The sequence below is a fragment of the Micropterus salmoides genome, unplaced genomic scaffold (genome assembly GCF_014851395.1).
Source record: "Micropterus salmoides isolate LMB-PRFRI ecotype aquatic unplaced genomic scaffold, ASM1485139v1 Ms_hic_scaffold_4, whole genome shotgun sequence".
NCBI lineage: Eukaryota > Metazoa > Chordata > Actinopteri > Centrarchiformes > Centrarchidae > Micropterus > Micropterus salmoides.
In genome coordinates, this window is record NW_024043372.1 from 6,203,192 (window position 1) to 6,491,549 (window position 288,358).

Sequence of the window (288,358 nt, forward strand, 5' to 3'; positions counted from 1 at the left end):
TATCCGGTGTAATGCACATATAAATAACTGCCACATTTTTTTATTTTACACACGCAAATTTCTTGTACGTGTACTTGGCAATAAAGCTCTTTCTGATTCTGATTAAATGAATGTAGTAGACAACTTAAAAACTGCTTATTATGTCACAAAGTAAAATCAGGATTACTGGCTGGGGGGGGGGGGGGGGGGGTACAGAGGCTTCAAAACCCATTTACTAAAGTAAAATCAATTGTATTCAGGCAGAACACAGTCTTCCAACACCTCGTTGCACCAGGGGTCCTTTGAGCTAACGCAAATGTTTGTTGGCTAATTAGCGAGCTAGCAGCTACGTACGCAGTCAGTTGAAGAGGCAGATGATGGTGATGGCGGTTTATCTCTGCTGAGAATGAGCCCGAAAGATGTCAGGTTTGTTAATACGCTTACATATTGATTGAAACACAAACTCCAACGATTACAAACGTCAGCAGGTGTCACTTTGATAGGTAGTATCTGTATTGTTTACGGCGGCGGAACGAGACGAGACGCGCAATCTTTTGTTTTTCAAGCTAAGCTAGCTAGTTAGCCTTCAGTAGGTGCATTTATTTCGTCAGCGGAGAAAATATTATGGCAAACTCTTGTTTTAAGCTGGCGGTTTACAGTTGGCCTTGCTTATAGCTTACAAAACGTGATGTATACCTCGACTGAAACGTTTACATTTTATGTCCCAAACCGAGAGTTACACCACCGAGCAGAAAGATCCAGTTTGGACACGTCCTAGTTTATGAACTGGCTCACGCCGCTAGCTAACGTTAACTTGCCGCCCACTGCGATGGATTTTTGCGGAAGGCGACTGTAGATGAGGTAATGTTAAAATTGCTTCATAAGTTGCACTATATAAGTTAACGAACGTCTGAAATCAACGTTAGTTTGTGTGTCGTCTCATGATGCAAGGACTTTCACCAACAAGCATGACAGCGTTAAATTGGTAGATTGTTGCATGGTGTTTGGTTCTGCTCATACATTGAAGCTTCGACTAGCGGTAGACTACTTTGTCGCTCCCTGTCAACTTGTTTTAAGGTCAGTTACCTTAACGTCAACGTACCTAAGTAAAGAACCAAAACGTGTAACGTTGCGTGGCTTAATTATTTAACCAAGAGTTAGCCGCTTGCGCAAACGTTGTAACTTAGTTGCCTTGTTCCAATAGAAAATTTGCCAATTTAACCCAAACAAGGCTGTTAACAAGCTAATGTTAACACTTAGTCTAGTTAGTTAACCTATAGTGACACGATTGTCCTTCGTCCAGTCGCAGCCAGTTTCCTTGTTGAAATCAGCTGCTTTAACACGCAGATCTAGACTCCGACAAACGTTGACGTGAGTTGTTTTGCTTCATGTTATTCTGCCGAAGTCAGTTCTATTAATGTGGGTACATATATTTATGTTTACGTCGTCACATATCCGTGTAACAGCATGGGTTTGCTTTAGTGCGTAGCCAGTCTAACTTTAGCTGAAGCGGCTATGTTGCGTGTATCAGGCCTTTACAAATAAGTTGCCCGTGTAAATAGTTGGCTGAACGTTGACTTTGGGAAGTCTTTAACACGGGCTGGGTCAGTGGTTAGTCACAGCTGTGTTATTATGTGGAATAATGGCATTCATGCTATAGCAGCCATTCCATGCCTTAAATGTCTCACATTATCCTGACTAACGTGCATGCCAAGTGGATTATTCCCTTTATGCAATAGTCTATAATTACACCAGCTCAGAATTTCGACTTGCTCCCTCTAAAGAGGATATATATTACAGTCTTTTTATATCCACAAATGTGACACCAGGTGGTAAATCTGCAATCATGTATACCTATTAAAGGAGTGGTATAGTGTTTATGCAACTTTAGCTTTAAGTTATTGTCTGTTATTCATATAAACATGGAGCTAAATTAAATTTTTGTCCATCTTTGGGCAAGGACAAACTACAAATGTCCCCCCCCCCAGTGGCATGTGTATCAAATGTTAATGAAAAAGGATGCCAGTTATTACGCTGTCAGTTTAAAATGTGTTTGTGGTTTGAGTTTTATTGCTCTTGTTTAGTTTCTATTGTCATTGATATACTTTTAATCACTTAAGGGGTTAATTGTCTCGATTATAAGAGACAATTAAGAGTAAAACAAGAATAATAACAATGAAGGCCCATCGCAATTTCCGAAAGCCTAAACTGACATATTCAAATTAGTTGTGTCTAGACAGTAATCCTAAATTTCACATGGGTGAAGTTTGCCTTCAGGGCGCTCTGCCAGAAAGCCACTGTTCGTGTCCCGTGTGAGGCCAAAAGTCAACTTTGACTTGCTCTTCTAACCCAAACCATGGTCTTTTGCTAAATCTAACTAAGTAGCTTTTGTTGTCTAAACCTAACCAAACTGCGACTGAAATTAATTAAAAAAAAAAATTAAAAACAACATGAAAATGAGTCAACTGAGTCTAAAAATTAAATGTCAATTTTAAATGTTGTCTTCACACCTTACATTAACAGCCTTGTGGCTCTTGAAAACAACAATTTTAGTTTTGGTTAATTAACTAATTGTTTCAGCTCTAGAATGAAACCTTTTATCAGGCTTTTCCCGTTGCATGTGAACAGGACTGTGTGGATTAAGCATTGACTGCAACATAGCTAGTCATTGTGTGTGTGTGTGTACATTATCTAATAGTAAATTGCTGGTAGCACTACTTGAGTAACAGTTGAGTTTTCTCAGACTTTTCATTTACCTGTCCTCTGCTGTCTCCAGGGACGACCTGACAGCATCTGGCTTCTTTGACCTGTCGCTCCATCATCTCAGCTCTGTTGGATAGAGCAGTTCTCCAGCATCTTACCATCTGCCAAGCTCTGTTTCCAAACACCCTTAGTCTGCCACATCCTCTTCCTTCAAAGACCTCAAACAACTCTGGACTGAACTATAACAGCTGCATAGAGAGTTTCTGCCAACGTCCTTTATTTAAAAAAAAACAAAGAAAAGTGACAATGTATTGCCTACAGTGGCTACTCCCTGTGCTGCTCATCCCCAAGCCGCTGAACCCGGCGCTGTGGTTCAACCACTCCATGTTCATGGGCTTCTACCTCCTCAGCTTCTTGCTGGAGAGGAAGCCCTGCACCATCTGTGCCTTAGTCTTCCTGGCTGCCCTCTTCCTCATCTGCTACAGCTGCTGGGGCAACTGCTTCCTCTACCACTGCCAGGACGCCGCACTGCCGGACGCTGCCCACGACCCAGTGATTGTTGGGACCTAGGATTTAAAAAAAAGGTGGGGGGAACTGAAAGGGGGAAGGGAGGGTGAAGAGGTGTCGCTGGGGAATGATACTGCCATGCTGTAAGAGTCGACAGACTCCACTTTGGGGGTGGGAGAGCAGTGTAGAGGCGGTGTTGAAGGACTGCTGGAGAGGAATACCGCAAATATGGAGCGCGCTTGGCCAAAGGCAGCGTTAAGTAGAAGGAGTTTTTGGGTAGCTGTATTGCCATGCTGTAAAGAAAGAGTCTTGAACTTTGGGTGGTAGGAGGAGAGGAAGGGGGGATGCGATGTACTTTTAATGTAACGGGAAGGCGCGACATGCAAACGTGTGAACTTGGTGTTGAGGAAAGAAGAAACTCACTTTCTGCTACTTCGATTCCAGCATCTGAATAAGAACTAAATCGTATTTAAAACCACATGTGACGTCAACCTAAAGTGACCACTGTGTTTGTGTTCGGGTCCTTATTCCTAGCCGTCTTACTTGTTTACTTCCAGCACTATTGAAGAAAGACGTCGCTTTCTCCAAAAACTGATGGTCATCTTATTTTTTTTTAGAATACAAATGCTCTCCACTTCAGATTGCCAAACACAACCCCACACGAAAGCTGCAGACAGAGTTGGTAGTTACCAAGTTTCACTGGCATGCTTGCTTCTCAGCCCCGCACGTTACAGTTGTTGACAAACTTTATCACACCTGGTAGTGTTTAGGAATAGTCGGCGTCTTGTTTGTCTTCTGAGCTCTAGAGAGAAGAGGAGCAGCATGCCTTTCACAGTCCAAACAGACCAAACTTTGTCGCTACTTTGGCTCTGCACACGTCATGCTATCCTCAACAAGGAGAGCACACAAGACACTGGACAATCAGTTACTATGCTGTGAATAATTTGCCACATCGCCACACAGACACACCTCAGAAGGTGTTGTAATGCTGAGATACTGTCCTGTTATTGCCCACTGTACTCTGCAGCTGCCCTTCTCTTCCTCGTCTCCTCTTCCTCCTCTTGCCTCAGAGTGAACGTCCCCCATTGTAAGACTCACAATCTGAACTTTTTTTGCGGTTTGTTTTTGTGCATGGGTTGACTTTATTATTATTTTTTCTCCAAGCGTTAAATTCACACATGTTTTAATTAAAACAAAAATGCTGAAAGTTTCCAAAGGATAGAGTAATCTGTGTGTGTGTGTGTGTGTGTGTGTGTGTGTGTGGTTTATGAAGGAACATGTTTATGTGTGATAGGTGTGTATTTGTTTGTGGTCATGACACGCTGATGAGCGTTAAAATGTGGCGATACACAAGGTGACATCACAGTAGATGGTCAGTATTTACAGCCACAGAAAGCACTACAGGGTGCTGGTTGAGGAACTTGTATCAGAGTTTAATGACACAAGATTTTATTGTTAATCAGAAGGGCAATGCTGTCATTACGTTTCCTTGTGTATGACTGCTGAAGTGTTATGTTTAGCTGTATGACACAGGCTAAGGTGTTTATACTTTGTACCTACTGGGGTGGGGAGGGGGGGGTGTGTTTGTGTGTGTGTGTGTGTGTGTGTGGGTGTGTGAGACCTCCTGTTGCAGTGCTGAACATGCCCACTGCTTTTGGTTTTAATTTAAATAAAGTTTTTCCTCTCAGTGTTAAACTGTTTAGAAGTCAGTTTTTATGTCAACCATAAAAAGGTATTTTGGAAACTTATTTTGTTTTTTTTGTTTTATTTTTTAAGAGTTTTGTCTTGCAATTTAAAAAAAAAAAACAGTCTTTAACTTTTAAGTTGGTAGGCTGTGCAGAAACTCAGGCTTTTAAACGCGTCATGGATAATGAAGCAAAAGCAGTTCAGCACAAGTCAAAGAAACGGGTTTAAAATATGATGATGGATGAAACAAACAGTAAACTGGAGCTGGGTGTGGGTTTCACATGATGCAACTGAAGTGCAAGCCGTGCTAACGACCTGCTTCTGTTTCCCTGCAGAGTTTAACATCATCATTCACCTCCTTTTTAATTGATTTTTTTTTTTTCCTTCCCCGTCCTGAAACAGCTGAGAAAGTCCCCTGTGTTTTATAAAACGAGAAAACTTAGAGCCGAGATAAACCTTTGTGCATCAGTATTTTCTGATTTCTTTTGTGAGTTTATAAAATCTAATCAGATACAACACAATATTCTTATAAGGCTTAAAGAGGGTATTATCAATTATAATTAATTAGAACTGTCTTTGAAATACCACACAGAGTATTCAGGTCATTTTTATGCTATAAATAATGCTTATGTTACCGTGGAAATCTATCCCCAATACTGCTATCAGTTAATCTTTCTTTTATATACTGTATTTTAAATGGATCTGGGCTACTGTATTCCTGAATGTGGCTGTGTTTATGCCGGAAATGCCTTTAAATTGTGACTAACTTCTCCAACTGTATAGAAATGTATTTTCACTTAAATGATTTCAATGTATTTAATGAAGCTTTAGACAAAATATATAGGAATAAAAGAAAAGGTAGACAAAGTGGTGCAAAAAAAGGTCTGCTAGAAAAATTTAGACAATCTGTATGTTCACTGCATGATGCAAAGACATTGTAGTATTTACTGTAGTTGACTGATTTTCCACTGAAGACGTAAATGTTTCTCGGCACAGGGGAAAAAAACCAAAACAGCCACAGTGAATGTTGAGTCCTTTTTAATGCGCACAAAAGTGAAATGCTTCCTCTCATGTAAGTATTAAATGCAAAGAAGGGCAGTATAGTCTCTAATACACACGTCTGTAAGCAATATATATATATATATCCAGTTACAAAACTATCATTTTTAGAACCACAGTTTGATGCATAGCTGGGACCAAGTCAGAAATAAGTCTCAAGTCTCCTAAAGTCAGAAAGTTAAGGTAAATGAGTACAAACTCCTGCTGAACACGATGGAGCGCATGTAGAAAAAACAAACAAAAAACACAGGACCAGTATTGACAATGTTATTTTTGTGCATTTTGTTATTTCCCTGTTTAAGTGTTACTTATTGAAGACATGAGGAATATCAAACTGGACGGAACAAATCAGCAGAAAACCTGAGCTGTGTGCTAATAATGCAAGTAACCACTTTGGTGTCTTTCCCACAAAACAACAGGTAACGGGTGTTTCTAGTCATGTGAGCGCAGATGAGCAGAAAAACATGTTAAAACAAAAGGAATCATGTTTTTAGCCACTTTGGTCAAAAACTAAATATTAACTGTCAGACGGATTGCTATGAAAGTTAGTACAGACATTCATGTTTCCCAGAGGATGAATCATACTGACTTTGGTGATCCTCTGACTTTGTGTCTCAGGTCACCATGAGTGAAATAGCATGTTGACCTTTGCATTTAGTTAAAAAGCGGCGATTGTGCGTACAGCCTCACAGAGACTCTGTCCATCCTTACTTCCTTTACCCTCATGTTGTCTTTCCTTTTGTTGTTTCTTCCAAATCTCCTTCAACTCCACGTTCCTACACTACTGCTCTTGTCTTTTTCCTTTCATAAAACTGAGTTTTTAACAGCAGCTAGAAAACTAATAAACAGAGCTACTATAGCCTCAAACAAAAGCAAATACTGGTATTCAGTCTCTAATTCTGGGAGTCAAATCTATTCCAAAAAAATAGGAAAGTTAACATGGTTGAAAATCATCTTTACTAAATATTTGAGCCATCTGCTCCTATAGTAGGGGGCTAAACCAAACCAGGCTAAGATTTTTATATTGTGAACATTTTTAAGGTTTCGTGTTTCTTGGCTAATCTGACTCTGCGTCCGATTATCTAAAAGAAAAAATTAATAGTGTCTTTCCTGTTTTACATTATATCATCCCTTGTGAGATTTTGATGCCGTGATTGAATTGATTCAAGACATGATTTCCAACACGAGAGCGCTGCTACGCCGAGAAATTTGAACCCCTGTTTTATTTATTAAAATAATATGGGAAGTAAATGATCAGATTTCAGCATGACGTTTTTCTAGAACATTTTCTATACCAAAAACCTCCCTAAAACGTGACACATAGTTGAGCTGAATTAAGCCATCAAGGATGTAGTAAAAACACATTTGTCTCATTAACTTTGCAGATAAAAAAGCTGACTAACATCTTCTTCCCATGCCATTTTGTTGACCTCACAAACATTCCTTAAATATCCCAGTCAGAGAGGTCCAAGGTCAGTTTTACCACAGCTAAATCTACCCTGTGGCAAGTGAAAGCATCCTCAGGTCAGGGCCCTTCCAAAAATTCTGTTTTCCTCCCAGCGGAGGGCAGCACCTGCCTGTGTGATAGAAAGCTGAGGCCAAACAGACTGACAGTGTGAGAAACCTGGAAGTATTTTTCAAAGAAGAGGATGATGAAGAAACAGTTGTTAACACTTAACGATATGGGTACAAAACACATGCTTTAGTAATGCATGGATTAATACAGGATGCATCATGAATTCCTGTTTGATAAAAAGGCTTCAGAGAGGATATCAAATCCATTGATCTGAAATGGCCTTTTCAATTAATCGACTGAAAGGAAATTAATTAGCAAATTATCCATCCAGATAATCTAATAAGCAGAAATGCCTAAAATATGTTGCTCTCAGCTCCTTAATTATGAGGATTTGCTGCATTTCTCAGTTTTATATCATAGTAAACTGAATATCTTTAGGCTTTGACCTGTTGATCGGTCAAAATAAGACATCGAAGACATCACATCTAGCTCTGGGAAACTGGAGATGGAAATCTTTCACAATTATAAAACACAAAATAAGATAAGATTGATTGATAATGAATATAAACAGCCCTTGTAACTGGATTTGGAGGCATGTATAAAGAATTACCTGTTAACTAATTACATAAACTTACAGTAACTTGATCATTTCTTAATGGTGAGCAACAGGAACTCATGGCACATCCACAATTCATGAACAACATAACCACAAGGCATGCATTAGTGTTTTGTACCTTTATTATAAAGTGTTACTATTCTTTATCAAGCAGTAATACGACATACATTTAAGTCAAACACTTGTCTGTGTTGCCTCAGGATTGTCACCTCCTTCAGGCTAAATCAATGCAAATAAAAACCCATGCATCTCAAATGACAACAGACTTTCATCGGCCCATGAAACCCAGCGGCTGCACCCATGTCGTCTGCAAAGCAGGAAACTCGCTGACAAAAAGGAACAGATTTAGGTAAGCAGAGTAAAACCTCTTAAATCCTTTTTTGCTGCCTGCCGGAGTTGTTTGTACTATAATCCTTTGGTGTCCCTGAATATCACAGTTCCTGTTAATGGAAACATTTCAGCAGCCATTTTATGTTCCTTGTACTGAGCATTCAAACGCTGGCCAACTTAAAGAAAGTAAGTGCAACTCAGATAAAAAAAAAGTTACCTGCCACAGGTAGATTTGACTTCTCCTGTAAGATTATTGAAACTTAACTCTCACAGGCAGAAGGAGCACTGTTCAGGACTGTTAGGAGGGATTTATTCAGTCCCTCAGGGTTTAATGTTCATATGAAAATTTGCATCTTTGCTCATTATATGAAAAAAACAAAACATTCTCATTCATTTTCCAATAAGAAAACCATGTAGATGTGTTGACTTCATTGAAAGTCCAACCACTGGAAAGGAAGAAATTATGAAATAAAATGGCACAAAGCATATTAGCAGGTTAAATAACTAGAAAGGAGCTACTCCTTCTTCAAACAAAACTCTGCACATTTGACCAAAATAAATTCAAGATCCCAGTCAAGTCACTTCTCTGGTCAAAGGGTGAAGAAAATCAGAGGTTTGCAGCAAAAAAAACATCAGTGAGTGAGCAAGCGATCCATCCAGAGAAAGCTAGAGTCACCAGCTTTAGATCTTCCTCTGCACTCGTCCCATTGGTATTTGTTATGAAGGCACCACAGATTTCTTCAAACTAAACCAGAGAGTTTAAATTTAGGTCTCTCACCCTGACATCCGGATCATAGAGACTGTTCTTATCGGGGGGGAAAGAGACCCTCTGCTTATTTTTATGCCCAGACTTGTTTCCTATAGGATGGTAATCTCTGTCTCTTGGTTCTGATAAGCCTCCTCCTGCATCTCAGCGTACAGCTGATCCATCCTCTGGAAGGCCAGGTAGCCCTTTTTACCTGCAGACGGCACAGATAGAAAGCATAATCAAATAAAATATAACAAAAGAAAAATTAATGAAAAATAAATAATGTTCGTACCAAAAGAGAGGACAGTCTCTCTGACAGCGCTGCGGAGATCTTCATCCGCTGATCTCCACAAATCTGCTATGTGGTCCACACTCTCTGTTGCCTGGCAAACACACACACACACGACAGTTAATATTGTACCAGACATACTGAAAGCTTGTATTTCTGTGAGTGTTGCTGTGTTTGCTCACCCTGAGGCATTTAAGAGCCAGACAGGAGCCTTGTTGGATTTGAACATCAGTGCTCTTCAAACTCTCGGTGTAGTAAACAACCGCCTTGAGAAGGTTAACACGGAGAAGTAAGAGATGTTGTTTGTGCTGTTGTAGCAGCTGCATCATTGCAATTAGAGGTAAACCCAAGAAAGGTGAAGCTGTTATTTACAAGCTCACCCAATGAACTGTAGGTCAGAAATAATAAGACTAAGAGTCTACAGCCATGCTTTCGACTATGTGGGGCTGTGAGACAATGACACTGTTAACATGCTGATGTGTTGCAGGTTATAATCATGTTCACCATCTTAGTTTGGTTGGAGCAGCTGCTCACTGGCCAACAGATCAGACTGTCAGACTGTGGTTGTACTGGTGTAAATGTGTTTCACTGGGTGATCCATCAGTAAAACAACAAAAAGCATGTTGGGAAACTGAGCAGCTAAACAACTTTAGTAAGCTACATCTGTGTCCACTCCTCCCATGTTAATTTCTAGTGAATTCAGACTTGTATGGGAAATACAGAAACTTTTTATGGTTATATGGTAAAGTATGATAATGTTGGTCTGTCTGACTTTTCCTCTAATGCCACCATGAGGTTCACATTTGTGGTTTTATGTGAAATATCTTAACAACTATTGGGTGTATTGATGTGACATATGGTACAAACATTCACGTCCCCCTCAGGATGAATTGTTTGGTTATCACTTTTGATTACCCAGAGTTCAGAGTTGTAATTTGTTCTTTAAGACCATATTTATGACATTCTCAGCCTCAGCCCGTGTTTAGTGCTAATTAGCAAATGTCAGCATTCTAACATACTAAACTAAGATGGTAAGCATTATACCTGCTAAACATCTGCAATCATGCTCATTTTCAATGAGAGCATGAAATGTTAGCATTTGACTTAAAGCCCAGCTCAAACCCATTAGCATGGCTGCGGACTCGTATTGATGCTAACACACTGATGGGGACAGTTTAATGTACCTTGCTCCTGAAGGCCTTGCAGCCTGCAGCTCTGCAGAGACAGTTGGCAGCAGCTTTACAGACTTTGTGGTTAGAGTCTATCTGCAGGGCGGCCAGAGTCTGCAGCGTGCATCCTAGAGGGAGGAGCCCCGAGATGCACCGCCCCCTCAATTTATTTAAAGCCCGCCTCCTTTTGGGGCCACTCAGGGATGACAGGATGTACTCTGAAACACACCGTTGACCATAATGAATTATTAATACACATACGTTGCAAAAGTTGCAAAAAACACATAGCCCACTTATTAGCTATATATATATATATATACATACATACACACACACACACACACACACACACACACACAATGCCGGTAGTATATGCAAATGAACAATGGTTAATTTTCCTACATGTTGCCCCAACCTGAGAGCTCCTCATTCATTTTCCAGCAAAAGTCCACCAGATGACACAAACTTTAATGCTGGCGCTAGGGCCAGGGCGCGAACGATGGGGGAACCAGTGGAAGCTTGGCTCCTCTTATTAAGACACGAACTCCCCTGAAAACATGGTTTGTGAAATTTTGGGGGCTCTCTAAAATGTTGACAATGTGTTATTTTTGCTATTCATTTCTATTTTTTCTGAATCATCATGGACCATGACTAAAATCAGGATCGCCGGGCTTCATCCACCCAGAGGGAATGATCACCGACTGTCTGCATCTCATCGGGCCGCTCCACGACCTCCTGTCGTTGGCCCTGTCCACTCCAGCGGCCCTCTCCCATTCCGGTAGACCTATATGGGTTGTGTCGCTAGTAGGACCGGTTCACTGTGGACTGTCAGTGATTGTTTCCTCAGGCTGGATGTACGTATGATCTTCATGCCACCCCTCATAAATGACATGATGATAAATGCCCCACTTGGCCACTGGATAGCGGTGCAGAGCTGCCCCGTGCCAGGAACAAATGGAGTAGCTATAAGTTATACCAAAGCTTTGGGCCACATATGGACAGCAGAGTGCTTGAAACTGTGCTGGTCATATGGTTAGAATATCATCAAAAAGTTGATTTATTTCAGTAATTCTATTCAAAAAGTGAAACTTGGATATTATATTCATTCATTCATTTCAACTAATGAAAATCCCAAATTCAGTATCTCCGAAAATTAGAATATTACTTAAACCAATATTAGACCAATACAAAAAAAGGATTTTTAGAAATGTTGGCCAACTGAAAAGTATGAACATGAAAAGTATGTGCATGTACAGCACTCAATACTTAGTTGGGGCCCCTTTTGCCTGAATTACTGCAGCAATGCGGCGTGGCATGGAGTCGATCAGTCTGTGGCACTGCTCAGGTGTTATGAGAGCCCAGGTTGCTCTGATAGTGGCCTTCAGCTCTTCTACATTGTTGGGTCTGGCGTATCGCATCTTCCTCTTCACAATAGCCCATAGATTTTCTATAGGGTTAAGGTCAGGCGAGTTTGCTGGCCAATTAAGAACAGGGATACCGTGGTCCTTAAACCAGGTACTGGTAGCTTTAGCACTGTGTGCAGGTGCCAAGTCCTGTTGGAAAATGAAATCTGCATCTCCATAAAGTTGGTCATGTCATCAGCAGGAAGCATGAAGTGCTTCCTGCTGATGACATGGCACCCCAAACCATCACTGACTGTGGAAACTTTACACTGGACTTCAAGCAACGTGGATTCTGTGCCTCTCCTCTCTTCCTCCAGATTCTGGGAAAATTTACTTTCATCAGAGAACATAACTTTGGACCACTCAGCAGCAGTCCAGTCCTTTTTGTCTTTTGCCCAGGCGAGACGCTTCTGACGCTGTGTCTTGTTCAAGAGTGACTTGACACAAGGAATGTGACAGCTGAAACCCATGTCTTGCATACGTCTGTGCGTGGTGGTTCTTGAAGCACTGACTCCAGCTGTAGTCCACTCTTTGTGAATCTCCCCACATTTTTGAATGGGATTTGTTTCACAATCCTCTCCAGGGTGCGGTTATCCCTATTGCTTGTACACTTTTTTTCTACCACATCTTTTCCTTCCCTTCGCCTCTCTATTAATGTGCTTGGACACAGAGCTCTGTGAACAGCCAGCCTCTTTAGCAATGACCTTTTGTGTCTTGCCCTCCTTGTGCAAGGTGTCAATGGTCATCTTTTGGACAGCTGTCAAGTCAGCAGTCTTCCCCATGATTGTGTAGCCTACAGAACTAGACTGAGAGACCATTTAAAGGCCTTTGCAGGTGTTTTGAGTTAATTAGCTGATTAGAGTGTGGCACCAGGTGTCTTCAATATTGAACCTTTTCACAATATTCTAATTTTCTGAGATACTGATTTTGGGGTTTTCATTAGTTGCCAGTTATAATCATCAAAATTAAAAGGCAAGAACACTTGAAATATATCATTCTGTGTGGAATGAATGTATACATTATACAAGTTTCACTTTTTGAATGGATTTACTGAAATAAATCAACCTTTTGATGATATTCTAATTATATGACCAGCACCTGTATACTGCCCAGTTTTATGAAAAGATCTTTCTAGTAGTGAAATATTCCTCTAATTGACTTCTCTTCAATGTTGGCTTAAAAATAGAGTTTCAAAGTTCCATTCATTCATGACATTAGAAACAGGTCAATGTTTAGGATTTGCATGGTAACTATGTTTACTTTTGTGAGCTTTCATAACTAAAATTTAGGAACATCAATTTTAGATCACCTGAACAGGCCTGTTTTAATTTACAATCATAAGACAAGTTGAAAACACTTGTTGAAGCAAATCAATATTGAAGGTTAAGCTGTTTACACTGTCCTCTTTATTCTCATGTACAAGAACATTTCTATTCTTACTAGAATTCTGTGTTGAGATGTTTTAATGTATGAATCATAATTTTTACATCTTTACATCTTAGAAAAGTAAATTCAGTTTGATCTAATCTTTCTGGCACTCTTTGTCTAACTTGTGCTGTAAACTCCTGCCTTGTGTTCAAAGAGAGTGGAAAAAAATGCTGAGATTAAATTCAGACTTTGTTTGTCCCAGACTGAATTAAAGCATAATAAACAGTGTTGTTGTTTTATACGTTTTATATGTGACATGCCAGGCAAACCAAATGTAGTTTGTCAGTTCAATAAACAGGGGACATCAACATACTGCAACCACGTGGAGGACAGGAAGCAAGGGGAGAGGAAGAGAAGAAAGAAGGATGGACATATTCTTGTGTGTTCATGTCTGATGGATTATAAATCACGTGGTTGTTAAAACTGTATGGATCCTTTAAGCAGAGTTGTGGCTCTTAGAGCTAAGTACACACGCACACAAGTCCAGTTGGTTTGGTGCGACTGTTTGGCAGTAAAGTTGACAGATGGTCCAGATTCCTTTAGCACACTGGAATTTCTGGAATGTTCTCAGATCCTAAAGCTCTCTAGTAGAACTATAAGAGCATACCATTTCTCAAATACACAGCAGATACCAGCAGGACACACAAATGTGTCGCTATGCACAAACTTTGGTGACACCTGTCATGTGTGATTCTAGCTGTAAAGTCAAAAACAAAAACAATGTGGATTTAGATTTAAATAAATGTATATTTAGTTTGCCACAGGGGTTTGTAGCCATTAAAAAGGTCCTGTAAACTTATTTTCTCACCCCAATACAATGAATATGTCACGAGGACTGTCTAGTTGTTTCTCTGCCCCAGTCTCCAGCCCCCGCTCACTTCTCCTTGGCCACGTACTCTCCTGTAACTCCTCAGACGTGCCATCCTCGAGCCAGTCAGAGATGCCCTCAGACTTTCTTGCCAATCCTGCTCACCTGACATTGCCTTCTACTTACACACCTGTTCCCACTTTTCTCATCAGTCCTGCATATATATATATATATATATATACATATATACACACACACACACACCCGCCCCTTTTCCCCACTCAGTTGCCAGATTGTCTTTGTTGCTCTGTGACATGTTTACCCTTATGACTCAGTAAACTTGTAATTAAATCCCAAAACTGTACCTTCTGCATTTGGGTCTAATTCCTTGCTTCCTCACACTCTCCTCCATAACAGAAGATGAATGGAATTTTGTTTGTGACTTTCAAAGCATTAGAATAAATGTAAAAATCTGTAGAAACTACTTACCAAAGAAATAATCTCTTTGAAAACTGTTCACATTGACACAGAATGTTTTTATTTAAATGTTTCAGTGCTGTGCTGTATTGTGGTTGAGATGAAAACGTCAGATACGACAAATATCTCAAAATCAGGAAAAGGAAAACTAAAGCCATTTAAATATCTGGACTCAATGTTTGTTTTTTTTGTAATTTAGATGAACAACACTTTGATGTTAAATAAAAGAAAAGATAAAAGTAGAAAGTAAAATATGACATTTTCGGGAACAATTTCTTCACATAACCCACATGTAAATTCTTTTTAGTTTTAACATCTTCACAGTACCTTCTTTGGAGAGGCGTGAGATGTGCTCCCCCAGCTCTTGGGTGCTCCAGCGTTTCAGATAAACGGACAGCTGGAAGATGGTGACTCTCTCTGGGCTGCAGATTGGCCGAAAGCCGGGCACCATCCGACAGGCCGTCTGGACATGCTGCAGGAGCTTAGAAAACACTGCAGAGGAGGGAGACAGGTTTCCACCTTAGTCAGCCAGTGAAAATACTGCTTGGCTAGTGCAGGAGCCAACATCTATTAGCGCCTGAAATGCTGCCTTTCATACTTTGAAGTTCTGCTGGCATTTTTTTATTATTTGATGGTGAATTTTTCCTCTCTCTGCAGATGGGAAACTCTTGACTTGGAAAATTTGTAAAATTATCTTTCGTAAAAGGTGAAATATAGTAAAGTTTGTCAGCCTGCTGTGTGTGTTTTTTTTTTTTTATTCTTTCACCTCTATTTAGCAAGCCAACCTCTTAAAATAAAACATTTATGCTTATAATTAATATTCATGCACTAGAAAAACATAAAGAGAACAACAAATAAATAAACATAAATAATTCAACTATATGGGTAAGAAAGGTGGAGTTAAGTGTAGTACAGTACCTTTTTCCGACTGGCCGGGCTGCTTAGCCTTCACCTTGTGTGTGTAACGTTTCCTTAACGTCCTGGAGAAGCGGTCAGAGCTGCAACAGAAAGGAGAGCTGTTGTCGTTCACACACTCCTCCCAGAACAACAGCACATCCCTCGTTCTCTGGGCCTTTGGGAGGACTGAAGGTGAAGAGAGGAGGAGAGTGAATATCTTATGTTTACCTTTATTTATCAATGCACACACATCTGCTTGCTCTCTAAATAAACAGATCTTCCACTAACTGTCACTAGCAGAGATGGTGTTTGTTCTTCTCTAGCAGCAGACAGCTGACTCTGTCAAGGACTTCAGCTTGGAGAGCCATTTCCTCCAGCAGGTCCTTCCTGGATGGGCTGAAGTCTGTCGTTCTCATCATCTGAGCAAACATTATGTGCATTTGTTAGATTTTGACAAGCAAATTTGAGGGTGGACACAGATGAGGGGCAGCTTTGCAAGACAACAGGTAGAAACACATTCCTTATAGCCTCATCATACCTGCATGTACTGTTAAACCGTAAACCGTAAACACCTAAATACACAAAGGTAGAAAATCCTGCATGTGCTGCCATCTAGTGGTTCATGCATGCTATGATTAAACCATACCCAGTCCAGTAGAGATTATGACGTATATGGTGATTCAGCGCCTCATGATTTACATCCAAAACCAGTGTGCAGTGCAAATGAAGGAAGTAATGTCTCCTTAAGTAGTGCGGTGGAATACAAGGCTGTGGTCAGGGTGGGGTACTGGCTTGTAGCAAGCCTGACTTTCATACAGGACTTTACATCCTTTCACAAAGCAAGGAATGTAACTGTAACTACCATCTTACCCAAATGTGAAGTAAAGTGTTATAGTTGCAATGCACAGAAAATGAGTATTAGAAACTTTGGAGTTGGATTTTTAAAAAAGTATTAAATGTAATCCACAGTTTTGCAGAATCATCCAATCTCCAAAAACGTTTTTTGGACCTGCAGCAGGGTGTCGAACTTTGCCCGACTTTGGGGGGAGCTCCGATCTGTCTGGAAAGTCTCTTCTTTTATAATCGTCATCTTATCACTTTCCATGTTCATTCAAAAAAAGAAGAGACAAAAAACACAACAACCAGCAACCCATAGCCTATGTGGATCATAACAGTTGGTACAGATATAAGCTGATAGCAACAAGTACTCCAAATGAAACAATACAATATGTTTCTACATGCCTTTTAGAAAAACATTTTCTGATCTGACGCCAGTATCACTTGGTTAGAAACAGGAAACAAACAGCGGCCTCCAGTGTATGTTTGTCTGATGTTTAAGTGTCTTATAGTGGCTTAGGCTTTGCTCCTGATGTAGCCTACAAGAGTCGTACTTACTATTGCTGCTAGAGGGCTACTTCACTTGAACGTAATTTTGGACCACTTACTGAAACGACAGCTTTTTTTGTCACTCTTGGGCATTACTGAAACTCTCCCTTCTCCACTCTGGGTTTTATAAATAACAGTTGAGAACAGGTAACCACAGTTCATAACTGTCAATGCAATTTGTCTTTTTCTCTGTCTTTGTGTTTTTTTCTTAGTAATTCCCTTTTCACAGTATAGACAAGCCTGTAATCTCACCTTCTTATGTGGCAGCTCTTTATGCACAACTTGGCATTTGGGGTATTTGAGAACATGCTTCAGAAACATGACATGTACAGTAAGTACAAACATAGTTTGATGTGTTTTGTTGTCTTGCTTTGTATAAAAGTTAATTTGTGTTACATTATAAGGATGATCTCATCATACTCATCCTTACTTATCCAAAAACCTGATTAATATAAACATAGCTTGTGACATGCTGCAGCAGCTGTACCTGTAGCAGGATGCAATTTATATCCAGGTGAGTCTCAAGAGCCTGGTCAAGACCCCAATTCCCAGAAGTCAGAGGGGCCAAGACCAACTCTTCCTCAGAAGCTGATTGGCTGTTCTGGGAGAGGAGGCCGAGACTCCTCAGAGTGCTCTGCTGGATTGAGCTGATGCTGATAAATATGAATAACAAGGAAATATGAGTTGTTTCACATTACGTCAGAGTTGAGTGTTTTATCTTATAGTGTTTATCTTATTATTATTGTCTTCTGTCTGTCTATGAACCCACCCACTGTCTTTTAGTCTGAGGCTGCCCAAACAGGAAGTGTCATCATCTGCGTTGAAGTCATGTGACAAGAAGTCAAAGCTGCCCAGGACTTCCTCCACAGCCAGAGTCTCCTCTGATGACGAGCTTTTCAACATGGAGAGGTCGTTCTGCGGGAGAACACGCATAAATATAAAGGGCAGATCACACACAGTTTCTGTACTTACAGGTGTGTGTATATGTGTATATATAAATACACACAGGTACCTTCAGGATGGTTGCCAGGTGCAGTGTCTGGTGTTCCAGGGCTCTCAGCTCCTTCTCAGAGCAGCTCTGGTTCTGAAACATCTTCTCCAGCTCTGCGATCAGGACTCCCAGCCTGAGAGCTTGGGTTCTGCGCTGGACACTGCTCACCACCGGCCTCCCCGCGGTCGGAGCAGCAGTTGTGGGTGAGGAAGGTGTTACAGCTGGGGGCTGAGTAGTTGGTGTGGGCAAGGCAGGGGCAGAATATGACTGACATTCTGGGGAGTCCTGGAACAAATGTAGAGAAGAGTAAGTTTAAAACAAGAACAAGCTGGAAGAGAAGAAATGTGCGACTAGATGAGAAGAGGGAGACAAGAACTGAAGAGAGAGAGAACACAAGAAAAGCTGAAGAGATGAGAAGGTCCACAAGAAAATAGTCCCTCTAGCAGATACATTTTAAATTGTGCCAGATACGAATTCCCCCAAAACTTCAAGATATATTATTATTAGATATTTGTGGACCACAAAATATTTGTAGCTTACTGTTATCAGCCAGTAAAAAGCCAAATGTGTGAAAGTTGTCACCAAAACAAACATGTAAACTCACATGTAAATACACCACAAAAAACTTAAAAGCAAGGTCCACAGACAGAAGAAGTAGTCAGGGTGCAGTAGCTGAGACGTGCCAAAGCAAATGTGATGAAATTGCTGCTTTTCCAAAGAGTTGAAGTGCATCACGACACCACCCGAATGTGGGCTTTCATTTGTAGAAAAAAAAAAAAAAATGGGTGGAGCTGTTTTGTTGACACTTTAATTGGACACAATTCACGGCTTCAGCCCCTGAACGTGGTGGAAGGATCGTCTTTGTAGCTATTTTTATTTGCACCAGGATTTCAATGCAGTGTTGAATTTGACTTGAGATAAATGATTCTAGTGGAGCTGTCAGGTTTTATTTACCTGAACAGTGACATTGTCCTGTCCCAGACCTGCACTGTGTGTCTCTGGGTCTGGCTCGCCAGCTGTGTTCTTTCTGAGGATGTCAGGAGTGCTGGACCTGCGTTACAGAAATCTCATGTAGTGTTATCATTATAGGATTTATCATGGTGAAAAAAAGAAGGTAGACATCATTTTGTTCATCATTGGTTACCTTAAATTTAAAGTGCAATGAAGTGTTTACAAGTTTTTGTCTACCCCCTTTATTGCCTTTTGGGATTTAGGTGATTTTGAATCATAAATATAAACTAAAGTGTTCCTTTACACGTTGAGAAAATTCTCCTACTTCAGTTACACCATTATCATTATCTAAAAATTATACTGTCACAAAGCTAAAAACAGGACTGTTTCTCTTAACATGAAGTTCTTAGCTCATGAAAAGTTGGCATTTTGGAGAGACATGGTTTTGGCAGCACAACAACGCTTTGTTTCTAGGCAGAACTTAAAGTAGTTTATCCTCACATCTGTAGAGCCAGCAGGGAACCGGTTTTACTGTCTGCTGGTGTAGAGGGAGGATCTAACGCACTTCCCCACTCCTCCTCCTCTCCATCCTTCTCATCCGTCTTCTTCCCCGCCTCCCTCTCCTCTGTGGAGACCTCCAGGGATCCTTCCTCCCCGAGGGACAGCTGAGTCTGGCTTCCTCCCAGACTGGTGCCTTGACTGTGGCTGGAGGGGTAGCTGTGAGTCCGCCTGCGACTGGAGGAATTACAACATGAAATACACATAAATCTACGCTGAGAACTTGCTATTTAAAATGTTGCACTGACGGATGTTTGAATCCTAAGCCCATTCTTGCTTTATTGGTACCACATTAAAGCAGTGGTTCTCAAATTGTGGTGACATAAACAAACAAAAATGCTCTGCTGCTAAGCTCTTTTGCTAACCTGAATCTTGTTTATTTTAATCGCCTGTACTGTTAATGATTGATAGGGGCATGAACTTTCTTTGGTTTCTGAATAGGGGCTTGACAGATGAAGCTTGAGAACCACTGTATTAAACTGATCATCTAAGATCACCACAAACTTTCCCTCCCCAAAATTTTCCTCTAACATGGAGGTTCTTTCACACAAATGTTAAATTGTTTTTTTAAACAACTTTTCTGTCATTTTTCTTACTTTCACATCTTCAGGACTCTAAAAATCCTTCTAGTCAAACAATCTAAGAAAGCAAATTTACTCTTTGGTTGAAGTGCTCAGAACTCAGCTCCACACTAAGGCCAACCTTTGATGTGGGGCAATAAATCGCAGGAGGACAAGGCTGGCATTATTTAATATTCTTCTTCTTCTTACTCACAAATCTCAGAAAAACAACAATGAATTAACAATAAGTATTGTCTCGGTGGACGCTGTACAGTATGTTGCTATACAAAAAACACCAAGACAGATAAGTGTTATCCTTTAATGTTTATACACTACATACCTCAGGGTGTAGGGGCTTTGTGGGCTGAGGGGTGATGTGGTATGTGATGGGTTGGACAGGTAGCTCAGCAGAGACACACCTCCTCTGTTATGTTGACCTTTAGACACCAGAGACGGGAGGGAACCTTCTCGATCCTGCAGCTCTCGCACCATCGACTGCAGACGAGGGAAGAGACCCGGATATCAAAGAAAATATCACACATCAGCAATGTGTAACATTTGATGAAATATGGCAGAGTTTTATCTTCAAATGAGTCGAACTAGACACATAAAAAGAAATAGAAGTTGAATTACGTAGATACACTCAGTAGCCACTTTATTAGGTACACCTATACAGTCTAAATTAGTCCAATACAACAGCTCTGCCAACATCTATCTTCATGAAGCTCATTCTGTTTTTGTCGACATTGTCTGAAATGTATATTTAATTACACTGAACAAAATTATAAACGCAACACTTCTGTTTTTGCTCCCATTCATCATGAGCTGAACTCAAAGATCTAAGACTTTCTCTATGTAGACAAAAGACCTGTTTCTCTCAAATATTGTTCACAAATCTGTGTTAGTGAGCACTTCTCCTTTGCTGAGATAATCCATCCACCTCACAGGTGTGGTATATCAAGATGCTGATCAGACAGCATGGGGATTGCACAGGTGTGCTTTAGGCTGGCCACAATAAAAGGCCACTTGAAAATGTGCAGTTTCACTTGGAAGGGGTCGGGTCCAGTCAGTATCTGGTGTGACCACCATTTGCCTCACGCAGTGCAACACATCTCTTTTGCATCAGGGTGTGGATTGTGGCCTGTGGAATGTGTGTCCACTCCTCTTCGATGGCTGTGCGAAGTTGCAGTCAGTCAGGTTGAGACCTCGATGAGGATGACGAGCGTGCAGATGAGCTTCCCCCGATACGGTTCCTTACCGTTTGTTCAGAAATTTTTTGGTTATGCAAACCGATTGTTGCAGCAGTGGTCCGTGTGGCTGGTCTCAGACGATCTTGGAGGTGAAGATGCAGGATGTGGGGTTCCCAGGGTGGTGTGGTTACACATGGTCTGTGGTTGTGGGTGAAGTCTTAGGAGAAGTACTCACTCACACAGATTTTGACAGATTTGTGAACAATATTTGAGAGAAATAGGCCTTTTGTGTACATAGAGAAAGTCTTAGATATTTGAGTTCAGCTCATGATGAATGAGGGCAAAAACAAAAGTGTTGCGTTTATTTGTTCATTGTATATATGTCATGGTTTTGGGTTCTGCTATTTCCTATTTCATTTTGAAAGTAATCTACCTCTTGTGTAACTTTGTTTCCTATCTTTGTGTTCCCGGTTGATTGTTTTGACCTAATGTGTTTACCTGTGTTTAGTCATCCTGCCCTCTTGTGTTGAAGTTAAGTTTAAGTCTCTACTCGCTTTGTTCCTCAACTTTTCAAACATTTACAGACTCGTATGGATCATAAACAATGTTCGAAATATACTGATCTTTGTCAATGTTTATACAGTGCTTTGGCAACTGTATATTGTGCTGTAGACAATAAAGCCAATGAAGCCTTTTGAATTTGAAAAGGGTAAGGGTATTTTAGTGTGTTAGGGAGGAGTATGCATGAATATATGTATATTTGCATGAATCTACTGTTTTCCTGTACGTGTTGAGGGAACATTATTAATCTATTTTACATTGTGCAGACTGACTCTTTTGGGGACAAAATGCAAGTTCACTGCAAGGTACTGCAGGTAAGGGTTACGCATTTAGTTGTTATGGCTAAAGTTAGGCACAGACTTGTATGTATACTTACTATAAAGTATTTCTCAGTGAAGGACGGGGTGCTTGGTGCCGTCCAGCTGTAAACAGAGCTCTTTCTACTGGACACTGACTGCCTGCTGACAGACAGTGGCCTCATCTTCTCAGCACTGTCAAACGGACTGCAAGTGCAAACACACGCCAACACTTAGATACCACAAAAACTCACAGATTGTAAATGTACATTACACACAAATAGGATGACAATTACAGCTGCAAACACATTTCATGTATTCCCAGACATGAGAAATTTCACTGCCTTTTCCATCACATCGCTTCACATTGTGGAAATCTTGATAGCATGGTGTGTGCATACAGTGTGAAAAACCTGAAACCTTTTAGTCACACAGTCCCTATAAATTCATAGATTTTGTGCTTTCATGGATCACGTCAGTGAAACTTCAATTTCTCCTGACCTCACAGAATCGATTTGTTTTATTTACCCAGAGTAATCACCAGTGGGTAAATTCACAGTTTTTCTTGCTGTGTCTAAATAGATAGTTCGATCCTTTGGGAACCTTGACTTTGAACACTTATGTGGGAGGTTGTTAGAGCGTGCATGTTCTTTATCAACAATATCCTGCTTTATATTCATCGGTTGCAGACATTCACACCTGGGGGCTTTTCAGTGCAGTATTTTCTTTGTGTCCACTTTTTATTTTCTAAAGTCAGCGTCTCTCATTAGTCTGAGATTTGAACCAACACATTTTCATCTTCCATTGCTGCCCACAGCTATACTTTTGAATTTGGTTAACACTTTCTGCCATGTTGTTTTAGGAGTTTATATGTAGAAACACTGATGGAAATCACTGAAATGGCACTCGTTCAAGGGTTCAACAGCATTATATTGGGGGGGGGGGGTGCGCGGTCACAACAGCATTTTGTTTTGTGAATGTGTGAGTTCGGCAGCCTTGTGCGTGTTCGTGTGATTTTCCAACTCTCCGGGGACAATCCGTAAAACATCCTCCACCTGGCTTCTCTAAACCTGAAATGTGATCTCATGGTGAAAAGGCACAGCGCTGTGTGTGTGTGTGTGTGTGTGTGTGGTGTGTGTGTGTGTGTGTGTGTGTGTGTGTGTGTGTGTGTGTGTGTGTGTTGTACACTCTGTATTCAACGAGCTGCTCAGTGACAGCTGGCTCAGGTTAGAGGTACAGAGGAGGCAGAGGAAGAACATAACAGATTCTGCAGTATGAGTGGATGTCAATGATATTGTTATTGTTGTTTACATGGTGCTGTTTGTTGTATGTCCTTGTTTTACTGCTGTGAACATGTTTTAAAATACAGTAAGGAAGCCGTTTGAAAAAAAGTGCAATTACAGAAAGAGAGAAAAGAAAAACAAGCAAATGTTTTCTCATTCTCTGCCTCCATCTTTCTCCCAGAGCTACTCATTCACCCTGTCAGCTCTTCATTTATCTTTTTCTTGTAATAGAAGAAACAATCTGATGGGTTTGTGCACCAGCTGCACTTGACATCTGACTCGTCACTTGATGTCTACATAGGACAGGACGAGGGGCCTCTTCTGAGGTTGAGAAAGTTCAGAGGAGACATAGTTTACGCTACAGATTTAATTTCCTTACACAGCTGTCCACACCTATTCCCTCGTCATATCATCCAGTTATTCTACTTTCCTTTTTGGGATCACTGATTTCACTCCTTCCCGCTTCACCAGTCATCACCTTCCCATCAAATCCTGTCCTGGGTGGAGGAAACGCCTCTGCGCTTAGGGTCATGGCATTCTTTCACCACCACCTAATCTTTTATTTTCATATTATGCAAACAGGGGACTTTCATTGTATTTCTAGGCCATTCTTATTTGTGTGTGTCCGTACTTCCAAGTGACTTCCAGCTGTAGTTTGATGGTTCCCAGCTCCGTGATGTCCACCAACATCAGCTGAGGCCTCACCACAAAGAAGTCTGCGCTGGCGCATGTCACCATGCCAACCAGCAGCCAACCCAAACCCTTCGCCTCCATCACCTGAAAGAAAGGATTTGATGGATGGAGATACCTGCACACAAACCAGATATCTGGTACACAACAAAATGCACAAATGTTTTAAAGAAAATGAGCAGCATTAATACCCAATAAAGGAGCTAGAGAAACTTTTTTCAATACATTCACAAGTTGGCGACCTTAAAAATCATCAATCAACCCAATGCTTTCACAAAAGTGGAAGAAGTATTCTTTTACATAAGTGGAACTACCACAATGTAAAACTATTCCACTGCAAGCAAAAGTCCTGTATTCAAAATGTACTTAAGTAAAAACTATAGATGTATTATTAGCTAAATATACTTAAATTATCAAATAGCACTCATAATGCACTATGGCACCTGCCAGAGAATCTGATTATTGTATATATGATATTATTGTATTAGCACAGTGTGCATCAACGAGTAAACAGCGTTTTAATATTGTAACTAGTAAAAGTGGAGATATTGTATATAACAAAATAAAAATGCACCATATTTGGTTGCTGAAAGTGTCTGTATAACAAGTTTTTGCCAGTAAAATCTTACTCTATAAAGTAACTACAGCAGTCAAATAAATGTAGTAGTAGGAAAGAATTAAGTGATATAAAATGGAAATGTAAGTAAAATATAAATACCTTAGAATTGCTTGGGTATGCGAGTCATCTGTGTATAAATCTTTACCAGTGCACACTTGTGTTCGTGCATGTGTGTATAAATGTGTAGTTCTGTGTGTGTGATTGTAACCTTGATCTCGAAGTTGCGGTGTATGTGCGGGAGGAACACCATCTCCTCTTCGTCCCAGGACTGTGTGTCGTCTGATTCAATCCTCCCTCTGATCCTCCATCGTTGGCGGCCCAACCGCACCACCACCTGGTCATGTGACATCATAGAGACATGGTAACTGAACACCAGGTGAAAAGCAGTGCTTTACTGCCCTCTCTGGTTGTTTGAAGTTTCAAGCCTGTTTCACCTCTGACCACACGCAAAATCACATCAGCAGTGATGTCATGGGGCCCTGGAGTACACCTGTACATCACTGCAGCAAGGTGAAAAGTTAAACAACTGCTTGCTCTACAACCAAGGACATAAATGCGTCATGTGTTTTGTATTTCTCAGCAGGAGAAAACATAGTTCTCATTTTTCAATGACACAAACAATATCAATCAATAACAAAATCCCATCCCAAGTGGGAAATTACTGTTTCTTTGTGTCCATGACTCGGTTGAACTGATCCTTTAGTACATGTACAACAAATTTAGTTCAGGTGAGATGTTTAGTGGAGCAAAACTTTGGGTTAGTAGACGTGTTTCAATTAAACACATTTTTATGGGCATTTTGAAAAGGTTGATGGAAATAGTCAAATAAAAAAAATAATATAACGCAAAACGTTTTTACGCTTACTTGAGGTGGTTTTTGCCATTTTCAAATGAGTCTGAATGGGCTAAATGGGAGATGAAACACCTTTGCTGAATAAGTTCTGACGTAGGGAACATTTAACTCACATGACTGATCAGCTGTTTCTTTGTCTCCAGACAAACATGGTCAATACTACTAGCTGACATGAAAGAACAACTACAACTTGCCCAGTTAAAACCATAGACTGCATATAAACACATTCCTGAAGACCCCTCTCCATTTTCCTCAGGTCCATGAGACAAAATTTTCTTTTTTCCCCTAAAATTCGCTTGACAGTTGGATGGATACATGGCCAGTGTTGTGGTTAAGTTTAGGGTTGTTGGCACTGTTGGAGAACTTCCTCCTGGCTAAAACCCATTGGTGGGTTTACTCAGGTACTGTTCTTAAACTACTTTATACCTTTCACACCAATACATTTACTCAACAGCTGCAGTTACGGGTTACTTTGCAGATTATGATTTTACATTCATGACCTATGAGCATTTTATAATATTTGTTGCATTAGACCACTAAATGTGTAGATTATCAGTGACAATAGTTGCTGGGGTCTGCTGACATCAATGATAATCATCAAATAATATTTAAAAACAATGATGGAGCCCATTCTGCTGCATAATGATTTCTTTTCTTTTGATGCTTTCATACATTTTGCTGATAATATTTTCCTACGTAATGGAGTATATTGCTACTTTTCCTTAAGTAAAGGATCTGAATACATCTTCCACCACTGATGTTGCCTTTACGTCATGGGCTAGACATTGTGAGGCCAGGCTCACATAAATCTTTGAATGGAGAAGCTCACCTCGTATTGGTCTCCGGGGCAGAGTCGAGCAAAGCCAATCAGACCTGCAAGGGAAAACACATGTTAAATACTTGGAGGAAAATGTGTCACTGATAACCTGTCAACTGCTCTCGGTCTGTGTGCATACCTTTCATTTTGATGTGCAGCTCTCCGAGGAGGATTTCCAACTCTCCTTCCATGACGGACATATCCTGCAGAGAGGAGAAACTGTGTGAGAGTGGAACTTTAGAAAATGTAAAATGCATTTGACTCTTCTTAATTTTTTTAATGACCACTATTGCTTTTCACCTATTTTCTGAGCAAAGTTCAGGGTAATCTGCATTAACACTGCAGTTCTATTGCTTACGCCAGAACATTTTAGTACAGCAGATATTTGGCAACTAACCTCTAGCGTTATGATCGTACTCTCTCCTTACTCTACCACCTCGCTGGCTGCTGCTTCTTGTTGGAGAAAAATGTTGTTGAGGTGGTTGAATTAACAAAATGGATGTGCAGCAGTCCTCATTTAAACCAGTTCACACAATGAGCCACAAGCTAAGGAGAACTGCTGGTAATGCTTTTCCTCCATGAAAGCAGCATATTCACACCTTTGAAGCTCAATTTGGCAGAGAGAGGAAAGAGTTGAACTTTTGAAAGTTTGAAGGTCTCTTTAGTATTTATACTGAAACGGCACATCTAAATGCATTGATTATAATATTATACTGCATGTTCAAACAGAGAAGTGATTTTAAATACTGAGCTCTTCACAAATAGAATGAGTTTTTAGGACTAAAGCAGTTTGAATGCGACATGTAATTGTTTTTCTGAATGTGTAACCACTGTTTTTTGTATGCCCATGCTCACACTGTATGTTCTCTTGAAAAAGACATTTTGATTTCAATGGGACGTCCGTTTAAATAAAGGAGAATAAAATGTACTGAGCATGAAGAGGATTCGTTTGTGTTCAAGTGACTAAACAGACGTTATTTTTGGAAAATGGTTGGTATAACTTAATTTTTTTACTTTAAATTTCTATGAGTTTACAGTACAAATCTTGCATTGTGCAGGTGTAAAGCAATAATAACCTGTTTTGAACCACACTTGGGAAACATTTACACATGATGGGGGATGTGCTTGAAGAGAAATGTCCTTGTCATTTGATGCTGAAGTAAAGATGAATGATAATTCTACCAAAACAAATAATGTATTTTAGTGAGTAGTATTTTTTATTATTGCTCTGCATGTTCATAAATTTTTTCAGCATCATAATAACTTCAAAAACTACAGCTAATTGTGAAATTTAGCTGTATTAACCAGGCTCCTCTAATCTCTAACTCTTACCACTAATTACTACAGAAAACAGTAACCAGTAACTTAAGTGCATGTAAAGAATGATTTAATCTAGATAATTTACAAGGGTAATATTTTAAAATGGCTTGATTTTCCTAGAAACTGTACCTCTTAACAAGAGATCTCACCATTCTTGGAAGTGTCTAAACTTTCCTTGGCCATATTGACTCAGGACATCTTCACTCAGATTTATAACTACAGCAACCCACTTAAAACACAGCAGGTTCCTAGAGGAGCACTTTGGATGAACTGCAAAAATGTCCCTAACGGTGCACACTGGGAAGAGACCCAGTATGTCTACATACTGTACATGTCTGTGTGTGTCTGTGTGGTCATAGAGACAGACACAGATGCCAGTGTTACAGGCACAGGTGCAGACCTCCGACAGGCTTAAAGGTCATCCTATTTGGACTTGAAGCTCATTAACTCTAAAAGAACATGTGACTAAGTGTGTTCTGTATGCATGTATCTTAGCATGTGTGCATCTGTGTGGTAGAGAGAAAGAAAGACCACAAAAGAGAATCAAAAACCTATTTGAGTAGTAAGGAAATGAGTAAAAGACAGATTTCAAAACATTGAGGGGTAGACTGTGAAAAAGCACATGTGACCATTTGAAAATGAGAGCGAGTGATGATGTTAGAGCAAAAGACGACAATAAATAGATTTAACTTTGTGAGTATGTGTTGGAAACTGTTAGATGGGTTTGAGAAAGAGAATAAATGTTCTGCAGCACCATATGACAGATAGACAGACCGACAGAGAGAGGGTATGAATGAGTCTTCAGTTGTCTGTTAATGACCCTTAGCCTGCGGCTGCAAACAGAAGAATCACTGTGGGACCATCACTCACACACCAGATTATTTCTTTTGGCAGCATTGTGACCATTAGTGGCGGGTGTTGGCCCTCTGCTGTACAGAGAAGATGGATACGGGTATCAAGATTCTGTTCTCAACTTTTTTCTGTGGTCAATTTTGCAGCGTCACCAAAATGCAAACGTATAAAGCATTTTTCTGTTATTTTACTGTGGATAAATTTATTCAGTTTCCATCAGGATGGATTCTCACACAACTACAGTATTTTATTTGTGACCACCAGTGTTGGGCAAGTTACTTCCAAATTGTAATAATTATAGATTATTAGTTACTGTCATTTGAGAGTAATTAGTTATATTACAATTTTACTGTCTCTGAATTGTAATGCTACTTTTGCATTACTTTCACTGCTATTTAATGGAAGCATTAATCTGATGTTCCTACATAGGTGGGTTCTAATGATGTGCAGAGTTGGATGAAAGAGGATAAATTGTCTCCCCATTAATAAAGACACTGAGGTACTGCAGCATAACGTCACTGATTACTTAAATCTCCCGACGCTCAGGATGAGTCAGGATGAACTGACATCAGCCTCTCTAATCACAAAAGTAAATCATTAAAGAAACACAGTGAAATCTATTTACGCATGATCCATCAGGGGAACTACCGTCTTGTTAAGAGGAGCCGAGCTCCCCCGTAGTTTGCACCCATGCCTACAATCTTGACCATCGGATTCCAGCAACAGGAAATAACGTTACTCATTTACTCATGGATTTGTTTTTCTGGTGCAGAAATGTTTCTCGGTGTTTGTGAATTATTAAAAAAAACAAAACACCTCTTAATTTTGACTTAAAAGGCGTTGCAATGCGTTACTGAGATTGTAACCGGAACACTAGTACCGATTTTACCGAAAACAGTCATGTTCAAACTGAAAGCAATACAGTTTCAGGTTAGCAGGAAAGATTTTTAAAAAAGAAAACATAGTGCTAACTTGTAAATTCCCTGTGTTTGAATTTATGTTATTATTTTGACTGCCAGGTTACTTATTATTCTGAAATATTTTGACAGTGAGTTACTGTTGCATACCACCCTTACATAACGCTTTTACTCCCAGTGAAGTTTTACAGATATGCTCTCCCTAACCAGCTCTGCGCTTCACACTAATAAATAGATACACTCAATCACAGTAATGACTTGTACGGTTTGAATGAGCTTTAATGATTGTGAAATATCCCTCAGCCCTGGTTATGCCCTGGAAGTTGTTTGCAGCAAGAAAAGTCATGATTTTGTACCTCTGACCTGCAGTAGAAAATGTTCAGGTGTTAATTTCTCCTGCATACCATCTGTTACACAGATGCTACTTGAAAAGACCACTGAGACGAGTAAAATTGAACTTTACTGACTGTTTTATAACATAATAACTTTTTATTGACTAATAAGTGCAAAATGATTTCAAAATGCTTAAATACTGGACTTTAACAACTGGACTGAAACATTAGAAAGCCTTGATATGTGTGTGGTTGGATGCTCGACTTGTTTGGGGCAGGAAAAGAGACAGGACATTGACTTTTGGTCATTCATCATACAGCCCATGATGTCACTGTATTTAGTTGTGTTTCAGCCCACTGTGACCTATGTCTGCTGCACACCTGGTCAGCTCATGGCACAGCAGTGATTCATGTGTAACACAAACCGCAGCAGAAACACATTGCAAATGAAATAAAACATGCTCTGTAAACAGAGAATTATATGTATGTGCTTATTTAAATTTTATTTCCAGCATTAGAATTTGGACCTAAAATAGTTAATTTGACATCTGGTTCAAATATAAAACAAAATTCAAAACTCTGTGATGCAATCTTATCATGTATGTCTATTCAGTTGTGTTATAGCTTTTGTTGCAAACAAGATTACAGTGAGGTGATGCGTGATTGGGATTAAATTTAAAGTTGGTTTGGACACCAACTTAATGTCTTTTAGACCGGGTGCCAGCCATGAGATATTTTTTTGGAGGCACTGTGAAGTGTAATTTACACCGTGTACAATTACAGGGCATGTTTTTTTTTGTTCAGACCTGAATTTTTTCTCCCTATTTCTCTCTTCACCCTCATAAATCAAGTGTTTGCTTCCTTGTTGAAACAAGAGACAGGAATGTGTTTTTTTTTTTTTTAAAGACAACAACACGAGCAAGAAACAATGAAAGCAAGAAAGCCCATATTTTATCCAGCCCCTATTTCATGGTGGATTTTTATCAAATTGAACCCTAAAATGTAATGGTTTACCTTTTGGGGACTTGTGTTTTGTCCCCAAAAGGAAGGCAACATGAGAAATACACACACACACACACACACACACACACACACACAATCCTGACCCTAAACCTAATTCTATCCTAAGTCCTTTGAAGTTGTGAGGATAGGCAAGAAATATTCTCCCTTTCCCAAGATGTCCTCACTCTGTTAGTTAAAATCTTGTTCTGGTCCTCAATATGTAGGAAAGTACTAGCACACACACACGCGCGCGCACACACACACACACACACACACTTTGGTCCTTGCAGTAGGCCTACCTGCAGGCTGTGTCTGTGGTTGCGATTGAGCTCCAGCAGACTCTCTCTGGAGGCTCTGGTGGACGGGGACAGTGAGAAGGCTCTCTTCATGTTGACCGCTCCCTGACACAACCTCCACTGGATACAATACGTCTCATAGAGCTCCTCCACCTGCAGAGACAAGAGACAGAAACGACGAGATACTGAGACACGCCGGCTGAGAGGAATGCGTGTTTGGACAGAGGGCAACACAATCAACAAAAAAAACATTTATTTTCTTTTTTTCCAGAAAACAAACAAGATTGTTCGACTAAAAAACTTGGCTGAACTTTGGATGACTGTTTAATGACACAACTAAAATGTGTTTTGTTTGTTTCTGATTGAACTGATTTTGCTGCATAGCACGTAAAAAAAAAATAGGTTGGCTCAAAATGTTCAAAGCCATTAAAAGTTTTCTATATCTTTAATTTGAAAGACTGCAGAAACTGCTTTTCCCTAAAATATCTGGAGAACAGTCGTTTCCATCACTTGATCACCATCATCTCAACCTAAGATCAAACACTAAAATAACAACTTGTAAAATGTTTTTTACCTTGCTGATTTGAAATTCTAATCTTCGTATGTATCTCTCCAATGCTCTGATCTCCTGTGAAAGCAAAACAATGATAGCTTAGTTTATGGTAATTTATTTTTATGATTTATTTGAATTCAGTCTGGAGAGAAAAGGCGTATTTGTGGCTCTGTTGCAAAGATTACCTTCTCCAGATCATACAGAAAGGCCTGGAAACAGAGAATATACATTATCATCATTATAACAATAAATCAACCCCCCCCCCACACACACACACACACACACTTTCAGTTCTCTCTCTCTCTCTCTCTCTCTCTCTCACCAGTCGGGAGTTTCTCTTGGTCTCTCTCTGCTGTGAAGACAGGAAGTCCATCTCTGCCTGGTGACCTTCCAGGAACTCCCTGCAGACAGTCACATCAGCAACAAAAGTGATTCATACTGAAATGTCATAACATTTGAAGCAGAGCTGCAGCAGGCGTAATGCTGCCTTCACTTAATATAAAGTCCCCACATTAACCATTTTTCAGCTTGTGAAAACATCTACTATACAGTGGGTACGGAAAGTATTCAGACCCCTTTAAATTTTTCACTCTTTGTTTCATTGCAGCCATTTTCCAAAAATCAAAAAAGTTCATTTTATTTCTCAGTAATGTACACTCAGCACCCCATCTTGACAGAAAAAAAACAGAAATGTAGAAATTTTTGCAAATTTATTAAAAAAGAAAAACTGAAATATCACATGGTCATAAGTATTCAGACCCTTTGCCGTGACACTCATATTTAACTCAGGTGCTGTCTATTTCTTCTGATCATCCTTGAGATGGTTCTACACCTTCATTTGAGTCCTGCTGTGTTTGATTATACTGATTGGACTTGATTAGGAAAGCCACACACCTGTCTATATAAGACCTTACAGCTCACAGTGCATGTCAGAGCAAATGAGAATCATGAGGTCAAAGGAACTGCCTGAAGAGCTCAGAGACAGAATTGTGGCAAGGCACAGATCTGGCCAAGGTTACAAAAAAATTTCTGCTGCACTTAAGGTTCCTAAGAGCACAGTGGCCTCCATAATCCTCAAATGGAAGACGTTTGGGACGACCAGAACCCTTCCTAGAGCTGGCCGTCCGGCCAAACTGAGCTATCGGGGGAGAAGAGCCTTGGTGAGAGAGGTAAAGAAGAACCCAAAGGTCACTGTGGCTGAGCTCCAGAGATGCAGTCGGGAATGGGAGAAAGTTGTAGTAAGTCAACCATCAATGCAGCAATCCACCAGTCGGGGCTTTATGGCAGAGCGGCCCGACGGAAGCCTCTCCTCAGTGCAAGACACATGAAAGCCCGCATGGAGTTTGCTAAAAAACCTGAAGGACTCCAAGATGGTGATAAATAAGATCCTCTGGTCTGATGAGACCAAGATAGAACTTTTTGGCCTTAATTCTAAGCGGTATGTGTGGAGAAAACCAGGCACTGCTCATCACCTGTCCAATACAGTCTCAACAGTGAAGCATGGTGGTGGCAGCATCATGCTGTGGGGGTGTTTTTCAGCTGCAGGGACAGGACGACCGGTTGTAATCAAGGGAAAGATGAATGCGGCCAAGTACAGGGATATCCTGGACGAAAACCTTTTCCAGAGTGCTCTGGACCTCAGACTGGGCCGAAGGTTTACCTTCCAACACAATGACCCTAAGCACACCGCTAAAATAACGAAGGAGTGGCTTCACAACAACTCCGTGGCTGTTCTTGAATGGCCCAGCCAGAGCCCTGACTTAAACCCAATTGAGCATCTCTGGAGAGACCTGAAAATGGCTGTCCACCAACGTTTACCATCCAACCTGACAGAACTGGAGAGGATCTGCAAGGAGGAATGGCAGAGGATACCCAAATCCAGATGTGAAAAACTTGTTGCATCTTTCCCAAAACGACTCATGGCTGTATAGATCAAAAGGGTGCTTCTACTAAATACTGAGCAAAGGGTCCAAAGGGACCAAACTAGCTAATATAAAGAGTTAAACCTAGCTCCACCTCTAGCAGCTACAACAGTAAAATCTTACTTACACGTTAGTGCATCCATATTAAATCCGCATCTAAAAATTGTGGAGGAGGATACTTTTTGATACTTTAAGTACATATTATTGATAAGACTCCTATGCTTCTGCCTTCCTTTAAATGTAGGACTTTTACTTGTAATGAGGGTATTTTACACTGTTTTAATGGTACTTAAAGTAAAGAATGTGAGTACTCTTTACACCAATATAGGAATTATTAAAATACTTAACCACCATTAATATTTGATTACATAATTTAGGTCTTATCATCATCATCATCATCACTGTTCACTAGTTTGCATACTTGAGTCCTTTGCGTAGCGCCTGGAAGACCTGGTCAACCTGGTCTGGCTGCAGAGACAAGATAGCTCCACCCCCTCTGCTCTGAGACAGGTGCATCCTGGGAGATTTTCCTCCTGCCATGGCTTTGGAGCGGAGAGAGTTACGAACATTGGATGGCCTAAAAACACAACAGACAGAGTGAGATAAGTTATTCACTTACATTATTATTATTATTATTATTCATTCAGACTTAAAAGTGAGGATTGTTTTATATTCTGGATTTAGTTTGAAACTTTCCAACTCAAATATGAATATTTCATTTACTTCAGTTATTAGCAATAACTGGTGAAAGGAGGGGTTGCCAAGTATTTAATATATTACGAAGCTGTTCTCAAAGATGACAACATGACGATGCAAGTTTGACAAAGAGATTTATTTAAACAAGTCCTACAAAGCAGACATGAAAATACATGCTTTGTCCTTTTTCTGATTTGATGCTGGCAAGACGACATAATTTGTGTGTGCCTTCATAAAATGTTAAAAATCACTGTTAAATAAATAAATCAGTTGTATGACCTGACATTACCGTGATTAAGGTTTGGTTAAGTCAACAAGTCAAATCAAGTCAGGTTTATTTAAAGCGTAAAATCACCCAGTACATTTTACTTTAGAAAAAAACAGACATTTGCAGAGTTGGATAAAAAAGTTTAATATAAAAAAAACAGATGATAAGATTCCCACAATAAAATACAATACATAATGATAAAACACCAAGATAATAAAGAATTATACAATTAAAAGAAATCATAAAATACCCAGTCCTAACTATAAGCCTTATCACAGGACGAAAAAACATCCCTAACTAAAAACATTGCTAAAAATAAGTTTTAAGCCAACTTAAAGATGCTGGTTGCTTCCCGAACACAACCAGGGGTCTGATACACAGCCAAGGCTCCCACTCTACTTTCTAGAGACCCTCGGCACTACAACTTACCCTGCATGTTGGGAGCGCAGTGTTCTAGCGGGCAGTAAGGCATAATCAAATAAGATGGTGCCTGACCATTAAAGGCTTTGTGTGGAAGAAGAAGAAGTTTCAAATTCAATTCTAGATTTTACTGGATGCATAATGTCTTTGTAGTTTGCTTTATGTGGGAGTTAAAAGACATGTCCTGTTAAAAAACGACTTCCTAACGGCGGAGTTTCGGCATAAACCCAACTTTTTTTAGGGAAAGAGTAAAAATTACTACTCAAGTTAGGGGATCAGGAAGTGAATAATGCTCTCCCATGGCCAACATTTTGTTTACCCATGTCTATTGTCCTATTGTCTAAATACACAAACATTCAGTGAGCGAGTCTTTTTGGATCAAAATCATGTAAATGATAAATACTGGAAAGATAAAAGCAGTGATGCCCATTAAAATGCAAAAAATTAGAGATTCTCAAGTGCAATGAGAGAAGATGGCGTGTTTTGGCCATCACTAAGCAGGCACTTTGGGTGGTGGCACACAGTGTTTGTATCAATACACACGTCTGTACAGTGGTTGTATCTGCCATATTTCTCACCAAATAAAGCTTCAGTCAGATTTAGCAGATGTCCTCTGTAATTATGGACTCCGCCATAAAAGTGTTTTCTTGGTGTGCGATATTTGTCGTCCTTGTCAGTGTGTGTGGTGCGTCTGTGAGGTTTTACGGCCGGGCCGCATCATGTTCCTGTCACCATCAAAGCTCCATAATGAAGAAAAGACCACATGCTATTATCCTGTCAGGGCAGAACACAGTGGAGACGCTCAGGACTGAATAGAGAGTGTGTGCGTGTTGAATAGTTAGTGTGTTTTCGAATGTGCGTGTGTGCATGTGTGTTTAAGATAGAAAAATCACAGGAAGTGCATTCCAGCTCTGTGTTTCTCAACGTTTTTCCTCTCTCTCTCTGTCTGTCTGTCTTTCCCCTGGGACTGACAGTTGACTGTGTTTTTGTTGCTCATTCTTTCTTCATTCAGAAATAACATCTTCAAAGTCTGTGGTGCGTTCACTGTCTGCCCATCAATGAAGAACAGGCTCGTCTGAGGGTGAAGGGATTTCCCTCCACACAACATGAGACAGTTTATCTTCAAGTACTTTAATCTTAAAAGGACAATAACCAATCTATTTTCTCTCTTTGATTGTTCTACTGTATAAAAAAAAAAAAAAAAAAAACTACTTCCACTGAGAGATGATCTATTAGAGTCAACATCAGGCCAGAATCTCATCAAAGTTTTCAAATCGTAATTTCACTGAGCTGAATACTCTGGTTCATTCATCCTGACAGTTATGGGAATAAAGCTTTTCCTCAAACACTTGCCTCCTTACAAATGTTTGTTTTGTTGGATTAGACTGCACTTGAATGAATTAAAATATTTATTGCAGGAATTGTAAAAATGTTATCAGGCGTGAACTAGATGTAGACAGCAAACAATGTGCCACCATTGTCAACAAAATGTTTGTGATGTGAATGAGACTGAAGTGATTAAGTGAATTAAATATGGGCATGATTGCAACGGCCACAAAAAACTCAGACACTGCATACGGTGTGGAGCAGCTCATTCAAAATGATAAACATTTTAATTTATATGTTATGTGTGTGTGTAAATTAGATCGATGTAGTTTAGCAGTGTGGGAAAGGGGGACACTTGCTGTAACCTTGAATGAGTTTTACTTTAAGTTGGTGTTGAAGACCGTTGATAGAGTTTAGCTTTTTTGGTGTGACATTAAAAAGAGTTTGGATCGTCTCAAACATTAAAGAAATAGTTTGCTTTCTTGCTAAGAGTTAGATGAAAAGGTTGATACCACTCATGTCTGTACGATGATTATGTAGCTAGAGCCAGTTAGCTTAGCATAAAGAATCGAAACAGGGGGAAACCACTAGACTAGCTCTGAACAATGGTTACAAAATCTGACTATCAGCACCTCTAACGCCGAACAATGAACACATTATTTCTCAGCAAGAAAGTGAATTATGTTTTTTGTCTGCTACAGAATACATATCTGCTCAGCAAATCTCCATCTATGTAGTTAAAAACTTTTCATACATCCAATCAAATCACTTAATTGTCAATAGTTTTCGCATAGTAGCCTGGGAAAAGTTCACTGCTAATGTGAGTTGTCAAGCTAGATTAGCTATGAGCTGATTAATCTAATTAACTATTAGCCAATTAAGATAATTAGATTAGATGGTGTGGTCCTAAGAACACACTGCATGACATGTAAGCTACATCACACATTTATTTACTTTTTCCCCTCATTTCCCTACTGGAGCTCAGCCTGCCAGCTGTTGTCAATCAAATACAGACACAGAGACGCCCCTCTAACCGGCTGAGACCGAAATTATATTTCCCCAAAGATCTTCTGTCTGTCTGTATTGTAGGAGTTGATGACTAAACAACAAAGGCCTCTTTTGTTCCTCCTTGTCATTTATTTAACACTGAAAGGATTTAAGGTAACGAAGTTGGTCGTCATGCTTGCGTTCTCATTGGCTGTAATAGTGTGTCACTCACCGTCGTCGTCCAGTTAGAGAGCTGAACCCGGTGAAGGAGCGGCTCCTGTGGACTAAACCTCCATCTGAGGGAGAGTCAAATCGCAGCTTCACCGACATCCTGGAGATTGAGACAGAAAGTTATTACAGGTGCGATGAGTAAAATATGAAATCATCTCAAAAATAATCCCCAAAAATGTTTTTTTATTTATTTATTTATTTTATTTACAAATCTTTATTTAGATATTTGCGTAGGCAAGAGTAGCTGCTGAAGCCAAGAGTGTGAACTAGGTCTACTAGGTCAACGAAACGTCTTCGAGTATCTTCAGCCAAATCAAGTCGCCCTTGATTTTAACCCACTCTGGATACTTGCATTATTGTTTTTTTATTTCATCATTTGTTAGTGTTGTTACCGTTTGTGATTTCAGCTTTATTGTCTATTTTCACCTTGTTCTTTTTTTCCTCCCCACTTCTAGCCAACACAGACACCCGCAAACACTTATAATCATCAAGACCACCCTGACACGATCGAGAACAGGATAAAGGATACCGACATCTCTGGGACACATTAACAAAAGGAACATCCTGAAACAGACACATGCGTGCAGATACTGGTAAACAGAGGGCAGTTATATATTTACATATAAGATTGGAGCCTGTGTAGCTCAGATGGCAGAGTGTCAGATTTATAGCCATGCTAGTAGCATGTCTCTAGGGATGGTGATGGTCGGTGCACCACATTGGTTCAGACTGAAATAACTCGACAACTATGGACTTACATGAAATCAATAGGGTTAAGCCTGATACCTCTGGTGATCCCTTGACTTTCATCTTTCATGTAAAATATCTCAGGATTGGTTCTAAAGTCTTTACAAAGAGTCATGGTTCCCAAATGATGAATCCTAATGACTTTCGTGATCCACTGATTTTCTCTCTAGCACCACCACCAGCAAGTTCTCCTTGTTGGTTTTGAGTTAAAATGTCTCCACAGCTGTTTATTAGTTGTGACTGACTCTTTAGCTTTTAAAATCTACCATATCTTTTAAAGTTGTCAGTGTCGTTCACCTCTGAGATGCTAGAAGTTCCTCTCTTATTTCTGCTTATAATGCCTTGCCATTGAATGTGTTCAATTAATAGCGCTGTTTTGACAAACTGCCTTGAACAGCTACTTAAGTTCAAAACAAGAATGTTCAGAGATTTTTTGTTCCACATGATGGATAATTATAACAAGGGAGTGTTAGCGAAGGAAGTCGTTATAGTTGTGGCTGACTGTGTCACTAACTTCATCTGCATGAAATAAGATTCATGCCGCAGAAGCATTTCATTTCATTCTTCATAATAGTGAAGACAAAACTAAAGTAAAAAGGTGATCAATGATGAAGTACAGGCAATATTTACTTAAATAAATTGAATACATAGGTGCACATGCTGCAATTCCACAGAAAAATATAACATAATATTACAATGTGCCATCTCTGTCACACACACAGAGTCTGGATGCCATCTGCTCAGTCTTTCATGCGTTTCCTGTGAACACTGAGTTCATTTGAAGCTAAAACAACGACATTGCATTGTCTACATGGTCATCAGCTGTTCCAAGTTACTTCAGAATGAGTCTCTGTTAAAACTTTTGGAATAGTGGTTTATAAATCCGGTTATGTCTAATATGGGGGAAAATAAGATGAAGCATTGCCCAAGGTTACTCATTCAACATCTTCAGCCAGTCTGTTGATGATGTGGCTCAACATCATGAATGTACAGTTTTTTGTCATTTCCTTGACCTCATTTTTATTCCTCTTTTTTTTTGTTGTTAATTTCTGTGGTTTTCATGTTCAAATCTGACCTGGTATGAAGTTGTTGTCTGGCTCAAATAAGCTGAATCAAGGTCATCTTAGCTCGGTTTGCCTTCCCAAATGACTAGGATTTCAACCAATAGCATGACAGAAATATGCTGCCATAGCTCAGAGTAACCCAGTTTGGAGTCCTGACCCAGATTGTAAAATACACTCTGGTCCTGATGCCAAAACCAACAGAGTCACCAAGCAACCACACATAACACAGAGTGATGGAGAAACCAGGTCTGATCATTGAGAACCAAAGTCAGTAAAGTAAAATCTGGTTGCATGTTCTGCTGGTAGAGGAAGCCAAGTGTATTTTCTTTTACAAGGATTATCATATTTTTTATTTTTCAAGTTGAAAGATAAACGTGTTTGAATTGGAAGTAGCCGTGTCCAGTGGTGGGTTGCTTCACCCTTCTTTGAATCGCTCTCAATGGTAGGTGTAGACATGTCAACCCCAAACCTTGTCCTATTATTATTCGTCTCCCTCAGTTAATTCTGCAAAATGTCAGTCCACTCAAATTTGACTCAGTCATTCAGGCGTACTTTGGTGATCCCACTAGCATGACTGTAAACTCTTAAGTCTTATTATCATACCAGATACCTTGACTGAATGATTACAGTACACAGAGCCTCGGTGCTGTTTTTGCATCTCTGTACATGAGCCGTTATCAGAAGATTCAAATCTGGCAACCATGCATTTCTTATTATAACCTTCATGCACAGATGCATACACTTTAAGAAGAGCCAGACTTAGGGAGTAATCAGCTTAGTCACATTGCGCTGAGAGCAGCAGAATAACATATCCAGTCCTGGCTGAATGCCACATTAACCAGCTGAAACAAACTATGTGGAGAATGTAATACACATCCAAGTATCAAACAAGCATAAAGTCTATTTCTGTTGTCACAGACTACATCCATCTCTGCCTGCCTGCTCAGATGCAGTCTCTGGATGTAGATGCAACATTTTTAACATGTCAGCTTCAAAATGCAGCTGTTTAAGTCAATCACATCATACAGTTGTCTCGTTTTACTCTCATCGCCTGAGACAAATGTCATAGTAGCAACACATTCTGACAAACCTCTGAATGTTTCAGTCTGTATAAATAAACTAAGTTCAGATTTTTGAGATAGGTGCAGTAATAAACATCAAGTTTTTCTCTTAATGTTGTTTGTCAGAGACAGGAGGGTAATCATTATAAACAATAATATAGACAATATAATACACTGCAAATGCTCCAGATCAATCCTCCTCAACATGTGTGGAAAACAAAGTGTTTAAAATTCTGACACATCCTGTAAATGAGCTGTTTAAAGGAACACACACGTGCACAGCTGAAGAAAAACTGCTTACACTGAGAGAGACCCACAGCAGGAAAAAGAAATAGAGCAGAAACAGAGTGAGAAGTTACATTTAACTGCAAGCAGAGAAAAGTGGGAGAAAGATGTCACTAGCAGCCCTAAATCGAGTTCCCTTCAGCTAATTTCTTTTTTTAATTTCTGCTATTTGGTCATGATTAAAAAAAAAGAAACTTTCAAAAGTAATTCTGTTAAGTCAGCTGTTCCTACCACATCCATCCCATTTCTTTCCAATCATGTTTCAGACCACTTTCCAGGCTTGTTTTGAAAAAACAGCACTTCACGTACTTACTTTTAGACATTTTGCTTATTCAATTTATGACTTTAGTTTTAGATGCTGCTGTTTTCATTCAAACTGGCCCTGCACCAGCTGATTTCACTGATGATTAATTAGCTGCTCGTTGGCTGGAGGTGTGCAAGCCGCAGACTGCAGCTGCTCTGAGGGTTTGGTTGGAATAAAGACCTGCAGCTTCTTGTTTCATCGAGACTGAAAATGACTGAATACAACTGAGAATATGTGAAAAATGCATAAAAAGTAAATGTTCTACTGATGTGTAGAACAAAAAAATTGAATAATATCTGGAATGTGATCAAATGTGAAATGAGGGAGGCACATTCCTCAGCTGATGAAAATTCAGGGGGGGATGAAGACAAGTCTGTGTGTGTGTGTGCGTGTGTTTTGAGGGGTATCTGGAGGGAAAGCTGGAGTGAGAGCTGGTCTTAAAAAATTAGCCTTGACCTGCAAGTGATTTACGGGTTCCCATGTGGTGAGGATGTGGGAGGTTGGGGCTTGTGTGTGCGTGTGTTTGTGTGTGTGTGAATGTAAACATTTAAGTGTTTCTTCTTGTGTGCAAATGTGTGTACTTGTGTTTGTGTGTTTGCCACCACAGATGATGTACAGGCCCCTTGTGAGGGTCTGCTGCATGCTCACAGCTCTGTAGCCAGACCAGACACTCACGTACGCACACACACACTCTTACACACACACACACACACACACAGAGTTCCAAAGTCCATGTAAAACTCAAACATAAGGAATTGATTTTCTTTCTCTCCTCCCTCACAGGGTGGGGTGGTGTCTCAGTGTGTTTTTTACATGTGGTCTTATTGGTAATCACTCCTCTTCAGCTCGGCCTAATTAGCCTCATTTCTACTTCCACATTTGCCTGGTTCTCACTCTGTAATGATCAGTTCCTTCCCTCTGTGGGGCCAGAGCCATCCAACAAACAGGTTTGTGAATGATGGCAGATTCAAAACTCCAGAGGCCTGGGAAATCCTGCAAAATCAATGAGCCTCATGCAAGAACCACTGGTATATACGAACCCATTCTATCTGAATGGGCACATACATGCATTTACATAGAAGTGATGTTTCGTGCACAAGTTTGTGCAGCGAAGAGAGTTGAAACGGACTTCAAACAAGAACAAGCCAAACAGAAAAAGAAGACAGAGAAGTTTAGGATAAGAATAACAATATGTTTCTGCTTGAGGCCCAATACAGTGTTTCCCAAAGGACTTTAAGAGACTATGGTGGGTGGACCTTGGAAATTTTGTACATTTTAAAGTTAAATGTATTAATTTGGTGCAAAATTAAGAGGCTATCTATGAACTTGGTACGCTTTTGAACAATGTTGTCCTCTAATAAACTATTTGATCATAAACCCATTGTATAACTATAAATGGTGATCAAACAAAAGTATTTTTTCCCCAAAAACATAAATCAAAGAATAGAAGATAGAATAAGTAATTTCCCTAACATTTTATTTTATTTATTTTTTTACTTTTATTGGACATATGTAATGTTTTTTATACACTGCTCAAAAAAATAAAGAGAACACTTAAACAACACAATGTAACTCCAAGTCACAGCCCAACACCGTGCAGGACGAGAACACCAAGATTGGCAAATTCGCCACTGGCGCCCTGTGCTCTTCACAGATGAAAGCAGGTTCACACTGAGCAGATGTGACAGATGTGACAGAGTCTGGAGACGCCGTGGAGAACGTTCTGCTGCCTGCAGCATCCTCCAGCATGACCGGTTTGGCAGTGGGTCGGTAATGGTGTGGCACAGCCCTCCATGTGCTCGCCAGAGGTAGCCTGACTGCCATTAGGTACCGAGATGAGATCCTCAGACCCCTTGTGAGACCATATGCTGGTGCGGTTGGCCCTGGGTTTTCTCCTAATGCAACACAATGCTAGACCTCGTGTGGCTGGAGTGTGTCAGGAAGGCATTGATGCTATGGACTGGCCCGCCCGTTCCCCAGACCTGAATCCAATTGAGCACATCTGGGACATCATGTCTCGCTCCATCCAACAACGCCACGTTGCACCACAGACTGTCCAGGAGTTGGCGGATGCTTTAGTCCAGGTCTGGGAGGAGATCCCTCAGGAGACCATCCGCCACCTCATCAGGATCATGCCCAAGTGTTGTAGGGAGGTCATGCAGGCATGTGGAGGCCACACACACTGTGGTTTCTTTGATTTTGAGTGCGACTTCAAATCCAGACCTCCATGGGTTGATAAATTTGATTCCCATTGATAATTTTTGTGTGATTTTGTTGTCAGCACATTCAACTATGTAAAGAAAGGAGTATTTAATGAGATTATTTCATTCATTCAGATCTAGGATGTGTTATTTTAGTGTTCCCTTTATTTTTTTGAGCAGTGTACTTTCTGTGAATATGATCCAATTATTATTATTATTTCCATAATGTATAGACACCTTATTTTGAAAACGTCATGTACATCTTCAGTCTCCTGGGTCCTAATGTGTGTGTCCATGTTTCTTGTTCCCCCTTTTGTATGAATGAATGAATGATTTTATTTGATGATTAAAACCACGCATAACACTGCACTGCAGTCATAACATATAACAAAACTCACAGATGATAAAACACAGTAAAGCCTTGAGACTTATTTCCATCATGATCCTCCAGTATAACACTGAACACACCACAAGATAAAGCAAAACAACAACAAGACAGCAAGCAAAGACAATACAATCAACAAATAGCAGGCAGCGGGATAGCTAACTTATGTCAACATGCTCTTTTTTTCTTGGTCATAAAAAGTTAAAAACTGAAATTAAATGGGGCTTTGTAACCATTTCTTTGAAGTGTAACTTATTAGTGTTATTATTATAGTATTTTCTAACCCTTATTATGTTTTTTTTTCTATGTGACTAACAACATTTTTGAGTTAGTCCAGTATTGAGCGTAGCAGCAGCAAAACAGGGCTACAATGTAATCCTTGTCAAAAGTATGTCCACTAAAGTGCTGTGGAAATAATCCCTACTGTATCACTCTTTTCAAAGCCACCAGACTTCTTTGATTTAAAAGTATTTTTACGTCGCAGAACACGAGAGTTGCTGGTTTACTACTGCGTCGCTTGGTTAGTTTTTATTTTGTCTGTTTGTGTTAGTGTGACTTTGGTGTTTTAAAGGGTTAAAAAATGCCAAACTAACCACTCGAGGCAGTGGGTAAAATTACTATTTTTGTTAAGGGAATCTGGTGGCTTTGAAAAGCGCAAAATCGTGACTGTTTCCGATTTAATAAAAAGGATCTTACTTTTTTTTTTAAAAAGGTCTGTCTCTGTATGAATCATTTCCATAATGTTATATCAGATACTTATAATAACAGTCACTTTAGTGGACGTACTTTGCACTAACAGCACGCTTGCTCAGTACTGGACCACTTTCAAAAAATGTTGTACCGATTAGTCCCACAGACACAATGAGATTTGAAATTGTGCATCTCAAAGAGCACACTAAGTGTAGCCTTAAAGAGTTTTGTTTGATTTGTGGGCAGATTGCATCGAAAAAGTATGAAGTCTGTTAAAATTAGCTCGCTCTTAGTAGTGAGAAATTATTAACGACGTACTTTGTCCCATATTTTTAACAATTTGTATTTGTTAAGTTAGCAGCATCTTAATATTAATGGTTCTTTTTTCCACAATCAACCCCTGCAGCCATCCACTTATCCCTCCTGCATCTCCCTGTTAGTGGAAACATGTTTTTTGTTATCTTCTTCCCAGCAGTCCTCTTGTTTTTGGTTTGTCTCCCTCTACTTGATTTCATTTTCATGCCTCTGCCCTCCCCCATTTCCCCTCATCTTCCACCCTCTCTGACTCACAGATCATCTGGGATCATTAGAAGGCAGATTTAAATTACATTGAATGCTCCTCCGGGACTTCGCCCAATTTCCAAGTAAACAAAATCCACAAAACATCTTTTATCGTATTAAGAGCAGCAAACGAACAAATCTCTTGTACTAGTGATGTTAGTTGTCATAAATAGTTGGATTAAAGAGATTCTTCATTAAGACAAGAGAAAGAGAAAGAGAACGTGTGTGAATCTTTTAATTGGCTTTTCTTAAATTTAAATATTTGCAAATTCTTAAGTTGTTTTTGCCCAATTTAAGATCATGCTAGCTCAGTGCCAGCTGAAGTATGAGGGGTCAGAGGTCACACATGACTGATGTTCCCCAGGGTGAAGAACTATGCTGTTCTGGATGGAAGCACACACACACACACACACACACACACACACACACACAGCTCGCAAACACGGCGTTTCTTCATAACCTTCCTGAAATAGCAGCCATAGTTGTAATGTCTGCATTTGGTTAGATTTTTGATTCAACCCTTTAAGATTTACAAAGTCTTTTCAATCTCTATCAGTTACCACGATAGTTTTCAGTAAAACAAATCTAGGCCAACATTTGTAAAGGTCAGTAGAATCATTTTGCTGTTTCCATTTCCATTCTGGCTTTAAAACAACAAACGGACGGATTGTTTACGACACTAAATATATACTGAGGGTTTTGGCTGCATTTTAAGTTTCTCTCAGTGCCGGATTTCTGACAATGCTTTTACATCTTATTCCACCACTTCAGCTTGAAGTAACATGAGGCAACTTTGTGATCTTCTTTTGTCTTTTATGAGAAAAATGAGCTCCCATGATTACAATTGCAGCATTTCATTCAGATATACCTCATCAGGAATGAACTACATTTCTTCTCCTCTCCTCTCTGTTTTGGCAGCAGAAACAGAGGAACAGTCTTACTTTTAACATTTTTGTTTGCATCACATACATAATAGTCATGATAGTTTTACTGGAGACATAATGAATCCTGCCCTTATGTATAGCTTTACGCCTTGACTCCACTGGGCACAGCTCTATGACATCATGTCTGCATCCTAGGTTTTGTTTTTTTCCTCTGCACAGCTTCATACGCCACAGAGAGTGTTTCAGAAGCAGAGCTACCCAGCTACCATGGGTATGTAGGCAGCATAGTTAAATTGTGTCTTTTTTTCTGTTTTGAAGTGTTTATAATTGATATACGATCGCGAGTCTGCACAGGGTCTTTTATTTTGAAAATATCCAGCTTCTCTATGCCACACAAGCATTGTGTCTAGAAAGGCAGCTCTGAAGGCCCATCACAACCAGGGTGGAGCGCCGGTGAAATCAAGTAGTACTGTGTTCCTACACCTTCTTGTTCTATTGTAGTTATGTGATTGTATTTTTTCACATTTCACCTTGTTTAATATCACTTTTTGCTGTCGCTTCAACCAATTTTTTTCTGCTAGTGTCCCTGTTTGATCTCATTTCTTATTGAGTACTTAATTCATGGTTCTGATGAAGTAATTAAATAACAACTCCACCTCGTTCTCATTAAGGCGCTCTTGGCTGGATTGGAAAACCTAGAGTTAACTTAGCCAGTTGATAACCAGCAAGGTGATGCCGATTATTCAGGATCACCAAAGTCGGACTCAGTGAAGCCTCGTAACTTAAACTGAACCAGAACAAGGTAAACTTGCTTTGTGGTTTAGGACTGGTGCAAAGACAATCCGATTACATTTTTGACAAAGCGAAGTAGTAGTATGTAAACACATTTTGTAAGAGAAAGGCTATAAACATTAACATCAAGGGTGTGGACAGCCATCTTTCTTCTTTTTCCTCATCCAGTTTGATGTTGCATCACTGCCTTCTACTGTTTATCTTTCTTCTTGCCTGAGTATTATGGGTATGCCTTGATGCTAAGTGGGAAGCTGAAAAGTCTTGCTGGAGATGGGGAGAGCTATGTGACGTTTTGAACTGGATCGTCACAACTTCTGACATATTCACACAATCATAGGGTCAAAGGTGGAGGACGAAGACATCATATATCACATAAACAGCGTAAATATAATCCCACCTGACAGAGTCGAGGTGGTATTCAGTGGTGAACTGAGCCTTTATTCTGGTTGTGTTCCTGCCAAAGTGGCTGCTAGACAAACTAAACATCTAAAAGCATTTGATTTGTAACTGGTGTTAACACATCACAGTGGTATGATGAGGTTTTGTTTTCAGGTCATCCAAACGATTGTTGTTTTAAGTGAGTGAATTAGCACTGGACACCAGCTTTCCACATTCTGCTCTGTTAAAATGTTTAGACGTAGTTTGAAGAGGGAAGAAGGGAGGGGCATGTTACAAAGAAGTGGAAGGGAGCAGGGGAAATAGAAAAATAACAGTGGGTTTAGAAAGTTGAAATGCTCAGGGTGATGGGAAATTTGTAGTATTCAGCACTTTGGATCTTTCAGTCCCAACGTGCTTTAAAAGGAAATTTAAATTCTATAAGCCTTCAATTGTATTTCTGTCTTTCTATGCATTAATACATGTTTACACTTATCTGTGTAGTGTGCCCAAATGCCCAATGAAGCCAATGTAATGAAATCCCTGAAATATAGATATAATATAGTTTTCACATCCCACTGCTACATTTTATATGTCTAAACACTGGTGAAGGAAAAAGTGTTACAGTCTTTTTTTTGATGCAACATAAATTGAAGGGGTTACATTTGAGAGGTGTGGTGGTGATGGGACAGTGGATAAGACACATGCCTTTGATGTGAGAGACCAGGGTTCAATTCTCCACTGGGCAAGACACCTAACCACTAGGAATGTCCCTCTGACAAACTTAGCAATTGTGAGTCCACCTGGCAAATGCCAAAAAGTCCAATATTTGATAAACTCCTGGTGGAAATATCTGACTCTTTACCTGGTAAACACTCAATCTTTCTTCACCAGCTAGACGCTTACTTTGTCTGTCTGCCATCCTGTACTATGCCGGTAGCTTATAGCAAGTTTATTATAGCTGTTTATCGCTGAAATTGTCATGAAACCAAAACAATGAGCTGAAAGACTATAATGAATCATGAGAATGAAAGATGTGAAGAGATGTTTTATACATCTTTTAATACAGCAGTAATGGATTACAACTGACCTAAATTTACCTTTTACCTCCCTATTATTTATTTTATAAGGTGAAAAAAAACTTTCCCAGTCCCTAGCTGTTGCACACCGTATCCGAGCCTGAATACAACTGTATTTAAACAACACATAGAGCATGAATAAAGCGAAAGGCAAAAAAGGGGACAGAGGAGGACAAGCAACATTCAGTTCTTCCACAGGAAATAAGAAAAAAAAGATGTAGCTTAAAGGAGAGAAGAGAGTGTGTTAGACGAGTTGTCCTCCTCTGCAGATATAATTTCTCTGGCTTTTCAGCTTGCCATTTTTCACATAGCTGGTGTGCGCTCTTTTTTCCATTTTCTCAGATTTCTTTATCTCTACCTGTCCTCCACCGTCCTGTCTCCATCACTCTCTTTGTCTGTATCTCTTTTTCCTCTGGCTCTGTTTATGTCCGTCTCTTCTCTCAGTTTTAACTCATTCTGCAGACCTCCCTCGGTCCCCTCTCCCAGCCTGCCATTCACCTTGGCCACCGCCTCCCTGCTGCGTGTTGTGTTATTTAGTGATATCCAGGGTTCCTGTGTGTTTAGGCCGAGCCAGAGCAAAGATTAAAAGACTCTAAAGTAACTTAATCTCTTAAATCTGTTGACATAAACTCTTCACACGCAGTGTACATCTCTATTTTCCTGAGGAGATACAAACATCTGGACTCTTCACACACACACACACACACACACACACACAGAAACACACGTCTGGCTTCTCTAAGTCCTCAAATGATACAAACATCTGTACGTTCCAACACACAAATACACAACCCTGCACAAACACATTCATCTTCTACAAAAGATGAAAAACATCTGCCTACTCCAACCCTCGTACAGATACGCACACACATTGACAGTGACTGTCCACATCTGTGCGTACTGGCAAGTCCCTGAACATAATCCCTTTCTGATTATGTTCATCAATAAACAGCTGAGTGTGGAGTTATGTGAGCAATGTCTGTGATAACTATGGCATCCAGATGTGGATTACACTTAAAATCCAGGCTGTTTATGTTTATCAGGCCAACTTCCAGACTTCTATCACAGCAGCAGCCTCCTGTGATTTATTGTGAACTGACAAGGAGCCTTCTCATAAGTGTTTGGAAATCATATAAAACACTGCCCACTGAAGTTCACAGGCAGCTAACCAGAGATAAGTTCTCACTTTTGTGTTGTGCTTCGTCCGATGAAACCATCCAAGCTGTGAAGGCGTCAAGGCTCCGATCCTGGCGGAGTCACTTCATCTTCACTAAACACACTGAAATAATAAGAAATAATCATAATACTGGTTGGTTTATGCTGTTGAAAAATTACGAATATAAAACTGAAAGCAGTCCACATACAGTTTACAGGTGATCTAAAAGAAATTAGAATATCGTGGCAAAGTTAATTTTCTTCTTTAATTTAATTTAAAAAATGAAACTTTCATATGTTCTAGATTAACCAGCCACAAAGTGATTAATTATTTTGCCTTTTTTTAGTTTTAATCTTGATGATTGCAGCTTACAGCTCATGGAAATCAAAACTCCATTATGCAAAACCATTGGAATTTTAGAATGAAGATTTATAATACAGAAATGTCGACCTGAGAAGAGCTCTAATCAGCCAATTAACTCAAAACACCCGCAAAGGTTTCCGTAACTTTTAATCTCTGGTTCTGGTGCTCACAATAAACTTTACCACGTATTTCTATTTTTTTGGGATGCACATGTACACCCAGTTGCCAGTTTATTAGGTACAAATAATCTAATACAACAGTCCTGCAATAACTCCTTTCATGAAAGTGATAATGTTCACTTTTGGTTGAAACTGTTTTCAGAGATGTGTCAGGAGGCCGCAGTTTGATGTGCTGCTGAACTGTATTACATTATACTGAAAAAGGACACAACAGAGGAGGGATCCTTCTTCCAGGACCGATAGTAAAATTACAGTACTGACAATCAATCTCATCCTCAGCTGACTTTTCCCAACTGAGTCGTGCGTCTCTCCACATGCTTTCTGCCATCTGTCTCAGTCTAAAGGACACTCAGTCATGATCTATTTCTTTCTCTCTACTGTCTTTTACTCTCACAGCTGAGAGGAAGGAAAGAGGGAATCCCTATTTCTCATTCTCTCTTCCTCCATCTCTCATCGGCCTCTGTGTGTTTCTGTCTCCAGCTAAGACTGATAAAGAGACGTCACTCCCTCTGTACAAGTCTCTCCAGTTCTCTGTCTTCATCACTCTGTGATGTGAGGGACTTGAGGAGGAGGAAATGGAGAAGTTCTGGGTTTGTAATCATACAAACTCTCCACGGCCTTCCCCTCAATTTGCCCTGCTGTCAACACCACTTAAACTGAGCCCTATACATGATGTACATACACACATAATGCACATGTGCATGCAGACTGTATGATAGCAAGCATTTTGTAGCATTTCTGCTTTATAATATTCAGCAGGACTACTGTAATGTAAGATATTTAATGAAATAAATGTGTTTAAAATACATTAAATGGTTGTGTTTGAGTACAGTACTTTAGCAGCATCAAAACAAATTACATATATTTGATTCTGAATTTAGATTGGTCAGCTATCCATCTGTTTGTCTGTTGCTCTTCCTGTTTCTCCATCTTACCTCTGATCTGTTTTTGATTTGTCAGTCTACTGATGCAGTATAATATATGAAATCTAAAGGATATGTTTGTTAGGGAAATTTAGAGGGAAGCTGGGCAGAAACTACCTCCATCATGAACTGATTATGCCATAGTCTGGATGGAGTATCACTAGGCTGCAACAGGACAATTTACTTCATGACAAGCCCTCAGTCCTGCAAAGGATACACTAACTTTACTTAAAAAAAACAAGTAGTAGTTTAAAAGTTGCTCACATGAAGTCAGTGTGTTCAGACCTGAAGAGCTACCTTAATTTTACTGGCAAGTGCACAATATTACAGATTAAAAAATACTACTGAAGACCTGCAGTACCCAGTGATCTGCCTCAACATGCTAAATGTTAGAAGAACTGAGGTTTGTTGTGTTTCAAATGATAATCCTAATATGTTAAAATGGTTACCACATTCACCATCTTATTCTTGTGTGCTAGCATGCTAACATTAGCTAATCAGCACTAAAGACAAAGGACAGCTGGCAACTGGGGATTATTTGTATTAATTAAATTGATAATATTTTGACCTGGTGATGTGCTTGATGGTCAAAAATCAGTAAAGTTATTACAGTTCATCCTCTGGAGTACACATTTCAAAGTTCAATGCAATCCATCCAATATTTGATGAGATATTTCACTCAGAACCCCTTCAGCCTCATGATAGATTTCAATGCACCATATAGTTGTTTAGATATTTCAGTCCGGAAAAAAGAGGTGGACTGACATTCACATCCGTAGGGCCATGACGCTAATATTGCAAAAATATACAGTCATTGGAAAGAGATAATATTACCCATCAAGATAATTAGATTTTTATTCAGATTGAACTATGATTCATTGTTTTAGTGAAATAAAAGGAAATGAACGAAGCAACATCCTACTGCTTTAGATATCAAGCTATTATCATGAAATGGTATTGTGCTTTGAATAATGTGTGATAGACAGTGTCATAAAGGGATATAAAATGAAATATTAAATTACAGACATTTATCCAAAGCACTTGAACATAACTCATTGTGTTGCTGGAATACACTTTGGAACTAAACCTGACATATTTCATTAACACAGTCTAATGCTCACTACTACACCACTGATGACTCTTCTGAGACAACTCTGCTAGACAAATGACTGACTTAAGTGTGTTGAGTCTAATGGGTCAGTGGGTTTTATCTGTCCGTGAGCTGCAGGCATCAGACTGTTCATTTAATACGCTAATAGATTCAACAGAACCTGGAAGAAACGATGCTCACAGCAGATGTAATATATGATACCTGAGGGTCTCGTTACAGCTGACTGGGATTTATCTCAACTACTGCGTGGAAGTTTGTTAGAATTTAAAGCTATAGAGATATATGACAATATTTTGATGATGTGACTAATACTTTTTTACCTGTTCTCTTTTTGGACTTCTTTGTAACAAGGCTTCTTGCTTCCCTTGCATGTTTGTAGCTACACTGACAGCTTAGCACAGTTTTGGACCACTAGAAGTTTAAAGTATTTTAACCTTTTACGACAACTTAATGACTCAAAAGGGTTTCCAGTATTCACTTAATGGACACAACCAATGCATCCCAAAAGTCTCTGCTTGGGCTGTAAACCTGCAGGTTAAAAATCCAAGCTGCCCCATGTGCACAGAATCTGATGGATTCAGCAGAACATAAGGAAGGATGCACTTTGCAAGTTATTATGGTACCAGCTGTTACTGCAGTTCAGGATTTACAGAACTTTAAACTACTGTCTTAAAGTTACTTATAGAATCTAATTAGATCTCCAGTTAAACTGAGACGAGTCTCATTTCAGCAACATCAAAGTTTTAATGTAGTTAACATATTTATTACATTTTATATTAAGCTTGATCTAAATCCCCTTTTAAACTTAGACTTATTCTACTGTTGAACCTGTTAATACAACAAGACACTACTGCACATTGTGTGGTCAGCTCTTTCTTTTTATGGTTGCACTGAGGTTTGTCCTGCCTGAAACAACTAAGTGAATCTGGCATCTATGATTTGTGCTTCTGTTTGGTCTGTCTTTACATAAGTTTGACAAGTTCAATGCTTTAATGCCCCCTTGAGCCTCACCTGTTTGACTACACAGGCATGTAAAACGCATGTTTAGTACAGCCAGATCTGTACAAACGCGGCATTCTTTTGTAACACGTAAACAGGGTGATGTCTTCCCAGTCTGCTTAAAGTGTGTTTTGAGTTTATGGAAGTCTGGGGAAAGGACACATTTTTAATTTTGAAGATCTGTAACCAGATTGGTCGTGTGACAGGAGAGGCAACTATTATTTAAACCTGCAATAACTGTTTTGTTGTTTGTTTTTTGGGGGAAGGCAGAAAAAAACGTATGTAAACGAATGTTGTGAACACAACATTGACATAGTGTCACATTTTAAAAGGCAGTGGCCTTTTCTCTGAAAACTTTATGCAATGAGAGCGAGCTGAGAGTGAACCAGAAGAGTACAGATGTGGGCTGACAGATAAATAATGAGCTAAAACTCACTATTAAGCTCCAACGGGAGCTGCAGATTCAGCTGATCATTCTCTGTAGGTTCACTACCTGAGACACATTTAATGCTGTCACATTGTCCTTTGATACATAAAAAATACTTTTTTGTTAACAAAAAAGTTATTATCTTACTTAAAAATGTCTGTTTCCGTGCAGTCATCAGAATATCGTGATTTACTGTAACCTAAAATTAAATCAAGAAAGTACTTAATTTTACTGCATTTCAACAGTTTATTTTAAAAACTTGGTGTAAGGTGGCTTTACCCCAGAAAAAGTCCACTAAACCACAAGAAGTTGTGTTGTTTACATCTCTGGTTTGTTTGAAATAAACAGAAGAACTGGTTTGTTGGTGAGGTCAGAAATAGATCAAGTACCACCAGCCAAAACTGAAAACATCACAGCAATAAATGCGTTAAATTATGAACACTTCAACACTACAACAGTTTTTTAAAACTCAATTTAAATTGTCAGAAAACCAAAAAATTCAACACAGCAAGATGTAAATGTAAAATCTTTGTAAAATCCTGTTGTTCAGACTTCAACTATCTACTTATTTTGTTTCATCCACCTGCCACATTACATTTGTTCTTCTGTCATAAAAATCTCAGGACACACACATAGACATACATGCACACACACACACATACACACACCACGTGAAAGAAAATAAGAATAAAGATCACAGTGGGAACCTGTTGGTGTGTGTATTTGATACCTAGAGGCCCTGTAGGGAGTCAGGCCAGTGGGTTCAATCTAGCAAAGAACAGCTTCTACTTAGAAACACACACTCCTACTGGCCTAAGCGGCACTGTCACTTCTCAAACTCTTGATGTTGGTGCATCTGAGTGCAGCAGTCTGTTAGCACAGCCATCTGGAGCTCCGGAGCCCATCTCTGCACAGCAGGTAGAGACTTGATCTCTCCTGTCAGCTGATTAAAGCTTGAGTTTCAAAACTAATTGGCTGTTATGTACTGATTATTTGATTAGAGTGTAATTTAGGTCCACTGCTCTCATCAGGAGTGGCTGAGATCCACAAACCTGATTTCCACTTGCTCATTTCAGTAATTTTTATTTTAGTGTGGTGAGTCATTAAATCAGCAATTCACACAAAGTTCCTACAAACACGTTTTGTGTCAGTGAAAGTAAGTAGTGATTCAGCCCACAGTGTAGCCAGTTCCTTAAAGATGAAATATGTACCTCTAATTACATTGTCACCCTCTATCAAACAAAATAAATTAACTTTTGTGTGTTTGAACGGCAACAAACATGGCAGACCATCCCTAGTCATAGTTTAAAGTATGTAGGCAAGTATGCGAACAACACATGCACATTGGGAAAAAGACAACTAAGTTGGGAGACTTATTGCAAGACAAGGGTCAAAAGAAGTAGGTTTATAAATTCAGCACCCTTGAATCCCCTTCATATCTTCCATTTGCAAAGCCTCAGGTAAGCACTTCTATTTTAAGTCTCATTTTGCAGTCTGCAATTTGTTGGAAGAAGTAATTCCAATATTTATCTATTCCTCATATTTTGCTGGTGATTTAAATGACTGAAACTACAAAAATTGAGGGTTTCTGTTATCCAAATGTCAGTGTTGTTACCAGAAACGTTTGATACTATTTAGAGTTTTAAAGAGGTGGTATTATGCTTTTTGGCCTTTTCCCTCTCCTTTATTGAGTTATATATCTTTTTTGTGCATGTAATAGTTTTGCAAAGTGAAAAAGCCCAAAGGGAGTTCCCATCCCCCACAGAAAACTCCAGCCGTTTCCCTTTCATCCATGTCACTTCACAGGGTTGAAAGCTAAATGTGCCTCACATAACGCTCACCAAGCGGCTACTCCGACACTCCCTCAAAAACACCGGTGGAAAAACACTGAGCTGCAGCACACACCTCTCCTCCCTCCCAAACACTAGCTACCCTCCAGGCAGTCAGTGGACATAAAGTTGTTACTGTGATGTAGAGACAGAGCTCAGTTAAAACTTTATGGATGAAAGATACATTTGTTACAGATTAATAACTCACCACTCTGAAACTCTTGCTCCAGTCCATGTTGCCAAGCTGGTCGGCAACATGTACAGCTGAAACGAAGCTGTGTTAACTGGCTTGTCATTGGCTCGCCCTTCTCTGCTTCTGATTGGCTAGTAGTCCTTAACTAGGAACTGCGCATGTCGAGCTACCAACAAAGATCATTTAGAAACAAGATGTATCACTCCATAGCTAAAACAAAGCCTTCACATGCAAGAGGAGCTGCAGCAATGTGCAGTATGAAAAAAAATATATGGTGTTTTTTGAAAATGAAACCATGTAAACCTGTTCTGGTGAAACCACTAAATAGCATTATGAACCTGAAAGCATAATACCACCTCTTTAATATGATAAGCATCAACAATATATAACCCACAATAAGTAAAACAATGTCTGAAGCAATAAAGTATTTGCCTGAAGACACTTCAGCAGCTTTTTTGGCCAGTCTGGAGCTCCATCTGTTTTGTACATGAAAGTAATTATCTAAAGAAATTAGAGAATCAAGGATTTGTGCTTTATATTCAGACCCAAACTATAAAAATGACGGCCCACTCTCAACTTCTTTTAACCCCTGTCTAATGTTGCTTTCTCCATTTCGGTCCAATGGCCAAGAAGCAAGAAGTTGCTTTGCATTAGTGTAGCCGGTGCCCTTATGGAGCAGTAACCTGATATCTGAAAATGAGGAGAATGCATATATGTGGCACAGCATGCAGGGCTGCACAAAGGCTCAGCAGGCTTATATTTGGAAAATATGGCTCAAAACCTGAACTGCTGCCAGGACTGCAGGGGCCTCAGTTAAAAATGTATGTACTCATAATACTGTAAGATACTGTAGATAAAAACATATGTCAAGTGCCATAAGACTGAATCCTTAAAAAGGTCTTCTCTAACTTATTGTATATTGCTGTAGCATTTTGCAACTTAACTTCTTGTTATTAGTCCACCTGGAAGAGAAATATGATGATTTATTCTTGCAGTTTCACTTTGCATAACTCACTCTGATAGGAAGAGTTGGCCGAATGCCTAAAATATAAATGTGAAGCTACATTCTGTGTATGTGGGAAGCTTTTTTCCGGTGTTTTTCCTTTCACATGATCGACATTGCTTGGCATAATGTAGACCATTGAAAGGGCCCTGTGGGGTGAGCTCAGCCAATCTGAAATTTCACCCAAGTGTGAAATGGAAATTCTTGTTCTGCCTCCCGAGGCAATGAGCATTTTACTCAGACAAATGACACTTTCAGGGGGGCGTCCCGGCTCAGTGACAGCTCAGCCAGTTAACGTGAAAATCTTCTCCAAAAACTCTACAACTGATATTTGTTTAACCTGGGATGGATCAACTGTGATTTGTTGTTTTGAGTGAAGCTGGAGAAAAGAGGAGATTCTCTGTTCACTATGTTTTCCTCTCCTCAGTAGGTAAACCAGATGCTTTGGAGAAACCATGGTTATGAGCAGGACTGGAAAACCTTTGAAAACCTTTTTAGTGAGCGCTGAAACATGCTGATTCATAACGTGAAGTTACTGGTGGAGGTTTAACGGTAAGTTAGTCACCTGAAATTCACGTGCCACGATCCCCTGGAGAGACATTGTATCACACAAGTTACAGAATGGAGCTTCTTCCCTCAAAAATGATCGTTGTCTGAGTTCCAGCTCGCAGAGAAAGTTTAATTTTGTTCCGCCATCAAGTTGCTCTGGAATTTAAGTTAATTAGTGACAACCAATATATACTTCCGCCATCGTTTTAACTGTCAAGTGACCGTTTGCACAGGCAAAAAATGAGAAGCTGCTACCTCAATGTTTTGGGGAGCCTATCTATGTTTCCAGGGTCCAGTGTTCCCCAATTCAATTTCCTCTTATTGTGACATTAAGGAGACCTTTCAAAGGGTTTTATGTTCTCAGCAATGTTTTTTCCCTAGGTCCAGTGTTCAATGTACTGTATGTTTTCCTGGGTCAATATGTTGAAATAGCTTACAACCTCCTTGAATCTTACACTAGGAGTTTAGTAAAGAAAAGGTCTTATTTTGATCAGCTTTACTTTAGCCAATAGCGATTTGTCAAAATCCGACAGGGTTGGCCCCAAATCTGATCCTCAGGGAATCTCTAAATACTGCTATAAAATTTAGACATTAGGCCAGTGACTCTGGGGTGCTGACGTTCATCCAAATAAGTTTTGTGCAGATGCTACGTTGGCTGTTCCAAGAAGCAGCTTTACTGAGTTACCTGGATAAATTTGCTCAGTAAATGCCGGAATCCCTAAAAATCCTGGACTGAAGTTCTGTGTTTTTCTCTGCAAATGTATGCATTACTATTTCAACAGTAAACCATGGATTCCATTTAGCAACATTTCTTTTTACGACATCTCGTTTTCTACACATGGCAAGGCAATAGCAGAAGGGTTAAAGTAAGGTAAAGGTCTGTGATGGGATGTGAACTCTGGTCTCCTGCACGAAAGTCGAACAACACCCTTACTTTTAGCTTTGCCACATGAAGGAAACACTACCTTCAGCTTTGCCACTAAATGTTGGCATTGGATGCAAATTGTGAGCTGTCTAATAGGGATGTTACTCCTTTAGATGCTGAGCAATACAGTTTACTAAACCTGCTGCTGGGAACAGCCCCCTGAATTGGGGCCTGTTCCAAGGAGTGGTGGGTTTAAAGGGTTCAGTGGTGGGGTAGTGGCACACAATTCATGTATTAAAACCACGTCCTACAGTGCCATCAGCTTAGTAGTGTTTTGTATGTCTGGCTGACACAGAGGACGATATTATCTTCTATCAGTAATTAACAGGGGAGACGCTCCAAGGTTCATGCAGGGGACCAGGCCACATGTTGGGAAATGATAAAACACAAACATGCATCCAGACTTAAACACACAAACGCACACACATGTATATACATACCACAAAGAGGCATGCAGATATATCAAGCACGCTGTTGATGTTGGACAGGGTGTTGAATTCCACAGAACGCACATTTATTTCTGTAACATTTGGGTTCAAACAAAACTTTCAAAGTAAATTAGATTGATTCAAAAAGCATGGTTCACTCTCACCCCTCTCCCAGCACCATTTTCAGCAGCAGCAAGTAGCTGCTTTCAAAAAACACTCTCTAAAAACCTACTGTACACTACCTGCTCAGCACCAAACAGCAGACAGACACGGTTAGTGACTAGCTGGTGAAGAAAGTGGAGCATTTAGCAGCTAAGGAGCTATTTATTTCCCACAGCAGACCATGAGAATAAATATTCAACTTAAATTCATCAGGTGACACAAACACAACTTCACATGAATGATATTGTTGCCATATCAACTTAAAAGGTCATATGTCTCAAGGGGCGAGTGTATCTGTTTTGTGTTTTGGACACACCCTGCTGACCTGTCAGAGATGTGAGCATAGGTTTGACCTTTGACCCTGGATGGTTGCCTGTGTTGAAGACGATGTTGAAGCATCAGTATGTTGTGTCAGATTGGACTCGTGGGGGCTGCAGATCAATGTGGAGCCTGGATGAACTCTCCAGAGCTTGACCTTCAAATGTGGACTGTGTGTGACTCTCTGGCCTGTATGTGAGGTCCTGTCGTGCATGTGTGTTTGTGTGTGTGTGTGTGTGTGTGTGTGTGCATGTATGGGTGTGCATGTCAGAACAAGATGTGTCCATACCATGACAGATTTTTGCTGCTTGTTGATGAAACTGACTCTGACCTGAATATTTTTCCTTCTTTTTCCCCATCTTCTCCTCTCCTTCTGGAAAAATATCAACAGCCACATCTCAGATTGTGCTTCATCACAAAAAGGACCAAACTTTGCTTATTATTTGTTTTTCAGGATTCATTTAAACAACGTTGCTGCTGAATGCAGTGTTCTCCAGGATCACTCAAACCCTCTAATCTTGGATGTAAACAGACAGATAAGTAAAACTGTTCAAAGCTAAGGATCATCCTGAGCTTGTTTCTTCTCTGTTCATTTGCATAGCTCTCTAAAGTAAATGGAAACATATATCTGTCTGGAATGTAGAAAATCTTAACTACTACCAAACTACTGTTTGGTTTGGAAAATGTTGAGCAGAAATATGGGGTTTGAACAATTTGTAGTTAATTTGAGATAATATTTTAAGAACAAATGAAAGTATTTTAGTCGATTAACTTGGAGCTCTGGTCATTTGTGCACAAATATCTAAGACAGATTTATTACAGCAATAACTGCCAAAGTGCTGCTCTGTACTGCGACTGGCAAGGCTGAAGCAAATGAAGTACAAAGGTGTGCCTTGTTCAGCATTGTACCCATAATCACAGAAAACCCTCATGGGTTTTGCAGATGTTGCTAAAGTATTTAAAGTTTTCTGTAAATTGGTGCACATAAAAATTAAAGAAAGCAAGAGGAATTACTAACTAACTGCAGCTGCGTCCTGGTTTGCAAACAAGCAACCATTACCAAAAAATCACAAATGTTTAATCAGGTTTTATGGAAACTACCCTAGAAAGTTTAATTATTCACAGAAGAGTTACAGGAAAACAAAACTGACAAATGTGAAAATACATACAGACACGAAGTAGTTAACATGTCTGCAACATTGTTTATAACTACACCTGGCAGTTTGACAAGAAACCCTATTTTTCATATTCCAAAAAACATATTTGGCTGGAAAAATTGTAAAAGTGGCTGGTGAAACGTTGGCAACCAAATGAAAAAAGGGGTTCTCCTGCCCTGTAGTTTATTCTATAGTTAAATTGTTTAAAGAGGTCAAAGAGGCTGTGATGGGGCTGAGCTCCATGTTATTAGATTGGACCCCCGGGGACTGTGATTTACTGGATGAGCTGTCAGGTCCATCTAATGGTTGTGTTAAACCAATATTTTCTCTCTCTAGGCAGAGACAATAGATTACATAAGACTCACATCTTAAAAAAAATTGAGGAGTTTTATTCTGGAGTGAGACAGAAAACATCACTGTGGCCCAGGAGTTAGAGCGGGTTGACTGTTAATCGGAAGATCGGCGGGGCAAGATACTGATCCCTCATTGGTGTGTCAATGTTAGTTTCTCTTCTGGGCAGTTAGGCTCAGTGTATGAATATCGGTGAATGTGACATAGTGTTTTGAGTAGTTGGAAGACAAGGAAGGTGCTATTAATGTACAGACCATTTACATCAATGGTAGAAGATTTGCTCACATCTTTGACTGAAGCAAATGTTACATCATTTAAAGTATCAGCAAATTATATGTGAAGTATCCAAGTAAAAGTACTCATTATGCAGAAATTGCACAAAATAAATTGTTAAGGTCCATTTTCCTCCAAATGGCTTAGTTTCCATAGCCATTGGTCGTTTGGTTAACTTCTTCGTCACCCAATTGGGAAGGGTGTACCTTACTGTTCTACCTTTTGGTTGAACAACAGAGCACCGATCCCAGACGTGAAACCCCCCTTCAATCTACAGGAATAAACAGTCTTTTGCTCTAAACTAATCATAGAGAACTTGTCTCCAAAATGGTTGAGTGTCAATGAAACAGTCAAAACAAAACAGTCCTTCTGGCACTAAACAAAGAGGTGTCAGTTTTCTTCCCATTACAAAGAGGATACAAACAATGGTTTAATCAACATTCTAATGCAATTGCCTGGCCTAAAATCCTGCAGTTTTACATTTGAAGAAAAACACTGAAACACTGGAATACATTAAGTTTGTTGCAACTCAACACCATGCAGAAGAAATAAGCAGGTGTGACAGCAGGCCCCAACAGGACCCCTGGTTGAATGCACTGATTTTTATGATAAGCTGTAAAGTAAAGCCCCGGATATACTTGCTTTTTAACAATGCGTAGGCGTAGACAGGCGTCGGCTTTGTTTACATACTTGTCTGCGTACTTTGCGTGTACCCGGAGGATTAAACCTGAATCCACTAGGGGGGCAGACCAGGACCGGGTCATCCCTCTTCCTTGACAACTTCCGATTTTGCACATCATAAACAAACCAAACATAGCGACACTCGAGCAGGCTGTGATTATGATGAGACATCATAACGATCTCGGTAATTGCGGACTAGCTCCAGGAGTTTTTTTGCTAACATCCTGCCATAAGTCTCCTTTTTTAAAGTCTGCTGCTGACCTCCTTCTTCTTTTGCGTTTAACGGCAACCGCCATTGAAGACCATTAAACAACCTGCACACCGCCACTGGTGTGTGGAGCAGTAGATTTCTGCTGACCTGCCGTTCAGATCGTCATACTGCCCCCACGTTAATGTGCAGAACTGCATCTCACGGTCGCGTAGCGTTAATTCCTAGGGACGTGCACAACCTACGCTCCAAAGGAAAACAGGATACACGTGGCAGCCATCTGGCATACGCGAATGCATAGTTAAAAGCAAGTATGAAAATAATGCTCAAGTAATGCACAAGTACCTCAAAAAGTGCAACACTTGAGTATATGCACTACACCACGTGACATGAAATATTGCTAAAATGTTCATATAAAAAGATTTCTGGCCAGAAAAAGGATTTATTGTAGAATAACAACTCCTGTTCTGGGTCCCAACAACACTCACCCCTTTACAAAAGAGTTAATTACCTTTTAAATGAAATGACTCTTTAATTGGACACCTCAGCATCATTACCGCTGACCCAGTAATCATTTTCAAATGTTTCAAACTGTTTCAAAATTCAACAGTAGTTACCTGTCTAACAGGGACAAAAGCCTTCCCCCTGTTGTGTGCAAAAATAAGAAACTATACGGCTGGCGATCAGAAATAGAGAGTTTATACTTTTAGGACTTTCACTGCATTCTTGCTTTATTGGGCAGCACAGCGCAGTGAACTGTGACAGGAGATATGTTAGAGAGCAGACAGGACCTCTCAGTGGTTGTGAACAGTTAAAAAACCTACAATGTTCCAAGTGTGTGTCTGACTGGCCAGGAAACCCTAAATCTAATAGACGTCACATTAAAACGACTTTCACATCGTTTCCAAAGGGCTCTCAATTTGAAAACACAACAGTTAAGTTTCAGCAACTGAAACAAGCTCGGATGAAATTACAATTTTGCCTGAAAATGAAAACATCTCAGTTGTAAACTTCTTGTGGTAGACTTTACTTTACCTCTAAACCTTACTGTCCACTGCACTGTTTCAATAAAAAAGCTCATCTCTGTTTCTTGTTGTGTGTCCTATAAAACATCATCTTAAACTGGCCCCAAGTCTTAAGAGCCCAAAATGTGCGCGACAGAGCAAGGAGCTCAATGATACAAGGATGCAAGTTTTGCCCATGGAGATTTTTCCACAATTTGTTGCACCAAAGTCACCGAAAAAAATATCTGTACATTCACAATAATTGTTGAATTAAGGGCTTTTGACTGCTGAAAGAAAGAAAGGCCTGGGCAGAAGATGTATATGTACATGTACAGTACGCCTGACCAAGACCAGTTGATGGACCAGTTGAGCTGATTAAACCAGTAAGGGAGTGGGTGGCTTTCTTCTGACAGCCCTGATACAAAAGTCCCTTTATGTCTGTCTTAACTCCCACTTTAAAAAAAAACATATTTCTCACTGCAGCAGTCATGGAACAATGGAAATGTTTCCTTCCAAAAATCTGATATCCACCATTTGAAAAAGAAATCACTCCTACTCTTGAATGTATTATTTTCTCATTAATGTAAAGCACAGTGCGGTGCTAAAACCCTTGAGTGAGATCTCTACCTGCCAATACAGATGTTTTTTATACTGCTGATTATCATCCTTTTAAACACCCATGACAGAGTAAGAATAAACTGCATTCAGAGTTAGAAGCAGTGTGGAGTTTTTAGAGATGTTGTATAAATTTCCTGTCACTCTACTGGATACCATTTAGGATTGTGATTCTGAATCGTCATCATTAGTCATGATTTTTATTCATACAAAGGATGTTTTATTGAAATATGAAGTCAAAGACCTTGCTGACCTTTTTCTGCCAATGTCGGGTGGTAACACATCTTAAAGGAATAGCTTGACATTTTTAGAGATGCACAGATAGGCCTACCATTTTGTGGGAAACAGCTAGCCTGGCTCTGTCCTAAGACAACATCAGCACCTAGAAAGCTCATTAATTAACATGTTTGATCAAAAACCAACGTGTAAAAATGATTCTAGTTTTATGGGGCTTGTGTGTGGGAGTAGTTTTCGGCTGGGCAAACAGGAAGTCATTGTGACCGGCCGAGAAATTGTCCTGCACATTAGCTCCCTTCAAAACTTGTTGATGTTGTTACACGTCAGTTTTTACATAGATTAGAGGTGCTGGTGGCTGATTTTGTTACCTTTGGACAGAGAAAAAGAGTATTTCCCAAAATGTCAAACATGAGTAAACATTCAAACTTAAGTTAACATTCTCCTCCTCTTTATATTTGATTATTCATGAATCAAAATGTTAATCACTCTCCTACTGCTTTGTTTTTGTCACTACATGAAAAAAGAACATTCATTATATAAGAGAAACTTGAAGAAATGATGACACAGACCCTGGACATCAGTCTTGTGATGACTTCCTTTTGAAATGAGCAACAGGAATTGAGTTTTGTTTGACTATTGAGAACATTTCTGGATGAACAATTGGATTAACTGTGCTTAAAGCAAAACTAAAGTGCCAAAATCTGCAGACACTGAGTGATTTGTGACCTTCTGAGGTCACCAGCTGCAGTTTCCTGAGAGGACAATGATACTGCAGAAGAAGAGGTATCACAACATTAAAGGCCTGCTGAGACAGTTGGAATTTGTTGTCAACAAGAATGTTTTATCAGTCTGTCTTTTCTCAGTCTCTTTTTGCGCTTCATTTTGTCTGTCCAGTCCTGTGAGTAGGTAGAAATTAATAGTGATTGTCCTACTTTCGGGGGAAAGCTATCAGCTAAATTCCTACATTAATATTTCATATGTAAACTAATCATAAACTGAGCAGCATATAATGCAGCTGTTTGGAGTAAGCAGTGCAATTTGTCTGGAAAATAAGAAATACTTTCTTACTATGTTCTCAACATCACTTCGCACATACAAAACAACTAGTGTTACCTATTTTTTTCTATTGATTATTGATTCTATAGATTTTTTGATAGATATCAATCAGTATTAATCTTAAGTATGACTTACGCAGAAAACCATGTGTATATTACTTTGACGTGGAAATGATCCTATCTCTAAGTAAAATCTAGACTTGACGTTAAGTGATTTTCCTGGTGGTTATGTAGAGGTACTGGAGCGTGTGTCGAACTTTGCAGTAGCTTCATGATAGGTAATTAGTGCAACGTGGTTGACTTTGTTTGTCAACCCAGTATTTAGTCCACCGAATGATACATGTTGTCCGGCTTTAATCTACTCTACCGTCGGCCGTAATCTAATCTTCAGCAAAGAATGCGTCTATTTTTTTCAGATCACAGATCACAGGAGCGCAAGTTACAAACTGACTTTTAAGAACTTGTGTAAACAAGGTTTTTTATGCTTAGTATCTTTTATGAATCAAACATAAGCACATCATTGGAAATGATCTCAAGACTAAGTTTAAGTACAAATCTAAGAAAATTTAATAAATGAGGGCCCTGAACTTTAACCATATGCTGTCATTTAACTATCTCTATTTGACTCCCCTCGACTAGGGATAAAGATGAGGATGTCCTTTGCTTGGGCTTTGCTGGTGAGGGGATCTGTTAAGACCAGGTTAAGACGAAAACATTTCTAGTACTTCCATTGTAACGTTGACATCAAACGGTTCAAATGGATCTTGGCCTGAAAAAATGTCTTTAATAAAGATTAAATTTATTTTCTAGCTTGTCACACACAACTTTAATGTTCTCTATTTTACATTTATGTTACGTTTATGATATTTGAGCTTGACTTTTATCGGTTTTATTTATTATTATAGTTATTATACTTTTACTAAATAATCGGTGGAATGATTCGAGCACATAAACTTTAAAGAGTTGTTGTTATACTCATTTTCAGGTTCAAAATCTTATTTAGGGGTTGTACCAGAACAGGTTTATATGGTTTTCACCCTGTATTGAAGGCTTCGTTTTAGCTATGAAGTGATACATCTTGTCTCTAAATTCTTTGTTGGGAGTTGCACATGCACAGTTCCTAGTTAAGGACTACTAGCCAATCAGAAGCAGAGAAGGGCGGGTCAGCAAGAAGCCCGTAAACAGCTTCGGTTCAGCTGTAGGCTACATGTTGCCGACCAGCTTGGCAACATGGACTGGAGCAAGAGTTTCAGAGTGGTGAGTTATTAATCTGTAACAAAAGTATCTTTCATCCATAAAGTTTTAACTGAGCTCTGTCTCTACATCACAGTAACAACTTTATGTCCACTGACTGCCTGGAGGGTAGCTAGTGTTTGGAAGGAAGAGGAGAGGTGTGTGCTGCAGCTCAGTGTTTTGCCACCGGTGTTTTTGAGGGAGTGTCGGAGTAGCCGCTTGGCGAGCGTTATATAAGGCGCATGTAGCTTTCATCCCTGTGATGTCACAGGGATGAAAGGGAAATGGACTACAAATGAGCTGTTTTCAAGCAATTCAGAGCAGAGTTTTCTGTGGGAGACTGGAACTCCCTTTGGGCTGGACTTTGGGCTTTTTTCACTTTGCAAAACTATTACATGCACAAAAAGGTTTATAACCCAATAAACTAGAGGGAAAAAGGCAAAAAGCATAATACCACCTCTTTAAAAATATCAGTATCTTTCGTTGTTACTCTTCCAGCATGGCGATCTGCTGCTTTATAATACCAGGTGACAAAACCTCTAACCAACCACAACAGTTTTGCAAAGAGATAAAACAGGAGCTCTTCACAGGATTCACAGATCGTCCTTTGTGGCCAAATCTGCTCTATCGCCTCCAGAAATGTTTCTGGAAAGAATTTAACACGTAACTTTACTGCAGTTAATCAGTCTCAGTGCAGTACTTCCATCACATCTGTTCTTCTGGATTTCTTCCCTCAATTGACACTTAATGTTATTAGCAAATGAACAGGTTTATGATACTTTCTTCTGCCAGAACACTTAAAAATGATCCTGTCTTGTAAAAAACAAAGTTTCAGAAAGTTCTCATGTGGAGTAGCAGGAATGGAATTCATCCTGGTGAGGATTTTTCTTTCAGTTCATCATTTCTCTAGAGGGTTCGTGGGCCTGGAGGTCACCATCCTGGGGCAAGATAAGCTCTCTGTGTGTCTGTGCTTGCATGTGTCCTGGTAAAGTGGTTGTCGGATGATGTCATGTGACTAATTGAAAGCAGCATAGGTGTGTGTGTGTGTGTGTGTGTAGGTGTGTGTTTCTGTGTGTTTAAGGATAATAAATTAAGTTAAAGGCATCAGGGAACAGAGCTGCTTTGTTGACAGGATGAGCTTGTTTCTTTAAATCATTGAGTCTGTAAATCTGCTCACACATACAGAGCAACCACCTCAGATTAGTGCATGCAGCACACCTCTTCAAGAAACGATGATTCATCCAACAGCTGTTTCACAGACACATGCATACACACCTACACACTCATACTAATGCAGGTACGTACATGCACTGAACATTGCTAGAAAAAGAAACACACAAATACAACCTTACAAGCAAAACAGAAATGCTAATATTTAATACAAACACACACACAGACTATTCTCTTTCAGATTGTAGAAGCAAATTAAAACCACCAAACGTTTAGCTTTCTGTTCCAAAAAATGGAGAAAAGTCTTTGGCCAACAAATTTTTACTCCAAACTCGTCACATATGGACACTTGGTCACGACCCCTTGGCAACGCTTTTTAATGCCCTGGGTGTAGTGTTTGGACGTGTAGGGCTCGGCGGTCAAGTTAGCATTAATGCAGCGTCCGGTCAAGTAGTTAGCATTGTTAAATGCTGCAACTTGGTCAGGTATAGGTACCAAAACTTCTTGGTAAGGTTTAGGAAAAGATCATGGTTTGGGTTAAAATTAGGATATTAACTTACCTAACTTACATAGCATAACTAAAAAGAATAAATGTTGACCTGTTGCTTCATACGGGAAACAAGCACTGGTCTCCTGGGTGAAAGTCCGGTGTCTGACCCGTCCATCCATCCATCTACCCACCGATCTCCTCAGTTGGACTTTTCTGTTACTAATACCAGGCCTACTTTTAGAGATAGATAGAGAGATAGATAGAGAGAGAGAGAGAGAGAGAGAGAGAGAGAGAGAGAGATAAATAGATAGATATTCTCCTTTGACAAGGCTCATTAAAAACACACAATAATGATACTGAAAAGTTTCCCAAAGCTTAAAAACCGATGCCAAGGGCCTTTGTGTCCATATTCTGTTTTCTCTGAATGAAAAGCACCTGCTTTGTGTTTTGTGTTTAAAGCAATTCAGCAGATTTCCATTTAGATTTAATCTGGTCACATTGTAAAACACAGCAAAGGCTGTAAAAGAATTATTCTTTTCGGCAGGGGTCTTGTTTGTTTACTTTGATTATGCTAATTTGTCATTCATTGATGCAAAAACATTTAATTATACCACAAAAAGCCCAGTGCACCTGTCAAATTGTTCTTTCAAACACACACTCAGACTAAACTTTTTAAAATGCAGTGCAACTCCACTGGCGTTCCCAGGTTCCATTTTCATAGAAGCCTCTGTAAGCAGTGAACCACCTGTAAATCTGGTAAATAGAGGGACAAAGACAAAATGGCTGACCAATAGTTATTGAATGATCTCAGTGTTGTCTGACAAAATCTAGGCCTACATAAATACCTGTTGACAGCTGTGTGATGAGAACACATGAAAATTAGAGACAATAGTTGTCTTGGCTTTGCTGCCACACAGTTGACAGAAATACAGACACAGCTGGTTACTCTGTGGAGCAACAGCCTGTTACACCTCTGTTCAGTCTCACTCTGCTCTCTGTGATCACTTACACATATTTCTGTTTATTTGGTCACACATGTAACAAGATGAAACAGTCCTTTTAGTGAGGCTCAGAAACACTACATGTCAACGATCAGTCATTTCCAAGCCAGCTGATAAACTCATTATTACAGGTTAATGACAACTGCTCTGCTGTACTTTTGGCTGTATTGACATTTAAAATGATCACCGAAAAGGTTTGAGGAACAGAAAGTCTTTGTTTACTTTACTGCGACCCAGCCCCCAAGCCTCACTGTGCAGCTTCTGTTATCACTTTTCAAAATCTACCACCACCGTTTTAAGGCTTATAAACTCTAGAGAAAAAAACCCTGTTTTTGTGTGCATTGAAGGCTGAACTCAAGCCTCACAACTCAGTACATCACCACCTCCTCCATTAAGTCAATTCAGTTAAATTTAGTAAGATTAATTAATGTTTTCCTTTGTTTCCAAAAAAAAACTGTACAATGGAAATAACTGATATAAAGACGTTATGTGAACCACCACGTGGCACTGTAGTACGAACAGCTGAGAGTACAAAACATCCAATAAAATTCATTTTGATTATGTTTTAAAGAGACTTAACCCACCGTGTCATCCGTCCTTTCAAAAGCAGTTACACACTTCATTTAAAGGACCAGTGTGCACAATTAAGAGGCATCTAGCGGTGAGAATCCCCCCTAGCCTCACCCTCCTCACCTTGAAGGAGAACCAACAAGAAAAACTCACAAAAAACTCACAAAAAAACCCGTGACACTCCCTCAAGAGCCAGTGTTTGGTTTTTCCATGTATTCCATTTCTGATATATTCTACCAATAGATCCCCCTAAGTCTTACACATTGGTCCATTAAGTGCAAAAAGGTTCCTCCTCTGTCTTAAAACACACACACACACACGGCAGCAGTCAGTGCGTATCACAGTGACAATACAACCTAAACAACTGCACTGCACGCTTCATTACAAACAAAGACAAACTCTGCTAATCTTATAATGGTCACATTCATTCATAACGTGTCCGCATCCTCACCGCTAATAAAACGATTGTTGAGAAGTCTGAACCACTTACAATGAAACTAGTGAATGTGGAACAGAGCCACGCTTCACTGAACAAAGGCCACTCTGCCTGCTTCCTTGTTGTATCCTTAGTGACAAGTGTTAGCGTTTAATGCAACCATAATCGAACCAATGATCTCCGACTGGGTCCATCTAATGACCCATGTAGCCAAACCCCCACCATTGCTACCACACACACACATACACACACACACCGACAGAGAGTGAACAAGTTGAACTCAGGGAACCTTGAACTGCGGCAGCACTCAAAAAGTAGATGGTGGGAGAGAAAAGAGAAACAGAGGGAATGAAGAGAATGAAATAGAAGGGGTGTAGAGGACAAGAGAAAAAATTGTATTATTCCTGACGTCCTGACGCTTTGGCAATATTGTTCACCTGACATTCAGGCCGATAAAGCAGACTAAATTGAATTGAAAGGACACAGAGAGAGAGAGAGAGAAAGAGAGAAAGGAAGGGGCAGAGTGAGGGTGAGCGAGCAGCAGATCCTGACCCGGCTTGTTGTGTTGATGTTTTCTCTGGCAGCTGGTCAGTTTGAGCTGCACTCACTGAGGGGGTTCATGAGAAACTGATGCTCATCTGGTTCTGAAAGCAGAACCTCCATTTGACAGAGGGTGGGGGGGATGAGAGGAGAAGCAGAGAGTACAACAGAACAGGAGAGAAACACGGCCAGATTTATGCTGGAGAAACACGATTTTATGGAAATATCTTAAACTCCAATTTTAAATACCGCAGCATAAAATACTTCAGACAGGAAAAAGGAATTCCTATTAGCAGTGCAGCTGGATAAAAGGAAGCATTGCTTAAAGTGGTTTGCCCATTTATACATAGTATGATTAAATCCAAGTCTGAAACTGAAATAAAATGTGTTTTTTTAAAAATGTCAGTTGGAAATATGGAACTTTAAGTGGTGGGGGAGAAATCTGATTACTGACCAGCTGCTTGTAGATGTGGGTTTTTAGAGTAATCAGGTTATTGCAGTTTGTGTAAATTGTGTAAACCTGTTATTTTTCCAAACAATGGAGACAAACTTGAAAATTGCGTGTGCATGCACAAAGAGATGGTGACTTGAGGAGAGGAGGCAAATATTAGAAAAAGAGTAGAAAAAAAAAGAAGAAAGAAGAAAAGATGGAAGCTCTGTTTGGTAACCCACACGTCTATACAATATAATTAAGCTAAAGTACATGAGGTCACACTGTACTGGAACTGTTGAAACAGAGTGAGCAGACTGTATGAATGAAAAGCTTAAGAAAGTGGGAGATGCTGTCAGCCAAAGTTTCTACAAGCAGAATCATGTTTCTGACGTTCTTCTTTAGAGATGAAACTTTAGATGTCAAAATAAACTGCAAAGTTAAAAAAAAAACGACCTCATGATACTCAGTAACAACAAGGGATCAGAACAGATGTGATAGTAACACTGCAACAGGCTGAGCTCAGGGACACTACGGCTCAGACCAACAACATCCAGCCACTCGGCCTGTGAACTGAACCGGTAAACCTGGAGAACCAGCATCCCTGCTGTGTGTGTGTGTGTGTGTGTGTGTGTGTCTGTGTGTGTGTGTGTGAGAGAGAGAGAGAGAGAGAGAGAGAGAGTCACTCTTAATCCAGGTGGAAATAAGCAAACTCATGCTCTGAAACTGCATTTCCCTTCACTGTGAAGAGCTGCAACTCTTCACACAAACAATATCAACAACCAGCTGTTCGTTGGCTCCTGAATGTTATGGCAGCTGCTCACACGCTCAGTTTTATTTCAAAGCTACAACCATCTACTACAAGTAGAGATTGCTTCCTTACTCTGGAAAGCCATCAAGTTATCTAAATATAAAACCTTAAACATCAAAAAGTTGCAGGTGCATTTTCCAGTGAATAAATATAAATAAATAAACAAAAACAAAGTTTTGAGCTGATGTACAAGTAAACCAAAGATCATCAACCAAAAATAAGACCCCCCCCAGGAGCCAATTTTTCTGGCACCTTTCCTTCACCTAAGTTCTGAATTAAAGCTGTAGTATAAAACTCCATCCATAAAATGATCCATCACAACTGGTTAAAGCATAATAAACTTACCTGACAGGATGAAGAACCGGTTATTCCCAACTGTCACTCCGAGTCCACCGCACCAAACTGCCTCAGCGGACGAGTCATATCCAACACTGCTGGGGAGCTTCTCTGCTTGCTTTGCCTTCAATGTAGATGTGTGTGTGTGTGTGTGTGTGTGTGTGTGTGTGTGTGTGTGTGTGTGTGTGTGTGTGTGTGTGTGTGTGTCAGTGGGTTTGGCAGCTGCCTGCTTGGTCCTGATAGCATTCACTCTTGTAGCACCAGCAGCAGCGGATCAGCTTGAGAGGGTTTCACAACGACGTCACATAGACTGGAAACACAACACTGAATTAAGTCCCCTCCTTTTTCTCTGCTCTTTCTTCTCTCTCAGTTCTCCTTCTCCTCGTGTCTGTTCTCTCTTTCTCTGTCACACTTTATTTTCCAGCTCTGCCTCTCCTCTCCCCCTCAGCTTCATCTCCACTCCCATTTTTGTGTTACTCTCCTCCTCTTTCAGCACTTCCCACCCTGACAATCTGCCCTTTTCCTTTTGTCAGCTTCAATTAATGTACCTCAGCCTTTTTCTTTCTCTTCATCTCCTCGACCTTTATTGTTCCTGCAACCTTTCTTGTTCTGTGTCTTGATTGTTTAGCTGTGAACTATCATTCTGTTTGCTTTACTTCTCCTTGTCTGTCTTCCCAACTCTTTTCTTCTCGTGTTCTGCCTTTGTCTATATCCCTCCCTAAGCACTTGTCATTTTCACTTTCTTATCTGATTCTCTAACTCTTCCTCTTCATGCCTCTCCTTCTTCACCCTCAACTCCTTCCTTCTCTTTCTTTTTTCAGTCCAGAAAGTTTTTCTCTGTAATCTCCGATCTGTCATTTTCCTTCTTTTCTTCGATCTGACTTCTCCTTTCCTGCTTTCCTCTTTCCTTTCAAAAAAATCCCCTCTTTCTACTCTGCTCTCTCCTTGGGGATTCTCTCCTTCCTCTGTTTCCCAACAACTGTCTCCCAGTCCTTTGAACCTCCTCTTTCCCTTCCCTTTTACATCATCCTTCTATGTTGTAACTTTTTATTTTTCTGCATTTCCAAGTAAATCTAAATGAAAATGTTTCAGAAGCCCTCTATCTCCATCTTCTGCCCTTCTCTCTTTTCTTCCCCTTCCCCCAGTTCCACTTGGTGAGTATCATGTTTGGCAGATTGGCTTTAGACTGCAGAACTTGGTTCCAGCACAGCCCACATACATCACTAACACTGCTGCTTTATGTCCTGATTGATGCATTTGTGAAAATAAACATCGAGTGCTGAAGTAGACTCATCACATCTATATGTGTGGATAAGTTTCTTAGCGATGCACAAGAAGGAGGTTAACTGTGAATCAAAACTTTATGTATGTATAATCTTGTTAATAATGCAGTAAACAAAGAGACAACGTCTGATGATAAATATTAACTTGGTTCTGCTGTGTAAAGTTATAAAGGAACTCCCACACCTTTACAGCTAAATCTTTTCCATTGGTGTTTCTCCTGTGTTTTCACATTTTACACATGTAAACAAAGCTTTAAAGCATCAGTTCACCCTACTTACCAAAACAACTTACCTCTTGTAGTATCTGTCCATGTAGATAGCTTTTATTTGCTGGGATTTCTACAACCCAAAAACAATTCAGGTGCATTTCAAAAAAGTAGGGCTGTCCCCGACTAAGGATTTACAAAGAATGAATCAGAATCGTCAAGTCCTGCATGATAGACGAATCATGTGTGTTTTTGTGCGTGGCGATCGCAAGTTGTGGAGTGGGGGGTGTTACGGTAGCTCCGCTTAATCTTGAGAAGCTGCAGAGCTGCAGTCTATTCTTTCAACTTACACTGTAAATTTACAGCTAAACTGAGGCTTTTTGAAGACCCTCTCTCTCTCTCACGCCTGTCATTCTTCATTCACGTCTTGTGCAGAGTTTTGCGTGCTTTCCGTGCTGCCAACAACTGCATGCACGTTGCAGTTCCTTGCGGGTCTATTTCAAGTAGCCGGCTATTTAAAAACTCAGCACAACACCAGTGAAGCTGGGGCTCCGTCTTTTCAGCAAGTGTTTCTCCACTGCGACTTAGGGTTACAATTTTGGGTTTTAAGTTTTTATTTTAAGTTTTATTCTTTTTACGTGTTTATTTACAGCATTAAACGATGAAATGTATGTTGTAATAGGCTGTATATTAACTTATTGGGAGAAAACTGATAGTTCTATGTAAATTCAGACTTTGAGCACCCCCATTTTGCCAAAATGGCATGATCCTTGTTTCGCTGCAAAGCTTCGACTGTGAGATTGACAGTCGAATCAGGCTCTGCTCATCGAAGCATCGAATCTTCAACTATTCGGGGTCAGCCCTACAAAAAAGATATTTTTTTAAACCTTTACTGCACCAGAAAGCATTTAGGTTTCAGGTGGAAGAAAGCGAATTTGTGGGCAGATTATAGCGAGGTAGAGGATGTTAAATGTTAAATAATGGCTTTTGTGGAGCTTTTTCTTTCACTGCGGCATCGTCTGGTGCAGAACTGTGACGACAGCTGCTCTATAGTGACGTCAAAGTCGCATCAATTCTCATCTGACTTTCCAGACTCAAAAAATTCGACCTGTGTCTGATTTGGACCACATATGAAAGTGGCTCAAATCCAAACTGGAAAAGATCAAAAAGAGAGGGACACACACAAAAAGAAAACATCAGATCTGAGTCATGTATGAGCAAAAAAAACGGATTTGGGTCTCATTGGCTGCAGTCGAACGTAGCCTTAGTGAAGGAGTTCTGCAGCGCCACTTGATGTGAATGGTCTTTCTGCAGTGTTGTCTGCAGACTACACGACACAGCCACTTTACTACACCACATGCCCACTTTACGTAATAAAACCTAACCATGTCGTTTTTGTGCCTGATCCTAACCAAGTCATTTCAGTGCCTGAGCCTAACCAAGTCGGTTAATCTGAATAGCTTTTTTGCTGTTCAGACTTTCTAAAAACGATCTAGTAAACTAGAAGACAACAGAGTACAGTAAACATGTCTGCTTTGCCTTCATGGTATTTGTTTCTATAAGTCAATCAGTTTGTGTGTGTGTTTTCAAATTAGTTCTCTTTACTGTCTGTTTTTGTTGTTTTCTTTTTGTTATGCAAGTGTTTTTCTGTCATTATCATGCCCACATCACATATTCACAGAACCATCACACAGAAATGCTTGTGAGCATAAAGTAAACTATGCAGAGTTGTTAAACTCAGCTCTGTCCAGAAGCTTTCCCATGCGTACCACTGTGTAGACTGACGGAAGTCCTTGAACTTGCAATTAGTTGTTTTTAAATTAGATGTTTGTGAAATTCTCCCGGTCAGTCTGTTGGAAGAAACTGCAACTGTGGGGACGCTGACACCAGTTTTAAGGTTCATTTGGGACAGCTTAATTTAGGCTTCCTTTAATGAGATAAGGTTGTGTTTTAGGTCCCTTTTTGTTTGGATTGTTTGTTTTATTAGCAGGATAATAAACCTTGACATTTATAGTTAGAGGATCAACACTCAAGTGATTCACTTGTGGATCCAGGAATTTCTTTAGAGGATTTCTTAGCAGAGATAGTAGTGTTTACATTTTAATATCATGACCAAAAATAATAAAGTATGTACATCAATATATGATTGTTGAGCATCTCATTCTAAAAACATGGACATTAATCTGCTGCTATGAAAGCTTCTGCTCCTCTGATTTCACGCTGTCCATGAGATTTTGGAACCAGGCTGCAGGGATTTGCGAGAGCTGGTCAGAGCCCATCAAGTTCTTCTGGGAAAACTGTATTTCTATATGGAATTGCACTGAATTAAGAGGCCCAAGTATGTGCACACACTTGGCCATAACATGTGTTTTAATGCAGATCTTGGTCCAGTTTCTGTTATTCAAAAACAAAAACAAAAAAGTATGATTTTATAGTCTTTGTGGAGTTTTAGCTGACATGTATTTATTTATGTGTAGTATGTACAAAAACTGTACAAACATATTTTTAATTTTATTTCTAGCATGCACAATAATTGCAACTTGCTCACCTAAATGCACTGTGCACATTATAAAAGTTATGACATGTGTTTGACAAGTCAAAATGTCCATTGAGAGAAAGTTTATTGAATTCAGTTTCACAATTGCTACCAGTAAAAACCTCAAAGACCAACGGATGTCTTCAGCATTTATTGCAAGTGTATTCAGCTTTAAATTACACTTGCACAGACTTAAAGACTTAAAACCTGATTTAGATCTATCACAGTAAATATTTGAATGAGAGTGTCCAGGAATGTAGTCTGCATACATAAAGTGTTCTAAAGGACAATTCACATCAATTATAACGTACAAAAGTGCTGGGAGCTTGAACATCGGTACAAGAAAGTCATCTGAAATGTAGTTTAGCTGTTCAATAGAATAAATCACCGTATTCACACACTATCCTGTTCACGGTGAAAATATTTGTCTTTCATTTGTCCTCTAAAATTGGCCAACTTAACTTATGGTAATGTAATGGTCGAAAACTATCCGTTCAAAATTTTCACTGGGTTGATATAAATATCAACTATCAAATATCAAATATCAAATCAGTAAGGTTTGTGAAATGTTTGCAAGTTGATTTGAGTAAAATTAACCAATGATTGTCTGGAAGAAAATGTAAAGGTAGAAAATCTAAACATTTAACGGTATGCTTTGGAAAATAGTCAATAAACAATGTTAATATATGTGATTTAATGCTTGATAAGTTAATAAACATAAACAAAGCTACGTTTATGATGTAGGGTGGTGATGGAGCAGTGGATAATACACATGCTTTTGGTGTGAGAGGTTCAACTCCCCACTGTGACACATCCACCAATGTGTCCCTGAGCAAGACACTTAACCCCCAGTTCCTCCAGAGCTGTGCGACCTCTGACATATATAGCAATTGTAAGTCGCTTTGGAAAGAAGCGAAAGAAGCTAAATGATTAAATGTAAATGTAATGTATGTTAACCAAATCATATAAATGTTCCTTATATGATTTTATTCTCATTGAATGGATCAGTTTTGTCAGCTGTCTGTGTTTGATTTGCGAAGGCTCTGCTGAAATAGATACACACACACCTACTAACACACCAACACAAGGTTTAAAATACACAAATGTTTCTGTCATAGTTTAGGGATCTCTTAACACACACACTTACAGAAACACACACACACACACACACACACACGTACTGTATACCAATGCACATACCTCACACACCCACACACACCATCAGTTGACTTCTAACACAGAAATATACACCGATATTTACTTCAGCTGGCACATTCATTTCATAAGTACACACACACACACACACACACACACGCACACACACAGACATATGGCAGGCAGAGATAAGGAGGAAGAGACGAGTGCATCCTGTGTATCTGGGGGCCTCTGGTGCTCCACTCCCTCATCACACACTCACTGTAACAGCTGACTGTGCATTTGTGTGTGTGTGTGTGTGTGTGTGTGTGTGTGTGTGTGTGTGTGTGTGTGTGTGTGTGTGTGAGTGGGTGATCTTACTTCTATCTTTGTCAGGACCAATTTGAGTTGTGAGGACAGGTTTTCCAGTCTTCATTTGGTTTTAGAGTAGAAGATTAGAATATCATTAAGGTTAGGGTTTGGGAACACACTGTGTGCTGCTTTTTTAATTAAAATCTGTGAAATGCAGTTATATTGATGCTTATAGAAGTGTAAAAGCGACATGCTTTCCACAATAACTTGAAACTAAAGCCCAAACTTTACATGATATTGTAACAGAAATAAAAAATAAAAACACAATGTAGAGTAAACCATCTAGTTTAATAGGAAATATACACTTGTGACACTGAAGACTAAGAGCTTGAACATTAAAGGTATTTTGGTTCTGAAACAATTAAACAATAATAAATTCCAAATTGTTCCTTCCCCCCTTCCAATTTTATCTCAACCTCTCAGCCTCCTTTACAGCACTGAGGAAAAGAAGATGTGAATGTGTGTGAGATTACACTTTTTGTGAATTGTAAAGTTTTTCTGTTGTTCTGTCCCTTGTATTTAGACTCTTTGACTGTTGAGCTGAACATGGAGGCCGTTTCCTACTGTAGCATGATGCCCTCTGCTGTTAATATGGTGCTACTAGGTGAATGTTTGCCCCTTCTTGCACCCAAAGTTTTCCAAGTCAAGGACCTCAGGTTGAACATCCTGTCTTTCTATACTCTCACCGCTGTACTTATCATTAAAGTTACTTCCAAACTGTGAAAGAAAAAATAGAAAGAAAAACTTTTCAATAATCTACAGTAAGAGGCGATGTCACAACAGATTCCAACACACCTGATTGTTTTAGGACAAAAGCCAGATTTATAATGTTACTGTGAATTGACAGAAATGTCCTAATCGCCCTGCAGTGTGTGCAGAGCAACAAGAAAAACATCTCTCGTCTTAAAATGTGCAGTGTGAGCGTTCATGTTATTTTATTTGGACAGAGACGTGCTTTTTTTTAATTTTTCAAATATAATTTTTTGTGCTTTTAGAAGCTCAAACCAATTTTCTCAAGCTACAGCCAAACCTTAGCGAATCATATTGAAACTTCTCCTTAACAACATCACACTCTAGATGAGAGTAGAAACACATTTCATGGTTTGAACTGACCCTGTGGACTGTTTCAGAAGTGAAATTACTTTCTGATCTCAGCTCTTGGCTGGTCAGTGTTCAGAATTTCACCAAAAAAAGCAGTTGTTCTTTACTCTGTGCTCCTATTGCAAATATGTTACAGTGTCCTCCACAGCAGTGCCAGGGCGAGATGCCCAACACTCAGCACACAGATCAGCATCAGTTACTATGGCAACAGCCATGGACCAGACTGTGGAGCCAACATGGCTGCCAAAGGGGAACTGCAGCAGCCAAGCTGTGTCTGCCTGTGTGGCTTCACACATGAGTGGCAAGCACGACATCTTGGCAAAGTCATCTGTAACCTTCAGGTCTTTGGGGAAATCCTCTTTTGTGCTCTATATGCAAACTGGATGGGGGTTTTTTTGTGTATGAAAAATATGCAAGTTTATTGGTCTTCTAGTTTGCACTATTTAACATGCCTACCTGACACATACGAAACTTGCAAAGAGACGTATCAAGAAACTTTATGGTAAAATTGGAACTGTGCTGTTCAAAATATTTAGCCTTAGTGGGTCTTGGTGGTCAGATGGGCCTAAGCACACTGAGTATTTTTACATAATAATTCAGTGAAGCGCATTCTCGCAAAATCAGTAGGACACACTTGAATTCCTGTGAGCCTGTAAAGGAGGTCTAAAATTAAACTTGGTTATTACAGAAATGATCTAAACGTAATAAAACATTTTCCCCAAGCTAACCGTGCATTTGAGCGCCCATACAGTCTTGGAAGTCTGAAGACTGAGACTGAAAATAACATGTGAGGGATGCTTGGAGCTCAAGCAGCTAACTAAAAATACATGTACTGTACCATGAGTGCAAACATTTTTAGCATGTGTATGTGAATTTGAGAGCTCATTATTTCAGTGTAAGCATGTTAGACAGTATACAAATACAGAGGGAAACTGAAGTCCTGACTCTGGCAGTGTATGTGCTTTGCTCCACCTGGACGAGCTAGATGTGAGACATAAATAAATTTGAGATGAGTTTTTCAGTAGTTGTCTTGCAGTATTTGCTCAAATGAAGCAAAACTAGCATAATTGAGGAACAGCCTGCTGAGACACAATTCCCCCTCTCCCCCTTGAAATATCACTAATCTACTGTGACACATGAAGTCAAAACACAACTTAATCAACTTACACTTCTGAAAAGAGTGGAATGTTTTTCACAGCATCCGTAAGTCAAGTTTCACAGACTCCACATACTTGTGTTACCATTCAATAAAGCTGCATCAGCTTTTGACCCAAACTTTAGAACAAAACAAAGCTCCATCTGCTACGTGCTTATTTCTGAGGTTTTGATTTCTCAAACCATTAGCCCTTGCCTACACCTTGTGCAGCTTTGATAAGATATGTTACACCATACTTAAAATATATTATTGGATGTTTACATACAACATATAGTATGATGAATACTTTTACTGTACATACATGTGATAATATAGTATGATATAAATGTGTAATACGCCCTCATTGTCACATCCAAGTGGGTTGATTTGTGTGGTGGTGATAGTGCAGTGGATAAGACACTTGCCTTTGGTGTGAGAGACCCGGGTTTAAATCCACAGTGAGACACCAATGTGTCCCTGAGCAAGACACTTGACCCCTAGTTGCTCCAGAGGTGTGCAACCTCTGATATATAGCAATTGTAAGTCGCTTTGGATAAAAGCGTTAAATGTAAACCACTTCTGTGAATATAGTTAATCATCATCCATACAGTTTATTTTAGCTTATGTGAACTGCACACTTACAGTATGTGTACTATGATCCTGCCAATACAGTACATTTTAACAATCTGACCTAAATATGGATAGTTTGACGTCCAGCTCTTGTATCTTTATCTGAATCGTCCTGTAAATATGCTCCCTGTCTTGTTTGTATTTAAGTATATTAAAAGCTACGTGAACTGGAGTAAAAATCCCTGCACTTGTCACTTGGTCAATTAAGTTTCTGAAGCTTCTGATTCTGATGTTATAACCATGATGCATAAAAATAGTTGTTATATTTCCTTTATTTATATATTTGTTTGTTCCATTATTTAAATTTAAACATTTAGATGACATCCCATTTAGAGAAGACCTAAGAAAGGAAGACCTAAAGAAAGACCTGAAGAAACTAAATTAAATCCATTATATATTTTGCTTTGACAATAATAAAGAAGAACTCTCTTTTGCTACCACCAGGAGTGTTGGTGTTATGTACTTTCTGATGGGTGAAAGTTTAAAGACAGCTGCTGGGAGTTCATAATGGATTAGTCACATTTTTAACACAACCTGGCTTCACAGCGTGCCACAATAGAAAATGAAAAGGTGAACAAACTAGTAAATAAATATTATCTATCTAGACATTTGTATTTATAAGATGTGTTAGCTCTAAATATGATCTGTCATTACTCTGTTTGTATGGCGTACGATTCATTATCTTTTAATGAACTGTTTCATAACCATTTGCAACTCTCTTTGGATCCATCAGTTACTTTGTGCTTGATATAAATGCTGAGGTTGTTCAGTTGCAGCAGAGCAGAACAGAGAAATACTAGATGTTGTTTTCAAAAGTAAGAAGAAACAGAGAATGTGGGAGTAGACGGAGGTTCACCACCACACGACAGATTATTAGTAAATGATGTGTGCGGTGTATGCATGCATGTGATACTCAGCAGCCATGTGGGAAGGGCGGCCAGTGAGTTCACAAGATGTACACCACACACAGAGATGCAGAAATGGCCTCATATTGTAGTTTGTTTCCTCCAGTGTTTAGGTGGAAGTAGTGGAGAGTTGGCTACAGGAGAAGATGGAAATACAAATGGAAATCAACACTTTACATCTGGCTAACAATAACTCGAGAAACACACGATCTGAGCGTTTTTTGAGGGGGAAAAAAATCTGTTCCTACTTCCAGCTCTCTCTGGGCTCTGGGCCAAGCAAGGGGAGGAAGGAAGAAGAGGAGGAGGAGGGATGAAGAGGAGCGGGAGGGAAGAAAAGCAGGAGAAAGCAGGCAGGATCTATGGGGATTGCAGGGGTGCATGGAACAGATGCAGTATAATTTAACTCTTCCTCAGCCAAACATCATCCCGCTCAGTGGGCTCTGCATTCAGCTCTCCTGATTAGAAAACATAGTTCAAAGCTTTGTTCCAAACAGAGAAATACGCTCTTCTTATTCTTACCAAACAACTACTTTTGTCTGATTCATTTGTCCTTTCATTTTGAACAGTAGCTTTTAGTTTGGGTCCTTGATCAACAAAAAACTATAGCACAAGGGACACAACTATATCATGGCAGGTGTATTGCTCAGCGCAGTATTGAGTTTGGAGTCTTTTGGATGAGCAGTTCTGGAGAATGCTGAAAGCAGCCATACTGGAGGCCGAGCAATCAACTTGTTAAATGTAAATGCTCTGTATTTGTTTAGCGCCTTTCTAGTCTTTTACACTACATTGCATACTCCATTCACACACTGTGCTCAAACAGAAACTAACATTCACATACATTTATACACCGGTGGAATAGCCACAGCTTCAGTTTCAGTATCAGGTTCAGTATCCCAAGGACACTTTGACATGCAGCCTGGAGGAGCCGGGGATTGAAACACCAATCTTCCAATTAATGGGCACTACCTCCTGAGCCACAGCCGCCCCAGAGATGTTTTGAATAGGCACTGCACTGAATATGCAAATCCTTAAAGTGTGGTATACACACTTACTATCTACAATACATGTGGTAAAACATAAACAAATGACTCTTTGGCAGATTTAAAAGGGTTAATAAATGTGTTCCGTGCATACATCTCATGGCCCTCATCAGCAGACTATCACAGCTGGAGTTGCTGACAGAGGACTTAACAAACAGGCAAACTTCGATACACAGGAAGCTTCCAAATCACTAGCAAAGGGCAGAGTCGCCATACAGAGCGACTGCTGGAACGTTGTTATACTATAACAAGACACAGGTGAGATTAATAAGGGCGGGGAGGCAATCACACATGCCGGAAACACAGGAAAAGGAAACATCTGAAATGAAAACAAAAGGGGTGTGTACAAAAATACAGGAAATACTAAACTGAGAAAGAAACAAGAAAACATAACTCAGAAATGGGATGTAGCACAGACGGAGTTTGTCATGAATAGTGAAGCAAAATGTGCATATGGGGGGTCGTTTACAGGCTTTGAATGGATCTTGTATTGCAATTATAGGAAACCAACGAAGGTTGAGGTCAAGGGCAACTGGACTTTGTAGAAAAAACTAGAAGACATTTCATCCCTCATCCAAGAGACTTCTTCAGTTCTGACTGACTGTTAAGGAAACTCAGCTATTTAACCTCCGTGGGATCGTTAGCTAGGATCATAGATAACGCTGGTTCATTAGTGCTCCTGGCTGTGGTAACAACAGTCGTCTAGAACCACCAGTGGCCAAGACTGAACGACCATCGTTGGTATCTTCACCTGAGGCCAATAGGTTACGTTTGTTGAGTTTCCTGGGAAGTGATGAAAGGACAGCATTGTAAGTGGGGATAAGTGGTGGCGTAGACCCCCTCCCCTGTTCAATGACGGCTTCTCAACCCTGGTGTAGATGCTTCCTGACACCTCTTTCAAACCATCCATCTTCTCTGTCTAAAATGTGCACCTGGTGGTCCTCAAACGAGTGTCCTCTGTCCTTCAGATGTAAGTAGACAGCAGAGTCTTGACCTGAGGAGTTGGCCCTTCTGTGTTGAGCCATGTGTTTGTGTAGTGGTTGTTTAGTCTCCCCAGTATACAGGTCTGTGCATTCCTCACTGCATTGGACCGCATACGCTAAATTGCTTTTCTTGTGTTTGGGTGTGCGGCCTTTGGGGTGTACCAGCATCTGTCTTAGTGTGTTCTTGGGTTTAAAAAACACAAGGATGTTGTGTTTGTTGAAAATCCTCCTGAGTGTCTCTGGTACTCCAGACACGTATGGAATCACAATGTTGTTGTGTTTTTCTACAAAGTCCAGTTGCCCTTGACCTCAACCTTCGTTGGAAAACTATGACCTGGATGACTGAGAACCATCACAGACAATTATAGTAAAATTAATTAATTACATTATCAATGAATATTTTACTGATATTTTCCACCTCAACATTTTGTGACTTGCCAGATATGTTAATTAACAAAGTTTTCTCATTATGTTGATAAAAGACGTAATCCAGGCAGCATTATGTTTCCTTGGTTGGCCTGACATAATGAAGGATTTGGGGCTTCATTTGTCTCTCAACAATTGCAAAAAGTGCCCTAATTTCTGTGAAGATTATCTTCACAGATAATTCTGCGACGAAAAGATGGCAAAGATTCAATCATCTAATTACAAGTCAGTCATGGCATTCCTGAGTCCTGAAAATCCTATAGTATGGAGAGGACCCCACTCTCTCAAAAGTTTGCAACATGACTTTGATGCCTTGTGTGAAAGACCAATAGCCAGTGAGACCCCCAGTTCTGACTGTCAGGCATTTGACCAAAACATTTAAACAATTAAGTTAAGTAAACACATTATAATGCTGAAAACCGATGGCCAATTAGTCTGTTTATATCAATACAAATATATCACCTTCGCACTTTTTCACAGTATGTGGTTAAATTAGTGTGTGCCTGGCATTTTACTCCAAACTGCATCTGTAAAATTCAAATTTGTGGCATTCTCAATACTTAGTGTAACATACAATCTAGCAGGTATTATTTTAATCTATCAGAATTTTATTATAATATGTCTGTTCAGCTCAATCTAAAACCTTTAAGAAATGATGGACTGTAGAGATTGTTCCAGTGTTAGAGAAGAAAAGGATAGTTGCGGGATGTGGAGCTTTTCTGAAGCCTTCCTTTGCTGTATTACCAAATACAGCAGGATAGGCATAAAGACAGCAACACATTGGTTGATATTCACATCCACATTCAGCTATAACTGAAATCCTAGTTTATACATGCGTGATGCGGCGCTGCTCTCATCTCTCCACCCCCCTGAAGAGACATCATTTAGAAAATGCAGGATAGACAGAGTCAGGTAAACATCTACAATGGCTGGCACACTAATTATGTATGCATGGATGCTTGTCTGCCTGAAATATTTGCTGCACTGTGACTGCACCTCACAGCGTTCAGCACTATGATTTAAAATAGACTTATCTTGCACAGTAAATCTTAGTAAACATGTTTTTGTGCAGATAAGCGAGTGTACTACCTCTTAAATGTAGATTTCTACTTTTTAAAAGTCTGTTCTGTAGAAATGAAGGCAGTTAGTTATAAAATTCAGTCCAGTTACTGTGTATTTAACAGTAAGAGATGAGAGTATAATCACCTCTGGTTAGAAACTCTCGGCCATCCTTTCCTTAAATCAGCCGATTTCCTTACTCCATAAATGTTTCTGCAAGATACACACACAACATAGTGACTCAGTTTTTCCAACTCAATTTTTCCAACTGTCATTGAATCAGTCAACAAAATAATTTCACAAATGGAAACCATCAAATCCTTTCTATATATGGGTTAGAGCTCAGTTATGTCCTTTGTTGTGTGTTTTATGTTTACGTGTGTGTTAAGAGGAAGTTGCTGTCCATCCAACACATGGTGTAGTTTTTTAACATTGATGTCTGCTAAATCTTCCTGCTGCACTCCTGCTCAGAGATGTGATGTTTATTTTAGGGTGGTATGGTTTATTTATACTGGAACACATATTACACATCAGATACAGCATGTAAACCACAGTTATTCCAGCTTGCTTTAATCACCAGTTCCTTCACAAGTTGTTTACAATATGTATGCACGGAACAATTACTCTTCATAATGATTTCAATAATGGAATATACTGCCATTCAAAAAATAAGATGAAGACAAATAAAAAAAACATTATAATGACATAGTTGTCTTGAAAATTGAAAATGAAGAGTAGGACAGTACTCCACTTAAATTGTTTATTCATGCATTGTGATGGGCAGAGGAGTTATTTTCGATGTACTGAATCATTAGACTCAGCTCATTAGAAAGATTTGTTTTCTGAATCGTTTAGTGCTTGACTGGAGCCCCGACAACGTAGTCCCATTCACTGCACTGAAACGGTTGTATGCGAAGGAGAAGCCGGTGAGCTGAAATTTAGTTGGATAAAGATGATGTTTGCAAGTCCTACCCCATTATGTACAGTAAGTATATTATCGCGACACCTAATTGTTGAATAAAATATTTGGAACTATACTTCGTACTTTGAGAATTCAAGACAGAGCAGAAGGGAGAGGGCTTAGTGACTCAATCTATCACTCAGGGATCAATTCCACTTTGTACGTTCAGGGAACGTATCACTTAACACGCATCATTCCCTTGTAGTGAGAAGATCTGCGTCTCAGGCTCAGCAATCAGTTTTTTCAAATTGCAGATTTCATTACAGATTTATTTTGTCTATGCACTTTATGACACTATCCCATCCTTTGTATTGTGTCACAGCTTGGTCTCAGGCAGGCGTCACAACAATGCAACTCCATAAACTCTAAACAAACACTGAAGGTACTTGGTAAAAAATATAATTCCATAAAACCTCCTACTTGTCCTCTTTTCAAACAGTGATGTTATGTGTGTGTGTAACATAAAATGTTAACTTATGCATATAATATAAATCTAGACACGTAATTTTTCTGGATCGCAGTCCAAGACAAATGATGCTAAATCATTGCAGCTAAATGTTAGCAAACTGAATTGGCTGTGTATTTGCTGCTTGAAACACACCCCATACCTCCTGTGAGTGAATGACTTGAATCCTGCACGTCACTAAAAATATCTGTTATTTTGAAGAAAACAATCACAAACAGCACTAATGCACTGCACAAATAAAAAATTTAAGGGAGTGCTGTACTACTCCTGATTTTTGATTTTGAGAATTCAGCACCTGTCTAGACATACTTGGGTTGAGCACAATGATTCATTATCTATTTTACAAAAATAAAATGATGTTAGTGATTACTTTACTTTTCTTGAGTTTAATAAACTGTATAACATTACACCAGAGACAGATTTACTACATTCGCTGCAGTGTTTTACAACTGACTGTAAACAGCACAAAAAAGAGAAGTAGAGTTTTTTTCAACATGCCGAACAGAGGAAGTGCTGAGGGCTCACAATGATATCAATGTGAGCGTTAAACTGTGATAATCATTTTAGGTCTGATCAAACCTACTGAAGGCTTCACATTCATGTGGGTGAGCGAAAGTGTTGAAGTAAAACAAAACTAACCTGATGAGAACGAAGTCCAATTAGAAAATACACAAAAATGATAGAAGAATCAATGAAATATCCATGAAAAGTAGAAACAGGCTTGTCAACCATGCTAAGCTAATTAACCTACAAGGCAATGTTAGATAACTCAATAATAGATCATATTTGAGGGCCTATAATAAAGCCATGAAAATTCAAGAAAAATGTGCAGTTCATAAACGACTAACTTGATATCATGCCAAGATCAACTCTAGTTATGTCAGAAAATCAACCATTAACTTTGTCATTATAATTGTCTTCTTATTACCCTTTTGTCATCCCTAGAAAATGAGGAAATGAACTCCTGGTCTTAAAAATAACAAGAACATTTGAATTATTGCAAATGACAACTTTAGATCATAAAATAAGATTTCATGAATACACCTGTCTCTCCACACTCTGGGGATTATACCTCAACAAACCATGAAATAAGAAAACACTGATGAAATGCTTTGTGGTGATGTGCTCATTTTTAAATGAAAGAATGAAGAGTAAAGGAAAGGTTTATGCATCTTTTGCCAAACTATTTGTGCAATTGATTAAATCTTAAAACAGATAGAGAATATTATTGAGTTTTTCCAAAAGTGAGGTAGAAACAGTTTTCACTCGGAGAGGTTTAATAAAAAGTATATTAACAGTATATTAAACATTAAAAAAACACAATTTATGTAATAAATAAAATAAAAAAAGAGCAACAATAAACGTTGTCAAGGGAAACATAGCTTAACTCAAAAGATATAGGCCCTGTTTAGTTCAGGAGCATTTTTTAAATTCTAGAGTGAAGTAGAAAGTCAGATGATGCAAGTGCCCTTTTTTGCAAAATTGAAGTTCTGTGTTCAATTACCACACCACAGATTTTCCACATGCATATCTAAAGAGGTTCTGTTGAACACGTGTACTTTTTCAGCACCACTTTGCTCTACGCTAACAAGCAGTAAGATACATGTGCACCACTGCAATGAGATCTGGGACAACTGGGTGGAATTCTCCCACCCAATAAAGGAGGGAGATCGTCGGCTACTCTGTTTAAAAAAACACCCTAAACATTTGTATTAATTAATTTTGCCTCAATCTGTTGTGCTTGATTGCCCTTTTGCTTTTGCTCTGCATTTTGGAGATCCCTCCTTTCTGTTCATGTTAACATGTTTAATACAATCAAAGTGATGCATTTGCAGGAAATGTAAAACATAGCATTGAGCATGGTACAGTTATCCATGTTATTTTACCATGATATTGTTGTAGTTTTTTAAGGTATTGCCCTGGTACCTTAGGAGGTATGTTGAAACAAGAGGTGTCATTTTTTTTATGGAAGTTTTATCGGGCTACCATTAAATATTCAAAATGTAGCAATCTCTTCTTTCATTTCAGGTTGAGTGCTCTGGACGTGAGCAAAATCTGATAATACTGGTTCTTATCACAAGTTTTTTCACAAACATATAAATTGGGCTGATGATGCAATGCATGGCAAAGCTGCAGATTATAAAAAATGATCTTGGTTTTTTTTGTCTTTGTTGAAACAAACAACTAATTTCCATCATTACCCAGGGAGTAAAGACTTGATTGTCTGATTATGTTATTCTTTGAAATGACCATATAATGAAATCTAGCAACACACTTTTCCTAATGAGGCCTCTCAGATCTGCAAAAGCTCATAAACACAGATCTTACTTAGTACACGCAGCCTCGTGTAAAGCAAAAGCAAGTCTTTAAATAACTGAGCTTTATTAAGTTATCGCAACAATAACACTTGGACTAAAAGTGTTTATACAGTGCTCATGAAAAAGCAGAGTTAACAGAGTGCATATAAACATAAAATTATTGATTGCGTAGTCACTCGCATGAGGTTAATGGCAGTCCCATCGTAGATATCTACAATACAGTTTTAGATTTATAGTAAAGCACAGAATTTCACCCATTGACTGCACCACCACAACACTTGATGTGGGTAGGTTTACCTTTCTCATTAGTGAATAGTGTGTCACTGAAAAGGAGAGGATCTGACTTTATTCAACATGCTCAACTTTGCCTTCTTTATAAAAGTAGCTACAGAGACTAGACTACACAGGCTCCGTAGCAAACCCTTTAATGCACAACCATAAATCCAGCTTTTGTTGATCCCTTGGTGTGGCACCACCATTAGGACAAAATGTCTACTTGTCCAACACTTCAGTTCATGATAGGATACCTCTATAATGACCGAATTACTACTGTATCAACCTCACCTGTGTTTTGAGATAAATGCAAGCATAGCATACTAATATGCTAACAATGTTTAGCAACCCCTAGGCCACCAGGGAGCCCCAGGTCTATAGATGTTCAAATCTAAACTATAATATCTAAATCATGCCATTCAAATTACTTTTGCTTTATTGGATGATTTCCATAAATGCCTAAAGGATATTCAGTATTTTCTCAGTAGGATACAAACCATGACCTTCAGTCTAATGAAGCTCAAAGAACATCGCTGCTGCAGCTCAGGGAAAACACAGGTACACGGGCAAATATAGTACAACATGCTTTTTCAAACCATGGGCATTGAAGGTAGTCTCGTGGTTTGAAAGGTCACACATTTGATTCCTGTCGCTGCAGTTTATCCTGCAAACATGTCCCAAAGAAGCACACTGAGCTCCTACCTGCTGCATTGTCACTCTGGATACAAGCATCAGCTGTTCCTCTTACTAATGTCTTATCACACTTTACAGTGTAATATGTTGCACGCTTATTTGCAAACATAAATACCTCCTGTTATGACCTGGCTCAAAAGGCCACAACAAAAGGGAGACACACCATGGTAAAAGTTTAACAAAATATGTTGATTTGAACCAAAATTAACCAAATCAAACTAACATTAAAGTATGAGGTATGTAGTCTGTGGTTTCAGTAGTGTTTGTGCAGGATGATGGTTGCATGGGTGTATGTGTGAAGGGGTTGTAGCATGCAAACAAGACAAACACCACAATGCAACAGTCCAACCAAAGAAAACCAAACTAAATGGAAAACCAGGGAGCCGGCCGCAGGGAGGTCTGACCTGGTCTTGACAGCAGCTACCTTTGCCGAATGAGAAAACAGTCCCAAATACTCTACAGGGCAATTAGCCCAGGTGCCCAGAGCCACTGCAATCAGCTCCTCCTCCACAAGAAAGAGAGAGAGAGAGAGAGAGAGACAGGCCACACTCACTCATGACCCCACAGGGCGTCACACCTCCTAAAACATGACTTTTTTCAAGTTGTTTGCCAAATCCTGCTACTTATTTTTACATTAATTAACCATTTAAAAGTCAATGCGTCTATCTGTTATGCCACTTTATCATCTTCAGAGTGACGTGACACCGGATCATATAACACATTCACATCGATATTCACAACACATGGAACAAGTTTCTCTCTCTCTCTCTTTTTTTAATCTACCAGACCTCTGCTGATCTGCTGGCTGGCCGGAGTTGTCTGTCAGCAGTTTAGTAGTCACTGATATCTATGAAGAGTATACTATTACTAAGCCACAATAAACTATTTAACATCAAATGGCAACCCTTTATATAATATTTTGTGTGTTCAACCATATCAGTCTAATTTCATCACATTAAACATCTGAATTTCCTTCTCAAATCCAAGCAATAACATTTTTATTCACCCTCCTCTTTGTTTTAACACTCTTTATTGAATGATGACTCTTTCTTATACAACTAAGATGTAGTGAGAGTTATAGTTTGTTCATTTTATAGCTTCACATTAGTAAACATATAAATGTGCTGAATGTATCACATCTGTGTCTACTGTATTTGCAGTGTGGAAAGCAACTAAAAAGTACATTTATTCAAGTACAATTTTTATGTAACACTACAACAGATTGCTCACATCTACAAAGTACACCGGACGAATACAAAGAAGGTGAATGACTTACCCAAAATTTCTGTGCTTTGCATCTTAGCAATCTTAAATTGCAGCAAGAGATAACTTCTTGAAAAATTCAAACCTCAGCACTTAGAAACTGTGTGAAGTGAACCGCACGCATCATGCCGAGGATTATCATCTCAGTCTGTCTGTCAGGCTTTAAACCAAAGGAAACCAAAGGGATGAGGTTTGTTAGTCCAGATGTTAATGAGCCAGTTGTATTTCACTCTTAATGCTGGGTTCAAGACAGCTCTGGGCTTGTTAATGATGAGTTTCAACTTGTAAAAAGCACAGCATGATTGGTCATGCAGTTTCAGAATTAGAGGCCAGAGGCTAATTGTACAGCAAGTCATGAGTTGGTTATAAGCCTGGAGATTGAGTTAATGCATTTTGAACAAAACAATCCCAACCCAAGGTCCCCTTTCTAGCTTTCAACCATATCACATGATCTTCATCAGTGGAAGGAGTTTCGTTGTTACGGACGGAGATTGCGAGCTGAGTAGCTGTTATGAAGTTAATTCTTGAACTTTGATTCTTGATCTTTGTTTAAAATGAACAGTATCTGCACATAAATAGAATCAGGATTTTTTAAATTAAGGAATAGCTTTTATTTATATGTTGAAAACCATATTAGGCACATGTTTTTATTTAAAGTATATTGTTCAAAGAGTATTGTGTATGTCGTAAAACATTTCTGGTTGCCAGAGAAGCAAGCAGGGAGGTTTCAAGTGTGTTTTGGTGTGGTCAGAAGTGTGCACTGCTGTATGACGTCACTGTGTACCGACACACCTCGGTACACACCTGTACCTCATTGCAACAAGGTAAGAAGTTAAACCACTGGAATCAGGAAAATACATTGGTTTTAATGTAACTGCCAACTTGGATGTGAGTTCCTGAATAGTGTTGGATGGATGAAGTACTTCGCTTGCACGTCAAATGAGCAAACTCCATCCACCACTGATTAAAACCATGTGATGTGGTTGGCAGCTCCAGAGTTGGGATTGATGTATAAACTGCTATTTCCAAGGTGATTTATTAACTTTTAAGCTTTATTTGCTCAATCATGGTATTGTCATGGTATTGCTCCTAAAGAATCATGAGTGCACATATATATATAATATTTTTGACACATTCATACCTCTATCACAACCATGTTTGAATTCAGACATGTCTTGACCACATTAGGCTTTTACAGGTTTTTTTTTTACTCTGTGTTCAGAGGTTACAATTTGACAAAAGTGTATTTTGTGCCATATAGGGTGTGGTAAGATCGGATGCTTTATTTTTATTTTTGGCACTAAATGAGATGTGTATTTTGAAACATAAAAATGTGACTTTAAGAGTTTTAACTCTTACAAATAAGCGGAGATGGTGACTGGAGGGTCAAGCAGAGAGCCTGCAGACTTCAGGTGAAGTTGGGAAAGAAGGCAAGTTCTATGTCTCCCCACAAAAAGCCTTATAGCCCAAAATACCCCTAAAAAAACAAGCGAACATTGCATCCACATCAAACACCGCAGCCCACAAACTGAAAATATTAAGTCCAGCAAACAAAACTGAACATCCGGGAAACGCAACCTGATCTGCAAAAGACGTGGAATGTCTTTTTCTTCTCTTCCGCCCTTCAAACCCGGTAATGATGGAGGAGTAAAAAGCGACATGATTGGTGGTTGCAGCCAGTAGAGGAGAAATGTAAACCCCTTCGTTTTGTTGCATCGGGGGGGTTGAAAACGGAACGCTCCCCTCTTGTTTTTTATCCTTCCTTCAATGACAACAGGAGCCAGCCGGGCGGTGCGGTGGTGGGAAGCTTCCCCCGGTACGAGAAGGATTTCCCTGCAAGTCTGCGGTAAGGACAACAACAGAACAACAACACCACCTAGAATAAACAACAGGCAATGTGCGTGAGGGCTCACATCAATGCGAATCACCAGGAAGGGAGAAAGAAAAACGCACACAATACACAATGGTGTTGCCTGGGGCTGCCGCGATAGCTCTCAGACAAACCCGGGAGAGACTCGCTGCTCGTTTCGCTTGCTTGACAGCTGCAGGGCCAATGGAAATATGCATGGGGCCAGCTGCGCTAGGCTGCAGCCAATGGAAAAATCTGAAATGCTGAACCGCTACTGGATCCACATAGTAAGGTTAGGCTGGCTGCAGCAGCCACACCGCCGCCGCTGCTGCTAAACTTCCACCAAATAAAAAAAGCTGTTTGTGTTTTGGCTGCTGCAGTGGCCATTTTAGGTAAGAAGCGTCCTTTAACTTTTGGATGCGGCTTGTCTTTGTTGATACGTGTGTGTGTGTGTGTGTGCAGGCAGTGGGTTTGTGTGTGTGTGTGTGGTGTCTAGACTGGACTGTAGTGGCAAAACAGTGCAGGACTCCGGCATCCAGACTGAATAAACCCCGCGGAGCTGGTAGCTTTATGTGGATTAAATAGATATTGCACGGAGTTCCACTCCTCCTCCTCTGTTCATCCCTCCTCCTCCTCCTTTTCTTCCCTCACCCCTCCCCTCACCTCCCCATCTCTCTCCTCTCTCTCTCTCTCTCCCTCCCTCCCGTCCGTGCCTGCTAATTTTTTATGCATTTTTCTAAACTGTCATGGCGATTTTGTGTCCTTGGAAATAAAAAGCGCTAGTGTTTTTCGGCTAACCGGGGGTGATGTCTCGCCGGTGAGAGCGTGTGTCCGGTGTCCGGAGCAGGTGAGCAGTCCGCCGGGGAGGGTTTTTCCGTGGAGAGATGTCCCCGAGACGGAGTTTTTAGAGGCTGTTCACACGTGTAAGGAGAGGGCTGTGAGAATGTATTTACAACAGCGATGCAGTGACATTACAGAGCTAGCGGAGAAAGCTAGCTCGGTAGCGACGGGTGCTAACATGAAATAGGACACAGTGTCTCCTTGTCTCTCTCCGTCTGTGTGGGTTTTTTTTAATTTCAAGTCGCCGTTTTGCTCACCGGGAACTTCTTTTCCCCCTCCTCCTAGCTAGCTCTCCCAACTTGTGGCAATCCAGTGGCTTGCAACATTCAAGCTAGCAGTGTGTTAGCCCCTGCGTCTGCTAGCCTTCGTTATAGCCAAAACCTCAAAGAGGTATAAGCTAGGATGTTAGCCCCGTTAGCCCCTTGAAACATTTGCAGCTATTGCAGCCAGGTATGCGTGCGGGCACATTGAGAGCCATGTTGTCCGTCTGTCTACCTGGCCAGGTGTATTAACACCCCTGGGGCAACAGACAAAGGGTGTGCCAAGAGCTAACCCCAGTCATTGTGGTCTGACTAAATGGATAATTGCAGTAATTGTGAATATGAAAAATTAGTTAAAGCCCTTAAAGTTGATTATGTTTCCCTATTTATATCCTTTAGTGACCAGCTTGGCTATAGGATGCTTTGTCTTGGATGATGCTGGAAATTGTCTATAGATTTTTACTGTGGGTATCATAACAATCTGCAGTTGTAGATGTATTATGTATTATTTATTTAGTATTTGACAAGGCTGAAAGGTTGCTGGTTCCATTCTCAAGACTACCTTGGTAGATTTCAGGCTGACACTGTTGCAGTGTTTCATCACCTGGTGAAACACCTCACAGGATGGAGCGCCTGGCGTTGCTTTGGTGTGTCTTTCCTCTCACAGCAATAAGACATGCATCCGAGGCAATTTGAACTCTCTAATCTGAATGTGTCTGTCTGCTTGTTTTGCCCATTTTGCTGCACGTTTTACTGCTTGCTTGCAGAACTGCTGCTGCACTTTGACTTCATCATCAAAAGAAGTTACTTGGGTGAGGGGAAAAAAACAAAACTACTTTTGCCCCCTTCTTTGTTGTTGCAACAGCTGACCGTTAAAGAAGGAGTAGAGAAGGCAGTGTACATTAGCACATAGCGTAACACACTAAGCTAGTTGTACTTTATCCCTTTTAATTAAAAGAATAAGTAAAATAATCATCTGCCGTTTTTATGCTCATACTAATGCAGGATAAATATGTCAAGGCAGATGTTTTCAGCTGCTTTGTAGAGAAAACATTGAGAGAGTTAAATACTAGTGTTGGCATTGAACATGGGACCTTTCCGTGACAGCGCACTTTTTAACTTGCTGTTCATTTATTAAGCAATAATAAGTGTGTTGTCAGTAGAAATACTTGATTTAATTTGTTTTTTAAATTTGGCAATTAACACTCAGTGTCGAACAGATAAAATTCAAAGTTCACTTTCATTTAATTTCTGAAAACCTCTTGCAGTGGGTGCAGATGAATCGTCAATATTAATTTACAAAAACCTTAACTTTTTAACATTTGACAGTGTGCCACTTAAAATCTTACAGGTGAGGCTTTCAAGGACCCACCTGTTGTTGTGGAGAAATGCAAGAGCAAAGATGTTAGTGTATTTAAAAAGTGACATCTACTCTCCTTGACCACTTTATTAGTTGGACCTATGCAATTTAATGCAGTTTCATACAACATATCTGCCACAAATTCTACATTCAGGAATATTCTAATGTTCAGTTTTTGTTGGCACTGCAGAGAAGTCTTTATTTAACTAAATGTTTATTATTGGGGTTGCACTGTAGTTTGTGGTGGTGTTGCGTTATATTAAAATGTGTTTCTAGTATTCAGTATAATGCAGTCCAATTCAACACCACTGCAAATTACAACCTTATAATAAACATACACAGTAGTTAAATGAAACTAATATGATGGTGTAAAAAAACCTGAACATTGATGTCTTTTGTAAAGGTAGAATATGTGGCTGAGCTGTTGTATTGCATTGTATTAGATTTTACAGGTAAGTGGCCAGTGAATGTGAATATGCACAAACTACCTGTTTCAGTATCAAAGGGATGACAGAAGGTATAGGATTTTGATATATATATGAGGACTGAGCATTCATATTGTTTACACACTACAAGTGATGCAACAGAGTAAAGGCCATCCAGCGTATAGTGGGACACACTAGACCGTTTTACTGCTTTTATAGAAAACAATAAAATGTTTTTTCATGACTGATCTTAATCTGTCGAATAAATAATTTAATAAAACTTAATTTTGATTACATTTGTTTACAGGTTCTGTACACAGAGTTAATGACTAATCAAAATTGATGACGGTGCAGTGGATAAGACACATGTCTTTGTTGTGGGAGACCGGGTTTTGATTCCAACCACAACATCCGCCGTTGTGCCCCTGAGCAAGATACTTAACCCTTAGTTGCTCCAAAGGCGTGCGACCTCAGACACGTATAGCAATTGCAAGACGCTTTGGATAAAAGCATCAGCTAAATTAGTTGTTGTTACTTTTAGAGTAGATTTAGGCTGAATTTCTTTAAAAACCTGTCCTGACCAGAGCAGCCTGGTGTAGAGTATGATGAGCTGGATACCATTGTGCCAGACAGATTTTACTTTAACAAGGGATTATTTAATATATTCCTTTGTCTGTTTTATTATTTATTTAATTATGTATTGATTTGTCACCGGGCCGGACAGGGGGGCAGACGTGGGGATGGGGGGGGGCACAAAAATCGCACAAACAAACAGACAGCACAGAGAAAGGACAACACCTGCAAGAGAAGGGGGATGGAAGCTGGGGGACAACAGGGAATAGATTTAGGCTGAATTCAGATCAAATGATGCAATATCTTTGTCACCTTTTACACCCCTGACAAGTTTGCACCCCTGTAATTAATTAACATCCCAGGCTTTTATTTGCTTCACTCACTGACTTCAACCTGCCTAAATTTTTGGACAGGCCTTTTGTTCCTATGCACTAAAATCTTGCTCAGCAAAGATGGGAAATACTGCAGAAAGAAGAGAAAATATTATCAGTTGAAGGGCGTCTTTGTTTGACAAAAGAAGTTAGCGGACAGTGAGTAATGAACTTCACATGACAATATTAACAATTTGGATTCATTTTATCTGTTTTGAGTCTTTTGTTTTGAGTATTTTGATTGGTGGACCCTTACGGACACACATTCGACATTAATCTGAATGACCGCTTCAGAGTAGAGCTGCTACCGATTATTTTCATTGTCGATTAATCTGCAGATAATTTTCACGATTAATTGGTTAATCATTTAGTCAATAAAATGTAGAAAGAAACTGTTCAACCAATAGTCCAAAACCCAAAGATTCTTCATTTACTGTCATAAATGACAAAGAAAAGCAGCGAAAAAAATAACTGAAACGATACATCGATTATCAAAATAGTTGACTAATTATTTCCTTTTGTTCGATTAATCGACCAGTTGCTTCAGCTCTACTTCAAAAGTAGGGAGTCACCACTTTTTTGGTCTCTCTTGTTTACCATGCCAGTAAATCTGAATGAAATTTGCTTGGGTTCTCATGGTTTCTGTAAAATGAACTGAACCATTAAATTTTGGAGAATCTAACCGATCTAATGTGTAGCATGTCCATATTGCATATTTGTATTCTGGTAGTTGTTTGTTATGGCCGAAATATTAAAAGTGTAGCGTAAACTCTTGATACTTACTGATGTTAGTCGGACGTAATTGAAACTACTACTTAAGAAAGCCCCTTCCGTTTAAACTTTCAAAGAGAGAGCAACATTGTCCTTTCCAAAAAAGCCATTTTTTAGTTTCAGAGAGTTTCCTTCAGCTGTTTCTCCACCATCTCCAGGTGGTTTTAATGTTTTGCAGCTGTGATTAGCGCCTTCATTTCCTTTGTACATTGCATTATGGGAGAATAGTGTACAACAACAACACCACCACACTAAATATCTGTTTTTTTAGTATGAATATTGACTGTTGAGTGCACTTACTTTCCAGTGTGTAGCATGGATTTGGACACAGCTGAAGGCTCATGAACTTTCTTTGTCAAAAACACTAAAGCTACAGCTTCCTCTATTTTGAATGTGATGCAGAGCAAATGCTAGGTATGTTATTGGCACATCACAAAGCTATTATAACTTTCTCTATAACTTCCCACCTTGAAGTACATATGGTTATGCTTGATGTATCTAGTGGGTCTCAAAAGGATAATCCAAACCAATAAACAGAAGCATGTGATGCTGTCAAACTGTGATGTTTTGCTATGTTTTATACCAAAAGAAGGGATGAGAAAACCTTCTCGTGGATTACACACTGCTGTTAAGAAGATGGCCTGTGTGTTATTTCTTTTATCTTCATTTTGTCACATCTGTGGGTGGAGACAGATGAAATTTGTTTTAAGCAGACTGGGTGAATCCCAGTTCATTGTCTCAATTAGTGTCACTCAGCATCTCAATTAACTGGAAAAGAAAACTCTCCTCTTTTTTATTTTCTCCACTTGCATTGTGTTTAAGGCTGAGAAGGAAGCTGTACACTTATATTAAAATGTAGGCTAAGTCTAGCTCAGAGACTGCAGATAACATTATATTTATATCATAGTGAAATGCCAAAATGCCCTGTATAGCTCTGTTGAAAATCTCCCAAAACAATGGTAGGGGAAACATTAGTGTACCGATGACACACATAGCAAATTAAAGACCTTAATAAACCATTGAAATGAGCTATTTCAATTTGAGGGCACCAGTTGCTTTGATCCCGAAAATGTATAAAAGAATGGATTAGTATTTGAATTTTATTTCATAGGTAACATATTTCCAATCCTGAACATACAACTTTTGTGCTGATGTGAGATTAAAGCTTTTGCTAATTTTCAACTCTTGTCCTTAGTGTCCCTTTTTAGCTGAATAATTGATAGGGTAATTGTCAGAAAATGAATTGACAGCAGTTTTGATGATTGCGTAGTCTTATGCCACTTTAAAGTAAATCAAGGTCACATTCACGCTGGTGCTTTTCTGTTTTTAAATCATTATAACATCTTTTGTTTTGGACTTGTTAGACAATAGGCAATTTGAAGACCTTGGGTTCAGTTGTGAAGTTTTGTTTACTATTGTCTGAATGATTAATCTGTGAAGGAAGGAAAAAACAAAACAGATTAATCACTAATAAAAATAGTCATTAGTTTACCCCCTAAAGGGAACACTCAGGTTGGAGGGAGGTAAGAAGATGGTGGTGTGCCGTAAACAACACAACCCTTTTGTGTGCAATGATATGTCTAACTTGGTAGTACTGTAAACAAATATATTAAAATGTACACATTACCTGTATGTAGGTCATCACTGTAAGCTGCATATATGTAGTAACTCAGACCATGGTTTCAGTGTGGTGCAGATGTGGTTCAATAAATGGAAAGAGCTGGATGATTCAGTTGTGTCCTAAAAATGTAGCACACAATAGTCTAAATATGTCAATGTCACAGTAGCAGCAGTAGGTCAGCTGGATGCTTAGCATGAAGGAAAACAGGAAAAATGTGTCATCAGGAGATGCTGGAGAGGTGGAGATGTGTGCGACGATTATTTATATAATTAATACGAGAAGGCTGAGTCTCGCTGTGTTGTTACCGAGGCCAAGCTGCCACTGACAACACTCTCTGCCCCTTTGTTTGTTCCCTCGTGGGAGCATCGTACAGCTGAAGCAGGGAGGCGCGAGGAGGAGCAGTCTTCATTTTAAAGATGCTCTCCTCGCTTTATGCATGCAAACCACACGCCTGTTGGGCTGAATTTGGTTCTGATTTAGCACAGCCGGCCGCTCCTCCTCGTCCCTCAGGTGAATCGACTCCTGATGATTCTCAGACGCAGCAGCTGTCGGGCTCTTATGATATTATGTACGAGCGAAGGGAATAAGGTCATTGAAAAGAGAGCGGGTCTTTCCACTGAGGCGGCCAAGTAGGATTTCTGTCTGTGTGTTCAGGGTTTGGTAGATAAAATATCAGAAAATAGTAAAAACCTGCCCATTACAATATCTAGCCCAAGGTGATGTCTTCACATTGCTTGCTTTGTCTGACCAAATTACAACTTGGAATGATTCTTTCTGAACCGAGAGATCCAGACAGTTTTGCATATATGGGTTTTCGGCCAGTGACTTTCCCTGTTCTTTAGCTGCTGTAAAAACGAGTTTAGATTTCAGATGTGGCCTTGTACACATGCACTGGTGTGTGCTGTGCCTTCTGCCACATAAGGCTGCAAAATGAGTGAGCAGCAGGCAGTTGTTTCATTTCTGACAACTGCATGCTCGTGCATCAATATTCATGGGTGACAGGTGTGTGTGCGGGGAAAAAAACAACCTCCACTTTCCAGCTTAGATTTAAATGCTATCATTTTTTGGTGGGGACAAGAAGAACAGGAAGTCCATATCTCCTTTACGTCACTATTTCCCCTTTTCTTACATTACACATCTTACACAGGCTCTCGCCGTCTGTTATCTCTAGTGTCGGTGAGGAAGTTTCTTCTGCTGTATCACCTGTAGGAACACCTAGATTCCTAGCACACTGAGCTCAAATGTAATTTAACTTTCAGAGGATAAAAAAGCTCTAGTGGGACTTCATGTGATGCCAGTCAAGTCATTTTTATGGTATTTACACTATGCTCTATTTGCTGGCCTTTAACATAGATTGACAGTGAAATATGAAGGTAAGAGGTGGCTACATGCAGCTATGTAAGGCCATAGTCGCACCAAATCAAGCGTTGTGGCGATTTAGCGCAGGGTTGTGCTCGACTGGGTGTGTTTATTTGTGCTTTAGAACCTAACTGCTTTGAAACAACCCGGTTTCAGTGATATTTCAGGCTGACTGTGGAGCAGTTTGGCTGGTCTGATCGCTGGCTTAGGTGATTAGCCAATGCAGCCTGACCTCTGTTTGAGTTTCTCCAAAGGCTGCTGTGTTTCCTGCAACCCACTGCTGCAGTCTGAACGCACTACCCTCATTATCCATGCATTAAAATGAATGGGAGGACTGTCGTTTTTCACTGCAGTGCTAGATTTGGTGTAAATACGCTTGTTACTGTAAACACGTGCAATAAATACTTTATCATTACACCTGTTCAACAAGTGTAAACATAAAAAGAAAGTGATATTTTAATCTGCTTTGTCCAGTCTTTCGCTGTGTTTTACACAAGCACAGCACGCTAGCTCAGCTAATATCAAACTGTTACAAGCTGAAGTGAAAGCTCTGAGTTTGTTGTCTGTTTAGCTTAGTTTGCCTCTTACCTGGCACATTGTTGTAAACTTTGCTGAACAGTGACCAGACGCTCCCATCAACCAGCGGTAACGTTACCTACAGGCAGTGAAAGACAGCAGTAGAAAGAGGACGAGATGGAGGATGACGACATGTTTGTTTTAGATTTGTTTCCGCTGAGATATTATTGTGTGTATATAGTGACTTTGCTTTAATTATTTAAAACTTAAATAAAACCAGGCAGCTAATATGCATACTTCAATCATTTTTTATTTATTGCAAGTAGGGCTGAGCAATAAAACGATAATGATGATTATCGCAATATAAGTTTCCTCAATAACAATATAGCAAATATTCAGTATATTGTCAATAAATGTTTGTTTTAATTCATTTGAATCATGAATGAATAAGCACTTAATTCTTCTATTAAAAATATTTATTTTGTTGAGGAAAAGGGACTGAAAGAAGATTTACTAATCATATTTGTTAAAAAAAAGATTTTATCAGAATAGTTTTGAATGTTCTACCTCAGATTTGTGATGTGATCCACTGTTTGGCATCAAGTATTTGTCATGACCATAAAGAAAAGTTTAAAACCACAGTTAACCATCTGGTTTCTTTATCTTTCACTCAGGAGCAAAAATCAGCCTTTAAACTTGAAAGAAATAATGATTTGACATTCATTGTCAGAATTATCGATATCGAATGGTATGAAATGTTTTTATTGTGACAACAATAAAGCCCATATTGTCATTGCAATATTGTACAAAGTTATCGCACATCGTTGATTTTCCTAATATCGTGCAGGCTTAATCATGATGGTGTGACATTTGTTGGGGTCTGTACCAAACAAACATGTTTTCTCTCATCTGGAGAACAAGATTTGTAGGCCAGGTCATCTCTGCGGCACTACAGTACTTTATTACAATGCTGTTTGAACATTGAACATATTATGATTTCAGTTAATTGTACAGCTGTGTATTCTCCCCTTTGGATGGAGCAGTGACCCCCGCCCTCCCCTGAAAAGTACTAATGGGCCTAATAGACCCCATTTCAGACAATCCTGGTAATGTAATATAGATCGTCTGCACCCTATATTACCAAATCACACGTGCTACCCATTCCATTTACAGAAACGGTGAGAATATTTCACACCTAAAAATGACTTGAGCTCTACACTCAACACAGACTTAATAAAACACAGTTGCACATACTTTCTCTACTTGATGCTGTGTATTTGCTAAATATTACGTGCATGATGTTATCATATTGGAACTTTATTATCTTTCCTAAAATAAAATGCTTGACAGGGTAGTCCAAGAAAAGACATAGAAGCGAGCTTACCCAACCAATGAACAGTGTCACAAGCAAAGGGTCGACCATAGATTGTCAGGGTGAGGAAAGTAGAAGGGATATACTTTTTTGCCAACAAGCTAATGATAACATTAATAGATATATTGATCTTGGTTAGAAGAAGGACAAATAAACCCGTCTAATTCAGGATGAGATTTGTTTTGGCAGTTACCTTTCAAGCCCACAGATAATAAAAAAAAAAATAGATTTGTGGTTGAATATTATTTTGTTTGCAAGATATTGTTCATGTACACAAAGAGATTGCTTGATTGACATATTGCTCACACTAATTTAGTCTCTATGGCAACAGTGTCTGTGTTCAATTTCACTTCATGCCCTCCACATGACGCATCCTCACACATGACGGGCGTAATGCATTATATATGCCCCGCCTCTCAAGAGTAGAGCTCCGAGCGTACACAGTGTTGGTGTCGGTGGGTGTGCCGCATACCCCAAAGCATTTAACCGATCAGATATCACTGTGCTGTGTCTGCACTGCATTTCCCAGATATCACCTGGTAATCTGTTGGTATGGGTGGTAATCTGATTGATTCTCTGTTGATGAGGGTTGCTTTTGTGTTGATAATGCTCTTTTTATCACCAGTCATGTCACTAACAACTTTCCCGTTTTCAACTGTTTGTGCTTCTGCGTGTTTGCAGCACTTATGTTGACAGGTGTGTGTGTGTATAGGAAAATTAATTGGCACACTCACCTGCAATTAAATCACTTTAGTGACAGAATATAGACCGAAGGATTAAGTGTCTCACTTTTAAAGAAGGCAGTTATGAGTCTGGTATAAACGTCTGTGCAGGTGCTGCATTGGTCCCAAATGGTACAGTGAGACAGGTGGTGGGAGTGCCCGACTGTGTCTGCTGCTCCTGCTGAGCAGCGTACCACACATTTTATCATCCATGTGTTAAGCAGCAAAAGGCCGATTCTGCTGAATGTCATGTACGGAGTGTACAAAATATAAGGAGCACCTGCTCTTTCCATGAAGCACCATGAAGCTGATGATCCGCTACTGAGATCACCTGTTGTACATCTGCTTCTATAGGTGATTTATTGAAGTTGACAATAAAGTTAAATAAACTAATGATGATGGAATGAGTGCACAACACTTCAAACTTACTGCTGTACCTGCTGTTCTTCACATAGAATAGATGTGTAAAAGTCACCTTCTGCCAGAAAAGCAGTAAGAAAATCTCTAAACGAACTTCTTACGTAGATTTACGTTTTTTAATATTCTCCAAGCGCCGCCTAAAATGTTGAGCTTGCATTAACAGCGTACAAACCATACACACAGCTGTTCACTTCTGTCTTGTTGGAGCAGCACTTTGTGTGCTGTTGTGTTGTGCACATGGTTTCTTTTTTCAGACTTGACTGTGATTGTTGGAAAAAGCAATATTTGGCATCCTTAGATATAGGGCTGGGGGCGATTCATTACGTAAATACGTCGACTTGCATTACGTGCGTCAACGTGTACATCCGGTGTTAGTGGGATTCCCCCAGACAAGCTCCAGCTAGAACACCGCGCTTTTGACCGTCTAACGTTTGGGAGTATTTTAGACAGACACTCAACAACGTGCTGCTCCATGAACTCTCTGAATTGGAAATATATTCACTGCAGCACAACAGCTGAATCTAACATTACAGACAATCTATGACTGTACAGGTCTGTGAATTGTTTTATTTTCTTTTCCCCACACTGATGCAGAAATACATTTTGTTATCTTACTGTATTACTCAATATTGAAATAAATCCATGTCAGAAACTTTTAAAGTTTTAAGTAAAGTAGCCTAATTAATGTCTGTTTATTATTATCACAACAGATCAGTGACATGGAAATCTGATTTATTTTAAGATATGCTTCTATTGTCTTTATTGTAATGTGCTTCATCAGGATGATTGAATTAAATATTGATTTATTGATTACACATGTTTTTGATATTCATTTTGGATAAATTTGTATGTTCGAGTAATGTATTGAGTAATAGGCAACTTTTTTTTATTTTATAGAATACACCAAATTAGTTGTCAGATTAATCGACTAATCAAAAATAATTTAGATTAATCAATTTAAAATAATAATCGTTATGTACAGCCCTAATTGGATTTGGATGGACAGTGGAGATAGTTTAAACAGCAGGAAAATTAATATCTGTCTGACATTATTGGTACAATAAAAATCACGCAAACCCTCTCAAACTCCAAAGATGCTTTTGTTATCCTTCCTGGGGGCGTTTGTGCTCTAAGATGTGTTGAATGAATCTTCTCCACAAAAGTCACAAGATTTGACTTTGCTACCAAGAAGGGTTGCATAATGTTTGCATATATCTGGAAGATGTTGTGAAGTAATGGGCAACACTCTCGTCTTCCCTAGAAAGAAATGTGTAGAATACATTTGTTCCACCCTGAGACAACAACATACTCAACATAACAACAACATAAGACATAGGGGCGAATTGTAAAATGTATTTGGTTGTCTACATTGCACTAGTACTGTGTTGTGCTTACACTGTTAAACTACAATATTGGCACCCTAAATTTTTGCAATGGAATAAAAAAGTACACAGTGTTCCTGTTTATGTTGTAGAGGACTGGTTAGAAGCAACACTGGCAGCACCCATGGAACCTGGCTTTACCTGATATGTTTAGAAATTACACTGGATAATGAGATCTTTTACCAAAACAAATTGGTCATAGTAATGCTGGATGGATGTTCATGTGCAAACAAACATTGTGGAAAGTTGTCACATGAATTTGTACCTATTTCTGTCATTCCTGTGGTCTAGGGAATCCATACAGACTGGGAAAATGTTTTTTAATGCAGGTTTTTGCTTTAGTTGTGATATTAAAAAAGAATTGCTATGTACAGCCTAATTTATTGTAATTTTTCAACTGTAATATCAAACATTCCCTGTAGGTCCAGTGGCTCAGGTGTGAAGATATGGTGGTCTTCCTTGTTTAGTGTGTTTATATGATGGTAAACTGATTATTTCAGAGTTTTGGACTGTTAACACCTCTGAAGACTTTTATCTTGGACTTTCTAACTACCGTTTTCCAATGTTTTATGACATTTTATAGATGAAACAATTCAATGAGAAGATGAGGCACATTAATCGGTAATGTAGGGCCCCAAGAAATCCTTTTTTCCCCCCCTGATGTTTTTCCAGATTACTTGTTTTCTTTTCTTTTTTTCTGAATTCTGTGTTTTATGATTCAAGCACATTTTATCATTAGAGAGTGTAATCATGAGGTGGATAAAAAAAAATGCTTTATGCTAGGAACCCCCCCCCGATTTTTATAAATTGCACCCAGATTCAGTCTTTGCAGATTTCACAATTCAGCAATTCTGTCTGCTTTTTTCTATGTGGCAATCATAGGGCCCTAATAATGGAAATAATAGTTAGCTGTAGACCTACATGTGATGACGAGTCAGTCAGTCAGTGTCACATGTTCAGTGTTACAACAGTCTGAAATGAAACCTTGAGTGTGTAGTGAAAAAAATATATGATTTGTACTTTTGCGATGTTGGAGGTATTTGCCTCCAAGGCAGGCAGGGTACTTATAAGATGTTTCAGCGGTTGGGTAGTCTTGTGGAACCAGTTTCTGTCCCACTGTCCGACCTGTTCTTGAAAGCCCCACCATATATTCAGAGACACTTGACTTCCTAACAAGGCTCAGTGGTGTTAGTGTTACATAGAGCTTGAGGTTGTTTTGTGCTTGAAGAAAAGTTTGTGTACAAATAAATAAACCCTGGAGGAGTAAAAATCTGGTTTCTTGAACCTCTGAGGAAGGAAACAGAATTGTTTATTTACTCTTTAATTTACACTTGTGTGTTTTTTAAGTTTGGTTGGTGCCTTTTTGTAGAATCTCTGCTTTAGGGATTTATTTGCTCACTGTAAATGTTGGTCTCCACATATGTCATGTCCATTTTAACCAAACTCAATAATATTGATTAATTTCTAGTGTGTGTGTGTGTGTGAGTATGAAAGTGTATGACTTGAGCTTTCAGCCGCTCTTTCTCCTGCATGGCTAGTGGAGACCGTGTGTGAGCGTTGCTGTTAAAATGGGACCTTGCCAGAGTAGACACGTTTTGACACATGTCATTCAGATGTTTGTTTAACTGGATTGTAGCTTTCCTGCTTCACTTCAAAAGGGTGATGGGTTTTTTTTAGACCTTCTTCTGCCTTGTTAAGTGCTGATCAAGGTAAAACTAACTGCAGTTCATTTGTCCTTAGTTTGATTAGGTTTAGTTTGTTTTGTTTTTTTGAGTAACAGGAGAAACATGTCTAAAATAAGTAGGAATTCACTTATGAGTTTTTATGGAAAAACAAACAACAAAATAAAAAATCATCAACACACAATTCTTTACAACAGCTTTAATTCACAGCACAAAATTTTATGTATATTGCATGATGAAGTACTTGTCATTTCCTAGATATTTTGTGCTAAATACTCAGTGGTGATTTGGAATGGCTCAGTTTCTCAGGAGACATTTTATAGGAGGAGACACTTTTAAGATTCCTCAATACAACTCTTAACGCCAAAGATGGCAGTTCTCAGTTTTTAACAGCCAAGGCGGGAAACATATTTCAGCCAATCTTGTGGTTCCACTGACACATATAAGGGTCTGTTATTCGCTTTTTTAAACCTTATTTTGGGGCAAAGTCGTCAAACTTTTTCAGCGATTTTTATCAGAGTTTACTGCCTATTCTATTCATGCAGTTTTTAACGTGCTGGTGACCAGTAGGATAGTAGGATGGTGGGTTTTCACTGAAAATGGGTCTTTTATTTTCATGGAATTGCAAAGGGCAGATGAAACAGATTGAAACGGACTAAAGACTGACTCGCTCGGGATTTTCTCTCGTGTAGGGAAGCTTATACACTGAGGAAAATGGATGTTAGAAGGATGAAGGTATGCTTAAATGCACATTCAGATTAGCAGACAGATAAGTACATTTCTTAGGAGGAGTTGCGGTAAAGTGGTAAAACTGACACTCTGCCTACATTTAATTTTCCTTCAAGTTATGTTGGAAAGACCAGACATTAAAGCTTTCTGGAAACTTGTTTGCCACATCTAACATCAGTACTGCATTGTTCTCCTGGGAAACCCTGAAGTTGTGCAGTGATCTTTGTGGGCGACCATGGGTATCCTAATGTTTCAAAGGAGTACTGTGCATAATGTACATCATAAGTGACATGGGAGCCCAGTTATGAGTCTTTTCTCAGGTTTTTTCCTGTCTCTGTTAGCTTTCACAGTTAGAAATCCCTCCCAAAACGTGTCATTGTCAGGAAAAATGTGAGATTTCATAACTTGAGCTAAACAAACAAAAAAAAACTAAACCATGTTCTTATATAGTGGGTCCTTAGAATTAAAAATAATCATCTAAGTAGGCAGAGGCTGCAGGGTGACTCGCATCCTAAAGGCGAAACCCCTGTCTGTCCATATATTTCAATAATCTTAGAGAGGCATGGAGTGAATGAATTCTATTTGCTTTGGTCCTGTCCACCTCAACATCCCTGCATGACCAACTCCACCGGCAATATTGCTTTCTAAAAGCGTTTCAGATACAGCGTGGAACTGTGTAAAGAATGTTCTGTACTGGTTATTCTGAAATTATTCCATTTCTCTTTGCTGTGTCATTGCAGCTCAAAACCAACCCTGGCACCAATGTTTACACTCAAACCTCAGTGAAAGCTAAAGTGGTTGCCATTCAGGGTGTGGACATCTACCAGCCACTGACGGATAAATGTTCAAATTCCCCAACAACTCAAAACTAAATTATTGCTGGTGTTTATCTCTCACCATGTTGCCGTTTGTGGGAATCCCCTCCCTCACACATTTATCCCATTTCTCCACTACAGTAATGTTGATAACTTAATACCCGTTAAAATCACAAGATCTTCAAGTGGTTCTTCCCCGAGGACAGATCAAGAATTGTTAAACATATAATACTTTTGATTATTAGTGTGAAAAACTGAGTCACTCTGGTATTTCAGCAGCGTACAATAGAGGTTACTTTGGCACTACTAATACTACTAGTATTCTTAACAAATGAGATACTGAATCTGTTTCTGAACTGATCCCTGATGTGGAAATCAATGCTGTCCAATGATTAATCATCAGATCTGTCAACTCTTAGATTTTGGCGGTGCCAAAAGTGAAAATGTGCCATTTCAGTGTTGCATTACCAGCTGAACCTGTGCTCTGTTGCCAGTTAATTAACATAGCTTGAATTATTTATTTGTTTATTTATTTATTTGTGGAAAGTTTCCAGCATGCTGAGATCTGTTGCAGTGATTCGTACTGTATTTTCTTGCTTTTGTTGTTTGGAGGTCTGGTTTTCAGATTGCAATTGTGACCTGTTGATTGAAAGATGTTGATAGACCACGCTTTCTCCTCAATTTCCCATTTCAGGATGGGAGTCAGACACAGACACAGCTGGACATACCAAGCTGATAGTGCCCATATTGATAAAGCACCAGTGCTCACAGAGTGCTTTCTAGAACATAAAAACACTTTTTGCTTTTAGTACGTCATATTCTATTAGCTGGACCTTCAAGGTGCAAATAAGTGCAAAGACAGTCAGTGTCAAATTTCTCATGCAAACATTGTTGACCTTTAGTAAAACATCTTTACAACCTGAAAGCAAATCTTTCCCGTTATATTTTGCATTATTTTGACTCCGTTTGACGCCGTTAGCTGTGTGTGTGGAGAATGTATGTGTTGAATTTCTTTCAAAAGAAACTATCTGTTGTTTTCTGTCGAAGCAGATGCCAATTTTATAAAAAACAATTTAACAAAACATATTTATTAATTACAATATGCTACACCTAATCACTGTCTTTATTCTGAACACTTACCTCAACCTGGATAACTGGATAAAATTAAGAAACTTGGAATTCTTTTTTTCTTTGTAGCGGCCCGCCACAATATCAGCGCTGATTTGATTCTAGGCTGCAGCACAGCCTCTCGTTCGTCCCTCTCTCTCTCTTGCTCACCCCTCGCTCACTATCTCTCTCGCTCTCTCTCCCTCATGAACACAGCTGCATGAACACAGCCCCCCCTTTCACTTATCTGTGCAGATAATCAGCTGGCAGTAAAAACAAAACACTCAGCCTCGTCTCTGGGCGTAACGCAGTGTTTTCCTCTAATGATTCCGATAATGGTAATAATGACATTTTTTGATACACATTTGTATTGAAGCAATTCGGTCAGTGCTATAAAAGTAACGAAGCTCGGTACTCAGCCCTTTTTTGTGGTGCAAGTTCACCTACTACCAAGTTGCAGGGAGAAGGGAAAAAGTCTGAATAGGTCCCTCGTATAACTTTATTATCAGATCAAGACAATATTTTTGGGCTTGTAATGAGAGAGTGAAATAGTTCTTTGTAGTACAAGTGCTGCTGGAGATTCGACCTCTTCTCTTTTCCTTCACACACTCTTGTTTTTCCTCTTGTTTCTTTATGTCTTTGAAGTGGAGCCATATAGGTATAGAATAAGTATACTTTTTTTGTTGTAATCCTCAAGATGTCAGTCCCGTTTGGTGCTACTTGTGGCGGTAGGACTGACAGTAAGTGTGGTTTAATAGTACAGGTAACAGAATTCTGAGGGCAGCAGAACAAACTATTGTTGTTTTTAATAAAGAAGTCGGTGCAGTAATTGGCCGTTTTCTATCATACTGTGATCTGATTTCATGCTGCTCATGGCTGTGAACAGCAGGGGACAGTGAAAGGAGTTGGTTTCCTGGCTGAGAGATTAGATGTGAGCAGCCAGTTGCCTGCAGCTCTTCATCTAACAGCTCACTGTGGCTGCTTCTTACTGTCCATTCCACCATGCAAGATTTCAAACCGGTCTGTGCTAATCTCACTGACAAACACATTGCGTTTCCTGTGTGCACTTCATAATAAAAGTCACCTTGTTTTTCATCAGTTAAATGCTTTTAATGTGAAGCTGCTGTAGGACATGTTCGGTTTGCATTAGCAGCAACTTTTCCGGGAATGTCGCCGCCCAGAGATGCTGGAGCTTTCATCAGTGACAGACATTTATTTAAATGAAAATCTTCAGGCGAAAGGCGGGGTACACCCTGGACAGGTCTCCAGTCCATCGCAGGGCCACACACATAGGTGTGAGTGTGACTGGTTGTTTGTCTAAGGACAATTTTAGAGACACCAATTAACCCAGCCTGCATGTCTTTGGATGGTGTGAGGAAGCCGGAGCACCCGGAGAGAACCCACACGGACACGGGGAGAACATGCACACTGGGGTTTGAACCCACAACCTTCTTACTGTGAGGTGACAGTGCTAACCACTGCACCACCGCGCCGTCCTTAAACATTCTCCATCAACAGAACAGTAAAATCTTTCATATTCACCTCCTCTTTCAGTTGGTAAACAGCAGAATTGTACATTACAGCTATCATCTTGACCCATGACACCAGTTTAAGCCTTTGACAGGGGCATTATAAGATGGAAGGGGAAAAGTCAATGAAAGAAGTTTTTGTGTTAAGTGTCTGTTAAGCAAGAAACCTGTTTAAAGCCTGTCAGTGACCTACAGCAGATGACTGTAGTTGTTCTTGGATGCTTCCAGGAGTGAATGTGTGTAACTGGAATGTGAAAAGGGTTATTGCTGGAAAACATTTGGCAGAGCAAATGGTGTCCTAATATGGGCTAGAAAGGTTAGCTGGTTTTAAGTATAAGTTGCATACTGAAAATGTAATCAATTTGTTGGTATTTAACTGGTTTTGTGCAGTATGAAGTATGGCTAGTATTTTTGAATCTGTTGAATCACCTTTCTTTTTAGGATTCAGCTTTACAAAACGTTACTCATGGCTGCATTGTTGGATGTTTATTTTTGTGTGCATTTCTGGAAGTGACGTGGATGATGTTGTTTTGTGTTTCCAGATGCAGTGAAGGGATAGAAGATGAAAATACACAAGAAGGACAAGCAGCAGGTTTGTCACACACGCGTGCACATTATGAATGTAGGTTATTTATAAAAAACCTTTATACACACACACACACACACACACACACACACACACACACACACACACACACACACAGCAACTTTGATACTAAATAAAACATGAATTTTAAGCTTCAGTCTAAAGTGTGCGTAGCATTACACTGTTGATTTAATCACAAGCCCTTCTGTAACGCAGCTCAACCTCAGATCCTGGGGTCTTTTCTAAGTTAGTGTTTACATTCATAAATTGGAAGCTTCTGTAATATAGGACGCTATAGTACAAATGCTATCAACAATGAGTACTGAACTGATTACTTTCAATGGCGAGTGGGTGCGCTGTATCGGGCATCTGGCTGGGAGCAGCAGTTATGGTGGCGAGAATGTCCAGAAGAGGGGAGAAGAAGTTAATTTGTGCTTCTCTGATTCGCAAAGTTCTCTAAGGCTTTGTTCAGACTATAGGTAAATCAGATCTTTAAGACAGACTGTCTTTACTTTTATTTATAAGTGATGAGATCAGAGTTGTGCGTCCAGACATCACCAACATATGTACATGGGTTGCTGTGGTAATGACGTAGGTGTCACATTTTCGAGGGGCCTTTTATTGTGGCCCGCCAAAGTCACACCTGTGCAATACCCATGCTGTCTGATCAGCATCTTGATATACCACACCTGTGAGGTGGATGGATTATCTCTGCAAAGGAGAAGTGCCCACTAACACAGATTTTGACAGATTTGTGAACAATATTTGAGAGAAATAGGCCTTTTGTGTACATAGAGAAAGTCTTAGATGTTTGAGTTCAGCTCATGATGAAAACAAAAGTGTGGTATTAGAAACGGAGATCTACCATCTCGTCCTCTAAATTAAGGGTGAACCACCATGGTGAATTTTTAAAAATGTACTAGAATATGGTGTGAGGTTAATTATATTAAATAGAGCTGTATGTACATTACACATAATGGCTTAAACACTAGATGTTGCCATCATTTGAACAGCTACTTGACCTACAATGATGGATTACTAATCAATGAAAACATTCACCTCCAGTTGATTAAACACAACTGAACCAAAAAGAAACGACAAAAGAAGGAAAATGAATGTAAACATTTTCAGAATTTGGCCCTCGTTATCTTTTCTATTCTGTAAATGGCCCCACAATCTTTCACGTTGTTATTGTGTGTCGCATTGCGATGGACACAAAAGATACAGAGCGTCCCGGCTTTTTTTTGTCCAGACTTTCTAAAAACAATCTGCCAAAAATGGATTTTGGCTGGCAGTTTGTCCAAGACCCAATTTTAAACCCCTGATTGTAATGGGACTTTAGTAAAAAAAAAATCTCAAACATGGCAGAAAATGAGAGGATGGGGACATTGGGTTAGAAAAGTAATGTTGTGAGTGTTTACATCCTGATGTGGTCTGTGGGATCCTAGTCAGCTGCTTTGTTGGATTACGTGCTACTCTTCATTGTTGGCATTACCACGCACAAACTATTTACTCTTGCGCATTTTGTCTGTCACCACCACAACTCCACCTTAAAACTGTGGTAATGTGAAAGTTATTAGGCTGAAATCTAAACCTACTACTCACTATAGAGTTTCTGCTAAGACAGTTTTTAACATAAAGTTAATTACATGTAGCAGTACCTCCAAGTCCATAACAGAAAGTTTTGAGATGCCACGACACATAAGATATTCAGTCACCTCTTCTCAGTCTCTGTTTCTCCCTGACATCCAACAGAGCATGAAGTGCATGAAGTCACCTGAAAAGCGTCTGTTACATTTCCAGGTGTCCTCAAACCTTGTTGCTCGTTGCGGTGTAGAATAGTTCTGTTCAAGGTATTTTGTATTCCTTGTTGAATTTTGATGATGGCTTGCCGGTTGTAATATTTATGAGTCAGGCAGAGCAGAGTGATGAGTCAAGAGTTTCTGGAAGTACGATGTGACACAGCAGTCTCTCAGCTGAGCACGAGGCCTCCATACTGCAGTGATAGTAACTGGAAAACATGATCATTCAGTCGTTGTCATCATTATTTGGTGCTTTTACCTAGTTCATTACTAGATCACAAAAAAATCTCATGTCTTAATCACTGAAAATTTCCTGTTGTTGTATTTGCTCATTGATGGCTAACAAAAAATAAAATTGTCACCAGCTGTTTATCAACACAATTCCAGTAAAATAGTCTTTAAATTTCTAATATAAAGAAAAAACAGAATAACAGGTGATTTGCTGTAGATTTTAATGTTCTTACAAACCTTCCTCGTGTTTCTTAGCGAACAAGAATAAATGAAAAAAACGTGTCCTGAAGGATATGTTCTAATGCACGTTCTCTCTAAACAAACGACACATTTGTAAAAATGGAGCACATCATTTTTTTATTTACTGGCATGACTTGACTGACTTTGCACTTGTGACAGTTGGGGTGAGATTTTTACAAGAATGTGATTCATTTAAACGTGGTTGAAAGTTAAGTAAAGTACTCAAAGTACCATGATGAGTTGGGTTACCTGATAAGCTTCCTAACTCTGACCAGTTTTCTGAAAGCTAGTGCAGGTTTAGGTTTAAAAATATTTATTAAAAGCTTCTTTTTTTTCACATTTTTATTTACAGCATTATCTGTTTATTTATTTCATAAAAGGCTGTATATTAACTTATTGGGAGAAAACCGGTAGTTCAAATGTTGAGCTCCCCCATATAGCCAGAATGGTAGGTTCCTTGCTTCATAATGCCTCTGTGAAGATATGACTGTGAGATTGGCAGTCGAATCCGGCTCTACTTTATCGAAGCATCAAATCTTGATTACTATGGACAAAATATACAAAAAGCTTTTGACAACTTAAAGTTCCAAGACAAACAAGTTAAATAATTTGAAAACTCATATTTTTCTTTTCATAGTTAGCTGACTTTGTAAACACTGTTTGAACCTGAAGAGTTTGTTAAATATTATGGGATTTAGTTTTTTTTCCAGATACAGCAAACAAATTGGACCTAATTGCTGTTGGCAAACTCTTTTTAGCCATGCTAGCAGCATGGCTCTATGGATGGAAATTTTGGTTGTTGGACGGGCGATCACTTTTTTCAAGACTGAAATAAATATTTTTGTTTTTTGGTGAAATGTCGAACTACTGGATGAATTTCCATGAGATTTAGTGTTTATTTTACCCAGAGGAGGAATTATTTTGTGTTGTGGTCATCCCCCTGAGTTGTCATCAGCTCAGTGTTAATTTGTCCAATAATTAAGTTTATGACCAAATATCTGCAAAACCTTTGACTTTCCTTTCAGCCTACTTTTGTGTTTTGCGCTAATTACCATGTTAGCATAATAACATGCTAATCTAAGATGTCGAACATGGTAAACCTTACCTTCTAAACATCTGCATGTTATCACTCTCATTGTGGGCATGTTTGCATGCAGATGTCATCATTAAGCTTAAAGCACCTCTGTGCCTGAATACAGCCTCACTGAGACGTCAGCATGATTGCAGACACTTGCTAAATCTCATACTCTGAATTTAGATAGGCACAAGGTTTCACATTTGACCTCTGTTTAGGTGTAATGGTGTTTGTGGCTGCATTTCGATTAACTCCTAAATCAATAAGTAATAAGTGAGATTATGAGCTTGTACTTGTACTACACCATAATACTGGTTGTATCGATCATTTGCACAATCACATGAGTTTTTTTTTTTTTCCCAGCAGGGGATAGCTAGGTTGTAACCACAGTATAAGCAATTAAGGCCTGCAGTGCCACAACAAAACATGATATTTAACATTAACTTATAACGAAGCATGTAATCAGTATTAAAGGAAGAGCGCCTGCATCCTTAATTAAATATTGCCTGTATTTTAGGAGAGTGCAGTTGGGGTTATAGTTTGTATCTGCTTGCGTACAGAGCGAGGTGATGAGATTATCTCTGATGCAGTGATGGTGTGTCTGGTATCTCATCTACATTTTAAGTGGTCATCAAGTTATCTGGTTATCTGCCTGCCACATGAAACAACCGAGCGATAACGTAGTCACAGCAGAGGGCTGTGTAGAGGAACTGACGTCTTTCTGGAAGTGCTTAGAGAATGCTGTGCTACAATGTTGGTATAATGATAAAAAATGGAAAGACGGTGATGTTGTCAACATGCTCTTGTGTCATAAACGCAACATAGCTGTGGTGGTAGGTTGTTCAAAAGGAGATGTACAGTAGGAATGTCTTATTAAACAGTAAGGTTGGTGGTCCTACAGGTGTTCTCAGGGAGAAGCAGGAGAGACTGTCACAGTGTCTGATTTATGTTTTACAGTCTTGTGTGAAAAACTGGTGTGTCTGTTGTAACTGGTCAAATAAAAGCCCACTTAGTGTTTTCTAGAGACAGAACTGCAACACTCCTGCTCCCTGTACTGTTGAGCTCTCATTAAAAAAATAAAGCGGCGCGGAGGCAGCGGGGGACGGTGGCTAAGTGTGTAATAATATATATAACATTTGTATTTCTAGTAGGTTATTTCATTTACTATTTAAATTCTACATAATTCTCCACCTTTTATTTTCACTCACTACTTGAATTTGCTCCCTTTCTCTTCACTTACCTCCCTCACTGTACCGTTGTGTGACTGTGTTCTGCTTTCTTTCTTCAGTAGTACGTTTTGTAAAATCATTGCTAGCAGCAGCATGTGGATCAAAACCAACCTCGTACTGAGTGACATCAATGGTGTGTTCACTGTCGCTCTGTGACTGTAAAATTTCCTCTGTGTCTTGTAACACGTACTTCCAGACAACATCTCTCTGTTTCTCTGCAAAATGCTAAAATGGGTCGCTAAATATACTTTGGCAGCTGTTAATATACCTGAGCGGCCCGCCCAGGTAAAGTATGTGGGGAAACACTGTATTTAAAGTTAGGGCAAGCTGCAGGCCTACATTTTGTAAATATTACACCTACACTTATTTTATTGTTGTCCACTGCGTGTGTCACGTAACTATTTTGGAAAAGTCATGACTGAGGGAACATGCCTGCATGTTAGACTAGTTTAATCAACCCAAGATTGATAATATTAATGATAATAACAATAATGCACCCCACAAATAAATAAATAAAAAATGGAGGTCTGAACCGAACTGTTGATTTGGAGAATCGTTACACCCCTAATGTTTTCATGTGTTCTTGGCATGTTTGTCACTTTTGTCTAAAGTCTGTTTGGCCAGTTGATAAGGTTGCTTGATGCTTTTTGAGCCGACATGATTGACAGTAATGTACAGTATATTGTGCATAGTGTAGTGCTTCACCTAGTCGAACATAAACATTGAGATATTGTGAAAAAATATTGCTTTAAAATAGTGTTTTATGTGTAGTTAACTCAATTAATTGTAGAGCTGCAACATTATTTATTGATCAATTAAATTTCATGTTTGTCTCTATTCGATTGTTTTGAGCATAAAATGTCAGAAAATAGTAAAATGTTTTGCAGAACCCAAAAATACGAGTTAAAACCAAACGATATTCAGTTTACAATGATATAAAACAGAGAAAGCTACACATGCTCACATTTTAGAAGCTGGAACTTGGCCTTTTTTTGGCATTTTGCTTGATGAATGACTTTAACATCAAATAGAATTTTAAAACTGTTCATAATTTATTTTATGTTGATTAAATAATGGAGTAATTGACTATTTCTTTCAGCACGTATTAAACATGAAAGCCCGACATAAAATACCTACATCACCCCCCCATGTGATGAATGTATATAAAGGGAACTGCTCTGTACACTGAAACATGATTTTATTTTCACCCCACCACAATCCATGATTCAGCAAGTGCAGTGTGAAACTGGGTTTTCTACACTTCAAGGTAAAGCAGAGAAAAGACTGAATTCATTTTTGTCCGAGGCCTAGTTTTAGGCACTTTGATCATCTTTCCATAGTCACCCAAACAGCTGAATCCTCCTCCTCCTCCTCTACCTCTCCTTAAGTTTTTTTTTTTTTTTTTTTTTTAATTGGGAACAAGAATGTGGCTCTCCTCTGAGCTAGAATTTTTTTTTTCTCAATCCTTTTGGTGAAGTCTTCCTTTTTCCATACGACCCTTGTTTTATTGTTTAGTTTTGAATATGTTATTCTGGTTTCTCAGAAACCATAAACCGTATAGATAAGTAAACTAAAATGCACTTTGTAATAGATGATCATCGTGCTCAGTTTAGTCAGATCTATATTAAGCTCAGTGAAAGATGGATTGGAACATTGTGTCCAAGTTGCAAAGCTTGCGTCACCTAAATCTTTTATCTATCTTTCATCACAAGCTCCTCAGATCAGGTTGAAATAGTTAGTAGATTTATTGGTTAGTCCATTATAGTATTTTTGGGGCATTTTTTATGCTTTTTATTAGAGAGGGGATGACAAATGAGGGTAAGGAAAGCAACTAAGGTCTGCAGACAGCTGGTTTTGAATAGGGCTGCACGATTAATCTAGTCGCGATGTCGTCATGTGCGATTACATAACCGCAAAAAGTGTGTGATTTAATAAAACAGAAAAAAGGTGTGTGTGACACTCTGTTCTGTGTGTGCGCTGCAGTCTGCTCATTATCTCTGCCCACACCGGGCTCTTGTATGTGCCCCTAAAACAGAATATGTGCAATGAGAAAAATGCTTTATGAGCAGTGTGCCAGTAACTTTTAAATTAAGACAACTTGCCGCCGCTGCCGCTTTGAACCAGGTACATGTGAATATATGGTCAGTGTCTCAAACATCCAGTCCTGCAGGGTAAAATGTATGGCAACAACTAAAAGGTCTAGTTATCTCTTGTTCCATCTTCTCAAATGTGAGGCTTGTCTGCTTCTATTTGTTATTATATTGTTGTAAATTGAATATCGTTTAGGCTCTCATAAATTGTGATGTGTTCTTTTCACTGTTTTTTTGGTAAATGATAGATTAATCTGAACAATAGTCTTTAAACTTAGTCCTATTGAAAATTAATTTCTCTTAATATCCAGCCACCTTGTGCTCTAAAATGAGTGGCTGCATTAATCCTTTCTTATGGAACTTGAGCGGATGTTAGTCTTGTGTGAAACCCAGGTTGGTCGAAGGGTCAGGGTGTTGAGCTTTCACACCGATGACAAACAGCAGTTAAAAGGGTGTTAGTCACATTCTCTAATTCTGCATACTGTTGTAGCCGTAAACGGAAGCGGCAGCATTGATGAGACTGCAGTGCTCATGGTCTATATTTGTGACCGAGAGACACACTGTGTGTGTGTGTGTATGTGTGTGTGTGTGTGTGTGTGTTGTGAGGCAGTATTATTGATTCATAGGCAGTGTGATTGCAGGCAGCCTCCCTCAGCTGTGTTCGGTCGGCTTTACTGAGCTGGCAGAGCCTGCTACACTGCAGCACGTCACTGGTAGCGGTGTGTGTTTGTGCTTCTGTAAGCGCGTCTGAAAGACTGTATGTTTTTGTGTGTAGAGAGACTGTGTGTTAGTGTGTGTTTGCAAGAAGGAGAAACAGACTGTTTGTTTGTGGGGTTTTATTTTTTATTATGCATGTAGTCAGTCATGTAAGCACATTTAACCGTGAAGCATGAGAGTGTGTGTTTGTGTTTGTGTTAGTGAGTGTGTGTTTAAGAGGGGCTGTTGTAAGTCATGTGCGTGTATATAGTCAGTCATGTAAGCACATTGAGCCATGCAGTGTCAGTGTGGGAGTGAGGAAGAAACTGTGTGTGTGCGCGCGTGCCTGTGTAGTCAGTCATGTAAGCACATTCAACCATGACGTGATGCCTCTATGGTGTGTGTGTGTGTGGGCTGCAGTTGCTCCGTTGTTGTGGAGATGGATGGCGGCAGCTTGGGTCATTACTGAGCCTGAGTTAGCTTAGCGGCTAATTTTAGCTTCTAGGTTACCCGTAACTGTGTCTGCCCAGTCGTTTTTTGTGCAACGAGGCAAAGCAAGTGAACATGGAGCGAGGCGAGCATGGACACTGCTTCTGTGTTTATTTTGACATATTAAAAAACCCTTTTACAGTTTTTAAATTAATCATCTGAATTAAAAGGGCTGACTGACATTAAACAAAGGTGTTATACGTCTAAACCCACAATCACATAACGCCCTGTGTCTTTTTTTTTCTTTTTACAGGGTTGTTTAGTTTTAGCACTACACTGTTAAACTACTACACAGCTAAAACAATAAGGATTATATATCGATTTTATTTGGATGGGCAACCAAAATAGATTTGCCCCCACCTAAAAGCAAGTTTTATATTTTAGAATAACTTATTTCTTTCATTAAAACGGATTGATTTGAAATTTCTGCTTGACTTATCTCATTATTGCAGTGGAAGCTGCGGCACATCTTGACTTGACCCGCTGCAGGTATTGAACAACACAAAACTCTCAACTTGTGGGGACGGCGTCTTTATTTAAGGACCAGAGTCATTTTTTGTTTCTTATCAACATCTCAGCAGTGTTTCATAGACCTGCTAAATGAAATCGATCAGTATTGATGACAGTCAGTGGTCAGATGTGAAAACTAAAACAGCAGGATTGCCCTGTCTGAACTGTGTTTGTTTAGGAACATGTTTATTGTTAGGGGATTAAACCTTAATTGCCTTTTTTGGCACTGAGTAGTGATGCATTGAATGTTCGGCCACCAAAATTAATTGGCCGAAAATAGCAAAATAGCACTTTCGGTGTTTGGCCTTATAAGTCAAAAGACCGAATAAATTTTACCAAACAATTACGTTGACATGTCGGCAGTGTGGAAGCATTTTAAAGTGTCTGAGAAAGACGCAAAAAATTGCCGTTTGCAGACGCTGTTCTGCTGAATTGTCTTTTAGCACATCCACACCATCTGTGGCTGACTTCTTACAAAAGGCAACAAACGGTCTGACCCGCTTTGAGTGTTTCTGTCACTCGTTTGTGAGAAGGCGCTTAAGCTAGCCGCACCTACATTTGTATTGCACACGTATTTATGGTAACAGAAATGGACCAGTGCGAGCTGACAGGCAGGTTAGTGACGTCATTTCTCTCTTTAAAAAGACAAGAGTTGCAGTATGAGAGTCTGACCTGAAGAGAGGATATGAAGTCTTCAAGTTGCGCGATACGAGAACCACATACAACATTATTTATCAAATTGGGTCGGACTTGATGAATTTAGCGCGAGGATACACATGTGACAATGTCCGGTTTTCAAAATAAGGTATCTGTACAATATGGAAATAATATTAATTGGATTATATTGACAGAAGGTATAAAATACATTACATGTGTACATTAAAAGTAAATAGACACATGTAATTTACTTTATGGGACTTTAATTTACCTCTTGGGCCTCTGACCCACCCACCATATTCTCTCGAAAATCCTGAGTAAAAAGCACATTTTGACTATTTAATTTATGCAGTAGTAAAAAAAAAAAAAGAGGCAAAAATGTGAATGTACTTGCTGGTGTTAGGCAATTTTTTCCCGCTTATCTTTGACTTTAGCCAAGAATTTTCATTTCGGTGGATCCTTAGCACTGAGATACAGAAACTGTCAGGTAACAAAACCTGGTGTTGAATGCTTTCTCTGCTCATTTTACAGAGATGCAGTGATCCAGCTTTTTCTCTCACTACACGGATTCTTATAGTATCTGATCATACAGTGCTGATACCAGTGCTCTTTCCCCCACAATTTAAATGTGATTGAAACTCTTAGGAATCATTTTTATCTAAGGTAACAGGAAGCAGGGCATTGTTGTGGCACTAAAATCCGAGTTAACATCCTGTTGTGACTGAATAATTAATTATAAGTGACAGTGGGACTGGATTTATTGATGAAGAAACTGTATGTAATGTAAATTGATCAAGTCATGGCCAATACCCAATCTGCTTAATAAGGTCAGTGTTGGTGTTGATGCAGATTTGATGTATCGGATTCATGCAACCCTACTATTTTTTTTATTTTTTTATTTTTTTATACTTATTCCTTGCTCAGTTTACAATTCAAAATGTAATTTTGTAAATATTTGACTGCATTTAGGTAACATGCAACATTTAATAAGTTTGGCTGTTTTGGTGAATTAAAAAATAAACGTTTTGTGTTCCTCAAAGTAAGGTATTGCAAAAGGCTCAGGTATTGTATTGGCAGTAGAAGTGCAGAAAACTTTTACTCAGCCTTGGCAAGATGAAGGGTATTCTATGGTGAGCAGAGCACCTGTAGTGTGCAACTGAATTACAGTAATCACACACTGTATGGAGAAATAGGGTGAAGTTAATACACATATGATCTGAAAGTGCTGTGCCCTGATCAGAAACATCTGTATTTAACGTAAGGATAGAGCCTCTAGTATGTTGATCCTCAGAGCAAATGCACTTCTTTGTGACGAGAGTTTATACAGTACAGGAGAGTGAAAGGAGCCATTTGAAATTGGGCGTGGGGATTTGACATAGGCTTAATGGCCACAAGATGAACGTCATTGATCTGTGGGGAATTTGGGTCATTACAGCTACAAGGCAGAAAATATAGACAAAAATGTAATGGCTCCTCCTCGTGTACGGACACAATTCTCACTGTGTTGCTCATCAATAGATTTAGTTTAGAGAGGTTTGAGTAAGTGAAGTAACAGGTACATGTCATGCACCTCTGATCTACAGTGAGAATAGTTTGTGTCACAGAACAAACAGCTTTCTGTACACCTTTCTGTTAACTCAATACCTCCAACAGTCTTTGCTTCAGCTTACTTTGTGTGTAAAGTGAAGTTTGTGGCATCATGCAAATGTGGCCTACTTGGCGAGCCGTGATTCTGTTGTGTTACTCATTCTGGTGCAAGTGGCCTAGTTACACCCGTGTCCTTCATTTCAGACATTGCACACAGAGTTTTGAATGATTTCAATTAGTTTTCTGTGTATAAAAAAAAAAAAAAAAGCTATTGATGGTGACTCTAAATAATGAATAATTCCTGTTTAAGTTAACCCCTTAAGGAAATCAGGTCAGTTGAGCCCTAGCTAGAACATTTGGGCCTTTTTTGGGAGTCGTGTTGAAAGTGGGCTGAAATATGATCCCTGGTTTGCCCTGTTTGGTCCTCTAGTTTAGTGGTTCCCCCACAAAGTAGTCAATTTCAGTTATTTGCACTCTATATCACCTTCTGTATGTGTACCAGTACCTAGTGAAGTCAGTACCTAGAATAAAACCCAGCAGTGTCAGGATTTGAATCCACTACTCTGGTGGTAATCTTAATAAATAATCAGCCTTCTCTCGTGCTGTTCAGCCCTGTAGGGAAAAGTATGCCCAGTGAGCCCTGGTTAGGTCCTCTATGGCCCAGCAGGATCCAGGCTGATGTTTTCAGAGCTTCTGATCTCCAGCGCTCACGTGTGCAGCGTCAGATTAAAGTCTATTTAAAGGAGTCATCAAAAGTAAGTCAGAGGAATAGCTTGCAGTCCACCGCAGATGCTATCTAAACTTTTTTTTTTAGAGATTTTATTTAAAAAGAAAACCTGTTCAATACTTCCGGCCAACATCTTCAAGTACTCAGTTATTAAAAAAAAAAAAATCTCAGTGTCTCGATCAGTTAATCTTGTTTCTGTTAAATATTTTGTTTTTTTTGTTGTAGTTTAGTCTGTTCAGGAACCAAGTAAACAATTTTTAAGAGAAACGCCACGTCATCTGAAACGTCAGGTTCTTGATGACGTCTGCACAGCTGGATCAGCTGGCAGGTGTCAACAGCTCTGTATGCCTTGGAGTTGGTACGGATAATGTGATGTACTGTCCAAATAATAAGGGTATCCTACTGCCACTGCAAGCAGGGTGGTGCTAACCCTACAACAAGTGAATGTGAAATATCAGTCTCTGCCTTCTTTCCCCTTAAATAAACAGATTCAAAAACATCTGTTCATTAGTTTTTTCTAAATGTGAAAGCACATAAGCCAGCAATACTTTATTTAGTTATTTATTTTTTGCACCTGCATTTATTAATTTGTTTGTAAATTTAGTCTGTAGTAATCCAGGTTATGATGAGAATGTCTGGAATGGAATTTGTAGAAATAATTTAGTGTATATGCTTTAGGGAAAGTGGAATTTAGGTAAATATATCTCACTTTAAAAAAGACTTTCTATGTGGTGCAGAGATCTTCAGCCACATAGAAAGCAATATTTCATTTAGATATTGTATATGACTAGAATATCCATGATACAGGTTAAAACCCAAACATGACATATTACAATTGAGGTTACTGATTTCCAAATTGTTGGTCCAATAAAAGTGGATGTATCCTCGCTCCTCTCTGAGCGTACGTCATAATGGCAGACCAGATCGATTATCTCTGAGGATAAGCAGGGAGAAAATAAGGGAAATGAAAGTACCCAGAGAATATCTACCAGCTTCAGCAATGCTCTGTAGATGACCCTGACCTTTGATCTTACTGTGTACTAGGGGAAATACTTCAGTGGAGCAGCACAGGGGGAGGGAGAAGTGCTACATCAATTAATGGTACTTGACAATAAATCACTTGAGCATCACTTTATCATAAAATAGAGTCTCAGGAAGAAGAAGCTGCCATGCAGAGTCTCACTGAAAACCATGTGATTGTAAATTTCAGGTTTATTATTTTAATTATTTAAAGTAAATAAAGGCATTTGGTGATATGTACCAGAAATTCTCCTTTAGCCATGTCTGTCTGAGAGCTGAGCTGGCAGGAGCGCAGAGACACAATGTAAACAAACTTGCCCTGTTGGCAGTCGGGGGTTAACCATTTATGCAAATGTAGTTTAAAATGAAATGCTTTGATTGTCTATACACAAAAATCTTCTCTGTGTAGGTAGATGGAGAGACAAATTTGAATTGGATATGGTGTGCTACATCTGCTACTCAAAACCACAAGGTTTATAAAATTATAGGTTTATTACTGAGGTCATAGTTTACGGTTGTGTACTTGACTTGATTACATTGATTACCTTTTGAAAGAAATGCTTAAATGAAATAATACTTTTGGCCTCCTTTCTTCCTCCTCAAAGCTTTTGATGCAAACACCGACTTTCACTTTAAACCAAAAATGCAGTTAACCTCAGCAGAAGGGCTCCTCAACCTTTTCACCTGGGTATCTCACCCTGGGATTCAGACTCATTACTTTGCTGCTCATGTCATGTAGGGAAGCCTCCTCCTGTTCCTCTGACCCTTTGTTTAACCACAAGATCCCATCTAGTTTTCCTCTCCCTTTCCATTATGGAAAAGATGAACTGTTGTTTTGTTCTTGCTTTGTGGACGACAGATTGCAGGCAAAAGTTATATGAACTCACAAGTAGATCGTTTATTGGACAGAGTTTTAAGAGCCTCTCATCCAACACAGCTTGACATTTTGTCTTTGTGTCTACAGTAGGGCTGAACGATTTTGGAAAATAATCTAATTGCGTTTTTTTTTAACCAATATCGCAGTTGCGATTTAACCTCAGTTTGAGGTTCAATTCAAAAGTTGACGAACGAAAATAAAACCATGTGACCTCTCTCGTGTTTAATAGACACGCTTAGAAATTCTCCGACAACACCGGAGTTACCCCCTCCTCCTCCGCAGCTTCCGAGGCAGTGCGGCAGTGAGAAGGCTGAGTGCGGCGGATGGCCCGACTACTTCACCCACTACCACCACCAATTTACCTGCGGGTGGCTGGTGCTTCTTTCATTCCCTGTGTGATACTAAAGTTTATGTAGCGTCAGCTCCTGTCAAGCTTAAAGCCGTTGTACAACAACAAGTCAAGGTTTGCCAAGTTGATGCTTCCTCTGCAGACTGGTTTACTCTTGCGTGTCACCAGAGTGTAATTGCAGCCTTTGCGATTAGAAAATCTTGTTTTATCATATCGCGATAATATCGCAAATGCAATTAATAGTCTACAGTGAGCCAAAACGCACCTGAAAGTGAAGTATGTCGGATCTGCACTCTACTGATGAACATTAAGTGTATTTATACTAAATTGCAGGCATCAAATAAGGACATGATCAACTCACCCAGTCTGTAATCTAAAATAAAGCTGCCGTGAGTGGGTCTTATCTGCTGCGTGACTTCCTTGTGCATTACTCATCACTGGTATTGCCCACAGCAAAATGGTTTGTGCTTCACAAAACAACGTGCAACATCTAAAATAACTGTTTAGTACATCTGAAGCAATCAGTTGATGAACAAAAAATGACTGTTTACTATTTTAATAATAAATTAATTGTTCAAAAAAAATTTAAGCAAAAGTGCCAGTTCAGTGCTTTAGTTAATTCTGTATGATAGCAAATATATTCGATTTGGGACTATGGGTTAGACAAAACCAGCAATTTGAAGACCTTTGGCTTTAGCAAATTGTTATGGGCATTTCCTTGTATTTTCTGACATTCCATTACCCAAAACGACTTGAATTTGAAACCCAAAAGTTTGATGAATGCCCAGACTTACACGTGTAGCACAAACAATTTGAATCTTTTCTTTCAATTTTTTTGAGCTGCACCTGTAGTTTGATATATTAGACTTTTGGAGGGCCAATTTCATGTTTCGTGTGTATCTGCCTGCAGCTAATCTCGTATACTACTAGACCCATACGTCTAATATATTTTGTGCCCATTAATGACTGTGTGCTCAAGGACGTCTTGTGGTTGAGGTGATTCACAATTTGTGAAAACCTGTTTTATCGACTGAGCCTATTGTGAAGCTTAAACTTTAGTAATTTTAGCAAAAAAGCACCATTTTACAATATGTGTTTTGACAAAGTATTTTTGCCAATCGGCTAGGCTAAAAACACTTCCCCCAGTTAGTTTTCCCCTGTTTATACAGTTAGGTGAATCCAGGACGCTCGGTATACCATTGCACTATTCACTATCCATCTTAAGGAAAACTAAATCTATACTAGTCTATACTAAAAAAACTATTACAAATGTTGCATACATCTATATAATAAAACTTTTACTATAATACAAAAATACTTTATTTCCACATGTGGACAGTAGATGATGCGCACACAGACAGGATAGACCTGTATCGTATGTTTAGACTGACTGACAGAAGCAAGTAAAGATTTGGAAATTCAGGCTGACATCACAGTCCATACGTCAGACAGTTGAAGAGGATAGATAGTTGGGGAGCCAGTGGCAACGAAAGGGTTACCATGGTGACCGCGTGTTTACGTCCGCCTCCCCGCTGCCCTCAGCTTTGGCACAGAGAGCCAGTTTCCATGGCAACGGCTCTGATTCCCCCCCCCCCAACCAACCAACTGGCGAGGAGGCCGTTGAGCTTCGCTGTGTGTGATTCATTGAGATGATTCCTCATACCTGTGTGAGAAGCAGAGTCGGTTATGCGCATCTGCATTGGCCTCACGACACAAGGCGGTCGGTCTTACTGCATAAAACAGCAGTTACAAAAAGCACCTTCTCCATGCTCCGCAATACGCCGGCCATGCATCAATATGACATGCACACACTTTTTGCAGACAAAAATACGCACGCCACATGAGGATTTGCATGAAGACACAAACGTGCGCAGACGTTAGTCAGTCATTCCACATTGACCTGGCGAGCGAGTCGCTCCACAGTGTGTGTGCTCCCTGGTTTCTAATTACAGTCAAGAGCATCAGAAAGGGCCGCAGCCAGTTTTAGACCCTCTTTGCTTTGCTGTCATAGGAACCGTGCAATCATTTCTCTGACAACATGCATCAAACACGTGTCTACGTAGGTGTGTTGGGGGGGGAATTGATTGGCTTTGTGTTGTTGCTATAGGCCCTCTGAAGAACGTCAGGCTACATTTTCATCAGCTGTGTTCAGCGCTCAACCTTTCTGATTCAAAATTCCACATAATCACAGTAATGAGCCGGCGCTGGCTCGTTCTCAGAGACACGATCACTTCCCTTTGCCAATTGCAAAAAATGTGCTACAGTTAGTGGCGGTGACATTGGTACGGAAACATACGGACGGCGCACGGTCTCTCACATTACATACAGATGGACAGAGCCCACGAACAGCAGTGTGAAAAGAAGTGGAGGCTGTATAACAGGCGGTAGACCATGCTGTACATAGGGCTGTATGTTTATTAACAACTTTGACAGCTGGTGGTCGATACCTGTTTATGCATCTTGAGACAGGCTGCCAGTCTTGATTGGTTGATTTGCTTTTTGTTTTTATGTAATTTATTTATTTATAGGAGGGAGCACGCTGTGTCATTAATTGAGAACTGGATGTGTTTTTAAGAATTAAATCTGCAGCATATTTTGTATTGTAGTGGGTGGATTTGATTTGTCACTACCATGTCAAGGATTTTGACTTCTCAAGGTTCTTCCTTTTCAAAAACACCAGTGGGTTTTTTTCAGGCTTGTTTATTAGATATTGTTAAGCCTTTTTTCTAGAAAAGTGGATTTTTTTTGTCAAATGTTTAGTAACTTATTTTTGAGATGGACTTTAATCTGTTACTGTAAAGGAAATGTTTTTTTTAAATATTAATAATAATCACAGTATTTTATAAGAAAGTCTGTGTTAATCTCAGTGATTTGTTTTTTCCTAATCACCTTCTGTTCACTGAGTGGTATTTGGAGACGCTCACAGTGCTTTATAAACTACTTTTGGTAAAACAAAAATTCTTGTTTTAATTTTAATTGTGAAGTGTTTTTAATCATTGTTTAACAGTCCATTCCAGCTATGGTTATATACTCAGACTTTATAAACTTTGATATAGATTTGTAATCCATCACATTAAACCTTGATGCTGCAGGCTTTAGAATTTTTTCTTTAGCCTCCAGCTGATGCATGATGCAACTTTCTCTTCTTCTGCTGTCTGTAGTCTGTTTCTGTGAATGTTTTGTGCTATAGCATAATGACTCTTAAACTGCCAATCATGATTTAAGAATAGGTTGCTTGCATGTTTTTGCTGTCTACAGTATAATTTGTTATTACATAAATATAGAGAAACTCAGACTGCTCATTGTTGTTTTTTTTGCTGTAAGTGCTAAATGGTCAAATCAAGTCTCTATAGTGATTCTCCACAGTTCATATGTGTCACGTCAACACACTTTTCACCTGTGTGAAGTATTTCACACAGGTGAAAAGTGTGTTGACGTGCACATTTATATCATAGTCATATTTAAACACGCTTTAGTCGGTTACCTGTTTACTTGCAGAGTCAAATGTTAAACAATTGCCTTGAGTTGTTTGTCAAAGCACCCTTTGTTTACAGAAAGACTGGGCTGTATTGTCATATTCAGCTAGCCTAATATGGTCGTTTAGGCAGTTGTGTGTAAATTGTGACTACAGCTGCTTTGGATGGCTTTTTCAAATCTAACTTATAAATCTAACTCTAAACTTTTAAATGTAAGGTCTTAGTTTAGTGTCCCACTGAGAGAATCCTGGTTTAATGATGCATGCCAACACTGGTAAAAAAGGCGAAAAAGACACAGCAGGATGTCTACATTTCAGCATTATTAGCCCCAGTGTAAAGAAATGGGATATGTCAAGTGTTTTAATGTTAATATGTGCAGTTGAAGAAGGGGTGAGAAATTCTTCAGAAACAGTATCTTGCATCATGAACCTCAATGTGAAATACACTGCTGTGTGGGTTCCTCTTCTGTCTGTCCATTTATAAATCATTTCCATACAACTGCAGTTCAGTTACATGGTGGTATTCCTGCGGAGTACAGATGCATCACATAATCCTCAAAGAACAAACAAATAACACTACCAAACAAATCTGTGTGATTGCTGTAAGGCTGACATTACAAACACAAACGTTAACTTGCTCTACAATGTAAAGTGGATTTAATGTGGCTTGTGTCCAGTAGTTTTCATCAGAGGGAACAGTCTTTTAGTAGCCAAGTGTCCATCAGCGGCTTCAATCGATGTAAATCAGACCCACTGTTGGAGACGAGACACACACACACACACACACACACACACACACACACACACACACACACACACACACACACACACACACACACACACACACACACACACACACACACACACACACAGCTTTTGTCAGATCTGCAGTATCCCAGCTTATTGACTCTCCCGTCCTCGATACGACCTTCAGATGGGGAATAAAGGCACATTGCCTCAGTTCTTCCTGTCACTCAGTGGTCATTCAGTATTGATCGATTTTAAATATTGATAGTTTGTCTTATTGTTTTGTTTAGAATAGTAGTTTTCTTTCCTTCTAATGGTAGATCTAATGTCATCCTGGATTTAATTTTAATTTACCCTAAAACTTAAATTAATAGCAGAGTCCCAAATAGCCTGTTTACTGGCCTGGTGTGGGAGTTCTCTGGATGTATTAAACCTCTTAAACCCTGCTGGGTCGCCCGCTTTAGCTGTTTCTAAGCTGCTCAGATTGTTAATACAAATATCAATGTTTAAATATATGATCAATATGTCAGTATGGGTATGATACACATCAATAGATCGGTTAGATTTTCCACAAGTCATTCAGTTCATTTAACGGAAACAACAAGCCCCAAAGTCTAATTCGTATAGATTTACCGGTGTAACCGGCATGGTACAAGAGATGGAGGGGGGGAAAAAAGTATCGACCCTTTGAAGCACTCGTAAACTCCTTGATTATTAATATCCTTTACTCTGTCAGGGTCCACCGATCAAAAGAATCAAAACAGCTTTTCATAAAAACTTATCCAAGTTGTGAATCCTGTCATGTGAAGTCCATCGCTCTCTGTCTGCTAACTTCTGCAACACTTTTCTTATCCTGCACCGTGTTGTTTTCGTTACCTTGCTGCCTACAAAATAAAAGTGCACAAGCCGTCTGTCGGAGCTACATCAAATGAATGACATGTTTTTGATATTAATGGCAAATTTTTATACAATTACTATTCATACTGTTTGAAATAAATAAATTGTTTCATAGTAGCCTATTTCAGTATTGTGCGAAAGGAATTGAAGGCCTGTCCCCATATGGACGCCTGTCCCAAATATAAACAGCGTCAATTTAGATTTGATTTTAGCAAATAAAGTCCCGGGCTATTAAAGTTTTATGGTAGGTTTTGTAGTGTTATGTTTATTTAAGTTACTTGGGGAAAGGTAGCCACAGGTTTCATACTTTCTCCAGCAGAGGTGACAATTCAGTGTGATATTCATTCTGTTAACAAAGTCAAAAACATGGCTGGAACAGCAGTCTTTGCTTGGGAACCTTAGGGTGTTATTAGTTGGGAGGTGTTTTTAACATTATTATTCCCTTTCCAGCTTTTGTCCAGAAAGCCATCTGCCCTACTAGCAAGACACTAGCTTCACACCAGTTCCTGCACAATGTTTAATTGCTGACCCTTTGCTCTGACCTTCTTGTGCTGCTGCAAAGCTTTCCCTGCAGGGATCAATCAGGTAGCACATTATTATTCATTAGGAAGCAGGATTCATTATACGCACACTCATTCATACTTGTAGAAGTGTGAGTGTAATGCTCTCACCTTGGAATTCGATTCTATAATGCAGTTTAACCTAGTCTTTTTGGTAAATGCTGCAGTCTTTAGTTAATTCAGTCTAATTCATTCAACAGTGCACAAACGGAGAGCTGAATAAATTGCAAAACACAGGCATTAGTTACAGTGATTACAAAAATCACTGAAGGGAAAACAGGCTTTGTGAAATAAATAATTAAATACATAAATGAAATATAAAATAAACAATACACAGTCCCAGGGATGTGAGCAAACATCTCACCACTACGTTCCTGCTACTGTAAAAGACTAAAATAAACAGTGGTCGGCAAACATCATGAAAAATGAGAGGCACAATAAAAAGATGTCAAAACTGACAACTCAAATAACACTGAATAATAAGTTGTAGATGACCTAAGAATGCAGCGGGAGAACTATTGCTTTCTTATTGGCAACACAATGTAGTGTTCATCCTGGTGCATTTTGGGAAGCTGAGGTATTTTTGGATATAGGATGGAAGTAAAAACAGCTGCACTGTAAACATCCTGAGCCAAGAATCAGTACACATAAGCTAATGTTCTACAGATGGACCAAGTGAAGCTTGTCACGGTAAAATCATTTCAACACTAAAATTAAATGTCAATTGTTTTTAAGTTATTTTAACCTGCAATTGTTATTGATCAATAGTTTATCAGATACATGTAAAATGGAATACAGTACCAAAATAACAGCATTGGAAAAACAATGTCGGTCTTTGTTAGAAGAAGTCATTTGTTAGGCTGTAGTTAGTGTTGGTGTTGTATTGGATCACATTATATATCATATTTATTTTAATAAGATATATATTATAGTCTCAACAACTTCACATGTAAACAATTGCACATCAATAAATATTTGCTGCTAGAAGGTGCACCTTTTTCAGCCATATGCAAACAGAGAGAGAATAAGCATGTGTATTTTCCCTTGCACATAATCTGCCCTAATTACTACTTTCAATGTAGCATGTTCACATTTAGTTTATCTCTTATCTCACTATTTAATAATATACAAAGCTACGAGAAACCGTTTCTCAACCACCTGGCTCTTAAACATGCAGTCTATGTTACAGTGACCTGTTGTCGTAACGAGAACTTGCATCTATAACTTCGATGTTTCACATTTAAAAGAGGAACTAACGTTAGCTTAGATAACTTTGTCTGGCAGGAAGCCGTTAGATTCTTGTTCAGCTCACATTTTACATTTACATGTCCGCTACTGGTTTAATCATTTCAGACAGGCAGACTGTAGCTCCAAATGAATGGCTTGCAGATATATTTTAGAATATGTTCAACTTTATATTTTAACTACTCAGTGACAAAGGAATTTCCCTTGAGGATCAATAAAGTATTTCTGATTACAACGTTAGCGCTCCTCCACTGATAGACACGGCTTTAGCTTTGTGGCTAATTTAGAACGGGCAGCGTAAGCTGCTTTAAATGTTGGAGAATATTTAGAAGTGATGAACTAGAGAGAAATGAGATGACCGTTCGCTAGAACAGCCTCACTATTTCAGAAATAAATCTACAATCACGTCTTTAAGCAGCGTAGCCTCCTACATCCACTAAAGTTACCATAACATTAAATATAACGCTACTGCTGTGACCCGGGAGGAAGCCAGGGGGGGGGCAGTGAAAATGGGAGGGTTAGCAAGTCATGAACGTTTTCAGGAGAAGTGATTGGCTCTGTTTGTACTGTAATTTAAATCATGTAATTAACGTGACAAATGACCAACTCACTGGTAACACAGCCACTCTCCGTGTTTCGTTTCATGTCAGCAGATTGTTTTCTTCTGTGGTTTTTGTGGTGCAGCAGTCTTTTGAACAGGGGTAAACTATGCAACAATCATGACATGAGTGAAGGATCTGTCTGATTTTTAATAGTCATATATCTGCTGTTATATATTGGTCGGGCTCTAATGAATACTGTTAGTAACCTCGATTGGGCTCTAGTTAAAAACTGGGCAGTGGCGTATTTACATAATTTGTTGATAAAGATCTATTTTACTTAACTCTGTGTGTGTGTGTGTGGCTGTAGCAAAACAAAAGAAGTGCTTCATGCTGAATTTCAGCAAAGTACCACTGCTGTAGCCAGTACATCAGTGGATGCAGTAGTTCAAAAACTTGGGTTGCAAATACTGCAGAATTCATTACAAGCTGTATTTAACCTAGGTAGAATTGCAGTCTTGGTCTATGTGACATTAGGTCACCGATGGATATTGAAGCTTCTCTGTGTTTGAGTTAAATGGATCGCTGACCTTGAGGTCCACAGACTAGTCATGAATTTTTATGATTGCAAGTATTTATGCAGACACCAGAGACTTATTATAATATCTAGCATATCATGTCTAGTACTTTAGCTCTGCTTCCGACCTTATGTATTTGAGCTGACAACCTGGTGTAAAAATCAGAGATGGCTGGAAAGAAGCAGAAGTTCCCTTAGCCTGCATGTATCCTTCATTAGTGTTACAGATGTAGCCGTGGTGGAAAATCCTCAATCTCACATCTACAGTACTGCTGCAAGGCCTCCTCACGGAGATGATGCCACTGGAAAGCCGCAGTAGAGCGAGCGTTTTAGCATCTATACGACTTTTGCATCTGTCAGGCAGAGTGGAAGAATCCTTTGCTGCTGAAGCACTTTGGAGGAGTTTAGGGGAATGGAGTTTGGATACTGTGGTTCAACAGTTTCAGGATGAGGGTGGTGGAAACGGTGAGGTCACAGACTGCCCAGGACATGGTTCGACCTACCATGCTGTCTTTGTGAGTTGGTGAGGAAAAGTACATGTTAAAGAACAGTTTGATCATCCTTCTAATTGGGTAAAATCTGAAGTAGATTTAAGCATCGCAAATATACACGGCACAACTCCAAGGCTGTTGATGTCACAGACCGTTTTTTGGTGTTTTTAAGCTTTTAAATCTAAGCAAGCAGAATCGTTGTTGTGCATGTGGTATTTCTGCACAAGGGGTGGCCAACAAAATCAAGACATGTCTAAACAAACTCTCCTTCAGTATGATGGTCGAGACACACATAGGCTAGTTTAAGTGTACACGTTTTTTGCAGTAACTCTATTTTTATTATATTGTGGTATCTGTTGTTAAGCTCAGCTACAGTGTGAAATGATGTGTTGCACTTGTCATATCACACTTGTGATTACTGCTGATGTGTAAAAACTGGCCTCGGAACAAAATGACAGTTGACAGTGGAACTGTTTAGCCACACTTGTCTTCAACAACATCATTTATTATTTCCCCTAAAATCTGGGCTTCAAGATTATTCTCTGTACAAGACGGTTTCATTTTTTTTGGAAATAGCTGCAAGAACGTCAGCATACTAAGCCGGGGCAGTAATGGATATTCTTAACTCCCCTGAAAACTTTAGTACATGTCTGCTGCAGGCCTCTCCTTTACTGGATTCATATAAAACGTTTACATGGACGCAGCACTGATGTAGAATACCACTCCTTTTGCACTGAGTAGAGGAGATGTTGAGTCATCATCAGCCTGAACCAGCACAATTATACGATAAGCCTCATTCAACCTGTCCTAGAACCTGCCAGCCTGCCCTCTATGAACATTTATGTTTTGATTCATTTTGTTTGGTGAAATATAGCAGATCATTTAACAGTATTATTACTTAGGGTTTCCTGGTGGTTCAGCTGTGTTGGATGTGAACCAAAAAGCTGTAACATCCCAAGGTTTATGGGAGCATATTACGTTTTTAGTCGCAGCATGATTCACACATCAAACAGCACGCGCCAGGAGTGATGGGCATGTGTGACTTCACTATGTTTCGCTGTCCGTGATTCATTAAATCCCCAATTAGGTAAAAAAAAGAAAAGAAGAAAAGAACCCATGTCTCAACAATATCCTCTTTATTTCTCATCCTCTTTCTCACCCTCCATCTTTCTCCTTTTTTTTTTCTCCCCTTGTAATTCTACTTTTCGTTCTTTCTCTTGCAATTTCAATCTACTTTCACTTACATAAACTCCCGGTCAGGTGTCAGGTGATTCTGCGCGGTTTTGTCACTAAACGCGTCCTTTTTCATATTCATTGTATCCTTTGTTAATATGAAAATATTGACTAGAGCAGGGGTATTCAGTTAAAGTTCAAAGAGGTTCAGTTAGAGAAAATTTCCCGAAGCAACGGTCCGGAACATCATAACGACCAACTTGCGTTATCAGTCAGTACCGTAACGTATAGTTGTATCAACGTATGTTTTTAGTTAACAACTGACTAATATTTCAACAATATTTACTGTCAGTTTTCACATCAAACAGGGGGGATAATAAATAATGACTACTCTAATAATAAATTCTAAATTTAAGTAAACTAAAATAAAGTGCTTAATTTAAAAATGTAGCTTTAAGTGATTGAAGTGTAGTCTCAACCAATTTTATAATAAACAATCAAGTCATCTTAACAAAAGAACAGCTGTATTGCCTCCTCTTCTCTTTCATTCCCTCTTATATACCACTTTCCTACTTTCTCTTGTTCAGTGACAAACGTGAGCTCTGGCTGGATCGGACATATGAGATATTCTGGTTTTGAACTGCCTGTGGGAAGAATGTACATCTAAGAATCTGTACATTCTTGATTAAATGCCATGTTAAATCTATTTTGTCTCCTCTCTCCGTGTGTTTCCTAAACGTCTCTGGTGTATCTCACTCGGGGACTGGACTCGCAATGTTAATCGGAATGCACAGATTTGATTGGCTGAGCAGCATCACATGAGACGATTGAAAGACATGCAACTGGTCTGTGAGTTTCCTGTGCTGCTAACCAGTACAGTAAATGCTAGAAAAGCTAGAAACGCTCCGTCACGAGGTAGTAATTCTCAATAATCAATTGCTTTAGGTCGGGGGTCTGGAGAGGACGGCGACTGGGTCCAGATCCGGACTGCAGTCTGCCAATTAGTGACCTCTGGACTAGAGTAACTCTGTAGTAATGGTGAATTCTCTAATAAGAGCAATAATGGATAGAGAAAATTCAGTGATTACACATACATTTCTACAGCTTTAATTCCAATATTACAGTCATACAGACATGCTGTTTTCATTTGCTAATTAATTCTAGTCACTTCTTTGCCATTTTTTTCCGATCACCCTCAACGGAAATCAGCACTTCCTACAAATATTTCACATTAAAACCAGGAAAGGAAGGAGATATGCTCTTTTTAGCAGGTGGAAAGCTCTTAATGTGAAAGCAGGGAGTGCTCATTGACAGTCATTTAACATTTTAACATCTAGCTACAATTAATTTGTGAATGATAATGAGAACAGTATGATAATGATTAACTTAATTCATGACACGCTTTTCTTTTTCAGATGTTCACTGGTCTCCTGAAGCACACGCCACCTCTGGCCTCCGCTGCAGCAGCCGCCTCCACTGCCTCGGACCAAAACAGCAACGCACAAACCACAGTTCCCACAATCCCACGGGGACACCTGGTCGTGGGCCCCAAGGACCAGCTTCGCCTCCTCACTCCTGTGGGCAGCACGGCGACGTCCAATCACTGCGCGGCGGCCGGGGCCCACGCCGCTAAGCACTCCGGAGGAGCCCCACGACCTCCTTCCTCCCTGAGCGAGGAGGATGATGGAGGAGGAGGAGGAGGAGGAAGGGTGAAGAAGAAACGAAAGAAAAAGGACAAGAGAGAACGGGAGAAAGGAGGAGGGGAGGGAGGGGAAAGGGAAAGCAGCAAACCAAAGAAAAGAAAGGAAGAGAAGGAGGCGACGGTGGTCACACTGAGGAAGACTAAGGAGCCCAATGAAGGCAAGGAGCGAAAGGAGCGTCGGACCAAGGGAAAGGAGGGCAGGAAAGAGAGTAAGACAGAGCAGAAGAATGTGGGAGGGGGGAAACCTGCAGGCGCCACTGGACCTGCTCAGGTGCCTGTTAAGGTGCCTGGGAAGAGAGGAAGGAAACCGAAGATCAAAGTCCTACCTCCTTTACCCACGAATCAAGGTATGCAGTTAACAAGATGTCTTTTTGGGTTTTTCTTTGTGTGCGTGGGGGTTTTTCCTTGTGGTGGACGTTGGGTGGTGGTGATGGATGTGGTTGTGTTGGAGTGGAGTTTGCGTGTGGAGTGGAAGATGCAAGGAGGACGTTATGATGATATGTTTTTTTGAGTTTGCCGATCAATCTTTTAGTTGATTGGTGGAAAATTTGATAAGTTTTTTCAATAAGCACAAAATGACAAATATTCACTTTTTCACTATTCTGAAATGTGGTGATTTACTACTTTTCTATGTTTTTATAACCTTGAAAATTGCATATATTTGGGTCTTAGACAGTTGGGCTTGGATATTGTGATTTCACACTATTTTCCAGAAATGAATCTATTAATTTCATCTATTAATCATCAAGCCAGTCAGTGATGACAATATTCATCAGTAATAACCTTGTTTTTAAAGATATAGATATGTTACGACATCCTGGGTATTGAAGGGGTTTTAAAACCATTCTATTTATTTATATTCAACTCAAGAAAAATCAAGTAACGTCTTAACATTCGAACGGCCATCATGCCCTGGTGGCAGCTTTCGGTATGTGCACACAACTGCTATTTTAAGTTCATACTCATACGATCCACCGTTTGAAAGCTAAAATCCTTGTGATTCAACCAATGCAACCCATTTCAAGATACAATCACCACAATGGGTACAATCAGCGCCTCTGTCAGACCAACCAGTACAATCAAACGTGACTCAACTCACCTATGAAGCCTCATAGTAACTAAATCCACCGATTGATTATATTCCACTAAAAATGGTCTTGTTACATTGTCAAAGGTCCAGACGATCCATTCCAGTAAGAACATATAGTCCAGAACACATCAATAAATCCACAGGGACTGCTGCGGCACCGTTTCATATTTGCTGGCAGACGTGGCTAGTATGTCATTATAACTGTAATTTTTGGATCGATTTGGATGTTAACAACTAAAATATCTTGTATTCAAATTAGCAGCCGAACTCTGACCTTTCGACTGACACCAAATTTGGACCCAATAGGAGCTCACATGACCATCCACAGCTCACAATAGCCAACGAGAGCCTGCGCTGGGGGAAAGGCCAGCCCCTATTATTTCTTAGGAAGGCCGAGCCAATTGCAACCAATTGTGTCGATGACTGGCACGTTGTGTAGCCAATAAAATTCTGAAAATAACAATATCTAGCTTTAACTAGTTCATGATCTACCAGCAAAAATTCACATATGCATCAATCTACCGGCTAATATGGAGAGCAGCAGCAGCAGCAGCCACTTGCTGTTTTAAAAAACAAAAAACAAAACTCTTATTAAAACCTTATACCATTTTTCATTTTATAAGCATAAAATTTTAATTTGGACTAGGTAAGGCTTTATGCTGTGGTTCCACAGTGTTTTCCAGCTATAGTTGTCTGCATGCATGTGTTAGCAAACATTTTGAAGCGGAAACAAATAATTTTAAACTGATATTAAACAATTGCAGTAGTACTTACAGTGATTCTGACTTTTGGCTTAGACACTTTAGAGTGTCTTTTAGAGAAGCGACACCATGCTTACTCTAAATGGTTCAAGAACTGCATTGAATTTGGATACTTTGGATATGCCTTGAATAGGCGTTTTGCATAAATTTTACAGGAATGGTAAGAGGTTAAAATGCCAATTTTCAAGTGTGTGTGTGTGTGTGTGTTTGCGTGTGTCTTCCTTTGTGTGTCAACAGCCAAAGAAAAAAAAAGAGTCATAAGTATAAGTCTCACAACAAGCATTGGCGCTGGCACATTTCAGCGCTAATTGGAAGGCACAGATGATGACTGTTGTCTTCTTAAATGTCCTTAAAACATGATCAGACATGTCCGGATAAATGGATCTTATTATAATGTGAATGTTGGATTTAATTAAGGCTGAGTATGCATGCTTGTGTGTGTGCAGGTATGTGTGGGTGGGTGCAGTAGCACTCTTTTAAAGCTGAAAAACTGATTTCTTGTGTGACTCAAAAATTGCATCAATTCATGGTTGAAGATACCACTTCTCCTCATGAACCAAGATGATGCGTAATGTCTGTAAAACACATATATATTATTTATGCAATATTCTATTTTAACCCATATAAAACAAGGTAAGACCTGTCGGATCAGTAGAGAAACATTTAAGATATGAGAGAGAGAGAGATAGAGAGAGAGCGAGCGCTTTGAAATCTGACAGATACCAATTCTTAGTTTAAAGTCCTTTTGAAGGCCATTCCAAGTTAAAGGAGCAGAGAACATAAAAGCTAATGTGATCTTCTCTTTCTATAGATGTAAAATGACATCACGTAAACGCTTTAATGAAATGCTGATAAACGTGAAAAGGCATGATGGTCATAGTTTCCTTTCATAAGACAAGAGGGAATGGTCACGTTTGCATAGAAGCTGACATTTTTCAATATTTTCCCCATCACTCTGTAATGGGACATACGGGAGATATTAAATGAAAGTTACATACAATCCATACAGAGAAGTGTTATTAACCAATTTCTCCCTAATGTTGAATGGCCAGTACTCCTGTATTATGATCTTGACCTTTTATGGAGCTCCAAAGTGTACAATATTAAACAAATTAATATGGTATTGTGACATAAATAATCACTAATAAAATGTCTATTTAAAATTTTTTTCATTTTAAAATGTCACTTTTGATGGCAGTGGTTGTGTCACCGCCCTCTCACCTTTTAGCCATGTCCCCTGCCTCTTTAGTTAGCAAGCTCAACAACTGCTACAGGAATTATCCAGTTAGCATCTATTAGCTAATGCAACAATAAAGTGAAAGTAATTCTGAATCAGCTGTCTAGCTAATGCTGTAAATGAACACAGTGCATAGGCAGATAAATTACCATATTTTATTTACTTTGCTTAACGAGCTACCGACGAGTCTTGATTCTAAAGATTTTGGCTAAAATGATGTTGAAACCGCTTGCTTTGACTTACTCATATCCACGTCATCATGTTTTTCACTCGCCTGTCCCCCACCAGCACCTCCTCCTACCCCAGGTCTCCACACGAAGGTCGCAGGGCAGGTCCACGGCAAGAACCATGGCCAGGCCAACAGCAAGACCCCAGCCCCCTCTGCGCCAAAACAGAGAGGCCGCAAACCCAGGTAAGACGTTCTTGGTGCGTAGCATGTCATGAGAACATAAGGAGATGTATCATAAGAAGAGGTCCGAATAAAACATTATTTAGAAGAAAGGAAATGAAAGGGGCTGTGTTAGAAAAGCCCTAGAAGTGGACACTGATGGAGTGAGGCAAGCAAGAAAGAGCAACGGGGGCAATAAACCTGTCATCCCCAACAAATTATGCAGTTCTTCTCTGGGCAACTCTGTAACTATATATTTCTATATTGTGGCTTTTTTGCTTTATTGGGGAGTCAGAAAAGATTGAAAGAAGAGTTTATTCAGACCCAGGGCAGCATGTATTCTTAATGTGGTTTGCGCCCTAGCAAAATGAGCTGCTAGAATGAAGCTTGGTGTTCGGAAATGTGCAAGAATGAATTGGCTCCCCAGTTTTTTGAAATTGGACCTGAGTTGGAGCATGTCATGGATGGATGAACAAACAAACAGACAAGTGGAGGGCTACTCCAAAGGCATGGGAACAGAATAAAATAAACTGAATAAAGGCTTTCTTTTGCATCCTGTTGGGTTATTAAAGCCCTTCATACACAAGTCTCCTTATGTTTTGACTGTCTTACTTCTCTCCTTCATTTAGAGACAAGCTAATATAAACACATTGTATATCTGAGCACATTACACAATAGCCTCTCTATGTTCAGGGTGCATAGAAATTATTTTTCTATCCTTAACCACATCAAACATTTATCCAACCTGTTCCAATGATTTAGTCGATTGATTTATTAAGTAGATTGACAGAAAATTTAGCAGCAACTTTGATGTTTGGGTTATAGACATTTTTCACTATTTTCCAACCTTTTATAGACCAAGCATATTAATCAAAATTCGCAACCCCACCTGTAACCATTTCTAAACTGCATAACAAAACTTTATCATCTCAAAGCTTATGCCTAAACATAATATTTTGAATAATATCTCGTGCCTAAAGTCAGCCTTCTGTTTTAGCAAAGCAGTCGCGGCGCTTCTGCCCAAGTGTAAACCTCGTGGGATCCATAATTTCATCAAAAACAGACACGCTGTATGTCTTCTTTTAGGATTTCATTGCTGTGATGGCAGGATTTTTTCACTTTCCTGCCCCTGTCTGTCTTCCTCCCCTCTGTCTTTAGCAGATTGTTCCCTTTTTGCGTCTTTTCTCTTTATCCCTTTCTTTTCTTCGTCAACCCACTTCAGAATAGTGTTCGTTATCAGGTTGTAAAGTAGGAGCAAAAACAGAGAGGCACTGCCTTTTTTTAGTCCGTAACTGTATTATTGTTTGACTTGGTGCACTTTGCCTCCACCCTTCAGAGATTATGTCCTTTTGAGGTTTTAACAGACAAATAATAGTTCATCTTTGATGTATCTTTTCTTTCAGCATAGTTTAACGCTTCTTATTAAACAGTAAAGTCCATAAAAGGAATGTTATTTAATATTTAAAGGCCACAGTTGATTATAGAGGGTGACTTTCTTCAAGTGTAATCTATTTGAATTACGTTTGTGCAAGGATGAATTACGCAAATTCTAGAGCAGTAGATGTACCAGTGAAGTGAATGTAAATGCTCAGTATTTGTATAGCGCCTTTCTAGTCTTTTTGGCTACTCAAAGCGCTTTCACACTACATTCACCATTCACACACATTCATACATACACACATTCATACACTGGTGGAACAGCCACCAGGGGCTATTCGGGGTTCAGTATCTTGCCCAAGGACACTTGCAGCCTGGAGGAGCCGGGGGTTGAACTGCCGACCTTCCGATTAACAGGCAACCCGCTCTACCTCCTGGGCTACTTGCGTGAATATCTCTGTAGAGAGATATACTGTAAGTAGAGTTTTATGATGGGAAGAATGGGTAGAGGTGAAAGGGAAAGACATGTGAAATAAAGTGAATAAATAAAGGAATAGCGATTAGATGAGTCACTGATGTGAAGTTAAGAAAAGCAACAGCAGACTGATGAGAGACAGAGAGAAAAAAGTTAACAAAGAGTGTTAGAGAGAGAGAGAGAAGAAGCGCTGACAAGAATAAAAAGGGATGAAGGTAATGGAAAGAAGTGAGATAACAGTTGCTGCTGTGAAAGAGAAAGAAGAGGGTGAAAGAGAGATGGGTTAAGTGAGGATGAGAAAAGATGAAACACCACAGAGGTAACGATATAAAAGAAAAGCGTTCAGATAAGACATAAGGAGAGAAAATGGATAAAAATGGAGAGAAACGAGCCATGGATGTCAGGAGGAGAAGAAGGACTTGTAAACTTCACTGACTCAGGGTCATTTCCAGGTCGGGCTCTGGTATCTTGGTATGTTTTGTTTGGATAACACCAGTCACAAGAAGATTAGAAAGTCCTCATGTGGTGCAGTTTTAATTCCATCTTAATCAGATTCTTTCTTTTCTCACTGCTCACTTTGACAGAGTTTTGGTGCGAGAGAGATCAGCATCAACTGGGACAGGGGATTCGTCTTTTTTGGCCCTCTGATCACAGATGCCAGTACAGTTCTAAATTCACTTGTCACTCGTTGCAGTTCACATGCCAGCTACATTTAACAAAATAATATTTGACTTCTGAGGCTTCAGTGGTTACGCCCTAAAGTAACAAATTAATCTGATAGGACTAATTAGTGATTTCCTGCTGTTCATTTCGGATTTTCCCCAATTTCTCAGAGACTGTGTTTGAGTAATTTCTAGATTTTGAAAGCTTTGCCAATTTAAAGATGTAGCCAGTTGCAACTGCACTACATAGCCTGTCATGAAGAAAGAAAAATTGTTCCCATGAATTTGTGATCTCAAATTGATAATTATAATTAATTTTGTATTATGATTGTATTATGTTTTTTTGTTAGTTTTTTTTCCCCAGAAGACATGACATTACAAGCCCATTTAGATTTTTTAATCCAACTAGTACAATTGTTTTTTTTAAATTCAATATGTATTTTTGTGTGGTGTTACTTTTATGCAAAATTACGGCAGCATGTTGTTTCCACGCCAGAAAAAGAAAAACAGATCAGTATCACGTTATAACTCAAAGTTTATTGTTATAGCAATATATTTTCACGTTATTACACAATACAAACAAGATGAATAGTATGTAAAGAACTTTCTTGTTGTAACGTGATACATTTCTATGTTGTAATAATAACAATAAACTGCCGCAATACACTTCGGTACACAAAAATCAAATATCTGCCAGAACTTTTCTAAATAATTGTACTGCTCTATTTTGCAAAATAAAACGAATAGCGGTAATATAAATGTCTGTGTGGTACCAAACATGCAACTTGACCACAACACCAAAGAGCCAGGCTCCTTGGTATGACAGTCACAGCGCATAATCAACCCTAGTGACGTCGGTCCGTCACACTGCCCTCCCCTTTGGGAAATGTCCACCTGTCCAAATGCTTCACGCATACAGGCGTCCGTCACAGTAACATCAAGAAAAACAAGTCGTCTGCTGTCCTTTTTTGTTTTAAAAATGCTAAAAGACTTTAGAATTAATGTTTTGTCCAAAGATTTTTCAAATTCACCATCATCTTATTTATTAAATATATTGGTCACTGGGCATATTGATACAAATCCAAGGGGGAGAAAGGGAGATTAGTTCATGAAGAGACTAAAGGGGTGAGCGTGAGCTAACTAGTGTTCAATTTTGGGAAATTGCGATGAAAAACTGAAATATTTGAACTGTACTTTACTTTACTTTATGTGATATGATATGTAACACTGTGGCTTAGCAGTGAGGTGAGTGAAACTACAGTTGCAGACAGTCTCTCTCCGCAGGCAAAACCTTGTTTATGCTGTCAGAAGTGTGCATGTAAAATAAATAACATATAAAATAATTGAATGGAGATATCGATGCTCACCATGTCACACCTACTTTCCAGCAATCAGGTCAAATCCCTGAATGATTTAATCAAGTGCCTTCCAAAATATACCCTGCTAACGTGTTCACTCACAATATGTCACCTAACATAGCTAAAGCGCTGTGATTACCAAATCACTTTCTTTAAGACAACAATCTTTCAGTTAATTTTGCAAATTAGTCATTAGATCACCACCTCTATAGACCTGTTGTTAGCCTGCTTTTTCATTCAGCTCACATTCTGGGGATTTAAACTGGCAGCCTTCTGGTGCAAAGCGTGCTCCAATCTTGCGGCCAGCATTTCACCAGCTGGTTGGGCTCAGTGATTGGCTAGGGGTTGCCCTTTGCTTTGCTGATCAGGAAATAATGGTACCCAGAGAGATTTGAACAAAGTGAGGATAACATTTTTGTACCGGATATGACTGTCTTTACCAGCCCTCTACAAACCTTCAGGGAGCAGGAGAGTTTCCAGCCTCTGGCTTTGTGAGAAAGCGGTGCTGCAGACTACTAGGGCTGCTAATTACTCATCAGAATTCCTCTCCTCCCAGAAATCCTGGCGCAGCGCCGGTGGAGAAGAAGAAGAAGGGTAAGAGGAGAAACCAGGAGCTGGCTGTCCAGGAGGGGGCGGAGAGTGACGACACTACCTCAATGTCAGCCCTCAACATGGGAGGAGAGGACAGCCAAGACCCCCTGGATAACGCGGTTAGTGGACAGAAAGACTGGATGGACCCTGGAGACAGTGGGTCTCATGCAATGACTGGTGTAAATATATTGTGATAGACGTGTAGGTAAAGGTGATATGAGTGACATTTATCCTCTGGTATCTTTTGTACAACTGTTGTGAACAAATTAGACCATTGCCAAAAGCATGAAATGTAAGGGAAACATTACTTCTAACCTGTGATAAGTAGCGACATCCTCTTTTTGACAGGAAGCAGATGGGGTTTTGGGAATTGCAGTCTTTTAAACATGAGAGAAATTCTTGTCGCCATTAAACAGAACGGGCAAGATGTTCATGTCACAAAGATGTCATTTGCACAAAACATCAACATTATGATACCAACCCCCCCCATTTCGTCTGCTGTAATAAACAATGTTGGACATTATGTTCCTGAATATGTACCGTGTGTTCTGTTGTTGAATGGCTCATTTCTATGTTCAGTTAATAAGAGTAGGTAGCAGCAAAATGGTTAAATTTCCAATCATGTTTTCTTTTTCAATCTTTGCATTTCTCTTTTTTCCTTCCTTTCTTTCTTCCTCTCCTTTTTATTTGATTATATTGTCTGTCATTTACTCCTTTTCCATCTATTCCATATTTTCAACCCTCACTTCCATCCTCAATTTACGCTGTCTACTCTCCTTTATATCTCTTTTTTTCCTCTTTCCATCTCACTTCCCCTTAACCAACTTCTTCCTCTCACCCACATATCTCACTGTATTTCTCCACTTCTGAATTGAACTCTCTCTTATCTTATCTTACCTCCTCTCACTCTTTCTGTCTATTCATCTATCTCCCTCCTCTTCTTTAGAAGCGCCGTTCAGGACGTCAAGTCAAAAGGAGGAAGTATAACGAGGATTTGGACTTTAAGGTGGTAGATGATGATGGAGAGACTATCGCAGTTCTTGGAGCCGGTCGCATCTCTGCGCTCAACGCCACTGCTCTGGCATGGCAGGCTGAGGTAAGGAAGGGCACTGAATACCTCTCTTCCTTTTTTTTCTTTATTTCTTTTTTTTAGGTAATGTTACTTAATTGTAGTTGAATCATTAAACAGTCCTCCAGGATTTTGCAGGCCTTTTTTTAATAAATGCCTAAAATGCCTGATTTTGCAGGAGCTTTCCTAAAAAAGTTGCAATGAAAGTTGCGATGTTATTTTTTTATTTTTTTGATGAAATTGTGGGAAAGCAAAGTAAAAACTGCAAAGGCAGAGGGTTTTTTTTACTTTAAAATTATAGTTGAATCATTAAACAGTCCCTCCCTTCTCAGGTTCTTGTTGATGTCTTTTGTGATGTCTTTTGTGATGTCTTTTATGAAGCAACACTGCACTGTGCCTAAGCAGAATTTCCCCCTGGGGACAATAAAGTTAACCTAACCCCAACCCTGCAGATTTAAAAAAGCTTACCTTAATTCTGTTAGCGCTTGCAATTGACCGAGATGCAACAGCCAGTATCTCCTCTGACGTCCTCCATGCGTTTCTGCCACTCTGTTCCTTTTTGTTCAACCACAATACTGCACATTTTGCAAAACAGTTTACCCCCTCTTTGGTAAAGAAGATCCGGATACTGTTTTTCACTGTCCGGCTTTTTTGTCTGCACATTTGAGACGTTTGTATCACAACACACGCACCTGTCTGCTGCGGCTTGTAAACAAGAAAGTTTGCCAATGTTTGAAAACGGTGATGACAGGTCAAGTTTGCGGAAAAGTTGCTATGATTGGTCAAAATTGCAAGTCGCACTGAATTCACAGGGATTTGTTGAATTTGTGTTAATAATTGCGATAGTGACATTACGAAATCCTGGAGGGACTGATTAATACAGCAGTATTGCAATAGATCCTAACTTTTTGAAGGTTAAAATGTTGTTGTTCAGTCAGGTTTATGGTCATTTTGGAGGCTGTTGTATTGCGTCATTGAGATGAACATGGTGCACAAGCTATCACCTCTTACTATGATACAGTATGTGAAAATTATAAGCAAGATTTTGTGTAATACAAATTTTAAACTATGTGAAGTGTTACTATGAATGCTTTTCTTAGCTGGAAGTCTTTATTACATTGCTGCTGTCTGAACACAAACTATGTGAACTGACCTTCATCCTTGTAGGCTGCTAATTTCTCTGTCTCTCTCTCCCTCAGGAGCCGCCTGAGGACGAGGCCAACATCATTGAGAAAATTCTGTCTGTCAGAATAGCAAAGAAAGAGGTGAAGAAGAAAGAACGCACACTCAAAGTTTCATGAATGAATGGAATATGTTTTCTGGATAATAAATGTATTATGTTGTTTTCCCCCTCAATGTAGCATCTACTCTCCTGCTGCTCTCTATTTATTTCTCGTCCGCTCAATTTCTCTTTCTCTTTCTCCTTTTCTCTCCCTAGACTTCGTCATCAGAGGACCAAGTGGAGGAGACCGAGGAGTTTTATGTCAAGTACAGAAATTTGTGAGTCTGTCTTCATTATTTACACCCATGGGCATTTTACATATTAGACATTTAGCTTAAGGTTAACCTTAAGGTTCTATATTTGTCTGTAAGTGCAGTTTGTTTTGGCAGAATGTGGGGTGGTCCATCACTTTGGTCAGACTAAAACTACTGGATGGACTGCCATGAAAGTTTGTACAAGACATGTACGTTACCAAGAGGATGAAATCTACCGACTTTTCCTCTAGCGCCACCGGCAGGTTGACGTTTATGGTTCAGAGTGGAATGTCATGACAGTTGTTGGATGGATTACTTTGCAATTTTGTAAAAGACCTGCTAGCTTGATTGTAGCCTCCTTGTTTTGATGAATCCTGCATGTGTTTTATTTTGAAGAACCTGCTGTTTTTATTTTAATGTTTTTTTTTTATGAAGTGACAAGGGACAGCAAACCTGCTTAAATGGAGTGCATTTGGCATTCGGCAGCAGATATGATGTTGAATCTCAATCAGCTGATAATCAACCTTTTCCACTTGGATTCAGCCACGACAAGCCATGCAAAATAGTTTTTATTAGACCGTATTCTTTCGATGCTGTTGGTACACTTGGTATTTTGTTTACTTGCCGGACAGTGTAATTAAGTCAGCATAAGTGGCATGTGCCCGTTTTGTGTGCAGAATACAAATGGAGAGGAAACCACACCCACCCTGCTCAAACCAGTACTGTGCAGGTCGGGTTTTGAGCGCACTCTGGGACAACATGTGAACTCCATTCACAGAGCTGCTTCTTTAGGTTAATCACTGGACCCTTACATGATCAAAGAAACATCCAAAAAATGATCCCCGATGAATCTACAAGTCCTGGGTGCTATCATACCCATGTGCAGCCTCAGAGGTGTTAAAAATCCCCCTCATGATTGATGAAACATTGAAGGACTGTCTTGACTTTTTCTTTTTTTCTTTCGAGCTGCTTGGTTAATAGTTTTCATGACATTGGTTTCTCCCAGGGAAGTTGACTATGCACACATGGGCTGTGTTTTACCCTTTGTCTATTCTCTAGAGTCAGTAAAGTGCTTCTCAGCGGGAGCTGTTGCAGAGAGCAGATAGTTTTTTTATTTTTATTTTTTATCCTCTTTCCAAGGCTCAGCTCTCCCAGCCAGACGGAGGATCTCTGGAGACCCTCTTGTTTGTTCCAGCACTTTGTATCTTTAAGAGAAGTCCTACATAGCTATACAGTCATTATTGCAATCGTAATTTATCCTCTGGGGTGATGAATAAAACAGAGTTTGCTTGAGTTGAATCAAATTTAATGGATGTAAAGGTTTTACTTCTCCATGACTGTATTTAAAATAATGTATTCACAAATTTTAAAGTTAATATTTGTAATGTAAAAATCATTCTTATACATAATACATTGTCAAATATGTAAGTAGTTGGATTGGCAGTTTGGTAACACGCATGGTGCACATACTATACACTGTCACAAACTCTGCAGTGACATTTATTTTTGTCCATTTATAGATTGTGCTTTATAGATTAAATCATGCATGTCAAACTGTAGCCATAGGAACATTTGTTCTGCTTTCTTTCCCATCGACTAATGATTTGGGAATTCTTTGTCCGCGTGTATATCACAGAGTGAAACATCCTCATTCTTCCTTGTTTTGTCAGATTCAGTGGTTAATAGTGCATACATATAAAAATCATTTCCTATGCAGTCAACGTAAAATGGCATGGTCCCTGCTTGTTTGTGATTACATGATTTGTATTCAGATCTGCTAAATGATGGTTGTTTTTTTAACTTAATTTTAAATAATTTTCATTACCAGCTTATTCAATTATGCACCACCTAGGCTAAATAATGGCCTCTGGATATTTATATATTATATATTATGTGCGTTGACAACAAACTTGCTTGGAGCTTATTAGCCTGGTTTGCCGGCCAAGGTGAGAACAATGCAAGTTTAACTGTGCCGAGCATGACCTGAAAACTTGTCCTGCGTCAAATAAAGTGTGGTGCTGTTCTGTGTTTGACGCAGAAATGATGGAGAGTTACAGGGCTAATTTGTCTTCTTTTGATCAATATTTTTTATTTATGTGCTATTTCAGTTCCTACCTACATTGCAAATGGGCAACTCTGGAAGAGCTAGAGAAAGATCCCAGAATCCACCAGAAGATTAAACGCTTCAGGACCAAACAGGCCCAGATGAAACACCTGTTCACTGAGGTAACTGTTATCATCTACTGTTTGTTTCCCTAATCTACTGTTCAGGTCTGGATAGAAGGCTAATCCTCTCCTTTTGAGTCATGCTGGACGAAATGTGTATCTTATAATTTAGCAAAGCCTTTACCAGAGTCATTTTACCCATCACAAAGTGATTAGGAAAATGTAAATGTGATCCAGTGTTGCTGCAAAGTGTTGAAAGTGCTATTAAGGTCAAGAGGTTAACGCCAACATGCTGTAACCAAGGCAACACCTTGACATAGAAGCATAATTTGGCCTTTAATGTGTAATTTCACCTTCATTGTTGGCCTCTATCAAAGCTTTTCAGAACAAAAGATGAGGGGTGAGCTATTCAGAAGAGTAGCTCTAGTGCAGAGTTTATGGAAGATGTGGCTCTAGTACTGAAAAATGCCAAGTTCAAATCACCAGGTTGTCTCAGGGCTTTACAGTCTGTACAACATAAGGGGAATGAAAGAACAGAGGAGGGCGTCTTTTCCGTCAGGATGGACAGAGTTGCAGTACAATAGGCATACAGGGTAGAAAGAAACAGTGGTAAAATGATGATATGGAGAAAGAGAACTACACTGTTAAATGAATAAAAATACAAACATATTTTATAATAAGTTAATACAAAAGTGTAATAGCCAGCAAGAAAGCATGGTATTAATAAGCCCTAGGCATTTCCATAGGCTATTTTTAAGGTCATTACTGATTTATAATCAACACTCTCTTGATGTGTCTCTTTCTCTCTCCATCTGTCTTTGTCCCTTTTTCTAGCCTGATGAGGACTTATTTAACCCAGACTACGTAGAGGTGGACAGAGTGCTGGAGGTGGCTGTTACCACAGATACTGAGACTGGAGAGGTAGGTAACACGTGAACACAACCACTTTCAAACCAGACAAACACTGCTCTGCTGTGAGAGTGTGTCTATTACTGAAGGTCCTCACTGTGCTGGTTCACTCTTAGTCCTGTGGCGCACACACCCACACATTGTGTTTTTTTTCTGTATGATGTTGTTATAGGAGGTGACCCATTACCTCGTTAAGTGGTGCAGTCTCTCTTACGAGGAGGCGACGTGGGAGCTGCAGGAGGACCTGGACCCAGAGAAGATCAAAGAGTTTGAGGAGATCCAGAAACTGCCACCTGACCTCAGACACACGGTGAGTGGAACGAAGACGAGGAAAAAAATATGCAGTTTGCAGAGAGATTTTGACATAGAGGAGAAAAATGTAGTTCAGTTCTGTGAAAAATCAGAGCATCATTACACACACAGGTTCACTTTCAAGGAGACACCAGCAATTTCAAGATATTGGTACGCTTAGAGAATCAGAATCAGAAGGAGCTTTATTGCCAAGTAGTGTTTTACACATATGAGGAATTTGCTGTTGTGATAAGGTGCTACATGTAGACAAACATACAGTCAACATAAATAAATGTGGAAATATATAAATATGGAATTGAAGAACAACGTCGCAGATATATATACATGTGCATTATTGTGAGTCTGTGCTGTGCAGAAGTAACATAACGGAAGAGAATATTGTGTACATATAAATATATAAACTGACAACATAAAAATATACAACAACAAAGATCAACAATCAACAACAAATATGTGTGACGTGCCAGGTCTGAGCCCGACATGAGATGAAACAGTATTTACATGTGCAGAGACATTTGTATCGTTTGCAAGGGGGGAGTGTCAGTGGGGGACCCGGGCCTTGTTAATGAGGCTAGTTGCAGAGAAAGCACAAGATGTGTGGAACGTTTGGGACATTATAACTTTATATAACTGTGGAAGTAAAGTTGTAATTATTGACTCTGTAAAGAGAAATAAGCAAAAAGGGAAAAAATTTCAAAGTGTCAAACATATTGTTAGCAGGACAATAGGGATGCACTGAATGTTCGGCCACCGTAATTAATCGGCCGAAAATAGCATAAAAAGCAGTTGCGGTGTTGGACCTTATACGTCAAAAGACCGAGTAAATTTTACCGAACAATTTCTTTGACATGTCGGCAGTGTGGAAGCATTTTAAAGTGTCTGAGAAAGATGCAAAAATTGCAGTTTGCAGACACTGTTCTGCTGAATTATCTCCTAGCACATCCACTCCATCTGTGGCTGACTTCTTAGAAAAGGCAACAAACGGTCTGACCCGCTTTGAGTGTTCCTGTCACTCGTTTCTGAGAAGGCGATTAAGCTAGCCGCACCTAAATTTGGAGTGCCCACGTATTCGAGCCTTTACTGTAAATCCACTGAAACGGACCAGTGCGAGCTGACAGGCAGGTTAGCGGCTTTATCCTGTCATTTTTTCTCCTACCTGAAGAGAGGCTGTGAAGTTTTCATGTTACGTGATACGAGAACCACATACAACATTATTTATCCTCTTGGGTCGGACATGATGAATTTAGTGCGAGGATACACATGTCCGGTTTTTGTTTTCCAAATGAGGTGTCTATACAGTATGAAGATTAATTGGATTATATAAAACATATAACATGTGTACATTAAAAGTAAATGGACACATGTGATTTACTTTACCGGATCCTCTTGGGCCTCTGACCCACACACCATAGTCTCCAAATCCTGTGGTGGAGTAAAAAGCACATTTTGACTATTTAAGTTATGCAATGGTAAAAAAAAAAAAAAAAGGCATGTAAATGGATGTTTTTGGTACTAATGAAAATGTTAATGTACTTCATTATATTCGGTTTTGGCTTCGGCCAAGAATTTTCATTTCGGTGCATCCCTACAGGGGAAGTATTACAACATTTTCAAACCTTATGAAATGAAAGCCAAGAGAAGACTTTGACATAAAGTAAACCAATAAATCAGTGCATTGTCACTGTAGCAATCAATATAGCGATATAATCAGCGTGAATTGCCAATTCATGTGTCTTCATAATTTCGTTTGACATTGTGTTCATGTAAGCTGATTTCTGTTTAAGTAAAGGGGTTGTTTTTCCATAACTAGTCCGCAGTGGCTGACAGAATCGTCTCATCTCTTGTCATTTTCAGTCAACACAGAAGCTGCAGTACCGTTTACTTGGAGCAGTTAACCTAACATTTGCCATGTAAATTGAGGAAATATGCAGATTTATAACTTCTTATTTGGACTTACAATAACCGTCTGCTTTCTACACACTTGTTTACATTTTTGTGGCTCTGCTGCAGGCAGATGACGTCTCTATTCTTAATACCACCTAAACCCCCTGAATGGCTGGGTTTTCTTTTCCAGCCAGGGAAACAGCTGTCAAAGAGCGCATCCCCAGACCTGTTTTGAATTGCTGAAAAAAATGGAGATGAGGGTGGCGATTATGATATCTGAACCAGATAAACATTTGCAGTTTGAGTTTACATATGTGGGTAGATGAAAGTAAAAACGGCAAAAGATTACAACATAGTTACGGCTTAATATTTAATTTTCAACCACTCCTGCAGAACAGACATTTTCTACCCACATCTCTACAACCACTTTCCCGTAAATTCACCATCTTGGCCTTGTTTTCTTTTTTGGTACTAATGAGTGCAAACACAGTCGGTGCTGTGAGGTTTTCTTCTCAGGTCTGTTTTTGTTTGCTTTTGGAGGTGACATTGAGGTTTGTAAAACCCTCACAATCAAATCCATGCACAACACCTTCTGTTTTGTGACCCACATCCTTGCTTCACTGTGTAGCCATCATTATGAAGCCCAGACGACAAAGGAGGGGCCGAAAGTAACAGTATTTACATTTACTGCTGCTGGATGTTGAATACAAGACACTCTGTTAAAGTTGTCATATTATGCTCATTTTAAGGTTAATTATTTTATTTAGGGGTTGTACCAGAACTGGTTTACATGGTTTTCATTTTTAAAAGAAAACAACATGTTTTTGTAATACTGCACATTGCTGCAGCTCCTCTTTTCACCCTGTGTGTTGACGGCTTCGTTTTAGCTATGGAGTGATGCTTCACACTTCTACATGATCTTTGTTGGGAGATGCTCATGCATACCACCTAGTTAAGGACTACTAGCCAATCAGAGTAGGGCGGGTCATGAGAAGCCAGTAAACACGGTTCATAGCTATCTTTCAGTGTTTTAACTGAACTCTGTCTCTACATCACAGTAACAACTTTATGTCCCTTGACTGCGTGGAGGGTATCTAATGTTTGGAAGGGAGAGGAGAGGCAGCAGGCGGACGTCTTGTTACTGTGTGGTGAAGCTGAAGTGTTTTTCAACCGGTGTTTTAGTGGGCGTGTATGACAAGCCGCTAGGCGAGCATTATGATGCGTGTTACGATGTGACGCAACATGGGAACAGAAACAAAAGGCTGGACTATAATCGAGCTGTTTTTACGCAGTTTGGGAGCAGTGTTTTCTGTGGGAGATGGGAACTCCCTTTGAGGTGGACGTTTGGCTTTTTCACTTTGCAAACCTATTACACGCACAAAAAAGTTATATAACTCAATAATAAAGGGAAAAGGCCAAAAAGCATAATACCACCTCTTTAAAAAAATTTGTTGTAGATGCTTTGCTAATCTCCTTGTTTTGTGGCATCCAATAATAAGATAAGTGGAAGTGGTGGTTGGCAGGGTTGTTTAAGGATGAAGTTTTATATTTGTGTCAAGAAACGGAAGAGGGATGCTAGTAGAAACTTCAAAATGTCTGTCTTTATGTTGGTTTCTGTCTACTTCTGGGAGATGCAGGAGTGAGACCTGAGCAAATTATTCCTTCTCTTTAGCCATTATTCATTTCAAAACTAGTATTATGACTTATTACAACCTGGCAGCAACAACACTTATTTTATTATTTATCCATTCAACATCCAAAATCAGAGACTCAGTCGTCTCCTACCTTTTTTAAATTGGTGCAACCAATTTCTGATTTATCAGGAGAACCAAATAGCTTTAATATGTGATATTCTCCTATTTCTTTTGTTGGATAAAATCTATGTAGTCTGGATTATTCCATTCAGAAAAAGGAACCTTTTCACATCATATCTCATAAGAGGTTGTTGGTAATCATAGTTTTTAAAACTGTTTTTAAACCTCATAGGCGGTAGCAAAAGTTTTACATTTTGTTTGGTTATTATTACTGAAATTGAAACAGAACCAATTGAAATCACTTGGCAATGGTATTGAATAAGAAAAAGGAAAAATATGTTTCTGTGTGTGTTCATATCACAGGAGCGTCCTCTTCCAGAAAAGTGGCAGAAGTTGGAGCGCTCCAGAGATTACCGAAATGGAAACCAGCTCAGAGAATACCAGTTGGAGGGAATGAACTGGTTGCTGTTCAACTGGTACAACAGGTGAATACTATACACCAACACAGTGGAACCAGTCAAAGCAATTCGATTGGTTGAGGTTTAAACACTGTAAAAAATAAAACAATTTGAATACATTCAACAAGTTTATTATAGTAAACCAAATCAAAAAAACAAAATACACTGACAAACAAATCATAAATTAGCATTTTAATAAGGAACAACTTCTACAACTCATTTGTGCCTCAAGACGCAGAGTTTATATCAATATCAACAATAAGTTACAAGACAAGACAGGTCTGTTTACAACTAGTAATGGACTAATTGGCTTAATTATTGTATTAATTAGCATAAATTTTCTGTATTTTAGGATCATGACAGAGTCGAATACTCCCTCTGCCCTCTTCCACTCTCTCACACTGTCTTTGTGTTTTCTTCCTAGAAAAAACTGTATACTGGCAGATGAGATGGGGTTGGGAAAGACCATCCAGTCAATCACCTTTCTGTACGAGATCTTCAGCATGGGGATCCGCGGCCCCTTCCTCATTATCGCCCCGCTGTCCACCATCACCAACTGGGAGAGGGAGTTTCGCACATGGACGCACATGAACGTCATCGTGTATCACGGCTCGCAGATCAGCCGGCAGATGATCCTGCAGTACGAGATGTTTTACAGAGACCCACAGGTAATGTTTGAGTCTGTGCATATAGTAGTCATCGCCTGTCATCGATCACCCAGCGAACGAGTCAGCTGCATGACGTTTTTTAAAAATAGACCTAAAGGTAGTGAGAGGGTGTCTTTCATTTCTATCCGGGCGAGAACCACATACACAACTCACAAGGACACAGAAGTGAAGGAAATCTGTGCTGATATTTAGCTGTTGCTGATGTCTTCAAAGGAAATGTTCCCCACATATCCAGTTAATCTATTGTGAATCATCTGTCTTGTTTTTGTTCCTTTATTTTCTTTTTTTCCTGATAATTAATTTGGCCCAACTCTGAGAATCGATTTAAATTAAGTAATTTACTTAACAATTTCAGATGGGAGGACTTGTTGCTTTTCTTTGTCAGATAATTGTAAATTGAATATCTTTAGGTTTTAGACTGTTGGAAGGAAAAAACATGCAATATGGAGACATCACCTCGGGACATTGCGTAGTAATTTTTAGATAACTATTTTGAAACATTTTATAGAGAAAACAATTAATTGCCTAATTGGGGAAAATAAATATTGACTGATAAATCGATTTATGAAAATAATGGTTTCATCCTTAAGCTGATTTAAACTTTATCTTTGGTGAACTCACATTCATGCAAACCTTCCTTGTCTGTTTCTGCTCTAATGAGTAATTAGTGAAGAGTATGGAAATCCATTCCAGCAAGCTCCAGGGCAGGGTCTGAAATTAGCCCCCACCAAATTATTGGCACTGGCGGGTGAAATTGTTTGTTGGCGGACGGGGGAAATGCACAACAGAAAGACCCATGTGGTAAAGTTAGCGTATTGTGGCGATCGGCACACGCGCCTCCATCACACACAACACACACAGCCAGCAGTCCCGGCTGGAATTTGGGAGGTAACTGGCGCTTTCGAAGAATCACTAAGCTTGTCTATTAGACACGAGGCGTCACTTGGTGTTATTTTCTTAGGCCAACTTTTGTATTGAATATTCTTTTGTTTGTTGCTTGCTGGGATCCAAAAGAGGATGATTTTGTTGAGATGTGTACTCTTGTGGAGATTTGAGCTGAGATAAGTACTCATTTATTTGTGGATGAGCTGTGGGTTTTATATTGAGCACTGACTGTATAATACACTGTGGTGAACTTTCTTGTCATCCGTTGGTACCTGATGAAATTATATATTATTTCATGCCATGACTCTCAAATTATCTTTCTGTGAAATGATTATAATGTGATACTGCTTGCTTTCCATTACTCATCCAGCAACCCATTTTACTCCCTGTCTCTTTCCATTCTGCTTCCTTCTGATCATGGCTAACATACAGAGATAATAATAATAATATATTGATTATGCCTTTTCTGAAATAGCTGATTGTTAACTAAGGTGCAGTGTTTCCCCTAGGATGGAGTTGTAGCGGCGGAGGTGAAGTGAGAACAATTTACCCGCAACCCTAATACAATTTGTGACTGCAGCAGTGCTGTTGTGTCCATGAGCATGTGAGAAAAATTAGAATAGCTTACACTTTCAGTGTTTTCCCATAGACTTAGATGCACATATTTGGTGTTGATGGTGGCAGGGGGGTTTAAGGGTCTTCCCCAAGAAAATTTTACTTTTTCCAATGACAAGTATGCAATTTCACATCATTTGGGACCATTTATTTTACCATATCTGTGGAAAAAATAGTTGGAAAAGCTAAAGCAGATGTGAAATAAACAACAAACCAAAAGCTAAGGACCAAACTTGGTAAAGAATTGGTCTGGGGGAGGGACTATAACATTTGATTTTACACACTGCCGCTCTGAATGAATATATAGGAAACAATGAGGTGGAGTGATTGTCACTGTACTGAAAGACATGGGTCCTTTTTGTGTAAATATATTGGACATATAATGACGAGATTATTTACATTAAATTAGCTGAATTATTCCTTCATGTAGCGCATACATTTCCAAAGTTGCCAATAAAATATCTGAGTGGCAGACAAAAGATAACTGCTTGCCACAGTGGCAGTGTGGGGGGGAAAAAGTTCATTTTATATGCTGCCCCAGGACATGTATTAATTCATTGCATTCATTATAATTGTTCATGTTGGTCAAGATGATGACATTCCTGGTAGAACATGTTTTCTTTGCTGAGAAGCTTCACCACAAAGTTTAAATGTTTTTTGGCTGCATTGCATTTTGGTTTATTCTGTGTCTTCTGATTACTGATGAAGACTAACCCTTGGAGAGAGAACATGATGGTCAGTGTCTCATCAGTCCCTGCAGAGTGGAGGAAGGATGTTGTAGGTTTTGGGTTTGCTTAGTAAAAATGTTTAATAAAAAACTTTTACTCTTTCTTAACTGTTCTTAAAATGTCTCATAAATAACTCATGTTCTGCTAATGTTTGTGTTAAAATGATGCATTTATGTTCAGGGAAGGGCTTGGTTTAGAACATAGACTGTACATAAAAAGGTTTAGAATTAAGTTGAGGTCTAAATGGTAAAAGTCTTGTAATGCACAAAGAGTTTGGTGCAGATCCTTGTTGTTTAGTCTTCTGATAGTAAGATTTATGGATATGTGTGAAACCAGATAGAAAGCAATTAGGATCTTATTTTGAGTTTAATTGCTCTTTATTTCTATTCTTATTTTTATTTTAAATATATACTTATCTGTACTTACTTCTGTCCTTGCTCTGCTGAAATGCCTGAATTACCCTTCTGGGGATCAATAAAGGCTTACCTTTATTTTCTCAAAAGCAAAGTCACATCCTTTTCTCCTATATTCTCACACTGGCCTCTTAACATCCCACTACAGCGCTCTCCACAACATTTGGGTTGTTCTGAACAAGCAGAGTGCATGTTGGAGTGATTTTATTGTCAAAGCTTTGACAGCTTTTTGAGGCTCTTGAACTGTTCCTATTGAAGTGTTGTGCATACCTGTGATACACAGTAAGTACGATATGAGGACGTAATTGACTTGTTTTATGGAACTCATTAATTGCTTTAATTGTCTATGTGTAGTAAAGAGGCTTGCTGTTGGAGATTAATTCATTTTAATGGCAATGGTTTAGATTGTTCATTTTAATGAGTATGTTTTTATTTAATTAAGTTCAGTATCCTGCCTTGGGTTTTCCTGTTCAGTGAGGGTTGTGCGAAGTGTGTTCAATACTGTGGATGTTACAGTCATCCGCAGCATATTTGTCATTTATCTCTCGCTCTCGCATTGAACACTTTTTCTGTGCTGTCTCCTTGCTGGGTGGCTCCATGAAGTGATCGTCATCTGTGACATTTTCTTGGTGGAACATTTCAGCCATGTAGTTCTTTAGAATGACCTATTCCTTCTCTTTTACTTTCCCTGGTATAAATATTAGCAAGATAACGGGTTCTTCTTGCTGCTCCATTCTCAGATAAAAACAGAGTTATCATTACAATACTGTATGTAGCTAATATTTCTGACTGTAGCTTTCTGCAGATATCCAATGGGAGTGAATATTAATTTTGGTCATGCCTGATAAATTCACCTGTTCAGCAGTTTTAACAGTTTTGTAGGTTAAAAGTGAAGACGCATACGTCCATAATATGACCATTTAAATGTGCCATTCTTGCCCTGTCTCTCTCTCTGGCCCACAGGGTAACACTATCCCAGGGGTGCTGAAGTTTCACGGAGTGATCACCACCTTCGAAATGATCATGGCCGACTGTCCGGAACTGAAGAAGCTCCACTGGCGCTGTGTAGTGATCGACGAAGCCCACCGACTGAAAAACAGGAACTGCAAACTGCTGGAGGGACTTAAACTCATGAACCTGGTCAGTCTGTGTGTGTGTATGTTGAATACGATGTACAGTACCTTACGTGTGGCAATGCTGCTGTAGGAATTTGTTTAATTTTGTCAAATATAATATAAAATTTGGCAACGGCTGTTATTTTATATCACTGTCGACCATTTATCTGTGAGATGAAACATTTATTAATGGGAAGAGCAATACAGTGTTAGCCTTGCTTATCCTCTCATACCTTCATTCATGCACACCTTTATTAGTACACCTGACTGTTCTGATTCATAAATACAGCATATATCCATTTAATGTAATCATATGTAATGTTGTTTCACCTGTCTCTCCTTCTTCCTTGGCCTCTCCACGGGCTAATGTTTTCATTTCAGTGTGAATAACTGTCTTTTATAAATAGCAGGTTATGTGTGATGTTTCATGTGTTTTTTAAAAAGATATTCTTGGTCTGTGTTTCTAACAGGAACAAAAGGTTCTGCTGACAGGAACCCCTCTGCAGAATTCAGTGGAGGAGTTGTTCAGCCTGTTGAATTTCCTAGAGCCGCTACAGTTTCCCTCAGAAAGCACCTTTCTGGAAGAATTTGGGGACCTTAAAACCGATGAACAGGTATGTTGAGATAAGTGTTTTAATACTACATGTAGATGCAGTACATCGTAGACTTTAGCCAGGCCAAAGTCTCTGTGCACCTGCGATGGACTGGCGACCTGTCCAGGGTGTACCCCGCCTTTCGCCCGATGTCAGCTGGGATTGGCTCCTGTACGCAGGATAAGCGGTTGACGATGGATGGATGGATGGATGGATGGATCTCTGTGCGTGATGGCTTTTTCTGTGAAAAGCAACTACAGGAAGTCACGTTTATATTAAATTTTTGCTCACTGGCTCTGAATACACATACAGTCAAACCATGCGTCACAGGAGAGGTGGGATGTTTATCAGCCTGCAAATCATCCAAACAAGCAGTGGAGGGAGGCTTCGGCAGACTACGTTGGATGCAGCGTGTGGGAGAAGCAGATAAACAAAAGCGAGACAAACAAAAAAATGACACACTGTATGCGGATTAGTAAAACTCACAAACAGCGAGGATCAGTCTCTCTTCCACTGATTTGTGCTGCATGTTGCACACAAAAAGTTCAAGACAATTCAACTTCGGTGGCGGGCGTTGCGTAAGGCAAGCACAACCGCGACAGTTTCAGGAAACGCGCCCACTTGTCGCTAAGTGTTTGCAAACCACATCTTATTGCACTTTTGTGTATATAGCAGTGCATTGAAATTAAAAGTGCACAATACACTACTTTAGTATTCATTATTCAGTTTTGCGCTTAACAATGCAATTACAGTTTTTAATCGTTGCCCAGCCCTAGAAAATATATGTATATCCCATTCACACCACCTCCTGTGTTTACTCCCAACAGGTGAAGAAGCTTCAGGCCATTTTGAAGCCCATGATGTTGAGGAGACTGAAGGATGATGTGGAAAAAAACCTGGCGCCTAAAGAAGAGACCATCATAGAGGTAGGGCTGTGTGCGTTTGATATAAACAGTCACATAAATGAAGGGATTCTCATATTTGTACAGTTTTGATGTCTGAATAAGTGCTGGAAAGAACCTCTATGAATGAATTATGTAATATCAGACATCATTAATGTGGCTATAATAATGAGTCGGGTAACAGGCAGGTGTTTATCTTGTCAAGTCACTAGTCCTTGACACATGACATTTTTTATTGTATCACATCTAACATGTTTTTAATCACAATTAAATTCTAAATGAAATGAAATTGTAAATTAATTAAAATGGGAGAAAAATATCCAGTATGTGAGCTCACTGGTTGGCACTGTTACCTCAGAGCAAGAGCATCCTAATCTCAGACCTAATGCAGTCAGCTGGGGCCTTTCTGTGTGTTTTTCACGTGACTGTGTTCATTTCCTCAAGGCGCTCCAGTTCCCTCTCATAGTCAAAACAGATGTAGATTCTGTGAATTAGAAACTCTAAAATTGCCTTAGGCGTGAATTTAAATGTGTTGCCTGTGTGTGTGTGTGTGTGTGTGTGTGTGTGTGTGTGTGTGTGTGTCAGCCCTCTGATGACCTTCAGTAGATGAATGGTTGCATGGTTTTAGTATTCTCCAATATTTCACTTTGGAAACTAAAATCACAGTGTAATGTTTGTTTTAGTTGTGTTGGGTAGGTGGAGAAAACACATATTACCAGGCTGTTTACAAAAACACTTTTCCCCCTTGTGGTGTTCCTGCAGGTGGAGCTGACCAACATTCAAAAGAAATACTACCGAGCCATCTTAGAGAAGAACTTCTCCTTCCTGTCCAAAGGAGCAAACCAGCACAACATGCCCAACCTCATTAACACCATGATGGAGCTCCGCAAGTGCTGCAACCACCCCTACCTTATCACAGGTGAGAATGCACACACACACACACGACCTTCAGTAAGGGAGTCCTTGATTGCAACTCACAAACACACACAATCAGTGACCTTGTTGTTCCCTGGTTGTAAATCACCTCTTTAATGACACATCAGTTAATATTGAATTTCTTAGTGATCTATAATTACACAGCACTTTGCATCTGATGAACTATGGCAGTGTTTAAGTTGAGCGCCACACACACAAATGTTTCCTTACACTGATTAACTACAAAACAAAAGTCCCTTGTTACAATTATCATATCTCTCTTATCTCTACCATAGCTCAGCAGAAGTCTGAAAGTAAAGCCTTTTCTTTCTCTTCTTTTCTGTCAGGTGCGGAGGAGAAGATTCTTGAAAGCTTCAGGAAGTGCCACAGTCCGGACGCGTTGGACTTTCAGCTGCAGGCAATGATCCAGGCAGCCGGTAAACTGGTGCTGATCGACAAGCTGCTGCCCAAACTGTTGGCCGGGGGACACAAAGTCCTTGTCTTCTCCCAGATGGTCGCTGTCTGGACATCCTGGAGGACTACCTCATACAGAGACGGTGAGGAGAGAGAATAGGGTGGGGAGAGGAGGAGGGAGGTAAGATTTAGTGAGAAAGTGAAAAGGAAGGAAGAAAGAATGGGAATGAAGAAGAAGGATGGACAGAAAAGGAGATTGAAAGATAGAAAAAACAGAATAAATATTTGGGAGATGAACAAAGAAAGGAGAGCAATTTTACGTTTGAATTCATTTGTCAACGCATTTCTGTGTGTTTTCTCCAGCTACACGTACGAACGCATTGACGGTCGTGTGCGCGGGAACCTGCGGCAGGCGGCCATTGACAGGTTCTGCAAGCCGGACTCAGACCGCTTTGTTTTCCTGCTGTGCACCAGAGCCGGAGGCCTGGGAATCAACTTGACGGCTGCAGACACCTGCATCATCTTCGACTCGGACTGGAACCCCCAGAACGACTTGCAGGTGGGCAGTGAGCTGGTGGCCTTTATGATACCTTTAGGGACTGCAATAGTTGACAAAATGCCTGTTTCAAAGGATCCCTCAAATAATGAAGTGAGTGTGCAGTGTTACCTGACTCTGTGGGTATGAATCTTTCCCACAGTTTTGATGCAATGGATGTTTCGATTTCTTGCCAAAATATTGGAACTCTTAAAATTGGGTGAAATTTCTTTAATGTTTGGGAGTGTTGGCACTTTAACGGTTATGGTGAAATGTTGTCTTTGTTCTCTGTGCTAAACTAGTATGTTATATTGTCCGTGCTAGTGTGCAGCATAATATTTCTTGTTAAGTAAGTTTGTAAGTTTTGTTTGTTGGACAAGGTGAGAAAGAGATTTGGTTTTCGTATTATTTAGAAAAATAACTGTTAAATGCCATTGTCTTTATCACACTAAGTTATGTAATCTATTTAAGTTTTAGTTATCAACTTTTGTTCCCTAAAATCAACAACAATGAGCTTTTGCTTCAAAATGAAATTTTTTCATGATTGTATTAAAACTTTCTAACCATAGTTTGGTAAATCTTTAATCTTTTCTCATCTAAGTTAATGCACGAAACCCTTAATGCATCCAAGGCTGTTCTCAGGTCTAACTGTAAGCACAAGAATAAAGCATTCTGCAATTGTTATACTTAATATCTTTTTCCTGACCCCGCTCCACTTCAGGCCCAGGCACGCTGCCACCGGATTGGCCAGAGCAAAGCGGTGAAAGTCTATAGACTGATCACCAGGAACTCCTACGAAAGGGAAATGTTTGACAAGGCCAGTCTGAAGCTCGGATTGGACAAAGCTGTCCTCCAAGACATAAACCGCAAAGGAAGCCTCAATGGGGTGAGAATATAGTAGAGTATTATTTGATATTATAAGATTGTTAGACGTATATTCTTGGAGGTTGGTTACAATTTACGAGATGTAAGTGGTTTAGAAATCAAAGAGTATAAATTTTAACCTGTGTGGCCGTTTGTGGCTGCAGGTGCAGCAGCTTTCTAAGCTGGAAGTGGAGGATTTGTTGAAAAAAGGAGCATACGGCGCTCTAATGGACGAAGAAGACGAGGGTTCAAAGTTCTGCGAGGAAGACATCGATCAGATACTTCAGAGACGAACTCAGACCATCACCATCCAGTCTGAAGGGAAGGGGTCCACATTTGCTAAGGTAGAAATCCTTAAACATTAAGTAAAGGCCAGAACTTATTTATTCACTAACAACTTCTATATATAGTGTGGTGTGTGTGTGTGTGTGTGTGTGTGTGTGTATACAGTATATATACCATAACCCTTCAGTATATATGCATGCGCCACTGCTGAATCACGACCGCCACTACTAAAATTTCCCACGATTGTTAAACTATGCGCTACAAATGTTTTCACTCGCACACTGTGCGAGCACGGCAGCACTCAATGCTCTGCTCGCTTCCTCTCCTCGTTCTATGCAGAACATACGTGACAGATGGTGTTATAAGAGCAACTCTGAATCAGGAGGTGCGTAGCGAGTGTTTGATTGTCCGAGCGGCAGAAAGTGATGGTGAACGCGAGCGGAGGAAAATATTCTGGCAGTAAATGTACGGTGTCTGTTACAGTGTGTCAGCTTCTCAAGACCGAGAAAAGTCTGTTGTTTCCAACCTGCTGGAAAAGTGAAGCCGGTTAGTGCTAAGTTAGCTAACATCTCTCCTCCCCTTCAGACTGCACAGCTGAGCAGCTTCTACAGCAGCTACATAGCTGCTATGTAACTTAACATTAGCTCAATTTATAGAAAGTAACTGGAAGCTGTATTTTATTACTGCCTACTTGTCCAATGTTGAGAACATCAGGTACAAACTGGTGTAGCCTGCAGCTCTTTCCTGTACAGAATGATTAAATTATTTTTCAGTTTCAGTCTGAAAAAGTGGTTTTGGAAAACGGACGTGACTGGAGGAGCTGAGGTTAGTGAAGCTAATTAGTGATGCAAACTAGTCCTTTTAAGCTGATGAGACGTTTCTTTTTGGGTTTTAATGTGCAAAAAAATGTACCTCAGAAGGGAGGAGGTTTCTCATGTTTTTTATATTAATGTCTACAGATAAATGTCAGAAGCTGTAAAATGAGGGGGTGCGGTTTATCCTGCCCCCAGCTACTGAAAAAAATCCTTGAGGAAACACTGACCTTAACACCATAACCCTTTTGTACCAGTCAGGCCGCCACATTTCTGTTATGAAGAAAATGAAAACCCAAGCACAGGTGTTGTCTGAATCTTATTTTAGTGGGCGTAACTTTGTAAATGTATATCTCAAATCATGTTCAGTGTGAACTGGTTGTTCTAATGAACGCGTTAAATTGGACTGACAGCTGTTGTCTTCGCATCAAATGTGTTTTACTTTGTCCCTATTGTCTAAACGCTGTTTCAGAGGCTTTTGGAGGAAACACTGACTACTTGGCATAAACATCAAATGTGAAGATGGAAAGAAATTAGCATCTTTGTGTTTTTCTTTCCTCAGGCCAGTTTCATCTCATCTGGTAACAGAACGGACATTTCTTTGGATGACCCCAACTTCTGGCAGAAATGGGCCAAGATCGCTGAGGTGGAGATCGACTCCAAATCGGAGAAGGTACAGAGAGATGGAGAGAAGGACCGAGAGGGGAATGAACAAAAAAGGAGAAAATGAGTTTCAGAGAAAAGGGATAGAAAATGATAGGGTGGCACAAAAAGAAGGGAGAGGAAATAAATGTATGTAGGAAATTAAAGTGAATAAAGTGACTGATGGAGAAAAGAAAAAAGAAAGGTGGACCACTGAAGGGCAATTAGGAGAGGGTAAAATAAAGAGGTCAAACATTAACGACTGAACGGTGGAAGTATGTCTTTCGATCTTGCAAAAAGAAGGTTGAAAGAGTAGAGAAGCATTACTGGGGGGATGGATGGAGAAAGCGAGATGGGGAACAACATAAGGCTCGGAAAGAAAAATGTATCTGATCCACAAAGATGGAGGGAGGGGAAGTTAAAAGCTGAGCTCCCCAACTGGGAAAAGAGTGAAAAAGGGCTGGATGGAAATGAGGGTAAGAAATCAGGATAAAGGTGTCATGTTTTCCCTTTCCTGTTCCTTTTCATTTTTTCCTCTTCTTTACTCCCCTCTCATCTCCTCCCCCTTATAACAGATGGACTGCCTTAATGAATGAAGCAGATTGCTCACCAAGCACTGCTACTTCTTTATACCATGTCTGTGTGTGTGGGGACCGTGACTCGTGCCTTGAATCCTTAATAACTGACACCCCTGGTGAACAGAAGTAATGTGTATGTTGGTCTTTTCTGTCTCTTTCTCTCGTCTCTCTTCCCTCTTATGAATACAACCAGAGGATAAAAACTTTGACAGATCTCTCCTCACCTACTTCATCTTCCTTCTTTCAAACTGTATCTTTATACCTGTTTCTGTCATGGACACTTAAATCTTCTCTGTGTTCCCAGGAGTCCTTGGTGATCGACACACCTCGAGTCCGGAAACAGACGCGTCACTACAACTCCTTTGAGGACGACGAGCTGATGGAGTTCTCAGAGCTCGACAGCGACTCTGAGGAGCGGCCGTGTCGGACTCGCCGCCTGGGTGAACGCAGTCGGCGGTACCTCCGTGCTGAGTGCTTCCGGGTTGAGAAGAACCTGCTTATCTTCGGGTATGACCTGAAATGTTTTAGAAATCATTCATAAATCGCTGCACTTCAGACTACCAAGCTGCTTAAGTTGAATTTGCAGAAAGTAGCAGAAGGTTAATTTTCCAAGTATAGTAGAGAGCATTTGCATAGCAGTGAAAGGTTTTGTACTGTAGATGTGCATAGACAGGCTCACAGGTTGACATCTGATAGCTGACAGTTCCTTGTCCTTGGACAGCCTGATATAACAAAATAAAAAAATTACTAAGCACATTATAAGTGACTCTCCTTCATTTATTTCTAAATGTATGAACACAAACATCCCTCACACCTTGGAGCCTAAATCATAAACCTCACAGGACGACAGCTTACTAATAAAAAGCTCCTTGTGAGCTCATATCTTTTGTTTACAAGGTTGGTTTGTTGAAAGCTCAAGAGTGAACATAAATGAGCCAAAATACAACAAAGCAAACTCGATTGTGGTTTGAAGTGAAGAAAATGAATTCAATTTGTGATCACAGACTTGAAGAAAAAAATAAAACACATATTTACAGTATATATTGCTCCACATCCTTCTGTCTTGCCATCTTTCTTATTTGTTCCTTAGCTACATTTTTACTTCCCTCTCCATTCTTCACTGTGTCTTTCCAGGTGGGGTCGGTGGAAAGACATCCTAAACCATGGTCGGTTTAAATGGCACCTGGCGGAGAGAGACATGGAGGTGATCTGTAGGTAAGGAAAGGAAGTCTTTCTATTTCATTCTGAGATGTCCAGAATGATTTACAGGTACTTTAAGAGTAAAAGAGCTGCAACACCCAGAGACTATACCTGCAAACGTAGCCATCATTGATGAGAGTTGTAAATATTAAATAAACGTTTTTTTTTTGTTATGCAGGGCTCTGCTAGTTTACTGCCTGAGACACTACAAGGGTGATGACAAGATCAAGAGCTTCATCTGGGATCTGATCGCACCCACCAAGGAAGGCCAGGACCAAGCACTGCTCAATCACTCTGGTTAGCATTTTACTTTAGCCTTCCACCTTACACGCCGCCATTTCAGTTAGCATTGAAATAATAGTCCACGGTTTTAGCATTGCACTATATAACTCACAATGTAGCTTACGACATTACTTACATTACCCACAATGCAACGTGACCGCCTACAGTTTGGGCAGAGATTGTGGTGTATTATGCTTGTTGTGGCTAATGTAGCTTCAAGCAGAGATGAGGAGTGGGCTACAGAGGTCGTGTAAGATACGATTTCTTTCCACACACGCTCACATTTTCAAACTTATAGAGTGAACTGACGCAGACTGAAAATACTCGCCAACACCTGGTGGAGGTCGCTTTTAACTGTGTCCATTGACTTCCATTGTAATGTTTTTGTAAGATGAAAGGTTTACGCTTCACTTTTAGAATAGCTTAACCTAGAATCTCCAACCCTGTCCATTTGCATTAAAATATTTAAAATGTTTGTACTGTAGTTTAGTACAGTGGTTCTCAAACTTTTTCATGTCAGGGACCCCTAAACTGACACATTTGACCACAGACCCCCGTTTGATAAGATTTTGTCCCAGGGTCCCCATCTGATTTTGCTTTTAGAATCATGATCCGCTTTATTTCCAAGCAGGTTAACAAGGAATTTATATATAATATAAAGTAAAACAATTACAATATTTAAAAATATAAAGGAATTATAAAGAATATGTTTGTGCAGTGATATGCAAAATATTTACAGTATGTACTGTAAAGCGGTGGGGGTACGAGGGGAGTGTCTGGAACTGTTTGTGTCCGGGGTGTGAGGTCAGAAGGTCCTGGTGAGCTGGAAGGACCCCACTTTGAGAACCACTGGTTTAGTATGCACAGAATCCACGATTGACGAAGTGGATTTGCTATGATGGGAAACTTTTGTTTTACCCTCTCTTTCTCCCTCCCTCTTTGACCCAGGTCTCTCAGCTCCAGTTCCTCGGGGTCGGAAAGGGAAGAAGCTAAAGAATCAGCTTAATGTTCCTGAGGTGAAGAACGCTGACTGGCTGGTGCACTGCAACCCTGAGGTGGTGCTGCAGGACGAGAGCTACAAGAAACACCTCAAACAACACTGCAACAAGTCAGTTTACAAATCATTTTACTAACTCCGTTTAAATAAACAGTGGTCAAGTATTGTGTAACCTTGAGGTTATCTTAGAGAAACACTTTAACCAAACAGTCAGTTTTGAAGATGAAGTAGTGCTGGACCTTTTCTGTGTGCTGCAGCAAGTCTAAAATATGTTTTTGATTTTCAGTCATAGCTAGTTTGGATGTGTGTAGATCATTTTTATGTAATTGAGTAGTAATCAGTTATTTATAGCTGCTTGTAAACCAGATGTACTTTAAGATGACAGCAGTGTTGTTAAGTAAGTATAAAAACAAAACGTATAGTCACCTTGAAAACTTAAATTTCACACCGAAGCTGTTTACACCTTGATAATCAGCTTGTATGACCAACTTTGCTGTGATTAAAAAGCATGTGCACAAAAATGAAAGAAACAATGAAATAGTTTACAGTCACACGCTGTTGAAAGTCTGAACAAATTTAACTGCAGTCCTTTCAGAGTGAGAAAGTAATCTATTACTGTGGTGCATTTATGAGGCAAAGTACTACTCTTTCTCTCCTCAGGGTGCTACTAAGGGTGCGGATGTTGTACTACCTAAAGGTGGAGGTTTTGGGTGAGGCTGCCATTCAAGCACTAGAGGGGATACCTGCCAGGTATGGAGCATGCACCTTGTTCTTCATATTATACCTGCTAAACAAAACTTTATTGGATTATTTGATCAGATATTTGGTGATAAACTGTTTTGACACTATTCAAAATATTGATGCAAAATCTTAAGAGATTGACATAATGATTTATTTATTCATGGAATGATTTTGTCTTCCTGCTTGTTGACATTAGCAGTGAGTACTGAAAATGATGCAATGCAACTGAAAGCACTTTGTCACCATGCCATTTAGCAACTGAATGTTGGTTTGCTTGTGTTTTCAGTAAGCCAGAGTGTCCTGACTTGACACTGACAGCAGTGACTCACTGATTGTTTGCATGTGTCTCTGTTTGTGTTGACAGTAAACTGGAGGTGCCACTACCCGACATCGACTACATAGAGATTCCAGCTACATGGTGGGACACAGAAGCTGACAAGTCGCTTCTCATAGGAGTCCATAAACACGGTGAGGTGTCAACTGACAGTTTGACAATTTCACTTTTTTAGGAATTTGGTTTTAGGTTTATTCACTCATGGAAGGTGGCACATTTGCTTTTTTTTTTTTTTTCTCCGCTGACCACCACATATTGATTTTTTTTTTTATTAGGCCTATTTAAAATTGTATTTGATTGCAGAGCACCATAACACATTAGCGCAGCACATCCTCTTGCCCGTCCCTCTCTCTCTCTCTCATTCACCCGCCCCTCTCTTTCTCGCTCTCTCTCTCCCTCTCCCTCATGAACACCTCTGCACAGATCTGTCCAACACAACCCTGCCCAGCTTAAAAACAGTTATTAGCAAGCATATAAGGGGCCTAGCTAATAAGGAGAGCCAAGTTAACATCTGGGTTTTCGAGGCTAGCACGCTGTATATAGGTGGTAGTCAACATCGACTGCAACCCCCCCGCCCCAACTGTCATTCTGTGGGAAACACCGGTGTGTGAATGTGTGTGCCTTCATCTCCACATGTATTTCTTTGTGCACATGAAAGCACACACACACACTTTGTATTTCTTTGTTTTAATGGGATATATATCTGTATGTGTATCCTTGAACAGGCTACGAACGGTACAACGCCATGCGTGCCGATCCAGATCTGTGTTTCCTGGAGAGGGTGGGAATGCCAGACGTCACAGCGCTGTCTGCTGAACAGGGAGGAGGGGAGGGCGTCCCCGACATAGCTGACAGGTAGAGTAATCATGCACACACACAAAGGTAGACATGAGATATACACTCACCGGCCACTTTATTAGGTACACCTCACTAGTATTGGGTTGGACCCCCTTGTGCCTGAACTTTTAGTAAGGTTTTGGAAACATTCCTCTATTGACATGAAAGCAGGATGGTGCATTATCCTGCTGGAAGTAGCAATCAGTAGATGGGTACACTGTGGTCATAGAGGGATGGACATGGTCAGCAACAATACTCAGGTAGGCTGTCGTGTTTAAACAATGCTCAGTTGGTACGAAGGGCCAAACTAAACCAAATTCTGACCCTACCATCTGAATGTTGCAGCTGAAGTTGCGACTCATCAGACCAGGCAACATTTTTCCAGTCTTCTATTGTCCAATTTTGGTGAGCCTGTGTGAAGTGTAGTCTCAGTTTCCTGTTCTTAGCTGACAGGAGTGGCACCCAGTGTGGTCTTCTGCTGCTGTAGCCCATCTGCTTCAAGGTTCAAGGCGTTCAGAGATGGTATTCTGCATAACTTGGTTGTAACAAGTGGTTATTTGAGTTACTGTTTCCTTTTTGTCATTTTGTCTGCCCATTCTCCTCTGACATCAACAAGACATTTTCGTCCACACAACTGCCACTCACTGGATATTCTCTCTATTTCGGACCATTCTCTGTAAACCCTAGAGATGGTTGTGTGTAAAAATCCCTGCAGATCAGCAGTTTCTGAAATACTCAGACCAGCCCGTCTGGCACCAACAACCATGCCACGTTCAAATTCTCTGAAATCCCCTTTCTTCCTCATTCTGATACCCAGTTTGAACTTCAGCAAGGTGTTTTGACCACGTCCACTTGCCTAAATGCATTGAGTTGCTGCCATGTGATTTGCTGACTAGCTGTTTGTGTTAATTGAACAGGTATACCTAATAAAGTGGCCGCTACAGTAGTTCACACATAGTAAGCATGAAGTTTTCGGGCCGTGAGTTAGTTGTTTGCCCTGTTGGTAACGCATCCTCGTCTGGCTTTGTTACACATATAGTAGGAGCAGGTACAGAAGTGACGCACATGTATGTCCGTGCAAATCTTTAGCAGGAGCCACTTCTCCTTCGCCTCCTTCCACCAGTCATCGCTCCATTTACTCACTGTAGTAGCGTTCACAGCAGGTGCCAAAACTAGTGCGAAAAACACATCTTATCCTCTCTGATGCCATGTTTGTTTTTGTCGACTCTGCCACCTCCCCGCCCACACGCCTGCTTTGCATGCTGAGTGTGAAGAGCAAGATTATAAAGCATAAAAATGTACATGCAAAGGGTGACATCAGGTTGCTAATATATCAACCAGATCATGTTTTAATGATAGCTATATATCTGAGCTAGAAATAACCGACAGAGCTGCTTGTGTATTTCCATAAAGTATTTAATTTTTTTCCATAACCTACTACTGAACTCTAAAAGGTATATGGTTTTTACGTCATCACAAAAACATTATTCCGGTACATTCACTGTACTTGTGAGTCTCGCCAAAGGAACCTATACTGACATAAACCAGGGAGGAATAATTGACAGAGAGAGTGAGCCGGAGAAAAAGAGGAAATGGTCAAAGTGTGGAAAAAACATTTTCTGGGTGCTGCTGCTGCTCCAACTAACCGCGGAGCTATGGAGATGAGACGACGCATTTGGAAAGGAAGCTTTGATCGTCTTCCTGAATTAAATTGAAGTTGTCATTCGCTTTGTTACCTGTTCAACCTGAAGCTGTTCCCAGCTGAGTACAGTGACTGTGTGGCAGTCTTAAAATGTTAACTCTGTAGGCTTCCTATGCAGGTTTGAAACAGGATGGGAAAAACTAAATAAATACACAGAAGGGAGACATTGCAAAGATGAATGATGGTACAGTAAATGTGGCTGCTCAGAACATATATAAAATGTTTACAAAAAGTGTTTTTCCCCTTCATTGCTGGAGTATTTACCTGTCCTGTATAATCCACAGCACAGAGGGGGTGGAACACAAATTTGATATATCTGAAGCTTAAACGTTTTGGAATTTGGACAGGAAGCCTTGGAAATGTCTCAATAGAAGTGTGCACACTTGAGTTGGCCCTTTTCGTGATGTCTAAAAGTCAGAAGGGGATACATTTAAAATATCTACTGTTCAACATGAAGATCCGCTTGTCGATGTCCTTGTTATGTGTTGGGCGGATGTTAAAGTCCATATTCTTATCTTGAGATTACGAGCTTTGTTCTTGGATATACATACACATATTTATCCAAATGCACATATCCACTTCCATGTTCAGGCCTATATAAAGTGCTGTGAATTTGTCCATATTTAAGTTCAAGGAGAAAGTTAGCTTTTCCTTATTATGTATATCCTTCACAATTCCAGTTCAGCCCTTTTGTGTTTGGGGCTCTTTAAAAAGCCACTTTCTAATTATAGCCTTTTGCTAGCTTCCACCATTATTTTAATCAAATATTATCACTAGAATAATTTGTGGATGGGATCTTTACAAGGTATATGGTGCACAAATCGTGCTTAATCCCAAAACCCATTATTAAATTAATCTTTTCCACTGTATCTATCCAATACGGCCGGATAGTTAATAGCGCTGCCTCTTGTAGGCATGCACACTCCTCACCGTTGGGCAAAATTTGCTGTTTTTAAGTGAGCCTGGTTTGTTTGTCGTTCCAGGCATCCGTTTTCAACGCAACCTTCCACTATAACAGAGCTTAGGTTAACTCACAAACTTAGGCAAGTTTGTTGAGCAAACACACACAGTGTAGTGAACTCTTTGTCAAAGCAGAGACGTCCTTCACTGCATTGTCACCTAAAATCCCCTTTCAAAAATAAAAGTATCTTCACATTACAATGCTGCATTCCTTTCAAGCTGCCAGTCATAGATGGCTTTGGGAATGTAAAAGGCGGCTGAAGAAGAAAAGAGGGCAAGGCTGAGACACTTTGCTAAACAGAGAAAGCGGGCCCTTGAGACTCTAGTTCAGTCCAAAAATAAAAACAGACCCCTCTTACACCGTCTGTGTGTGTTTCTCTGCTTGCTTATCCTTCTCACATTTTTTGTCCAGTTTGCATGCCTGCTCTCGTTTCATGTTTATTCTGTTTTCTTTACACCTGATCACATTCTGAGTGGCCCTTTGTTCCATCTTCATTGTTAACAGCCTTTTCTTGTTTGGTAGTCATGTTTGTTTTCTGTAGTGACACGTTTTATCTTTAGTCACACAGAACGCAGTTTGTCATGGAGTGTGCTTTTACTCTTTCTGTTTTCTATGCCATTTAATTCTACCCTTACATGTGTTGCCCTCAGTTGTACACACAGGGAGATCAATAGGACATTTTCTGTGTTATTAAAGCTTTTCCCTTTTGTTTGTCGTTTCTTTTGTCAGTGTGTGCAAAACGGAGGAGGCAAAGGACGACACTGAAAGCAAAGCTGATGGAGGGGAGGATAGAGATGAGAGCAGCAAGGTGAGATGTGACATAAGTGTTTAAAAAGATCTTTTAGTCTCTTTCTGTGTCACTCGCTTCACAAACAGCCTGAGATTCAGTTTATTCCTTTATAGACACATTATTTATTTACCTCACTGGAGTCTTGTTAGATAAAAAGTCTAATTTTGTGTGGTGATAATTATATTGCCTATGGGAAGACATTTATCAATTGTAGATCCTTCCAAGTTTATAGGCAACAGAACCGTGTAGCCTCTGGGTACTGTAAAAACACCTGTTTAGAGTTAATGATGCATTTTAATACATGACGACACTTTTAATACCAGAACAATGTTAGAAAATGATGTTGAGAAATTCAAACTGTAAAATATCATCTCTGGTATCTTTTTATTGCTTATTTTATTAGGATTCTTATATCTTAACACTGTGTTCTTAATCTGTAGTTGACACAGTAAGAATTTTTAAACATAATAACAAATTAAGTTTTAGGTAACGGATTTCTTCTTCTAGTGCTACATTTAATTAAATGCTTATGAATGGAGAAATTGCTGCAGTCCGAGATGCAGCATGCATCTCAACTATCCCGAAATTTTAAATCAAATGTGAAACTTACTTCTTTAACCTATGAATATAAAAGCAGCAGAAATAACCTAAAAAACAAACAAAAAAAGATAGAACACTGAAGTTTCACTTTTCAGCTATTGTAAAGTATATATTTAAGTTTTCTCTTATTTTTAGACCGTTAATTATACTTTTTAAATTTTTTTAATTATAGGAATTTAAATAACTTTGTTCGTCTTTCTCTGGATTCATGTCTCGATGACATGATTATAATAATTAATGTGATTTTTGCATACATTTGCCATAAATTGATGTATTTAGAAAACATTCTTATTATTGTAATATTGAGTTAAACCGTCGTGCCTAGTCTTAGAACAAGTTATCTGTCGTTCTGGTAGTTATGTGTCCTGTTTTATCAGTTTATGTTGATACTGCTGTTGTGTTAATGTGGATGTTTTCTCCTCTGTAATATTTGTTTGTCTAACTCACAGGGAGAGGAAACCTGCTCCAGCACAGATACCTCAGACAAGCCTGACAGCACAGGTCCAGGTGAGACATGCTGTACAGTTGCCACTGATATATACATGAACATGTTGAATACCAAATCAGTACACACAGTAGGATTCATTGGGAAGAATGTTATTCATGAATTGCCTTGGAAAAAAAGCTCAACAAAACCCCAAACACACAAGCATCTTTTACATTTAAGGTCTACTGACAAACACAAATACATGTCGACTTGACAGATACCTGTGGGATGTCTTTTTCTACAATAAGTCAGACATCTCTTTAGACAATGTGATATAATTTCTTCCCCCCTCTCCGTTTAGTCCAAGAGGTGCTTTCCCATGCCCTTTAATATCTAAAACCCATTTCATCTTTTAGCTGAAATTTTAATTTCACCGCTGCTCTGCAGAGTACGGGTGTGTTCCAATCTGTGAAATGAGTTTTGTTTTAATAGCGATCACTGTCTTAGTGGGTACATTTAGTGGACATCTAACTGTTGAATGGTGCTCTGGAGAAAGAGATGGAAGGTATTACTCATTGTGCTGTTGTAAATGAGGGAACATAACAGATACATTAATATTGTAAAAATGCAGTTTTTTTTTTTTTCTTGGGGGGGGGGTCGTATTTGAAAACATGCAGGCAGAATATTTAAGGAAAGTTGGAGTAGGAGTTTGCCTTTTTAATCATGGGCAAATTAAAATTTAAAACCTCAGGACCCACCGGTATAAGATCCCAATGTACTGCGTTGATTGATTTTGGTTTTGGCAATTTCCAACTCATAAGTTCTGTGGTTTAGGAATTAAATTTCTGGAATGATCTGTCTTTTATTTAATACAAATCTGGATTCTATTTTTATAAAGATGGATCTCTCTCCAATAGATACTTCTTGTTGGCAAATTAAACAGGCATTCATTTATGCAGAATGTATAGCTGTTCAAATTCTGTGTTTTTTTTTCCCACTTATTTTTTTTTAATCAAATATTTCCTTATTAACATAATCCATTTGCTAAATTAAATAGTATAGTTAAACATTCTTCGTATTGCTGCTTTGTGTTAAGACAAAAGCAAACATATTTCTTAAACTAAACTACTAAAGTGTTTTGCACCAAACTCAGGCATTTTATTGGTACCAAGCGCTTCTTTTAGAATTTTCTTTTAGAGTTTTTCATACAAACTTTATAAAGCATAAATTTTTGTCTGCAGGGGGAAATTTGTCTTGTAGCCAAGTAAAACGGATTTGACGTTATTTTTTATATGGGCAACTAATCACTGGGGCACTTTGTATGGACCTTGTAGCAACAGCATCACCACTAACTTACGCGAGCAGGGCGTAATAATGTGTGCGTTTTCTCCACAGACTCCCAGATGTCCGGTGACTTGTGCACCCAGGATGGAACATTGGTCACAACCACGACAACCGGAACAGGCACTGGGGTGGCGTCTCTCCACGTCATCCAAGCACGGCCCCTCTGGCCCACGGGCCCCGCCTTGACGGCCCGTTTACGACGTCTGATCACCGCATACCAGCGCTTCACGCTGCGCCGTGAGCCGCTGCTCAGGCACGACTTCCTGCTTCACGACGGCCTCGTTGGCGCGGGGCTCGGAGGAGCTGGAGCTGCTCACAGTCATCACGCCGGTGGGCCGCTTGCTTGGCAACTGGGTGAAGAGCTGAGGCGGTGTTCTGTTGTCGCCACTGAACCTGACCCCCTGTTTCTGGAGTGGCAGAGAAGGTAACAATGTTGGAAATTTAGAGAACGCATAACTATTAGCCGATAGCTAGTAGTATGTAGATTTATCAAAATTAAATATTTACTCATTTTGATTAACTGAACTTTCCTCCTCTTTAATATTCCTAATATGAATGTTCAGCATTTTCCCGCAACATTGTACACCTTCATAAATGTGATATTTGAAATATTCCTTATATTTAAGGTGGACTCGTCGTGAACAAGCAGATTTTTACCGCACCGTGTCATCATTTGGGGTGGTGTACGACCCAGAGAGGAAAACCTTCGACTGGTCCCAGTTCAGAGCACTGGCCCGGCTGGAGAGGAAGACTGACGAGAGTTTAGAGAGATACTTTAACTCATTTGTCAACATGTGTAGGACCGCCTGCAAACTGCCTCCAAGGAAGGAAGAAGGTATTGTGTATGGTCTCGCACACACATACTTACATGTGCTATTTTAACACGACAGCAAGGTTTTGACAGAGATAAAACCTTGCTAATTGAATTTACCTTGATGATGTGGTTGTTTTAAATGCGAGCAAGAACTGGAAGCTTGGGATTTCCTGCTTTGTTTTATAGCCACAGTTGGCTGGTTGTACATTATAAACACAAGCTTGACTGTTAAAACCTGTGGATTCGAACACTGTATTATTTACAAGTTAATGGGCCTCATGTAAGAACATTTTCAAATTCTCATTTTAACTTTATATTTTGTTTCGTAGGTTGTACGAGTGTGCCACATCAAATTCCCTCCTAACTTTAGATAACTGTGTAAATAACGTGTAAACATGATTACTGCCTTCTGTTCTTAATTAAGCACGCATTCATTAGAATTAACATTAGCATAATTTACGCCCCAATAATACCATATAAGGCTACATGACCTGCCCTATATGTGAAGAAGTGTTTATTCATGAAAATTGCATCCAAGGAGTAAAAATAACTGAGTTCGGAGATTGAAGTTCTGCTTTCCATACAGGAAAGTCTATTTTTAACAGAATCTACAGTGGAATTAAGGGGATAGTGTTGGATCTGTGTGTCTGTCTGCAGAGTTGGCGGCTCTAACAAGTTTCACATTTGCAGAAGCTGCAACAACAACCATTCATCGGTCTTTGCCAAAATATCAGCATCCTGTCATTCTTTTTCAAGGACCTGATGCAATAAGGCATCTGAAAGTATTACACTTCCAGCTGATAGTATAAAAATGTAAAAAAAAAGTGAAGTGTTCGATATGTAGCATCAATAGCCAATTTAAATGAATGATGATATTGTTAGGGGAGCATTACTGACCCCTGCAGGTGGAAAGATTCATTTGATCTTCATTGACAGTTAATTTTCAGTTCAGTACATTAAATTAAGATCCAAATTATGTTTAGATAAAACTGTCAATAATTATAAGTGTATCATGTAAAATAAAAATGTGACCTTAAATTAATGTAAACTGGGTTATTTACTGTTGCTTGTTAACAAAAATGGCATATTTGCTCACGTTGGAGATAAAAACATCAAGATCAGCAATATATTTTGATGATTGAAGTGATCATGATGTTGACAGAAGTTGACAGGAGGATGTACAACACACTCACACACCTACTCTAAGCGACATGACATGTGTATTGTAAACTCAAAGACAGGAGTGATTCTTATTGAACTCATTGAACTTATTTATCTTTCTCTCGACCCCCTACCTTCATCTCTGCATCTCTAATACCTTCTTAATGCCCCCCACTGGCTCCATGCCATTGTTGACTGTCTCTGTCTTCCCTCTCGTTTCTTTCAGGGTTGGTGGATCCCGCTGTGCTTGTAGAGCCTCTGACAGAAGAGAGAGCAGCCCGGACTTTATACCGCATCGAGTTGCTCCGCAAGATCAGAGAGCAGGTGGGCTCTTTGAAGAAACGAGGCTTCACCATTTATACTAGATTTCACTGTTGCAACTTTGAAAATTGACTTCAAAGTTTATCTCTGTTATGATGGGCTCAAGTGGACACAACAAAAGAAAGACACACCAAGGGTAACAGTTAACAAAGAATGGGGTGTGGAAATTGGTAAAGTCAGACGTGTGTGACGGGCATGAGTGAAGTAGGTGGGTGCCGGTGTTGTAAGACAAAGCAAGAAAAACTAAGGCAACATAACCTAAACAGAATATGGTGTGCATGTGGAGAGGAGCAGAGAGGAGAGTGTGGAGAATGTAACCAGGGCTTATTGTAACGTAGGAACACACCAGATCATGCTAATCCGCCACCTGCAGAGCAAAAAGAAGCCACTTTCACACAGAGATCCCGCAATAAACACGGAATGCCAATATGCCGCATCCGCTCATTCATACCAAACAAAATATTGCAGCATGATCCCGCAACCGTGCTTAACATAGCGTAGTGTGAAAGCGCCTAGAGATACATTTGGTACTAGATCAAACCCCTAGAGGAAAGCAGCAGGGGCCTACAACCGTGATCAGGCTAAGCGGTCAAATGATGCTTGTCATCAACTCTGTAAGGCAGCCCAGGGTTTTCCAGTCCAGCCGTGAAAAAATAATTAATAAGGGGTGGTGTTTTCACCATATAACTTGCAAATGTGGACAATTCTACTGGTAGCAGAGTGGCATATTTTACAAACAAAAAGCAAACTATAATATTAGACCAAAATGAAGAAGTTAAACACAGAATCTAGACTAAAAGCAACAAAGCTGCAGCTGCCAAATGCAGGAAAGACAGCTGGCAAGATATCACAGTACTGCGTGAATGCATAAATGAATAGTCTTATAATATCACTACTCCATCATTAGGGCACAAGTAGATCTGACTATAATTACATTTGTGTGTTCCATTAAATGAATGTGTCAGATGTACTTATGGCGTGCATGACTTTTGCTTTTAGCTGCAGCGGCTGCGTATCAGCGTTTCGACATTAAAAGCGAGGGTCCTTCAACTCACTTTCAACAACTGTTCGTCACTTCAAACATCTGATCAGATTGAATTATTTAACACACTCAAAAATGTTCCAAACAGTTTAATCAACTTCATTAATTTCATAAATGAATGAAACCAAAAACCCATTTATGCCAGAACAAGTGCTCAAATAGTGGTTCAAAAGACTGTATCTCAGCCACGGCTTCAGTTGTCAACATTTACTAAAAACCCACTCACATTACCTGAACCCAAAGCACAAAAGGTGGGGCGCTACATGATTAGTCTTTATATAATGTGAGAAACAAACGGAACCTAAAGTTATACAATAAACATGTTGATAACTATATTTTTTCTATAGTTGGGAATGAGTTCATGTCTGTGCATTGATAGATGCACAAATGTGCGTCATTCATCTCTCTCAACTTTTTATCTGTAGCATTTCATTGATTTGTGTCAGAAATAACTTCCTTCTTCTGGTCTCATCAATTACAAAGACTGGTGAAGATAGACATCTATAAATCTATCTAGACATCATATTAAAAGGTACTTCAGACAGCTTCATCTTGCCTCACAATCACATTTTAAATTAGTTTTCAGTGTCAAAAGTAATCCAGTTGATTTTTGTTTGTACATTTGTAGTTACGGTGCAAACAAGAACTGTTAATAGCAAAGGCTGCCTTTCCATACCTCAAAATGTCCAAGTTGTTAACAATTTAAGGCAAAAAAAAGCTGGCCTCAGGTGAAGCCCTAAGCTAACTCGCTGCTTTTGTTGCATCATGTTTGCATCATTGCCAACTGTAGTGCCAGTGCTCAAAAAATCATAATAGCTAATAAGAAAATGTAAAATGATAGAAAGGAAACAGATCATGAAAATTAGATGGCAATTAAGTTAATTTTTTGGTATGTTCTTGTATGTTTTGATCAATCTACACTAGAGAGATGGAAATGAGTGGAGAGAGAACAAGGGATTTAAACAACCATCATGGACTACCATCCCATTCTTTCTTTTTCCTTTCATCACACTCTACTTTTATTCTTTACATGTCTACTGTTTTATATTTATTATATATTTATATTTTATTTATATTTATTGTGCCTTCCTGCTCTCTGAACTGCCTGCAGGTTCTCCGTCATCCGTTAATCTCGGCCCGCCTCCAGCTGTGCCGCCCCTCCCTCTACCTCCCGGTCTGGTGGGAGTCTGGCAAACACGACCGTGACCTCCTCATCGGGGCGGCGCGGCACGGCTTGAGCCGCACCGACTTCTACATCCTGAATGACCCCCAGCTGAGCTTCCTGGAGGCTCACAGGAACTACGTCAGGGGACACCCCTCTCATCTTCATCCTCAAAGTCACCATCACCCTCACCATCCGGGCATGGCCACTCATCCTGGCATCTCGTCTTCATCCTCCTCCTCGTCTCATCCGCAGCTGCCTCATCCTCACTGCTGTCTGTACGATTCGGGTCTCGGTCGCAACTCCCCTCAACCTCCTGAATATCCCCACCAATCCTCTCACCACCACCACCATCATCACCACCAGCATCACCCTGCGCCTCCATCGATTCCTTCTCCTTCCTCCTCCTCTCACCCTCACCTCCACCCTCCACCATTGGAGGCACACAACTCTGCCTCACCAAGTCTGGGAATAGTTCCTGGGTCACGGGGAGATTTCCTCGACTGTCCTCCTTTGGATGAAACCCTGGAGCTGGGTTCGCTGCATCATGACGCCATGTCTGCAGATGCTTTACATGGAGGGAAGGCATCCAAAGACGCCCTCAATGGTTTCCCATTCAATTCAGCTGCAGGAGGTCAAAGCATGCTCAACTCGTACGCTGTAGGGGGAACAGACCTCGATTCAAAACTAAGGAGTGACGTGCTTGTTGGTGAGCAGGGCTCCTCAGAGGAAACCGGGCTGATGGCACCGTCAGTGGAGCTGGATCAGTTACAGGTTCTCACTGTTCATTAAATCAGTATTCTTCTTAAATAATGACCTGGTAAATTTATATATATGATTGAATAGGTTTTATATCAAATGCCCTCTTTTGTTACTGCTCTTTCCAGTCTGTAAATGTGAGAAAAATTGTGAAAAATTTATGTATATGTGCATCATCATCTTTTATTCAACCATCACTTTCGTCCCTGCAGGCTCCCTGGGACGGCACAGACCAATCCAGTCCAGCTCACCACATGTTCAATGAATCCGATCCAATCCTGGGTCCTTCCACTCTGGAGACTGGGTTTCTGGAGGAGGACGAGGAAGCACAGAGGGGAGACAGGGGAGAGGAGGAAGGTGGAACTCTAGAGGAGTGTTTGGGCCTTCCACCCTCATCATCTCCTTCCCACCCCTCTGCAGGAGATTCTGTGGAGCCGCTGACCTCAACCTACATGCTCTTCAAGGTTGTTTTTTGTATTTTGTACCATCAGGGCACCTTTTTTATAGAGTTAATGGTTTGTCATTTAGAATATGAAAACCATTTGTACAGTGATGTTTACAGTAGGGCAGCCAATGGACAAACTTTGACCTTACTAGGAAATTCCTCATTTTGGTATTATAAGAAAAATGTAAAGTGGGAAAAAATACTGTAAGATATTCTGAAAAAATGGGCCATCTTCAAAAGTAGATCATGTATGACGGCATTCAGGGAGGATTTGAAAAGCTGAAATAGGGTCATGTGAGCATAAAGCACCCACTTGAGCAGTGGCTGACTTTTGTCAGGGTCAAAACACTCAAAGAGAACTATAATAAACATATCTGAATCACTTTGCATTTTTTTACATTTTAAATTGAAATGCACTAAGAGTTTCTGTTCTCTAATGGCCGTTAGAGAGATGATTTTAATTTTGAACTAATGAGAGAAAACACCAGCACTGCTAAAAGAAGACCACAGTGGACTACAGCTGGGCAAGGCGGTTATTTTCCCGATATATTATAAAATGGAAAATGTATGTAAAATTGCAAGTAATTACACTGATGTTCAATCCAATGACCGGTATGCTCATTTCAGACTATGTACATATAAAAAAAAAAATTCAGCATCTCATTTAGTTTGTTCATTTTAACATTGTAACCAGTATTTTGTGAAACAACAACACAATGTGATCATATCAGGATTCTTAGGCATGAGTCAATCAGATTTTGACTCTTTTGTTTTATGTATTCAGGACATTGGTGTGAGTGAGGAACCCAGCGCAGATCAAACCGACCTGTCAGTGAGCCCCCCTCCTCCCTACGTCCCCCCTCCTCCTCTCTCTCTGTCTGACATCACTGCCCATGAGCCACAGGATAGGCTGGGCCACTCTGATGTCGCTGAGAGCCTGACCATTTCTGTAGAGGAAGGAGAAGGCCAGGACGGAGGTGCTGGGTTCGAATTTGATGACAAGGAGGAAGAAGAAGTGGAAGACTCGTCGAGGGCGACCATGGAGCAGGACGTGGAAAAACAAAGTCTGGAAAGAGGAGAATGTGATGCAGACCAAGGTATATAGGGTATATAGGTATAAGTACCGCTACTGTCTACAATGTATTCCAAAACTACTTCCTTTCACAAAAGTGACCACTGGAAAGGTGTTGCAGAATTTCTTTCTTAAAAATGTTTGTAAAATGTCATTATCCTTTGGCTTTGCCTTTAGCATGTTAAGTGATCTACCCAAACAGATCAGACTATTCTAAATTTGTTAACCAATTTATCAAGACAGATATACCATGAACGCTGTCAAGAACATCCAACAGCCAACTTTAACAAGCTCCTTAACTATCTAAAAACCACTATATGTAGGATCTGAAAATCTTTACCAACCCCAAAGGTAGTGTTGAAATGAAATGAACATCTAAACTACACAAATTGTCTGCCAGGACTGTGTTCCTCATCTTTACTTTACTTGGTAAATTTCACTCAATTCTAGGATGTCTATGAGATCATGTTTATCTTATCTGATCCCATAGACACTCACATTTGAGCCAAAATAGCATAATATTGCTGTTTGACATAACTTCTGACTATACCAAATAGTTTCAAAAAAGACCTGTCCTAAGGCATTTATTAGTTTCTGCCTCTGATGGGGGGAAAACAGTTCCCAAAAAACACTGTATCGCTAAACTCTCACACATGTAGGCTATTCTTTGTGATCTCCTTTTGATAACTAATGCAATAAATAATGTAATATTGTTTAATTTCCATTCACTGAGCCTCCCCTGAAACTGTTTGGTGCCCCCCTAGGGAGGCCCGCCTCACACTTTGAAAACCCCTGACATAAAACGCTGGCTTCAGTTTAACTTCCCTTTGTTCCTTTCCACATGATGGCATTTTCATTGTGCTAATATTGCCAGGCAGTACGTAACATCTTGATGCTTTATCCTCACAGGTGTAGACCAAAGTTTGCGAGTCTTGAATCCACACATGGAAGTACCACATATGGACGGGATGGAGCCAGAACTGGGTCTTGGAGAACAAGACGAGAGGATGGAGGTCTCAAACCAACTAACTCAAGACCTTCAGGAGAGCTTTGACCATCACCAGCATGAAGAGGTGTTACCGCAAGGGGTGAATCCTTATCTTGGGAAGCTGGAACAGGAGGGTAGCCTTGCATGTCCAGAGTCTATTGAAGAGCCCGGGGAGGAAGTGGATGGGTTGATTTTGTATCACACAGTGGAGGAAGAGACAATGGAAAACTCTCTTGACTCTGAAACATTGCTGGGCAATGCTACTGGAGAGTTTGTGCAAGCGAGGGGAATTTCAGAAAATTCCAGCGAGGATGGCCCAGTGGAGTGCGCAGATCTTGCAGATCAAGTGGATGAAATCTCAGAAGGGCAGATGGCTCACGTTTCTCTTATGGGTGCTCCAATGGTTCATCCCTGTGATGAGACGTTAAAAAAAGCAGTGAAATCACTAGACGCCAAACCCAGTGTGATGGAGCTGGAGAGTATGTACTCAGAATACACAGAAACCTCCTGCCCTGCTACGTCTGTCTCATCCCCTACAGTAGCATCAAAGCCTGATGGAACCACCCTAAAGATTGACGAGGGAGTCAAAACCGAAATCTCCGTGGATCAGGAGAACTATGAAGGTGCAGTTGAAGATGTGAACTTACCAGGTGGCAGCAGAGACTATAAGAATAGAGCCCTGATGTCCTCCCTTGTTCAGGACAATAAAGACAATCAGCTTGAGCAAAATGAAATCAAAATGGCATCTACTCTACCTGCAAACAGCACTGACACAAAGCCATCTGATCTTAAATTTTCTCCTCTACCAGATGGCGGTGAGAGGAAACCACAGCAGTTGGAGCTGCCAATCAAGGTAGAGAGGACCAAGACAGAGACTCTTGAGGATGTCTACCCTGACAGCTCTGAAGTCAAACATGGAAGATTCTTCTCCTATGCTGTAAAGTCAGAAGTCTTGGTGACCAAAGCTGAGCAGTTAGACTATCCTGTCAAACCAGAAACACCGGAGGCCAAACCTGAAGATCTAAGCCTTCCCATGAAGCCTGAGACCTTTGACCGTAAGCCTGAAGTTCTCCAGTTTGCAGCCTACTCAGATGGTGCTGAAATCAAACCTGAAGCAAAACCAGTAGCTTTTGGGTTTGTTGCTTATGCAGATGGGGCCAAGCTTAAGACTGAGACAAAGCCAGAAGGTTTAAGGTTAACAGCCTTTCCTGACACGTCTGCCATCAAGCCTGAAGCCAAGCCAGAGCGTCTGGAGTTCACAACCTACCCAGACAGCTCTGAGATTAAACCTGAGGCCAAGCCAGAGAGCCTCGAGTTTAGAGCTTTACCCGAGATCAAAGCTGAGACGAAGCAAGAGCTGTTGGAGGCTGACAGCACAGTCCTGACCCCGAAGCTCGAGCAGGCAGACGGCCTGGTGGACACCTCGGGAAGTCTGGTGGTGAAAGACCAAGTGAAGGAGGAGAGGTCAAATACACCAGGTAAGAACACTTGGTAAAGGACAATTCAAAATGTGTTTCAAAGGTTGATACACATTAGAGCTGCAACTAATGATTATTTGATTATTCATTTGTTGTTGTTGTTTAGTCTCTAAAATGGCAGAAAGTTCCCAGAGAGGCAGTGATATTGTTTGCTAATCTTGTAAAAAATTTAAAAGCATTCATTGATATGATAGAAAAGTTCAAATTTGACACATTTGAGGAGCAGAAACAAGCTAGTGTTTGACATTTTATATATTAAATGACCTGAAATGATAAAGGCACAATCCAAATTGTTGAAGTTTCTGTTGATTGACTAATCCATTGCTCATCTTTATTTATCATAGGCACACATGATGCCATTAACTGCGTCATGTATTGATGTTTGGATTGTTGTCACAATTTTATTGTAATTGTAGGACTTGAATGATGTTCAAAAAAGCCCTGCTTCTAAAAGCAAGGCAGATTGTTGAGCTGTAACCTGTCATCCTCTTTAATAGTGTCTGTGGTGGAAGGTTATGTGAGCAGCCCCAGGTTTGCAGCTCCGATTTCCATGTGTGAGATTCCTGACAGCCTCCATGACACCAGAGAGCCAACCATCGCCCAGCTGTTACAGGAGAAAGCACTTTACTCGTTTTCTGAGTGGCCGAAGGTACAGTGGTGTCATTGTCTGTTTAAGTATGTCTGGAAATTGTGCATGACAGGCATTGCAAAGCTGCTAATGTTCAGCACTAAATGTCAGTTCTCCCAAGCAACAAAACTTTTTAGTAATAAAACATACGTATGTCATGGACTAACTCAATTTTCTGTTAGTACATGGTATAATAACCATCAAATTTTATATTATTGTATTCCATGAAAACGGCTGCAAAAGGTATTTATAAAACTAAGAATTTTGTTTTAATTTGTTTGTTTAAAAATTAAAATTTCCTGATGTCTGTTAACTTGATTATTTAATCCTGGTATTATTGTTTGTGTTCATGTACTTTCCCCTTGAAACACCAAGTGTGTAGTCATGTGACTCCGCCCCGTCCAGTCCTGCTCAGCCTTCAGACTGGAGTCACAGGGAGATGTTAGGTAGCAGTCTTCACTTTCCAGCAGTTGTGGAAACATCAGACGGACTAACGGACACACTGTGACCTACACACATAGACTGTATACCTACACTGTACATTTACTGCCAGACTGACAACTTATTACTCGCCCGCCTTTAGCATCACTTTCTGCCGCTCACTCTCTCTCACTCATCCACTCACTTCACTCACTGCACGAACACTGCACTGCCCAAAGACCTGACTATGCTGCTCTTATAACAGCACCTGTCACTAGGGCTGGGAGATATGGCCAAAAATATTATCACAATGAAAACATTTCACATCATTCGATATCGGTAATTATCACGAAGTCTTTATTGCTTATTTTTTGCTCCTGAGTGAAAGTTGAAGAAACCAGATGGTTAATTGTGTGATTAAACTTTTTTAAACTTTATTGTCAGAACGTAACAAACACTTGATGCCAAACTGTGGATGACTTCACAAAATTATGATAAAATCTTTTTTCAAAACATATGATTAGTGCATCTTTTTTCAGTCCCTTTTCCTCAACAAAATAAATATCTTAATAGAAAAATTTGTTGCTCATTAGTTCTCTAGAAAATTATATCGCAATAATTATCATTATTGTTTTATTGCCCAGCCCTACCTGTCACAAATGAGGAGAGGAAGCTGAAAATCATTTGTTCCGCATTGATATTAAATAATTGAGTGAAATTTTAGTAGCAGCGGTCGAATAAAGGGGGGGAACCATGCCTCTGTAATGTGCACCTCAACATTACCTTATTAATTAACATTTAGATAATGTATTTGTGACATCTATGAATAAATAAACGCAGCTTTAATAGTTGTGCATATTTATAGTACAAACAAAGTGAAATATGAGGGCAAAAGACAACATTCAAAAATAAAATAATCGTTCAGTAATCGCAATCGAGGTGAAATGTTTAATTAATCGTGATTTTGATTTTAGGTGAAATCGTCCAGCCCTATCAAAAATGATACATCCTTAGATTTTGGTTTTAAATAAAAAAACTAAAGCAAAAATTATGAGCTCATTGTGTCAGACTTGGATTCTGAGTTAAGAAGAATATTATGATCCTCATGTCAGTACTTCGGTCCTATGCTGTTGTATCGCTTCCTGTAGGACCGGGTTATCATCAGCCGCCTGGACAGCATCTGCCACGCCATCCTGAAGGGAAAGTGGCCTTCATCAAGTGAACAGTACGACTCGCCCGGCTCCCTGGCTGCCAACTCCTGCCTGGCCAACAGTTTAGCCCAGCACCACCGAGCGGGTTTTCTTCCCACCACGGCCTCCAGCTCCGTCCCAGGCCAGACCAGGGTTCAGCAGACAAACTCTGGGCTGGGGTTCTCCATCCCTCCTCCTCTTACAAGACTGCCTAAGGTGAGAACATCCCTGTGACCCACTGAATGAATTAACTAGATTATTTTGTACATATCTGTGCATCTATCATCTGTCCACATTTATCTCCGCTATCTCACGCCATGGTTCATACATGTGGTGTCCAGTTTGCACGGCTAATTATGCTAATAGGGATAATATTAAGCTGACTGTAGACTCTGATAGCTAACAGGCTGACACTGTAAAGTGCTTCATCACTTTTGACCTGTACTTTTTGCACTCGCAAACAGTATTATTATTTTTTCAGTGAATTGAACATGTAATTTATGTTGCATCCATTTTATGCAAGTCTTTCTCATCAGGTATACCAATAAATGTCTATAAATATATGTTTTACACACACACTTATTCATATATATATTTAAATAATAGATGTTATGGCTCAACACATAAAAGATCTTTACTGAAGTGTCACTGTTTAGTCTGACTACAGAATACTAAGCTCTACTCAAACGTATTTGTCAGGTAGTGCTGGGCACCTCTCTTCACACCATCGCTTTGTTGCTTTTTTGTAAAGTTCCCCGTCTCTGTAATGTTTACTGTTGATATTATACATGATATCAGACTTGGGCTGGTAGTCATATTGTAAATAATTTCTTTAACAAGCACACATGAAGAAACTTGTATCAATTTAAAGATATGAATTTAAAGCATAATGTGACCTTAATTTGTCCATTTACACCCAATTTATAGTATCACATTACTTTTTCAGAGGTAAACAAGCTTTGGAAGCTTCTTCAGGCACCTGATGAATTAAACAAAGACAGGAAACTAAATCAACTTTTAAATAACTGTTGAGGTGTAGGCCTCGTGCTTTTACCCAGGTCTGGTTGATAGCCGCCACTGTGTTGTGTCTCAGTCCATATGTATGTTTAACAAAAGCCATCATCTCTCTCCCATTCTTGTCTACCCCTCACCCACCCTGTCCACCCTGACAGTACATGCAGCGGGGCGGGGCATGCGGGCGCGGAGCTTGGCGCCTCACCTCCTTGCCTCTCTTACAGGAGAGGCTCGTGGCTCCTCCCTATCTCCCCGAGCTCAAACGAGCGGGAGGTCGGAGGTCTTATGACTATGAAGCTGCTGCAGCAGCCGCTGCCAAGGTTTTAGCTGGGAAATCAGCATCGGCATGCCATACTGCTACCACCACAAGCTCCAGTGGGGCTACTCCAGTGGTGGCCCCGCCCTCTCATCGTACGGGAGCGATGTTGATTAATGGTTGGCAAGAAGCAGCCATTGATCTAACCAAGTCGTCTGGAGAAATAAGCACCACCAGTGGCATTGGGACAGGAGAAGCTGTGGTTGCACCAGGAATCAGCCACCATGGTGCTGGTGCTGGCAGCAGTCATAAGTTACCACCACCCCCCATCACAGCACCGCTGACAGGCTCTGTGGGAATCGACATGGCAGGGATACTGCAGGCCGGGCTCATCCATCCTGTAACGGGGCAAATAGTTAACGGAAGCCTGAGGGGAGATGACTCACTGAGGAGACGGAGAGGGAGAAGGAGAAACGTGGAAGCACTATACTCTGAGTTCACCAAGAGCAGAGGACTGCACCTCCCAGAGACACAGGTGGGTAGAGGGAGGAGGGCCTTTTCAGTGTAAGGGCAATTGTAATTCTCGTATGAGCTTCAGTGTGATAGAGAGAAACCACACCTAGGGGGTGTGTAGGAGAAAAAAGTCACAAGGTAATTAAAAAGGTGCATTCGAGAGGAAAAAAATGTTCCCGCCTCAGAATTTCAAAACATGTGTCTCTTTCCACCTGCAGGGCCGAAGTGGAGGTGATCAGCCACTCCTCTGTCTCCTCCTCTACCTCCTCGCCGTCCCCTTCGCCTTCAGAGCGACCTGCTGGCCCTCCCACACCGTCCTCTTCTTCTACGCCCACCCCCACGCAGACGCCCCCTCAGCCAGAGATCGTGGCCATTGACAGAGAGGCAGCCAGCAAAGGTCTGATCGAGTGGCTGAGACAGAATCCAGGCTACAGCATGGATCTCCCCACATTCACTCATGTAAGTTTGATGTTTTGATTATTTCAGCGTATAATTGCAATCAGCAAGTCCAGAGTCCCGGCAGCGTAAGAGAGTTTGGGTATGTCATTTTTTTTTTTTTTTTGGTGATAAGTTTGTTTTTATATAATTTATTCTTCGAGATATAGGTTTCTGTGTGTTTTTTCAAACATGTTCAGCGAGTTGTGACTTTTGGGATACAATTCTTACAAATTATGTACACCAGCTGTTTTAAGAAAACAATACATACAACTAGGGCTGCAACTAATGATTATTTTCAGTGTCGGTTAATCTGTTGATTATTTTCTCGATTAGTTTTTTGGTCTATAAAATGTCAGAAAATTGTCAAAAATGCTGATCAGTGTTTCCCCAAAACCCAACGTGACGTCCTCAAATGTTTTGTTTTGTCCACAACCCACAGATAATCAGTTTACTGTCATAGAGAAACTAGAACATTTTCACATTTAAGTTTAAGATTAATTTTTTTACATTTTATCTAAGCTGTAATCAAATATTTCTTCTTAAAAAAAGGCCTCATACTGATTAATCTATTATCTAAATACTTTTTATTGATTAATTTAATAGTCGACAACTAATTGATTAATTGTTGCAGCTCTACGACAACCTACAATATGCAGATTGTAAATATGATGTATTAAAATACAAACAGCAGTAACAGTAACCTCTGTTAATTATTTTTATTAATTAAGTTAATGTCAGCTTCTACAGAGTTTTGCTGCTCTTCTGTGTTTTTACGTTACACTAATATCTGGTCTACTTGTTGTATTGTTGGTGACAGTGAACCATCAGAGCTTGTGGTTTCATGTTAAGCTGCAGAATATAACAATGTGTGTGCAGCTAAAACAGAATCTGTCCCTTTTCTCCTTCATTATCTGTTGTGAGCTGCTTTTCTTGAGGACATATATCTAATTGATTCTCTCTTACTTCCTCTTTCCTCTGTCCTGACGTGTATTTCCCACTGTGCAGTCTGGGGCAGGTCTATTACATGGTTTTGTGGAGCGTCCCAAGCAGAGGAGGCATCGCTGTAAAGACCCCACCAAGCTGGATATCAACTCTTTGACGGGGGAGGAGAGGGTACCTGTTGTGCACCGAGGCACCGGACGCAGGGTAGAAAACACACACACACACACACACACACACACAGTGTATAAACATCAGTTGGTCTGTGTGATAAAGTTCAGTCATGGGAAATGAATCCACTAATAATAACGGCTGCTCAGGGGTGGAAATTAACTTTTTGGCTCACCTGCCAATGGGATTGGTAGATGAAAAAATCTGCCGGCCAAGCATATATTTTACCTGCCAAAATAATAACTTGCCTTTTTATGTCTTACATACATCTGTTTCACTTGTAATTGAGATAATAAGATATTCTGTTGAATAGAAACAAGCAAAATGATTTTATTGCTATTAAATGTACTTTAGACATAACAGTTAATTGTTTTATAAACTTACAAGATGCTTATTAATCATTAAACTTAAACCTCCTCCTCAACAGTCTAAATTGGTCTGCATGCATTCATGCACAAAAATAACTGTAGGTTGTAGTTTTTACGAGTACATCGTAAATCATTTTTTTGGTTCGCACAATCTATTTTATGGGGCAAATGCATGTGAAATACAACAATACAACAGCAACACATCATCTATCCTGAAACCGTGGCGCTTCTTTTCTTCTTGTTGTTTTATTGGCGGGTGCTGTTGACTTCCCTTCACTGTTACAGAGCTGTTCTACATACTGCCACTGGCTTTACCGGAGGGGAACATAGCAAACAGCGGGTATTTATTTATTTTTTCAAAGATTAAAAATACAGGAGATTTACAGGGAAAAAAGGGAGCGTTGACAGGTGTGCACATTACGGTGGTAGCTAACTAGCGAAATGCTAAAAACACTCCAGCTACTCCAAGCACGGCTTGACTGCTCCCGACTCCAATCCCCTAACACCCACTCCCTTACAAATCTACGCCAATCAATTTGAAGTAAGTAACCTGAAATGAACATAAACAACCACCAATGAACGCCCTTACCCGATTACACGATTTTAGGCCCCTTGGTACAGCGGGGCCAATTTAAGTGTGACACGCAACAAACAACAACGCTGATCTTACCAGTCAGTTACCGTCAAAAAGATATTATATGGCAATATCGTACCGAATACATTTACCGGCCAATGTGGCGGGTAGCCTTCCAACATTTATTCACCAAACGGAAAATCTACCCACATTTGGTGCTTGGCGGGTGTTAATTTCCAGCCGGTCTCCGGCTGCTACAAAATTGAGAAAATAGGAAAATCCTAAGAAATGTAAATCATTGTTCTGTTATGTTCTGTTCCTGCCTTGCAGCTTGGTGGTGCTATGGCTCCGGCCATAAAGGAGCTTTCGAGGTGGCTGGATGCCAACTCGGAGTACTATGTAGCTCCAGACTGGGCTGATGTGGTAAAACACTCTGTGAGTATAATACACTAACAATGTTTCAGTGACAGAGGCAGAAAATGTTGTGAACTTTAACATTAAATGATGATTTTGATTGTCCTTTTGGAAAAAAACATTTATTTTTGCTGAATCAACTTTCTTCTTCGTCTTCTTATTTTTACTAATTGCTATTGTAATTTAAAATCTCAAACAAAGATATATGTATTTCTTTCTGTACTTTGTCATACACCGTTACTGTAATCTACTAATGTGTAACTCCATGACCTTTAACCTCTTCCTCTTCTACACCTGCAGGGTTTCCTCCCTGAGGGGAAGTTCTCTCGGATCCTGACCGAACCAGTCAACAGAGACCCGGGCTCTCGGCGTCGTGGACGGCGGCCTCGCAGTGAGATGCCTAAGCCCCTCCTGTCTGTCTCCGATTCCGCCTCATCTGGCCTCGGCCCGCATCTCTTCATGAACGGTGGATTAATCGGCAGCATGGACTCCATGGTGGCCATGCAGAACCTCCGCAGTGGTATCCCTGGAATTCCCATCTCCGGGATCATGGCAGCTGGATTCCCACATGGTTTCTCTGCCGCCGTCCAAGCGGGAGGAGCTGGAGCGTCGGCAGAGGATGCCAAGAATGGGTTGAGTATGTTACCCATGATGCTGCATGGAATCCCGCACCCCCATGGGGCTGGGATCCCGCAACACGCCTTGTTCAGCGTCAGCGCAATGATGGCACACACGCCGCCACCACCTCCTCCTCACCCCAGCTCCTCCTCTTCCTCCTCATTGTCTGCTGCAAAAGTCACCACGACCACCGCACCGTCTACATCGGAGGCAGCCAGCCCCTCGTCGACAACGCCTGCGGAGAGAGAGAGCACCGTCTCTTCTGGCTCTGGTGGAGGTGAAAAGGACAGGATCCGGGAGGAGAAAGGAGCAGCAGAAGCCAACAAAAGACCAGGAGGGGCGGAGGCAGCAGCCATCATTACCAGCAGGGCCCATCTTGGCTCTGCCCATCTCGGAGCCGGCACCGGTAGCCATCTTACCTTCAACCCCTTCCTGATCCCGGGCATGTCCCACGGCCTGCTTTACCCGCACATGTTCTTGCCGCACGGTGGCATCATGGCGCTGCCCGCTATGCCTCCTGGTGCAGTAGACGGCTCTCCAGGCAGCCCCAAGAGGAGGAGGAAGAGAGGGCGGGAGGAGGGGGAGAGAGAGGAGGAGAGGGAGAAGGCAGCAACGGGAAAGGTAGAGGAGAGCGAAAGTACAGTTAAGGCTAGTATTACCTCCCACCTAGCAGCAGCCTCCTCCTCATCTCCTTCGATCCCCTCTACCTCGGCTCCAGACCCAGGCCTGTCTCCGACTGAAGCGCCCCAGACTGGGCAGGGAGATGGAGAGGATGGGCATGCAGAGCCCCAGGAACCAGACTCCCATAACCATCCTAATGGAGCAGCAACAGGGGAGAACGAGGAAAGATCAGAGGACACAGGAGGAGAGGCGACACAGAAGGAGAAGCAGGATACTGAGGAGCAGAGACAGGTGGAAGGAGAGGAAGCATAGAGGAGGAGAAAACTGCTGAGGACAGAGAGACAACCACTTCCTGCTCTCTCCTCCTGTCTCCTTCATTGCTCTCTCGGCTGAGCAACAGTGTAAAGTTTGTGCCGTGTCTGTCAGTCAATGTCCATGTAAAGACTTTTATTATGATGACTAATAATAATGATGATGATTATATTCAACTTGGTTATGTTTATATGCCAAGACCCCACCCACCTGCTCCACTCCCTCCTTGTATACAAAAACTAGTGAAGTAAGAAATGATCTTCAGTGTATTCTTCCCCTTCATTCTGCATCGAGACTGAGTCTGGAGGGACACTTCTCAACAGGAACACACACACACACACACACACACACACTGCAGGCAAGATGTGCTAACCATGGAGTGGCTTTGGCAGTAATATTGATCCGTTAATAAGCTCAAAGTGATCCAAGATTGTCTGTTGCAAAAATTTTGGTTTGGTGTGTTTGCGTGGACATGAGGATGAAGATGGAGAGTTGTGGCAGAGATGGTTCTCTTAAGTTAGATAGAATTTCTCATCACAGTTCGGAAATTAAGAGAAGCTCAAGCGAAAGAGCCTGTTCACCAGAGTAGTTGTGTTATTTTGACTTCTGGCACACTCCACCAAATTGAGTGATATTATTTAGATTATCTCTGTGCAATGTTCAAAATCATGCAGGCTAGATTAACGTGGAATGGTTACTTGGTAACGCTGAAGAGTCTGAACCAGCATTCCCAGATACATGTGACACTAAAACACCTTTTACTTCTCGATACCAGGGGGAAGACAGTGATAAACATTAACCTAATATGCAAGAGCTACTCAACCAATAAAACAGACAGCAGCCCAAATACATTTCAGAATGTAGCCCTCTTGAAAAGAATAAGTAAGTAAATTTTATAACATTTTTAAAAAGGTGCCGAATTAGGATTAAAAATTTTTTTTTGTTTCTTTCTGGCTTTAACCTACTAAAATTGAGAAAGTTGTGACTGTGATATTGATTAGAAGGTCAGAAAAGTTACAATACAAGTGAGGTTAAAATACCCCAGGCACGATTGTTGTATCTTAATTGTAAGATAGCATTGTCTGCCGGTCCCCTTCATTTTAGATTCACATTATTTTTTTGACTAGAACTTTATTATTATCAATGCTTATTATCAATGCTATGTCATTGCTGCTATAACTTCTTTTTAAAAGAAGTTCTGAGTAATGTAATTTACTCTTCACACTAGAATAATAATCCAGATTCCAAGAACAGGAAATGTTGAGTGCAACAGATTCAGAACAAGAACTCAACTTTCTCATTTGCTTTCATTGATAAAAGCAGAGAACAATCATGAGATTAATTTGTTTTATTACTTTTTAGATCATGTAAAGATTTTTTTTTTGTAACTCGGACACAAAGTCACTTTGATTGTCCCCCCAGTGTTTTAATCAGAAGAAGGAATGTCAAAGTTTAAAACTCAGTCAGGCCACCAGGGGGCGGTAAGAGCCAGATTTGATTGTATCCTGTCCTGCAAACACGGGGTGGGATTAGGGGGAAAAGAGGATGTTGTTTTTTTCTGCCATGGGGTTGCTTTTATCTGATCCCCAAATGAAATTAACTTACAGCAAATCAATGAAACAGTGGCTCATCACAAAAAGTGCAAAATGACCTGTAGCATTATGTCTTTCTTTTTTGGCCATACTGTCCCCTCTTCACTTTTTTTCTCAGTGTTGGATTCTTTGTTCAGAGAGAGATTATCTGTGTGTTGTCAACCATCTGTCCAGTGAAAGGGAATTGTCTGTTTTTTCGAATGGATAACAGAACAGATAAAACAGGAAGAGGAGGGATACAAGGCGGTGTGAATCACTCGGGTTGAGCTCTCTGTCGTTGCTGTTTGGCTCATTTCTTTTCCTCAGATTCGTTTTAATAGCAGTTCATATTAAGAGTTTTTAAATATGTAAATCTATCGCTGTATATTGCCTTTTTTTTCTTTCTTTTTTTTAAGCGCACCATTCTTTCTTTCACCTTTTTTTTTTGTTTGTTTTTCTCCATTGGGAAAAAAAAATACTTGACAAATGCGAGGGGGGTTTTTGCAGTGAGGTTAGTCCCAGTGTTTTCTGTATCAGACAGACTGTACTGTACATTAAATTGATGCAAGTTGCTGGTTTTCTTCAGTCTTTTCAGAACAGGGTCTGTATTTTGGGGGTATATATCAAGTGTTTCTGTTTATGACGTTGGACTTCACTTTTTTGTTTTCATACACGAAAACATTATTTTTGCACAATGTCTTTTTGTGAATGTTAACCTGTTTCTGTACTGTCTTGTGTTTCCTTTGTGTGTGCGTGAGTGTGTGTGATAATGGGAGAGACTGTGTCTGTGTGCATGCATGCGCACACGTTCTGTTGTGGAGCTGTGTTTCTGTCTTGTCCTTACAGGTCACATTTCTTGTTGGAAAAAAAAACATAGTTGTTGCCTTGTCACAAGTTTGTGGCTACATATAATTTATTATTTTACTTTTCTTTTGCTTTGCCAAACTTTCACCAAATATGACATCTTTCTCTTAGTTTCATTATGTATTATTCAAAGTAAAAATGCCTTATTTAGCTAGTATTTTTTTTGTATAGATGTTACATCTCCATATAGAGACATGTTACTGTGTTTGTGTTCAGTTTGTCCTTTGCCTGTATGCGTACACGGCCTTGGTGATGTGCATTACCTTCAAAAGCCAACAGTAATGTGAAGGTTCCACTGTCCAAATCACTACCTTGATTTTTCAAAAAGTCAATCCCTCAAAGCACAAATGGAGAGTTAACAAAAAGTGACTGTTTTCTTACCAGTGCCTCTAAAATTACTTTAAATTGTTTCTTTTTTGTGGACTTCACTTGCGCACTATGTTGAAATCACGTTTCCATAGTGACCTCATACTTGGGAAAGTGACAAACATTTGGAAATGAAGCTCTTGTCTTGAAGTTGGATTTCACCATTAGCAGATGATGCCATGCTGTTCACTAAAGGGGAATTCTGTTTTTTTTTATTTTTCAACCTGGGGCTTATATTATCTCTCACATTTGTCCACTATGACTATTAGTCATGATAATATTTTACTCACAACTCCATTGTAGAGATTTGGAAAACTCAAGCAAGCTGTCATTCAGGGTGAGGAGTGCAGGCCTTCTACAACGTTTGAAACAATATCAAACAGAAACACTTATTTGTGTCCGACCAAAAGTAAACACACAAAGTGAGAACTGCATAGTACAGTGGAACCACTTCTGTGTCAATTTGTCAGCACTTTAGCCTTCCCTCTTAACAAAACTGCCCTTCACACAGCTCAGAAGAAGTATGTAATGTCATGGTTCAGATGTGGGCAATAAATAGAAACTGAGAAGAGAGCGGTGCTGTGGTTTATAGTCCAGTATTATTTCAATTTTAGGCCTGTGCAGAACTCTCAGCAAACATGACAAAAGGGTTCATGTTTGCAAGTTTCTGAGTTGCAAAATTACAATGATATGATACGGAGGGCTCAGATTGTATTGACTGAAACTGTATGATACATGGATATGAATCCTGCTATGCAATGTACTACAGCAGTTATAGAGACATCCAGAATACTGTTGTCTATAGGAGGTTCTTGCTCCTTATCCTGATCACGACATTCTTACCAGCGTTCAGTTTCTCAAATCTCTCAAACGGAGGCGTCGAGACGCAGTTTGTGAAATACAGAATTTTCCTCTAAGCATGGTCGTTTAATCCCATACCATTCTCTTACTGCATGAGGCCTTCTGTTTGGTATCTAGCACATCTAGGGTGATAATGCACACATAGTATGTATCCAGCTCAAGTATTTGATTGTCCTTGTGTGATTGTTGAGATTCCTGGAGAAACATGCATCAGTAAATCAGAAGGCAGTTCTTATGCACCACAGCTAAATTATCTGAAAGGTTTAAAAGAAATGAACAAAAAAAAGCATTAATTCCACAGCCCTTGTGTGCACATCCTTTCCTGTTACTGGCTTGTTCTTGTGTAAAAACTTGAAACAAACTCATAGGTGGAGTATGTGACAGCAGTTGGTCAGTCAAGGCGATGGCTCTGTATTGTCTGTTCATGTCACACCATGCCTTCTTTAACAGTGTTCTTTCTTTTCATTGACGTCCTTTTGTTAACTTAAATGTTTTTCAGAACGGTCACCTCAAAATGTTGTAAACATTTATCTTTTATCATAAATAATGTATTTATTGTATAGTTCTCGTCTTTACATCGTTGTCTCATGACTGATTAATGGCTGCTTTTGTTACTCTTGCAGGTCTCCTGAAAGACAAAAGCATTTTGGTTCACATGGAAGTTAAACTATCTGCTTTTCTTCGTAGCCCTCATCACAGACTAATCTGTTTGTTTTTTAGATGTAATTACATGATAAAGAATCCCTAAAATACCTGCTTTTTATTTTCCCAACACGGGGTACTGAGCTATACTGTGTGTGGCATTCAATAATAATCCAGTCTAAGTGGAATTATTGGGCAGAAAGTACTTATACACAAGTATATAGTAATAGTATACTTTCCAAGGACCAGGGTGCTGCTAACAGTTGTTCCAAATTATAAGATGTACACTTTTGTTTTTTCTTACTACATTTTAGAAGAAAAAAATGACTGAAAACTATCTGTCTGGAGCAGGCATGGCAGTTAATCAAAGCAGGCACAGATTTACACAATTTAAACTCTACTTTGAGGGAAAATGTCTTACTTTGCTGTTGTTTTCTTGGTTTAAAGAAAAAAAAAAATTTAAATACTGGATTGTTTGTCATGTAGATCCAGTTCCAGTTGCAGAACCATCAATTAGATAGAAAATATTTACATTCATTCATGCCAGTTAATGACTCACTAAATCAGAGGACAGATGCTGAATTTCGTGACCTATATTATTTTTTTCCTCTTCGTGAATTCTAAAACGTTTTGTCTTTAAAATGATAATGCCAGAGAAATGTTTACCATCTTGTCACAGGTTTTTAGCCTGATTAGTTCAAGTTAGCGGGTAACCAAACCATCACATGCTGGTTGTAGTGTTTGACTTGCACATGAGAGACATGGTTTTGACCGCCTGCATTACCACCATCACACTGTTCTTGATTACATTGGGGGCTGCTGGGTTTTGTCTTTGGTTTGAAGACTGGCCTTTATTTATTTGGAGGGTCCATGTTCAGGCCTTCTAGTTGGGAAATATCTGCCCTGCTGATGTGTCCTTAAGCAAGACACTGTATCCCTGTCAGCTGATTAGTAGATGACTGTGACCGTTGACTTCCTGGAGAAGGAGGCCAGTTTTGGTTTGTAATAGGATGAAGATCATAAAATCTATAACAAAGAAAGAAAAGGGGAATGTAGCCAGGTCATGTGATATTTTGTAACTCTCAGAGAGCCGACAAAAAACAAACGCACTCCAAAGGTTTTGCTCCGATTCTAAACACACAAAAAACAGATGTCACAAAAAATTTAAACCTATTTTGCCTTGTGAAAAATACTTAAATACAAAAAGGGAGAATATCGTGGTGTTCCGTTTAAATTAATTGCAGGCTGGTTTCACAGACACTGAAATACACCCCATGTAATATTTAAATAATGTGGTTTAAGACAAACTTCTGTGTTCTTGTAATTCCTGCTGACAGTAAGCTTACAAAAATGTATTAAAAAAAGAGCTTGCACACAGTCCACCTGAATAAATCAACAAGAATTCACCTATTAAAAAATATAATAAAGCTACAGTGACATTCATTTTACCCATGCATTTATCTTGAGTTAGTTATTAGCCTTTCATTTTCAAGAGGAATGCTGAAGGGAATCTAACTTCTGAAGCAAACTCAACACGATCATTTGTTAGAGAACAGCAGCACAACCTGCAACAACAGTTGAGTCAACAAATACATTGACTGAACTGAAGGGGAGCTGGAAAATACCACTTTGTCCTTATTCATGTCTGTGAAACCACCCACCTCGCATTACAAAGACGCGGCAACTTAAATAATATGTGACTGTTCACAGCCACTGAACCAAGCGCAAAGTAATTCACAAGGATGTTCTTTTAAAAAGTGGAGAAAAGACAACTGGCTGCTCCTGAAGTCAGAAACCTAGTCATTACTAAGTAAGTTATGTGGTGGGGTTTTTAAACTTTTTCCTTTATTTTTCTTTCTTTCTTATTTGTAACTATAGCTCTCTGTATTCCCATGTGGACCAATCTCATGAGTCAGAACATGGTATGTGTGATCTTTTATTGTGCAATAAAAGATGACTTTCAACTTTCTTTTGTCCTTTGAGTAATTCATTAACTATGTGGAGATGTTTGGCAGAATTCTGTCTGTAATTGCTGCTGTAATGTCTGGATTTTGTGTCGATTTTCAGGTTTGTTGACTGTGATGAGTGTGACCGTTCAATGAGTTTCTCTGACTTCTGCACAGTGCATGCTGGGAAAGACTACAGTGGCCCTCTAATGCTGAAAAGGATTGAGCAGGTAGAGAAAACAGTCAGAGTCAAAATACTCTATTTAAAAGGTACAGCGTCTGTCTTTAACATTTTACTGAAGTACAAAAGTCTCAACTGTCAAAACAGACAATTGCTCATTTCAACTAATTTGTATTACTGGATTAGAAGTAATTATGCATTAATGTGATCAGTACTTTAATGTTGCAGCTGGTAAAGGTGGGGCTATTATTAACAACAACTTAATCTATTATAATACATCAGAATCAAAGTATTTGTTGATTATATTAATGTGAATCTGCAAAGTAACTGGTTACTAAAGCTGTCATAAATGTAGTGGAGTAAAAGAGTACAATATTTTCCTCTGGATTGTTGAGTATAAGTATGAAGTTGCATAAAATAGCAAAAAGTACAATGTAATTACCTCCCATTTGTACTGTACATTCCACTAAAAGATTTACTAAAAGCTTTTTCTGCTCATATCGTCTTTTGTCACTTAATGTGTCTCCATCCACATTTAAAGGTCCAGCGTGTAGGACTTGGTGGCATCTGGCAGTGAGGTTGCAACCAACTGAATCTCCCTCGCCTAACCCTCCCGTCCAAGCATGTAGGAGAAATATGGTGTGGAAAGGCCCTCTAGAGACAGTTTTTGGTTTGTCCACTCTGGGCTACTGTAGAAACATGGCAGACTCCATGGAAGAGCACCCGCTCCCTCTGTAGATATGAAAGGCTCATTCTAAGATAACGAAAACACGTTTCTTATTTTCAGGTGACGTATACACTAATGAAAACATTAGATTCCATTTCTGCCAAGTCTTGCACACTGGTCCTTTAATACTCATGTTTTAGATCTTTTACTCTCTCTTTTACGCTCTAGTTTCTGATTAGTCATTTGAAGTTACTTCTGTTAAAGCTGGGGTAGGTAATGTTGGAGAAACTAGCAAGAGACATCTAGATTTTTGTAGTATCGGGATGTAAAGGTAATTTCAACAAATATACAACAAAAAATGCTTCTGAAAATTAGTTCCTACCCCAGCTTTAACTTTTGTGAGTTTAAACTGGGTTACTTTGGTTGACCTGCTTTGCATTTAAATATAATGCTACTACTGAAACTACAATTACAATATATGTTACCTATCTTATCTTACCTAAAATGTAACACCTCAGCCAATTTCAGCCCTTTTTAAATTTAGATATCTTGAGTTTAGTTTTGAGGCAGAAATAGTTGGTTGTACATTGTATATCACTGAGGAAGTACAGAACAAAAACAGTGAGTGCTCAGCAGCAAAGATTGACACAAATCAGTAAGAGGAGAAACAATTTTACACTTGTGATATTTGGAAGGACTCCTCTGCTGTCAAAACCGCAATCTTAATATATGCAATTAGGAATTCAAGCATTTTTAAGTAGGCTGGACTGAACTCAAGTCTGCAAATAGTTATAGGTTGGCAGTCCGTAAACACATGTAAATTAAACTTTTGATTGTGGCTGCAGCATCAAAATATACAATTACTGAAACTTACATTCATGTTGTGTAATAAATCCCATTTAGTCATACAAATATTGATAAATATACAATTGACAGAAGCCAATGAACAGACATAAGATAGTTTATAGCACTGAAAAAAGGAGGAACACCCACATCTTCAGTCATGCTATACCCTTAGCTTTACTTTTGTAATATCAGATAAGGCAGGCAGATAACGCTGGCGAGTTACTGAATACATTTTTTCATATATTGAAAAACATGACAACGAAATACTTGTAAATGTGATTTAAAGGCCAAGTGTGAAGTTGAACTTGGTAACAAGTTTCACTGTGTGGGAATTCCTTCTTTTTTTTTTCTAAAATACAACACACTTGTCAAACAACATTTGTCAGTATTTACAGCATTTCTAATTAAACAAAAGGCATCAGGAAAAAGTGACACTGACTTTAAATGAGATGATTCAGAGGCCAGAGTTTTAAAAAAAATGACTTGTAATCATGGGGAAATCGGGAACTCGGCTGACATATTGACAACTTCACTGAGCAGCTTCTCTGAATTTAGATTTGCTGAGTGATGAGGTCCAGGTGATTATTGGCTTATTTTAATTTACTTTTTTCAAAGTTTACTTTTATACTGTGGCTCCTCTGATTTGGCAAAAAGGCTCACAGGAAACTGCAGGTAATATCACCAAAATGATACATTCAGAAACTGTTCACTAACTGCACAATAGAAGATAGAATAGGAGCCTGTCATCTTTAATTTAAAAATTAATTGTGTGTGTGTTTGTATAGTAAATTAACATTATTTTGGCCACAATAGTTATCATCAAGTAAAGTGCAATTTATACTTCTGCGTCAAATCGACAGCGTAGGTGACGGCGGAGGCTACGGGGCTACGCAGAGGCTACGCCGTCGAGTCGACGCGGACCGTAAGCTCTGTGATTGGTCGGCTGGGTAGCCTCGCAATGCCTCCAAGCCGACCGGAAGTACCCCGCGCTTTAAAGTAACATTTACTAGTGGCCAAAATGGCGGCTGTAACACAGTGAGTCAATATATTTTACCGTCGCAACCCGAGCGAAAAGACTAGTTTCACTATCAGAATGTGATCCATTCGGTCGGTAACATTTGAAAAGGCTACACCAGCCGCACGTTTACCGGAAGTTAGCCCGCTCGGCGCCATTGCCGACTAGCATTTGGGGGTGTAATTGCAGAATGACGGACACACCTACGCACAAGTATAAATGCATGGCTACGTGCGTAGCCTACGGCGTTTGTACGCATGTAGACCCTACGCAGGAGTATAAATGGGCCTTAACGCCACACAATTCATGACTCCCCAAAATGAGTGAAGCGCACACATCCTCGAGAGGTGGATTGAGAACTTATTGCAGTTTAACTATTCAGTTAAAGCCTGCGTAATCAGCAAGTCAAATATGTGACTTGCAGGATTATCAGGTTTGGTGAATTAAAGGTTTTTGACCACTGTTAATGCTTTGGAGCAATGTTTTTATGAGCGTTTTGATAGTCTTGTGCTGCTCATGAAGGCACACAGACGTGTGCATGCAGGTGACGTTTTACACCATTCCGCATAACAGGTGGCAGTAACGTGTCAAGAACAATTGGTGCGTTTGACTTCATGCAGTACTGCAATAAGGCATGCTGGTTAGGAATTGTCCGTCACCCTGTCACATGACATTAAAACTCGCGGAAGCAAGGCGGCTGCTGTCGCTGAGGCTAGCGGCCACAGTTGCTTTTCTCCGGCTGCACAAAGTTGGAACCACCTTCTGCCTAATCTCGTGGTATTTTTCCTTGCAAATGCCGTCAAAGGCAGTGAAGAAGTCAGCAAGCTAGTAAACATGGATATCAAAAATGCAAATTTCAAATTAGGGCTTTGTGAGTCTTCTGACTTTTGGCTAAACAAGAAATGTTAAATTACTAGTGTTAAATTAGCTAGTTTTTTTGTTTGGGCTACCACCAAGTTGCAAAATTTCTCAGGTCATAAGAATTTTAGTTAACTTTTATTTCTTAATTTTGAGTTTCCAGTAAACTAAATTCTGATGAATGCATTTTAATAACATTTCATATAATACAGGCTGATTGAAAACATAATAATAAACAATGATTTGGTGTCAGATTTCAAAACTGCAGCTGATATTCCAACACGTATCAGGTGTCATGGAGAGCTGTGCGTCTCAGGCTGTGTCCACCTCGTCTTCACGGATCGTCGTGTTCACGGGCAGCGTCTGTTGTTACGTTCTGCGAGCTGGCGTGCAGCCGTAATCGTTTTCTTTCCCTCTTCCGTCCAAGTCCTCCTTTTTTATTTGTTCCTCTTTCTGACAGATAAAAAGCAAAGTGAAAACAATAAGTATTACAAATATTTTTGTTTCGGTCTGCAATTTATTTTGCTCATCGCACATCCGTATCTGGTTAAAGTTGCGTAACTGCCTACTTATATATTATAGTTTATAAACAACCTCACCTCAAGCACACATGTATAAGCACAGCAATGCTTCTGTCGCCCCTATTAGTATCATTTCCATATGAACAAGCCTGAGTGAGTGGCAACTCAATGGATTTGTTTGTTTCCTCCGTTTCATTAATAATTGTAAAGCATGGCAGATATACTACATACAATGGAAATGTGTCTCCATATATTCATTTGTTAAAAGATACAGCAACACCTAGCATTGATTTGGTGACCAGATTTACTTTTAACCTACATCTATATTACTTACAACCAGCAAATCACTCAATCACTGCTTACTGGGACATTTCTTCATTAACTTTAGATATAATGGAGTCCACAATTTCAGGTTTTGCAGTTCAAACAACAAAGTCAAAGTGATGTTTGATTTCTTCTCACTTGTCCATATTATCTAGTTTCGGGAGGTATTTGTGAAAATGGTGTCTCAAGCCTAGTTGCCCAGTCAAAATTGGAACTTGGAAGTTGACGTGAACACATTTTACAAGTTGGGAACTCATAATTACAACAACATAATGACAACACAAATGCAAGATACACAGTAAGCTTTAAGCCTTTAGGTGAGTGTTTTCCACAGCAGCACTTGACTGACAGCAAGCTAACAAACTACGTTACTAAGCTGCTAATGTAAGGCAGGTGTTCTAAGTACAGATGGTACAAAGCAACAGTCGCTAAACATTGTTTAACTGTCTCATTGGCCTTTAGAATAAAGTGATGTGAACTATTATAATGCCAATTAGGGCTGAAAGATTTTGGGAAAAATCTAAATGTTATTTTTCTGCCAGATATTGCGACTACGATTCAATTTGCGAATTTTTTTTTTTTACTCAAGTTTCGCTAAAGTTCAATAATCAATGCCAGTCTATTTTTGACAGAAGCCACGTCAAGCAGCACAGAGCACATGAACCTGGCAGGAAGTCAGAGACACAACGGCATATCCGGTCAATTTTCAAAATAAAACACCTTTTGCAGACTCTCGATCGTACATCAACAATAAGCACAGTTAAAACAGACAAAAAAAAGAAGAACCAATTTAACTAAGTAGCTACTTAACCGTGATAGAAGAACAAAAATCAAGTACGACTAAACAAATACGCAAAATCTGAAAGTCAGTTAAACGCTCTTAGTCTGACATGCTCCATGTGGATATGTAACGTTAGCCTGCAGAGAGCAGAACAGAAAGTTAAATTTATTCGTTTAGCTGACGCTTTTATCCAAAGCGGCTTACAATAAGTGTCTTGCTCAGGGACACATTGGTGGAGGCATCTTATCCACTGCGCTATCACCACCCCTGAAGCACACAAAATGACAAATTAACAACGTTAATTTTAACGTTAACGTGTAGGCTAAACATTCCGCTGCTGAAACACAAAACCGCGGCACTGCCGCTGCCTGTGTCAGTTCAGCTGGCGCCATTATCCCACGTTTTCCTCTAACAAGTTAGTTGTTGTAAAATGTACACCTGTTCTGATTGGTGAGTAGGAACGTAACAGGAGGCGCATGGCGCTTATGAGTGGCGAACAGATCTGTCACACAAGGAAGACAATGGAATGAATTTGTAACTGCACAACTGTTTAAAATGGATGTATCCATGTATAGTTTTTGAGGGTAAACCTCAAAACCAAAATGAAGACACACACACTAAGTGACCTGGTTTACATTTACATTTATTCATTTATCTGACGCTTTTATCCAAAGCGACTTACAATTGCTATACATGTCATAGGTCGCACACCTCTGGAGGGGTTAAGTGTCTTGCTCAGGGACACAATGGTGGATGTCTCACAGTGGGAATTGAACACAGGTCTCCCACACCAAAACCAAGCATCTTCTCTATGCGCCACCACCCCTGGTTTCCTCACACTTTGCTAGACTAGATCAGAGTTCACCTTACACACTTAAATCTCAAACCCCCTTGAATTGGTCTAACAAGCGTGTGTGTGTTTCACGGACCAGAGGCTACTTCCACCTTACCAGACCTGAGAACTCAAACAGCTGGTCTGCACCTTACTTTTCAGATGACAAGATTACATGTTGGCTTGTCGGTTCATGGTCTGTGCAGAGTCCAGATTTGAAAGTGTCAGTAAAATATTCTCAGTGATGTATTGCTGCTTTGAATCTTGGGAAATCTTGGTCTGAAGTATCCAGGAACAGAAAAGGCTTTTTAAGTCTCTTCAACAGAGATATGATGTGTTGCTTGCTGTGAACACACAGATACGTCAGATTTTATGTCATCTTAAAAACCTGAGGACTTTAGATAAAAATTTTATTTGGTTTGAATGTGAATAAATGTTTTGATATTTCACAATGCATCATGACATATCGGGTTTAAACTAATCCATATATCTGATATAGCTGCCTCATGCTATTTAAGTGGGGTTTAGGCTTGATAGAAAATGTGGTTTTGATGGAGCGCTTCAGTCTTTTTGGCTCGGGTTTAAAAGTGAAATAATTTTCTGTAACATACTGTACTGAGGTTGATTTAGGGTTTGGTTTGACATCAGAGAGTAAAAACAAATACAGGCAGAAATGCAGGAATCAAGCCAGTCTAAAACATCCAGAAGAAGAGTCCAGAAATTACCTTTTAGGTTCATTGATTGAACCAAACAGTCCTCTTATGTCAAATTGGTCAGCCAAAGTAAACTTCAGAATAAACATAATTCAAATTATAGAAGATACTTGAATTTAGCTCACATTAAGTAGAATATCACAATAGTGATATCAATAAATTATTATATATATTAAACATAACAGCTGCATGCTAGTAGTGCGCTTATAGGAACAATGATAAAGGGCTTGTTGCTTCAGGTACGGGTGAAACAATAAAATGTGATCCAGAAAGTCCAGTTTAAGTAACAGATCTATGAGTTGGAAGGTTCATTAGCGCCAAAACATTGCATACAGGTTATAATATTGTAGTGAAGGGTTTTCTAACTCTGTAAAATTATCACATTGGAAACCATTTGTTTGGATAAGCCTTCTGTGTTGGCAGGCCTGCTTTGTCAACGGACTGGCCTCATTCAAATGACTGAGGGGGCTGTGTTTTTCTCACGCTGTGCTGTTGCCAGTCTGAACACGGCCTAATGAGTCCTAACTGATGACTAAATCACCCTGTTGTATTGGCGGCTCTACACGGTAACCGCTTAAGCTACAGCTAGGAGAGTTCAAGTTGTAAGAGTAAATTATCCTCTTTTGATCACCAAAAAGTGGGGATCTGGGGTCCATATCAGCCCAACAAACAGTGTTCGTCAGTGTCATGGAAGATCTCCATGGTGAAAAAGGTCATTATGCTTTTTCCCTCTCCTTTATTGAATTATATATCTTTTTTTGTGTATGTAACAGGTTTGCTGTTTACTGCTCTGAACAGCCTGAAAACAGCTCGTTTGTATTCCAGCCTTTTCCTTTTGTTCTCTGTGACGTCACAGCAAAATAATGCTTGCCTAGCGACTAGTCAGGCACGCCCTCAGCTCCCTCTTGCTCCAGTTCACGTTGCTAAGCTGGTATGGGGAACATGTACGCTATGCTGAACTAGGTACTGTTGCATGTGCAACTCCCAACAAAGATATTGTAGAGGTAAGATGCATCACTCCATAACTAAAACGAAGCATTTAACACATTGTGAAAAGAGGACCTGCAGCAATGTGCAGTATGATGAAAATATGGTGTTTTTGGAAAATGATACAACCCCTAAATAAGATTATGAACCTGAAAATGAGCATAATGACCTCTTTAAAAGAAACCAACATTGTCTCTCTTGAAAAAATGAGAAAAAACAGTGCTCTTCCATATCAAAGTCACACAACAGAAATCCACAATGTTACAATATATTTCCAGCATCTTTCGCTTTTCTCTTCTTCTTAACTCTGCTAAGCTTTCCTGTATCTCACCATGAAAAGTTTTCTGCTGGGTTGAAAGAAAGACTAAATGGATTTCTTAAAGTGATGTTGGGAAAAATACAAATGACTCAGAAAGAATTATGGTGTCTCTCTTTTGGCGCGCGTTCCTCAAATTATATGCAAAACATTTGGACGGACGCTGTACAAAATTATTACAGGGATAAAGAAAATACAGATGGTACTTTTACTGCGTTGTGCACATTAGCGCACATCCATTAATCTGAACTATTGGATGCCTTTGGGCAGCTCCACAGTAGAGCGGTGATTGTAACCGCCCTGTTCAAGAGGCACATCACTTGCATTTTGGAGGGTAACGCTGGAGTCAGTTTCTGCCCGCAAACCTACAGAAAAGTCTCAAACTGACAACATTTTGATTTCAGGCCAGCTTCTCGCATGACATCGTAGCTGCTGGTGTAGCAGTGACAACTTAATTCCACGCTGGAGGTCGGTTGCTTCTCACACTTTGCTTTGAATGATATTTTGTTGTTTATCTCATGTCAGAGGCCAAAGTGATGAGAAGAGGGTTCAGTTCTGTTTGTTTACATCAGACCTTCTCTTTTCTCTCCCTCAGTTATAGGAAGCCTGCGGTGCAATGCCATAATGCCCCACTCATCTGCCCTTCATTAGTAATGAGAGCCTTTCAGATCGGGTTTTTGAATCCCCTCCTGTCTCCTCTCCTCATCCTCTTCCTTAAATTCTCTCCTTTTCCAACTCTGTCTCGATGCACTCTTTTCTTCTCCACCATCCCTTCATTCCTATAATCTGCCCTGCATTAGTGATGCTGTCACAATGACTTTGATTTTGGACGCTGCACTGATGATTGGGAATTAAGACAGGCTGTCCTAAAATGCCCCTCCACTCACTCACACTCTGTTCTTCATTTGCATTTACATGGATGTACAGTAAAAACTATACCATAACTGGGCATAGCAATCTGATTATATAGTATTTGGTGGTCTCTGTTAGTCTATGCAGTCATAAGCCTAGTTTTCTATGGGACATAAGTGAATCCCTATTAATGGCATTGTAGTGTAGCAGGTGGCTCAGAATTGACCAGAGCCACCAGAGAAGGCTGAAAAATGTAACGTCATCCTGTTAAAAAAAAAAAAAAAAAAGTACTTGGAGGATATTATTGTAGTTTAAGATTCCTCTAAGATTACAGGCATAAACAAAAATAATGTGCTGCGACAATCAGTCACAAATTGTTAGAGAAAGTGGTTTCTTTTTTACACAATGCTTGCTAAAGAAGCTATTTGCTTGCAGACATTGGCACAACCAGAGAGACAAGAGATAAGTGGCACATAGATGTCACTGCCGTTGTAAACTCCCTAGCACTCCCTCATTGTCGACTAACATTCAGGTCAAATAAGTTGGATATGTCAGTCATTAAAGTTTGGTTAGTGCAAAATCAAATCCAGTCATTTCCTGCCACCTCAACTACTGTACTGTAGCTGTTGTAGGTTTTAGCCAGTCTTTACTGTCTGCAGCTGGTCCTAAATGCTGCTGCTGGAGAGACCACATCACCCCTGTGCTGGCCTCGCCTCACTGGCTTCTTGTGCATGGAACTGATTTTAGGGTATTACCGTTTGTTTTTTAAGGCTCTTCAGGGGCTAGCTTCTTTGAATATCTCAGATCTTTTAACCCTTTTAAGTCTCCCTCACATTGGTTGGCCATTTAACAATGTAGGTTGAAAGGGGAATCATGGTTTTGCTTTTGCTGCTATACTTTAAAGGCTCCTGCGCTGCTTCTTCCTTGACATGAAGTTTGCCTCTGCCATTGACTCAAAAAACATTTCTACCTTTTTGCTTCTCTTGCTGTTAGTGTATTAAATCATTGTAAAAAAAAAAGAAAATTAATAATCTAAAATTTGTGGGGCACATTGAAACATTAAAGCCTCGTTTCAATCATCATTGTTTCAGCAGTTTCAGAAAAGTTGACATTTTACACACTTATGTGCTTTGACATAGAATATAAAATTGTTATCAGCTAAGCTAGATAACTACAGCAGTGTAAAAAATGCATCATTTTCCAATGAAATGGTCTTGCAAAAATCTTTTTAGGTTAGGTTGCTCAAAACAGCAGTGAAGTACAGTACAAATGTAGTCATGTGTGCATCAAATACCTGATTCATAGAGGCATTGGTTCTCACTCAACTACACACTGACTACTCAACTGCTACTGCAAGCAAGCAAGCAAGCAAACCTGTTGTAAACCACCAATGTGCTAAAATAATCAAGACCTTAAAGCAACATGATGTTAAGATTTGGTGTGTTTTGGCGCCACTGCAGTTTGAGTATAATTCACCACTGTCATAAATAAGGACAGCTGTACACGTGCAGTTATAACATTACACATGATCAAAAACTAGTCAGATATTTACTTTCAGCCAGTCACTTGCTTGGTCAAACTTTTTTTTTGTCCTTCTTTCTCACTTCCTACGACACCAACTTTGGTCTTTTCGCAGACCTCTGCCATGATATCCATACTGAGAATATCAAGCTAGCTTCTTCTCATAGCTAACATTAGCTTGCTGAAGAGTCTTGTTGGTGTGTGACACAATCTTGCGATCGTTTCTTGCCCATGCTCCATTCTCCCTATTGCAAGTCAGTGTACCAACAAAATGATTTTAAGATAAAATTGCACATAATGTTGCTTTAATATGCAACTCCTCTTTCTGGTATATTATTGTAGGTGTATTTCACTCTTAGTCTCACATACAAATGGAGACTGTGCCAGATGGGTTGTAGCTGGTATGTCATGAGAGCAAAGCATCCCTCAGCCATCTTAACCGAATCAAGCACTGCGCTGGAAAACTGCCCTGCTCATCACATAACAACCTAACCACAGGCAGACTACACACAGAGATGTATACTCACTAATCATGCATGTACACACACAGGAATACAAACGTTGTCCTTGAGGTTATTCTATTGAAGTCCATTTATTCTCTAAAACCATAACGCTAAATGTAAACCACATCACATACTCTTCAATGGATACTCTCAGTTCCTGGAGGATTGTCCCAATGGTCTACTGTTCTGTTAAAGTATGAAAACAGACACCAAACTCGTACATGTGTTGCCACTATACTGTTGACCTGAACACACCAGAAATTTCAGCTTGTTCCGAACTGTGCTAACACTTTAATTGAATGTCTCAGCTTTAAAACGGAGTAGTACATTCCAATTTGTTGGCTCATTTGGTTGTTTTTGTAAAGAATGTAATTTTCTGAGAAAACTAGAACATTGTGCCCATGAAGATATCACGAGAAGAGAGTGACTGTAAAGGAGGTAACAAGTCTTTTCCAATCATCAGTGGTAACAGGAAACTGGAATATGAACGCGCACACATTTCCAAAACCACTGAAGTAAATGTATAACACTGCAAGATATCACAAGAACAGAATGACTGAAAGGAGCAGTTCACTTAATGTCTGTAGCATCCTACATTACTTTATTTAGATGTCATATATAGACATGTGTGTGTTGTGTTTTGTATAAATGATACCATCCTACATTAAGTAAATATCCCAGGAGTTCTGTGACACCACAATGGTGGAACGAGCTAAAACATGCTATCAGAGCATGGGCGCCCCTCTCTAACTTCTAGAAGCTCCTAAAAACTCATCTCTAAGAACACTGCCCCTTATAACACTTCTAATCCCCAACATGCACTTCCCGTGCTCTTCCTTTTCTTCTGTCTTGTTATGTATTATGTTGTATTGATTAACTCATTTCCCTAAGTATTAACCCACTGATGCTATATGTGCCAATAGCTTTAACTAGTATCTATTGTCACTTGTAAATCTCATACTTACTTAACTGATGCTTTATGGATGCTTATATGTTGTTCCTGAAATAAGTCATTTTGCATAAAAGTGCGTGCAAAATAGGTAAATGTAAAGATCCAGAAGAAGGCCATGGAACACTCAAAAGCTCCAGTAAAAGCAAGTAACCTTGAGCTTACAGACCCCTCCAAAAGTATTGGAACTGTAAGGAAAATTCCTTTGTTTTTGTTGTTCACTGAAGACATTTGGGTTTAAGATCAAAAGATGAGTATGAGTTCAGAATTTCAGCTCTCATTTTGTGGTATTCATATCTAGAGGTGTTGAACCCACCCATTGAACCCACCAAGTGAGCAAAACTATTGGACGATGTGACTGACAGATGTTTCTTGTTGCCCAGGTGTTGCCTTTTAGGTTGATTGCCCAAACATTAAATAGCTCTGCATGACTAGTCTAAATTTTCATCCTTGGTTCAAACCCATAAAGACTGCATTTCCTGTTAAAGAGGATAAACCAACATGAAGAGAGCCGTCTATGGGAGAAAAGCAAGCCATTATCAAGCTGAGAAAAGAAGGAAAATCGACCAGAGCCATTGGACAAACATTGTGCATAGCAAGCACAACAATTTGGAATGTCCTGAAAAAGAAACAAACTACTGGTGTACTGGGCAACAGACGTCGAACAGGTCGGCCAAGGAAAACAACAGCAGTTGATGACAGAAATATCGTGAGAGCTGTGAAGAAAACACCCAGAACATCTGTAAGTGACATCAGCAATGACCTCCACAGTGCAGGGGTGAAGGTATCACAATCCACTGTTGGAAGAAGACTCAGAGAGCAGAAATATAGAGGCCACACCACAAGATGCAAATCACTCATCAGCACTAAGAATCGGAAGGCCAGATTGAAATTTGCAAAGAAGTACAGAGATTAGAAAAGATGAAAAGTTGTGGAACACGATCTTATGGACTGATGAGACCAAGATTAATCTCTACCAAAGTGATGGAAAGGCCAAAGTGTGGATAAAGAAAGGAACTGCTTATGACCCGAAGCATACAAGCTCATCTGTGAAGCATGGTGAGGTAATGTCATGGCTTGGGTGTGCATGGCTGCTTCTGGAACAGTCTCATAAATATTTATTGATGATGTAACTGATGATGGTAGCAGCAGAATGAATTCAGAAGTGTACAGAAACATTTTGTCTGCCAATTTACGGAGAAATGCATTGAAACTAAAGGGGAGGAAGTTTATCATGCAGCAGGACAATGAGCCAAAGCACACTGCCAACAAAACAAAGGACTTCATCAGGGGAAAAAGTGGAAGGTTTTAGACTGGCCAAGTCAATCAGCTGACCTTAACCCAATAGAGCTGCATTTCACCTCCTTAAGAGGAGACTGAAGGGAGAAACACCCCGAAACAAACAAGAACTGAAAGAAGCTGCGGTAAAAGCCTGGAATAGCATCACAAATGAAGAATGCAACAGTTTGGTGATGTCGATGGGTCGCAGGCTTGAGGCAGTTATTGCAAGCAAGGGTTATGCCACCCAGTATTAAATGTTATTTACTTTAAGATCATTTGTTCATTTGTTCACCTAAGAATGCTGTGGTCTAATGCAAACGGTGGCATGTCCTAAGTTGTTTAACACATCTAGATGTGAATACCAGGAAATAAAAGCTGAAATTCTGAACTGTTGTCTCATACTCATCTTTTGTCTTCAGTGAACAACAAAAACAAAGTAATTTGCCTCACCGTTCCAATACTTTTGGAGGGGACGGTGTTTATCTAAGCACAGATATGTAAAAGGGTTGGTTCACTAAAATCATAAAGAAGAAAACAATTACTCCTGATGATATGTAGCTATGCAAAAAAAATTATGTGCCAAGGTTTTTAGATATCTTACTTTTAAATGTTTGACACCAACTTAAAATCATGGTGGTAAATTGCACAGTGTAACGTTAGGGCTGTGCAATATGACAAAATTCATATCCCAATAACAATATATATCCCGATATTGAACATTTTTGGTAAATTCAATGAAATTTCCAACTGTTTCTCGGGATATATCTCTGCATTATAAACGTGGGGTAACTTCTCCAGCAGTTCTGGAGAAATCCAACACCATGACAAATACCTTGACAGAGTGAACAACGACACAGCAAGTAACTAATGTTAGGAAGGTTGTAGATTAGCAAACTGACGCTACTTGCTGCTGCAAAGTTAACATGAGACGACGAGACTGTCCCAGAGCAGCACAGCAGCTCCAGACAGCAACACTCACAGCTCTCCTGCTGCTACAGCTAACATCATAACAACAGCTGGCACTGCTGGACAGTGTTGTGTGGCTCGTCCATTAAATTTAATTTAAATTTCTTCCCTGCAACACCGGCACATGTGGAAGAAGGACCACAGCTAAGTTAGTTTCAAGTTGGCTATTGAATTCAACTTCAAACTAACCTCACTGCGGTGCAAAGCGGCGTACCCTCACCAAAATATCTGGTTGAGAGTGTGGCACAACGATATAAACGATAGAGCATAATTGTATTCTATTGTCAAATGATAGATATCGTCATATCGCACAGCGCACTATTATCCAGACTTGCTTGGACATTGTTTCTGGAAAAAGAAATTGCTGATTTTTTATATTATCTTCACCAGAAAAACAACAGCATCCATGGTCAAATGCTTAAGACAACATATTTACATTCTTCACTAACATTCTATTTTTCAGTGGCAAAGTTATGTTATGTGACACTTTTATATAAACCTCCAAAGAGTATGGTTGTCACACTGGTTTGCATCCTGTTTCCTATGATTATTCAAAATGGATTCTCCTAACAGAGACTACAATGTTTCCTCAACAATAACCAGGTAATTTTTGTTGTTTCCTGCTAACAAACATAAATGTTTATTTCTAATGTATTCTGTATGGCTACATACCATCAGGGGTAAATGAGTAAATAAGTGGGTTTTTGAGATATGAAGGACTGACCTTTTAAATCAAGACTGATGTAGCCATGTCTCTGAGGGCTAAAAATTACTAGACAAAGAGGAAAAGCAAAAGGATTTTTCAAAAATGCTGGTATTATCCTCTTGAGCCTGTACTGACTCCTTGCACAACACAGTTACACTCAGAACCACATGTTGCGGTGAAAGAAAAAAAGAAAAGCACTGTACAACGGCGTAACGGTTGATAAATCCACATGACGTTGTAAGCAACATGGGGCCTTGTGGGCCAACACACACTCCTCATGGGAACAGTGGAACCAACTGTGGGGTAAAACACAAACATGCACCCTCACATGTACACAACCACGGCACAGCAGAGCAACAGCAGCTGAAAGATTACACAAAAGGCTTTTACATTTGACTTTTGCCGGTTTGGAAATATCTAGGTTGCACTTGGTGGAAAAACCTTTTGTCGTCAGCTGCTCCACTAGGGCTGCACAGTGTCAAATGTGAATCAACCTCTTCATATTAAAAACATGCAGGGCATACCAGGGAAATTTTGCCCCTTGTCTGCATTTACTCTACTAGAGTCTACAGCCATGCTAGGGTGAGGGAGGGTATATTTACGCACAGCAGTGTTATGGGTTTTAGTACGGGGGATGCCTGTAGCAGGACTGTATGGTTGGTTGAAATCATTATTTTGATATAAAAACAGTAGAGTTCTTTCTTTGAACTGCATTTTGATTATTTAAATGTGTTTTCTTATGTTGGATATATTGTAAATATACATTGACAGATATCCTTATGAAGTAGTTTTCTCAGAATCATTCCATTTGGAGAGTAAAAATGTGTAGAACAGCAACAAGATACCATCATGATATGATTCAGCTGAATCAGTCGATGAATCATAGATTTGATCGAGTCAGATGTTATTGAATCATCAGCCACAACATACCCAGGCTAAAGTTTCACCCCCCCTCGTGTGGCCTTTCACATAAGGGAGAAATGTGAGCCAAGAAAAATCCTTGCAAAAGTAATGTTTTTGAGAACGTCTTGTTCTGATCATTTTTTGAAATTTTCCATAGAGAAAACGGATCTGTCTTGGCTGAGATATAAATGGTAAATAGACTGCACTCAACTGCCCTGTTCAACATCCAAGTGCTTAACAATTTGCATTTCATTCACACAACACACACACAGTGGAGCTGCCATGCAATGTGCTGGCCAATGGTCACACACACCAACAGGGATGGTGGCATCAAGCAATGCTGTAATGTGATGCGTGTCATACCTTCACATGTGAAGTAACAGGTAGCAGGTGCAGTAGGAGCAAGTCTCTGTAATTACAGTAAGTAATACACCTGTCCTCATTTTATGAGCAAGTCAAATGAGTCTTAATGAGGTCACTTCAAGGATCACTGGGTAGCTTCAACTCTCAGGCATACAGAGATAACGGCTGAGGGAGGTGTGTAGAATCATTCTCTAGGGGCAAACAACATCAGCGAATTGTGAAAGAAATTATGGAATAGCTTTGGTACATTCAGTACTTCAAAACACTGTATGTAAGGACCACCTGTGGAGCATGCTGAGTCTCAATTCTTGATGGTCTGATAAAAAAGCTTTATAGAAGTACACTGAAATGGACAGAATCCAGTCAAATTAAATCAGTCATACTAACCAAACCCCACGAAATAGCCTGGAAATAACCAAAGGAACATACTTTTCTCATCTTTGCCCACAACTTTGAGGGGAGTCTCTGAAAGGAAGAAAAAAAAATCTCATTACTAGCTTTCACTTTGGCCTGCCTCTAAAATACATTTTAGACTTTCAAGGAGTGAAAGTGAGAAATAAAAAAACAGTAAGGCAGCGTGCAGCGAGCTCCTTGTTCTCTAATGAATACCTGTTGTCCAGGATTTTAGTTGCCCTGAGGTTATGTCTGCACCGGGATACTTGGGAAAATGTACTTTAGCCCGCTGTCTGTGTTTTGTTACACTGTAAGTTCTACCCAGATCCATGTGTTGCTGGTCTAGAAGGCCACGGAGTTCTGCACTGTACAGACTGCATATTAAAGTAGCAGTGTCTGAAACTGCATAATCTAAAAGTAACTCCTTTTCTGTCAGGAGGGATTTGTTTAAGTGGTTGGTAGATAAAAGATTATTCTTTGCAGTGTTATCCACTGATTTTTCCTCAGCCTTCAACGACTATGCAACCATGTATTCCTCTTAAACACTCCCATAACGTTGGTTTCTAACAAGGTTCTGTGCGTTTGTAAGCTACAAAACAGTTGTAATTTTTTAATGTACACTGATGGTTAAATGTGACAATTACGTGACGACGTGGGGAAACAATTCCTTATGTTTCTGACAGTAAGATTAACTGATGATCTTCATCTGTTTGTCACCTGAAAATGTTCATTAAAAATATAATGCATTTAAAATATAGTTTTAAAAAAATGGTAAGGTTATAAACCTGACGGTGCTCATTTAATGAAATTTTGTGAAAGCAGCCTCTGGTTTCTTGTGCCTAGAATGTAAAGTAGCTTTCTCAAATAATGGTCAGTCTAGTAAGGAGTAAGAAGCATTAGAGAGCTTTGCGACATCAGCACGATACTTTCAAAGTAGCTGTGCCTGAGAACACACCGAGGTTAATTAACTCACTGCAGTGCTCAGATGTTCTGCGGACCGACTGTTGAATATTTAGCTTCACAGGTTCGAATTCATCAAGGTGGCTCGCTGCCAGAAGTACCCACTTTATCTGAGGCACATCTGTTCTCAGTGGTGGACTGAGGTGAAAGAGAAAACCTGGCTCTGGAAATATAAGCCAGGCTGACCCATAAACCACTAACGCACAGATACCATTAAAGATCCTGCCATGTATTCTACAGTACAGACAATTAGGGATACAACCAATGTTTTTGAATATTGTGCCTCAAGTTCTCACTTGTATGTATATTATATATATACACATTTTACATACATCCCATTCAAATGCAAATGGTGGTGCTGGAATCACCACATGCCCACAGCCTAGCTAGAATACTTCCACCATGCCCGTCTGTTCAGCAGTCATAGTCTATATCCACTATAATCCACAGCAGCATTGTACAGTGCAATCTACACAGCGACATTTGAGCATTTTTCACACTCAAATGCATTTTGCATTGAGGAAAATATATCAATCCACACCACTCAGAGACACATTTTAAGACGTGACCTCTGTACTATTGGGGGGGGGGGGGGGGTTTGGGTCCCCTTCTGTGTATCCCCACAGCTGTTAAAATAAAATAAAATAAATCTCTAAAATCTCTCTATATGTTGTGATCCTATTAATTCTAGTACATCTTATTGATCAAGACCCCAGTTTTATGAGCTTTCCAGTGTCACTATAGCCATATAGAATCAGTTTTCACTATATTCTCCTCATGGATCCTACTACTATTAACTATTTTTGTTCATGGAATTATTACTCAGTCTGGTAAACCATGTGCTTTCAGCAGCTGAGGTACAGCTGGTTCTGTAGTCAGTAATGCCTTCATGGGATGGAGTTGACACATACAGCTGATGTCTCATGTCTGGTGTGATTCCAAGGTAAGGGAATGGAGAAATGTCTTTGAACTCACACTTTATGTCCATGGATCTACAACACCATCAGTCATACACTGAAAGCCATGATCAATTAATCCCATAGGTATTAATATTAGTAGCAATGAAGAAGTTCCCCTTCCTGCATTAATCCTAAATTTGACTAGCCTTTATATGACAGAGTGATGGAAAACATGAGGTAATGATATGCAATAGAAATCCCCAATCTAAAGTCAACATTATTGTCATGGCGGCTCAAGATGTATACATGCTGGGCTACCAGGATGCCCCAGGCCATGCTTTGGTTTGTGCCTTTACCCTTAAATTAGCTGAATTTTGTTGTAGTGCTTTGAGGACCAGACCAGAAAATGAGCTCATATCCCCATAAAAAATATCTGGATAATATCACTGTCCCCACAAAAATACCCTTGATAAAGTCACACGTGATCTCTATTCATCAGTAATGGAGCTGCTCCAGAAAGTGTCGCTTGTTAACATCACAGAGCGCAATTGTTCTCTTGTGTTTCCAGCTGTGGGAGACACTCTTGTAATCAAAATTATAGAAAATGTATGCATGATGACAGGGATAACATCACCATAATCACACATAGAAACTCATATGCAATATAACAGAGCTGAATGTAGAGAATACTATGTTTATAAATGGCAGCTTTTGTTAGAGTTTATTCTGCTCTGTGGTGCAAATGTAGTTTTGTGGTGTTACTCGCAGGTCCAACAGGACATCAACCTAAAACGCTGCATAGAGTTGTGGCCAGAAGCTCATCTGGTCCTTTCATAGCTGCAGCCCAAGAGTCTGTTGGTGGATGCCAGCTGTAATGGATGTTATCAAGTTTACGAACAAGGCCTTTTGGCCCATTTGACTCGAGAATCAATAGACAAGTATCAGCAGGCCAGAAGGTTCTGGGGTTGCAGAACAATGGGTGCTAAAAGAAGTCTTGTAGCAGTGGTTCCCAACTTTCATTGTTTGTGTAGTTTAAGAGACCTAAGGGCCTCATTTAAAAACATTTATTAGATATTTACTATAAAATAGTCTAGGTGTGCTTATGTTCAATTCATAAAAGATAGTGACCATAGAAATCCTTACTTATGCAGGTTCTATCAACCCATTTGTAACTTACACACTGAAATCAACTTGAAATTAACATCTACCTTCCAGTCAACGAAATCCAAACCATAACTTCTCCTCCCTAAATGTGCAATGCTGTTTAATAATAGAAGGCACCCTATAATTTCACACTCTAATTAAATAAATAAATAAAATAAAAAATCATTAATGCCCCCATATGCAAGTCTTGGGGTGTTAATAAACAAACAGATAACACCCTAATTTGACATTGTATTGAAAATTGCAACCAATTTGTAATTCAAAACTTCTGCATCTGGCATCTTAATTTGTCACCTTTAATTGATCATTCCTATCACATTGTTCATAAAGCTAAATGCAAAGTTCGCAACAGGCTCCAATACTTCTACATAACCAACAGGAAAATCACCTCAGTCTAGACTTTGCCTAAAGATAAGATCATTTCCATGTGAAAGTAAGGTTTTATAAATAACTCCTACTAAACAACAAAACTGTAAGTTTGTTTTATAAAAAGGAGCCCCTCAACATGTAAAATTATACAGAACATCACAAGAAGCAATATTAGAGGATGATATGAAAAAAATATAAAGATAAGATAAAGTGACTCCTCAGTTTTATTTTTAAGGTCCCCTGTTGTACAGAGTACTGTGGGAATGTGGGGTACCAGAGCTCATACTACGTTTTGAGTAGTCTTTTATAATTGCAGTTTGATTAATGACCTTACAAAAAAGAAGTCTATATGTGAATTTATATTTAACAAAATATAGGCTTGTGTTGTTTCTCCAACAAGTCTGTGCAAACCTTGGGTTATTTCCTCTTATTATTATACAATATGAGTTAGAATGGACAGAGTACACGCTCAAGACTTCGTGGTCCCAGTGGACAGCCCTGTTCTGTGTGTTATTTTCAGCCTCATATTCTGTTTTGAACTTGTTCTTGGCTAGCTAGCTCTAGCGTGCAGAACCATGAGTGTTCTGTGGGACTTCCCTGTACCAAGCCTGTGCTTAATTTGTATTGCACTTAGTACATTAAAACACTGAAGTACAAGCTGCAATATTCGCTTCCCTGAGAGGAATCACTTTCTTTTTCAGCATTCAGAGAGCAAAGTAACGACCAGGCAACAAGCCACATGGGACTTCAGTTTTGAATTATAACTTATATCCATTCATTTCTACTAAACAGAATTTAAAAAACAATAGGCTGCAACACTAATGGAATAATAATGAAGGATGGACGTTTGACAGGGGAGCTCAGCCACAGTTGTTTTAGCCTGTTGTAATATAGATGCAAGACAGATGCATGCTGCTGGACTTCAACCATGGATACCACTGTTTCCTTCCAGTTTACATTTTAGTTGCACTGCATCATAAAACACTGGCTATGCAGCTTCTTTCAATTTTATAGAAGGGGAAATGCATTATGTACTAAATAAGAGCTTCACTGCCACTCTCTTTCTATAAAAAGGCAGACAAGTAAATCAGTCAGACTATGGGAGATTATCGCCACCATAAATACAACTAATAAGCTTTCACACTAACACCAAACATCTGTCTGTAGCCGCATTTTAAAAATACACATGCAGACCAACGCTAAGGCTCAGTTATCAACATGTGGACAGAGTATGAATAATTACACATCTTTTGATTTGTTATTTTTTTCCTCCAGTTATGCTGGCTAAATTTACAGCCAAATGATTTGTGGTGTACTATACCACAATGGATAAAAACACTTTGGTCCCCTATCATCCATTTTGGTTGTTTTGTTCATGAGATGAATACCTAACAACTGAGAGTCAGGCACAAATACACCTTTGTTTGACTTCTAAAATCGTAAGAGTTGTGTTTGAATCCTGGTTAATTGAAACACCCATAGAATTCACACCTCAGCAGGTACGGAGCCTTTTTACCTGCTGTGAGGGTCAATGTGCCGCTTTTAATTACCACCCTGTACTCATAACCTTGTCTGCAACATCCTGATTGTTATCCAACGTACTTGATGTGTCTGTAATCCTCGAGTGTGATCAGTGAAATGGTCCAAATTGCCATGTGGACCTACTTCAAATAATGCAAGATGTCCTTAGACAAAATAACGTCCTTGAGCTGACAGCCCTTAATTTTTGCAATGTTTTGTTTCTTTGTTAAAACAGTGCAACGAATCCAGAAAAACTGAGAAACATCTGGCAGGATTTGGGAAACATCAAGGAGCTCGAGGCTGTGGCTAATAATTAACTATAGGTGCTAGACAGTACAATGTCAAGTCAGGATAAAAAAAATAAAATAAAAAAAACAAACACTGCAATCTACAGTAAACTGCTAGCTGCATATACTTGCAACTTACAATTTAAGAAGACAGACAATATAGCTGTATTTCGAAAGAGCCGAGCCACTGCAACTGCGCCACTATTGATGTTGACATTTGTGGGGGTGTTTTTAGGCCCCATCTACATTACTCCGTTTTAGTTTACAAACAGAGAATGACATTACATTTACTCATTTGGCAGATGCTTTTATCCAAAGTGACTTACATTTGAGGAACAACATACAAGCATCAACAGAGCATCAAATGCAGATCTACAACTGACAATACATACTAGTAAGAGCAGCAATAAGTACTAGTAAGAGCTCATAGTACATATCACATCAATGGGATAAACACCTAGGGAAGGAAGTAAGTAAAAAAAAAAGTGCAATAAAAACAAGATAATTGTTAGTAGATAGAAGAAGAAGAGCACAGGAAGTGCATGTTAGAGGTTAGGAGTTAGAGGTGTTATAAGAGGAAGTGTTCTCGGAAGTGATGAGTTTTCAAATGCTTCTTGAGGTTAGAGAGGGACGCCCCTGCTCTGATGGCGCGTGGTAGCTTGTTCCACCATCGTGGTGTCACAGATGAGAATAGTCGGGACTGGGATTGATTTGTGATGGCAGAGCAGAGCCACGTTCGTTGGAGGAGCGTAGCGGCCAAGAAGTTTGTATTATGGAGTTTAGGTAGATGGGTGCAGACCCAGTAGTCACTCTGTATGCAAGAATTAGTGATTTGAATCTGATTCTGGAGGCCACGGGGAGCCAGTGGAGGTCACTGAGTAATGGAGAGTACGATCTCCGTTGTCTCCACACCAGCGTTTTAGCTGCGTATCAGAATTGATCTCCGTCTACATTAAAACGACTGAAAACGCACATCTATTGGCTGTTCAGGTACACTGGCCATGCGCGTGCTGGTGTAAACATGAAGCAGAAGGTCTCTTCCATAGTTAGCCTACAGAAGATTTGGCGAAAGAATAAAGAAATGCAGACAAAGAATCAGACTAGATTTTTTTTGCATGCACCAATAACGTGCTGGGACTGTTACTGAATGTAACACGGGAGTGTGGCGGGGGAAAACAGACTGGGAGTTGTTGCAAAGTAAACGATTACATGCACAGTAGCCTACAAGTGTAGGCAGATAGGCCTAAGTGTTATTTGCACGTACAGACTATTTTAATAAAAATACCAACTCAAAAACTCTGTTAGTAGCATCGTGTTTCTGCTTTGCATGACCCAATCAGAGAGCCGAGCGTGAGGGTCTGCATGATCGTTTTTGCCGTCTTCACTAAAACGAGTTTCGAAACCCAAAACGGGGTCGGCAGCGTTTCCAAACTTGAAATTTAAATTTTGTTCAGGTTTGTCCCTCTCAGAATGAACTGTTATTTTCTTCTAGCGCCATCATCAGTTTACAATTACGATCTGTCCAATACTTTGGTTTATTACCAAATACCTGCCATACTACATTCTCATCAGCCTCAGCTAACAAATGTTAGAATGCGAACATGCTAAACCATCCTGCTCTAGCATTTAGCTTACAGCACCACTGTGTCCAAGTACAACCTCACACAGACTCTAGCGTCGCTGCGGACTCTTAAGTCTTGTTTAACCAATATTTGTCCGGGGTTGTTTGCCCAAGAGCACTTAATCACTGGCAATGCCCAAGAGATGTATAACAATGTTGCTTTTTCACTTGTCACGCCCAGATTTATCTTGCTGGTCGGGGAAATGAACAGTTAACCAAAACTAAAATGCACATTTCTAGAAAGAGCCAAGACAGCACCACCTGCAGCCACTAGATCTTCACCTTTGAACACTGGACTTGATACAAATGGAAATATATTTGTGTTACATTTGTTGCTAAATCACCAGGAAAACAAGCAACAATCCCCTCTGTTAGCTAATGACAGTTTGCTGCCATCGGTGTAGAGAGAGAGAAAAGCAGAGGGGAGAGAGAGAAAGTGGATGGCAGATGAGACCATGTCCTTCCTCCTCATCTGAAAACAATAAGACAACAAGAGAGTGGGAATTAAAAGACTAGAGCCGTCTAATCTAGAACAACAGAGGAATGTCAGGGAGATGCCACAGCACCCTTTTATCCCAGATGTGTGCTATTAGGTCCACGGGCCCGATCCCTGCGCCAGACTCTGCTGGATCGTATTTCTTCCTCTGCTAATGCCACCGGACATACGATCTGACAATGATAATGATAATTACTTCAAATGACATGCCTTCCATTGTGGAAGAAGTGGAAAACACACAGGCACGCACACACAAACTAAAACAAGACAATATACGCTGAGCTTTAAAGAGAAATTACTGTTGGCTTTCTCACCAATTTGGAAAAAGTTTACGACACAGCTCTGTACATTCCTCTGCACTATTTAAATGTTTCACAGCTTCTTGCGCTGTTTGTGTAAGAGGAAGAAAATCTGCAACAATAGAGAGGTCACAACCACAACTTGGTTTTGGAAGGAAAACAGAAACCGCTGCCAAGTTTGGTTTTAATGTTTGGGAATATCTGTATGAAGTTCATCATTAATTTAATGCAGAGTTAAAAACAAGAGCCAGGCACCATCTTCAGTATAATAGTTCTATTTCTGATGAGGGCCTAAGAATAAGAGAAAGTAATCTGTGTTTTTGTTCTCTACAATTCTAACGGTATTGATGGCATTTCCACAACACACAGCTTTCAAAATATTATTTTGCAGTTGGAGTCTATTTTCAGGTTTTATTGGACCCTTAAAAACACAGAACACATGATGAGCATTTCACCCTGGACATGATTTCTCCCATCTCCGTGAGTTACACCAAATCTGAGAGGCTTGATATCCTTGGATGGAAGCAAGCATAAACCTCTGATGAAGCTGAGGATGTGTGATATTTTAAGATGTTATCTAGCAACATGAAGACATGAAGAAATACAAGTCCTTTTTTAGCCACGGGGAGCAGAGCGAGGTGGACATTCAAGAGTCTCTTATCATTCTCCTCATCTTCATACTTGCTCCCTGTTCTGTTCTGTTTCCATCTGTAACTTTGTTTTCAGTGTTCGGGACAGAAAGTAAGTCTGTAGATGTATTTTTGGGGATGTTTGCACAGGAATAATGCCACTTCAATAATGTAATTAAGCAGAAATATTAATCAATGCTTGGTTTGATTTAAAGGAATGAGAAAATAGTGTGATTGGTGTCCTCTATCTCACAACTGTTCTTGTTGTTAATGCTGCTGTTCACAATTGTTAGCACTTTTTCCGTAATATTGTGTCAAACAAAATCACCCCATGTGGGATTTCTCCCTTTCCCCCCCCATTTTAATAAAACATATAGGTGCATCTCAAAAATCTGAATATCGTGAAGAAGTGCATTGTTAGTACCAGAACCAGCCAGAGTTTCTGTATTATAAATTATTTATTCTTAAATTCCAATTGTTTTGAGATTTGTGATTTCCATGAGCTGTAAGCCGTAATTGTTTGAAACAGTCATGATTGAAATACTTCACTTTATGTGTATTGAATCTAGAATATATGAGTGTTTCACTTTTTGAATTAATTCAGAGAAGAAAATAAACTTACCCACAAATGTTTGAGACACACCTGTATAAACATTTTGGAAATGGTTTCCTCCATACAGCCTTTCACTTGCTCCACCACATGCCATCATCAGAAACTCTGGTTTTTACCATGTTTATGTTGTAATTCATTTGCCATAAACAAAAGCTCCTAAACAGAGTTGTATATTCAAACGCAAAGTCACAATAAAAAACAGGTGAATTCTGCCAGAAACGGCACTGACCCCAACACATGAACAGCCGTGAGTCTGTTAATAACACTACAAGGAGATCTATTTATTTTAACCATGATCATTCCTTAACCTTAACCAAGTGGTTATAATTGTAACCACGACGACAAAGATCCCCTAACCTCATTTCAACACACATCACAATGTTTCTCTAAACCTAACCAAATCTTAACCACCAGTGTTGTCACATTATAAAACTGATTCATCTTTCAACAGCGATGTGTAACAATGTCATCCTGTCAACAACATATTTTGTTGTTTAATTTGGAGGAATTTGGTGGGAGGTCTCATAACGGGAGGCTAAGAAAAGCAGAAGTTACTACGAAAAGTCTTCTTGTTCAAGAGTTCATGTGCTGAAGTTTGACTGTGATGTTCACAATACATTAATATTAACAGACGGCGGGATGGTAAAAAGGCTTACTCTGAAAACTAACTTGATAGGCCATAAGAATAATCTCGATGCTTAACTAACATGTACATTACAACATGATGTTATCCAGAGTATTCACACTCTGCAGGTACATATACCTATCAATAAGGAACCCTGAACCTTGGACATTTTGTTAGCATCAAAAAAAAAACTCAGGAAGCTTCCTTCTTCTACACCACTGCTTCTGAAAGAGGAAAGCTGTTAACGTCAGTCTACAAGTGTTAATTAGAAGTAGCACATGCTGGAATTTTTTTTTTTTTATAGGGTCCAATCTCTCCCTCTTGGCATTATAAAATTCACAAGTGTGTCAACACAGCACAGAAAACCAGACTAAACAATGCAGGGAATCCATAGATAATGGCAGGCCAACGTAATAAAAAATAACTAAATGATAAGTTGCATCAGCCTGTGCTTATTAGAAACAGGCAGCTTGTTTTTAGCTGATGTAAAATGCCCCTTTTCGCACCTGTAATCCCCCTCTCTTCTCACCTGTAGGACATTTTTTCTTCATCCTGCACCTCTGTGTCTCGCTGTGTAACGGGCAAATAGATGCTTCTTTCTCTTCAGGTGTTCTCCCGGAATGCCCACCCCCCCGGGTCCTGGTCTGCTTGCCCCACCTGAAGCCGCAGGTGACGCCATCACGGAGACAGACACTCCAGTCGCTCCACTCTCCCAATGAAGCCTGGGTACAATCCTCTAAGAGACAAGAGGATTGGACAGAGAATAGACATCAGACACAAAAGAAAACGTATATTTCAAACCTTTTTAAGATTTTACTTTACAAAACCAGATATCTGAAAAGTAGACAATATCGGAATAAGACGCAATTTTTTAATTTTAAAAGTCAATGTTTGGAATTTTTTTTTTTCCCCCCGTCCTTCCTTTTCAAAAACACACAGTATAAACAAAGATTATCCATAACATTTGTTATGTGTAGTTATGAGAGCTCACCAAGACATCAAAATGCAGTTTAAATTTTTTTTTTTTATTGTTAAAAATACTATTCTGGACAAACGTACAGCTGACTGGACAAACTATGCAACAACAAGATGTATAACATGATTGAAGGATCTGTCTCTGTTTTGTTTTTTTAAATTGTCATTTGCTGTTACCGATTTATCTGCAGTCAGCTCACATTGGCCGATGATACTGACATGCCAATTTATCAGCCGGGCTCTAGTTGAAAGTAGTCAGTGTTTTATTTTTTATTATATGCCTGACTATATAAAGACAGAAATACCAGGACTGAGATAATTAAGATAAATCAATAAATTACAACCATAACCCACGGAGTGGTAGCAACATACATAGACTAATGTTTTGTTCAGACCCCTGGCTGGTAACCACAGTGCTATCACTTAAGATAGATGAATGCCAGCTGAAGCATTAATGCATTTCACTGGAATTGACCGTTTGCTGATGAGTGATGTCAGCCACAAAATCAGTCATTTTTCCATGCAGTCCACAACGGAAAACCCAGCAGCCTCGGCCAAGATGGGACTACATGTCTCGGTAATCATCATTATCATTGTCAGATTTTGCGTATAAAATGAATAGATTTCCAGTGACTCCTTCCTGGAGTTGCTTGAGGTGTGTACCAACAGTCAGACATGAAACCTTAACATCGCCATTAAAACCAGATGTGTTCACGATGCCAAGAAACCACAGTAGCTGCAGATGGTGCAGGTGGACGGCAGAGGGGGAATCTGGAGTCCCAAACATTGCCGAACAATGATTGAGTTCAACAATATGTCTCACTTAGAAAGATGATGATGATACACAACGAGATATAGAATTCCTAAACTTCTTAAAGACTTAGATCAAACAGAGAACTAGACAAGGAGAAAGAAATGTAGTAGATGAGGTACGATTATTTCAAGATTTGTTTTCCTATTTCATGGTCTTCACTGAAACAAAGTATAGTTTACTGAAACAGGTGAAATTGATCAAAAGTCACAAATTTTTGACTAAAGCTTAATGTTAGACCCCCTGCCCCCCAAAAACCACAACAATAAAGTACTTAAACATCCACACATGAAACACTGCAGAAAAGTGGCCAGAGATGAAAGGAAAGGAGTTTGCAGGAACACGTCTGCTGCCAATTAAACCTTTCAGATTAGCTTCACGGATGTATCCATTGCAGAGCGGACCTGTGTTTTGTAGCTGGCTGGGGTCAATGCTCTTTTAGTTCACCCACTTACCTGTTTCTTAAAAAAGGCTCAGTAATTTCCTAAAGCAGCTGGACACAGTAGCTCTAACAAAACGCTAATCAAACAGAAGCAAGCAGTGCATTTGTTGGGGACTATTTTCAGTAGCGGATTAATCCACATGTGGTGAGAATTTGGGGCAGCAGGACAGTGTATGTGGGATTAAGTTCAGGAGTTTACAACCAAAGTGAGACATCAGGGGTTCATCCCCCCACCACCTTAACCTTGCAGCGTTGACCATTAATGACAATAACAGCGACTCAATGATAACAGTATTGTATTGAGAGATGACTTCTAAATGTAATTATGTCCGATTTCTTTTTTTCATAGCAAGATCACAAACTTGTTCTCTGGCCTGTCTGGCTTCACTGAATATCTCTAAAAATACGCCCTCTTATTGTCTGCGTTGGCAAAAAAAAACAAAAAAAAGAAGTGGTACAGTTGATTTATGTGGAAAAGGATAATAAATAAAAGGTCATATACTACTTATATTTGTTTGAAGTAAGTTCTATAAATATTAAACACTGTAACTGTACTTACCGAGGCAGTCTGTCTGGTGGGCGATGGTTCCCTCTGGGCAGCGGGTCAGACACTTGCCTTTGTACAGCTGGAAGCCAGACTTACACTTAGTGCAGAAGTCCCGGCTGAAACAGTGCTCACAGTCCAACGAGCGACACTCTGAGAGGAGGAAGACCATCACACATCAGGTGAACAATCAATTTGGGAGAATCCGGGAAGAAACTAGACGCTTTTTCATCAAGTCATCCAGATTTTCACTTTAGTTATGACAGTGAGATGCAGGTGGGCATGTTTAAACAAACTGGAGTCCAAACGGTGCAGCGCTGCAGAAAACCACAGAAAGGCCCCATGAAATGGCATCATTACTTCCTTAATGTGATGTATTTCCTGTTTAAACAGGATGTTGGCGCGGGACATAAGTTTAATCTATAGAATGTCAATTTTAAAGGCGGGGTTTTTCATAAAATTGTGATGGTTTTATTGGTTGGAAGTAGCTGATTTAACTTAACCATACTTTACATACAGAGGTGGTAAAATAGAAACTAGAAACAAATGTGCTACTTTGATTACTCGCCTACACAGCCTTCAATTTAAGTCATCCTAGCATGTTGTTTTGTGTACGTGTGTGTGTAAACTTGCACTGTGCTGGTTGAGTTTTGAGTGGACCTCAACTGTTTTCCAGGAAGCTCAAGTCTTAAAAGCTTCTTATATGAATATGTACACAGACTTTGTGGTTAGAGGTTGACTCTAAAGAAACTTATGAACTCTAAGGACTTATTTGCATCTCTTTAGTCAAATTTCTTATTGACTAAGACAAAGATATGTATTTTTTTTCCCTTTTATTGTTACAGTGTGTTTATAAATTAATTAAACAAGGTGCATCTCAATAAAAGGAGCTAATCCAAAATGTATAAACTGTGCATTTGGGTACTGTCTGTTAGTGAACATGTAAACTAAAAAATTATAATTTCCTTAACTACTTTAGGCCTCAATGTAAATGAGTCATGTGTGCTAATGTGAGTGGGACACAATATCAGCAAAGAGATATCTGCAGGTGAAACAACCCTTTTTGTAAAAACATACTCATGCAGCGGTTGATGTCCTTCCCTCTCTGTCCGTAGTGTCCCGTGGGGCAGGCGTGGAGACAGGTTCCATGGTGAGACATCCCCGCCCTCTCCAGGAACAGGAAGAGTCGCTCTGGGCAACGCACACAGCCATTGTCACTGGAACACTCCAGACAGCTCCGACAGGGGTCCTCGGGTGTCTCCCTGGGAGCTGCAGGAGACAACAGAGGGTAAGACGTAAGACAGGAGAAATTAATCCAGTTAAATTGAGGGGGGAAAAAAAATCAAAATACAAGTAGAGGAGTGCAAGAAAAAAAGAGAAATAGACTTATAGCAAGGGTGGTGGGTAGCATTAGGATGGAAAGAAGATGACACAAATCCTCAAGATACAGAGAGAATTTCTGAAAATCCACCACTGGTCTCCTTGAAATACAGATTAGGTCACATGTAGCCACAGTATATCCCACTTTTAACTGTCAACACTAGACTGTTCATCTGATTTTTCTCTGGACATTCAAGAAATTGAAATGTAATATTAAATTAATTGAAATGAATCATTCTATAGTTGTCTATAGAAATGACTAGCTGAGTGTTTTTAAATAAAAAGAGGTGAGTAGTAAAGAGTAAAGAGCAGAGTGTGAGAGCAGGTGTCACTATTTTAAAAGCTGTGATGAAGCACAAGTAATTCTTCAATTTTAAGATTTTTATTGATTTTGTCATTTGAAAGTTTATTCACTTCAACTGTTTTGAAAGGGGATTAATGAGCAGAGCTTCTAACTGCTAAAGAAATGTAATACATTTATTTTCCAAAATGGGTACCATTTAAAATATGCTGACAAAAAGCTTGATGGAAACAACATCTTGCGGTGCTTCTGCTTTATTAAGAGAATTCCACCCACAAACTGGACTTTTGATATTCTAGAGACCCTATATGATGAATCTCAGATTCATTTCATATCATTTTGGAACACAGTTTGTTTTCTATTCTACCAAAATAAAGGCCATGCACGTAAATTTCAAATTTCCTCTTTAATTGTCGAATAAGTGGCACTTTCATCTATAGATCTTTGCTCACAAATTCAGTCTAAATTTAATAGAGAATCATTCTTTTTTAAATGTTGACAAAGAAATCTTAGGTAGCAGATTTGCTTTCCAAATTGTTGGGAAATAAGATTAAAAGAAACTGTTGCTTTTTTTTTTTTTTCCTGTATGACTTTCTCACAATGCTGCTAAACTGACAATATAACTCTCGCTGTTATATATGTAGATACATGTAGAGTACATAGGGAGCAGAATGCACAGTATGCTACTGTCCGTCAGTCCTGTACCTTGTGCGTCAGCATGTACTCGTGTTTCTTCATGAGTTTGTGATGTATAAACCTATTAAATAAACTGAGGAAAATAATAAAGTGCACTGTTTTCTTCTGGCACACAACGTGAGTTCAGTCGTGATTTGTGCAGCTCACTGGCGATAGATTTCACATCTTTGTAGCATGACAGTTAGGCTTGTGTCTAAGCCAAAGTAAGTCTTATTATAACAGTGAGCAGCGTTGTCTGCTCCCAGATACACACAAGACTCAACAGACAAAGTAGGAATGCTTCCAATCCGACGGGGTTAAGGAGGATATATATGGAAAGACGGGCAAGGTGGGATGGAAAGACGGATGGAATGAAGTGAGGAGGGATGGAAAGATAGGCAGAATTTACGGAGGAGGTGAAGGGCAGGCATTGAGAGTGTGTGAGTCTGAACAATCGCAGAGTCTGATCCTCACAAAATACCTGTGGCCAACTGCCGATGTCCTTGATGAGTGTGCGTGCGTTTACTCAAGTAATGTGCTTAAGTAATTTGAGGTACTTGTACTTTGCTTATTTTAGTAAAATTATGTGGTGTGCTCCTACGCATGTGGTAAAATATTAGTAAAAAAAAATAAGGATTTGTCAAATTAAATATAAAAAGGATAGAAAGATAAAAAAAAAAAAGAATCAATGAAGTAAAAAGTACATATGTCTCAATAGCAAATATGAAGAGGATAAACTATAACAATGAGTCTTAGGAGAGTACTGCCATTAAAAAAGTTATTTTTTCATGTATACAAATGTAAGCCTGTGATGGAGTACCATTACTACAGTTCTGTTGAGGATGTGCTCCGACTGCCCTACCAACAAGCGTGGCTCTTTGGCATTATGATAAGTTGCATGTTTGGTACCCTGTAGACCCAAGTTTGAATCCGGGTGAGGTGACTGCTCTTCTCCCTTTGTTACAAAGTTTTAATCTACAAAAGATTCAGACTTGGCATGACAAAAATAATTGTTAATTGAAGCAATTCATAAAGGAAATATGTAGAAAACCCACATGCATGTCTGATAGAAGACATTTACAATGTTTTCTAGGAATTAGAACTATTTTAAAGGATTTATCAGTGGAAATCCTGCTAAAAACGCTGAAAATACTAACAACAGGCGCTAAGGAGCCCTGTAACCCAGCACTTAAACCCAGTGAGTTCAGTTTAGCAGCTCACTGGCACGGATACTTTTTTTCTGGCAGCTCCTTGGTGCGAATGTAATTCATCAAATAAATACATCTGTATGACTTCTGTAAAACTGACATAAAGAGCCAGGACTTCTTTTTAGACCTGCCATTTTGCAGATGATCAATCTTACAAAGAGAATTCCTCCATAGATGAGGCAAAACTGCAGTTTCTCTGCCAACAGACTCAAAATTAAATTGACCTGAATACACCAGAATATAATGTCATAAGACATTTTTTATTGAGAATTCCACATTCTTGTTTTTTTCCAATTTTATTTCCAGCAGCATTTTTGCTTGTCAAAAGACAAGTTGGTATTGTAGTTATTTCACATAAATAATATCTGTTGAATAAAAAATTCAAGATGTTTAAGTCAGTAATTAGGTTGTAGTTTCTTGGCTTCTTCATGGATTCACCACCATAACGTCCTATGAATGATTGATTTCACTGGATGAGGATGAATGTATGATTTTAATCAATATGTACCAATGTGTTCTAAGGGGCAGGTATACGAAGAGTAACACAAAACAACTGAATTTACATTACAGATGGATAAATAGACTAAACGTTCATTCAAGAGAATGTGTTACGTCAAGTGCTACAGAGACTGTACAGTGACAAGTGAGTCAAAGATAAAAACCCTCCACAGCCAATTTGTCCCATTAGCAGTTGAAAGTCATGTGGAATTTCCCCTGGGAAAGATGCTACTAAATTCCCTACACGCACCCCTGGCATTAGTTAAATACACTACAAGAGGTCAAACTATAAATATGGTTGCAAACTGTAAAAATGATATAGCACTAAAAAGCAACAAACAAAAAGTGTACATTATGTTTGAATTCAAAAGTTGTTAAATGTTTATAAACCTAAATCATACTGAAAATTTACTATTAAGAAGTAGTTGACTGTGTACACAATTTCAGGTAAAATGAAAACTCCTGTGTTCATGAAAAAGTAGTCACAGAGACTTCTACATTGGCTCTTCTAATAGCACAAGAAGTATGTTTGTTAAGAGGAAGAATAGGTCATTAACTTAAACTCAAGCTGCATAATGATTTAGAGGCTGGATCCTCAGAAGGACATGGCCTGTGGAGGTGTTACCTTTAGAGGAGTTCAAATGAGCTGATCAAGAGACAAGTCTACTGCCATATTTGGTTTGACAAAGAGAAAGTTCAGTGAGTCTTGAGTTTACGGATGCTGTCCTAAGAAAAACAGCATCAATTGCTTCAGCAAATGTCCAAAAGTGCCGTATATTTATGTTGTGAACTGACGCCTTCTAGCAGCTACAATAATTGTGACTCTTGTAAGTCAGGAGCAAAGGAGGAAGTAGGGTGATGTTGTTATAGAGCCAAAAAGTCAACAGAGGGAGAAGGGTCAGGGTGTCAGTTACATTTGTTACTTAACTTTAAGGACTTGCGGCCCTTGGTGGGCAACTTATTTCCCAAAAATAACCTGTAATGTCTGTAATGTGTTGTTATTAATAATGTGTCCAGCCTGCAGTGGAGTTTATTATTGACATTTTGGAGTGACTTTTTCATTAGTCCACTTTATGTAATCGTGATCACCTGCACACAGGGAGTAGTGCTAGGTACTTATAACATAGAAATCACTGTATCTGAGCTTTAACTTAAACCTGCTGCAGATTATGGTCATAAAGTTCAGTATAAGGTCAGATTTCTACAGCTCAGATCGTTTTATCAAATGTCAAATCTTTTACCAGTATGTTCTTTTGAAGACAAACCTATAATCAAAAGTGTTCCTCAATTCATTTTAATGCCAGAAACCAGGTTACTGGTTATCTGACAAACGTAACAACCAGTTGTTGTTAATTAAAAGTTGTTAATTATACTTGTATGGACTACAGGAAACAATTTGCCAGTGATGAATAAGTCACAGCAATGGTGTCAAGATCAAAAGTTAATTGTCCCTTGAGGGAAATTTGTCTTGAGCAACAGTGCCAAGCAAGAGAGTAACTGTATACTAATGTCAGAATCACACATGAATACAGCCTAATCTTTACATTTAACATGGTATGACACAAGTAGATAAGCACCGAGATATTTCAGTAATTGTTGAGTGAAATTAGAGTAATGTTAAAAACAACAAGGATAAACCCTAAGTGATTCTCTGCAATTGCACTGGATGCAATAAAATAAAGCAAACAAAAAACTAGCAACAAATGCAGGTTATAAATAAATAACCAATTTAAGACCAAGGTAGATACAATTTGCAAACTAATTTCAAACCAGATAAAATACTAGGAATAACTATAAAAGTGCCAGAAGTGATTCAAGACATTTTTTTTCTTTTTTGAGCAGATTGTTTCTTAAGAAGAGCTATGGAAGTAGGGATGAACAGGATAGCTTGTAGCATTATGGCTGCAGTTTAGCTAAACCTGTGCTTGTTTTGACAGAAATCTGGTTCAATTACTCCCCACAGTGAGTTATGACATATTTGGTCTAAATATGAATGAGTAAACTATGAAGCGGCCAAGCCATGTTGTAGGACACACCTTCAGGAACTTCAGAAAAGCAAATACATGGTAAAAGGGCCATCACAGTATACTCTACTACACTGTTGGAATGACAGGCGCTATCTGGGACATGATGCAGTGCAGAAAAACCAAAGCACCAAAGAATGGAGACAAAAACAAGCAATAGGTGAAGAAGCCAAGGTGACATTGTTGTGTGTGACAATTACAGTGACCAATTTTGTCACACTTACAGACTCTTTCTGGGCCTCCAAACCCAAATTTTAAGTGATTCTCTTGTCAATCAGTCATTGTTCTGTGCTGGTTTAAGTAGCACTTAACAATGACCTTTGGCCTTGCACATGTTATGGATATGTTTTCAAGTAATCTCAGTTTAGCAGAGTTGAGAAGAGTAATTAATAGTCAAGAATAGAGGTGAGAAGTAAAGAAGAGTCCAGTGTAAGACAACAAATATCCCCAGAATAACCTAGGGTCCCATTTCACTGAGCTTTTGGGACCTCACTTTGAGGTCTCGACCCGCTGTCTGAAAAACCGTTCTCTACACATATGCTATCGATCTGCAGGCTTAAGGGAGTTTTAGAGGCGCGGCAGGTTTAGGTAGCGTAAAACGGTGACCTTTCACCTTGTATGGGATTGCACTGGGATTTTAACAAGAACCAGGTGTAACAAGCTCCATTGGGGTCTCAAGGAAACATGCTAGTGTTTAAAAGGGGCATTCCACCCTAAAACTGAATTCACATAAAATGGTGAAGGTAAGTAGTGTTAATAAAAAGATGGTTTAACAAAGATTGAATAGAGGCAATAAAGTGATTTCCTCTCATGGTTTGATGGACACACGACCAAGTTATGATAGCAAAACAAAAAAAGCCAAATATATCCTGTAAAGATTTGTTTTGCCCAAGACAAAGTAAGAAAATGTTAAGACAGAAAAATAATTTTGAGTTTTACCCTCAACGCCGGATAGCTTGACCTTTAGTGAAGTAGCATGCAGACCTTTAAAATGCTAATCTTGTACACACACCACTGATAAACCGGGCTTTTTCTATCCAAGTCTAATCTTTATAGTGTTTGTAAAATGTAAACACATTTATTACATAAACATTTACAATTATGTTCATTTTATGTACAGTAGATCAGTATGATGCTGTTTTATCATCACCACATCATGCTATTATATTAGATATCAGCCTATGAAGTTGGGTAAACTTCATGTTGTCGATAAAAAGCTCACAAAGGTAAAGGTGAGTTCAGGTGGGATTATCTTTCACTGCCTCACTAGAAGAAATATCAAAATTCTATTTTGTGTGCGATTTCCCGGTAACATACAGCAGCTGCCGCTTCTGTAGATCAAGCCAATATACCCACAATGCACCATAATGTGTACATTAACAAGAAAAACGTGCCAGGTGGCGTGACGTGTTAAAACACCACAAGATGTTCTGCTCCTAATGACACATGTGTGGAGGTCCAGGCAATTGATACTTGACTTAAAGATGTGTTGTTACTGAACACCTTTTTCACCACGTGATTTCTAATATTTCTCTAGAGAGATTTGAAGGTGTCACATCTTCATTGCACACATTAAGTGATGGTTTAGCTGCTTTCATTCTTGCACTTCTACTGACACACGGATTGATCTATGGTTAAGAGGTTATGTCTGTGACACCAAATCAATCAACTGCAATGCCCCTTATTTCCTGTCATTATCTGTATTGACCTGTCTAATGAAATTAAAATTAAAATCCCAAATGGGGACAATATTAGGAGTATTCAGACACTTCTCTCTGCAGTGTATGTGTATTTTTTTGAAGCTCCTTACGTTTGCCCGGATCTACTTGCAGGAGCAATTGTTTTCCTGTGATTGGTGATAACAAGATGTGTCCTTTAAAGAAAGAGAGCTCACCACTGTCATATACTATATGCTATGGTGAAGGCTTCATGCCAAAAGGACTTAGCAGATTTGTCAGCCTATGGATTATAAATAAAATTTACCCAGAAGCTCTGGTGGTAAATAAAAGGAAACTGTGTAACTGATGACATGACATGAATCCATCTGAGCTGATGCACAAACACAACCACACCTGCCACACTTGATTCCCCAGTTAGACAACATGTGCTTTGGGTGTTTGTGGGTATAAATGAGAACCGCAAAGCACATTGTTTTACTTTTGATATAAACAAGAAGATAAAAGCTCACCAAAATGCATTGCTGCAAAGTCCAAAATTTTCCACATCAAGCACAAACATGAGCACAGTCAAAATCTATGCTTCCAACTGCAGCAACACCTGTACCTGATTACTCTTCATCTTAAGTGTCTTTGTATTTGCACTCAGGGATGATTGCCCCACCTAGTGCTCAGAGGTGTAAATGCATGCATGCGTAGAGACAAATAACAAAATAAAAGCTCCTTCACAGTCATTCCGCTCAAAACTGTTAATCTCACCCGATACAGCCCACTATGTTGTGCCACTGAAATGGCTAAAAAATATTTGCTCCAAAGTGTTGTTACAGCATGTGTCTTCAAAATTTCAACATAAACATCAACAAAATGTACATTCTGAAGTTTTCCAATTCCTCTAGCAGAAATAAGCTGGTCACAACACTTTGATTCAGGGACAGATATGTCTGTGTTGTTTTTTAAATAATGCCCATGAGCTTTACATTTTCAACATTTAGACACTTCACTAAATACCAGAAATAATCCAATATGATTGTTAAATGGCATAATGTGACTGTAGGGTTAAATCTTAGTCATGCATTGTAATTTCTGGAGGGTTAAGTTGACATCTTCATTCATAGTGTAATGTGGATGAGACCACCATGTGCAAATGGAATATGTGCAAAACAGACTGACTTAAATCTGCCTGTGGAAACTCAACCAGGGAAGCATTTTATCTCAAATTATGACCTATTTTTTTCTCACTCCCTCTAAATTCTCAGCTGCTCGCAATTACCTACAGTAACCTTACAGAAACACAAATAGCACTAATGGACATAATAATGGGTTCAACCTCCTGACTTTTACGACTCATTTTTCCTGCTCTGAAACACTTCAAACATTTTCATTTGGACAGTGTGTCAAAAAAAGGAGGTGAGCGACACCAGTGCGAAGTGATGAATTCTGACAGTGGGTCAACCTGTCGTGCCCACAACCAGCATTTGATCCTTTAGACCTAAAAATGGTATCTAACTTCCAGCTGCCTTCATCCAAGACTCAATAGTTATTGTGACATTTTAGGCAGCAATAGTAATATGTTTATTTTACAACTTTGCACAATGGTCATGTTAAAAATGTATATTATAATTTTATATCCATATTTTCAACATTTGTCCAGTTCTCTTACATTGCCTGAAAGCTTGGCTGCATTGCCTCCTTTGCAATGCATAAGCAAGAATGCAATCAACATTACACATTAAAGACTTATCTCTGTTCTCTCTAGTATATTCTCAATTATAATTGAGCATGCAAATGTAGGCAAAATATTACTGTTTTTGTGCATTACTTCATTTAACATTTTCATGTATTCTTCTTTTGTAATTGCCAGTCTTACTATGATAAACCTGCTTTATTTGAAACAGTTTAATCTTGCTGTCACAAGCTGTTAACTTGAATGAGAGTCAGTGGTACTTGATGGCTCCATGCAGCCGCTCTAATCATTATCTAACACCTCACTTCTGGTCGTCTGACGGGGACTGTGTGGAAATGTTGGAAGCCAAAATGACAGTGTAATTGAGACCGGATCCCCATCCATTAGTCTTAAATTCTTGAGGAAATGCCAGACACTGGTGAGTGTGAGGGTCACCACATACCTGTGGCTGCAGTCAGGACTGCTTTAGGGTGGATTTTATAATGAGTCATTAGACATAAATATGGATTTGAGCAGAATCTCCAGCCACAGTGTAGTGTCTGCTTGTGCAGAGCTTAACAGGGTGACACTCACTGAAAACTGGGAGACAAAATATTAAAATCCCAGGAGGGAAAAACTTGATGTAAGAGTTATTGATGATCCAGATTTAAGTTCTTTCTGTAGCGTGACATGGAAGTCTTGATTTCTAGAATTGGAGCAGTTAAAGGAAAAGCTGTAATGACATGGCAAATATTGCTTGTTCCATGTCTACAGCAGCCACTGTAAATGGCTTGTTAAAGGGGCATTGAGCAAAACACCGAACGTCTTCCTTTTCATTTACTGTAATTTATCCTGGATTAGATCAGATTATTGGACATTGATATTGTTGATTCTTTTATTTTCATTTTTAAATCACATAACAACCTGGGAGATTAATGTAACAATGTGGCAAATGTTAATGCATTTTGTAAACTTTGCTGTTATGATGTCTCCTCAGCGTTAAAGTTATAGTTATTTAACATATTTTGGAAACATATCACATTGTGGAGTTCTAGTAAATCCATTTTATGACTGGATGTTGTCTGCTTGTTTACATTTAGTATAATATACAGAATCCTGTCAGTTATGTTTTGCTATCATGCACATCATGTGGAAAATCAGCTCAGTTACCACTGAAGAGTTTACAACAAGTGACTGGTAGAAAGGAAGACCCTCAAAATCCTCTTTAAGGTTGTTTTCCAAGTGTACTCACCACTTTGTTTCTGCATAACGCCCGACCCTATCCTGATCACCTCACATAGCAAGGATATCACAATGGCAAAGATTCGCAAATGCATCTGGGCTGCTGGCAAGCGCCCACTCAGCGGCAGGCTGCGGACATCTGCAAGGACTCCAGTGGTGGCAGGTTGAAGATTTTGTTCCAGTGCAAGGGACAGAAAGAAACAAGGAGGGGAAAAAGGGCAAAGTCAAGGGGTTTAAAAGATGATGGTATGGATGGAGAACAAGTTGAGAAGATAATCTTGCAGGCAAAAAGCAGCAATGAAAACGATGAGTGTAAAGGTGAGAGAAGAGTGGAGAGACAGAAGAGAAAATCCTCTTCTCCTTTGTCCTGTTTGACGCAGAAGATTTAGAGCTAAGATGAAGAGACGGGCGGCCATAAACAACAAAGAAGAGCACAGGAAACTCAGAAAGACCGGAGGTGAGGAGAGCCTCGTCTGCTTCCCCAGACTGGCAGCTTAGAGGGAAAACTCACCATTTAACTACCTCTGTCAAATTTGCGATAAACAAGCTCCACTTATCCCGTAGCCATCTTTAACCCTTTATAGGGTGTGCTCTCAGGGCCTAAGTGGTTCCATATTTCCAGCTTGATCTTTAGCCCCCCCCTCCTGGCTCTATCTATTGTTGTTCAGTCTCTTCTTTTTATTATCCGTCTTTTGCTTGTGCTGGGCATCATTGTTTTCTGTGGCAATCCTTTTAAATGAGGGCAGTCAGTAAACTTAATTTGACCACCCTGAAAGGAAGAAAAACAGCTAGGGAACATAATAGCTGAGAGTTTAAGCTTACCATGTTTATGCAATTTATTTGTTGTTGCCTGTTTGTGTGAGGAGTCAGGTATGTAGGAAATCTGCGATATTAGTCTGAAGTAGAGTGGTTAAACACTGGTTCAGTTGTGTGGTTATACATATAGTATATATGTGCATGAGTATAAGGCTTATAAACCTCTAATGTATATTGGATGACTTATAGTTTCTCAAGTCATCTTTTTCCAAGTTTTCAGGATTTTTCCAGCTTGATTACTGCCAAAATAAATATACACACCGGATGCATAAAATATTACATACATCTGCCTGATAATCCCCAAAAAAGCACTTTTCATCATCGTCATCATCATCATCATCATCATCATCATCTTGGCTGTCAGCCTACACCTGTAGAAGAGCCAAATTAATTTATTGTAAGGTATAAATTATTTCTCAACTGAATTTCCAGAAAATGTTTTAAGTCATGATATATGATGCAGTAATGATATAGAATGATATATAATGTGATCTCCAACCCTTTTGTAGCCATTCATGTAATAGCATGTCCCAATATCAGTTTGGATTATATTCCATGGCAAAATGTTTTCTTGTGTAGGAAGCGCTATGTGGTGGGCAAACAAAGTGTAGGACTGACACCAGAGTCCCAGGTTTGGATCCTGACTCTTGCATATTGTTACACAAAAGCAACAAAAGCACATGGATTAATTTTGGGAAGATTGTCATGCGGGTCTTATACTTTACTTTTCACTTTTCCTGACCTTGACAGAGAGCTGTGCCATAACCATAACCATATAATAGGTATTTTTCATGCTTCAGTTGCTACAAGCAGATATTGTATTCCAAGAGTGGTAAATGTGAATGAAATAAGTTGTTAGTGAAAATGTTGTTAATATGTTAAGTATCAACATTTTGTGACTTGGCAAGTATGTTAATTAACAACATTTCCTCATTTTGCTGACAAAAAAACGTAATCTGGGCGGCATTATATGTCTTTCAAAATGTTTTTGCAACAGCAGGCTTATATAAATGTAATTTCTTAGGAAACATATTTTGGTAAATGATATCACTTGAAAGCAAATGTTCTCATTATAAAAAATGATTGAATTATTGGTTTTCATCAACAAGCACATTCTCTTGAGAAACTAGTTCAGCAAGCATGAAGTACAGGCTGCAACATACAGTGAAATCTGTAAATACTCTCATCTGTATATTTATATATTGCATCTACAACATCAATAACACTTGTAGGATTAAAGTATTTTCTTTTAACTAAAAATACAATAAAAACAATCTAACCGGATCATTTGACTCCCTCAGATGTGGATTAGTTGCATGAAACATAATATATAATAAATAAAATGCTCCTTCTATTTAAATACATATGTACTGTATGTTTCAGTGTATTTGCTCTACAGGCCAAAAGTACACACCATGTGGTCGCAGTGTTGTGGCTTTGACTTTGACTCACAACCTTTGTTGCATGTTATCCTCTCATGTTTGTCCTGTCTCTCCATCCCCTTTATTCAGAACAACTTTAATGTTTAATGTCATGTCTCTATTTAGACTAATTTTCTTCTAAACTAAAACTGATTTACTGACTGACTCACTACATCCTTCATTACCAGATCAAAGATGCAGTTTTATGTACTAGAGAAAAACTTTTTAGAGTGTTTTTGTACACTCTAAAAAGTAAAATAACTTTGAGGAACCTTTTGGGTTCTTTGGATGGCACCAATAGGAGAATGCCATAGTTTCTTCATGGTGTTTTTATGAACTCAGCGGATACTTGCAAAAGGTTTCAATATTTATTTTTTGACATTTCTACTACTCAGAAGCTATATTGAACTGAGTATTGCCCTGATGAACTACAAGCTTTAAAAGTGCAGCGTGTCTGCATGCTTAAGGTATTACATGCACACCACTGTTGAACGACAACTGCATGTCTCTGAAGCAGCAGTTTTATTTTTTTTCTGGCAGTCAGGGTGGCCTGAGAACCCATAAAGGAAAGGTCACAGGTTTGATCTTTGCAGCAGCAATTGGATCCATCTCTGAAGTGCCTTTGAGCAAGACACTAAATCCTGCTGCTTCTTGTGAGTTGTCAGGATAAGAGCACCACACTGTAAAAACTGTACTGTAAATTTGTACTGTGACAGTTTTATTCCTTTTTATTTCACCAATTTTTCCTGTATTTTTGAAATACATGAAAATTTCAGAAAATTACAAAAATAAACTGTGAATTTACATGTCTAATGTAAAATAATATGAAAAACATTTATGTTGTCTTAAGGAAACTTTTTGGGTTTTTCACATAAACAAACTGTTACAATACATTCAGGAATGTCCCGTATTTTCATAAACATTATTTTTCTTATTTAAAAGAAAAAAGGGTTAAATTTAAGTTTAATACTGTAAAAACATTTCTTAAACTTGATACAATTAGTAACAGTTAACTGAAACAAAAAAATTACAGAAAGGTAATATTTAATTTATTGTTAAATGACAGGTGTTCACACCTTTTAATGGGCTTAAAAAAGAAAACTTCCTGTAAAATTACGTGTTTGTGATGCCATTTTACAGATACTTCGATTGAAGAGTTTTAGCTATAGGTGTATTATCAAAACCTAAAACAAACATTATAAAACATATTTAAATCCTGTTTTTTCACAATTAAAAATGACCACATGTTCACATTTTACATTAGAGTAATATATATCCATTTATCCTATAGAGCCTTAGTGGAAGCGATTTTGAACAACAGAAACTCAGCCTTGAAGTGGTAGGCCACATAAAATCCCAGAGCGGGGTCGACACATCTGCAGAAGCTGCCAACTTTCTGCAGAGTCAAGAGCTACAGACCTCCAAATGTCATGTGGCCTTCAGATGAGCTCTAGAAGAGTGCGTAAAGAGCTTCATGGAATGGGTTTCCATGGCCGAGCAGCTGCATCCAAGCCTGCAAGCAATGCAAAGCGTCGGATACATGGTGAAAAGCACGCCGCCACTAAACACTAGAGCAGTGGAGACGTGTTCTCTGGAGTGACGAATCACGCTTCTCTGTCTGGCAATCTGATGGATAAGTCTGGGTTTGGCGGTTGCCAAGAGAATGGTACTGGCCTGACTGCATTGTGCCAAGTTTGTAAAGTTTGGTGTGGGGGTGTTTTTCAGGGGTTTGGCTTGGCCCCTTAGTTCCAGTGAAAGGAACTGTTAATGCTTCAGCAGACCAAAACATTTTGGACAATTTCATGCTCCCCAACTTTGTGGAAACAGTTTGGGAATGGTCCCTTCCTGTTCCAACATGACTGCGCACAAGTGCACAAAGCAAGGTCCATAAGTTGGATAAGTGAGTTTGGTGTGGAGAACTTGACTGGTCTGCACAGTCCTGACCCCAACCCGGCAGAACACCTTTGGGATGAATTAGAGCGGAGAGTGCGACCCAGGCCTTCTCATCCAACATCTGTCCCTGACCTCACAAATGCGCTTCTAGAAGAATGGTCCAAAAGTCCAATGAACACACACACACAGCTGTTTTAGAACAGTATTTTGACGAAAAATCTAGTATTTGCAGGTTTTGAGTAATTTTAAATATATATTGATTACATTAACAAGATTTTTATGTGAAATTATATAATAAAACTCAATTTAAAGCAGCACTCTACTATAAATTTTAAGCCTGATTATTTGTATTATAGCAGTTTTCAACCATATTTAAAGGTAATTTAATTGTTTTTACAGGTGTATATGTTCTTAATTAAACAATAAAAGCCCCCAAAAAGCCCCAATTATGTAAAATTAAAGTTACAGACTGTATTGTCATTATGGAATATTACCATATTTTTACGAGTTGGTTATTTACTGTTATTTTACGGTATTTTCCTGGCGCCCCAGCTGCCGGAATATTTCTGTTTTTTCACTTTTTTTTTTTTAACAGTGCAGCTAAAATACTAAAATGAAAGAAGTTAGCCTGTAGCCAGTACAGTAAAATTGTATGTATAAATGTGTTTGTGCGTTAACATTTTAAACACCCACGGAAAGAGACCCAGAAAATATATCCTGGCAGTTTAGGATCTGCTTTCTGCTGATTGTTTTTCATGTTATTAATGAAGACTTTATAACTGTAATATCGGTTATCTCTGTGTTTTCATGTTAGATGCATTTATCATTTGTGTAGCTACATGTCAAGCAAAGATGCTGTAGGAATATACAGACAGTTAATATGTTAAAAACAAAACTTATCACTCTGCAAAAATGTTTTTCTGTAGTTCCAACAGAGATGACTGAATTGACATACAAGGTTTTAATTTGTTTCCTTCCCCACACATTTAGCAATAATGGAATCCCTCTAGTGACTGTCAGGCTTCCACATTAAGCCTGGTTGTAATTTTTATTTAAATGTTTTGCAGCCACAGCCTTTTTACGGGGTTGGACAGAGTAAACTGTGGCCTGTGGTGAAATTAGAACAAGAGAGACACTTAGTAAGGAGATCTCTTATTGGTATCTGAGGCATGCTGACTCTGTCTGTTTGGCACTACAGACGGGGAATTCAGTCCTGCTTTAAAAGTCAGCTGTTCTGTCCAAAGGAAGATTGAGGGATTCTTCTCCTATGTGTAAGAACACAAACAACTGGAAAAGTACAACCTGTGTCAAACACTTTAAACAACTGATCATGCTTCAGCAATACAAGTTTTTCTTTTACAATACAAATGCTTGAGTTCATTGAGGTACATGCATCCTTGAGTATCCACAGGATGTGAATTTGATCATCTGCTCATTTCCACAATGGTTGCAAACTATATGCCATATCAACTTTGCATACAATGGTAATGCATGGTAAATGTGTAAGCAGATAGTGTGCAGAAAAAATACCCAAGTAAAATTTTTTTATATCAATATTACAAGACACAAGAGAAGAGGTGGAGCTTTCAGAAAGTTAGGCAATTTTGAAGGACTGCAACAAAGCCGCTTGATAGCATGTCTCATATCTTAGTTATTTATAAGAGAGTACATAGCCTTTAATAGCACAAGCATCTGAGTCTAGTCTTTTCTATATTTTTTTTTATTGTGAAGTTATGACTCTGATAAGATTTTTTTATCTGAATTTTACCCCCTTTTCCAGTCCTGTGATTTTTTAAAACCTAGAATAGAGTTAAATATTTTTAAATTGTGGGGTGTTTTAATATTGTTCATGCAATAACATAATTAATTATTAACCTAATTGATCCTCAAGACTTAAATGAATGTGTTGCGCCAACACAAGAAACAGACCAGAGAGGTCTTTAGGAACAGACACAGGAAAACAAATCAAAGTAAGAGAGCAATACTAGGGGAGACTGGGTATGGTTGTAACGTGGGGAGAACACCAATTTCACCAATTAGAGATAAGACAGGAGTCAAGAGATAATTTCAGTGCAAACCACTATGTAAATACAGCTAGCTAAACAATAGCTGTCAGGAGTAGGGTGGGTTGTAACACTTCTTTTAAAAGCATTACAACCATCCCGTATACATACAACTTGAGTGCCCCATGCAGTCTCTGGGCCCACCAAGCCTGCAATCCAGGATTAGCAGCATTCATTTGTCAGCACTGTGACCTGTGCTTCCCATTCATGTGTGGTTCACATGGCGTGTGTATCGGCACCAGATATTTACCTTACTCAATCTCCAACGTTGGAAAGGGCAGAGTAGAGTACTGGCAGCTTGTGAAAAGTGCCGTTGTGCAAAAAAAGTTCTGGTACATTAAAGAGTAAAATGTAGAAGTGCTGTACTGTGTACCAGTGAGTACTGGCCTACTTCAAGCACTGACAGTGACTCTGATCAAGAATATACACACCCTGACACACACACACACACACACGCACACACAAATATTTTTTGTTAGACCTAAAGATGTACTAATTTAATTAAGTACATTGTAGTCATGTTTATTAAGTATGCTGTTAAGTAAGTTTGTTCTAGTAGACAAATTTACACACACGTGAGACATAGTCTGTTACAGAAAGAGAGAACATTTGTTCTTTTATTTCACGATACCTGTTTTTGAAGCAAATCATATGGTGTGGTATCCATTTTTTTCTTCTTTTGTCTATGTTACAACCGTAGCGGGGTAGATTGTAACAAAAGAACACAATGTATTTGTTTCATCAACTCATGAGGTCTGTGATTTTCTTGTAGAGGATTGAATTGGTGCCATTCGAAGTAAACAAATGTGGGTACTTTGTATAAAGGTTTGAGAACTTTAGCTAAAAAATTCTGTGAGTTATAGTTGCTGAAGCAAAAAATGTTATAAACATATCTGGTCTCCCCTACATCTATATTAGAAAGCGATCTTTCATTGTAAATTGTTCTTTCTTTGTCATTAAAATATAAATCAAATGACTGGATTGTTAGCAGATTGCACATCAGTGCTACGTGGTACGTCCTCAGTAGCCACTGCTGCAGATCTCCCTGTTGTTTTAAAAAACAGGAATGTCATGCAATAATGGGAAAAACATGTTTTATAGAGGAGCAAACTCAAAAACCTTATAAACAACTCCTTGCGTTCGGGGGTTAGAGTCCAAAAAACAATTAGGTGAAAAACCATAAAAGAGTCTGCACGCTCACCGAAAAAAAAAAATTGCATTTTGATCTGATTTACAGAAATGCTTTATTGCACGCATTTCCTGAGTCTCAAAGCTTAGGAACATTGCACATTTTATTTTTAAAAAAAGCCATCAAGGAAATAACAGAGTGAAGACTTTGATGCTCCCCACAGGTGCTGTTGGACCAGGAATAATCATCAGAAAAATCCTGTAAATTGTATATCATGAATGCATCTAACCAGCAACCATTAAATACAAATTACTTAATGGTTAATTTGCACTGCCTGCATGTTTAAGGAAACTTTTTTTTTATTATGTTAACAGTGCTTAACAGTGTGTTAACAACTAATGTGAATTTATCATCCTGTTGAAAGCTGCAGGTTCACCACAACTGGGTGCAGAGACTCCTCCATCATAGTAACTGAAGCAGGTTATTAAGATGCCAAGCTGCTGTTTCTTTATTGACTTTGACAGACCTTTATTTAGCCTACAGACACAGATGTGACCAGCTACTGAAAGACTGCCACAAAACACATTGTTAGCACACACTTAACTTCCCAGATACACACAGTTGGTGGCTGATTTGGTCATGAGGGTTGGAAGGTGAAGCATTTCCTTCACTGTAGTGGTATTTCACCAACAGTATTAGCTGCAGGGGTCTGTAGTCCCACGATTTTTTCATTTTGAAAAGCCAAGCCCTTGCACATCTATCATATATGATAAATCATGTTATTTTGATTCCAACCATGGTATTCAGTTTTGAAGAAATTGTTCCTGTTTGCAATTTCAAAAGATCTAAAAGGAGACAAGAAAAAAAGTGAAGAAATGTATTTATTTTGATTATAAAAAAGATCATAAACAATTGATGTGATGTTTAATTCTGCTAAATTACAGTAATTTGGTGATGCCCTCTGTGTCAAAGTGACTTTGACACAAGTGACAGTGGTTGATGGAGGCGCCAAGAAGCATTAACTATAATGACAGCTAAAAGACGTAAAAGTTAAGGTAGTTTTAATATCCTTTTTTCATTTGTTGACAAAAAGTCAATTTAGTAGTGATTTTATTGTTAACCCTAACCCTAACAACTGTGAGCTGGACCCAGTGAGATGATGAAATTAAATTGAGAATTGTCTGCCTACTCAATCTTGTCTCCTACTAATTTGTTTTGTCAAATATGTTTTGCAGGAAGTTTAAATACTACGCAGACAATGGCAATGCGCTCCGTATTTGTTCAGTCATGGGGAGTTGGTGGGGGTCAGGTTGGATGGTGGATCCAGCACATGTAAGGTTTAGGCACTACAAACACTTTGGTTAAGGGCAGGGAAATACCACGGTTTTAGGTATTGTAATTAGTTATTATGCCATTAATATTAACCAAGTGCTGTGAGTGCCTAAACAGAACCATAAATAAACCATTAAATATGTTGACAGTGAACATTTTACAAAGATGTTCAGAATGAATATTTTATGAAATATGTTAATCAAAACTGGATCTTCATTATGCCTATAAAAATGTACTTAAGGTAGCATGTTTCTCAAAAAATATATTTGGTTTTGGAAAACAGTACCATACTTTATTTCTGGGAGACAGGGTTGCCTCGCTGGGATTTACTGCATTTATTTATATTGCTTATATGTGAAAGACATAGAAACCTTTTTAAATATGGTGACCAGCTCTACCTCCTGAGTCATAGCTGTCATCCATCCACACATATATTAAGACACCTGGGTCGTGGTCATGGTGAGTTGCTCCAGACAAGAAGGGAAGCTCAGAAATCCAGCCATGACTTCCACTTCCCTTCGTGGGATCTCTTAATGATCCCAGGTATGATGGGAAATGTAGTTTCTTAAGTAAATGTACATAGTTACCTTTTTTGTCATTGTTTGATGTTTAATATAATTTTTTATCAAAATAAACAAAGTGACTTAAAGGCTCACCACCAACCAACATACTGTATTTCTCCGTCATTTAAAAATACAGGAAACCATTGAAAGTAATAAGCTTTTACACCAATTTTTAATTGAATCAACTTTTGTTTTTGAAATTAAGTCTTATTGGTGGAGGAAAATAGTGTGAAAAGGTGACTTTTGATTTTTGTACAACTATGCAAGAACTGAATTGACTTCCTTACTGTATACATTGTGCTTCCTCTGTGTGAATTAACAGTAAGAAAAAAGAAAAAACATACAAACCCTTTTAGTGTGATTGTTACCATTTCCCTCATAGTGGGTAGATGAATGAAACCAGCAACGGAAGAGGAATTCAAAGGCAAGGTCACGTAGAGTTAGCTTGCAGTTGTGTGTGTGTGTGTGTGTGTGTGTCTCTCTCTTTTTCTGTGTGAGCATATATGTGAAACCAATTGAGTCCATGTTTTTGTGTCTTTAATCCTTGATCAGATAAAGAGCTGCTGTGGAGGTTTGGAATGTGTCCACCGCCATGGTTTGTTTTGGGTGTTCTTTGACGCAGTTTGTATGTAGGATACTGAAAGTAGATGGCAACTAAAAAATATACTTTTAGCCATTGCATTTACTAGATAGATGAAAGTAAATAATATATAGAGAGTACTCTACCTCCACTTTGTTCATGAACAGCAGGTTTTCATCACCACCAGTTGTGCTTCTTCCCTAAACAAAGCAAATCTGTATTTGATTGCATTACCTGAACACATTATAACAACTTGGCAATGTACAGTATCTGGTGGTTTTAAATAGTAAAAATTCATAATCTAAATTTTCTGCTAGATTAAAAAAACAAGGACAAGGAGCAGTAGCAGTAGCGTAAGGTAGTAACGGGCCCCAGTCCAGGCAAGTAAGGTTTGGCCCTTTTGCTCCAGAGCACATGCTCATACACATGGTGTTCGTGTCAAGAAGGGAACCCTATCTTGGCAAATTTGTGTGCCTTGTTTTCTCATTGTGCACGGTTCAAAAACTGATAAGATTATATGCAGTAAATACCTAACCTCCTTAAATCAAAACAGTTCTCATTATGTGCTTATATCCAACACAGACACGCACTGCTGCTGCGCCTGTGTTGCGTGCGCCCGGATGCAGCAATCTGAAGTGTCCATCATGTGATGGATTTTAGAGTCGAACTATGTCACAAAATCCTGAAACATCACTAAAAGCGGCCTACTTAAAAACAACAATATGTCCTGAAAACAGGCCAGCTATGGTGCTCATACGGTTTAACACCCACAAGCACACACACACAATCCAACAGGTGCTCGGCAGCCACACCAAATCCAAATGAAAAAAAACACTTGTACTCAGCTATTTGAAAGGTATCCGACGAGCCTTGCTTTGACCAGAATCTTTAACAATGTTTTTTGGGAGCTTTGCGAACCTCTCCTGTTCTTTTATCTCCTGTCTCTTCTTAAAACAACTTTTAAATAGCATGACTGCTAGCTTGCAGGTGTGCTCTACTAGTCTACTTGTCAGATTTTGCGTTTCCCCAGTTTAGCTAAAGTCTTGTGGTCTTGTCACATAATTTTTACCATGTAACCAACAAACAACAGCTGTATCGTGTGTAGGTTCGTGACATTTCTCGTTTCACATTTCACGTGTGTTTTCTTGAAAAAATGTGGTTTTGAGACCAGCGTCAGGTGACAGAGTCGCTGTCAGCTCGTGTAGTGTGTGATCCCCCTGGCACCGATCAGTCACGTAGTGTGAACGCCACAACGACTTCAAGACTCCTGTCACAAGACGGCAAGTTGTGTAGTGTGAACCGCACGGCCATCGGTAGTAGTCTGCACAAGCCTTAAGTCAAACATCTGCGCCTCATTCAATTCCTGCAATCCAACCAACTGTGCTTCACTCATTTCATCCACCTGTGTCTCTAATCCAATCACCAGCACATATGTATATAAGCCTGTCTAACCCCTTCCCCTTTCATTTCTCAGTTCTCACATCCCTCCTCCCCAAACCCTCTTTCTCAACTCTTTCAATGGGTAGCGTGGTGGCCCAGTGGACAGCACGGGGGCCTCACAGAAAGAAGTTCCTGGGTTCAGACCTCGGTCAGCCCAGGCTTCTCTGTTTGGAGTTTGCATGTTCTCCCTGTGTTTGCACGGGTTTCCCCTGGGCGCTCTGGTTTCCTCCCACCATCAAACACATTCATGCAAAAATACATAATTCCGCCAAAGTAATTGTTCTTTTTCTACCACAGGAAACACAGGGTGTTGATAAGCAATCCGCTTATTGAGACAAGCCCCCCACCCTGAGTCTCAACCCCTGGGTTCCTAGCCTCTCCAGCCATCATACACTTAACAACCTCCTTTATCCCTCCATTCTAGACCCCTTTATCTCTCCATTCCCGACCCCTCCATCACTCTTCTCTCGACCCTTTCATCCCTCTCCCCTCCTACCTTTTTATACCTCACATTGTTAGTGAAAATATCATTTTAAGCTGTAGCATTAACATTTCCCTTACAAGCATAAAGTGTGAAAAACATGTCCTGTATTTAAAAGAGCACAAGGATATGTTTAAGTTGAGACATATTGCAGATGAATGAAAGGATGAAGTTCCTTCACAAAGTTTTTTCATGTTCCCTAAATAGCATCTGGGGTGACTTTGATACATTTGTAAGAAGACACTTATCTGGCGACACCAGCAGGAAATAAAGGCTTCCCAAATCTGCTTTCCCTATGGTTTAAGATAAAAATCTTATTATTTGCGGTATGAAGAGAGGAGACAGGGGAACAATAGAGATGAAGAGAAGGATAGAAAAAGAGGAAAATGAAGGCTGCTCTGTGGAGGACAGAGGGAGGAAGGAAAAGAATGGGAGTGAGGGCTCCACGAGGCCATGACCACAGGGTAAATGTACAACAGATGCTCAGGACGTTTGTGCGTATGTGAGTTATAGGCTGTTTACTGGCACCCTATGGCAACGCAAGTTTATCTGCACATCGTATCTCTGACACCTTGACTCCTGGCTTTGTTCCCTGAAGACCAAAATCTCTGGTCAAACACAAAAAACCTGCGCACTCACAGATATAGACACACACCCATCCGTATGTAGGATATGTATGCACACGCAGAAAGGTATACAATTTTACATAAAATTACTGTATTGTTTTCGGTCATTAAAATTAATCGAACCTGGAAAGATATGATATGTCGTCTTGGGTTCCCCCCCATCTTCCAGTTCTTTCTATCAGGAGCTTCAAAGAAAGTTTGAACACTAAGGCAATTTTCTATGGAGATATGAGAGGCATTCAGCAGTGATAAAAGCCTCCACATGGAAGACTGCTGCTGCTTCTCTGCAGTGTTTCCTCTCTGTGGGCATTGAGAGGTAAACTCAGGTGAATCGGATGAGGCATGGGACTCTTCTGCTAATGTGAGTGATCAAATGTTATTGTACTTTACAACACAATACAAGTTTATTCCGCTTGATATAACAAAGCAGACTACAAGACGAGGAATAGAGATTAAACCATAAAACCCAAACAATATGTATTAAAAATAGGGCTGGTATAGAACAAATTATGTCTATAGCATCAAGTTTTGAAAAGTGTGAAACTTAGCACTAGATGCTTCATCAGATTCTTAGATGCTTGTTTAATTATTCTTTGATATTCATTGATCTAAATTAGAAAACATTTCTAATTCTATTCTACTTATTTATTTAGTTTAGCAGGTTTTTCAGGTTTATTTAATAGTTAAGCATATTTTGTTAAATGAAAAACATGTTTGGGTTAAAACATATTTATATTACCCAAACAAATTAATTAAAAAGTATTGTTTTAGTATCAGTATCAGTGTCAGACCTACTGTTTTCCTGTACAGGAAATGTAGTTAAAGAAAACATTTCAAACAGAACACAAATATGTTTTGATGAAAGAAGCAGACTTGTAACAGTGAAAATCTGAATTTCAGCACTTTTTGAGAGTCTGATATGCACATGAACACACACACGCACTTACACACACACACTGGAGTGAAAGAGACAGCCCGTCTTAGCAAAACTCATCCATCATTTGAACCTTTGAAACAGATACACCCTGGAGAACAGTCGGCTCTGTTTATCTTCTGCCTTGATGTCCAAAGATAAAAGACAAATGTAAAAGTTGACAGGTGCTCAATTCTTTCTAATGGGCTTACTAATGGGCTCTGAAGACTAATGGCAGGCCATGAAAAGAAATAGGGCCTCCCTAAGCCAGGTATATAGGCTAATATTAGGTATGTTTTTCAATGTTTTTTATGTTTTACATAAGGCAGAGGAGCGTGCACACACACACACACACACACACACACACACACACACACACACACACACACACACACACACACACACACACACACACACACACAACCAATGTCCACAAAGAAAAAGGATACTGGGCTTGATTGAGGGCTTAAAAATGCACAGTATATTTTTAAAACAATGCATACACATGCAGAAAAATGTATTTAACACTGAACTTAGATAAGAATGATTGTTTCATGTTTCATTTAACAGAAAATGTGATTGGTTTATTAATGCCAGTTGTATCAATTTCAACCACTTGCTGACCTACCAGGCACTACTGGGAATAGTGTGATGATCAGTAAACACCAAGGTGCTAAGAACACCTTGTTAATAACGGACATTAGAAGAAAATTACCTGATATGTTATTGAAAAACAAGTCAGTCTGGAGTGAGTTTAAACATTGAACAACATCTAATCATACCCGTGCTTGGTTTGTTGGATAGATGTAAGTATGGTGATGTAGTTATGGTAACTTCGACATGACACGCTACATAACTCACTTAATGGCAACATTATTCATTATTATTCCTTAGAAAAGCATGCTTGGAAATGTAGTGCCAACCCTCATAGATATATTACTAACAAATGAGAAGTAGAAAAAGTAGAAGACGAAGAAGTAGAAAAAGACAAATTCCATAAACATTTTTTACTTAAACTGGGATAGGATGGGGCAGTGGATAAGACGCCTGCCTTTGTTGTGAGAGACCCGGGTTCAATCCCCCACTGTGACCCGTCCACCATTGTGTCCCTGAGCAAGACATTTAACCCCTAGTTGCTCCAGAGGCGTGCGACCTCTGACATGTAAAGCTAAATGAATAAATGTAAATGTCTCCCCCATTAGCTCAGTCCATGGGGACTTGAGTCAGGAATCGGAGGGGGAGCCTACTGCTCCAAATTAGGATGGGTTAAATACTGAGGACCAATTTCATGTGCATTGTACTGTGCATAACTGTATATCAGAATCAATTTTATTTATTGCCAAGTAGCTTTTACACATTCAAGGAATTTACTCATAGACAAACAAAGAAAAACATACAGTTGACATAAATAAATGTAGAAATATATAAATATGGGATAGACTACAAAAATATAAAAAACAGAAGAATAACGATTAACACTTAACAACAAATATATGCAATATATCGGGTATGTACAATGATGTGAAATTAAAAAATATTTACACATGCAAAGATATACAGTATTTGAGAGGGAAGGGGGGAGGGTCAGTGGGGGACCCGGGCCTCGTTATAGAGGCTAGCTGCAGAATCAGAATCAGTTTTATTGCCAGGTATGTGTACACATACGAGGAATTTGACTCAGGATTGTACATTCCTCACAATGTGCTTACTTATACAATAATACCATAACACAATAATAAAATAATAATAAAATAAAATCAGACACAAACTACAGAATAGACAACACTAATATACACACTATGAACAAAACAATATAGATATATTGACAAATAGTGCAGTGATCAGAGTGCAAAGGATGCAAGAGCAAACTATTCTCATTATGTACATGTACAGAAGGGTAGAAGCTGTTTTTGTGGCAAGAAGTTTTGGTCCTGGTGGACCGCAGCCTCCTGCCAAAGGGGATTGACTGAAACAGTTGACTGGGTGGGATTGCAGGGGTCAGCTGCAATCTTTCCTGCATGGTCAGAGTCCTGGAGGTGCACACGTCCTGAAGAGATGGAAGATTGCAGCCAATCACCCGCTCTGTAGAGCGAATGATACGCTGCAGCCTGCCTTTCTCATCTCCACTGTCTTCAGAGCATTGGGCTCCAGACTGTTCTGGCTGCACCAGGTCACCAGATGTTCAATCTCCCACCTGTGGGCGGACTCATCCCCACCAGAGATGAGCCCAATGAGGGTGGTGTCATCTGCAAACTTCAGGAGCTTGACGGACTGGTGACTGGAGGTCCAGCTGTTGGTGTACAGGGAAAAGAGCAGAGGGGAAAGAACGCAGCCTTTAGGTGAACCGGTGCTGAGGGTCCTGGAGTCAGAGAGATGTTTTCCCAGCTTAACATGCTGCTTCCTGTCCGTCAGGATTCATCTCCAGGTGGAGTCAGGCACGTTCAGCTGGGAGAGCTTGTCCTGTAGCAGGTGTTGAAAGCAGAGTTGAAGTCCACAAACAGGATCCTGGTGTAGGTTCCAGGGGAGTCCAGGTGCTGGAGGATGAAGTGAAGGGCCATGTTAACTGCGTCGTCTACAGATCTGTTGGCTCTGTAAGCAAACTGCAGGGGGTCCAGGAGTGGGTCTTTGATGGATTTATGGTGGGACAACACAAGACGCTCAAAAGACTTCATTAACACAGATGTCAGGGCGACGGGTATGTAGTCATTCAATCCTGTGGTCCTTGTTTTTTGGGGGACAGGGATGATGGTGGAGGCTTTGAAGCAGGCTGGCCATGGTATGTCTCCAGTGAGGTGTTAAAAATACCGGAGACAGCTGATCAGCACAGTGCTTCAGGGTGGATGGGGGAGAAAGAGTCCGGCCCAGCTGCTTAGCGGAGGTTTGCTTCCTGAATAGTCTATTGACATCCCTCTCTGAGATGGAGAGAGGGGGTGGAGCTGGCCCCTTTTAAAGACGGGGGAGGGAGAGGATGGTGGGGAGAGGGAGAGGATGGTGGAGTCTCAGGAGTTGGTGTCCGATTGTCTCTCAAAGCGACAGTAGAACTGGTTCAGCTCATTTGCAAGGCGAGAGTCGTTGATGGAGTGGGGGGCTTTGGGTTTGTAGTTTGTGATCTGTTTGAACCTTCACCTAGACAGAAGTGGCGTTGTTTGCAGAGAACTGGTGTTGAAGTTTCTCTGGGTACAGTCTTTTAGCATCTCGCACCTCATTGCTAAACCTGTACTTTAATGCCCTGCACCCGGCTCGGTCCCCACTCCTAAATGCATTCTCCTTTTCCAACCTTAGATGTCAGAGCTTAGCTATGAACCAGGGTTTGTCATTGTTATAACTCTCCCTGGTCCGTGATGGTACACAGCTGTCCTCGCAGAAACTGATGTAGGACGTCACAGCATCAGTAAACTCATCCAGATTGTTGGTGGCGGTCCTGAAAACATCCCAGTCAGTGCAGTCCAAACACGCCTGAAGATTCTCTACAGCTTCACTGGTCCACTGCTTAGATGTCCTCAACACAGGTTTACAGTTTGAATTTCTGTCAGTATGCAGGAATCAGGTGGACCATGACGTCGTCAGAGTGTCCCAGAGGAAAACGGGGGAAGGCGTGGTAGGCACGACTTACTGTAGTGTAGCAGTGATCCATAATGTTCCCTTCTCTGGTTGGACAGTTAATAAACTGTCTGGAATTTGGGAGTTCATGGCTGAGGTGTCCTTTGTTAAAGTCACCAAGAACAATAACCAAGGAGTCTGGGAATGTCCGCTCTACCGACAGTATCTGGTTGGCCAGCAAGCGTTGTGCGTTGTGCACTTCTGCCATTTGAATGTCAATACCAAGCAGAAAGTTGTTGTAGCCCTGCTGGTTTTCAAACTACCTTGTTGCCATACGCATGCACGTGTTGTGTGCAACAGCTGCAGACTGACTCCATCCCCAGATTCATCACACATTTCACAAACATGTTCCCGGCGAGTTTCAAGTCACATCTTTAATCTACTGCGGTGAAAGAGCTACGGAAATCACAGCCGAAAACTGAGGTAACGCACAAAAACAAAACTAAACAGAGCGCGCCTAATGCCGAGGCAGCTATATACAGCGCCATCTTTTCTTGACAATAAAGGTGATTCTTCTTCTTCACCATAAAATCTTTTTTACATCAACAATTGTGTCAGCACAGTGATAGTGAATATGAATTACAGGCTTTATTGTACACCTGCATACACTTTAACTTAACTAAAATATGTTTTTAATATTAACCTACTGATCTCAACCCAACGGAGACCTCTGTATTGCGGTGGAATAGGACATACAAAGTGCTGCCAAAACCTCTGCCAAAGCACTTTCAAGTCAGCATCAGTCAAAACCCTGAGGAACATCTCCAGCACTGTTTATTTATTTTAGGTTTATTTAACATGGACAATGCTCAGTAATAATACATAAATAAATGTATAATGTGCCAGAATTAGCCAAAAGGCTATTTTACATCTGCTGTCCCTGGACAGATCGTGATATGTCCCACCTAAAAAACACAAGAATTAAAATAGTACATACAGGTCAATACAAGAGAAAATTTACTATGAATGTATAAAAAAATTACTAAACTAACATAAAAACAAGAACAGTTGGTCAATATCAACATCAACAAGGTGTGTTGAATCCACACCTTGAACTATACATGCTGTTCAAAAAGATACTCAATTTTCTACTCGATATTAGCTAGGGATAGTTAATTTATTCCCATTTGTTTGTTGTTTGTTTGTTTATTTATTTTATATCCTCGTGGCTCTGACACTTGGATGGTTTGAGGTTTCGCACAACTTGAATGGAAATTCATCTTTATTTAAACCTAGGTCTTATTTTTATTGCTTTGGCCATCTTTCTATGAGCTCTGGTGATTATAATCACAAACTTCATTGCTGAAACAGTGCAGGAACACGTCAGACAATCACACAATTTGTATTATTTATGTTATTAACAAACGTGTCTTCGTAAACAGATATTAGATTTTACAGACAGACTTCCTGGTTAAATTTTGATTAATCATATTTACCATTCTGAGACCCTGTACGCAGGATAAGCGGTTGACGATGGATGGATGGATATTTACCCCTGTATTTGCACACAGGTTTTCTATGTCACAAGGGATGTATTGACATTTCAAATGCGCTTACTCAATGTTTTTACCTCTAAATAGGCGGTTTACATAATATGGTTGTAGGTCGTACTGGAGTTGTTTTTTTACAACCTGTGTGATTGTCTGACCGCTTGCGTTCCTGTGGAGCCCTGTTGGGTTCTGTGCTGTAACAATGCTACCACATTTCCAGATCTCAGAAAATTACCATGATAAAATTTTAAAAGTAAAATTGTATGATAATAGTAATGATAACTATAACTTGGCCAAAAAAAACCATAGTTGTAAAAAATGGAATTTTCCATAAAATTCATGCTGTCATGGCACTGAAGGGTGCTTTGGATAAAAGCATCCACTAAATGCCACGTTTAGTACCTGCGTACCAAACTACAAACCACTATATCAGCTATCCCTTCATTATCCAAGGGGACTAATAAAAACATGCTATTTTCTGGTTACAGATGTATGGAACAAATCAGTTTCTGGGTGCAGTGACTCACTTTATGCTGGATGGGAAGCAGAGCTCCCATGAAGCCTCCCAACCCAGATTCCTCTTGTGTCGACAAAACAAGCTTGACTCAATCATCTCAGTGGGAAATAAAGGGGCATCACGCAACATTCTCCGCACAGGTTTCATGACAAGAGCAAGAGAGGAACAAAGATATATCAAGCTGTTCTGAGGTCGGAAGAAATAAACAAGCTTGATGTGATCATTTTAGCAGCAGGAGCACTGCTGCATGCAGATTTCCCTTTGCTTAAGGGTGTACAGACTCAACACTTGCAACCATTGCATACATCAAACTTTAACTCATTAATACAGCAGCAAGCACCCTGGCCTGATATTTACTAGATATTTTAAAGTGAAATGATTAGGCTGATCAGTGTTGCACTGCAGCACATAATGTAATATTAAAAATCCATGAAGGTGCTTTTTATTGTGATTATGGCTACAACAGCGATGCCACCCTGAATGATGTGCATCAAACTAGTATACAAGTGAAGGTATTTGTTTTTTATCAGCCAGTGATTTTAAATGATTTTTTCCCCTGTAATTTGGCATATAATTGAGCATAGAAATAGCAATCACATGTCTGGGGTTTGCTTAATGGAGTTGTTGATCAAATACCAATCAGTGATGCCTTCACCAAGTGACTTTCAAAACCTGAGCTCCTGCCTGTTCTCTACTTTTTAGTCTCTGAGCTGAGAGGGAGAAAGGGAACAAAGATCTCTGATCTCTGGGCAGACACGGACAGGGTACAATACGGTTTACGGTCTGCGTGTCAACCCTTAGGCACCCCACCTGTTCTCCTCTCTGCAACTGCTAACAGAGATTTCAAGTATCTCATAGATTAAAATGTCAATGACTGTATATTGCATTACTTTTGAACATTACATATGACTTGCTTAGCTGATATAGTAAATGTTCACCCCTCTATTTAGATGTCTTTCCCCTCTGCAAAAGCTACAGTCTTTTGTTACAAACATTCTTAATGGGATACTATCAACATATGTAATGCAGTCCATATATGTATTATAATTAACCTTTTGGCACCAAACATGGTGATTCCTAAAGATCCATTATTGTAGCATTATTCTCCTTTAAAACATAACTCAGATTAAATTCACATATTGAAATTAAAATATAATGACTCACATTTAAGGCGTTATGAAACCAGTCAAAACAGCAGGCTTGATAATACAATATGACATAATATAAGTAGTACATGAGCAGTTGGATCAGAAATGTGTTCCACCTCTTGCTGATAATTCCTTTAATTCACAAATTTCTGTTTTTAATGGTTTCAATGTAAGCTCTTCTAATAGCCATGAAGTTAGTTCCCCTTCTTTCTTTTTTAAAGACCCCTCTATTGTGGATACTGCTTTGGATCAGCTCTTCAGGGCATTGAGGCTTACAACATTTATGTGGTTGGGCACAAGGTGCGGCAGAGAAAATACTCAGTCCAGCTTTAATTCCATATTTGACACATTTCATTTGTGATTGCTCAGTGCCAGAGCTTACACACACACACACACACACACACACAATCGCAGGTGCACCATATGTTGCTGGTTGGAATAGCTGCAGTGTAAATCTATTTGACTCAACTCCCTTAAACATGCACAGCTTTAAAAGCATGCTTTCTTTACCATGGGTTCATGCCTTCTCTTTGTCTCCTGTCTCGTTTTCCTTTTCTGTTCTCTCTTCCCTCCTCCCTTCTCATTGGTACTGTAACATGTTTTTTTGGGATCTTTTTAAAAAAAATGTATTTTATTTTCACAACAAAAACATTAAAACGGTGTTATATGTTTCACAAAAAGATGTGATGGACAATTGCCAGAAAACCCTCAAGGGGCTTAATAAGTGGCAATCTCCATAGAAACAATTATATTTAACAATTTAAAAACATTTATATATTATTATATAAAAAAACCTAATTTCTTTGTATAAAACAATTTAAAATTGCATTTAGAGCACAAACCCATATGGAAAATTCAGACAACTTAGGAGCAACAATTTTAATCTCTGTTTAAAATGTTCTTTAGAAACCTCAATGAGTGATGTGGGAAGACTGTTCCATATTTTTGACCCTCTGTATAATACACTAAACTGTGTTAGAGTCATACGAGAGTAGGGAGGCCTAATAAGACAACTACTACAAGTCGGATACTGGTGAAATTCATTATTAGAAGTAAAAATATTACAAAAGTGCTGGGGAAGTAACTTTTTTATAGAGCTATAAACGAATAAAGCTATTTGAAGTTGATTCACTTGGTAAACACTAAGAATACATGCCTGAGCAAAAATAGTATTGTTAAAGCTCGCTTCTGAAGTCGAAAAATAGATTCCAGTTTAGTTGGGTGGGTGCTAGCCCAAGCAACATTACAGTAATTGATATATGGGTACAACATTGAGTAATACAACTTAATTGCAACTTTTGTGTTAATCAGGTGCTGTTTTTTTCCTAGTATACCGACCACTTTGGCTATTTTTGTACTTATGCCACTAATGTGAGGTTTCCTGGGTAAAGAATCATCTAGTATAACGCCGAGGAAACAAGCAGATCTAACATTGTTAATGGAGATATTATCAATTTGAATTTTCATTGAAGATTTAAATGTATCAGACTTAATACCGAAAAATATATAACTTGTTGTTGCTTTTTATGTTGAGTGACAATTTGTTGGACTTGAACCAAGTAGATAACTTGTCAAGTTCTTCATTAACTACCTTTATGAAAATTTCAGGGTTTTTATGGGAGTAAAACACACTTGTATCGTCTGCAAATAAGATTTTAGAAAGTTTATCTGAAACATTGGGGAGGTTGTTAACATATAATAAAAATAACAAGGGACCCAAGATGGAACCCTGTGGTAAGCCGCACTGAAGGGGAAGGGGAGGGGATTCTGTCCCATTATAGTTGACAGTTTGATACCGGTCTGAAAGATAACTGGTGAACCAGAGTAGTGACTTGTTTCGTATACCATGATGTGAAAGTTTTTTTAACAGAATGAAATGGTTAATGGTATCAAATGCTTTTGAAAGATCCAGAAAAATACCTACAGTGTTTTCTTTTCTATCTTTTGCTTTGTATATTTCAGTCAAAAAATGGACAAGTGCCATGTAAGTAGAGTGTTGTTTCCTAAAACCATACTGGTGTGCATATAAAATATCATTTTTGTCCAGATGTTGAATTAATCTTGTGTAAACAAGTTTTTCAAGAACTTTGGACAGGGCTGGTAACACAGAAATTGGTCTATAATTGTTAAAAATAGCAGGGTCATCTTCTTTATAAACTGGTGTAATTTTTGCTATTTTCAACTCTACAGGCACAACTCCTTGGTCTAGGGAAAGATTAAAAATATAAAATAATGGTTTAACGACATCAGGTTTTTAATATTTTACTGTCAATCATATCATGTGCTGGTGAACAGTCTTTTAAATTGATAATTATATCTCTGATCTCATCCTCGGTAACAGATGTAAGGTTAAATTCATGTATTCTAGTGGTCCAAAATGACTAGATGGAATCTTAGAAGCTAATGTTGGACCTACATCAGAAAAAAAGGCATTAAATCTTTTGGCAATTTGTTGCGGATCTGAGACAATAGAATCGTCAATCTTAAATTCATTTGGTAACTGCTTTTTAGAATGTTTTTTGTTAAGAATACAATTGATGGTTCTCCACGAGGAAAATGCATTGCTTTTATGTTCGACTAATTTCACATTGCAATGGTGGATTTTTGCTCCTCTTATGACATGATTTAGTCTGTTTCTGTATTTTTTAAATTGCAACAGATTAAATGGGGTTGGACAAAGAAGGTAGTTTTTATATAATCTATTTTTGTTTTTCAGTGGCTTTATGATAGCTGGAGTTATCCACGGTTTGGACAATTTGTGTTACAAAGGCACTGATTGGAGAGGAAAACATGAGTTGTAAACCCGAGTAACATTTTTTATAAACAATGAAAAGGCCTTCTGAATATCTACTGTTTGATAGATTTCACTCCATGATAATTGACTTACAGCGTGTCTGAAATTTATCAAATTTCTTTCACTGAAAGTTCCTCTATATTTAATGTTTTGTAAGGGGGGGCAATTTTCACTCTCGTTGACAGTGATTAAAAATATGGGACAGTGATCAGCCACATCAATGCACAGGACACCGGATTTCATAGTCTTGTTATACACATTAGTAAAAATATTATCTACATGAGTTGCTGAGGTATTAGTCACTCTGGTGGGGACTGAAATCATAAGATTAAAGCTATAGGAATACACAGTGTCAGTAAATGCCTTGACTAACAGATTTCCCTGACTATTTTCAATATTAATGTGAAAGTCACCCATTATGTAGCAGTTTTTACTTGTCAGATGGAGATGTCAGTAATAAATGCAGAGAGGTCACAATTAGGTGGTCTATAGATACATAAAATTATTGCTAAATTAGTTTCTACTACTACTACTTCTGAAGAAGAATCAAAAAGCTTTTCAATGTCACATCTTTCTTTATAATGTAGACTGGATTTGATAAACAGAGAAACCCCTCCACACACCCATCCCTCTCTACATCTGAAAATATGTTTGTAATCTTCTAGATGAAAATTCCCAGTCAGTCAGCCGTGTTTCAGTAAGCCCTATCACATTAAAGGTATAATTTAGATTTTCAAGGCAAGAGGATAAACCCTCAAAGTTTTTAGACAAACTACGAACATTAATATGAAGGAAAAAAAGATCATTTCTAGTACTAAGAGAATTTATCAAAGTTTTAAAAGTACTTTCACAATAGTATTCAGAAGAGCCAAAATAATTCTGTTGTAGTTGGAGAAAACTGTTTTGGTCTGGATCAGGAGAAATCATCCTGCATGTGGACTGGATCAGAAGAAATCATCATGCATGTACAATGAGAGGAATTATTTAAACTTCACTAGTTGCCATCTGATGTTGTTGACAGGGTTTAACTATGAGCCGATCATAGCTAATAACAGCAAAGTTTCCCCTCTCTCTGGCCTCCTTCATAGCTGGAAGCAGTTCGGCCCTCTTCTTCCTAATGCGATCTGAAAAATCTTCATTAAGATAGACACCAGTGTTTTTGAATAAGTTCTTTGTCCTTGTAGCATAGAAATTTTACAACAATTGCTCTTGGTTTTGTTGTTGTTGTTTGCTGTTTCAAGTTTCCAATATGATGAGCTCTTTCAATTTCAATAGATTTCGGATCAATTTTAAGCTTGTCATTAAAAAATTCCCTCACCTTCTTCTCAGAGTCTGGCCAAGATTCAAATGTGTTGTACTGGGTTAAGCCATCAATTATCAGATTATTTCTGCCACTTTGATTATCAAGGGAATCAATTTTTGAGGCAAGATCATTTACTTCAGAGTTAGTGCACAGTGAGGACAGCTGCTGCAGTTGAGATTCAAATGAATCCACCTTCTTCTCCATTGCTCTAAGATCGTCAATTTGAGCTTGGGAGAAGGCTGAAGGCTGGTCTTCACCTCCTGCACATCTTTAATGCTCCCATCAATTCTAGTGTTTACAGAATCCAGCATTGTTTTTGTGAAAGACAGGAAGCTAGATTCTTGTCTATCAAGCATATCAGTGTAAAACTACTATCTTTCAAAATGTCCATAGTGACATAGTCTTCTTCATTGTGAAGTGCTTTCTTACTGCTACTTCATGACATGATTACCTGTTTTTGTGGGTTATTGTGGATTGTAAAGAGGCTGGAGGCCTGGCCAGGTGATCCACTCAGGCAAAATCACTCAATAGGAGGAAGGCCAAGGCTGTTGAAGATCCGTCAAATATCAGCTCTTTCAAAAACCATCCAGTCCTTTGAGTTCAGTAATCCTTTTAATTAAAAGTTAAGAAAACTTGTTGTATAAAAATATCACACATCACTTGAGGCAAAATTTGATAAAAACATAGATTTCTGAGAGCCCAAGTCACCAACAGCACTCCACACTACATGAAACAAGGATTCTAGGATCTTCAGGTGTTTGTTACAGGGACTTTCACTTCACACTTCTCAGTGCATTACTTTTAAATCTTGTTTCTTTTTGTGAAGCAGTGAAGAGTATTAGATCCGTATTGGTTCAGATTTTGTTTTCTATTGGTTATCTTTAAATGACAAATGTTTACAATACATTTTTATGACCAGTTTGTAAGCCAACAATATAATACACCATATAGTTTAGTGATAACATAGGGCGACCATTTAATATTTTACAGTTTAGGTGGACTCAGGAGCAGAACAGGTGCAGTTAAGATAAACGTCTTCATTGACAAAAAGATTTGTTGGTGAGGTGGGCCGGCAGGGCTGACAAAGGCAGAGGGCAGGGCAGGCAGGAGATGGTGTTGTTTGGGTGGTGTTAGCAGAAGTGGCTGGGGGTGAGTGATGAAGTGAAGCTTGAGCACAGGAATCCTGGAACTAGTGCTGTAGTACTCGAGATTGGTCTTGGTCTCAAGACCGATCTTAAGACCACTTTTTGATGGTCTTGGTCTCGTCTCGGACTCGACTGCATTTGTACTCGGTCTTGGACATTGAAGACTCAGGATATTGTTTCAAGACCAGTCAAGAAAAAAATAAGTCAATAAATTGCTTTTGCATCACCTGATTTATTTGTGAACATCCTAACTTTGATTGGATGTAAAATGTGCTGCTTCAAATGCAACCAATAACCCTAAATAAAAATGTGTTGTTAATGTTAGCGACTGTCACCCCTCCAGGCAATTGCAATGCTTACGCTGATTTCAGCTCTTAGGTATGTATGAGGGTGTTTTAATGGTAATGTGGATCTTTCAGATCAATTTGAGAAGTAGCTATGATCTCGTTTCACGTTTTATTATAGGTCATGTAATGTGGGGGACTGGTCTTGGTCTTGACTCGGTCTCAATGAACTCTAGTCTTGGTCTTGACTTGGTCTCGGTTTGGGCGGTCTTGACTACAACACTACCTGGAACACACATCAGCAAAAGCACTGTCTCTGGCCAAGACATACATTACTACAAGAGTAACGGAACAATCTGGCGACAAATAGCAGGAGGAGGGGAAACAAGGGACCCAAACCAAACCCTTTCAAGAACAACTTAAAAGGATGCTGACATATTAATACTCATAAATTTTAGGACCTTAAAAATGTTATTGCATGTTTTAGCCTGTAAATTGTTCGGATTATATGAACAGGTACAGTTTTTAGCCATCTAATTATCTAAAGCAAATTGTATTGAAGGTATAACATGAGATGAAGTTGTTCATTGTTGTCCAAAGTTAAAGTACCTCTGCAAAAAAGCTATGTTTACAGCAATCCTTTTGTGTAATGAGTCACAGCATAAGTAGTTTAGATTATTGGGTTATTGTGTTTACAACCAGTCTCTGAACTCTAATGAGGTTCTGAAGATGTTGCCACATGTCAGGCTTTAATATCGAGAACAGAGAACAATATTAATGAGAACAGACAGAACCAAGATGGACATTTATTGATATTTAGATTTGAATATGATATCAAATTGTTTATTCAAATTCACACTCACACAAACATAAACATACATACACACTGATGCAGGTTAAAAGGGCTCCAATAAAAGCAGCAGATTCAAACCAGGATCTACGTAAAAAGCAGAAGACAGCTGGAGAACTAACTACTGGGCAACAAGTGGAGGTATTACCCACACACACGTTTGCATCATATCCATGATTACACACATAGGCAGGCATTCAAACCTACACACGCTCAGTGATTGTGTGTGTTTGTAAAGAGGATCCAGATGTCCGTACAGCCGTATAGGTCAGAGAGGCCTGTAATGAACATCTGTGCGCACATGTGTGTTTATACGGTATTTGTATTGACATCTGTATATTTATCTGTTTGTGCATGAAGGTGTGATAGTGAGAAAGAGACACTCCGTGTGGATAAGCTTTGTAAATGAAGAAGAAATGTTTGCAGGACCAATTTGGAAACCAAAATGATGTATTTTAAAAATTCTGAAAGATGAAATCATCATGATCTGTGTACTACTTTTAAGAGAAACCCTCAATATACTAAACAGATCTCATCGTCTTAGTCTCCATTTCAAGTAAAATGGCCCTAAAAGGCCCCCACCATCAGTGTTTTTGCATGTTTCAGCCTGTTTATTACAAATCACATGTGCTTTGTGTCACCTAAACATTTCGATAACTAGGCTGCTGTGATTTAGAACGTTAAGAAACTCTATTAGCTGAAATTTGCTGGAGTTGTGCAATCCATCACATTGAGCAACCTATTTTTTTTTCCAAATTGAAATGATCGTTATGAGTTAGACTTTCATACGAAATGGAAAATAATGGTAATCATACAGCCAGACATTTTAAACAGAATAGCTTGCCCTTGAAAATGCTCAACAATATTACTTAATTAGTTTCGAAACTTATTTTGGTAAGATTTTTCATGTTGCTTCATATTTGTTGATGTAGGTCAGTGCCTGTTTAGACAGATGAACTAAAACTGTTCAGCATGAGATGAATACAGTCATAATGGGAAGTAGCTTCCTATGAATCATCTTCAAATGTTTTCTTTTGGTCTGTTTCTTGTGTTTTTAATTACATTTCAAAAGATGACACATTTGATATATGTTGTTTTTTGTGAGCACTTCATTTGTCGCAAATATTTGTCTGTTCAATAACATACCAATAATGTTGGAAAACCCTGCAATTCAAATGGCTATTGCCGATGTTAATTCAGTACATTGTAAGACTTTTTGCTCAATAAATGTCAAACTTCTCTACTGGTAAAATGTTGCCACCTGAAATTTGCCAGGATTTTTCAACCACTTGGCAAATCATCCTACAAATATTTTCAAGAATTCTGTAACCAAACACAAGTTCTTAATAACTGAGTCATAATAACAAGCAGTAATATGATTCATTGTATGGCAACAATCTTCTTCAAAAGCAGGTGCACATTCTTCCAATTGAGAAAATAACTCCATTCCACAAATTATGACTGAGTGTGCAAGTATTTGCTTAGGGATGCTGCCATCTGCTGCTCAATAATGGAAAGTGCTTGTTGACTCTCTTATTCTTCACTATTACACATTGCTTTAATATTTCCCTTATTTTAAATTTTTTGTCCTTAATTGTGAAGAACCACATTGCCAATTTGTAGGTCCTAAACATGAGCTTAAACTGTAAAATCACAATCTGAACTTCAAAGCTTACAATAAACTCAACTCTTAATCTAAGTTTAAACCCTCAAACTGCCTCCTGAAGAAGTGCAAGCATGGAGAAAATGTCCCTACTTTCCAAAACTATCATCACAAAATTAGAAACAGAAGAGAAAACACACCCACGGGCAAAAGTCTCTGACACAGAATCCTGACATTTCAGAGGCAAAGACAGCCTCATGTATTCTTTGATTTACCTTCTTTTTTAGCATTGTGGAAAAGAGTTGAGTTTGTTGTATTTCTGCATTTAATTTGTTTATAATTTACATTTCTGATGTTACTGAAACATGAGGAACTGCTGCTGATCAAATGAACCAAAGTAAAGGAGTAAACACTCCAGAGTTCAAATAAACCACTTTTACCATGCACTTTGACATAAACATCAGAGAGTGACTAATATTCTATATTAATATACTAAATATACTGGCATAAAAAACAGCCGCAGAGGGAAACCTATTGGATAAAAATAAAGAGTTGATTCTTAGTACATATCGGTTTAAATAAGGAAGTAGATCACAAACAATTCTTGTAATGAACTTTTTTAATTGTACCTGATGGGACTGCATCAATCTGAGTGATATGATTTATATAGTTATTATTTATTTTTTATGCCATAAAGCTTAGTTTTAAGTCATTTTCCTCAGTGTGCTCATGACAGATCAACAACAATCACAGCAACCTGTGTTCCATGCTGTGTGTCTGCTGGTTATATCATTATGTGATCAAATATTATTTATATCCAGTGCATGGCCAGTGCCTATTTAGACCAGCTGTAAAAAGATGTTTTTATTATAAAAGACCCAGTGAGGTCGAAACCGGTTGGCGTCTTAACCAATATGCCCGACTTCTTGTTTTCCTTTATGTCAGTTTGTAAGACTCATCACGCATCAGCACACTAAGTGTCAACACTCATGACAGCAAGCTCAGTTCATTATACATATCCAGATTTTAAGTGGCTCACTGTGTACAGAGTGTAGTGTTAGCAGTAATGATATTAGTCCTTTAAAGGTAAAGTTCTTCTGTCTTTAGTTTTCTAAGCACTGTATGAGCCTTTACATCGCTCTTTGTTAGTTTTGCATTTGACAAGAACAGCAGATAAAAACTGAAGAACCCCATTGAGTTTCGCAAACCAGTTGATTATTCAGTTTATTGATGATAAAGGTGTCCAGCAGATGGCAGTATTGTCTGCATATTTCTCCTGTTTAAACATTACTTCTTATTATACATTACATTTATTCATTTAGCTGATGCTTTTTTTCCAAAGCGACTTACAATTGCTATATATGTCAGAGGTTGCACACCTCTGGAGTAACTAGGGGATAAGTGTCTTGCTCAGGGACACATTGGTGTCTCATAGTGGATTGAAACCCAGGTCTCTCACACCAAAGGCATGCATCTTATCCACTGCACTATCACTACCCTCTAGAACTTGGTTTGTCTTCAGCCAACACTGCTCACATTTTACCTCAGTTTTATTTAGTTAATGTACCTCATGTTTTCAACAATATTTAATTTTGCAACACAGAACAAGCTGTTGTTGACTTTTTGGATTGATTACCTGTTATAACTGAAATAGGCCTGTTGTCACTCTGTTCCTCTTACAGTATAACATATTTGCTGGTAGCGTAAAAGTTTGTATTAAGGTTGAGTTCCAGACTGACATGCTAAGTGAATTTTTCCTTTTAATGTTGGTTTTTAATTAATTCTTCTAGTTCAGACCTGTTTCCACTGAGGTTGCAGTAATGATAGTGTATATATAATGATAGTGTGATAGTATGTAGCATCATCACATTTCTGCACACATATTTAACACGGTGAATGTACAATATGGTGCACTATGGTGCTAACCTTGTATAGTCATTAGCCAGCTTGGGGTTGTTTATATTCCAGAACATTGTTTCCCATATTTTTTTCAGTTCAGGATGAACTGGTTTGTTTTTTCTTATGCAGTGACCCACGACCTCAAACACTGCTGTAGACATCAATAAAATCCCCTGAATGCCTTGCTCATAAAAGGCAAATATTGTTGTTACGACAAGTCTAGTGGAGTTTTCGGACTGGCTGTGAAAATCTGGAGGGGGGAATGAAGTAAGAAACATTCCTCTCTGTCTAAATCGGCCATTAACCAGCTGCAAATGAGCAAGTCACTAAACTCTGAGCTACTGGAGTGCAGCTTCTATGTGTTGCTATGTGTAACTGAAAAACTGTGAAGTGGGGTACTGAGAAGAAAACATTAACATTCTGGTATGTTTTTCTGTAAGAAGGAAAAACAAAAAAGGAAAGCAAGGGAACTCTAGTGATGTGTCTTGCTCATTGGCATCTCAAAATTCTTACACACACATATGCATGTTATATGTTTATTGAATATCCTGTTTTTATCCATGGCCACAGGGAATATTTGATTTGCCAGAGGCTTTACTGCACTGCTTTAATGTTACCATATAGACTGTTCAATTTAAATATACATTGGCATAATTTGTTTGGTCATTCTTTTTAATCTAATGGCTACAAATCTGTATACAGCCAGATGAATTTTAACTGCAACTGTAAAAATGGAGCTTCTCTTGTTAGTTACCAGGCAGTTTATTTCTCCCACTTGTTGACAAAAACACTAAGTTTCCATTTGAGGAATGGACTGGCCCATAACATATTCATGTTTAGATCTATGGAAAGAGGTCACAGTACTTATAAGTGGCATAATCCTCATGTGCAGTTTAAAAAATTAATGCAAGCTGTGGCTGGTGACAACACAGGTAAGTAATGCTATGGTTCATTGTTAAGTTTTACCTGTTGTATCTTCAGTTTCTAAATTTGTTTTCACTGACATTTTTATTTGTACAATAATTTACTGTGCAGTGAATAATGGGTTGTATCTTACAATTGCACGAACAGTGTATGTAGTTTGTCTGTAAACTCCAGTGGAGGTGTGAGCATTAATCGCCTCCTCTGCCTCTTCCTAAGAGGCTTATTAACCTGCTGATCACGACAGTTCCTCTCTGTTCCAAGCAGAAATATCCAAATCTGGGTCAAAAAAACATCTGGTTGATGAGATGTCATGCAGACTTGTTATTCCTGCTTTAATTAACCTTGACATCATCAGACAGGCCTGAATCTGTGTTTATTAGCCGGTTCTCTTTTGTGTCATGTTTTGTATGTTATTCTTTCTGTGAATGGGAGAAATTAACTGGACTGGAACTTCTCAGAACTAAAGTTGAAATGTAACATTATGCACAATGTAAGAATGAAAATGTGTGTGTGTGTGTGTGTGTGTGTGTGTGTGTGTTGCCTTTGCTACCCATCAATCAACAAATTGCAGACAAGCAAAGTTGACAACTAGCTGGGGAATAAAGAGGAACATCTAGATGCTCTTGCGATGCTAAATATATTTTTCTTAGGAGTTGGTGGAGACCAAAACAGAGCAGAAAGGTGTGTGAATATTTGACTTAGCCATAACATTTGTCATAACAATTTCATAAGACAAAAAAAATGGCAGGACTGTGGGTTTGTTAGCTTGTTGTGGTGTGGTAATCTGCCGCACCTTTGGGAACGGTGAAACGTAAATTATGTATTTATATAACTGTATATAAAAAACGATCGGCCCACGCTGGGGACATGTAGGCTACCCACCACTATTTGAAAGGAAAAGGTTTATTTGCACAATAAGCCTGCAATGCAATGTAAATATAAAAAAAAGGTGTTGTCCAATAAAGTGACGTGGGCTAAAAACAATAATAAGCTACTGATTACTGCATTATATTATATTCAATCAAATCTAGTTTCATATTCTGAATTGTCACCTGCCACCTGAATTTTTGCTTCCCTGGAGCAGAAAATGTCTCCAAAAAATGTCCCCTGAATGCAGGAAATTAAGTGTTTAATGCTCAAAATCTTCTGGGGGAGGAACCTCAGACCCCCCTATCAACTATTTCATCAATACATTGTTTTCTAAATAGTAGGCTTAATATATTCTTGTCTTGTTGTCATGGCTCCAATCTTGTGCAATGTTACGCGTCATGGGCTAAGTGTATTGTCACACCCCTAATCTGAGCTCTTAAATGGAAGCATGGTGTGTTGGTGAGGGATGTCTGGCCCAAAATTGCCAGGGCTGATTTTTTTGTCCAAGTCCACCCTGAGTGGTACATTTATTGGTCGATAAGTTGCTGTACTGAAACATTGCTATTCAAAACATTTTCCATACGTGTTGACAGGGTGCTTGTTTTTATTACTAAACATCCTGTTGTAATAGTCTTCCCTTTTTTTCAAAATGCTATCACAATGATATCACATTTTTGGGTGAAACTTTCCAACTGTTGAACATGCATTAACACACAAAGGCACGTGCACAAAACACTGAACTGTTGACTATGGCTTGCATTGTGCCAAAACACAGACCAGAGAAAGTCCAGAGAAAGCAGCTGACAGGGTTTTGAGAAAGTGTTCGACTCCCTAGAGTAGCAGCAGAATGGACTTCTCTATCTTCAAACCAACAGAGAGAAAGAAAAAAAGGTTTTTGAGAATGTTTTCCTGACTGATAACCAGTTATGCCAAAAAGGGTTATTGAATTGTTTTGTAGCCCACAAGGACAACGAGAGACAAATGAACAGACAGACCCAAGGGAAACGAAACAGGCACAGTCACACAAGGACGAGAAGGAAGAGACATACTGAGATAGACAGAGGGGGGGGGGGGGGGGCAGAACAAGACAAGATGTTAAGGTGCCATGAAATGGTTTTATGTGTTTCAGCAGTGATAACACCACAAGGGACTTGATTTGAAAGTTTAAAAGTAGGCAAAAATTGTGAAATGGACATTTATCTTTTACTTAGTGAGTGTCATTCTTCAAATGGATAAAAAAGAGCATTTTTGGGCCTTTGTCATTGATATAATCAAATTGTCTATAAAAGAGCACTTGAAAGCAGTCAATATGCATTCAGAGCATTTTACAAACATGGATTTGAAACTGCTATTACAGAGTAGCAAATGCCTTTGTAATTAATATCTACATTTTTCATCTCCTTTCGTCTACTTTTGCACTGCATCCAGGACTTGCAATGGCTCCAATCTAAAGTCTAGTCTAAGCTGAACTGAATATTCTGGCTTCTTGGTAAACTTCATTTCTAATAACCAAATATTGCTGGAGCAAGTTTATCTTAAGTATAAAAGTAAGATCTTTGGGAAAGTTTTAACTGCTCCTCCAACCTCTGTCTGAGGAAACTCCTGAAAAGCTTTGTACTTACATGCTTTTCGGCCTGCAATCACAGACTCACGGTATCACTCTGCAGATCCCTCTGGCAGACTTCTGTAACTGTGTTAAGTCAATGAGAGACCAACCAGCAGCTCCGGTCTACAACAGGCCAGCTACTTGTACTGGGCTAAGTGCTCTGTCTGTAGAATCAATAGAGAGAACAGACTCTCAAACCTGAGCCACGACCTGCAGCAGCTAATTCCAGGCTCTATGAAAGACTACGAATTCACTATAACATCAGATAGACTGAGTATCGGTAACGGCGTGTTGCTGGTGGTGTTCCTTGAGAGATTTAAGTTTTTTATTAATATTAATAATGTCATCACTTATTTTCATCATGTCCTAATGATGTAGGTGTCCTGACATGTCACAGCATTCATCCAACTGATTTATAAATCAACTCAACGCATGAAAAAATGTTTTCATCTTCAACCCTCCAGAAACACAGCAAGTTTTGTCAGACTCTGCTTTAACACATTAGACTCCTGAATCTGCAGCTGCATCCCAAAAATGATATGAAATGCTACATATGCTACAAAATTCTTTTCAGTCTGTCTTACCACACTCTACAGTATTATTAGAAATCACCACATCAATTTCCAAAATTACGCAGAAATCTATATATAAGTTCTATGGCTTGATTGGATGCATCTCCGACATAAGTCTGTGGATAGCTTTGAAAAACTGACCACCTAAAATTATTCGCACTACACACCAAGGAACAGGTCAAAAACCTTGAATCATTCATTGACTCTGACCTAAATTTTGAATGTCACATTAGAAACGCGAGTAAAGTGTCCTTCTATTCATTTAAGGAATATTGCCACTCCATTTCTCTCCCAGGCGGACACGAAAAGTTAATATATGCTTTTATCTTCTGCAGGCTGGACTATCATACGAAATATAAGAAAGCCAATTGTCAGTTACAGCTCGTACAGAACACAGCAGCAGGTGTCCTGAAAACCAGAAAGAAAATCTTTACGTTGGTTACCTGTCTGTCACAGAATTCATTTTACAATTCTGTTATTGGTTTTTAAATCACTGAATGGCGTCTTATCTGTCTGACATGGTTAAGAAATACTCACCTGCTAGATCCCTTAGATGAGTCAAACCTCTTGATTGTTCCTAAAGTCAGAACTAAAAGGCACAGAGAGGCAGCCTTTGGGAATTATACCCCAAAACTCTGGAACAGTTTGCCTGAAGGTCTTATGTGTTCTATATCTGTTGATACTTTCAAACAAAATCTTAAGACACATCTTTTTACTATTGCTTTCTCCTGAAGCGTTTTTACCTCATCATTTTATCTGGTCTTGTCCTGCTGTTTTTAACATTTTTTATCAGACTTTTTAGCCTTTATTTATGATCAGATAGTTGGGATAGACAGTAAATGTGGGAGAGTGAGAGGATGCAGCAAAGGAACACGGGTTATAGAAACAAGGCCTCTGTGGCAAGAACACAACCTTTGGGGTGCGCGTTCTAGCGGTGAGCTAACTGGCACGCCTTGTCCTGCTGTTTTAATTCAATCATAAATGTTATGATTATCTGCTTTTCTGTTAATAGCTATGTGTTATATTGTATACATGGATTGTGCTATGTAAATAAATTTACTGTTATATTAAAACATTCTATTAATGGCTGAATGTATTTAAGAGGGTACCAATATTATGCATCCCAGCACATGTTCTTAATAGACACTTAAATGGACCAGAGACATCATTAATGTTATTAGTTCCACCTCCACTCCTGTTATGCACCATGCACAAGGCTTATGTGTTCAGTCCAGTGCCGCTGCACATCCGACTGTGTATATGGAATCAAAGGACGTGATGTGTCAATGGACATGCTGCTGCATTGTGAAGGGCAATGGACAGAAATAAACATGTGCGTTACTTTAAAACAATTTCTGATAAAAGAAAAACCTGTGTCTGTACCATAAACATCCAGCAGATTTCCAAGTTAATCTATTGGTGTGTCGTAGGAATTTAAGTAATGCTGGAATATGTCTCCTTTTCCATTCCCTCACATGTACATACACTGCTTCCATCTTCTTTACCTATGAGTACTTATTACTTTTAATAATAAAGGTAATATATCAGCATTATAAATGAAACAATTATACTGCCTTGTCATTTGTGTTTTGGCTTGTGAATAAGGCTTTTTAGCTTTCACATCTGACATGTTGTATTACCAGTTGCTTGATTTTAGCACCATTCTTCTTTGTTAGTCTGCCATAAATGCAAATAAATGTGAGAGGATCTTTTGTTCCAGAAGAGTATGGGCTGGAAAGTGACTTTTGAAAGCCAGAAATCTCAGCACCTGGTGAAGTGATCACCAAGTAATTGCTATTAATCAAGAACCTCATCAACCTCATGCAGATTCAGTATGGTAATTGTGTGTTATGTGCAAATTAAAATGGAATTAATTAATGTACATTTAACATTACAAAGCTGAAGAGAGAAAATGGAGCAACACTGAAAAAGATAGAGCAACCAAGCATTAACTAAAAAAAGAACAAAATGAAGAGCTGGGCTGAGTCATGGAATGAAGCCAGGGAAAGTTAGCCAGTCTGTGGCATCGAGCAACTTCTCGACCTCTCCAGGCCGGTTTATGAGCAGCGGGACTCCCAGCTTTGTGTGCTCTGTTAGACAAAAACAGGGTGAGTGGTCGTGCACAGCCGGTGTCGCTTTATGTTTTACCCAGGCACTGTGTGGAAACGAATTAAAAGTTAAGTTAATTAACTACTTGAGTAAGTAGAGCAGGCGGGATGGAGCCAAATCAATTAGCTATTGGCAGGATAGACGGAGCTGGGGTGTACTAGAGAGGGGCCTCTACCAGCCGGAGCCAAAACACACACGCACACACTGAATAACTATATAGAATGCACACATGCGTACACATGGAGCACATGGATGAATACTAAATGTAGATACATACATTTAGTACAAATAGCTTGAGAATAATATACTATATTAAGAAAATGCAATGAAAAAGCGCTATGCACAGTAAAAGCATGTTGAGATTACCATTTGTCCTGACAATATGCACATGGTTAAATGAATGTGATAATTAATTATTTTTCTTTGTTTGTTGTAGAGAAACCTTGGTCTGCTTTACAGAAGGTTAGACCTGGCAAAGAGAAAGAAGCAGATGCCCTTAAAGAAAAAAAAGCAGTGACAGAACAGATTTCTACACAGAAATGTAGGAAAGAAGAAAGAAATGAAATACAAAAAACCCTACATGCTCAGGAAACCAAAATAGTTTGCTTTTTTTTTCAAGAGAAAACCTGTCAATGTATCAAGTCTTACTTTGTTTTGATTCCAGAGGACGCTTTTTCAAGTTGGACCTGACAACTAGGACACACTCATAGGCACATGCACACATACGCACTGACCAAGAATCGGAAAACTGGAGGGAGGTGGGGATCTTAATTAACACAACAACAATTTGTATTTCACACTTCACTGAGTGTCTCAGAAATAGGTAGTATTACAGGGGTTTTTACACACATACATGAACAGAGGGGGAGTGATGGTAATTTATATTCACACAAACAGTTAATGCACACACATTGATCGCATACAGTTATTGGTTATCTGCTTTGAACATCCTCAATGCGTGTGTTTCTATCCATCCACTGGTCCCTCTCAGTGGCAGGTACAAATTTTAATCTCATTACTATTTTTGGCTGCCCACCATATTACAGGATTTAAGGTACAAGGGAAAATTAGAGAGATGTTGGCAGAGGAAGATCCAACAGCGCGGCCGGAGCTTCTGGCCTACATTTTAACATCCTCCTTCTCTTTACATCCTCATTAAACCAAGCGTGAAAATGTTCTCATTACATAATTACTAACTTTCTAAGTGGAATACCAGCCAAATATTGAGTCCCTCACTCAGCCTGCCTTGACTTCTAGTCTACCTGCCTGATTACACATAAATATGTGGGATTTTTAGTTTTGTCAACCCACGCTGAGATGCCATGGAGGCAGAAATGCTGCCACAGAGCCCCAGAAGGGTCACGTTACCAACACACATCCATTAAACCTTAAAACGATGTTTTGTTATGTCGTGGTCCTGGATACTTGGGTACTTCTTTCTGCCAGTGGATCCCGGGGGTTAACTGATGATTATGATATGATCAATAATCGCCTACACCTGTGTGAGATACTTTGTATTGATAGACTGTGTTTTGAGCTCATCCCTGTTGAAGGTGCAGCATTGACAGGCCAATGGCGTGGCTGGGAGGGAGGATTGTCCCACTGTGAAATGGAAGATAATCTGCTGGTCAGGAGCAAGGCGAGTGACACAGTACTGAGCGTGCTGACCACAGCAAGTTGAGGGAAGAAATGCTTATGTCCACACTTGACGCCAACAGGCCAGCAGAATGAGAAAAGCCAAATGATTACTGCGTGACACAGAGACATTGGTCAGAATGGATAAATCTCCGTGTGTATAGTACTGTGGTGCACTGAAAGTTGCGTTGGCGGTGGACCATTTGGGTGCTGTTACTGGCAGTAACTTTCTCTCCCCAGGGTATCTTCAGGCGGAATTATAGTCAGTGACTTCTGTCCCCCCCCACCTCTCCGCCTTGACTGTCATTGCTTTCAATTTCAGCCAGTAAAAAAAGACGCTTCGGGTTGGGTGAATAAGAAGCGAGCCGTTAACAGCCACTATAAAACCAGTGTTGTATGTAACTGTGGTTCTATGAATTCTGGGTCACGCCTGAAAACGTCGGAAAAGTGTTACATTTGTGGAGGATGTGTGTTAAAGCTAAAATGGAGCCATAAGATGCTCTTTAAGGTGTTCTTATGGTTATGCAATTAAAATTATTGGTTAAGGTCAGGGAAAGATAGTGGTTTCAGTAAGCAGTGGTTTTAGTGCCAAAACAAAACCACAAATGAAATATGTTGATAAAAAAAAAACACTCTTCGAGGTGGCATTTCCTCTGAAACATAAACACTGTATGAAGGCATCTGTTTGATGACAGACACACATGTGGTCCTGTCTTTCCCCATCTCTCTCTTACACACACACACACACACACACACACACAGCAGGTGTGATCTAGTTTAAAGCATCAGATCAGATGTGTGCTAATCCAGTTAGGGTTAATCTACTGACCAGGCTCCAGTTACACACTGATATCCTTCAATGGAGCACATCAGGGCACATTCCCACACACACACACACACACACACACACACACACACACACACACACACACACACACACACACACACACACACACACACACACACACACACACACACACACACACAAATCAATCACACTTTCCTTCCTTCTGTGCAAACTAGTGTGTGGAATTGATATTCCTTTGTTGAGTCCTTTCAAAAATGACAATTACCTACATGAAATTGAAGGCCATAGAGGGGATCCGTCGTAGCTGAAACCAAGATAAAACATTTAAAACATTTAATTATTACTATACATACTCTCCAGCTGTTTTACACAGGGTTCCTTCTTCTCTTCCATCTTCCTAACTTCCTGCTCTCCCTCCCTCCCACCAACTTCCCTCGGCTCCTTTTTAGACCTTAAGTTATAGTTATCAGATGCGAAACAATATAAACCAATCCCATTGATGTAATAAAAATATTCCTTTGATTTTGCAGATGAGATGGCATTTGGGATTTTGCTTGCAGTAAAAATGTGCAAAAATCTTTGATGAACCACTGAATGCATATCTGCTATACTCCAGATCATTTCAAATCTGGTTTGTAGAAAAAAACAAATGGTCATGAAGCTACTGTGTCATGATGCTGTGCCAGATGATTGAACTAATTATTGAAGGAACCCACGCTGTTTGTAATTGCTCACAGGACGTTCCTCAAATTATAGACTGAAGAGAGCATGTATTATTCGTGCTGCTGTATGATGACTGCTGGTAAGAATTACATTATTGATAAGAACAACCACTAACCATGTTCAGACAAAATTGTTGTGTTTTGATGAGCATATAAATCTGTAGTTGGGTTTTCATTAAATTGTTGTAGTTTCCATCCAGTATATGCAAATATATTCAAAATAACATAGTAACTCTGCTAAATCATGGCATTTTATTTATGCTTCTCACCAAAATTGCATTCAGCTTTGGGGCTTTTTGGTGGAGTGTAGGATTGTAACAGTGAGTGGCACCATGAAATTAATTTTTTGTCTACAGTGGCATAAACAGGTACCATGACATCAAGGTCTATTAAAAAAATCTATTTCCAGCAACATCTTAGAGCATCTTCTCTTTTTTGATATCAATTTTCTATCTCAGACATTTATAAAAAACCTTCCACAAAATGTTTATAAAAAACATAGGAGTACCAAAATGGTGTAGCTTGATCTGCGCAATGAAAAGCTCATCTTTGCTTACTATAATGCAAGTTTATTAGGAGCAATGAAATTATTAGACAAGAGACAAGTGCAAACATTTACTTAAGCTTGATAAATATCATATTAAACCCAAACCTTAGAGCCGGCTTTATGCAGGCATGAAATTAAAGGCTATCATGTTGTCAGTCTTGTAGAAAAAATAGACAGAAGTCAATTTTCCATCCAATCGTAACAGAGATTTTAACAGAATTCCTTGAGAATTGGCAAAAGAAAAAGCAAATGAATGTGCATACAGTATCTATTCGTATGCTGTCAATATTAGGAGTTGGGCACATCAGGGTATGTGGTGCCAATTCTCCAGTTGAATGCCACTGACTGAACACAACCAGATGAAGTAATTAAAAGAGGCAAAATACAGTCTTGGGTCTCCTCCTGTGTCAAAATGTATATGGATAAAAAGGATGATGTATTTGCTTAACTTTTTTAAATGTTCAGTGGATTACCACCAGGTGTGGGATTTATATACTGTATATATGAGAGAGAGAGAGAAACTGCTTATAGTGATCACTGATCACAGTTAGTGATCAACTGCTTATATGGATCAAAATGCTTGGCACAGAATCATTTGGGCTGCCACAGCCGTCCTGCCTGCTCTCCCATCAACCTCTGGAACTGTTGGGCTTCTGTAAATATCATCACAGAGTACGGTCTAGACCTGCTCTTTTATGAAAAGCGCTGTGAGATAACTGTTGTTGTGATTTGGCGCTATATAAATAAAATTGAATTGAATTGAATCATAAGTTCACTGTGTGTGTGAGTGTGTGTCGGTGGGCACTCACATGCCATGAGATATTTTACTCTACTGTACCCACATCGCTATGTCATGGCTCAGTGAGTTATTTAGCTCTACTGTTCCTGCTCTGCTGGCATTTTGGGACTTTTACATGCATAATTTTTGTCCCTGCTGTCTCACACCAGCAGGTACGTGCAGTGTTGGGCAAATTACTCAGAAATTGTAATAAGTTAACAAAAGTAACGTCACTCTCTCCTGACGAGTCTAAGCATCACTGGCAGTAGCTGCCGGAGTTTCATTCTGTAAGTTTCTGTTGCTGTGCTGCTTTAGCAGATAGAATTGTTCACAGTTGAAAGCTTTTTGCTGGTCACACAAAGTTTACAATGGACGACAATGTTCTTTGCACCTTAGACTGTGACACAATAATGGAAGTAGCTACTTACAGCAGTGGAAAGAACGCTCTTTCCCTCGTTCTCCATTCTTCCTTTAGCTTTTTGGCTAACAGCTGACTTGAACAAAATAAGGTCCGGTGCCACTGACCTGCAGCGCAGCCACGCATTCTCGTCATGATCAGTATCGCAGTGTTACTTGGATTACTAACTAATATTACTGTTTTGGAAAAGTAATCCATTACACTACTAGTTACTGGGTAAAGTAATATTATTACTGGTTACTACCTTTACCTTTACCTTGACCATTCAGCCAGGTTGAGAGGGCCACATTTAAATTCTTATTTTATATTCATGTATAAAATGGTAATCTGCATGAGAAAAAGCTAGCAATAATAAATATTCAGTGTGTGGTTAGACTTAAAATAAAGCCTTCTGAGAAGGTCACAGTTTAAGTTAGGTTTCTTAAAACTGACTATTTATTTCACACAGGAAACAAACACACAGTCTGCGAAAGTCCTGTGTTTGACCCATCCATTCACCCTGAGCTCCTCTGTGTGTGGACTCTTTCTACTGTTAGTCCTTTGCTAATGTCGTAATCGCCCTCTGATGGTACTGCACCTCCATTCACAGGTGTACATTTCATGCCTGTGCGAGGCAAAACCTGACCTGATCCTCTAGTGCAGTGGTCGGCACTTATCTTTGCACTGCTCTGAAGAAGCCGTCAGAAAAGAGATTTAGGATTCTGCTGAATGTGGAACGCAGGAATTTCCTCTGCCTGGAGATACTGGGGAAATTAAATAAGCGTCCATAGGTTGATATGGACCAATCGCCGGGATGTACACACTCCTACACATGCTTAATTGTGTAAAATGATCTCTTCATGATCAATTTGGTGAAAAGGGAAAAAAAATACTAGCAGCACGTGGCTTGAACACACAACCCTTTAAAAGAGAGTCCTGTGTACTGACTGAACTAACCAGACACGCAGTAAATGATGGTTTATAAATGATAAATTGACTATGTTCTGCCCCACCATCTCATAAGTAGAGAAAAATTTGGCCCAATGCCAGACTTATTTGCCACCCCTGCTCTAGTGGATTGCCAGGTACGCTTTCGCGTGATACTGGGGCTGGACCTTGGAGTGCATTCATCAGACAGCTCTTGCTGATTCTGTAATTAAAAGATGTCCAATCAAACCTCAAGTCAAAAACCATGTGGAAAATGTGACAGAAATAAGGCATTTATGTTTATTTCACATAGTAATTTGTGGAACATCTCATCGCTCCACATAGATGTTAAGTTTTCTTCCTTTTAGCGGAAGCTTGACTGGAATTTAGGTCGCATGCTTCATGTACATCATGATTTATTCAATTCTGTTTCCATTTGACTTTGTCGCATTTTGTTTTTATTGATACACCGACTTTTCCCCCTCAGCCAAGCGTAAAAACGTTTTGTATAATATTTCAACTTCTTTTACTATTTCTGACATTTCCATTCACGTTATTACATGCATACCAACAAGACCCCCCTCCCCATAAATACAGCTGTATAGGTTGTCTGTGCAAGCAGCTTATTATGACCTATACTTATGGCAACCTCTGTGGCTGTAATTATGGCGGGAGCAAAGGAGGAAGTCAGGTAATGTAGTATAAAGGTAGACGTACGAAGGAGGCCGAGGTAAATAGATTGGTCAAACACAGGACTTTTACCCAGGAGATCGCTATTTGTGTCCCGTGTAAAACCAGAAGTTAACATTATTTTGACTTAGTTATGTATCTAAGTTAAGTCATGCGAATTTCTGTAACTTAATAACGTAACTTACTTATTTTAACTAAGAACCCTTACCTAACCAAATAGATTTAGTGCCTACACCTAACTAAGGACATGATAAAAACAGTTGGATGGAAATACACACACATAGAAACCCTTCAAGCTCTGCCAGGAAAAAAAAAATTGGTCAAGATGAATTACATAGAGCTGATGTCTGCTGCTCTGTGGATTTAATACTTTTTAGATATAGCTTTTGATAGTTGATGGAAAACACCTGCTGTGACATCACTGTCTGGGGTGTGTCTAAAAGCAATTTGCTTTAGATCCACAGGCAACCTTAGCACATGTTAGTATTTCTGAAATACTAATTAATACTTCATGAAAGTCTCAAAGTCACATTTCTGCGTCTCTAGATGTGTCTTTTAGGATTGTCTGTGACTGTTGGTTGCATCAGCATGAATCGTCTTTGCTGCCCGCACTTTGACGTTTGTCATTTTTTTCGACTGGTCCTGTGGTAAATTTGAATAATTTCAGGTTTAATGGCCGCTGTGCTTTTTTTTTTTATTATTCAGTGAGATTACCTTGTGTTGCTTTGGAAACAGAAGCACAAAATGGTGATTGTTTTTAAAGCTTGCGGCTAAACCTCACACATTGTGCTAATTGCCATTCAGCTCCATGTGACTCTCCTCTGTGTTTGCCTTTATAATTGTGATTAGACATGTGGAGTTTCCAATTGTTTGTCTGTCAAAACTGCATGTAAGAAAGCGCTAGCCCAACTCTTCTCCCTCAGTTACATTATAAGCCCATTCCCTCCATCACTCCCCATCTTCTTGCTTCTCTTTTCATATGAATTCCTTTGTGGTCGCCATGAAACCTGCTTTGTGTCTCTTGAAACCACATGATAAGGCAGGGGAATTAAAAAGAAAGAAAATCCACCTATTTAAAAAGAACCCCTTTTAATTAAGTCTCTGTAATTTATGGAAAAAATAATGGAAAACTAAAATAGAAAGTTGTCATTTCAAAAGTAAAATCTAAATGAGGGAATTAGGAAATGGGCTTCCCTGTCCTCTGTTAAGGAAGATCTGTAGCATTAAAAAAAAGATAATGGTAAGGTGGGAGAGTTCATCCCTCTGATGCACACCAGGGGAAAAATGATTAAATTGAAAAGTTTAAGAAGATTTTAAGCTGAACAAGCAATTTGATATCTGCTTCCTCCTGATTCTTTTCCCATGGAGTAAATTACCTTGCGTGCTTGGCAGGCAGCTCAGTCAATGAGAAGAGGAGAAATTGGAGGAGGAGGAGGAGGAGGAGGAGGTGGAAGAGGGTTGGTTTGTCTGTCTGTCCTTACTCTGTCAACCTACCTGTATCACTTGTCTCCTTCGTTCTAGCTGGGTTCTAATTCCATACTGCACACTAACTCTGTGAAGGTTTTGATCTCTACATGTAGTGAGTTCACCGGCTCATTCAACCACTTGTTTGCTCAGTCGCAAGCACTGATGCAGTCATCCGTCAGTATTCTAAAGATACAGATTATCACACCGTGTGCTAACACCTCAAGCAGAGGTATGTCACCGGGTTAAATGTGTGTGTCCATGTGAGGTTGTGTGTTTCTTTAAATATGTCAGTGCTAAGACATTATCTCTATGTGCCTCGAGGTTAAGTGTGTGTGTGTGTGCGTGTGTGTGTGTGTGAGGTTGGTAGTGTGAAAGTCAGCTCAGCCAAACAGCCTGGCTCAAACAGGATCAACCACTAATCCTTTATCTGCTTAGCCATGGAGGTGGTTGTGTGTGTGTGTGTGTGTGTTTGCATGTACTTGAGTTCTACCTTGTGTAGCAACACTTTGTTTGCATGTGTGTGTGTGTGTATATGTGTGTGGCTACATATCATAATTAATGACTCTGGGGATCTGAGAAAGACAAGAGAGCAAGTGAGAGCGAGATGCTCTACCGATCTTCTAAAACATGAACACACTCTCTCCTTTTTCTCTCCGTCAAAGTTCCATTAAGCAAGACACTGAACCTCTGAACTGCTCCAGTGTAGCTTCTCTGGGCACCCTTCAGGTCTTGATGTGTTGATACGGAAGGTGTTTGTAGATGTCACCGGGAAACCTTCAGGTTTAAATCATAGACTGTATAAAAGATCTGGACATAGCCACTGTGATGTCACCCATTGGTCTGTGGACTACCATTATGAAGCCATCACCATCTTGTTCAGAAGTGACCATATTCGGACATGAGGTTAGCTAGCTAGCTTGATTTGTAAGGTGCATTCATAATTCATGTTAACTGTGACAGTAATTAGGATGCTAATTTTGGCTAATGAAAAACAAGGTTAAAGCAAAATATACTTAGTCGAGTGTCTTTTAGTACAACCGAACGCTGAACAAGACATTTTTAGGCGACCAAATTGCTACAATTAACTGTCATGAACACACTGTTAAGCTCTTAGACAAAAACACAGACTTGTAAACATGTAATCATAACAAGTGCATGTGTACAGCTGGAAATAAAGTTTTCAAATTGACAATTGAACTTTTCAAATAAGGGAATTCAAACCACATGAATTTAATCAGATGGTTTTCAGAGTACAATATTTCAATGCTATACATTCAGTGAGATTTAGATAAGATTTCAATAGTGATGCCGTTTCTCCCTTAAGGATTCGGTTGCTTATAAGATTCAATTTTTATGACTCTTCTTTGATTCCATTCTAATTGGATTTTACTGTATAATACAATGCTGTAATTCATCCAGAATTTCCTAAAGATTAAAAAAAAAAAAAAAAGAACACCTCTGCAGACAGCCATCGGCTCCAGTCTCCAAACCATTTGTAAAATTTAAAAGATTGTAATAACATTTAGATCAACTCCTTTTCAGTGTTATTGGTAAATTAATGATTTATTTCCCCCTTTTCTGGTCTGGATGAGGGGCTGGTGGGATATCAGTATGTCTGTCTGTGATTGTTTTTAACAGCATGATTAGGTTGCCTGCTTTTTAATAAATTTCACAATAGGCAGCTGATAATATCTTCTACAGTTTCATTTTCATATTGGTAATTCATTGTGAACCTGCTTTGAGCTTTATTGATGCATAATATAGGACATATGATAAGATCAAAAGTATTCTACAGTTTTAATTAAGTATTTGCAATTCTTTTGTCTGAGCTGAGTGTCAGCATATTAATGCAATGGGTTTGTAATGAGATGATCCGCAATCACATATGGGTGTAATGTTTAGGTGTCCATATACTTTTGGTGTATATGTCAAGCAGTACACACATGCACACACACACACACACACATGCACACAGAAATACATTTACACACAAACAAGTTGACTGGTAAAGCGGAAAAACTGTGATGTGTGTGTGTGTGTGTGTGTGTGTGTGAGAGAGTGAGAGAGCAGGGATTAGTATTAGTGGAGAGGATTATCCAGTCGAAGGACTGCCTGCCTCACTGCCTGTCCCTCTAAGTGCCTCTCTCTCTTTCCTGTCTCTTCCATTGAAGAGGTCTTAGAGTGCCAGGCGATAAACAGGAAAACCAACCATGGGAAGCTCAGTTAGACACACTCTTTGAACATCCTCCTCTTCCAAGCTCTGCCACCTCCACACTCCACTCCTCTTCTCCTGCACCTCCTCATTCTGCAGCCTTCCCTCCTTCCTCTTGGCTCTTTCCTCCTGTCTCCTTACATACATCCTCATGATACTCTCCTTTGCCATATGCTGGACTACTTCTTTCTTCTCCTCCTCCACTTCTTTACATTACATTTCATCTTCGTCCCCATCCTTTTTCTCTTTTTCATACAACAACTGCAGCTTCAATCCTCTTATCGTCTCTTTTTTTCCGTTCCTTCCCCTCAAGCTTCTCCTCATCTTCTCTCTTTCACCTACTCTTCTCTTTGCTACTTCCATTTCATTTTGTTGTGGTGTTTTTAAAAATCTCATGCCACTCTTTTCTTTGTGACTTTCTTTTTTCAGTTTTCCTCCTTTTCTTTTGTTTTTTTATTTGGTTGGTTTTTATTGGTTGATGATCTGTCCTTTTGTTTCAGTCTTTATTTTTCTTTACACTCTTGTTTTCTCCCCTTTTCTCTCTTTATGCAGCATTACATTTTCCTATCTCTTATCTCTCCCCTCTCCTATCCTTTCCTCATTTCTCAAATATCCCTTTTGTCTCATCCACCTGTCTAAAATTTAAAACATTTGATATTTGATAAATACAGTTTATTCTATGTTAAATCTACAACAGTTTTGCTAATTGTAATAATTACCGTTTAATAAACAGAGTTAGTATAATAAAAGACTCTTTGCAGCAGTTAATTCTACTCTTTAGCCTGTTAGCCTCACCATGTCTTGCTGTCATAATAGCTTATGTAAAGTGTTGGCACGTGTCCCTCCATAGTTAACAGGTTTAGACACCTTCTGATCCTCCTTGGCTTAACTTCTGACACCAACATGTCGTGTACTTCTCTATGTAAGGGCTCTCAGTGGCGACTAAAAGGGATTCACCTCCCATGACACACAAATACAGGAACGGATACACGTTGAGTGAAGCTTCCTTTAAAACCACTCTGGAATCCTGTCGACAATAATCCAAATAGTTGGTTTCAGGAAGTTTTGATCCACAGTACATTTGAAGGTTTTTTAGCTGATTGTAGTAGGTAAATACAAAGGATCTCATGCTAGCAAAAGGTCACAGGTCTTACCTCTACAGCTGGTATGTCCATGTTAAAGATTCTTTGAGCAAAATATTAAACCATTGCCAGTTTTCTGATTTCTGACATTTCTGAGATCTACATGCCAAAAATGTAGCAGTAAAATGATCAGACATTATGGTAATGGCCAAAGCTGGCCCTGTGGTCAGAGAGACTGATCTTTAATGGAAAGCTGACAAGTGTCCCCGGCTGCCAGAGCTTCCTGGCTAAGAGCAAGTTCACACCAAGCATATTTGGAGTTGGTTCAGGCACTGGACAATGTCATTCAAACTGGGTAGCTCCAAATATTTGCACTATGATACCTGAAAATCCCCTAAATTAACCTGGAGCAGTTTATTAGGAGGGTGGGAATGACCGCAACAGGCACATTTTGAGACTCTCAGATTGAAGGGTAATTCATTCATTCTTACAGCAAGATTGCAGACAAATTTATTAAGCTAAAGTTAGAAGGACTGGAATTAGACTTGTTTTTAACTGCCGGCATCTCTTATCCTGCCAGATAACAGGTGCTGCCAAATCTCTAATCTGGCAGGATGACAAAACTGTCTAAATAACAAGCTACTTGCTAGTCAGTCCTTTACAGTATGTAGACAGGTAACTCAAGACCTCTTTTTCAAGACAGATCTGTGTTCAAAACGTTTAGAATAGAAGAATAGACAAACAAATAAATGCATAATTAACACAATAAAACATTGATCAACACAAACGAAAACTATTATGATTGTCATTCTTGAAAGGTTAGTTATTATTATTTGTTTTTGGAACTCATTACATTTGTAAGGAGTATATACTTATACTATAAAACAGACAACCAGGCCTGCCCACAGAAATGACTGGGCACCTGAAATGGTCCAGTTAATGGGCCCTCCGCAAATCTGCTTTACTCATGTCAAGCATGCTGTGCTCCCTCTGTCTCCTACATAAGCGCCTGCCGCATGCGGTGCATTTTTGATGTTTTGACGTTGCTTACAACAAACATTACTCATACCATTTTCAGGAGAGGGGGGTTTCATTATTAAACAGGCTACATTTTACTAAAGCACCATTAAATTATTTAATTTTTTGTTATTATTAAGTAATGGAGTTTTTTTGGTTCAAAATTAAATTTGTATATCTTTGCTTATATTTAGAATGAACATCATTAATGCTGGACTGCATGGGCTCCCCTAGCTGCTTTCCCCTTTTTCTCCCCCTTATGGGCGGCCCTGCTGGCTACTATATACTGTTACAGTATTTTGGTCATATTGTATCTAAACATACCTTGGCTCACTTGTTACTGGGTTGTGGAAAGCTAATGAATAAAACAAAGAAGAAACATAGATGTAGCCTAAATCTAAATAGTTGGTTTTGAAGACTTCTTCAATGCAACAGCAATGGCTAAAGTAGACAAAAAAATAATAAGTTGTCAATAGCTATGTTTATTTGTGTGATTCACTTCACAAATACATACTAATTACTTACTAATAATAACATGTCAAAACCAACTTGCTGTTCATGCTTGAAGTCAGTCTAGATGCCTGAACAGTTCTCCTGCAACAGTTCACATGACAGTCATGTTGGAGTCAAGTCAAGTCGGCAGACTTTTGCTTGGCGGGATTCGACAACGATGCGGGCACAATTGTTTCCGGCACGTGTCGACACCATATTGGCTGACGTGAAAGGGGTGAAGTTAGGCCACGCCATCACTATAAAACACTTTCAACGAGTGTTGGGTCTCCTGGCAGCTGCGTCCAGCGTAATACCATCTGGACTGCTGCACATGAGACCCCTGCAGTGGTGGCTAAGGACCAAGGGTTTTTCCCCGAGGGGAAATCCTCTCCGTCTGATTTGGGTTATGCGCAAGTGTCTTCGTTCGCTATCAGTTTGGAAGGAAACTTGGTTCCTGTCTCAGGGGCCCGTGCTGGGAGGGTCTTGTCGCCGGCTGGTCATTTCGACAGACACCTACCTCACAGGCTGGGGTGCGGTCATGGACGGCCGCTTTGCAAGGGGATCCTGGCAGGTGCATCAATCCGAGTGGCATATCAACTGTCTCGAGATGTTGGTGGTGTTTCAGGCTCTAAGGAGTTTCCTGCCTGATCTCCAAGGCCACCACATCCTGGTTCGTTCCGACAACACAGCGGTGGTGGCCTATCTGAATCACCAGGGCGGTCTGCGCTCGCGCCCTCTGTACAGACTGGCGCGTCAGATCCTCCTGTGGTCCCAGCAGAGGTTACTATCGCTCAGGGCGATGTATCTCCCGGGGACGCAGAATCAGGGAGCAGACCTGCTGTCGAGGCAGGGGCTGAGGCCCGGGGAATGGAGACTTCACCCCGAAGTGGTGGAGCTCTTGTGCGAAGAGTTCGGCCCCATAGAAGTGGATCTGTTTGCGTCTCAAGAGACTACGCACTGCCCGCTATGGTTTTCTCTCGTTCCTCCAGCCCCGTTGGGTCTGGACGCCATGGTACATTCGTGGCCGAGGCTAAGTCTGTACGCTTTTCCCCCAGTCGCTCTGCTCCCGGGGGTTCTGGAGTGGGTCCGCCAGGACAATGTCGGCCTACTGCTCGTAGCCCCGTTCTGGCCAACCCGGGTGTGGTTCTCGGACATCATGATCGCTCCTGGACGGCCCGTCATGGCGGGTCCCTCTGAGGAGGGACCTGCTGTCCCAGGCGCAGGGCCGGGTTCTTCACCCTTGCCCTGCCATATGGCGACTGTGGGTCTGGCCCCTGAGGGGGCACAGTACCTAGAGGCGGGTCTAACAGCCGGAGCAGTCGAGACCCTCCTGAGCTCCAGGGCCCCGTCCACACGGATCCTCTGTGGTGCCCGGAGGATGAGACCTGCGACTCGGTCCAAGGTTCCCACTTGGGATCTGGCGGTGGTTCTTGGGGCGTTGGCTGAGGCCCCCTTCGAACCCCTGGAGTCAGCTGAGGCTAAGCACTTGACCCTCAAGATGGCCTTTCTCCTTGCTATCACCTCTCTGAGGAGGGTGGGGGATCCCCAAGCGCTTTCGGTTTCTCCGCAAGCCTGGAGTTTGCCCCGGAGAATATTAGGGCTATCCTGCACCCTCGTCCAGGATACATCCCTAAAGTGCCTTCTTGTGCGGCAGGGTCCACAGTGCTGCAGGCATTTCATCCTCCACCTCATGTGACGGCGGAGGACGGGAGACTTCATCTGCTCTGCCCTGTCAGAGCACTGAGTGTTATACTCTGAGGTCCTCCCGCTGGAGGAAGGCTGACCAGCTGCTAGTGTGTTTTGGGTCCCCCAGGGCTGGGCTCCCTGCATCCAAACATACTATTAGCAATTGGATTGTTCAGACTATTTCCCTGGCCTATCAGGTGCGCGGTTTGCCTTCACCTGTGGCTGTGAGGGCTCATTCTACCAGAGGCATGGCGGCCTCTCGAGCCCTCCTT

At 39.5% G+C, this 288,358-nt stretch overlaps 4 protein-coding genes across 9 annotated transcripts; 2 read left to right on the forward strand and 2 right to left on the reverse strand.

Moving 5' to 3' along the window:
* Positions 1–249: 249 nt before the first annotated feature.
* Positions 250–4,937, forward strand: LOC119886284 (bladder cancer associated protein). Of its 3 annotated transcripts, none has more exons than XM_038696920.1 (2): positions 250–405; positions 2,756–4,937. In XM_038696920.1, the coding sequence occupies exon 2, from the start codon at positions 2,989–2,991 to the stop codon at positions 3,250–3,252; it is 264 nt and encodes an 87-aa protein (XP_038552848.1). In that variant the 5' UTR covers positions 250–405; positions 2,756–2,988; the 3' UTR covers positions 3,253–4,937. The 3 variants fall into 3 exon arrangements, with proteins under 3 accessions (XP_038552848.1, XP_038552850.1, XP_038552849.1); XM_038696922.1 differs by lacking the exon at positions 250–405 and adding an exon at positions 463–1,056; XM_038696921.1 differs by lacking the exon at positions 250–405 and adding an exon at positions 1,111–1,350.
* Positions 4,938–8,170: 3,233 nt separating this feature from the next.
* Positions 8,171–40,909, reverse strand: ripor3 (RIPOR family member 3). The gene is made up of 25 exons (XM_038696926.1): positions 40,881–40,909; positions 37,494–37,592; positions 33,986–34,141; positions 31,965–32,043; positions 31,828–31,851; positions 31,664–31,717; positions 31,093–31,242; positions 26,510–26,573; positions 26,383–26,426; positions 24,909–25,034; positions 24,023–24,168; positions 22,189–22,315; positions 20,402–20,556; positions 19,445–19,678; positions 18,947–19,043; positions 18,014–18,277; positions 17,771–17,916; positions 17,489–17,654; positions 15,925–16,034; positions 15,637–15,821; positions 15,046–15,210; positions 10,618–10,820; positions 9,616–9,699; positions 9,437–9,527; positions 8,171–9,355 (listed from the first exon to the last, which is right to left on the reverse strand). The coding sequence occupies exons 1-25, from the start codon at positions 40,892–40,894 to the stop codon at positions 9,255–9,257; spliced, it is 3,084 nt and encodes a 1,027-aa protein (XP_038552854.1). The 5' UTR covers positions 40,895–40,909; the 3' UTR covers positions 8,171–9,254.
* A 51,478-nt stretch (positions 40,910–92,387) lies between these two features.
* Positions 92,388–198,278, forward strand: chd6 (chromodomain helicase DNA binding protein 6). The gene is given in 47 exon segments (XM_038696924.1): positions 92,388–92,563; positions 110,113–110,162; positions 134,855–135,488; positions 138,518–138,641; positions 143,046–143,199; positions 144,027–144,176; positions 145,349–145,414; positions 145,588–145,649; positions 147,734–147,851; positions 148,626–148,712; positions 148,873–149,010; positions 153,014–153,135; positions 153,533–153,776; positions 157,381–157,557; positions 158,003–158,146; positions 158,953–159,051; positions 159,790–159,946; positions 160,290–160,454; positions 160,457–160,499; positions 160,720–160,915; positions 161,613–161,777; positions 161,920–162,099; positions 163,415–163,525; positions 164,377–164,579; positions 165,207–165,287; positions 165,451–165,569; positions 166,503–166,662; positions 167,212–167,301; positions 167,657–167,760; positions 168,352–168,481; positions 171,856–171,934; positions 172,966–173,023; positions 174,339–174,711; positions 174,914–175,122; positions 176,489–176,586; positions 178,737–179,561; positions 179,759–180,010; positions 180,776–181,088; positions 181,973–183,529; positions 184,027–184,178; positions 185,726–185,983; positions 186,940–187,572; positions 187,607–187,613; positions 187,777–188,009; positions 188,994–189,134; positions 190,371–190,475; positions 190,755–198,278. Coding segments are annotated over 46 exon segments (10,797 nt in total). The 5' UTR covers positions 92,388–92,563; positions 110,113–110,132; the 3' UTR covers positions 192,006–198,278.
* A 3,660-nt stretch (positions 198,279–201,938) lies between these two features.
* Positions 201,939–238,020, reverse strand: rspo4 (R-spondin 4). 4 transcript variants are annotated; one of them, XM_038696915.1, is made up of 5 exons: positions 237,666–238,015; positions 228,066–228,257; positions 227,004–227,141; positions 224,746–224,952; positions 201,939–202,275 (listed from the first exon to the last, which is right to left on the reverse strand). In XM_038696915.1, exons 1-5 carry the CDS (start codon positions 237,748–237,750, stop codon positions 202,157–202,159), a joined length of 741 nt encoding a protein of 246 aa, XP_038552843.1. In that variant the 5' UTR covers positions 237,751–238,015; the 3' UTR covers positions 201,939–202,156. The 4 variants fall into 4 exon arrangements, with proteins under 4 accessions (XP_038552843.1, XP_038552845.1, XP_038552844.1 ...); XM_038696917.1 differs by lacking the exon at positions 237,666–238,015 and adding an exon at positions 235,263–235,360; XM_038696916.1 differs by lacking the exon at positions 201,939–202,275 and adding an exon at positions 214,708–214,805 and having other exon boundaries at positions 237,666–238,020.
* Positions 238,021–288,358: the final 50,338 nt, after the last annotated feature.

Bases quoted from the DNA above. Each gene is read 5' to 3' on its own strand.
- LOC119886284 (XM_038696920.1), top strand. From the start codon at position 2,989: ATGTATTGCCTACAGTGGCTACTCCCTGTGCTGCTCATCCCCAAGCCG.
- ripor3 (XM_038696926.1), bottom strand. The intron at 31,243-31,663 runs GTAAAAAACATT...TTGTCTCTGCAG, and splicing joins TAGAATTTCAAATCAGCAAG to GTGGAGGAGCTCTATGAGAC. The intron at 15,211-15,636 runs GTACTGTACTAC...CCTCCTCTGCAG, and splicing joins GCCCGGCCAGTCGGAAAAAG to TGTTTTCTAAGCTCCTGCAG.
- rspo4 (XM_038696915.1), bottom strand. From the start codon at position 237,750: ATGCATTTGCGAATCTTTGCCATTGTGATATCCTTGCTATGTGAGGTG. The intron at 227,142-228,065 runs GTATGTTTTTAC...TCCTCCTCTCAG, and splicing joins GGACATCAACCGCTGCATGA to AGTGTCGCTCGTTGGACTGT. The intron at 224,953-227,003 runs GTAAGTACAGTT...CTTGTCTCTTAG, and splicing joins CCACCAGACAGACTGCCTCG to AGGATTGTACCCAGGCTTCA.